This window comes from Cryptomeria japonica, chromosome 1 (assembly GCF_030272615.1).
Source record: "Cryptomeria japonica chromosome 1, Sugi_1.0, whole genome shotgun sequence".
NCBI lineage: Eukaryota > Viridiplantae > Streptophyta > Pinopsida > Cupressales > Cupressaceae > Cryptomeria > Cryptomeria japonica.
Window position 1 is genome coordinate 435,387,479 of NC_081405.1, and position 288,358 is coordinate 435,675,836.

At 37.5% G+C, this 288,358-nt stretch overlaps 1 protein-coding gene and 1 non-coding gene across 2 annotated transcripts; one reads left to right on the plus strand and one right to left on the minus strand.

Annotated features, from left to right (window-relative positions):
• The first annotated feature begins 2,484 nt into the window (after positions 1 to 2,484).
• Positions 2,485 to 192,222, plus strand: LOC131064846 (uncharacterized protein ycf23). Its single transcript, XM_057999142.2, has 9 exons — positions 2,485 to 2,802; positions 42,988 to 43,053; positions 65,523 to 65,597; positions 86,387 to 86,449; positions 86,652 to 86,711; positions 107,196 to 107,285; positions 107,407 to 107,514; positions 191,564 to 191,686; positions 191,775 to 192,222. The coding sequence occupies exons 1-9, from the start codon at positions 2,575 to 2,577 to the stop codon at positions 191,919 to 191,921; spliced, it is 960 nt and encodes a 319-aa protein (XP_057855125.1). The 5' UTR covers positions 2,485 to 2,574; the 3' UTR covers positions 191,922 to 192,222.
• On the minus strand, positions 170,606 to 170,677 carry TRNAA-AGC (transfer RNA alanine (anticodon AGC)). The gene has a single exon. It is a non-coding gene; the product is annotated as a tRNA-Ala (tRNA).
• Positions 192,223 to 288,358: the final 96,136 nt, after the last annotated feature.

The window sequence follows — 288,358 nt, forward strand, 5'->3', positions numbered from 1 at the left end:
ACTTGAACCTATTGCCTTATCCTTATCCCTTCTACCCTTTCTTTCCTATTGAGAGATTGTCTGTAATTCCAATCTCTTGAGGGGGCATACTACTCTTATATTGGGGCAAGTGTTGTATCGGTTCATCTTATATTCTGTGAGCCAATGTGACATGCTGCCTTGTCTCGAAGAGGGGTAAAATGTGGACAACTAAAATTATCCTAGTATTTATTTAATTTTTTTATCCTAAGCCTTCTATTAATTAGATAGATTTCTATTTATTTAAATAATTCACTTATCCTCTTCTAGCCTTTCCCTATTTAAATAAATATTTTTATTTATTTAAATCATCCTTAAATTAAATAAATATTTTATTTGTTTAATTGGCCCCACTTCTATTAATTAAACAAATCTTCATTTATTTAATTAATTCATTAACTTTTTCTCTCCATTACACTTGTCATTCATCTTTTAATCTACCTTTAACCACCTCTCTAATATTTTCTTATTTTCTATACCTACCCCCTAATCCTAACTGACCATTTATCCCTACACCTCTTAATCCTATCCCTCCATCTCTAGGGCTCTGCCTATAAAATATGATCCTTTCATCCATATCAATCCCTAATAAGTGATCAATCACTCAAGCGTCTACACAACCACACTCCATTCTTTATTGAGCTCTTGTGCACACATAAAATCTAAGAGCAATCGACATATCAAAGCAAGATCAATGGAGATAGGAAACAATTGAGATCAAACCCTACTAAGCATGTGAAGGTACAATTTCATATTTGTTGTTTGCATGTTTTAGGTTCTTCATTGGTGTATGGTGGATTTCATTGTAGAACTAGGGTTTTTATGTGGTTGAATCTTATTTGGTTCTATAATATTTTAGTTTTCCAATTTCATCGTATACAATTAGTACATAAAACAAAATTTTCATGAACAAAGTGAACAATAAATTGTGAGATTTCTAAAGACAATGCTGCATATAAGTATTATTTTTTGCTTGGTATGTATATAAGTATTATTAAGAATGACCATAATTAAAAAATTTATATTGTTAAATGGTGTGACATGAGAACAAGGTTCCAACTTAATGGAATATCTAAGTCACCATATGAAGTTGTGTTCACAAATGGTGGGCATATTTGGAAGTTGGGCAATACCAAGAAGCATTGACAAATGCCTAGAAATATTGTAAGCTCAACCTTTTGAAATGCCATTGGTGTGAATTTAAACTTCAGTTAACTTATTTATAAAATTTTAATTGCACATGTCGCTTGCAAAGATACACAACCAAAATTTGTTAAACCTAGATGACAATGTTATCAGACCTACAATTTAAAAAACTACAAATAAGTGAACACTACCCTACACATGTTACATTACACTCTCTTTGATATTTGAACATTTCTTAATGTTGTATTAACAATTTTATTTGAACACTAAATGTTTTGTTAACAATATTTATAAACTAAAGTACTATAATTATGGTAAGAGAGATCACATTCAATTGGGAAGCCACATATGAACAAGTAATATACAAGAACGAAATGGGAAATTGTATTCATCTTGTAATATCCCAAGCTTTTGAGAATTAAACGCCTTAGATAAGGTGTGAATTAGTAAACTTACATATAATTTAAATTCACTAATCAATAGAATGTCATAATCTATGTGAGTATAATTAACAAGTAAAAAATATTTCAATGTAATAAAGGATTACTAAAAGATAGTTTAATTAAGATGAATATTAATATAATACAATAATTATTCATATATTAATAAAAAAATAACTTAATATAATATAATTTTATAGATTATAGTTAAATAATATAATATAAAACATAATTTAATCAGGATTAGTATAAATATATTATAATAATTATACATATATTAATAATTTATCATTGCTAGGAGAAGTAATTCATTATTTTATTAAATAAAATAATATAAGAATAAATTAGATACAATTAAAGTGTGCTATTGTTATAATCTAGTACAATATAATAAATTATAATTTTTTTTTATTTGATTAATAATATACATATAATATTAAATATAGTTTAATTAGAATTAAATTGTAATACTAAAATAATTTAATTTAATTAATTAAAAATAAAAATAAAATTATAACATAATATTACAACTATTAATATTAAAATAAAATAATATAGTATTATGATCTAATAACTATAATTATTGTTTTAATAGAATATTATTTGGTCAATTATAACAGAAATAAAATATTTATTTTTTTAATCTATAAATATAAATAATTCAATAAATTTAACAAAATATATTTAAAGATTGTTTTCCTATTTTCATAACAAGTTTAATAATGCCAACTAAAATAATGATGAATAAAAAGATCAATTGAATACATATTTTTCATTTTCATGAAGGTTACAACATGACCTCAAATTTTTCAACCAATAAACTTACAAATACTGGCAGATTTCCCATTACACTAATAAAACAAACATAAGCAGAGATTATTTAGTGAATCCGTCGTTGCTGCTGAGTGGCGTATACATTTACTTAAGGAGGAGAGCAGGGAAGAAAGCGGAAGCCTTATCAACAAAACATATGCAGGTAGTGATGGCAAATTCATACGCCATCCTCACCACCACCACCACTATCTCACCATCTTCCTTTCACTCTACACTCTGCACTCCATTCAAAGTTCCCTCCACCATTTCTACTCGCCAACATAAATTGATAGCCAAGCGTTATTCTCTTACCGTGAAAGCCGCTTCTACGCCTGGTCAGAGGGACTTTGTGCTAGAAGATTTTTATTCTCGACGCGCGCTGAAGGCAAGTTTGCATTCTTTTTAGCTGGATAAATATTGGATTACTGGTAGTTGTAGCCTCTAAACCAAGGTTATACTAGACTGAACATAGTATAACATGCCTTTGTTAGTAGAAAATATTTATATTTGGAGTCCAAAATCTGTAACTGTGCCTCTCTGATATTCTTACTCTGTTGCCATTTATTTAAGCAAATAAAAAAGTTATAAAAAAAAAAAAAAGGCCTTTTGACCAAACAACGATCTTCTATTCTTTAAATCTTTTGACATCATTTTTATTCACAACTTGGAAGTATAAAATCCAATTTTTAATGTATTCATTTTCTGCTAGGCTTATATGTTGATATCAGATCAGTCTTTCCTAAACTTTCAGAAGTTGCGCAACATCATGCAATTTCTTGGCAATGATATTGCTAAGAGATTCTTTATTAGGCTTAAAATGTTTCCAGTGAATTTTTTCCTAAATCTTTTTTTTTTTTTGGTTTGGAAATGATGTACTTTATGAAAGAGATCTCTCTTTCGCCCACTCTGCCTCTGCCTCTTTCTCTCCCTCTTTCTAATCTAAGCACATTTAGGTGTGCATGTCATTTCTCTTTTTCAAAAAATGGATAAGGGGCTTTTCACTCAGGGAATTGTCAGGGTCGAGGTTGGGACCTGCTGTGTGATGCAAGCCCAAGGTTTGTTGGGGGTTAGGGATTGAACTTGCTACTTGATGCATGTCGGAGTGTTGGTGGAGATTGGGCATCGGAGGTCGGAGGTGAGGCACAATGCATGCCTAGGAACCACAGTTCGGAGTTCTAGAGTGCTAGCCAACCCATGCCAAAGCACGGGAGTGGAGAGCCAGAGAGCCATTGGGTGTGAAGGATCGAGGGTGCAGGTCGACAAGTCCCAAGACCAAAAGAAGGGTAGGAAACGATTAATGCATAGCAGGAGGAAGGGGTAGCAGTAGCATGTGGAATGGCAGCAAAGTATAGCATGGTGGAAAGATTGCAAGGTCATAAGGTCGACCTATGGTAGCATGTGACATTTGAATTTGGGCCTTTGTCTTTTAATTTATCTTCAGAGAGTAGCATATTGTAACATACTGAAAATTTTAAAAGAGATAACCATTCAAATAATCTAACTGTTGCAAAAATAGCCGTTAACATGAGCATAGCAAGATGAATATATATATATTTTTTTATAAATTCAAACAGGAAAATGAATAACGATAACTGAAAGATTAAGTACATTAAAACTAAAAATTAAGCATACATGTAATATTAAGAACTAATTAACTTGCATGAAATGAAAGAGAGATGAGGTTTAGAGAGTACTTTTCAACTGATGCTAAATTCTGAACTTCAAACTTTGTCATGATACTGGTGGGGAGGGAGAGTATCATTAGGGCGCTTTTCTGCCCAACCACGAACTATCTAGTCCCCCTTGCCATATCCTTCTGGACTGGCCCGACCTTTCGCAAGAAGGTGAAGGAATACGAGAACTCAATGCCATCTGAGACTTGGTGTTAGGGCCTACACACTTAGTCGGTCATACACTAAGGGTAACTCCCTACTAGTATGATGCTTTGACTAAGGGTGTATCTGGTGCTAAAGATCAGACTAGTGCATGCATTACACAGCACCACCTTGGCCAAGGTTTTTATATTATAAGCACGAGTCTTCGCGCTATCAATGATCTCACCCTTCTCGGCAAAAGTCTGGGTTGAAGAGTTCAGCTGAACTCGAAAGTAATTCTAAGGACCATTTTGCGTTTAGCGTTCAATAGTTATAGTAAAGGTATTTCAAGTGTTAACAACCATTTATTCCTCGCACAACTACTATGTTTTCAACAGGTTTCGACTGAACCCCTGACTTGGTACAAGACTGCATCGCTATAGTGGAACATGTCTACCCGTGCATGCTAAGATATGTGTACACGGACACGTGAGTACAATTACCCTTTCATATACGTCAAATATTACCAGTTATAACTTCACTGGTACATACTTGCCGGTATATGCCCAAGTACTTTTACTTATGTGTACGTGTACCCGCCCTTCACATGCACAGTGAGTAATCACGATGTCTAAGGTTTACAACTTATTTTTATTTAAGATAGACTTCACAATAGCCTTAACCTTTGTATCACAAATACATAAATTTCATGAAGGCAGAGATTCAGAGGATAAGATTTATTTCAGTCTATAGTTCAGCTGAGAAATACATGTAAATCTAACACATAGACCTGCAGTTGACTATACACAATTATATCTAATTTAGAGATATATGTACTCGCGTAAAGGTGTCTAATATATTTATAACATAGACCTGCTGATTATAAACTTTATGGTTTTCTGGTTTAAGTTTGACCAAATGGAGCCTTCTTGCACCTCAATATTGATTATGTTCTTATGATTTTCAGATTTCAGTTAGCTGAATGGTGTGAGTAAACATAATTTCCAGGCCTGCACATCATTACTCAGATATACCTATATTTATATATATAAATACACACCTAATAGTGTTTTTATAGATATAATTATATTTATATATTCATTCATAAAAGTAAACCTTAATCATGCTGGTCTGATAACAGTGTGACCTTGCTGTCTACTCTGGTTATGAAAACTATTTAAAATAGAACAATGTTATTGAGGAATTTGGGCATGTGTTGGGTTTACCCATTATAATTCCAGATTTATAACGTCTGAAGGAATAAAAACACCTTGTTGGTTTAATTCCATACAGCCTTTCAACACTAAAATAATTTTCCCGACTTTTCATAACATATACATTCCAAAGTTACATCTATACACATAAATATATATATATACACATACCCATGTATACATATATATATTTATGAGCATACATATAAATTTCCCACAACTGAACCAGTTCATAATATCATAACTATTCTAATTTTACCAAGAACAGTAAGTAAATCTGGTTTAATACAGAAAAAAGCAGATATATTACGTATTTTGTCATTTAAAGACTGCATAAGGGTTTGCCCTTCTCCATTCTAGAATACTTTTCAACATTCACACCACTAAATGAAAATAATTCAGAATTTTCAAGACATAAGGAAGAATACATTGCATTTCGTTCTTTTCCTCTATTTTTTTAGAAACTTGAATGAGAAATGGAAGAAGAATTATCAAACTCGTAGGGTAGCCAGACTACATGACCTGAGAAGTGTAGAACCTTGTCAGAGAATGCACTCCAATGCCCTTCTCAAACAAACCATCTATATTTCGTAATGGCTGAGCTGAACAATAACAAAATAGCAGAGCAAAACCCTCTTTCCTGCCGTTAAGAAGAAGATGAATCCCCTTTAATCCCCCTTCCTTTGTTTATGTATTCACCCTAAAACATATTACTGCTTGCCACACCCTAATACCAGGCGGAATTCAAAACCTGCCTCATGGTTCCCGTGACTGCATCCCTCACGCACTCAACAATTTTTATTGGCTTCTTCACCAAGCTTTTCCGTGAAAATATCTTTTTTCTCTTGTAATGAAGTTTTGCGATAACTATTCAGCCCCTCTTTACCCCAAAAGGCTCGATAAAAGATATATTATGATGTGCGATTTTTAAAAGAGATTTTTACTTTTGCAATACTCTTTTCTTAAGCAATCCTCCTAATAGCTTGATATAGCATAATAATTTACTCGTAGAATGAGTAAACATGCCATAGCTTAGACTACTATAAAATTAAAATGCTTTTACTTAAAACTTATTTATTTTTTTATTTTTATTTTTAATATTAAGGAATTAATCCATGTAAATCAATTAGCAACTTTAGAAGGGTAAATTTAGTCTCCCCCTCACATAATCTTCACTTTAATAAAGATGTCAAATAAAGTTGGTACAAGATAATTTGTTTAATTAAAAAGAAACGTTGTCATATAATTATAAATTTATTTAAACTATAATTATATATTTATTTTTATTTATATATGTGGCCTATACTCCTTACGAATACCTGACTGCGGTAGTACGTATACAACCATGTATACGTACTCACGTACCCAGGTACTCGTATAGGATATATATGTAACATATATATACCTATATATAACTATATATATAATTATAGGATAAAAGAACAATGGTCCAACCACTTGATTAATAATTAATAAAACAATTAATTAATATTAATAATTAATAATTGCCGCAAGAAGTGACAACCCTAATTTCTCTATACTGACCTACCCGGTTATCTAGCGCACTGGCTAGCAAGGTCTGACAAAATCAACCTAGGTTTACTTGGCTTAGGCTAGGGTTTCCAAACGGCATTGAGTTCTTCCTTCCTTCCACCTCCCGACCTGATGATACTTTCCCTCCTTTCGTGGAGGACGACGATCTCCTGCACACACTTGGCCCACGTAAATTGGTTAGATCCAATCTTGTCTAGTTCTGACAAATAATAAATTATGATAAAAGTGAAACATGATATCATATTGTTAACTGATATTCATCTATTTACTATATCAAAGTACATCAAATTAGCATCTAAAACATAATTATCATTATTCATATTTGCATAATCATCTGAACAAATCCATCATTTAAAGCATAAAACTAGGCACATTATACATCATACGAGTATATCAAAATGCACTAGGGTTAACATGTATCAGGACGTGAATACTGCACAAAATCAACTAGGGCACAAGTGGGATGTAACACATATATTATAAAACTAGAAACTTTGCAATTGTAATGGAGCTACTGTTAGGAAAGCGGAAGCAGAAACCCCAGATAATTAAATATTATAGCACACGTTAGATACAAGTAAAAATGAAGAAAAGAAACGGAACAACAAAACAACACACAAGACACAAATTTACATGGTAAAACCTTGACAAAATGCCAAGGAAACACCCACGGGACAAGGTATCAATATTCTTATTGCTTAGGAGAAAACATTTACAAACTTCACAGCTGCTGCTCTCTTACAATCTGACTTTGCAAATACAACAACAACAATTACAATTTTACCTTCACAGGCAACATAGATATATACAAAAAATCCTCTAAATGTAACCACCACCAATCATAGAAATAACCTGCTCAACTCCTTAAAAAAAAATAGGAACTTTCTCACAAAGAAGAAGTGCTATTCTAAAGGTGAGAAAAAATTAGAATTTTCTGATTTCTATTTTCTAATTGTTGTCATTATCGAACAATCTCCATGTTGTGATGTTATCACACATCGCCCCATTGCAAATGGGGACCCCCACTTGTTGCCTTGTTGCTTGGGGTCTCTAGTTAGTCCCTAGTCCTTAAACCTTTCAGTGAGAGGAGGTTAGCTCAGGTTGTCAACAATGCCTTCTAATGATGAACGACATCCAAATAACAAAGAATGAATTTGATGAACTCATGAAGGCTTGAAACAAATTTTTGACTATCATAATTTTGCTTAACTCATGGTCCTAGCACTAGCTTGCTCATCAAGCGGTATTTATGCAAATCAATTTCAATTTGGCACCCAAGTTGTGCGTATGAAGGTGAAAAATGCGCCTTGGTTGTGCAATTGGACCTAGGATTTGCGCCCATGCTAGAGAAGCAGGAAACGTGAGATAACCTAAGGCAATGCTAGATAAGGGGTCAAGATTGAAGAATTAGGGTGCAAAAGCAAAATTTTAACTAAGTCAAGTTTTTTGCCTAAGTCATGGTCCTTACTTTGAGCTACATAATTGTGCAAATGAAGCAAGAAATGCACCCAAGTGAAGGATGAATTGAGCAAGAGTAGCATCAACCTAGGCATATGAATGAGTGATTTGTCTAAACAAGAATGGAAAATAGTAACCTTTATATGCAAAAGAACTTCCAAATTGCGCCCTAGTTATGCAAACACATGCCAAAAATGCGCCTAAGCAACAAATTTTGTATGGATGCATGGTCAAAATGCACCTATCAACCTAGTTGTGCAATTGACCCTACAAAATGCGCTCAATCAAGCAACAAACTTGTGCAAATGACCATGAAGAATGCGCCCTCCTTAGGTTTTTGTGCAATTAAATGTGAAAATTCCACCCTAGCAAGAAGCTTATACAAATGCATGGTGAGAATGTGTCCCGCCCCTCCTTTGAAGAAATTTGTACAAATAAGCATGAGATTTGCACCCAGCTTGTGCAAATGAAAGGGCAAAATGTGCCCTAGGTTGTGCAAATGAAGGTAGGAAATGCGCCCTAGCTAGATTGTGCAAACAAACACTAATTTCACGTCTTCCTTTTGTGCAAATTAAGGGTTAAAATGCGCCCAAAGATCAGGCCTCACAAACTCAAGAATCACACTTAAGTAAGGTTCTTAGACCTAGGAGAACAGCAAAAATCAGAATAATAAATTTAACCCTCAAAAGTTGAAAATCAGACCCAAGTAATGTTGGAATCAGATTTTTTTTTCTAGTTGATTTGGTAAGAGTGATGTGATCAAAATCAGATCTAGAAAGGTGGGATCAGACCTGTGACATCACCATGTTCAAGTTTTGGAAGCATGATAGTTGTAGTATTAGTGTTATCTCATGTATAAGTTGAATTATATTTCATTACTCTTGATTCTCAAATATGTTCTTTTCAGATTTGATGCATGGGTAAAGCAAGGAAGCGAGTACATAGAGCATGGGGCTAAGGACCTCACCATTTGAGAGAAAAAAACCAAGTTATTCAATGAGATGGATGGAGGAATTCAACAATCATCGTGACTTCAAAGTGAAACATGGAGATGGATACCATCAAATGAGGGAGGCAAGTCAGCATTGTGAAGAGTTTGATTTGGTAAGAGTGATGTGATCAAAATCAGATCTAGAAAGGTGGGATCAGACCTGTGACATCACCATGTTCAAGTTTTGGAAGCATGATAATTGTAGTATTAGTGTTATCTCATGTACAAGTTGAATTATATTTCATTACTCTTGATTCTCAAATATGTTCTTTTCAGATTTGATGCATGGGTAAAGCAAGGAAGCGAGTACATAGAGCATGGGGCTAAGGACCTCACCATTTGAAAGAAAAAAACCAAGTTATTCAATGAGATGGATGGAGGAATTCAACAATCATCATGACTTCAAAGTGAAACATGGAGATGGATACCATCAAATGAGGGAGGCAAGTCAGCATTGTGAAGAGTTCATCACATTCAAGGCTTCATCATATCATCCCTATTATTAGGACTTCAAGTTATCAAGGATCAACATCAAGGGTCAAGAGGGAGGTGCATGACATTAGGATGAAGGACTTAAGCAAGGATGCAACCACCACATGAAGATAAGTTCTACAACAAAATGACATTCAATGCTAGCATTACAACATGAGGAGCAAAATGCATTCCAAGCTTTATTGCATCATGGCGACATGAGGAAGTTAGGTTGATCAAGGCAAGATAGGAAAGCAAGGGTAAAGGGTTGACTTGACTAAGATGATGCTTCTCATCATTCATCACTGCAGGTGCTTGGAAATATTGAGTATCAAGAGATATGCCTGAATCACCAACACTTGTGATGAGTTACAAGGAGTAAGCTGAGGTGGCGACAACTCAACTTCATTAGCCCAATTGCATCATTCCAAGTCATAGTGTCTAGATTCAATGTACTTGACTCGTCCAACGAGGAGGATAACTACGACAAGATGGCACAAAGTTTGATGTACTACCCTCGTCATCTATTGGTCTATCATTCTTTGACGGTCATGTGTCCTATTTTTGTAATTTTATCATTGGTCAAGCATTAAATCCTATTTAATGGGTGTAACAAACTTTTATTAGGTTTTCTATCTTTCGGTCTTGGCCATTGATTTGAACTTAATCTTGGCCATTCAATTGAATTGAGAGCACTATAAAAGGATCAACTCTCTCATTGTAAAGGGTTAATAGAGGATCAATAGTTAGTAGTTGATAGTTGATCAATAGACATTAGAGAGCAAGTAGTAAAAGTAGAAGTTAGAGTAGGAGGAGAAGGCAAAGATTGTTGCCAAGATCTTGTTGTAAGAGACATACGGTTTTCATTGAAGTTATGGTTAATTCTCTATGTTAATTCAACATGTTGCATGGTCTCTACTTCTCATTTTCTTTAAAGTTGGTTAGATGAATGGAAGATATCGTTGTTGATAAATGGTGTACCTAATGTTCATACTACTTGTAATTTGTTGATTGCAAATTTCAGAGCTAGTCGACTGAACTTATGTGAAAGATAACTTCTAATACTTCATGCTCATTGTTCATGTGGTTGATGTGCATTGGTGATATGAAATTCATTTGTTTATCCTTAGGAGATTGCACCTACTTTGTGTAGTTGTTCCTTGATGGCAAAACAAAGCTTGGTTTGGTCACCCCTAATCAACAATCAATATCTACATTCTTAGGATTAGATTAATTTTCTCAACCCTTTATCCTTTTGTTCATTTTTTAAAGTCAAGTAAACTCCCACGTTCCAACAACATTCAAGAAAGAGTTCATACAAAACGTAAGTCCCCTTGTGATTCCAAGCAAATCACATCAACCATTGAGATATTTACACATCAAGACCTGACAATAGAAACCTTGGAGTTGTCTCGGTTGATCACATAATTTAGCATCCAAGGAGATTTTGATCAAGAGAAGATAGAGTGCCTTTGGTATTTTATTCTATGTTGCATGGTGCATAAAAAACACATCAACACTCCACCTCGACAACAATTTACCAGATACCTGCCCAAAACCACCATCACCCCTTTTGCAAGCCAAGAGAAGCCACAGTCAACTTTAGCTTCTCTATTAGTACTTGTTTGGTAAACATGTTTGCACAATTTTTAGGTGTATGAACTTTCTCAAGGATTACTCGACCTCCATCAATCACCTGTCTTACAAAATGGTACTTAATTTCAATATGCTTGGTTCTACTATGATAAGTTGGATTTTTAGCTAAATGAATAGCACTCTGACTATCATAGAACACTTTGTCTTGCACTTTTCCAAGCTCACCCAAAAAAACCCTTCAACCAAATTGCCTCTTTACATGCATGCGAGACAGCCATATACTTTGCCTTTGTTGTGGATAAATTATTTGTTTCTTGAAGCTTTGACATCCAACAAATAGCCCCACCCGCAAGAGTAAAGACATAATCTGATTTAGATCTCCTTTTGTCCAAATCACCTGCAAAATTAGAATCAACATAACCACACATTGAACCGCTGCAACTATTATAGGTGATACAATAATCATTTGTGCCTCTGAGATACCGAAGCACCCATTTCACTGCTGCCCAATGCTCTTTACTTGGATTTGCCATGTATCTACTAACAATACCAACTGCATGTGAAATATCCGGTCTTGTACATACCATCACATACATTAAACGTCCTACTGCATTAGCATACGGTACATGAGACATATAATCCTTTTCTTCCTTAGTACTAGGACATAAACTTGAAGAAAGCTTAAAATGAGAAGCCAAAGGGATATTTACAGGTTTCACATCTATACCAAATCTTATGAGGATATTTTCCTGTCTTTGTGTATTTCTATGTCCAAAATTTGTTTTGCTACTCCTAGATCCTTCATATCAAATGTCCTAGCCAACTGAGCCTTTAACTTATTGATTTCAACCATGCTTTTACTTGTTACAAGCATATCATCAACATATAACACCAAGATAATGAATAAACCATTTAACAAACTTTTAAAGTAAACACAATGGTCATATTCACTTCTTACAAAGTCTTTGCTCACCATGAAGGAATCAAACTTCTTGTACCATTGCCTAGGTGACTACTTCAAGCCATACAATGACTTCTTGAGTTTGCAAACAAATTTTCTGTTGTGATCTTGGACAAACCCTTTTGGCTGATCTATATATATCTCCTCATCCAAATCTCCATGTAAAATTGTTATTTTAACATCTAGTTGCTCTAACTCAAGGTCAAGTAATGCAACTAATGCTAATACAACCTGAATAGAAACAAGCTTAACAAATGGTGAAAAAACCTCATGAAAATCAATACCTTCTTTCTAAGAATATCCTTTTGCTACCAACCTTGCCTTTTACCTTACAATTTTATCACCAACACCCTTCTTCAGTTTGTAGACTCACTTGCAACCAACAACTTTCCTACTCTTTGGAAGTTCTACCGAGTCCCATGTCTTATTCTTCTCCAAGGCATCCATTTCTTCTTTCATTGCTATCTTCCATTTAGCATTTTCAGTGCCATTCACTTCTTTCTGATAACAACTTGGTTCTCCATTGTTAGAAATCAAAGCAATTGATGAAACAACATCGTCGTTACCTTTTAGGAGGATTTTTGACCCTTGTAGATCTTCTTAGAGATGGTTGTGGTGTTTCCACACTTTCTTGTATGTTTTCTAAATCTGGACCTTCATCTTTAGAAGGTTTTTCTTGCTCCATCTCTTTTGTAGATTGATGAGTTTCCAATTGAACTTGTTGATATTGTGGTACTTGTTCTTGTTCCAAATCATTTTCTACAATGTCCAATTTTTTTAGAGAAGATTCATCAAATACTACATCTCTACTAATGATGGTTTTGTGGGCAGTAGGATCCCACAATCTTTATCCCTTAAGTCCATCACCATAACCAACTATTGAGACTACGTAGCTTCCGTAAGATAAATGATTGAATGAGAGACTTCATTCATCTCTCATTCAATCATCTATTCTATCGATAAGACTACAAGCTAATGGTAGACATCATGATTGATTGAACTTGTTATAATCATCTTTATATGCATTTCATGTTTCAAGCATTTCTAATCTATTATCAATCGAGATATGATCGTATTTCTTATGCAGAGATTTCAGTTATATTTCTTATGCTGTGAATGTGATCGGATTTGTATATCTATTATAGTTGTCATATGACAACACTAATTAGTGTTGTCATATGATAACTATAATAGTTATCTTATAAACTTGCTTTTGCTCTTATACCGATCCTCTATTTGATTTACATAATCGAATTACACTTACCATGTTTGGTATCAATTATCATTAATAGCATTAAGAATAAACCGATTGGTTATCGGTTAAAATGATAATTAAATTGCATTGGAAATAAACTGATTTGTTATCGGTTATGATTATGATTGAAACAGCATTAGACATAAACTGATTGGGATCGGTTATTATTCTTTATGTATCGACATTTATATAAACTGATAGTTATCAGTTTTTCTTAATGAAAAGACACCTCTCTTGGATTGATCAAGACATGTCTTGATCGGACATGTCAAGAGACATGTTCAGTCAAGGCATGCCTTGATCTTTCAAGGCTTTGCCTATATATTTGCCATAAAGGATGCTGTAGTAAACATTGAAATCAATAAATGTTATCTACAACAATCTGCAATATAAGAAGGAACAATCAATACAAACAGTAAAAGATTAAATATATTCCTTAAGCATTGAAGTAATTCAATAAGAAAGTAAAAGAATATCTAAATTCTTACAACTTCAGATTTTGAACATAAATTTGAATTACATTTACATCAACAAAGGAGTATTTCTTAGATTTGGGGTCTAATTTAGAACATTGATCCATAGAAACAAGAGCATAAGCATCACAACCAAAAAATTTCAAATTTGAATAATCACATGAATGACCTATCCATACCTCTTCAGGAACCTTACAATGTATTACAATTGATGGTGATCGATTTACTAGATAGCATGCTGTATTAATCGCTTCTGCCCACAACTCTTGCTGCAATTTGGCATTACTGGGCATGCTCCTTGCTCTCTCTAGAAGTGTCCTATACATACATTCAACAATACCATTTTGCCGAGTGTAAATCATGGTTTTATGCCTTACGATTCCAGCTTCCTTGCAATAAACTTCAAACTCCAAAGATGTGAACTCACCTCCATTATCTGTTCTTAAACACTTGATTGATCTGCTAGTACTCTTTTCAACCAAAACTCTAAATTGCTTGAATACACCAAACACATCAACTTTACTTTTAATAAAATAGACCCATATTTTTCTAGAGTACTCATCTATAAATGTCACAAAATATGACGCTCCTCCAAAAGAAACTATAGGGGATGGACCCCAAACATCTGAATGGACATAGTCTAGAACACCTTTACTTGTATGACCTCTTGATTTAAACTTTTGTCTACATTGCTCTCCAAAGACACAATGCTTGCAAAATTCAAATTCAAAGATTATAAATTTGGAAGTAACTTACAGTTTATTGGTACCTTTAGCCCTTTCTCGCTCACTTGACCTAGTTGTTGATGCCATAAAGGAGTATATTCATTTGCTTCTTTAGATACCATCGTTGCCTCGTTTACCTCAATACTCCCTTCTAGCGTATAAAGATTTCCAACTTGAGTAGTTTTCATGACCAATAAAATGCCGTTAGACACTTTAAGTGTTCCACCTTGACAAGAGAATTTATACCCAAAAGAATCCAAAACACCCAAGGAAATCAAATTCTTTTTCAGTTTTGGTACATGTCTTACCTTTGTTAACATCTTTACAACACCATCAGACATCTTGATTCTAATGCTCCCATTTCCAACAGTCTTACAAGAAGCATTATTTCCCATAAGAACAACACCAACATCAATAGGTTGGTAAGTAGAAAACCGACTCCTATGTGGACACATGTGATTAGAAGCACTAGAATCTAATAACCATTTATCTTGATGTTGTAAGATATTACAAACAAATAACACTTCACCAACCATACATGAACCTATTTCGATTGATTTTTCTTCCTTTTTGGATCCATCATTCTCCTCTTTCCTTTTCCAACAATCTTTCTTGAGATGACCTGATTTGTTGCAATACCAACATTTTCCCTTCCCCTTTTTGCTTCTTGACTTGGATTTGGATGTATCTCTCGCATTCTCCCCTTTTTTTGTCGATCGACCTCTAGCCACCATTGCTTTTGGTGTGGGGGTTTTTGCATTAGACTTCCTTCGCACCTCTTAAGACAACAAAGCTCCCACGACATAATCAAATTCAAGGGTGTTAGTTGTGCGAAAGCTAATAGAAGTGACTAAGTGATTCCAAGATTTGGGCAAAGAACATAACAGTGTGACTGCCTTGTCTTCATCTTTGATTTTTACATAATACTACCCAATTGACAGATTAGAGTATTGAAAACATTTAAATGATCGACAATTTTGTACCTTCATTCGCAGACTGTATAGTTGCCTCTTCAAGTAGATTCAGTTTGTCAAGGATTGGACCTGTAAAGGCTCTCCATTTTGCTCCATAAATTTGCTGCTGTTTCCTCTCCAACAATATTAAAAAGAACCTCATCTGCCAGACACAATTGAATTGTGCTTAGAGCTCTCATATCTAGATCTTCCCAATCCTCATCAGACATATCTATAGGTTTCTTTGATTTTCCTACCAATGCCTTGTGCAATCCTTGTTGCACGAACAAATCACATCTTGAGATTCCATAACTAAAAGTTATTTTTGCCATTAAATTTCTCTACCTCAAACCTAGCATTCGAAACCTTTGCCATTTGATGCTGGAAAAATCAACACCAAATTCTAACACAACCGCTGCAAAAATAATTGCTCTGATACCACTTGTTAGGAAACGAGAAGTGGAAACCCCAGATAATTAAATATTACAGCACAAGTTAGATACAAAGTAAAAACAAAGAAAAGAAATGGAACAACAAGACAACACACAAGACACAAATTTATGTGGTAAAACCTTGACAAAATGCCAAGGAAACATCCACGGGGCAAAGTATCATTATTCTTATTGGTCAAGAGAAAACATTTACAAACTTCACAGCTGCTGCTCTCTTACAGTCTGAATTTGCATATGTAACAACAACAATTACAATTTTGCCTTCACGGACAACTTAGATACATACGGAAAATCTTCTAAATGTAACCACCACCAATCATATAAATATCCCGCTGTGTAATGCCCCCTTTTAGATTACTATGCCTTGGGGACAATTACTTGCTTTCCTTAGAGTTACAATATCAAATTTGTACAATAAACTAATTTAATTGGGAATATGAATACAATGATATAAGATACAATAATAAGCAATGTCACTTGCTATCTCTGATTTGTACAATTAAAGGGTATGCTTAAGTGAATTGATGAATATTTGCACTAAGTGCAATGATCACTAGGATCTCTGCTATATCAAATACGGTAGTGTAAATATGCAAGACGATATTGTTATATTGCCATGTCTGATGTATTCCTTTGAATATATGCAATGAGATGTAAGACAATATTGCTTCTAGCAATATTGAGTGCTGTCTTTGATATGATCCCTTAAATCATGCAATGTTTGATATATAATATCACCTATAGCGATATAGTTGCTGTTTCAAATATTGATTTATAACCTTGCAACAATAATCTCATGCTGTTTCTGATACATACGATCTTTCCTTGCAATCAACAGTGTTGTCTCAAATATGGAGTTATGAACTTGCAATTGGTTTAGCCAAGTAGGCCGACGCTCAAATGAGCAGATCGAATATAGGGATAAGAGTTAATAAGTTTCCAATTCCTTGATCTTTGATTTGAGTTTGGTTCTTATTAAATATCTCCCAATAGGGAGCGGTGGCATCTCTTCACCCGAACTCGACTTGTCCCTTCTTGTTCATGATTCTTCCTACAAGTTAATTGCATCATTTCAAGTTATTAATGAATGGAGATTAATTAAGGAATAATGATTGGTTTCTCTGTCTTTATTATCCTCAATTGTGCCTCTTCATAACACGAGATTTACCATCGATTGGTTTTGTTATTCAAATCGTACCATTAAGGATTGTTGTTATCTCTTAATTGGATTAGTTAACTCCCTTATACATCGATGTACTTTGAACTTGGAATATGATTGAGATCGAAGGACAGTTGGTGTTAATGATGTGATCTGCATATCATATTGTACTTGATATCTTTATCATTGATTCTAAGGGTGCTTATCTTGATCTGGTTGAAGGTTTCTTGATAACATTGGGGCGATATGCTGATAAGGACAATGACGTCATTAGTCTGATTTTCATCATGCTGGTTGACTGTTGCATAGTTCTTTGAGTCTTCCTTTGATCTTCTTTGAGCATTGTTATCACTGATTCTTCTAATCATTATCTTTGAGCCATAACCGATCTTCATAATGTTGTTGATTAGATGCTGGTTTGCTTCCTTGCTATCAAGTACAAGGATGTTGCTGCCTGTAACTTAATAACAGTTCTGATCTGATCTGATCCATGGTGATACGCTGCTCTCCGGGGTTCTCGTTTGGTTGGGGATATCACATTCTGAAGGTGAGAAGAAATTAGAAATTTCTGATTTCTATTTTCTAATTGTTGTCATTATCCAACAGCTACTTCCACCCTTGGCTGTATGTTTTCCATCCCCTATATAGGGATAGAACAACATTTAAGCTTGACTAGGAACAAGCATGAAGTATGTGGTGATTTATTTGTTTGGATTGACATGTTGACACATCCTCTTGATGAGATATGTCAAGTTTATAGGATGCATGATGGGGATCGACAACATGATAGACAGTTGCCCAAAACTGGCCACACAATCTTCAACTCTTTTGCCTCCTCAACAATGGCTAAAGAGAACTTCATGAGGATTCACATTGACTACATAAAGGCTGAACAAGAAACATTCAAATTCCTTTGCTCCAAGATTGATGACCTTGTTGATGGGCTAGTTTGTAGTAATGAGAAGGAGACTCCAGGTTCACACATGACCAACACGGACATTTAGGGAAAATGGATGCATTCACCAAGTTGTCATCTCACTACAATTGAAGATCAACTAAAAATATTCACACCAAGAAGTTTGATGCTAGATGAAGGTAAGATAAATGAGTTTCATTTTGATTCCATGACTAAGTTTGGTATGGTGGTTGGGGCATCAAGGACTCTTTAAGGATGAGACACGTCAAGCTCTTAGCATTGTCGGGGCAGAGTATTCGATCATCACTTTGGATGAACAAGGGATATGAAAAGATTTATATATCACGGGTCTTGGAGAGATCTGCAAGACATTTATCTTGCATTGGAACAATTAATTGAAGAATTCACTATAAAGTTGGAGCCCTAGAAAGAAGAGATAGAACTTCTAGGCAATAAAGAAGAAGATTCTAGAGTTGCCATGGCTCTATGGATGAAAGATTATTTGGTGGCACAGAGCATACAAACTATTTCATTTTCTGGTAAGCAACATAAACTTCATTTTGATATCCAAACACTTTTAAATCTGCACAACATGGTGTTCAATAAGATGTTCCTAGGATCATCATCAAATAGAGGGTTTCAATGTGTCATAAAGTTTAAAACTGGTTGTAAGCATGTCAATATTCTTCCTTATTTCTCAAAGAATAACTTGAATTTGAGCCACCATCATATTTTTCTTTTGCAAGGACTATGGGTAGAAGATAACTTTCAAATGCCTTATTGGAAACATGGAGTTCTTGCTATCCAATCTGTTTAATGTGTCAAGACTCTTCCATTTGTGGTGGATCAGGTTTATGATGATTAGTTAAAATAGTTTGTTTTGATGTCCTTTAATGATTCTATGATGCGTAGCAAAGCAAAAGATCATATGAGACACCAAAATTTGATCACTGGGATTCTAGACTATAGGCTTAATTGCAAAAGAAACTAGGGCACCCTTAAACAATATGAGAAATACAGGAGCTTTGGCATGGGTGGACAAAACTTGGGAAGATTGTGACAAACTTCAAAGGGTAATTAGCTCCTATTTGATTTCATATTCTCACAATCATTGGTTTTAGAATGTGATGTTGCAGGAGGGAGACGTGTAGGAAAAAATTGTCATATGGAGGAAGCACGTAACATCCCAAGAACATTTCAAGAAAGTGACCAATACAACATGAGATTGGGGTTGCACAACCCTTGTGTAATGAATTCCAAAGGTGGCAGACATGTCATAATCAAGAAGAGCAATGAGTTCACCACTAAGTTACCGGTTCGGGTTCAGATTCGCGGATTCAACAATTTTTTTTTTCTTGGGTACGAGTACGGGTATGGGTTCGTCCGTACACATACACACACACACACACATATATATATATATATATGCACATATATATATATATATATATTTAATTATATATATATACACATATATTATATATATGTTCAATAAATACAATCCATACAAAAATAAAATATACAATGTGACTTTCCATACATAAATGATGAATGATAAATGATAAATGATAAATCCATAATTGCCAATGCCAATAAATATTCGTATATTGCAAATATAATCAGTAAACTAATAACTTAAGTCTAATATCATATTCATAATTTGCAAAAAACTTAATATTCAAGTTTCAAGTCTTTTTTAAAAAGTCATAAAGGGGCGAATTAGAGTTTTATTAGAAAAAAACTATTTTAAAAAGTCTTTTTTTATTGTTTTTTTGAACCGTGGGCCCTGTTTTTGGGAACCCACGGGCCTGGGTTCACGCGGGTCCACCTGGGTTCACCCGGGGAGAACCAGAACCGGGCAAGAACCAGGACCCGAACCCAGGCCAAAAGGGGAAGAACCGGTATCTTAGGCTCACCATAATTATAATTGTGAGAAAGCGGTTAGCACCCCCCAGGTCCTGGTTTGGTTCTTATTGGGTTCTAGTCCTAGTTCGGTCCTTTGTGGATTTTGCCCTGCCAAATCCGGACAAACCCAGGGAGAATTTTGCCGTCCTTCAAGGATTTTGGGCAGAATTTGACCAGAATGCATTTTTTAAAACTTTTTTAGAGTGTTTTTGTAGTAGTGTACCCTCATTTGTAGAATAAAAATCTAAAACATTGAAAAATAGAATTGCTTGTGTGATTTTATTTTCATCAATACAACAGATGAAATAATTCCCAATTATGTATAATTTGTAAATTGGAGTCCAAAATATAGTCATAATATCAGATTTTTGAAAATGTGTGCCAATCTTAAAATAAACTAGTAACTTTAGAGTTTATATTGCACATCATGAAGAAAAAAATCTGATCAGGGTAGCAATAGAAAGACGATCGGCTTGGAGGATGAAAAAGTTACCTAGAAATAAAAGGTCATCAAGGATTGAAAGGAATAAGAATTTAAAATGTATTTTCATGTTGTACTTCAAAAGATGTATATATTCTTTCGAAAATTGCCCTTGCATCCTATGTTTGATCCAAAAACAAGAAAAGCTATCATATTTTCTAACTTTGGAATGCGAATAAGTTAGAATTTGAAACCAAAAGTTGATATATGATTTTTCAACTCTGGGTTAGATATATGACTATTGTAATAGCAATATGAAGGGATTCTTAGTGTGTGAATCCCTTATATCCTTATGACATGCTCTTAAATACTGATTGAGAGGCTTTAGCAATTAAACATGGTGTAACCAGAGACTATTTAGGAAATTGGACTATTGATTGAGTCATGAACAATGTCATGTGACCAAGCAAATACTAATTGAAGATGGCATTAATATACTGCGTGTTTGTCTAACCAATAGGAACAATAACTATAGCTAAAGTCTCAACCCGAAGTTTGGACATTCACTCTGTGAATTTATTATCTCCATAACTGAAGTTCATTTATTTGTCAATGCAGGGATGTATTACTTGAAATGGGTCTGCACTATATATGCACTAAGTTCCTGCGATAGCTATTCTGCATTACTGCTGCAACTAAACCTATTTAAAATAAGCAAGCAAGAATTATAACAACTGAATGGCTACAGGAAATCTCATCATTAACAGAAAATTCTAATTAAAGAACTGTTAACTAAGTCCAAAGCTGACAAACAAGAATTACTCTGTTTGCTTTGGCTGCAGGAACAGTCAATCGCTAGAACGTCTACTGCAGCAAAAAGGGAAACTAAATCTAATGAATGCATAGGAATACTCACCAAGTGGGCCCTATTGGATGAGTGTATCCAGACTTCAAAGATAACTCTATATACTCAGAATAGCATCATTTTATTCATTGTTTTTCAAAGGTCGATACAACACATAGAATGAAAGAAAATGCTTTTAATTCTAAAAATACTTTGCAACTATTTTTAATCTTCCTGTCTCTAACCTTTGAGAAGAGGCGTAGGTTCTTATTTAAAAGAAAACTATAACAACTTCCTACAATCTAGGCCATGCCGATGAAATGAGGCAGAAAACATTTATGACAGAAAACAAACAGAGTTAATCCACTGAAAACGTGGATCTCTGCTAAACCGCAGCCAAGAATATAGCATGGGGGTATTACAAGATTGATGTTTGCTGAAGACAAACATAAATGAGTCTTGCACGCCTTGCTATTCCTTTGCCTCTTCTTACACCCATTATTCTCTTTGCTGTTTTGAATATTTAACCGCCCCTTGAACATCTCTAACTGCCTTTATGACGTGACACAATAACCGCCTTTGCAACATCTTACTTATTCCTGCAATTAAAAAGATAGAACATACAAGCACACATATATATCTATTTTAATTAATCATAACACTTATACATTTCACACATGATATCACCTATGATAATCCGCATGGCAACAGGAATAATCCGCATGGCAATAGGAATAATCCGCATGGCAACAAGAATGATAGGTCAAAACAAAACAGGATTTAATGGGTTTAGTTAACATCTAGAATGCATATAGTCAAACTCTAATACATCATATGACTTAAATACTATCTGTAGATAGGAATTTGAAAATCATCAAAGCAATATAAACATTAGACTAGCTCAATCATGAAAAACTAAATTGCAATGACAACAATCCTAAAAACATTCAATAGAGATATGAAGACAAGATATTCAAAATGAAATTAAAGCAAACCAAATGCAAATATCTCTTTCATAATTCTCCATTGTCCTTCTTTCTCCTTCAAATTGCTTTGTTTGTGGATCTCACCTACAAGTGCATAAGCATAATATGAAAGCAAGATTGACAAGACAACATAAGAATACTAGAAGCGTGATTGATTGATCGATCAGGGGGATCGATTTGAAAAAGTGATTAATTGGGATTGAAGAAATTCATCCAATTTATAGATAAATTGGAGAAAAGACAAGATTAGCATGAAGAGATTTGAAAGGAAATTTCAAATCAAGAATGACAAATATGACAAATTATGACAAATTGACACTTTCTATGCAAAATTGATTGATTGATAATTATGACAAATTATGACAAATTGCTATGTCAAAATTGATTGATTGACAAATTATGACAAATTATGACAAATTTGCTATGTCATTCCCATGAAATTAGGAGAAATATTAGAGAAAATAGAAAATTAGAAATTAGGAGAAATTAGGTAAATTGGAAAATTAGGTAAATTAATTAATAATTTTTCATTCATTAATTAATTCACAAAAAGAGGAAAGAATTAATTAGCCAATTAAATAACTATTTAATTGTGACAAGAAGACTTAGGATAAATAAATAAATTATTTAACCTAGAGGGAGAAATGACAAACAAGATTAAATGAATAAATCATGAAACCCTAGAAGATGAAAATAAAAGGATGACAATTAGGTCTTGACAAAAGATAATTGATGCCGATTCGATTTGATCACGACTAACAAAGGACCAATGCTGATAAATGATTTGATTGATAAATGCGCCAATTGACGAGGAACAATGACAAATTGATCCAAATTGAAATGATTGAGAAAGACGACGATCAATGACAAATCGATCGCAAAATGACAAGATTGAAAATGACAACGATCGATGACAAATCGATCGCAAAATGATAAGATTGATAAGAGGACAACGATCGATGACAAATCGATCGCAAAACGACAAGATTGAAAATGACAACGATCGATGAGAAGTCTATCGCAAAATGATAAGATTGATAAGAGGACAAAACCCTAATTCCATCATCGATTAGGATTGACGATGTCCAAAATGAAATCGAATTGACGATGTCAAAATATGCCAAATGAGCACGCACATTGATGCGACAGGATAAGATCGACCAAAATCATGACTGAAGATTGTTATCGACAAGACCAAATTTGAAAGCGAGACAAATGAAGAATGCAGAAGAAGGACTCGATGCTCACAAATGATAAAGGCCAAGTGCGCAACATAGAAGAAACGTTAATGCGACGCAAAAACCCTAAAATAAGGCAATGCGCAAATGTTAAAGTATGACTCCGCAAGCGTTGACCCTTTTTAGATGTCTACACTATCCCATTATACAAATTAAAACATGGCAAAAACTTATGAGTTTTAGGAATAAAAGAGCTAATATCTCAGCTCATCATGCCCCCAACTTAGTGTCTTGCTGATCCTCCAGCAAGAGGAAAATTTTTGATCCGGGCACTGACTCGTAAGTCGCCAATAGTTCCTTGTCCTGTTCCTCCTGTAGCCAAGTTCCAATAAAACCCCTTCATCTTTTCCAGTCTAGCCCATCTGGCTTACTCTGTGGCCTCCTCATATGGTTTGTTTGTAACCGTGCATCTCATTAATGGCCACATAAAGATAGGTGGCTGAAATATCAAGGGTAGCTAGTTATTGCTCTTTGCCCTACCCAAATGGATGTACTTAGGAGCTCTTTGTGTAGCTGCATGAAAATTAGGTAGTGAATGGGGTTCACCCTGTTTTAGGTCTTCTGGGAGATTATTCCAGCGCTGAACCAAACATTCAATTGCAGCTGCATTTTCATTTTTAATCAAGTCTTCATATTCCTAGAATGTTTCCTCTCTTATCGGTAACACCTGGCTCCTGACATTAGGTCTTGTTAACAATTTCTACTAGTCATAATAAAGAAGCCATGGATTTTTGGCTTTAGCTCTGAGTGGTAATGGACAATCAAATTCCAAATTTCTATATGTTTTAGCTTGAGTCCTCATACTGATTTCATTTTGTATCCATGACATTAATGCTTTTATTTGAATGTCACCAATGTATAATAAGGGATTCCAATCGTTGTCAGAAGTCACAGCATAATTATGCAAATAAAATTCACATAAGAAATTCTTAACAGCTGTAGGAGAGTTTTGATAAACATTATAAAATTCCTTTGGGGTATCTAGAGAAGGACTAAGATCCCTAACAATGCGGTTTAGCTTGAAACTTAAATACTGCTCTTTTAGATATAAAGCATAAACCCTTGGAGGAGCCCTGCATTGCATCAACTCAGGAACCATACTGGCAATTGTGTCAACCTTAGCTTGCAATTCCACAATCCGATTATCCCTCTTTTTAATTTCTTTATGTTGTTTAACAATAACTCCATGTAACGTAGCTCTTTCTATCTCCCATTGCCTATAAAATGTAAGTGCAATAGATAAACTAGTGAGAGATAAAGGAGGCCTGTTAGCTATTACCTGAGGGTGTGAGATTTCTTCAACCGGTTTTCCAAATTGTTCTGCTACATGTGCTAGATTTGAAAGTTTGTCGGCTCCATGTTATTCCTGTGGTTTAATCTCTGTTTGACTTTTATGCCCTTCTTCTGATGTTTCTACGGAAATGACTTCCACCACATCCCCTGCTGCTTGAATTTTCTGTTTACCCCACCGACTCCTTCTTGCATACATTTTCGGAGTGGCTGCGGGAACAGTTTCTACAAGAGGTGTTGCTGCAGGAGAATTTTCTTTTACCTTACACCTTTTAGCTGCAGGAGAAACCTGCGCTGCTTGAGGTTGCTCTATGGTTTCTTCCTCTGCGTCAATTGTCTCTATTTCCTTCCCTTTCCTTTTAGAAGATGCCGCTCCACTTTGAAAATGAGTGGAGGGCTGCTCAATATTTGTTTCAATCACCATTTCTTCTGCAACAATCAAGGCTTCATTGGCAATAGGAGTTTCATTCTCCGCAGAAACCCTAGGGGATGAGGGCTCTTCGATATCTTCCTCTTGGGCTGCTAATTCTTCTGCAGCAGGAACATTTTCCTCCCTAAATTGCAGTATATCTTTGAATGCTCCCCTTGCCATTTGAGAAACATCTCCGAGAGAACGTTCTACCAACAATTTAATCAAGCTATGATGACTGACATAACGATTTCCACCCTTCTGTGTTTCCTTTGCACTTATAGAAATAAGATGATACGGAAAATTGGGAACATTTACCCTTCGGCCATGCCATAAATGACTAAGCAATTTAAAATGGATCGAATGCAAATTTGAGTACCTTCCATCACAGGTAATGTATTTCATCACATACAATGCCACCTCGGGCCATTCTGCTGGAAGAGATATCGGTCTGGTTCCCTGTTTGTCCACCCTTAGGGGTCCATCTGCTGGGTGTGTAAACTCTTCCCTAGCGCTTCTCGCATCCTTAGATTCAGGAAACAATTCTCCTTCCTGCAGCAACCCAGTAACTTCAGCTATTCGTTGCTCTGTGGCAATGACTCTTAACCCCTTGACAGAGGCCTCTCCTTCGTTGTATGTACACATGAATTCATAGGCAATTTTTTCATTGAAATCCGTTATTCTCATAAAATAATCAATCCACCCATACATACAGAAGTAATGGTCATACTGGACATCCTGCATCAACATGTCATGAATTACAGGTTCATGGCAGATAGGAGCTCCTCCCATGACTATTTCGGCTCTCAAAATAATTTCCACAGCAGAATGAGGGACTAAAATAACCTGTAGAACTGAAAATACTTGTTCTGAAATACTTTACTTACTTTCAGTCCCTTTCATTGATTTCGACGGTAGGATGAATTGCTCACTCGTGCCACAGAATGTCTTATTCAAAAATGATGTTAGGCAAATCAAAACAAATTACTGACAAGGACGGATAATTACTTGACTTGGAAATCGGACCATAAAACAGCCCCCCCCAACTTATGATGACACGTGTCCACACATGCGGTAAAGGACAGAGGGAAGGGTACGCGGATTATGCAAATTAAAATAGGCAATGTTCATAGCGAAATAATAAATGCATAATTAATAAAAAATAAACAATGTACATACTTGCAGTCGTACTAATTAATGCTGCATGAAACTATTAGCTATTAAAAAGGGGGGTGAAATGAGATGATGTGAAATGAATGAAGTGATAGATAAAGATATGAAATGGGATGTGTTGTGACCTTTTCACACATCGCCCCATTGCAAATGGGGACCCCCTACTTTTTAGGCCCTCCCGGTCTTTTGGCTTGCGTTTTTGGGTCTTTTCATAGTAGTCTCGTCAATCTCTCTCTTAGTTTGCGAGTGTTTGGGGGTCATATTGGTCAAGTCTGCTTTTCGTTTGGGTGAATTTGATGAAGTCTAGGACTCGTTTTGTCAATTTTAGGGTTTCTGCCTTCAGTCCTAGATTTTAGGGGTTTCTTTTAGGGTTTTGGAAAAACTGAACTTAGAATTGGAATCGGGACTTTTCAAGGAACCTCCCAGTAAAATTTGAGCGAATTTTGAGCACTTACTATTTTTAGCAAGTCTATTTTTAGTAAGTTTCACTGCCTCCCGGATTGGTCTAATTTTGCGAAAAATCAAACTTACTATTTTTAGTAATTTCTATTTTTAGTAAGTTCTTTTCTGACCTATTTTTCCCAAACCTTGACATTTTGAAACACTTACTATTTGGGAAAATCTATTTTGGCAAGTTCATCTCTGAAGACGTTGAAGACTAAACGTTCCTGAGGATCATTTCTAAATCCGGAAGAGTCGAAAGGCAGACAAGTTGGATTAAAAAAAATGGTTAAGTTTGGAACTCCTATTCCAGAAGAGGAAAGCATGCAAAATCATCCAAGTCTGGAAATTCACATCAATCCACAATGTCATCTTGATCCAAAAATGGCCTGAAATTTGACTGTCTGAAAATTTGAAAGATCTTCCAAAATCCAGAATTTGCATTATGATTCCTAGGGACCTGAAACCACTCTCAAACACCCTGACAATATATATGAAATATAACTTAAAGTATAAGAAAGGAAAAAGACATATTGAAGATGCCACTTATACTTATATCTCATATATATACATGTCTTGAATTGGTAGAAACGTCAAATTCCTCCTTCATGGCCAAAATCTGCCCAAGCACTCAGCAGGGCGCCAAAACAGAGGTCTCATGGAGGATTCTCAAATTGATGAATTCCTCCTCCATAGCAAAATTCTGCCCCAGGCCAAGGACATGCGCCAAAATGGATGTCTCATGGAGGATTCACAAATTGACAAAATTCCTCCTCCAATGCAAAATTCCGCCCAACACTTAGGTAGGGCACTGAAGTAACGAGATCAAGGAGGGAAGGAAAAGTTGTGAATTCCTTCCTCAGGTGAAATAGCGCCCAAGCCATGATCAAGGTGCCAAACAAGAGAGATGAAGGAAAATGAAAGAACAATGAAAATCCATGACCCAAGCAAATTAGTGCCCAAGAACAGGATGGGGTGCCAAATCCATGAAGGCATGGAAGAATGCTCAAACTCATGAATTCCTCCTCCATGGAGAATTTGCGCCCAAGGGTTCATTAAGGCGCCAAAACACACAAGGCATGGAAGATGGAGAAAATTCAAGATTCTAGGGAATGGAAGGATCAATGCCTTGGCCAAGGAAAGGATGTTGAAATGGCTAAGTGAGGAAAAAAAAAATCAGGCATGAAATGATGAATTCCGCCATGAAGAGTGAAATCCACGCCTAAGTTGGAAAACTGAAAATTTGTCTGAGGCACGCGAAAATCCAGGTATCAAGGAAGGACATGGAAAGAATGAATTTCCTCTATCAAAGTCAAAATTCCAGGCCCACTTAGGAAGTTGAAAATTTTCTAAGGCATGTAAATAATGAAATTCCTTCACCAAGCTGAATTCCACATTCCATGCCTAAGTTTGAAAGTCCGGGATAGAAATTTCCAAGTCAAAGGAGAATTTTGAGGGTCAAGGAGGAATGGAAATGCAGGAAATCCCCTTGGGAATAATTTTGAAAAATCCTGTTTTTAGACACCAAATCACATCCAAATTTCAAAATTTTCACAGATTTGGATTCGTATGAGAATTCTCTCCCTCTTGGACTTGAAACTCTAATTTGGAAATTTTCCTAAAAAATAGGAGATGGTGAAAATTGATGGAAAACCTTCTTCAAGCAAGGAAAGTTGAGGAGACTTCAAGAAAATTCTTCCTGAATCGAATTTTCCCTCTCCAACAATTCCAAATATGCAGGAGCGGATATACAACGGCGGGGTCCACTTGCATGGCGAGGATCTATTGAACACGTGGCAGTAGAGTGGCACATTCATTATCGGAATATTTGACCAAATGGTGACCCGGTCATTGCATGTTGAATTTATGGCAAATTCCTTTTGCATGCAGCCGCCGCATGTGGAAATGATGGAGCATTTATGACATAATGGGGTGATTTTTGCATGGATGAATATTCAACGCATGTTGGGCGAATTTGAAAGAGGTGGTGCATTTAATGCACAATGGATGCTATTTTGGGTACTTTTGAATTAATTGTATATGGGCATGATGGGTTATTAATTGGAGATTCTCACCGTGTTGCATCTGGAGTGGAGTTTCTTTTAGGGAAAACCCTAATTAGGGTTTGCATGTAATCATGGCTTGAGGCAATGGAGGGAGCCTTGTATGAAATTGTTGCGATAAGTTTTGAGATAATAACAGTGAAACATTGTTCTCTGATGGTGTCCACTTAAATTATTTTTTAAAAGCTTGCATGGTTTCATCTTCCTCACTTAGAGTAGAAATAATAAAGTGCTTTGATTTCAATGGAGAATGTAATGGTGTTTGATGAATTTCCATGGTTCATACTTTTTGCATCTTGCTGATTGTAAGTTGCAGTGTAAAGTTAGCCTGAGCCACTAAACTTGTGCTAAGTTCGGTTGTGGACAGTTGTTTGGATTGCGCCGTGTTGGGTATTCAAATGCACCTTCTCAATATGAAAATCCTTCATCATCCTCAGAAGATTGCACCGGTTCTTGCGGAGTTGTAGTTAAACTTGGTGAAGCAGAGCTTGGTTTATTTGGAATTTGTCCACCAGAGCACTATTCATTGTTATCACTGCCCTTAGGAGTAGATTTAGATCCTTCTAAACCCTTTCCCTTTTTCTTTCAGTTCATTTTAGTCCGTTCGAAGAAGCAGCATCACAGAATTGCCATATCCGATGATGGAGTTCCAGCCACAACAAAGAAGTGAAAGAATGATGCAAATGTAAAACCCCTTGGATTACCAACAATCACATCAGCCAACTGAGTCACGTCTATAGCATAAAGGAACCTTGGAGTCGATTGTTTGAACTTCTTGCAATCTTAGCATGCAATCACACTTTGTTCAAGAGAGAGTAAGGTGACCGTTGGTAACTTTATTTTGTGTTCGACGTATTCATAAAAAACACGTCAACAGGATGATGTGTACGAAAAAATTATTATCGGAGAATAATATTTCCACAAGGCATGGAAATAATTATTATGAAAGCATGCATGAAGAATTTAACGCTGATGGCTAAGAACGCTCCCTGCATAAGCTGCAGGAATCGCGTCCTTAATGCCTTCTCCAGTTGCTACAGTAATTGTTACAGGAGTATCTTTGCCAGATGCTAAAGGAACTTCTCTAGTTGCTACAGGAACTGTTGTTTTATCTTGGCTGGCGAATTGCTGCAGGAACTATTCTTTGGTTGCAGGCTTATGTTACAGGCATAGTCGATGACCATTGACTAGAAGTTTTTATCTGATTGGATCTATAGTGGTTAAGCGAACTGCTCCATTTGTAAAAACTTCATCTATTTCATATGGGCCCAACCATCTTGTTTGCAGATTTCCCATAGTATCTTTATATCGAGAATCATATAGCAATGCCCAATCACCTGATTTAAATTTTCTCTCCTTTATGTACTTATCATGCCATTTAGTTCGCTGATTTTGAATAAGTTCTGTATGTTGGACTGCCAATTTCCTCAGCTCATCCAAAGCATTTAATTGCAAAATGCGGTCTCTTTGTGCTTCAGAGAGAGTCATATTCAATTGCAAAGCTGTTCTAAGAGTTTTATGCTCAAACTCAATGGGCATCATTGCTGTTTTTCCATACACCATTTCAAAAGGTGTAAAACTAGTTGGTGTCTGCCATGTTGTTCTGTATGCCCAAATGGCTTCAGGAAGTCTATGTGACCAATCTTTCTTATGAAGAGCTACTGTCTTGGTAAGAATGGCTTCTAAATCCCTGTTTGTGACTTCTACTTGACCATTTGCTTGTGGATGATATGGGGTAGACTTCCTGTGCCTAATATTATATTCATTAACCAATGTTGCAATTAATGTGGAAGTAAACTGTGGTCCTTGGTCTGAAACAATCTCTCTTGGAACTCCATACCTGGTAAATATTTCTTCATAGAGGAATTCAGCTACTTTATTATCTCTTGCATGTGTCATAGCTTGTGCTTCCACCCATTTTGTGACATAATCAGTGCATACTAGAATATAAGATTTCCCATTTGAAGGAGGATCAATCGGCCCAACAAAATCTAATCCCCATTTATCAAATGGTACAACCAATATCTGGGGATATAATGACATTTCATTAGATCTGGTAGGCCTACCCATGCGCTGACATCTATCACATTTTCTAGTATATTGTGCTGCATCCTTATACAATGCTGGCCAATAATATCCTGTGCCAAGTATTTTAAGTGTTGTTCTTTTAGCAGCAAAATGTCCTCCACATTGCTCATCATGACATGCATGAAGGATATCATATGTTTCATCCTCTCTTACACATCTTCTCATGACTTGGTCAAGTCCAGTATAAAATAAACAATCAACAATCCATGAAAAATTAAAGCTTTTCTCAACTAAGAGTCTTCTTTCTTTAAGAGAAAAATGAGTTGGCATCTTATTAGCAGCTAAATAATTTGCAATATCAACATACCAGGGAGTGTGTGATTTTATCAGGAACAAATGTTCATCTGGAAAGCATCATCTATGGCTGTAGGATCATCTTGCAATTGAAGCCTAGAAAGATAATCTACAACTACATTGGATTTACCTAGTTTATCAACAACTGTAATGTCAAATTCCTGCATCAATAGTAACCAGCGAGCCAATCTTCCTGTAATTGAAGGTTTGTTCATGAGATATCTGATTGCTGTATGATCAGTGTGCACAAATATCGGATATCCTGTTATGTAATGCCTGAATTTGTTGAGTGCATATATAACTGCTAACATCTCCTTTTCGGTGACAATATAATTAAGCTCAGGCCCCTGCATGTTCTTGCTGATGAAATAAATTGCATTTTCCAAATTGTCAACCTTTTGTCCCAAAACTGCTCCTATGGCATAATCTGATGCATCTGTATGAATATTAAAAGGTAAGGACCAGTTCAGACCCTTGAGCACTGGTGCTTGAGTCAATGCATGTTTGAGCTTTAGGAAAGCTTCATTGCATGAGGAAGTCCAATTAAATTCCATATCCTTGGTCAAAAGACAATATAAAGGTCTTGCAATTTTGCTGAAATCCTTGATAAACCTTCTATAATATCCAGCATGACCAAGGAAACTTCTGACATCCTTTTGCTTTATAGGTGTAGGGAGGTTTTGAATGACTTTTATTTTTGCTGGGTCAACTTGTATTCCAGTTATAGAGATATGATGACCAAGAACTATGCCTTCTTGCATCATCATGAAGCACTTTTCACTGTTCAATGATAAATTGTAGTCTTCACATCGCTGCAAAACTTTCTTCAGATTCTTCAATGCCTCTTCAAATTCTGAACCATAAGTGGTAAAATCATCCATATAGATTTCCATGCTGTCCTAGCAAATATCTGAAAATATGCTTATCACTGCTCTTTGAAAAGTAGCTGGAGCATTACAGAACCCAAAAGGAAGAACAAAATATGCATATGTTCCCCAAGGACAAGTAAATGTACTCTTTTCCTGATCCTCGGGAGCAATTTGAATCTGGTTGTAGCCACTGAATCCATCCAGGAATGAGAAGTACCGTTTCCCTGCAAAGGAATCTAATACCTGATCCACAAATGGTAATGGAAAATGATCCTTCTTGGTTGCTAAGTTCAAAGCTCTGTAATCCACACATGCCTGCCATTTACCTCCTTTCTTTGGAACTATGACTAGAGGTGACACCCATTGACTATCCGATATAGGATAGATAAATCCAGCATTTAATAATTTCTGCAATTCCTCTTTAACTATTTCTCTTAATGCAGGATTAATTCTTCTTTGTGGCTGTCTAAGTGGTCTATAGTCCTCTTTCATGTAGATACGGTGGGTACAAACTGTAGGATCAATTCCATGCATGTCTTTGTAATCCCACGCAAAAGCGTGTTGATGACATTTAAGCAAGTCAACCAGTGTTATTCTTTGAGTCTCTGTGAGTTGATTGTTGATATTCAAATATTTGTTTAGATCAACTTCCACTTTGACAGTAAGATCAACCTGAGATGCCTCAAAAAGATGAGAAGTGCAGACTTCCTGCGGCAACAGGGTATGCAATATATCAGTGGCTGCACGAGAATATGATGCTGTAATATTTGGTACTAACTCCTGAGACTGCTGCTCTTGTTTTAATTGATTTACCATAATTTTATAGAGGATGGAATCATCATCCTGAAGTTGTATGAATGGTTCTCTATTAATCATCATAAGATGATTGACATAGTCGACTCCTTCCTCTAATTCTTCTCCCACGTTAGGCCAAACGGCTTGTTGTTGATCAAGTTGGGGCTGAGCAGGAGAATACAGAGCCAAAGTTTTGGTTGTATTTCCATCTGAAATAGTCATATCCCCTGACCGACATCTAATATATGCATCGGCTGTAGCAAGCCAAGGTCTTCCCAAAATAACCGGATATCCTCCCAATGTGGCTTTAGGAGACAGGATCATAAAATCTACTGGATATTCCCAAGAATCCAAAGTAACAACTACATCTTCAATCATACCATCAGGCCGAACCGTGGAACTGTCAGCAAGTTGCAGGACTATAGGTGTAGGTCTGAGACTGGTTATGTCAAGTTTTTGCATAATATCTCTTGTCATTACATTGATGGATGCTCCCAAATCTATTAAAGCATTCTTTATCTGAGTGCTATTGATGACTATTTTCACAATAGGACTACCAGGATCAACATATTTAGGAATTGAAACCTTTCCTAACATAATATCAGCCAATTGATCCATTACATGCACTGTTTGCGGATCCTTTTTCTTTCTACCAGGTTTCTTTAAACATGCCTCTTTAATTGCCTTACCATAAATAGGGACATCCTTAATAGCTTGAAACAATGGAATTTTAACACGTGTTTCAGCTGATCTATGATATCAAAATTTACTTCATCTTCCTGTAGAATCTCTTTAGCTTGCAACCTCTGAGGAAATGGTGGTGTTTGCTGATTTTGAGGTATTTGGGTTGCTGGGCTAGAGATTTCTTGTTCCTTTTGTATCTCAGTTATAACTGGAGGAGACCGGCTGGAGGATTTAATTTCCTAATCTTATTGTCCAGAGAGTCTTCGGTTCGGGTCCCATGCCTTTGGGATCGCCCTTCATCCTTCTCGGTTTGCCTCACTCGAGAGTCTCCCGCTTTGGTCCCGTGCCTCTCGAGTCGCCTGCCCGACCTCTCGGGTCCCCTTCCATCCTCTTGGGTCCCCCTCCAGACTCTCGGGTGTCCTTCCGGCCTCTCGGGTCCCTTGCGCGCTTCTCGTGGTAGGGTTTCAATTTGGACCTGTTGATGGAAAGTCTATTTTTAATGGCCATTCGAAGACCTAGAACCATAAATTCTACAGGGACCACGGTCTCCTTCCCGTACATAAGAAGAAGAAGAAGAATAAAGATTTTGAAGGCAGCGGCCTTCTGCATAGGGTTTCAATCGTTTCCAACACGAATGATCTTGGGATTGTCTATGTCACTGAGGTTTGTCTCCTTCAATTTTACCTCTTGATACTTGATGGGTTCTTCCTTTGGGAACTGGTGTGCGGTGGTATCACTCACACAGGCGTCTCCCTTCCAATATTCTCTATATTCCGGCAGGTACACCTCCTCTGTTACTTGCTCTGGTTCCTCTACTTCAAGCCTGTAGCTCTGGAACATTTCGTAATCCTCCATCTGCCAGTGGAAGAGCCCATTCAATGACTGCGTCTCATCCTCAGAGCACTCTCCTAGTTTGAGAATCCCTTCGTCATTGGGCTCCATGCAGCCCCGTCCTTCGTCCCTCAGGTCGCCTTCTCCTTCACCCTTCGATTCCGAAGATGATGCCAGTTCCTCACTAACCAACTGCGTCCCAAGGTCTATGATAAACTTCCTTCCTCCATTCTCCATAGACAGAGTGTTCTTCTTCTAGTTGTGGGTGGCCTTGGCTGCCACCAACCACCCTCTCCCTAAGATTGCATCATACCCTTTTTTCTTTAGTGGGATTACCATGAAGTCCAGTATGAAGGGTTGCGCCCCGATGGTAACTTGCTGGCCCATCAGTGTCTCAATGGGTTTGATTCCATGCTGATCTGCTCCCAGCAGATTGAATGTAGATGGCCATAGCATCGGCTTCCCCAGCTTTTGCCAGGTTTCTTCTGGAAGAACATTCACTCCCGATCCACGATCGACGATGGTATCGGTTAGAATGGTGCCAAAGATACCCATCTCTACAATGGTTGGGTTCCTTCCAGTGTTAACTGCCAGCAGCCTGGGGTCTATTGCAGACCCCCCAGGAACATCCATGTGGTGGTTGGTATTGGTGTGTGGTTGGGAGAGATTATTCAGCAACGCCGTTCGTAATTGAGGCATCGTCTGGAGGAGATCATCTACCTTCACAGGCATCTCCAGTTTTAAAATTTGATTTAGTATAGCCTCCTCTGCCTCTGGTTGGCTGGAAGTACCCCGTACCCCTCGCCTTCGCCCTCTCTCGTATCTCTTTCTCAATTTCTTCCCATGCTTCCTATACCCTTCGCTTCTCCATCTCCGGGTTTGGGCACGTTGCTTATTTGGCTTGGGTGCGGGTTATGGCCAGCACTTCCTCTTCTTTGTTTTCCTCGATATTGAGCAAGTTGATGCCGGACTTCGGGCAGGTGGCGTCTTCGTGGTCTCCCGGTCCGCACCATTTGCACAAATATTGTGTGGCCTCTCCCTTCGGGCAGTCTCGGGTGAAGTGCCCCCACTGGCTGCATGCTTTGCATTGTATCATCGGTCGGCCTTTGGAGTCGTATTGGATGCGGCTCCTTGTATTGTTATTGTTGTTATTGTTGTTTTGTCCTCCCCACCGGTTATCTCGGTAGCCTCCCGATGTTGCATTGTTGTTCGCCTGGGAGCTGCCGGTACCGCTTGATGTAGTTGGTTGTTCCTGCGTAAGCAATACTTGTTGGTTTCGTGTTTTCATGTTGTAGGGGCATTCCTTGGTGGGATGCCCCATCAATTAGCATAGATCACAATAGGCCTTCTTTGGGTAGGAGCCTTTCGTGTGGCCGTCCGTCTTACATTCCTTGCACCAAAGCTCCCCTTTGTCAGTCTTGCTCGGACCTCCCTTCATAACCTTCAACTCTTTCATCATCCTCAGCATGTCCTTCTGCAGGGCTTGCACCTTTTTGCCAGACTCACCATCATTGCTGCTTCCCTCAGAAGAGTCATCATCCTCGAACGAGCTATCCTTCTTCTTTTTCTTCTTGGATGTCTTGGTCTCACTCTCGAGATCCATCGCTCTATTAAATGCATCTCCGTACGAGGTTGGTGGAACAATTTTCATCTTCTTCCGAAGGGAGTGTTTCAATCCCTCCACGAACCATCTCTTTTTCAACCCATCCGCCGATTGACTCTCCATTTTCCCCAACAGTTCCTTGATTCCTTCGGCTATAGGCTCGGACCGTCTCGTTATTGTTTTGCTTTGTGAAATAGATTTCGGCTACTATTTCATTGTCGTCTTTGAGGAGGCGGAACTCTATCTCGAACTCCTTCTTTAGGTTGGGTCATGTGCCGACTTTGGCCTTATCCATATCGGAGTACCAGTCGATGGCCACTCCCCTTAAGGTTGTTGGAAATTGTGTTACCCATTCGTCCTGGTCGGTAACACCATTCACTGACCATATGGTTTCGCAAGTGCGGCAATGGCGGACGGGATCTTCCTTCCCATCGCCGTTGAACTTCGACAGCTTCTGTTTACTTGCTCCTCCGGTGCCTTGTGTGCTTTTACCTAGTGATCCTTCGCCTTCGCCTCCTGCACCTGACCCTCCACTCGTGGGTCCTCCGGAGAAGGTTGCTGACCCCGAATCGAAATAATTGCCTCCCGTACGGTACCCTTGTGCTCCCCCGGCACCTTCGGCTGTCTCCCTTCGGTTGGTTGTCTCCCTCCGGTTGTCCTCTGAAATGGACAAGTTCTTTAGTAGGTCTCTGGTAGCGTCAATCAGGTTTAGACTTCGCCTTGTTTGTTCCACCAACTCTTCGCGACTTCGTACCCTACGGTGGTATTCTGGTGAACTGTAGAGTTCTCCTTCGGCACCCTCCGTGACTCCTTCTAAGTTCCCTTCGGGCAACCCTACGACAGTGTAGAGAGTGTAATTCTCTCCCTCTATCTCTGCCTCTGCAACCTCCGTGACACCTCCTGGGTTCCCTTCGGGCAACCCCAAGCTGGCTTAGCCTATGCCTTCGTTCTATCTGCTGTCTGAGATTCAATGCTCTTTGTGCCACTTCCCATTCGTCACTTTGTATCTTTTTATTTTTGTCCTTATTTAGTATATTGGGCATAAATCACTTCCGTACATAGCAAGCACACACCATGTACACAAAACAAAAAAACTTTTATTATTTTCCCTTTCGGCCACAATTTATGTCAACATTGTGTCGGGATTATTACAGTATTGCTTTATTCCTCCCGGAGGTTCAGGGTTCAATTTCCCCTTCGCCTCTTGCCATCACGCTCTGGTTCCCAACAACGATTTGTTTCTTCATACTGTCGGAGGACTTGTTGGCGTCGCTCCTCACAGGCAATCTCCTCCAGGCGGGTTCGCTGTGCCAGTGATGCCTGTGCAAGCAACTGGGGGAGGTGGTTCATCAACCGATTTGCTGCGGGGCTAACTTCCAGTGCGGTCCACACGACACTTGTTGGGACTTCAGCCTCCGTGGCCTCTCTTCGAAAGTAGGTCTCGATGGCCACCTGAAGCAGGATTGAGAATTCCCTCGTTGCAGTGTCCTCTCCATCGTAGAGTTCTGTTTGTGCGTCGTCGACCTCTGGGTTAATCTCACCAACGGTTAGTCCCATCGTGTCTGTACGCCATCCGCTCCTTCCTTTCCCGAGTATGTCTAGGCAACGGCGCCAAATGTTTACCCCGTGGGGTGTGTTATTAATATTGCATATCAACAGTCAGATGATAACCATAGGATAGAATAGTAACCAGAAACTCAGAGTAATGCTTCCATTAATGCCAAAATGTCTAGTACAATAATCATTCCCTGCATCCATGCATCCAACAAGAAGTACAAGAGCATATCTAAAGACACGGTCGAGGGTTGCGGTTACCACCTGTAGGGAACCGTTGTGCAACGGACAACTACCCTCGATGACACTAACATACTTAACCAACGTAGCTTAACAAGTATTACAAAGCCCATTTTACGACCAACATGGATTTAATGTTAAAATGTCCTAGGTTTTGACCACATCATCAGCTGATTCTGCAAATTCGGGCTAAAGTTCGGTCCTAGGATACATTTTAGGATTAATAATCTTTCCAAATCTTAGTGCAAATACCGAAATTTGTAGGGTGAAAGATGAAACTTGGTGTCAACCTCGGTGTTAGGAAGGCCAAAAGGATTAAGGCCTTATTCCAACTTGCAGTGATATCATCGAGTTATGAAGGGAAATCCCAAAATTCAGTCTCAAGTCCAAATTTGATCAATACCTTAAGCTATCATAACCCTGCTCCTTGTCCATCTTTCGGTCAAATTTGTCCATTGAAGGCCCTTCTCCCTCCTCTTCATTTACTTAGTTCCTCATATGCTTGGACCTGAATCCTTGAGTCTCTACACACCTCCAAGTTCTCTCTCTCTCTCTCTCTCTCTCTCTCTCTCTCTCTCTCTCTCTCAAAACGACAAAATTGCTTCAGGACACTAACAAAGCCGCCAAAAAGAGAGGAGGGGGTCCCTGTCGGAGACGAGGAGTGTGTGCACAACACAACACACTTTCATATCAGTTTCCATATTATCATGGACTGCCTTCCAAACTGAGAAGGACCTTCAAGGTCGAAAAGATTAATGAGCAACACATTTCTCCTAACAACTTTAACATTAAGGGATTCATAAGCAGATGGATAATTTTTCAACATTATACATGTTTAACCCATGATGACTTTTGTTCAATGAAAGACCACATTACAAAGACCAGGCCCCACACCATCCTTATAAGCTGGAATTTTCTGAAACATTTCCCATGTCTTCTTCACAAACCACTATAAGGCATATTTTAAGGTATACCTGGCAGAATATGCAAGGAAATGGGTAAAAGATTTGCAATCTAGATGAGAAATGTGAGTGTTTGAAACTCTTTCAACTTCCCGACTGCGTAGCACTTCTCCATTTTCTCTACAACGTGCCCCTCCTTAGGACCTTTGTTTTCTCCTACACCAACATGGGAGCTCCTGCAATGCCAACACAAAAAAATCTAATATTCCTCATGCAACATGAGTAGGGTTACCTAAAACTTTGAAAGGAAGACAAAAACTACTCTTTCCCTCTCTTGGGCGTGGAGACTTAGTATTGTAGATTATTTTTTTATTTTTAGACTTTACAGTTCCTTGGCACCCAAAACTTTTTGCAAATGATTTATGCTTTTTTGACATGAACCTAGGACTCTAGAGGCCTAAAACACAAATGGTGACCATCTATTGACTATTTAGACCAAGATAGGACCAAAAAAATTTAACATCATTGCGACCTTTGCGGGATGCTTGCCTTCTTAGCATGTAAGACTAGTGGCCTTGTACTATCCATTGGGCAAGGAGTCATAGAAGACCTGAAACAAATTGAAAAGGAAAAGCCAAGAAATGACAACAGCTGTGAATACTTCTTGATCAGCAAACAAAACAAAAGACACACAACTACCTAAAAGATACTTAAACAGCACCTAACTACTTGTGCATCGGTACTTGGAGGAAAAGACAAACTATAAGAATGTGCAACAGCAGTTATTCAATATGAAAAAATGTATCCTAAAATGTACAAGAGTGTATACCATCACCTCAATAACAACGGTTGAGATGGATAGGCAGTTCCTCTCCATCCAGTTTACAAGTTGTAAGCTTGATCAAGAGGAGTTTACATGTCATTATCGAGTTATGATGTAGGGGATGAGACATGCTTGAGCCATTAATTAACTATTGAGTGGCAAGGAAGCTGACATTGAGAGTGTGGTTCCTTTGAGATGCTTGTTAAGGTAATTGTATTTTTTCCTATTAGGGTGGTTTTAGTAAGAATGCCAAGAAGATGGATAGGTGACATATCCCTAGGTCCATGGAATCACTTTATGTTGTTTGCTTTACTTTTAATATGAGATCTTGTTTTATCATCCATCTTTATAATGGGATCTTTCTAGTGGTTCACATTTAAGATATAATGGCCAACTATTGTCAATGTCTGCTCTTGAGGTTCAGGGAACAAGTTTTTTGGAAGAGCATTAGCTAACATAAAATATAAAGTGTATTACAAGTGTTGGCCATAAAAAAAGGGCTCTCATATGGCAGGTTTGCGATGTTTAGATTTGTCTAGTGGTGCACGATAAAGGAGTCATAGTGCAAACGTAAATCATTGGCATCACATTTTTAAAGTGGTTGAGTAGGATGACAAACAAGCCGATCTTTTCTATGATAGTCTTTCTTGTATTGGTACATGCTCTATGGAAGTGGTCCTTAACAATAAGTTTTGCAATCTCCGTTATGTTCCTGTTTTTATCAGTTTACCTAGTTGACACTGCACTGTGCAATTGGCACTTTTGCTACTTGACAGTTATCATGTGCATGTCAAACTATGGTTGAGTATGTGAACCGCTGACTAGCTACCATAAAATATCGCGTGGATTACAAGTGTTGGCCATAAAAGTGGGATCTTGTATGGCAGGTTTATGATGTTTAGAATTGTCCAGTGGTGCAGAATAATGGAGCCATAGCGCAAACATAAACCATTAATATCACATTTCCAGAGTGGTTAAGTTGGATGGCAAACATGCCAATATTCTCTATGATAGTTTGCCTTGTTTTGGTGCATGCTCTGAGGAATAAAAAATGGTCCTTGACATTAAGTTTTGTAATCTTTATGTTTCTGCTTCTATCTGTTTTCCTAGGGGATACTGCATTGTGCAATTGGCACTTTTGCTACTGGACAGACTGCTCAGGGGAGTCTTGTTATACCCATTAGAACTTAATCAATATTTTTCCATGCCTACTTTATTTGTACTTTGAAAGCACCCAATCATCTCTTTGAACATTTACCTTCTACTATTAGTAGCTTTGTTCATCGTTTAAGCAAGCTCAACATGTCAATAATGGAAGCATGTAAATATCGTAGATAGACTCCTCTATTTTCTCTAAGAATAAATTAGTTCTTTAATTGAATTGTTATGGCTTACAGTGAATGAATATCATCATTAGCAGTAAACATAAAATCATACGTATCATGGTTACATGTTCAAATTATTTACATGTATGTTTGGACACCTTGTTCCATGGGAATACTTTTAAGTCTTGAGATTCAATGGAACTACATTCTTTCACTTCGGGTTAACAATGTTTAATGTCAATGAACAATTTATTAACCAACATACTGACAAGCTCACTCTGATTTTCCTTCGGGTTATAATTTTCTTGATTAATTAAGAAAGTTAATTACATGATCTTCTGGATTATACAACAATTCAAAACAATTCAAAGTGACGGGCCTAAAATGTTGACTAAGAAGGATTATATTTTCATCCTTGATAGGAATTGTGACAGGGAAACTTACCAAGTGGAAGGAGAAACTGCAAAGTGCTAGATAGAACATCTCTGAACTATTAAAACTGACAAAATACCTGATGGACGTTGTTTTATTGACTGCTCTGTGGAGTTATCAACACCCTATGGCACTTCATATTTTTGAGTTGATCTAAGCATCGTAATGAATCTTATCCTTTATAAGATTTCGACATGTGCTCAGCTGGTTGAAGTCAAAGTGATATTATCTTTGTTGATAACCATTACGATGCTAGCTTTAACAGTGAATTCAATAGACATTTTGATATTAAAGCATGAATGCTTCTGACAAAAACTGCATGATTTTATTTTGCATCAATTTTTGTGAGTGTTTGTGGAGTGTGATCTGAAACATTGATCCAAGATAAACTTGCAGAGTTTTTTCCAAAGCCATTCATACCAATTTTCATGGACCGTAAATACCTTTAAGGCAACAATCTGATACCGTTTGCCTTTTTTAATATTTCTTTAAAATTGATATGCTTAACATAAGTGTGATGTAAATAATATACTTTCTTTAGAATTTTGGGCAATGGCCTACCTTCTGATAGAGATTTACATGAAGATAATATTATTATTGGAATTTGCTAATATACAAAAATAAAAAATTAAAAAATGAAGTAAAAGAAGCTGATAGCGTAATTTTCTATTTTATCTTCCTGGGCAGAAAGTTGTGAATAAAAAAGTTACAACTTACAGATTTTTGCTGAGCACTAAAGTACAAATAAAAAATGCATTTGGAAGCAAACTCAATTTTACTTTTATCTCCTGCCACTATTATATACCCATCTTTGGCAGGATTTACTCTTAGGAATGTCATTCTGCAGTCCTCAAAATAAGCATGGGGTTAGGTTCATATAAGTCCGATGAGAAACTGGAAGCAGTACTAGCCTAGATTTGAAACCTAGGAATTAACCTAACAATTTTTTTGGAGTTGATGTAATAACTTTTTCCCTAATTTTCCCTAAGAAGGATTTACCTTGATTGCTAAGACTCAAATATGGAATGGTTCCACGTCAATCACATTTCCTTAATTTTACTTTCACTTGATATTTCTTGCAATGCATCTGAGGTATCTTGATTTATTATAATATCTACAACGGTATCTCATTCAAGTACTTATAGAAAACGAAGTTATTGTTGAGTGTCTTTAACTGGTTATAATTAGAATGAAGCATAAAAATTGTTAACAGAAAAAAGAAAGGTTAGGAAGCAATGAATTTCTTTTACAAGAAAGCAGAAGGTGCCTGAAAGATTGAACATTCACTCTGAGAATTATTAATACAAAACTTTTAACTCATATTACTTATACTTGACTGTACTAACTTGCACAGCTCTACTGCCACAGATTATTTCTGGTCTTCGAAACTTCAACAAAGAAATTGTTGCTTCTGTGGTAATTGCTGCACAAAAGGTATGTAGTTAAGCCTGTTATTTTTTCTATTATTTTCCTAGAAGGACAAGATTCATGTAACATTGTAGTGTGCACCATCTTCTGAGGTCCATTGTGAAAGGTGGGTCATCAAGTGGTCAAGGGCCATTGTAACTCTTCTTGTTAGGGACCTAATTCCTTGCTTATTTTTGTTGCCAATACATATGCTAGTAATGTGTGTTCAATGTACATTATATAATGCTTGGTCCTTCGAATAGCTTTTCTTGATGTTACAGTATACTTAACATATTTGGTGTCGTTGCTAAGATTTGGCTTCATAAATGTCAGAATGAAGCAGTCATAGGGTATTCATCTATGAGATTAAGTGACAATGGAAAACAATTTTGTTTCTAAAAGTAAAGACAACTACTAATGGCTAGGGAGTTGGATTGTATGGAAGTAAATTAAATGAAAGAATACCTATTTGTAGAGGACACTAGAAGATTGCAATCAGAGGATTTTTCCCATTCTAAGCAGGAGACAGGTTATAACCTAGTGTAAAATGAGTATTTTGACTGGTTGGTGGCCAATCTACCAAATTTATTGCCATTTTTTTTGATTGATTTGTAAATATTCAGGTTGAAAGTGAATAGGAGGTCAAGTGCCTATATGTAGGATGGAATTATGAAGAAAAGAATAGCTTGAACGTGACATATGCCAGGGACATTGAAGAATTTTTTATTTAGGTTGCAGAAGGAACAACCTATTTTAATTACAAGAAGAAAAAATAGAAAATGCAACGTGTGTCTGAGATAAGGTCTATGCAACTAGCAGAACAAATAGAGAAAGTTTTTGCATGAAGTCACAACAAGGAAACAAAAACTTCTTGAAGAAATATAGCCCCTTCAAAATAAACTGTAGAGATCCTTAAAGAGAAAGGAAACCCTCAAGTAGATGCAACAAAAATGAATATTTCTCTTCTCAGATGAGGAAAGCGGTAGTTAATACTGTAATACCATGGAACCATGCAATGGTTGTAATACTTGCTTATGAGTGACAGGAAGCAAGATGAAAAGTTTAAGAGGTAATGTCTACCCATTTTGGAAGAACGAATTGGGATAACAAGGAAGCATGTCCAAGGCTGATGGAATAAATGAATATGTTAATTGTAAGAATTGATGATGACCTCATAGGAATCAGTGCTTAATTATTTTTTGGTGATCATCATCCTTGCAAATGACAGTGACCTTACATTTGAATCTTGCACTGATTACAGAAATAACTGGAAAACACTATTTAAACAAGTCACTAACAATGACAATAATTGTCAAAGTAGGGAGATGCTTTTGTTTCAAGTTAAGGAAGTGATGGATTTTAACAAAGTACTAGCAAAGAAAGCACAATATCTATTTAAACAAGTCACTAACAATGACAATAATTGTCAAAGTAGAGACATGCTTTTGTTTCAAGTTAAGGAAGTGATGGATTTTAACAAAGTTCAAGCAAAGAAAGCACAATATCGAGATTTGGTAATCAAGAAACAACGAATGGTAGAGGCATGTATGAAAATAGGAAGACAATGGAAAATGACGAGATTAACCTATAAATGTTATGGCAAACAAGATTCCATTAATTTCATTGGGTTGTCACTCAGGTAAGGTGATACTAAAGTATTGCAGATCTGTTGTTGATATGGGTGACAAAATTCCTGCACATAATTAGAAAAATTCAATGAGGTTTCAAGTGATATGGTTTGATCTAGGAACCTAAATTAAGGGTGATGAACAAGTGGTTGATCCCACAACCTTGATAATCAAGGATGACAGACATATTATCATCCATGGGGACAACATTGACAAATATGATAGTGGATGGATGATGAAACACGAATATACTCCCAGAGGATACTGTTGTCACAAAAGTTTGCACCCTTGGTGATCAGGCTAGATCACCAACCTTGTGAAACATGGAAACAACCTCTCAAGTGTGGGACATTGTGCTGTTGTGAGGTTGAGTCTTCGAAGAAGGCTGGCTTCCTCTTCAATATGAAATGCAGAGTGTTGGACCAACCCAACACTTGGTAAAACTAATCTATTGATTCTCAGGAAAAGAGAGAGAGAGAAGGGAATGCATGAAAGAAGGGAAAAAGGGTTTGCACCCAGACTGAAATGATGATCTCCCCTGCTTATGACTGCACAGAACATCAATAAAACTACCCCAAGTATGCATTGATTCCTATCCCAATTGGACACTTAAATGTGAGTGAAGGTTGGAATTTGGAAAATGGCAAGAGGAACTGAAACCAATTCACAGGTGCCACCCAAAGAGGAATCAACACTACACCTACAACTCAGGAAAACCAACAAGAATGTATTCAAACAAAGAGGTAAGGCATTGCACACATTGAGTGAAATGAAATGAGGCAAATTGACTAATTTTATTCATGAGAAGGCAAGGAAACTTTTACAAGTGTAGAGAAACATGAAGAGTTCTGCAGAAGAAAAAAAAAGGAGATCTGATCAAAATGTTACAGATTTGCTTTTATAGATCAGGCATAACTTAGATGATTTCATTTGAGAAAACCCTAACCCCACCCGGGTTTGGTTACAAAAATATCAGAGGAGAGAGAGAGAGAGAGAGAGAGAGATCGGATCAATAGATTTGATGGCATGGTGAAACAGCTCTGAGAGCGTCCTCTGCCTTTGAAGAAACAAAAATCCCCGCAAATCAGGGAAAACCTTGCATCTGAATGCGTGTTTGTGTACTTGCAGAGCCCAAAAGTCTCTGAACTACATTGAAGAGGGCATGGGTGGTGTCAAAAATTGGCTTGCAGGGGTCACCTCTGGAGTTATGGCATTGAAATGCGGTGGTTGCACTGAAATCGGGCCCAAAACCGAGCACCGACTGAGAAAAGAATGTCCTCGACCATCAGGTCGACAACCACCCTCCTGCAGAGCATTCAAAAATCAACGACACAGAGAAAATCAAATGTCCACCGTCAATCTGAGAGATTCACGCGAAGATGGACGCGCGAGATCTCCCGACATAAGCATCCAACAGGCCCAATAGAAGATTAAAACATGGCCGTCGGATCGGGCCTTTATGAAGATCTGACGGCCGCAATTGGCTAACGTGGCACCTCGGGTTCACGTTTCACTTACTATGTTCGACTGCTGAGCAACCCTGCATATCGCGCGGGATAAGGGGGAACAACCATCCCCTTTGGATTTGCTTTGTCTTCTTATCCCGCGGTTCCCTTTGCACTTCCTGTTTACCTCGCGGGATAAGCTTTCTTTTTTTTTGCCTCACTTTCTTATCCCGCGGGCCTTTTCCACTCTCTGTTCTACCTCGCGGGATAAGCCTCCTTGAGTTTTCCTTTATCGGCCTTCACTATCTCTTATTCTGCGAGCTCCTTCTTATCCCCTTTTATCCTCGCGGGATAAGCGTTCCTTGTTTTGTCTTCCTTGTTTGCTTATACTGCGGCATCTCCCTTGTCTTTGTTCTATTCCGCGGGATAAGGGTCTCTTTGATTTACCTTTATTTTCTTATCCCGTGGGAACGCGCTGGATAAGAAAGTCCTTTGTTTTCTCTTTGTTCTCTTATCCCATGTCACCTTTGATGCCTTTGTTTTACCTCGCAGGATAAGAGAGGCTGACTCTCTTCTTACTTGTTGACCTTTTCACCTTGTGGGATAAGGGGAAAACCTATCCTTTGTCCACGTCAAGCTTATTCCGCGCAACCCTTGCTGCATTTGTTTTATCCCGCGGGATAAGGGAAAATTTTCCTTGCCCTTTGTTATTTTCTTATCCCGCGGGTCGCTGCTTCTAACCCCACGGGATAAGCAAAATGTTTATCGTTATTTCTTATCCCGCATGACCTTATCCTGCGAGACCTTTGTTCTTTGTTCCCTGTTAAGGTTGGCACAAAAATTGCCAACAGATACCTGGCAGCAAGCTTACTATTGCTATCCATTATCAAGCCACAGATTGAAAATCAGCCATTTATCACGAAGTTTGCGGTCTTTACTAGCATGGACAGGTATATGGTCCCTTGCTTGGAAAATATGGTTAAGGGTTGTTAGGGTTGATCACATCTATAGGAATAATTTGGTGCATTTAGTGAAAAAGTGACATCTAATTTTAATGAGGAAGCTTCCAAGAACATGAAAATTAATTTAAAAGATGCTTGAAGGATGAGACTAGGCTGGATAGTATGTTGTTACACTAATTTTTAGATTCCGATGAGCATTTTCTGACAATAGGAAAACTGATTTTTCAGAAGGCATTTTATATTTTGATCAACATTTATAAAATGAATTAGGTTAGATAGCAGGTTATTGCACTTGTATCTTCGAGATTTGAAATATTCCAACCTTATTTCCTTTCAAGATGAAGTTGGTTTGGACTTTGGAGGGGTCTCTGCCAATTATTCACTTATCATATCCCAATTAGCCTATAAGAATTAAAATAGTTTGAGGGTCTCCATCAATTACTTATGCCTTTGAAGGGGACATTATGGAACACTCATTATTTCTATTTATTACTCAAATATTTTATGCTCAGAAATAGTGATTGAATCCAATCAACACAATTGCCTAACACAAATATGAATTAATTTAATATGCTGCTATAGAAGTATCTCTGATGTAAACAGCAACATGAAATTCAAATCTGCCTCTTCTGTAATGCCCCCATTTTTATGCCTTCTTGTTTTGTGAGCATTGGCTCGGTTTCAGGGTTTTAATGGCATCCTATTGGCTTCGAGGATAGCGGCAACACTCTTTGTAGTGTTCTAGATTTTTGTGGGTTTGTTCTCAGTCCTTGGAGAACAATACTATTTATAGTAAGTGATTGTTTCGACATCATTCTTTTTGGGTTTTTTTTGGGTTTGTTCTCCTCAATCCTTGGAGAACACTGCTATTTATAGTTAGTGATCATTTCAGCACCAATCATCATCCTTTAGCATCAGCTATGTTCCGGCATGATCAATCACCGGTTTTGGTGTCTTGGTGAATTTTCTGTAAGTTGGTCAATAATATTTTAATATCTGCACTAAAGTAATAAAGTGATGTTTTATTATTCACTGTAGTGTTCAAATATCAAAAAAGTGTTTCTTTGTTCCTCAAGTTAGATGCTTAGGAGAGATGTGGGGGACTGAAGTTGTTTTAAAATGTTATGGGGGCTTTTTCGAGGGAAAATAAAATATTTAAATTTTAAATTGTCCTGATTCCCTCCAAACTCTATAAATTGGAGTTTTGGCTCTCATTTCTCTCATTTAGAGTTTACACACATAAGGAGATGTAGTTGGAATAAACAAAAGATTCTTCTAGGCATTATTGAAGATGAAAATCCTCTTCAATCTTGCTGGTTTCGATGTTGAGAGACCCACTCTAGATGGTTTGGTATTTTCACTCAGAAAGTACATTGTTTTTTAATGGAATTTGCTTGCCAGGGTTTCGAAAATGAATATTTTCAAGGTGTTTGATGGGCAGATGGAGTTTGATTTTTGGGTAATGCTGAGTGTTGATTTTTGGAGTTGCTGATGGTAATATTGCAGAGATATTTATCCTGTCCGTACAGCTACCTTAGGAGGGCCATACCACCCATTTTATGCTGAAAATGTGATGCTGATGTTTCACAAAATCTGAATGCTTCCTGGGTTTGCTTCCTTATAGTAGGGCAATCAAGTTAAAGCCAATTATTAGAAGCTTTTGTTGCAGACTGAATTTCTGGATAGGCTGTACCTGTCTAGGGGGTGGATGTTGGAAACCTAGGGCTATCAACTTGATCTTTGGAGGTATTTTGGGATCAAGAAGGGGCGTCTATGCATTGGTAATCATTGGTAGGAGTTTAGGCTTGGTTTATTTCCAGCAGAATGAGTTTTGTGGGAATGTTCAGTTGAGCCCTGCCTCATACCATGGCCATATGACTGCCCAGCAATCTATGTCCATAGAGAGTGGGCTTAGAAATGATTAGCATTGCTTCTTGGAGGTATTAATGGAAATGGGAAGGTGATGTAATGACTTACCATAGTTGGGTGATGTTAAATGATTTCCAGAGAAGGTTTAAATGTCAATGAAGGCTGTTTTATACTGCAGATTCCAGAACAGCAGAGTTTTCTCAGTCTACTTACATTTTGGATGGATTTGGATACACTTATAATAATTTATTCCAAGGTACACTTGCTTGAATAATCATTGTTAACGTTTTCTTCGAAAATTGGGTCCCAAGTTGCATGTATGTTCTTAGGAAATTTATAACAGCAGATTGAAACAATGTATGAACTCCATATCAGAATTTAATGACAATTTATTGAAAGGTGTTCCAGTATTTTTGACTGTTGTAAATTGTTTGCAATGTTACGACATTGATTTCATTATCAAGGAAAATTAAGAAATGAGGGTTGATTATTAACAGCAGCTGAAAGCTATCTTGAATGCACAATTTTCCCATGATTCATGAACAACAGTGAACCCAACTTTAAAACTTTATAGCAGAAAATTATGACAGTAGAGAGTGACTTTCATACTCATCTTTGGATCTAATCGTGGGTCCATTAATTGGGAATACCCAAAAAAATAAAAAATATTAGGGGTGGTTGTTATATCTTCCTAGATAATGTAAACTGAAATCTTAGTGACTGTTGATATTGCACCAGAACTTTAAACTATTGAAACCTTTTCGATGCAGCCATCTGAAGAGTGATAGAATGCTGAAAGAAATAATTTGATATAGCCAATAACACCATGAATAATGTCAATGGGATTGTGCTCTAATGGCAAGGCCATAAGGTTCTCAAGATGGAGATCCATGTTCGAATCCCCAAAGTAACATCTAGTGTTGGATTTTTAAGTGGTGGCTCTTGGACTTCCATTGTGGCTTTTAAGTTGATTTGAGTTGAATATGTTGATCGGGGAGGAGGTCCCCCTTGTGACCTCCCTTTGACTTGGGCTAGGATAAAAATCCCATTGTTTGCCAAAAGAATAAAAACACCATGAATGATAATATCTAGCCAATTCTTACTCAGGAATGAATAGACAACAATGAAGGATGGTTACGGACACATTAATGTAGCGAAGTACAACTGAAGTGAACCTGAAATTAGATGCCTAGAATGGTACAGCCAGTCCACAAATATTATATTGTAATATCCTTAGCAGCTAATAGATTGAAGACATCAGCATGCTGCAACCAAACAAACTAAGGTACGACAGCTCTAATAAAATATTCCCAAGCAATATGCTGCACCTTCCTTTATCAAGTATATTATGACAACCAAACCAAAATAATATAATCTCCAAAAGTAAGATAGATCCAAGGATATGGTATGACACCTGAGGCTGAAATATATTCAAAGCATAACATTAGTCCTTCTTTATAATTATAAACAACAACATATGGTATGGCTGCTACCAATATGGTATGGCAGGAAATATCAATTGATACGACCATTAATAACAAAACAACATAGAGTGGTACAATCAGAACAATATGAATATATTTGTAATGTCCCCAATTTTAATAAAGTGACTTAATTGAGTTAATTAATTAAGTGGTCCTAAATTTTAAATAATAGCATAAGGACTTATTTAATTAATTATTTTAATTATTAATAAAGGGGCCCAAATTAATAAAATAATAAACTATTATTGACCTGCTTGTAACCCTTCAAGTGGAGAACACTTAAACTTTCATGACAACTGCAAGGATGAAGATGTTTGTATGAATTTTGTCAAGCCAACAATGGTTGATCAACTTCATGAAGATGCGAACTCTAGCAATGATCCCTTACAAGAGCAATCTCTACAGTTGGTTGAATACGAAGTTTACCCTTTGGTTGGGCATGAGGTGTGCATGATTGTCATCTCTCCTTGTGAGTGGCATCTATATGAAGAAAGCAAGTTGGATTTTGTCATGTCCCCTCCTTGACCGGTATATATATATATCCTAAATGAGGCAAGTATTACTATTGATTAATATAATGATTAACAAATGATTATTTTGAAATTTATTTTTTTATTAAATAAATTATTTAATTAATAAATATATTAATATTTATACTGGAAATGTGATAAAGTCGATTATTTAATATATGTTAATAAATAATACTAATATATTAAATGAAATAAATATATAAAATAAACTATTAAAAAATATTAATATATTTAAATATATTACAAGATGGAAATATGAATTATTAAATAATAAGAAAATCAAATAATGTAATACTTAATATTAACGCACGTTAAATGGAGCAAAGAGTGGACAAAGTAAACTGCGTAAAAGTATGTTTACGTGGAGGCAACCCCCCCCACGTGGAGAGCTAACTCCATGGTAGCCCCTCCCCGCAGGAAGTGGTGGGACGGGGGTCGCAGCTTGGGCTGCGACCACCACCACACCCCTTCTTGCGGAAGGGACCCCGTGGGGGGATGCGACCCTTCCCCTCCACGGGATATTAAGGGAGGATCACCGCAGAGCAAGAGAAAGGGGGAGGCACACGGGGAGGAAATAGGGAAGTCTAGAAACGGCCACTGCGGAAGCAAGGAAGGCTCGAGGCAAACAAGGACTCCCGTCTACAAACGACAACTGCAGATTGCGAACATCTACATCAACTTTGATTTGCAGACAGGTAAGAAGGGTAAGGGTCATAAGATATATATGTGTGTGGACGTGTGTACCACACACACACATATATACTAGTGCATATTTATGATTACATGTATCACTAATGTTTATTTATATGAATATATTAATAAAGATAGGTACCTAGGTAGAATACGTATGTATATCTAGAATCATTACAAAGGCTAATAAATATAATAAATATTTTATTATATTTATTAACGAATATAAATAATGAACATTTTATTACATATGTTAAATGAATATTTTAATACATATGTTAATGAATATGTATGAACATAAGTAATAAATACATATCAATGAATAGTAGGAATATATGTTAAGAAATAAATGTGAATATTGGTTAATGAACATTTTTATGAATATATGTTAGGGAATACATGTTAAATCAGGAATATGTAAATGTGGATTATGGAATGGAAAATAGTAATAAAATGCAAAAATGTATTAGAAATGTGATTACATGTTGGAGGCTATAGGGAGGAAACTCCCTTAGTCTAAGAGAGGGACTATGATAATCCCTAGGGCAGTATATATACTGAATATCTATATGCATATATATGGCTTGGTTGACTAAGTTCATTCAAGAAGAGACGGATCTGGCCGGTCCCCTCTGAGGACTTGGATGATGAGATGCATCAGCCAAGGCAAGGAATTGACATAGGGTCTTCCTTGGATGGCTTGGGTGTAAGAAATTACACCCAAGATAGGAAGCGAATTAACCTTCGATTTCCTGGATGGCATGGGTGTAAGAAATTACATCCAAGACAGGAATCGAATTAACCTTCGATTTCTTGGATGGCTTGGGTGTAAGAAATTACATCCAAGACAGGAATCGAATTAACCTTCGATTTCCTGATATGGCATGGAACCAAGATGGGTTCCAAGATGTTGCACTCGTATCCTTTTTAAGAATTGAAATTAGTGTTAATGGTGTAATTGAACTTTAATTGCAAATCAGATTAGTTATGTATATTTTTTTTGTTGTGTTCTAACAATCTGTTGCAGGATAATGATCTCTAACTAGTAGGGATACTATAGTGGTGTTGACGTGTATTTTGTACACGATCATACACAGAATAAAATACCCAAGGGTACCTTATCCTCTCTTGAATAAAATCTCTAACTGCTGAAGATATCGCAAGAAGGATCAGTTAGGGTGACTTCAATGTTCTTTTAAGTAGGGTCTCTATGTGTGGATAAGCACCAGTGGTCGTTGTGATTGCTGTTTCATCAAGGGGCCTTACGTTTCCGAAATGCAGGAACAAGATTTCCTAATACTAATGAATTCCGAAAAAAAATCAAAAGAGTAGGGCTTGCAAGGGATCTAGTCTAATCTAACCCTAAGAATGACTCAATGTGGACGAGACTTGGCAAGATTCTACCAACTTCAATATTGCCATAAAGTAACAACTCAATTGAAATTGATGCGATCTTCTAAGGTAACAAATGATTTTTTCAATTCATCAAGGATCTTAGACACTACCACGAAGGCACATATCCAAGATACAACAATGATTGAAAGTTTAAGTGATTCAATTTGATCCAGTTGACCACGCAAGGCGTTCCTACAATCAGCAAGAAGCTAGTGGTTTGGAAAGTGAATCTCACCGACGATCAAGTCCAACACTTTGTCCTTCAAATTAAAACACTACTTTGATTGAGAATGATTCAAGAAAACGAACAACCATGAAGATAACCACAAGAATTGCAATAAAACACCATAACTTCAATATTTTATTGATCTCAAAGCCATCATGAACAACAATTGTTTGAAATTCCTTCTTCAAAGCTCAATCTTGCTACAAAATACTTGCTTCTATCAAATTGCTAATCTCTAATCACTAATGCTGATATCTAATCTCTAGTTTCTTAGTTCTAGTTACAAAATGAAAAGAAATGAGGGTATATATAGCATCCTCAATTACAATGAACGGTCGAGATCAAAAGAAGATCAATGGCCAAGATTATGACACCTAAACCCTAATTAGGGTTTTATTACAAAAGTTCCCCTTTTATTGCACAACATTAAATGCATAGCCAAATATTAAATTTGGCACAAAAATCTAGGAGACATAGACCAATGACAATTAAGGTGCCACATCATCTATAACAACCTCTCATCTAGAATCTTATTCCCTTTCCAATGCTCCTTTTTAGCATATGCAATGAATCTAGATACGATTCCTTCGATCTCAGCAATGGGAATCTCGGGAAGATTCTTCATTCGTTCTTCTAAGTGGATGACCTGATCAAATGCCTTGAGAAGAGCAGCGTCCCATTCCGGTTCAAGTTCCTTGGTCTTCTCAATCAGGAGCATGGTGGCAAACATCTGATCTCGTTGCTCATTTGTAATAACATTCTCATCTTTGCAAAAGATGACCTTGACTCTATCTTCCAATTCCTGCAAATCCACATCTGTCTCAACTTCGATCCTCCTGCCAAGAATAGTACGTAGTACCTCAAACACTCTGTCCTGGATCGGGTGGATAACCTCCTCAACATGATTGCATCTAGTACTGATGTCCTCGAAGAGAACTTCCTTCATCTGGAGTAAAGTCGACCACTGAAGTAAACTATGAGGTCCTCCATCCATTATCTTTTCTTGCACTAGAACCTTCCTTGATGTTTGTCTGATTACTTGCAGGACAGGAATGATAACATCCTTAGTATGAGCAAAAGCAGCTACAGTTATCATCAAGTTGTGGATGACCTCAAGAACCTGAATAGCTCGGTGAATGGTCTGCATCATCCTTGTTGCAAATTCAATAGCAACTGCATGGGATTTGTCAATCCACGAGCTCATAAGCTGAACCAAACTCCTGACTCTCTCTGCCTCGCCAACTGATTCAAGGGGAAGTGCCTGTGTAGGAGATACTGCTGGATCCTGACGTCTCAAAGGCTGATTGAGATGGCTAAAGTAGCCTCTCCAAGCACTGACCTCTCGCTCAAGCTTCCTATTCTTTTCCATTTCTTCCCTAAGTTTGTCCTTAAGTGCCTCAAATGAATCAGTGGCATCATCCAACGTCTGTTCGGCTGTGGGTGGACCAAGCTCAAATGTCTCTACATCATATTCCTCTGGGAGTATCTCACCTTCATACTTGTCCATTGCCGGTGTAGCTATCTGCAATTTCCTGGATCCTGTCTCATCTCTGATCATCTTGGACATCTTAGTAGCTTTTCTCTTCTCTGTCATCTTTTGAGAATCTCCAACAAGGCTCTCTAAATCAATCACATTGTCCTCGTCTTCGATCACAATTACCCTTGTAAGTCTTTCCTTTAACCAATCTGGGATGGCCGATCTTGTTTCTCCAACCTGTATCTCATTGGGCAATGTTTCTTCTTCCCTGAGAGGAGACGTTACTTCATTATCTTCCTTATCTTCATGTAGCTCATTAGCTTGGAGAGACCTACTTGGTGACCTTCGAGGTGCCTGTCCTTCTTTATCGTTCTGTACCATTGATTCCATAGACTCCTCTATCTCAAGTGTCCTCTTCTCAGGTCGAGAAGATGTGCCGGATGAACGATCTCGGTTGGCCTCTTGCTTCTTCTTGGAAGATTCTCTTTTCTCAGGTCTCTCTTTCCTTTTCGAGCCTCTTGGATGGGGATTGCCCTCACTTACACTTCGAAGGTTGCCTTCGCTTGTATTTCTGGGACTTGAACTGGTTTCTCTTCCAAAGTGAAAGTCATAGATATACCTTGCTCTCTCAACTTCTGATGCTGCACATCAACCCATCTGCGAGTACAAGACAAGACTGGAGCCATCAAAGCATCTAGATCCACAACCTCGGGTTCATTCCAATCTAGCCTCACTGATTTGCTTTCTCGATCATAAGATGATTGAAGATGTCTGCCACTGTCCTGAGCTTGGTCGGCCACTCTGTAAATCTTGCATTTCTTGATGAAGTCTAAAGGCAATCTAGAATGCATTTTTCTTTTCACTTCAAGGTCATCCAAGAGATTCATCACAAAGTCTTCTACCTGAGGTTCATGTTTATATTTTCTTCCGACCGTCTCCTCTATATACCCATATGGATCAAAGCTCTCTCTCAAGGCAAAGAATGAAAATGAATATAAAGCTAACTCCTTCTCTACATCATCCATGGCTAGAGCATTAGGACATACCTCAACTGAATTGCCCAATATGATAGGCACAGGAACTCCATTTCCATGTCTGTGTCTGAATGCTTTCACATAAGCTGCCAACTGTCTTGTTACCTCAAGTAACACAATTCTGTCTGTCGGATATCTCGGCAACATATAGGGGGGTGAAGGACATCCATGAACTCTAATATATGTAAATTTCTGGAATTGGATAAACCATGCACCGTACCTCTTTATAAGCTCTTGTGCATCTTGAGATAACCGGTTGTGAATCCCACCTTGCAATATCCTGGTGATGTTCATCGTGAAGGTATCATTAACTAACTTGTAGTTACTTCCTGGTGGATGATGCAAGTGAACATAAGAATCACAAACTCTGACCTCGCCGGGTCCTCTTCCTATTACTCCTCTGTGAGGTAGTCCTGCATACTCAAAGCTCCTGATCAAGGCATATATGACGTATGAACTCATGTGGAAAGACTTGGTAGCCTTCAGTCTCCTTAACTGTACGTCCAAGCAATGGCTAATAATTCTAGCCCAATGAATTGTTCCTTTTCCCTGAACTATCACTTGGATGAAGTAGAACATCCACTTCTCAAAATAGAAGGCTTGAGGGGCTCCTGTGACTCGGTTGAGCAGTGTTATCAAATCTCTGTATTCCTCCTGGAAATCGATCCTGTGTGGTGTATTCGGAATCTTGCTCAGGCGAGGACGACTCTTGAGTAACCAGTTCTTGTTGATGATGCTTAGGCAAGCATCTGGATCATCTTCGTACATGGACCTGGCTCCTTCTATGCTTTTATAAATCATATCTTTATGTTCTGGCAAGTGAAGAGCTTCACTGATAGCTTCCTCTGAAAGATAAGCAAAAGTGTCTCCTTCCTTGGACACTATCGATCTGGATTGTGGATCATAATGGCGAGCACACTCGATCATCAACTCATGGCACTGGATTGCTGGAGGGAAGCTGGCCGCCTTGATAATGCCACTTTCAATTATTCTCCTTGCGACAGGTGATGGCTTGCCAATGTAAGGGACCTCTCGAAACTTCTTCACACTGAAGTTGCCCAAGTTGGTATCTCCAATGTTGCTCCACTTAGACACGATCTTGGTCTCCAGTTCTTCGTTCTTTTGATCTTCTTTCATAAGAGTTGGACGACTGGTGGATGCTCCCACCTTCGGGGTCGCCATCGTAATACCTACACAACATTTCATAATAAGTAATAGATTTTGCAATGTATAAACATAGATTAGATTGTAGATTGAATTTAGGAAACTTCATGATAAGTCTTTGAGTTATCATTTCCTAAATTCGATTAAGCTAATGGAATTTCAAAATTTCAAAATTCAAAATTTAAACCTATGACGATCAAAATTCAAAATTAAGACAAGGGATCTTCGCCATACCTCTCTTGCGAGCTAACTCTAAAAATGCAAAATAAGGCGATTTGTCTAGACAAAAATTGGAGTTTTGAAGATTTCAACGTGATCTTCCCCAAGCGAACACCTTCCTTAGTAACTTCGCCAACCTTAGGGGTCTTCAACGTGATGATGGCAAGTTCGCTCAGCTCCAACCTAAGTTCGCACTCCCTTTTATGATGTTTCGCATCACCTTGATGAAATTCGCACTTTGTCTTCTTGATATTTCGCATATGAAAGGATGAATATGATGGTTTGAAATGAGATATCACATCTTCATTATATAGGCGCTCACCCTCTAATTGCACATAGGCCGACTTGGAAATAAGTCAAATAATAACAAAATTTTAAATTAAAAGAGGAGGCCGACTTTGCAAAACATTTAAAATAAACCCAAGTGCTCTTTCTTTATTTAAATTAATAATTAATTAATTAAATGCCTTGTAATTAATTATTTCGATTTTTTAAAAGGCAAAATTAATTAATTAAATGTCTTGTGCGCACTTATTAAATGCCCATTTTATCGAAATTTAGCATTTGAAATAATTTGAAAATGGTGTTAGCGCCAAAACATGAGAGGTGAAAGGGTACAAACCACATCGCTCTGGTCCCTGGGAGAGGGACAAGAGCGATCTAGCATTTTGCTCTTGATTTTCACGCCCTTTTACGTTCAAAGTCACTTCTTCTACATCAAAATTGGCATTTTAATTGGGGAACCTTGAGCTTGATCGATTCAATCTTTTGAATGAATGTCCCCTAGACCATTTTCGCCTTGGTCCCTTGGTGAGGGACAGGAGCGAACTTTTGTATTTCTCCTTGATCCTTGATCATTTTAATTACCAACTTATGTCACAAGGCAAGAAATAACTTTATCTATTCATTCTACGCATACTTAACTTGTCCTTTGCAAGGCCACTTTGATATTTAAGTGAATATCGCCTTGGTCCCTTGGTGAGGGAGAGGAGCGAACTTTGTATTTTAGCTCCAAATTGTCAACTTTTAACATTAACTCCTTGTTCATCACCTTTCTAATGACATTTCGGACCTTGCATGACTACGCCTTGCTATCGTCTTTTGAAGGAAATGACTAGTTTAATGAATATCGCCCTGGTCCTTGACTGAAGGACAGGAGCAATTTTGCATCTTTGCTCCAGTTGATCACCTTTTGACGTTTGGTTCCTTGTCCATCATCCTTCCAAAGACATATTCGATCTTGTGAAACTTTGCCTTGGCGTGGTCTAGGAAGAAAAAGATTGATTTCATGAATATCGCCCTGGTCCTTGACTGAAGGACAGGAGCGATCTTTTGTTCATTGTGCTAATCCTTGATTATATCGACTTGCAATTGCCTTCGAAGTATAAAATGGTGTTCCTTACTCCCTTTTGAACGTTTGAAACGAACGTGGCCTTCAAAATTTAAGCATACTTAGAGATTTCGCTCTGGTCCCTAGGAGAGGGACAGGAGCGAACTTAGGTGATTTCATCATATTAGGCAGTCTTTGCAACTTCATTCTTCGTCGAGGCGTTCCAAACATCATTGCCTCCTTGTACCTTGACTTGGAGTGACTTAAACTTGGAGGGAAATGTTAGATAACCTTGATTTCGCCCTGGTCCCTGGCTGAGGGACAGGGGCGAACTTGTACTTGTAGGCTCAATCACTTTTTGCCAATGCTTAAAACTATCTTCAACGGACTTGTCATGCTTCCTTTCATTCACCTTTGACATGGAATTCGTTTCATCTTGGCGAGAAATTTGTCTAGGGAAGAAATCGCTCTGGTCCCTTGGTGAGGGACAGGAGCGCCTAGGACAACATAGGCCTCACTTGGCGTTTTACAATCTTCAAATTATCTTCAACGGGTTCATCACGCCTCCTTTGCTTGCCTCAAAGTTAAAACTTATTTGATCTTTGCCCAAATCTTGCCTTATAAGGAAATTCGCTCTGGTCCCTGAGAGAGGGACGGGAGCTACCACTAAAATTCGCCCTGGTCCCTGGGAGAGGGACAGGAGCGATTTTGCTTCTATGGTCCATTTTCCTCATGATGAAATTTTCAAGTTATATTCAACTGATAAGATGTATCTCTTCTGTTCTCCCCAAATCGCGAAATCGTTCAAATCTTGCAAGGACAAGGCAATATTGGATTTTAAGCTTCGGTCCTTCAGTGAGGGATAGGAGCGATTTTTGCTCCTGGCACATTTCCATGTTTGCAAATTTCCTCAAATTATATTCATTGGAAAGAACATGCTTCCCCTTATCTCTTCCAATCCAAAATTCATCTTGATCCTGCAAGGACAGTAAAATTTTGAGAAACAAGCTCCGGTCCTTCAGTGAGGGACAGGAGCGATTTTTGTTCGTGAGGGCAAATGTTCAACTTCTGTTGCAAATGACTAAGTCCTGGCGTTCCATCACGTTTATTCCATCTTTCATCACGTCCTTGACGTTTTAGCTTGATCAAAATGAAGTCAGAATGGTCCAGACAAGACATTTCGCCCTGGTCCCTGACTGAGGGACAGGAGCGATTTGTCCTAAAACTCCAAAAAATTCGCCATTTTCAAATCTCAAAATCTTCAAAGGTTTCAATTCGTGTTCAAATGCATCTCCTGGCGACCCTGCACAAGACAAATGAAACAAATTAATAACCAGGATGCATAAAATATCATTTTTGCCCTGGTCCCTGACTGAGGGACAGGAGCGATTTTGCTTCCACAGGCCAAAATATCAAGTTTTTAAGACTTCAGTTACTTCACAAGGCAAAATTAGGTTATTTCCAATGCCTGGGATCAATTATCAAAATTTCCAAAATTTGGTCCAAATCACTCAAACAAAATCTCAAAATTCCATCATTAACACTTTTAGGCAAAATTTGGATTTGCATTCAAAATTCCGACTAAACCTAGACAGACTTACTTGACCTCCTGACAGATTCACCTTATTTCAAAATTGCACTCTACGAGAGGAAGCTCAACAATCTTCAAAATTGGACTGGATTCTGGCTTAAAAACACCAAAACGGAAACCCTAAGGCTTAACCCTAATCCAGACGACTGACTCACTAACCCAAAACCCTAAAAGCAGAGAGAGAAACAGGCAAAACCGAGCAAAAAGAGGGGGTCCCCATTTTAATGGGGCGATGTGTGAAATGGTCACAACAAGTGGTACCAGAGCAAGTTCCTGCCATCCTGTGGGACAAAATTACAATATTACTCTTTAATATGTGTGCACTTTTCAAATAAGAAACACCAAATTTACTCTGCATGTATGTTCCTTACCTAATGGCTCATGTCATAAAGGTTTCATGTGCTTCGTGTTCTACGTACCGATGCACATGTTTCCGGCTTTAAAGTCTATTGGCATGAATGCATGTGTTTGCACTGAGTGCCTTACTTGTATTTATGTGCTTCACATGTGTATGCATTTGAAAACTTCTTGCCTGTAGTAAATAATTGACAATATAATTACAATAGTGTCCTATTAAATTGAATTCTTAAACTAATGATTTCAATGTTCTGATTCTTCACCTTTCTCTAATGCTTGCAAAGATAGGGAGTGTGTAGGGGAAAGGCAGAGTAAATCGGTCACATGGCGAAAATGTCCTAAGACAGGTAGCAAACCTTGGGGGGAGCCTCATGTAGACTATGTCATGCGCCCTCGGCACACTAAATCTACCATCTTGTGAGGTAAAGGAGAATGAGGAAGGGGAGACTCGAGCAATCTATGAGAACTAAGCATCCAACAGATTAACGAATATTCACCATATTTGATAATACTATAACCTTTCATTATAGGTGTCTCGTACGTCTATGAGAATGCTCAATGTTGTCATGTATGCCTTGTGTCTTTATGTGTGCCTGATGATTGATGTGTCTGTAGCACGATCACACCATGACTGCCTTTTCTTATACATACGTGGTACCTTATGGTACTGCTTCAAGCCCTACGTATCTTATGTACATACTTCATGCCTTGAATGAATTCTTGTGGATGATTCACCTATACTTCCATATATGACTCATACTTATGTTTAGATATATATCCCACGCTTAAGTGGATTTATATGGGCTATATACATTCACTTCTTGGCCTAAGTGAATGCCTAGGTGAATAACCTGTTACTTAAGCAAATTCGAGTGTTTACTCCATATACTACATGTATTTTCATGTGTGTTGCATGCCTTAATTATATCCATGGGTATTACATATGTTGCACACCTTGAATGTACTCATAACCATGTGTATTTCCGTATATGGTGAATACAGGTATTGTGCATAAAACTTCATGTGTTTCATACCTTTACATATGTATACCTTGTATTTTTATTGAGAGATGATTTAGTTCGAGAAAATTGTTAGTTGCTTGAGGACAAGCGATTTCGGGAAGGATGGATTGTCATGTCCCCTCCTTGATTGGTATATATATATCCTAAATGAGGCAAGTATTACTATTGATTAATATAATGATTAACAAATGATTATTTTGAAATTTATTTACTTATTAAATAAATTATTTAATTAATAAATATATTAATATTTATACTCGAAATGTGATAAAGTCAATTATTCAATATATGTTAATAAATAATACTAATATATTAAATGAAATTAATATATAAAATAAACTATTAAAAAATATTAATATATTTAAATATATTACAAGATGGAAATATGAATTATTAAATAATAAGAAAATCAAATAATGTAATACTTAATATTAACACATGTTAAATGGAGCAAAGAGTGGACAAAGTAAACTGCGTAAAAGTATATTTACGTGGAGGCAACCCCCCCCACGTGGAGAGCTAACTCCATGGTGGCCCCTCCCCGCGGGAAGTGGTGGGACGAGGGTTGCAGCCTGGGCTGCGACCATCGCCACACCCCTTCCTGCAGAAGGAACCCCGTGGGGGGATGCGACCCTTCCCCTCCACGGGATATTAAGGGAGGATCACCGCAGAGAAAGGGAAAGGGGGAGGCACATGGGGAGGAAATAGGGAAGTCTAGAAACGGCCACTGCGGAAGCAAGGAAGGCTCGAGGCAAACAAGGACTCCCGTCTACAAACGACAATTGCAGATTGCGAATGCCTACATCAACTTCGATCTGCAGACAGGTAAGAAGGGTAAGGGTCATAAGATATATATGTGTGTGGACGTGTGTACCCCACACACACATATATACTAGTGCATATTTATGATTACATGTATCACTAATGTTTATTTATATGAATATATTAATAAAGATAGGTACCCAGGTAGAATACGTATGTATATCTAGAATCATTACAAAGGCTAATAAATATAATAAATATTTTAATATATATATTAACGAATATAAATAATGAACATTTTATTACATATGTTAAATGAATATTTTAATACATATGTTAATGAATATGTATGAACATAAGTAATAAATACATATCAATGAATAGTAGGAATATATGTTAAGAAATAAATGTGAATATTGGTTAATGAACATTTTTATGAATATATGTTAGGGAATACATGTTAAATCAGGAATATGTAAATGTGGATTATGGAATGGAAAATAGTAATAAAATGCAAAAATGTATTATAAATGTGATTACATGTTGGAGGCTATAGGGAGGAAACTCCCTTAGTCTAAGGGAGGGATTATGATAATCCCTAGGGCAGTATATATACTGAATATCTATATGCATATATATGGCTTGGTTGACTAAGTTCATCCAAGAAGAGACGGATCTGGCCGGTCTCCTCTGAGGACTTGGATGATGAGATGCATCATCCAAGGCAAGGAATTGACATAGGGTCTTCCTTGGATGGCTTGGGTGTAAGAAATTACGTCCAAGACAGGAATCGAATTAACCTTCGATTTCCTGGATGGCTTGGGTGTAAGAAATTACATCCAAGACAGGAATCGAAATAACCTTCGATTTCCTGATATGGCTTGGAACCAAGATGGGTTCCAAGAAGGCGAGCCCCATAGCCGCCTAAGGACATGTCCCATTGCTGCACTCGTATCCTTTTTAAGAATTGAAATTAGTGTTAATGGTGTAATTGAACTTTAATTGCATTAGATTAGTTATCTATATTTTTTTGTTGTGTTCTAACAATCTGTTGCAAGATAATGATCTCTAACTAGTAGGGATACTACAGATTTTGATGAGTTATTCCTCAACTCTGAGCAGGGCAATGTTTATATCAGAGTGGAGCAGCGCAAGCTGATTGGGGATTTGCAGGTGGTGCTCCTAGTCATGGTGCGGCATCAAGCTTTCAGCAGATATGGCTACCAGTATCCACGCATGGTCTGGGATCTCGGAGTTTGTCAGATGGTAGATAGTTACGGATTGCTTGAGGGCAATCAATCTTTGGGCTGCGAGGACTGTAATGTCCCCAATTTTAATAAAGTGACTTAATTAAGTTAATTAATTAAGTGGTCCTAAATTTTAAATAATATCATAAGGACTTATTTAATTATTAAATAAAGGGGCCCAAATTATTAAAATAATAAACTATTGTCGACCTGCTTGTACTCCTTCGGGAAACTTCCCGGAGCCCATTTATAAGGCCGAGTTTGGCATAGTTGTAGGCATGGTGAATTTTATATTTTCTTTGTATCTGCGAATTCCAATTGGAGTTTGGCACTGTTGTAGTTTTGGAGGTGCAAGATCCTCCCTATTCTGTAATCGCAATTTCGGTGGTTAGCAACCACCCTAGTCTGTTGTTGGAGATATCATTTTTGATATTTCACTTTGTACTTCATTGTCGGATCTATCTCTACCATGTGGAATATAATTACAAATATCTAGTTCTTGGCCATTCAATGTCGTTGGTGTATACTTTGTGTTGACAATTCATTCCCATATCTGCAATAATCTTATCGACAAGGGAATTATCTATGGTTGGATCCTTTAGTGGAAGTAATATTGTCGTACGAAGTGTGCGACCTACTTTCCGTACGAGTGGAACTTTACATCCGGAGCTGAAGGGTGTCAAGTGCCATTGATTGAGGGCTGAAGGTGTCGAAGGTACTTTGCCCTCTAGTGCTTCCCTCGGTAATTTCCCTTGGGTACTTCCATGGGGTATACTTCCCTCAGGTACTTTTCCCTCGAGTATACTTCCCTCGGGTACTTTGCCCTCGGGTATTGCCCTCGGTAATTGCCCTCGGGTATACTTCCCTCGAGTACTTTGCCCTCGGGTATTTCCATTGGGTACTTTGCCCTCGGGTAGTGTGCCGTAAGAGAGCGCCGGTACATCTCAATGGTACGTGGCGTGAAGTGGAAATTTGGGTACCGTATGGTTGGGTACATTACAATATTTGTCAGTAGTATCATATAACATAAAATATTTTGGAAACACCCCACACAAATAATAAATATAATATTTATAAACTCACTGGTATATTTACTCACCAAATTACAAAAACCAGAATCCAAACTGAAATTTGAAAATTACTTTCAAATTATTTTTTGAAACCAACACAAATTGCATGTTTTCAGCACTACGGCAATTCCTGAATGGAACTTCTTGAATAAATAAGAGTGTTTTTGTCCTCCAAATTTTGATACTAAAAGGATTTTCGTCCATAAGCAAAAAGCTAAAAATAAGGGTTCAATCTTCAAAGAAGGGGTTTAGATAACAATGCAATAAATGATTCCTCTTCTATGCCTATTTCCTCTTTTTATATACTCTTTGAGGGAAATAATTGAATACTATATTCTTTTTCCCTTTTCCCTCCAAAACTTTATTTAAAAGCATCTAGAAAAGCCTTTAATAAAGCTTTAGTTTTGGCCCTCTATCCTAGCAACACTTTATTGACCTTTTAAAAATAAATTTTAAGTAATCCTTTTATTAAGTGACTAGGACAACTAAAATTATTATTTAATAAAAAATGTTTCCCTCATCATCCCCTTTTGCCTATGGGAAATAGGCTAAGGTGCTTCTAATTATCTCTGCTTGAAAAAGGGGACATGAAAAGTAGATCGATACCAGTTCTATCAAAATCTCTGAAATTAAGAACATTATTGTAACTAACATATATTGCACTTTGTGGAAGAGGAAAGGGACTTCCATTTTCTTAATGGTATGTTTTATCTTGAGATCAATCATTGAAATCTGTTATCTATATTTTTATTCTATCAAGGAACATGTTTCTCACTATGGATCTCTGCTTTAAGTTGAAATGTTCAAGTAATTCTTTTGATTTTCTGCATATAGTTTCACAGTAGGTCTATGTCTTGGCCAGAAATCTGAATACTGTTTTACAAATATTTCTTTGCTTTGTGAAGGTTACACAACACTATTTTGGATTATTATATTATCACTTTGGTATAGATCTTAGCATTTTGTTCCTTAGCTCTTACGTTGAATTTGACAGGGAGGAGCAACACATGTGGACATTGCATGTGACCCAGAGCTTGTAAAATTGGCAATTAGCTTGACTTGTCTTCCAGTAAGTACCACTTTTAGAAAGAAAATGTTAAAAAAGTTTACCAAATTTGATAAATGCTTTAGTGACATTGTTTTGCTCTTATGAAATAGCAGTTCTTGATATTCCTTTAAAGATCTTTATGTTTTGATGGGAACTCTTAACACAATGCTATTAACCCTGTGCTCTTCATGAATAAGAAATTCTCAATGTTACTATTTTCTTTTTAAAAATTGTACAAACATCTATTCCATTAAATTTGAAATTAGGACATATCATCAACAATGGAGATAATCCATTTAATGGTTTTAATTTTTAGACCAATAATGAGAGCATGCTTTTTTGGTCAAGATTGTTGTTGTTGGTTGCAGTTTTTGTACACGTGAAGTCACAAGCTGAATTTGTTCAAAGTTTGATAAAAACTGTGAACTGGCATTGGGCTTATTTGAAAGTCCTATTGATAGTGATATCAACCTTGGGTGTGTTTCCTTTATTGTAAGTTTCATGATTTTTGTACATACGTATACAGTGCCATATTTTGCTATTGAAACTTAGTATAGTGTTTCTAAGAAAAATCTATGGGATATGACTCAAGCCCATGGGCAGTTTAATTATCCCATTATTGAAGGGGCATCTAATAGAATCATGATGGTGCACGTCAAGGAGAGGTAAATTGTCCCATCCCATGGACTTGTTAATGCTATGAGTAAAGGGATAGTTTGTGAAATGGCATCAGTACTGGTAGGATGGCACCCTACCAAGTGGGCTGATGGGGCTGCTTGTTGGCAAAAAGCAATAGTGTACTCACTCTCATGGGAAACACAACTATGTCAATAGTGTAGGGGTTAAAAAACATGGTGCTTCTCTAATCAAAATTGCATGTCTTAGAAATAACACTGAGTGTCTTATTTCAGATAGAATAGGCAAATTCACAGAAGCGACAATATCAGGTACTTCCCAATCTCTCTTACAATCTATTGGCATGAGTTTACAACACATAATCGTTGGGAAGACAATGATTTTCTATACATGTACCTTTTATTATTGATTCTCAAATAATATTTGGAAGATGAACTTGTAGTTGTAATGGCTCAAGCCTGTAATGGTACTGCGTGGCCAATGCAATGCAAAGAATATTGCCATACGACTGTAATGGCACTGCCAATCCAATGCCACAGTTTACAATAATATTAGCATATCTCTTGAAGCTTTGAAGAAAATTCTTTGAGGCACAAGGCTTGTTTATGGGATCAGTTAGGCGACTGTTGAAAGCAAGCAATGAAAGCATAAGTTAACGATTTTTATTTTTCGTTGAAAAATGTTTGTTGACACACATAAGTAGAAAGATCAAGGATACATGGGGATGCATCCCTGGGGATTTTAGGCCATGTCCTTGCTCCGAGGATGTCTTGAGGATGGTGGATGGCTTGGGTTCATTTCCAAGGCATCCACAAAAAAAATGAAAGCAAAACATCCCCAATTGGTGGACGTCTAGAAAATTTGGTGGGGATGGTTGGTGGTACCCTTTTTTCCAATGCTCAAAAAACATAAAAAAATTCTCATCTTTAAATAAAAAATTAAATGATGTTTGTGGCCTCCACACCCCTCTAACCCTAACATGACTAAACATAACACTCCACGAGTAGCATTTGACTCCATTTTTACATTAATTTTTGTTTAGCCAGGTTAGAAAGACAAAGCAGCAGGGTTTGAAGGCGCTGTTGGAAAAACCAACATAGATTAGAGGCAGCCATCACACTTTCAATCATCATGTTTTACAGTTTTGACACTTGTGACTTTGTCATTTTGACATTTGTAGGGCAAACTTGTAGCCTTTGGGCATTTTGGTGTATGGAGTATTACCATTTTCCAATCTTATATCATATGCACATTGACATGAATTATGGAAGCAATTAAATATTAATTTGATCAACTCTCTGTAAACTCTATTTCTGTGCTTTAAGGATTCTATAATGTATATGTCAATATGATGAATGCTTTATCAATATCATCATATGAATATTTGAAATTTCCACACACACACACACATGTAGCTGTCCCTTGTCCTCCCTAAAAATGGCCTAAAAAAATCCCATCTTCGAAATGTGTCCCCACATCCCCGCATCCTCAAAAATTGGTGGAACATAGAGAAGAACTTGTTTTATTCAAGGGAACTATAAGTTACATCATACATGTAAATCAAAGGTTGAGGCCATGTAAAAATTCACTCCAAGCTCTTGAAATTGGTCATAACTTAGTCTCAACTATCTTGTTCTATTTAAGCACCATTTTATTTGCGCCATTATCATGTCCCCATGGATTCATGCACCTTGCTGATTTTTTCTGCTATGTTAAGATGGAAGAAAGTGGAAGAATGATCAAGGAGCAAGGCAAATTCTGCATATGCAATTCCTGATCCTCTTCGCTTCCTCGATATATGGGATAATCCTCAAGCTCACAACACCATCTATTTAATTCTTCAAGCCTTAATTGGAGTACTTCAGATCATAGTTTGCAAACTCTACGAGTACTCTTTGAGTTGCCAAGTACTCTTTTTTTTTTGCTCAATGAGTTTTGCAAGTTCAACTTGCGATTTTTTATAGACATAGGAAAACCGTGGGTAAAAATGCCAACACGGGTAAAATGCTAGTTAAAACACGTTTTTGCAATTTGTTTGCCTATTAAACCATGCATTTTCTCTTTGAAGATGTCAATTTTAAATTTAATACATTTTGTAATTGAATTTTGCAAAAAAATATGGTTTTAAAGAAATATTAATTTTTTGTACTAGGTTGTCGAGTTTTTGTTGATTATTTGCCAAGTTGAAAATTTTGGGCTTGTCGAGTACTCTCTAAGTCCAAGTCTATGGACTATGCTTCAGATAGTTTATAGGAAGCACTTAGTAGCTGGCTGTCATGTCCCCTTTCTAGAGTGGACATCAGAGACAGAGGAGTTGGCCTATCATTGGAGTCTCGTAGGCTAACAGAGGTTGATTGGGACTCATTTAGTGCATATAGCGACTGGATTTTGGCTTTACAAGTAGTTTGAGGGCCATTTGGAGCAGTTCCTTGATTTTAGGGAGATTCCCTATTTTTTAGGAGGTTGTGGCAGTTACCATATTGGAGGTTCCACGGGACCATGTCATGGTTTCAGTTTCAGGAAGTTTGGGTGTGTTTCCTAGTTTCTAGGAGCATCCCTAGATTTTAGGGATGGGACTGCCAGTTAGTTCAACTTTTCCGGCATCGGTCACAGATAGGTGACAAAGTTATATTCATGATTGTTTGGTCATTTTGGGCTATTATTGGATATTTGGAGATATTTTAATATATTTAAATATTTCCTAAGTTTGCGATTAAATAAATTAAAATAAGGCTATGTATTTAGTCATTTCGGAGTAATAAGGGATTTCTGGCTTCATCTGGGTTGATATGCCTATGTGTTATTGCTCCTTGGAAAGGTCTTGAACTTTGCTACATGATTCTCACCTTCTGGAGTCTTTTTGGATGCCTGAAGCTATTTATTTGCAATTTAGTGTTATTTTCCTATAGTTGACGCCAAAATTAGAAAATAACACTCTTTTCATAATGCGCCAACTTTACTCCCTTTTAGGGTTTGGCTTGGAAAGGAAAGGAGATATAAGGAAATGAAGACCAAATTGTTCATTATCTTTTTACACAATCAAACTTATTTTTGCGAACTAGCTCTGAGTGGGTGGTTCTTCATCTGGGACGCAAACCCCAAGATCTGGACTGGCTGGGACGTAGCCCTTAGCAGTTATTGGCATTGGATTCTTTAGGCAGAGTGCATTGTTGACAGAGATTGAGTACACCATTCTTCATTGTGGATTCGGGTTGCAGAGTAAGGGTTTCAGCATGGCAGATTGATTCTTCAGCTTGGGCGTGATCCTTGCAGCCTTAGGGCCGCCATTTGCAGCAGGTACATCCCACGTGGAACGTAAGGAATGCATGTATTCAGCCTTAGAGGTATTCTTGATTTATGATCACTATTCACCTTTCATTTTGGCATCATTGTTGGATGTAAGTTCCTTGGATCTGCATTGGAATTATTATTTGGTTTTACAAATCAGCAATTTGTCTGGTACAGCTTGTAGCAATTCTGAATTTGGTTGTATGTTCTTATTTATTTTCAGTCTCCTTCATGTTTACTGTTCATTATTCATTACTTGTTTGAAAACTATCAAAAAACACAAAAAGAAACAAACCTTCTGCAACTTCTGTCTATTCTCTAAAACCATCAAAGGAATCACAGGAAAATATAGTTTATTAATTTAAAAACTACAGCAGATCAGCAAGGGGATCCATCAGGGATCTTTCAGTGGTATCAGAGCCTACATCCTGCCAGCCTGTAGGGTTTATGAGAAATTGTCACATCTGGGTATTGGATAGAAGGTTTTGATAATTCATATCAGCAACTGGGTAGTTGTCAACCTACACATTTATGCTTATAGTTGACAACTGGTAAGACAATACGTTGGCCAAAGTCCCAAAATTGTGGAGAACAAACTTTATTTTGATCTCCGGGATCCGTTGGGATATCAGTTTAGTTACAGGTAAATACCATGGCTAGAACTAAAAATTGGGCACTCAAAAGTTTCATCTTCTCCAACACGTAAAAGTAGGATGCCTCCTGCCAAGATATTTAATGATACAGTTATGAGCAGCTATCATCAGTATTGTTCTCTTCCTAAGATGCTACGTGAGCTCCTTTCCTTCACACAATTTATGGGTGTACCCGGAGCAGACGAAGATAACTTGGTAGCTACAAGTTCAGATCAGTGGCAAAGAAGGAAAGAAGAATCAAGGGTGCAGGAATTAGGAATGGACAAAGAACTTTCATTTAGGGGTAATATACCTCTACATAAGAATGTTTTGGTGCCCTCAAGTTCCGATGAGTGGGACAAGAATTTATGTGATGGTTTTGTTAGATTCAACTCAAGGAGACATTAGGACAACTTTGGATAATGAATTGTCCTCACCTTCCGTGCAGGGGATTTCCCAAGAGGCAACTGAGTTAGAGGTTATCAATTCTGATTTTCATGACAGCAGTGAGGTACCTTTGCATCAGCTTGAGGTATCAATGTCTACACTTGTACAAGATGGTGCCAATGGGCTGTCACATGAAGGTATTCAAAATTCGGGTACCAATGATGCTTTGAATGTTGAGAACTCATATCATGATGATTCTGATTTTATAGATCAGACCTTATAATCCAGCCTAGTATGTTCTCTTAGTAGCATTGGACCCCAGGATCGTGAGCCAGTGGGTTGTGCAGACACATGGGATGCAGAAGAGAGTGATGACAGTGCATTTTCAGCAGTATCATCGTTGACGGATGTGGTGTTCTTAGAGGCACAGAGCAGCAGTACTTTGGATGAGGTTGTATCCATGGCCGAGTGCATACACGATGTTGACTACAGAGAGGTACAGGATATAGATACAACTTCTTTCCACAATGTAGATTTTGAGTTTGTATAGTTATAGGAGAGCCAACATTCTCGGACTCCTCATCACCTGATTGGACAACTCAAGGTTGATGACAGGAGCATAGACACAGTTATTGAGCATTTCGATGTCGCTCGCCAGTTGTTGGCTACACATAGTTGGAGCACCCTCATGATTGATGAGCAGGGCAGTAGTGATTTTTCCTTACCAGAGTTTCATGCTCTTTATGGAGCCATTGGGATACTGAAGCATGAGTATTTATAGTTAGTGGCTGACCGAGATTATCTCCTTCAGAGGGATTTTATTAGTTATGGTGCTTTGTTGAGGGAAGAGGAGGAAGTTGATATCCTCTCTCAGGAGCTTGAGGCGACTGTTGTTGCATGGGAGGATACCCAGTTGTCCCTTCAGGAAGCGAACTCCAGATTGGAAGAGCTTTCTGATAGATTGAGAGTGGCACAGACATCATCAGCGATAGATACAGAACAGTGTTCTACTGTGACACTACGAGATTCACCAGAGAGTTGTGATTTGACTCACGATATTACTCCTGTTGACTTGTTTCCTTCTCTGGAAAGCAAATCTTCTTTTACACCTCTTACAGCTAACAAGGGAAACCAATATGTTTCACCGCAGAGCCACAGTGCTCAGTTGAGGTGTATTTTGGATTTTGGATCTCAGACATATGAGTTGTCTTCGGATTCATGGTTTGAGAGCAGTGGGAGTGATGATGAGTTTGATGGACAAGATTATGACACAGAGCCATTGAGCGAGCTTACGAGAGTCCATTTAGATTACCTCGCAAGGAGTGCACTTCATTTCTCTTTTAGTCCGATTGTAGATGATTGAATGGCTCGCAGATGTGAGTTGGTTCGGGACTTATACTATCCGTGTTGCGATAGTGCTCTCCCATCTTCAGAGGATAGAGTTATTGATTGTAGGCACTTGATCCAGCAGTTTGGGATGGATTGTTTGCGGGATCAGCAAACAATCAACCGTTATGATGGGCAGCGACCGTCAGAGTTTTTCATCTCCTTGACATAGAGACTTCATCCAGGATCATCGGGGAAGGATGATGCATGGATTAGTAGGTGTGTTGTTGTGGATGGTTATCACAGGTGTGAGAGTTTCACAGTGGCTGTAGAGAGACACAGTATCGAGGATGCCTCTTACTATCATTGTCTCTTCATGACAGATGGATGTGGATTTAGTTTTATTTGCGATCCAGGTGTTGATTCATTTGATACAGCATCTTATAGGGATTATAGTATGTTGCTCCAGATATTAAGATTATATGGCATTTATATCAGAGGAGAGCAGCAGGAGCAGTTTATGTCCTACAGGTGGTTTGTGTGGGATCATGGTATAGATATGTGTAGTACCTTTCTTTCGTGGATCCTACATGGTTTGCTTCACTTTAGATGTATAGATGTAGTCGTGGGTGTACAGTGGTTGTTGACACTTGGACGGTATGTTCGGAATTTCACGACGATGGAGCTGGAGTTTACTCACTATTCATCTCAATTTATTGAGCAGAGTGGGACGACAGTTGATCCATAGGTTGATTGTCATCAGATAGCTGACGTGGATGAGTTATGTGATGTTACTCTTAGTGAGTACTTTGAGCCAGTTGATGTGGCAGTTTCACCTGATTCTCTAGACAGGGTGATTGTTTCATTGCTGGTTGGTGATTAAATATTTTTAGATGCCAGCCTGGACAGTGATGATTTTAGTCAGTATTATACATTGTCTAGTGAGTTGACATTAGATCTTCCGGCACATCAGCAACAGTGTGTGGCAGTTGTGTGTCACTTGTGTTAGATGGGGTCAGATCACAGAGGGTCTTCCATGGATTGGCATTCATTGGATATTATGACGGATGTTATGCATGTTGGTGATCACAGACACACTAGTGATCTTGGCATTTATGGATATTTGATCTATGGAGATGATATAGTTTTCCATTGCTCTCTTGAGGTATTCAATGGGAGCTATGCTTCGCTCTATGACCCAGGCAGTGTTGATTTGACAACACAGGTGCTTCAGCATTTTGAGGAGCCATTCCAGACCGGGGTATTGCATGTTGTTTATATCAGAGATGAGCAACAGTTACATGCAATGATTTGTTTACGTCTTATTTGGGATGGTGGAGGATTGGTGTTTCAGTTGCTTGTGGGCAAGCAACTCCGAGAGGGGAGGATTGTCATGTCCCCTTTCTAGAGTGGACGTCAGAGACAGAGGAGTTGGCCTATCATTGGAGTCTCGTAGGCTAACAAAGGTTGATTGGGACTCATTCAGTTCATATAGTGATTGGATTTTGGCTTTACAGGCAGTTTGAGGGCCATTTGGAGCAGTTCCTTGATTTTAGGGAGATTCCCTATTTTTTAGGAGGGTGTGACAGTTCCCATATTGGAGGTTCCACGGGACCATGTCATGGTTTCAGTTTCAGGAAGTTTGGGTGTGTTTCCTAGTTTCTTGGAGCATCCCTAGATTTTAGGGATGGGACTGCCAGTTAGTTCAACTTTTCCGGCATCGGTCACAGATAGGTGACAGTTATATTCATGATTGTTTGGTCATTTTGGGCTATTATTGGATATCTGGAGATATTTTAATATATTTAAATATTTCCTAAGTTTGCGATTAAATAAATTAAAATAAGGCTATGTATTTAGTCATTTCGGAGTAATAAGGGATTTCTGGCTTCATCTGGGTTGATATGCCTATGTGTTATAGCTCGTTGGAAAGGTCTTGAACTTTGCTACATGATTCTCACCTTCTAGAGTCTTTTTGGATGCCTGAAGCTATTTATTTGCAATTTAGTGTTATTTTCCTATAGTTGACGCCATAATTAGAAAATAACACTCTTTTCATAATGCGCCAACTTTACTCCCTTTTAGGGTTTGGCTTGGAAAGGAAAGGAGATATAAGGAAATGAAGACCAAATTGTTCATTATCTTTTTACACAATCAAACTTATTTTTGCGAATTAGCTCTGAGTGGGCGATTCTTCATCTGGGACGCAAACCCCAAGATCTGGACTGGCTGGGGCGTAGCCCTCAACAGTTATTGGCATTGGATTCTTCAGGCAGAGTGCATTGTTGACAGAGATTGAGTATGCCATTCTTCATTGTGGATTCAGGTTGCAGAGTAAGGGTTTCAGCATGGTAGATTGATTCTTCAACTTGGGCGTGATCCTTGCAGCCTTAGGGCCGCCATTTGCAGCAGGTACATCCCACATGGAATGTAAGGAATGCATGTATTCAGCCTTAGAGGTATTCTTGATTTATGATCACTATTCACCTTTCAGTTTGGCATCATTGTTGGATGTAAGTTCCTTGGATCAGCATTGGAATTATTATTTGGTTTTACAAATCAGCAATCTGTCTGGTACAGCTTGTAGCAATTCTGAATTTGGCTGTATGTTCTTATTTATTTTCAGTCTCCTTCATGTTTACTGTTCATTATTCATTACTTGTTTGAAAACTATCAAAAAACACAAAAAGAAACAAACCTTCTGCAACTTCTGTCTATTCTCTAAAACCATCAAAGGAATCACAAGAAAATATAGTTTATTAATTTAAAAACTACAGCAGATCAGCAAGGGGATCCATTAGGGATCTTTCAATGGCCAACAAATGGAATGTATGTATCAACAATATCACACTACTCATGATGTGGAAGCCAAAATGGATAGATTTCATTAGTGTCAGATAGCTAAGTTATGGATAGGTAGAATAGTTTGTCCATCTTTGAAACTGACAATAGGGTGCAAATTAGTTACTTAGGTTGCATCAACACCATTATTAATAACCTGCACAACCAATGGCTGGTGGTTCCTAGGCAAGGTGAAATTGCATCCATGAATGCTTCATATTTGTTTTCTACATTATCCTGAAGCATTGTGTGTACTTCAAGGACTGGAGCAAATGATAATTCTAACTTCCCAGACTTCTCCCCATTTTCCTCATTTGATTTTTCTTTTCTTCTCTCCATTTCTCTTCCTGATTTTCTGCAAATGCATTTTTGAAATTGCATGGCCTGTAGGGTGGTTGAAAGATAACTTCTTTATGTGCTTTCTTCCCAATAAGAATGCAGGTTGAATTTCTGCCTCTTTTAATTAGATTTTAAGAATTTTCCTTTGTGAAGGTCCAACTGGTCCTCTTCAATCACACAGGTACATCATCATTATTTGTCCCCTTTTTACAACTCATGTGTTGTTCTTTTATATAATTTTGATTGGAAATATTTACGGAAACATTAAAGATTTCAAAGTAAGAGGGGAAATATTTGTGCGACACATTACCTCGTTTCTATAAAATAGAAGTGGATTTTCTTCTTGGCTCAATTATGCCCAAGTTTTCCTTACTAGAAATCAGTTTACTTATTTTCCATTTATTTCTTCTTCCACACATTTTGTTACATCTTCAAGAAAGAAACAATGTCAAAAAATGATCTAGAAAAACTTATTTGCCTTTTGCAAACAATCAAATTTTTGACACAAACTTCTGCATTTTCCTTTTTGACAAGGTTCCACAATTTTGAAACTTTGTTCATAAATGTTAGATATATAGAATTCAAATGGAATTATTCATAATCATAGGAAGAGGCATATTTGTGGCCATTTCAGACCTACAATGAAAGTTTTTCTCTGCCCCAAATGAAATTTTCAAAGTTGCATGGACATGGATATGGATACAAATATGGATACGGTATTGGGTATGAATACAATCATTTTTTAAGAACCCCATTATGGATAAGGCTGTATACGCTATTCATATAAAACACATACACATATATTTAACACAATTTTCTAAGTTATTGGAGGAGATTTTCATTACTCAAAAGCAATATAGACACATAATTGCTACATAAATAATTATAAGTTGATTTAACAATTTACAACATGCAAAAATAGTAGAGTGCACTGGAAGATAACCCCCAAAATGGGTCACTGAAACAGAAAAAACATTTCATTTGTCTTTCTCATTTGGTGTATGTTTTGTTTATACCAATTTTTTTTTAAATGCATGACTGAAGTTTTTTTAAATTAAATTTAGGAAGATTTATTTCAAATTTTTTAAAAAATCAAATCACATAGTATTCTGCATGGCTGGAAAATCAAGGTTTTTTGGGCATGCATGGGTACGCTATCAGATACGTATCCGGGCCATATTGGATACGTATTCGTTTTGGATACTGGGATACGTGTGCCCAAGGAGGGACAAAGGAGTTTCCGGCTACTTTGAAATTTTTTTCATCGGATTTACTTGGATGGGATTATCCTTCTATTTTAGGTTTTAAAGTGCAAATTCATCCTCTTTTATTTTATTTTTGAAATTCTCCTCCCAATTGATCTGCTAGAAAAATCCATTCATAAGAATTCAAATTACTGATATGTAAAAAGGTAGGTTGAGAGAGCTTTTGATCTATCAATTTGAAACAATGACATAATAGAGTGTCTAGAGAGGAAACACAACCCTTCTCTTCTTGTAGTGCTCGAAGCATAAAAAGCAATAACATATATTGATAATATATTTTATTTCACTTGCAAAATTCCCTAACTGCCATATAGCTAGTGCAGAGAAAGGGATGGAAGGACAATCTGGAAATGTATAATATACTTGACATCTTTTGCAGACTTGGACTCGGAGAGTACACAAGAAGCCCAAAATTTTTGATTGGGCAATAATTCAACAACTTAAAAAGTACTAAAATTTATTATAAAAACACTTTTGTTTTAATTGCAAAGTTCCATTACAAAATGTATAAAACGAGTCTAAAAAACCATGAGGAAGTTTTTTCCATGAAATTTAATTCTTGAATACGTATGGATTACAAAATGGCATTATCATGCAAAGTCAGATAGTGGAGACAATAGCTAGCTACTAACTAATAACTATTATGAATTTATGATGATTTTCTTTGAAAATCATCATCATAAATTTCATATCTAGGCAAGTGGAGAATCTGTATTATGGTCTCATATCAGATTTGTCCGTTCCCTTGCCCCATTTCATCCTTGGATTATAACGGGAGATTTCAATGCTATATTATGTTTGGAGGGAAAAAGGGGCAAAATTTCTAGGCTTGATCCTTTAGCAGAGTTACTAAGGGATAACAATGAGTTTTTGAGGTTGGTGGATGTAAAGCCCTCTAATGGTATGTATACTTGGAATAACAAAAGATGTGGAAAAGAAGCCATTGTAGAGCGTTTGGATAGATTTCTGGTGTCCTGTTATTGGATGGGAGATAACTGGACAACTAGTTCTGAAATTTTAGATTGGAGAGGATCTGATCATTGGCCGGTCAAGTTTAATGCTTCTCAATTTCAGGCTGCAAAAATCCCATCTTTCAAGTTTCAGCTTATATGGCTTCGTGATCCTTCTCTTCAGGACCTCATGTTAGAATGGTGGTAGGAAGGGATACTGGCTTATGGTACTACAATGTTCTCTTTTGTTAAACAACTTCAATATGTTAAGTATAAGCTCAAAAGATGGAATAGGTTATGCTTTGGCAATATCTTTTCGGAAAAATTGCAAGAACTATCTCGTCTTGACACTATAACTCGCATAATTAGAGATCAAGGCCTTTTTGACGAATTGTATAGAGATGAAGCCTTGGCTGTAAGAGATTTAGAAGAATGGGAAATTCGTGAAGAGATTTACTGGAAACAAAAGGCTAGAGTGGATTGGCTCCAGGAAGGATACAGGAACACAAAGTTCTTTCACAACTCTGTTAAGGATAGGAGACATGATAATGCTATCACATCCCTCATTTCTTAGGAGGGTGTTGTTGTGCGAATCGCACACCCATTCCCGTCTTGGACAGGGACCCCCCAGTTTGTGCCTTTCTGTCCTTGCGGAAGAGGAAGGGGATATGAAGGGTCAAGTGCCGCTAAAACCAAATTCAGCCTCTAGGGCCATATTGTGAGCTTAAAACTCCCCAATTCTCGCAAAGTCGGCTAAATGTGAAGAAAGAGTTAAAGCCTGCAATGATGTTGAAATGCCGATTGTCGCCAAGGGATACAAAGGAGATAAAGAATGCAAAGTGTAAACAAAAAACAAAAAAACTGACAAAACTCCTTCAAATCCTGAAATTCGCACTAAGGGGGGGAAATTATATGAGTTTCTAAAAATTGGCAAAATGGATGAAATCCCCGAAATTCGCCAGTATTGGATAAAATACAAGAGGTAAAACTTGACAAACTCCTCCCATTCACCAGAAATCGCACAATGAGGGACAAGTGATAGTTGAAAAGTTTTTAAAATTTGCAAAACCCCCTCAAAATGCCGAAAATCGCATTTCAGAGGGTAAAAGTGCGAAAGGGAAAGAAATTTGCAAAACACTCCAAAATCCCGAAGTTCGCATTATAAGGGAGGAATGTGAAAGTTAAAAAAGTTTGCAAAATACCTCCAAAACCCGAAGTTGGGGTGAAGTGCGTGAAAGTTGAAAAGGTTTGCAAAACCCCTGAAATCACCGAAATTCGCATTGCAAGAGAATGGTGCGAAAAGCTTAAAGTTTGAAAAGTCCTCACAAATGCCGAAAATCGCACGAAGGGGTAAGTGAAAGTTTTTTATAAGTTTGCAAATGGTTCAAAAACCCCAAAAATCGCAGCAGAGGGGAATATTGCGAAAGTGAAAAGGGTTTGCAAAACACTCATTATCACCGAAATCCGCATTCAAAGAGAGGTGCGGAAAGTTTAAAGTTTGTAGAACCACCCTAAAATGCTGGGAATCGCATAATAAGGGTACGTTGGGAAGTTTTAAAATTGGCAAAACCCCTAGAATCCCCGAAAAGTGCGATTTGGAAGAAGAATGATAGAAAGTTTAAAGTTTTAAACTCGCAAAAGCAACTGAAAGCCTGAAGTTTGCATACCAAGGTAAAAACGCGATTTTCGTAAAGTTTGCAAACTCCATCCAAACCCCGAAATTCGGCATCTAGGGGTAAATCGCGATTGTTGTTAAGTATTAAAGTTTTCAAACCCTCCAGAAATGTCGAAGTTCGGCAGCTATGGCGAAAGTTATAAGTTTATAAAACTTGCAAAATGTTCTAAAGCCCCGAATTTCCAATAAGAGGTAAGTTGCGATTTTTCAAAAAGTTGAAAAAAGACAGATTTGCCGAAGTTCGCGTAATGCCAAAATCGCATTCCGAAGGGCAATTCCAAGAGAAAATGAAGAGTTTGCAAATCATGTCTAAATGCCGAAGTTTGAGCCAAAGGGCGAAAGTCGCATTTTTTTTATAGGGGTTGAAGAGGTGTAAGTATCAAAAGTTAAGCATTACAATCACGCCAAACTCCCCTCTCCATCCGCGAAAATCTCACCAAGGAAAAACCACGCAGAAGTGTGAAGGTTTAGGAGGTTTCTGAATGCCCAAGACACCATAGAAGAGAAAATGCCTAAGGCAAAAATCATGCAGAAGGCAAGATCACTTTTTTGCCAGTGAGCCAAGAAGCTTCAATGGATTCAGATTGCCCAAACACCATCAAGACCAAGGATCAGATTTCATTTTCGAAGAGAAAACGACATTTCAAGATACATCTCATCGAGATCTTCACCAAGACGAAGCCAGACGTTTAGAAATTTAATGTTTGATTAGTTAAATTAATTTTAATTTTTCAAATTAATTTATTAAAGTGAAATTGTTGTTCGCAGGTCGTAGGACATCATCGAAGAACCAGGAGAAAGCCTGAAACGTCAAGGAGCCAGGCACTGAACACTGAAGAAGAGGATGCAGGAACACACTACAGGAACGTGAGAGCAACCGAGCATTGGGAAGCATGCTACTGAACAAAGATGAAGTCCACCATCGGGACCAAAGACCAAAGAACACTCTGAATGCTGCAAGTTTATGCCTTCTCGAGAAAAAGCACACAACTGGATTTAATTCCAGGAATTCAGTTTTAAGAACTGAAATTGTTTTATTGTAAACTGCCTGTAGGCCCCACTTAGATATTTTAAAGTAGAGGGGACACAGGTCAGTTATGTCCAACTATCGGATAGACTTGGATTAAAGCCAAATAGTGGCAGGTAGTTGGAATTGTGGTTGAATGGATGAGTGAGAATTTAATGGGCATGGGTTAAAGCTGCTAGTTTCTGGAAGGCAGATCAAGACCCTTGGATGCAGTTAATCCTAGCCTTTGGTTCGTATTGTAAAATCTATAAAAGGCAGAGGCCTTTCTTTTGTAAAGAGGGAGATGGTTAGATAGTTAGACAGTTAGAGAGAATTTTGTAGTTGGATTTTAGAGTTAGAATAGGTTAGATTTTAAGCAGTAGCATAGAGATGCTGCACAAATTGTTGTAATAGGCAGTTGAAATCAATATATAAATATTGATTTGGTGTTTATTGTCTTGTTTTCATCCTGTTTGCATGGTTTCTTTCAGCATTTTAGATAGATCTTTCTGTTTTGGGTGTGTAGGTATTTGATAGATTCAGGCTCATACCATTGAGGATATACTGATTGTGTATCCTTTTGTATGGTTAACCTGAGCCTTTAATTGTGCTTAGTTTAATTGCAGGTGTCCGTTTGAGCTGCGCTAGAATTGGGTGCTTAGTTGTGCGTCTCTAGTCTGAAAATCTTCCAAGTCCCTTTGAAGATTGCACCGTTCCTACAAGGTTGTGAGCTATTCTAGCCAAGCAGGGATTGGTTATGTTGAATCTGTCTACCCGCATACCAATCTTGTTAGTTTTAGGTCTCCTAAACCCTTTCCTTTTGCTCTTTATTACGTAATTTGAGAATCGCAGCAGACCAGCTTGTTGCAAATCGTAAGTCCCCTTGTGCTCCCAGCAAATCACATCGACCACTGAGTAATCCCGCAGTCAAGACTTGACAATCAAAACCTTGAGGTCATCCCCTTTGATCAACAAAACCAGCATTAGGGATTTCCTTATCTCAAGAGAGGATAGGATACTCAGCGAGTACATTCTATTCTGCGTTGGCCGGATGAAGTCGCAAGTTCAGTGATTTTAGACACGTCAACAGGTGTCCATCTCTCTTCTAATAGGGAGATTGCTCAGGAGGCTATTAGATTCTTTGGGGAGTTGTTCACTAATGACTTTGCTCCAGCTAGTCTGGAAGAAAGATTAGTTCTTGATTGTATTCCCTCTATTGTCTCAGCTGAAATGAATCAGAATCTATGTAGACCTATTTCCTTGGAGGAGGTTGAAGGGGTGGTGTTTGGAATGAAGAAGGGTAAAGCCCCATGCCTAGATGGTTTTCCTATTGAATTCTACCAAGAGTTCTGGGAGACTATCAAATGGGATCTTTTGGATGTGGTGTAGGAATCCTACAGGAACAAGCAGATGCTAAGGGCTATGAATGCCACTTTCCTTGCCCTTATTCCCAAGAAGGAGGGTGCCAACTCTTTCAGCTCTTTCCGCCCTATTGCTTTGTGTAATGTGATCTATAAAATTATTACAAAATTGATTGCAAATAGAATTAAAGGGTGGCTACCTAATTTGATATTTGAGGAACAGGGATGATTTGTTGCTGGTAGACAAATTCTCGATGGGATTGTTATAGCTTCTGAAGCGATACATTCTATGGCATCATCAAAGAAGAAAGCTATGTTCATTAAGTTGGATATGGCCAAGGCTTATGACAGAGTTAGATGGAGTTTTCTTCGCAAAATTCTTGAAGCTTTTGGTTTTGTTGGGGACTGGATTAACTGGGTTATGAGTTGTGTTTCAACCCCGTCCTTTTCTGTTCTCATCAATAGTGTGCCCACTAAACTTTTTGGTGCTTCAAGAGGCTTAAGAAACGGTGATCCTCTTTCCCCATACTTGTTCGTCCTTATGGCGAAAGGTCTTGGAAGACTAATTGGTTCTAGAGCTAGGCATGGTTTGATTAAAGGTTGGGATTGGGGCAATGGTCTTTCCCCCTTTTCCCATCTTCAATTTGTTGATGAAACAACTCTAATGGGCATTGCTAAACTTTTGGAGGCTACTAATATTAGGAAGGCTCTAGATATCTACTTGATAGGCTCTAGACAACAGATTAATGAAGATAGGTCTTTTATCTACTTCTTCAACACGCATCTTGCTATTCAAGCTAGGATTGCCAGGGTTCTTAGATTTCAGGTTGGTGCTCTTCTTGTTGTTTATCTTGGGATACCTATATCTGATCACCTCCTGAATAAGGCTTGTTGGCAAGTTGTTTTGGATAAGCTTCGCAAGAAGGTAAGTCACTGGACTTATAGATGGTTGTCTTCAGCTGGGAGAATGATTCTCTTAAAGACTGTGGTTTAGGTTCTCCCTATCTATAGATTTTTTGTGTAGACTGCCCCTGTCAGCTTCATTGAGGAATTTGATTCGTTATCCAGACAGTTTCTCTAGATTGGTAATTTGCTTTCTTCAAAGTGGATTTTAGTAAGATGGGACTCCGTTTGTAGACCAATACATTATGGTGGTCTTGGTCTTCGACAAGCAGGTATGAATAGTTGTGTTTTGGTTGGCAAGCTTTTCTAGAGATGGTGCACCTGTCAAGAGTATATTCCTAGATGCAATATGACAGGTAAGGGCTCTATGATATGGTATACCCTCATAAGAGGAGCTCAGGTTGTAAAGTAGGGTCTTTTTTGGATTTGTAACAAAGGAGCTGAAGCCCTCTTTTGGCATGATTCTTGGAATGGCTTTCCTCCCATCCTTTCCCAGTTCCCACAGCTTCAGCCTCTGGGCGATAGATTTTTTGAAGTGGGGTGGACTAGAGTTGAGGATTTTAAAAGGTACCAGAGTTTTGGATCAAGGGAAGTGGCTACTTGGAAAGAACCTCATGAATGGCCTTTGGGAGGGTCTGCTGAGTCTCGGGATGAGTTAGCAAGGATTTTGGTAGGAAGAATTTGTAGTTCCCTAAGGGGACGAGATGTTCTAGCCTAGGGGCCTGACCCAAAAGGGAAATTTTCTGTTTCTTCAGGGTACTCAGAGTTGGACTGCCTAACTCATGGCAGGGTGATTACTCCTTGGTGGAAATAGGTTTGAAATAGATTCTAATGGCCCAAATGTAACTTCTTCTTATGGTTGGTGGTTCAAAATAGGTGTTTAACCTAGGAAAATCTTTGGAAAAGGGGATTTCATGGTCCTTCCAGATGCATTTTGTGTAACAAATGTGAGGAACATGCTTCTCAACTTTTCTTTTAGCATGACTTCTCTAATCAAATTTGTCATTTCTGGTGGGGTGCTTGGAAACATGCTTGTGTTCATGCTAATATCCTTCTGGATTTTTGGAACAGCCTTGGGAGACCCCCAGCTAAAACCTCTTTCCTCCAGGTAGCTTGGGATATTGGTCCCTCTTTTATTATCTAGCAACTGTGATTAGAAAGGAACCGCAGGATTTTTCAAGATAAGAAGATATTGGTTCAACAGGTTTGGCAAAGAATAATTATTATGCTACAAGAAATTTCACTGGCAAAGTGTGACCTCTCAGTTAATGTGGATCCAGGTGACGTTCTTGTTATTCAAAATTTGAACATTTTGGGGGATGTTAATTGTGTTCGTCTTATGAGTAGGTAGGTTAGCCACTGCTATGCCAAGAAGAAGGCTCAAAGAACTGGTAAGTGGTCTCTTCCCCTCCTTGGATTTCTCAAGATTAATATTGATGGCTCTTCTCGAGGAAATCCAGGAAATGCGGGAATAGGGGGAATTGGCAGGGATAGCCTTGGGAACATAACCTTTGTTTTTTCTGCTTACAAGGGATATCATACTAACAATTTTATGGAAGCTTTGGCTGTTCTCTATGCTGTTGAGCGAGCTTGTACTCTTGGATGGAGCAAGGTTGTTTGTGAGTCAGATTCTTAGATTGTTATGGACATGTTGAATAGACGGAAACTGGAAGGTGTGGACTGGCATCTGGCTGTTGTTGGCAAACAAATTTTGAATTTGATAGATTCTTTAGATTCAGTCTCCTTCTGCTATATTCCCAGAGAGTGGAATAAAGCAGCGAATTGTCTTGCTAAGTGGGCTTCTGAAAAGATGATTGGCTGGAGTGTTGGGAGCAGCGATGATTTGCCTCGGGTTTATATTCAGACTCTTAATAAGATTGTTGAAGAGGATAGGTTAGGGTAGTTCTGGTGGCCTGTTGGGGAGCCTATTGTTTCTTACTGTATGCTCCTTTGTGCTTTCTGATTCAATAAATTTTTACCCTCTTTTCAAAAAGAGCAATTTTTTTTTAAAGCTTAAAAATAAAGGATTTAATTTGAATATAAAATTAAGTTAAAGTTACCTTAACAATCTCTATAGCTGTAGTTGCAAAATCACAATCAAAAAATATTTTTTTGTGATCCTTTCTCCATCAGCCTTCTTTGAATAAGTTGAGTCTACCCATGGTTGACTCACAAATATCTTCTTGAAGGGAGTCAATAAATTGGTAATACCTTGCAACATTAGAAAATTAGTTGCAAACCTTGTAGCATCCAATCGCACAAGCTCTACCCTCTTGGTGTGATCTCTCATTAGTTGAAGAACCCATGGGTGATTATATATATTTTTTGTTATATCTCTTGCTTCTACAATTGGTTCCACCCAATAAATTTTGCCTATGTCCTCCAAAAGAAGGTCAAGGCAATGAGTTGCACAAGGGATCCAAAAAAGTGTTTGAATGCCTCTTTTGATGCAATCTTCCAACTGCTACATATGCCGCTACATTGTTAGTAATAACTTGGTCTTCATTTTCTATGCCCACCTCTAAAACAATCTCCTCCAATATCAAGCTCCAATTGTCTGCATTCTTTATTATGTCAAAGGCATCTATTGACTTTAGAAAAACCTTCGCACCATTTGAAGAAACTAAAAAATTGATGAGAGTGTGGTTCCTTCCACCCATCTGAAAGAATTGAGCATCCAAACTTTTGCCATTGGTCCTTTTCATCTTCCACAATTTGTTTAGCATCTACAATAGCATCTTTGAGAAACTAGCCACTTAAATCTTTTGGAGTGGGAGCCTTGTACCCTTTCCTTGCTATTATCAATGCTATCACCAAACACTCCCAATATGGACTATTTGCCACATTGAAGGGAAGGTTGTTATAATACGAAATATTTGCACAAGTCTTATTTGCTTCTTTGTGCACCTACCTATTCCACCCAGTAGCTTCCAATGAAGGTTATGATCCTAGTTCATTTCGAGGCACAAGAAAAGTGGACTTTACTTGAAATGGACGAGGAGGATGGGACATGCATACATGACCACAACTAGAGCCCCAAATACCTTGCATATCCACCTTAGAGTCTCTTGAAAAATTAGGACCAATGGCTTATTGTATGGCTGCTTGTGTCTTCTCTCTTTCCAATTTATTTTTATGTAGTGCTGCAAGAAGGGCTATCATCTCTTGTTTCACCTCTTCAAGGGATGCTGGACATTCCTTGGCATCACGGCAAAGAATGCTTGCAAGATGGTATTTCAGGCGATTGATGCCTCCACTAAGCCTCTTCGTGCACCAGGTACAAATAATGTTCCCTTGTAAAGGTCTCGTTACTGTCATATTTCCAAGTGGGGTCATGGCTATGAGGGGCTCTCTTTCTAATGGGCTGTCTTGCACTGTTGAGTCTGAACCAAATGTAAAGCCAGATGCCATTGTGATTATATATTAACCTACATATTGGTAACGACAAAAATAGTGGTTAATTTTTTTTAACATACTAAAAAAATTACAAATCATTCGTAAATTTACAGATGCACAACTAGCATATTTGATAGGAGTTAGGATGACTACTAGATTAGGAATTTGCAGTTGCATGACCTGCATATTATTATTATTTCTCTTCTTTCATCCCTTAGCCTATATAACTTTTTTTTTCTCTATATATTCAAAATGCATTTAGATAATACTAAGTTTGGAAACTATGGAGAACGTGGAGGCATAGTTAATAGCCAAGCGATGACCAATGACCAACCTAGCAAAATATTAGTTTGTAAGCCAATGCAATTGCATAGACTGCAACTCTATTTATCCTATTTGCTTTCAATATTCTGCACAAAATGTAATTATTCATCAAGATCCCGAAGCTTGGAAAGTGGAGTTTTGCAAATTCATTTCATAATTTAAGTAAGCTCTACAAAACAGATTCATAGATGGCATCTATTCTAAACAGCCAAACAAATTTTTTTTTTTGGGTGAGTGATTCACCGCCCTTGCATAACTCATGAGTAATTCACAATGTTTTGAAATGGGAGATGTTCTCAATGTATTATGATCAAATTATTTTGGTACTATTAGTTGCAAATAACTAAATTTATAAAGTTCAATTTCTTTCACACATTGAAAATTCTGAATTTTCATTCACCCAATTATGTTTTTGAATTTCTTAAGCTTCTCAAATAGATGTGTAATTCTTCCTTTTATATTGATTTGTTTTCATGTGTAGGTGTGTGTTTCAGCAGTGGAGCCTGAAGCCTTTGTCAATGCAGTAGAAGCAGGAGCTCAAATGGTAGAGTACATGACATGTTTATGATAAAATGCTACTTTGTATCAAAGATTGTACAAATTTATTATGAGAGTGTACTATAGCAACTTACACTAAAAACGGCTTTAAATTGATGTAAACAGAGACATCAACCTGAAAGATAACTAGTGTAGTAGGTAGTGATTGTTTTACTTTTCTTGACTGATGTTTGGCTTTTATTGTACAGGTTGAGATTGGAAATTATGATTCCTTCTATGAAACAGGAAGAATATTTTCTCCAGAGGAGGTACTTTGAATGTTGTCTTTGTCATGTCTATTCACACATATTGCCAAATATCATATATGTAAATTTATAATTTCTGATCATAACCATTATGTTTCATGAAACGATTGATCAAATTCATATTCAGATTGTATGACAGTTGATATCATATTTAACCTATCTTTAGCAAACATTCAAAAATATTTGCTTCAATTTCAAATGAGTTTTTTAATCTAAAGAAGTATGCAAATTAGTGCAAAAAGAGCACTTGTGGCTAAACATCTGTTGAGGAGTATATTAGGTATGTCAAAACTGATTATTGCTTACTTTCTATGTGATAATGAGTTTGTAGGAAAGTGATTCAATCCATATTTCTTTGAATTTTTTCTACTATCCTGGTTTAAGATATAATACTAAAAGCCTAGCATAAAGTATCACGAGTAAGGGCAAGATGATGCTTGGTTTGACTTTGGGCTAATAGTGATCTGATTTACATACAAGGGGTGCTCATATATCTGTACCAAACAAGGGTTTAAAATTCCATCAATGATTGGAACTTTGTTCAGTACATGATCAAAGATGAACATTTCTCTTAATATTTTAAAGAAATATAAATACTAGGAAAATGCTGATATAGAAGTAAGCACAGTTTTAGGAATATTTGACACTTTTGCATTTCTAATCTCATCAATGTTGCCATTCTTTTGCATATCAGTCAACAAGGCCAATATAATTGAACTTTGTATGCAATTTTAGTACAGGTCTTTTGGGTCCAAATTAGCTCCTTGAAGATTGTTTTCTTTTTGTTGGTTCACCTTTGTCACTTTTTCGGCCTAATCTTGAATTGAGATTGGCACTAATGTCATTCATATAAGTTCTTAAGGAAACGATATCATGGCAGACAACCTTTTAATAGATTTAATGAGTGTTGCAAACAAGAATCCAATTTATTAAGACTATTTATTGACTAGTGAAATTGAACTTATAGGTAAATTTACAAAGGCAAATTTGTACGACTGCTGCTAATCTTAGCTCAACTAACCTATATGGATGTTATAATGTTTTAAGTACTTCTTCCAATCAAACATAGCATCACCTGTGAGTATTAAATATATATAATCTATTTTGCTTGATGTCATTCCCAAGAAAATTGTTGCATATTTGCCGCTCTTTTTTATTGTCTGTACAGCTAAATGAATAAGTCAAACAAATTTCACCCAATACATGTGGAAGTTGACAAGTCCAGCTACTTAGATACAATATGCACACAATGAAGATGTCTTATGACACCTAAACAGCAACAAGCCATGAAAGAAATGTAATGTAAGGTTCCACCCCTAATTTTTTTTGCACTTCCCTCCAAACTCAGTTATTAGACATTATGTCAAAACAGTTTGCTTGTGTGTTGGTTATAAGTTTTCAGATTGCATTTATGACAGCGTATGTTTGCTGAGCCGAGTTCAATGATAGATATATGGATATAAATTCAATGGCAATTCACTCAAGATTTAAGAGAAAAGGCAGATAAATATAATAGAACTGAAACTGAGCAATTGCATTCAATGAGACACCTGAATATTTTTTCAAAGAGGTAAAATGAGAGTTTTTAGTTTTATGACCTGTTATCAGATTTACATACAGTCCTTTAGTAATTGAACAACAGCAAACCACATGAACAGGCCGCTCAGATTTATGCACAGCCTGTAATTTTGAACAGCAACTAGTTACCATGAATAAAATAGTGAAGTTTGCTTCCTATGCACTAACCTGTAATTTGCATTATTGGACAGAATTTAGTATAGATTATATGGCAGTCATATAGGCAAGGACTGGAGATATAAGAGACTTCTACTCCTCATGCATAAGCTCAAAAAATGGCCCACACCTTTGTTGGGTCTGCTCATTCTTCTGTCACAGTTCTACATCCCATACTATGGCCAGTCAACCTCCATACGAAACAAATTGCACAGTAAGGAAGGCATCACATTGAGATAGTGATGTAACCTCTGAAATGCTTCTTCAAAGCTCCAAATAGACTGCAGAAGTTTCCCACGTCCACACCTTAGTGCTTCCAGCAATGGATTCTTAACCACATGTCCCCCTTATAGAAGTTGGCAGCTAGCAATATACTTGGAAAGTCAACTTTTTATCTGTCTTTGAAGACTCAGAACCTATCAAGCCACTTTCTGAAATCCCACATCAACTCTAAAGGGCATGACTTCCTCAATGAATTCAGAAACCTTCTTACTATGGGAGATTCCTTTTTACTCCACGACATTAAAATTGTCTTATGTACTCACTTTGTCCTTTTTGTATTGCCTGACAAAATTCCACAGGGATGCGTCAGCGCCCCCCACAAAAAAAAACCATATCCCCTATAGGGGGACATTTCCAAGACTTGGGGACTTGGGGGAAATGTCCCCCCATAGTGTTGTGCCTTGCACACATTCCCCGTCATTGACAGGGTCCCCCCTTTCGTCTTGTTACCTCGTTGAGGTCCTGAGTGAAATTTTGTAGCCAAGCAGAGTAGGTTGCAATAGCGAGGAATTTGAGCTTGAGACGATGATTTGGACCTAAAATTGAGCTAGCCCGAGTCTTAGATTCTGAAGAATTCACACTTTGAAAGTGAGGAGGCACGATTTGACATCTAAACCGGATAGCCAAGTTAACCTGGTAGGCGTTAAACTTGAGAAATGAAGATCACTCAAAACACTCCAATAGCCCGAATTTCATGGTCGAGGGGGCATTTTAACTTAAAAGACTTAGTTGCTAAACGAGTCGTGTATTTTGATCATAAGGCTCAAATTTAACATGTAACTTAGACATTTTAAAGAATTTCTCACCTTTTTCACCTAAAGGCCGAAGTTTGCAAATGAAAGGCGTTTTAGTAAATTCTTATATATTTGGCTAATTGGCCCGGATTTGAAGACTTAGGCAAAAGGAGAAAGAAGTGAAAACCGTGCAAAATAGTCAAAAAGCCCGAAATCATCAAAGGGGGCATTTTTAGCAAAAATCTCCCAAAATGATCAAAATGGCTGAAAAAGGAAGGGCATTTTAAATTGATTCAAGAGAATTTCACACATTTTAGGCTAAAGGCCTGATTTTATTAACAGGAAACTCTAACACAAAGACCAAATCACACATTTCGGCTCTATAGCCCGAATTTAAAAGAAAAAGGTCATTTAGAAGCGAAATCGCCCATTCTTATCCAAAAGGCGTGAAGTTTTTGAAAACTTAAGGCGATATAACTTGAGAAGTGAAAATCGCGCAAAAGGCCCCAAAGGCCTGAAATTGCCATAAAGGGGCGTTCAAAATGTTTAGTAAAAGTCGCGCAAAACATATCAAAGGCCTGAAATTCATCAAAAGGGCATGTATAAACTTAAGCCAAAATCGTGCATTACTAAATGGCCGAAAATAGCGAAGTGAATTCAAATTGCGCATTCTAAGCTAACCACCTGAAATTTGGAGGAAGTCAGCGTTTTGACATATTTTGAAAAGTTGCCCAAGGCAAAGTCACGTTTTTCAACTAAGTAGCCTGAAATTTGCAAATATGGGGCATTGAAGGCTAAATTGGCCAAATCATCAAAATGGGCCTGAATTTCATAAAATAGCTCATTCCACGCTAAATGCCTAAACTTGCAAAAGCCAAAAAGCCCGAAATACCCTTCTCACATTGAAAATCGCGAAATTCAATTCATGCAAAAAGGCATATTTAACTTGAAATGTCCCAAAGTTTAGGTTGCACATTGAAAGAAAAATTGTCATTGATGTTGAAGAGGTAAAAACGATATAAAAGATAATCCCGTGCCAATACACTCAGCAGGAACAAAACAGTTTTAGAATCCATCAAGCAAACACATAATATGTAGAGTTATATCTCAATCCTTACGGAGAATGTGGAAATAAAGATAAAACGATGGTGTGGTAGTTGTGAGACCATAATCTCTATGCATGGCGGAAATCTGTGATAGAAGTTTCTTACGATATTTGCTCAGATATGTATCGTTTAATATATACGATTTATTTATCCGTAGCGGCAAATACACAAAGGGTGTTTCCAATGTTGAAGACCGAAGATTACATCACAGGCAAATAAAATACGATCCATATCGTAATCCCTTAATATATTATCAAAACCGATAATGAATAAATTTACGGTGATTAATGCTTTGACCGATAATTAAAAAAGGCTGCGATATCAAAGTTTTAGACAAGTAAAAGCATCGTGACTTTAGTTACGATAATTATAAAGAAGCTTGCTATAAACTATTGGCGGGATTATTAAAATAAAGCATCTAAATTTATCGGTGGTGTTTTAAATAAAGTTTTTCTTTTTCGGTGGCAATAAAGACTTTAATCAAACATAACCAAAGATATTAATGTCTCCGATAAAGTAAAACAACAACTTAATGAAAAGTCGTGACATTCTATCAGAAGATACAATGGTCCGAAACAATATAAATAAAATAGTGGAGCTATTAAAAAAAAAAATGCATGTGTATGGAAGGGCAAGGAATATAGTATGTGCGATAGAAAGAATTAATATATCTGCAGATTCAAAGTGTGAATTCTTTAATGCAGATATAATTCTGAAAAATACGAAGGAAGGATATATGTGGGGTGTGAGTTGAGAAGAATAAAAAGAGAAGTGAATGGTGTGAATAGATAGCAGCAGAATAATAATCAGAATTATTGACGTGAATAAAATAATATGAGAAATGATATGTAAATGCTGAAAGAAGTTCAGAAGTACGCAGATGCGTTGACTATAAAAACATAAACAGAGAGTGGGGGTTGGTGCTTCCAGTGGGTTGGTGCTCACAAAACAGAGATTGGGGGTTGGTGCTCACAAAACAGAGATTGGGGGTTGGTGCTTCCAGTGGGTTGGTGCTCACAAAATTGTAGCAGAGGAAACATAAATATATATAATATTTATTTTTCAGTGGTTTTCTCCGTCATTGGGTTTCCACTTAAAATTTATTGTGTTCATGTGCATAATTATTTTTGGATAATCAATTCTATCATATAATTATTAAATTGAAAAAGTTTCATTATACTGATTTACCCCCCCCTCTCAGTATAATCGTGTTCTCTTCAATTGGTATCAGAGCAAGTTCCTTCAGAGATAGCCTTACAGCTTGAAGGTAGATCCCCAAAAGAGCACAATGGTGGATAACTATGCAGTTAGAAATCCAATCTTCGACGGGACAAATTATGCATTTTGGAGTATTAAAATGAAAGCCTATCTGAACACACTTGGCTATGATGTTTGGCAGTCCGTGGTGGATGGGTACACACCTCCGTCAACTCCTCCGACCGATACGGCAGGAAAGAGGAAAAGTGAGAATAATGCTAAAGCAGAACATGCCCTTCTATGCAGTTTGGCAGATTCCGAATTTATGAAGGTTATGCATTGCAAATCAGCCAAAGAGATATGGAACAAATTAAAAGGTATCTATGAAGGGGATGAAAAAGTAAGAGAAGCCAAGCTTCAATCACTTAGAATGAAATATGAAAGTCTTAAAATGAAGGAAGATGAAAACATCGCTGCCTACTTCTTGCGTGTGGATGAAATTGTGAATGCAATCACAGCATTGGGAGAAGAAGTTGAAGACACACTCCTTGTTCGGAAATTGCTAAGAACTTTGACAATGAAATTTGATCCTAAAGTATCAGCCATAGAAGAAATGAAGGATTTGAAAACATTGACAAAAGATGAATTTTTTGGAATTCTCACAGCCTATGAAATGAGAAGAGAAGACAAACCCTCTCAAAAGGAAGCAGCTTTCAAAATATCAAAGAAAGGCAAAAACAAAAACCATGTACCAAACGAGAGCTCAAGCAGTGAATCAGATGAGGCTGAAGCTTATTTCATGAGGAAATTCAAAAAGGGCAAAGGCAAATATAAAGGCAAATTTCCATTTAAATGTTTCAATTGTGGTAAGGTAGGGCACTATGCTTCAAAGTGTCCTCAAAATGAAAGCGATAGTAGTGAAGAGGAAAAGAAGAACTATCCAAAGAAAGAAGGAAAGAAATACTTCAAGAAAAATTACTCAAAGCATAAGAAAAGCTTCTACTCTAAACAAAGCTCTAGTTCATCAGAAGAAAGCTCTGAAGATATGTCCAACAGTGATGGAGAAGAAATTCTTTTCATGGCAATGAAAGTTGAGGATGATGAAGATGAAAAAGAAGAAGATCAAGAGGCTATGAGTGATGAAGAAGATGTAGATCTAGAAGAAGAGTTACATTATGCTTATGAACAAAATGAAAAGCTAAAAGGAAGGGTTTCAAAATATAAGACAAAATTACAAGAGTCAAGCAAGCTCATTAAAGACCTAAAAATACAATTAGAGGAAGCAAAGAAGAATGAGAAAGAGATAAAAGATCAGCTTAAAAGTAAAGAGGAAGGATGCAGTAAATTAGAATTAGAAATCGTCTCCTTAAAACAAGACTTGGAGAAACTTCAGAAATTTGAAGACAGTACCAAGAAAATGGATAAACTTCTCAAAACACAAAGACCTACTTTCATTAAATCAGGTCTAGGACATAAAGAAGATCAAACAGCCAAAGCTACTAGTTCAAAAACCTTGGATGAGTCATGGAAGATAGTAGAAAATAAAAGAAGGAAGAATGATACTCATAAATCTCATCCTCCCACTAATGTGTTGAAAACATCCCACCTAAAGAAACCACATGTAACTAATAATTATTATTCATTCAAAGGACATTGTTTTTCATGTTATAAGTTTGGTCACAAAGCAATACATTGTAGGAGTCATACTAGAAATATTTCTAATTTTACTCCAAAGAACCACAATTCATTTTCTCCTCTAATGAATTATGATGTAATATGCTATAAGTGTCACAACTTTGGACACACAGCCAGATTTTGCAGAACTATCTTTCCTAGTTTACCAACAAAGGAAGATGTACCCATCAAAAGGGAGGAAACGTCTAAAATGACTTGGAAGAAAAAACAACTAGAAGATAAAGAATCCCTATTTGTTCAAATAGCTCTTCATGCAAAGAACAAGAAAGATAGGTGGTATGTAGATAGTGGATGTTCAAGGCATATGAAAGGGGACAAAAACAAGTTCATCTCCTTGAACCAGTAGATGAAGGAACAGTAAGATTTGGTGATAACACAAAAAAAGAAATAAAAGGTAAAGGAACACTTAGCCTATATTATGGAAAGACTAAAACTGAAAATGTGCTATATGTTAAAGGATTAAAAGAAAATCTGTTAAGTGTTAGTCAACTTTGTGAGCAAGGACATAGTGTAACATTCTTGTCTAAGGGATGTGAGATTAAAAAGGATGGAAGAATTATTGCAAATGCTCATAGAACGGCAAATAACTTCTATATTCTAAATGAAATAAATGAAGAAACTTGCAATTTTGTTTAGGAAGATGAAAATTGGCTATGGCACAAAAGACTAGGTCACCTTAACTTTGACAATCTTGTCAAAATCAGCAAAAAGGAAGCAGTAAGGGATATGCCTAGGATTACAAAACCATCCAATGTCATTTGCAAGCAATGTCAACTTGGAAAACAAACTCGAGTGAGCTTTAAGTCCAAAGAATACTCTTCATCAAAACCTCTAGAGCTTATACATACAGACTTATGTGGACCAACCAGAACAAAAAGTTTGCTAGGTGAAAGGTATTTTATGCTACTTATAGATGATTATTCCAGGATGACTTGGGTTGCCTTCCTAAAAGAAAAATCTGAGGCTCTTGCAAAGTTTAAAGCTTTCAAAGTGTTAGTTGAAAATGAGATGGATGCCAAAATCAAGTGTCTTAGATCAGATCGAGGAGGAGAATTCACTTCAAATGAGTTTGAAGATTTCTGCACAGAACATGGAATAAGAAGACAATTTTCAGCAGCAAGAACTCCACAACAAAATGGAGTTGTTGAAAGAAAGAACAGGATAGTTCAGGAAATGGCAAGGGCTATGCTAAATGAATCAAAGATTGCTGACACCTTTTGGAAAGAAGCAGTTCACACAGCAGTATACATATTGAATAGAGCGCAAATAAGGGTGAACAATGACAAAACACCATACAAACTATGGAAAGGAAGGGCTGCAACTGTTGATTATTTCAGGATTTTTGGCAGCACTTGCTACATTAGAAGAGATGAAGAGGACTTGGGAAAGTTTGATGCCCGGTCAGATGAGGGAATCTTTCTTGGATATTCCACCAGAAGCAAAGCTTATAAATGCTACAATAAAAGACTTCAAAAGATAGTTGAAAGTGCTAATGTGAAGATAGATGAAGGAAGACAATTTGAGAAAGCTATAGAAGATCATCCTAAGGAACAAAGTGAGGAAGAAAAATTAAAAGAAGAAAGTGAAAATGAGGAACAAGACAGTTTTGAAACTCCATCAAAAGCACCATCAAAGACACCTTTAAAAACACCATCAAAAACTCCATCAAAATTTGTTCAGAAAAATCATCCAGAAGACTTGGTTATTGGAGAGTTGGATACAAACATTCAAACAAGGAGAAGAATGGCTACCACCACAGAACATGCTCATTTCTGTCTACTTTCAAAGATAGAACCAAAGAATTTTGATGAAGCTAGTGAAGACAAGTATTGGGTAAATGCTATGAATGAGGAGTTGGACCAAATTGAAAGAAATCACACATGGGAGCTAGTTCCAAGACCCTCAAACAAAAATATCATTGGAACCAAGTGGGTTTTTCGCAACAAAATGAATGAGGATGGTGAAATTACAAGGAATAAGGCAAGGCTTGTATGTAAAGGTTATGCACAAGTGGAAGGAGTCGATTTTGAAGAAACCTTTGCCCCAGTTGCCAGGTTGGAAGCCATCAGAATGTTTCTAGCTCTTGCAAGTCATAAGAGTTTCAAAGTCTACCAAATGGATGTGAAATCAGCTTTTCTAAATGGTGATTTAGAAGAGGAAGTGTATATTGAACAGCCTGAAGGATTTATCTTGTCAGAAGAGGAAGATTATGTATGCAGATTGAAAAAGGCACTCTATGGCCTCAAACAAGCCCCCAGAGCATGGTACTCCAGATTAGACAACTACCTACAAACACAAGGGTTTAAAAGAGGAGCAGCAGACAGTAATTTGTATTTCAAGTGTGAAGGTAATCATTTACTGATTGTAGTGGTTTATGTCGATGATATCATATTTGGTGGTAGTAAGAATAAAATGTGTGAAGAATTTGCTTCTAACATGCAAAAAGAATTTGAGATGTCTATGCTTGGAGAACTTTCTTTCTTCTTGGGATTACAGATTTCACAATCAGATAAAGGGATATTTCTTTCACAAACTAAGTATGTTAGGGAGATGTTGAAGAAATTTAGAATGGAGGATTGCCATCCTATCAGTACTCTTATGGTCACTGGTTGCAAACTTAGTAAAAATGATGAATCCCCTGATGCAAATCAGACTCTATATAGATCCGTGATTGGAAGTCTCTTATATGTGACAGCCACCGGCCAGATATAATGCAAGCAGTTGGTGTAGCAGCATGGTATCAAGCAGCACCAAAGGAAACACACGTACAGGCAATTAAAAGAATCTTCAAGTATTTGAAGGGTACAATGGATCTTGGATTGTGGTATCCAAAATGTGATGATTTCACTCTGAGAGCATACACAGATGTTGATTGGGCAGGTGACAAGGATGATAGCAAAAGCACTAGTGGAGGAGCCTTTTTCCTTGGCAACAACCTTGTATCTTGGTTGAGCAAAAAACAGGCTTCAATATCTCTATCCACTATAGAGGCAGAGTACATTGCAGCAGCAGCATATTGTACGCAAGTTTTGTGGATGAAACAAACCTTGCAAGATGTTAAGATTGAATATGATCATCCTATTTCTATCTATTGTGATAATACAAGTGCAATCAGTATGTCAAAGAATCCAGTGATGCACTCCAGGACAAAACACATTCCTATCAAGATTCATTTCTTAAGAGAACAAGTTCTTGAGCAGCAAGTAAAGTTGGAATATGTTCCAACAAAAGAGCAGTTAGCAGATATCTTCACAAAACCTCTTCCAAAAGAGACTTTTGAGTACCTAAGGGAGAAATTGGGAGTAATATCACTCTCATCCTTTCAGTAAATGCCTCGTATGAAACATACGTTAAAGAAGGGCAGGATACAAATAGCAAAAAATCTCTTGCCATTGATGTCAAAGGGGGAGAAATTGGAGACAGGGGGAGTATTGGATTGAGGGGGAGCAAACTGCATTGAAAGGTTGCCATCAATGACAAAGGGGGAGATTGAAAGAAAAATTGTCATTGATGTTGAAGAGGTAAAAACGATATAAAAGATAATCCCATGCCAATACACTCAGCAGGAACAAAACAGTTTTAGAATCCATCAAGCAAACACATAATATGTAGAGTTATATCTCAATCCTTACGGAGAATGTGGAAATAAAGATAAAACGATGGTGTGGTAGTTTTGAGACCGTAATCTCTATGCACGGCAGTAATCTATGATAGAAGTTTCTTACGATATTTGCTCAGATATGTATCGTTTAATAGATACGATTTATTTATTTGTAGCGGCAAATACACAAAGGGTGTTTCCAACGTTGAAGACCGAAGATTACATCACAGGCAAATAAAATACGATCCATATCGTAATCCCTTAATATATTATCAAAACCGATAATGAATAAATTTACGGTGATTAATGCTTTGACCGATAATTAAAAAATGTTGCGATATCAAAGTTTTAGACAAGTAAAAGCATCGTGACTTTAGTTACGATAATTATAAAGAAGCTTGTTATAAACTATTGGCGGGATTATTAAAATAAAGCATCTAAATTTATCGGTGGTGTTTTAAATAAAGTTTTTCTTTTTCGGTGGCAATAAAGACTTTAATCAAACATAACCAAAGATATTAATGTCTCCGATAAAGTAAAACGACGACTTAATGAAAAGTCGTGACATTCTATCCGAAGATACAATGGTCCGAAACAATATAAATAAAATACTGGAGCTATTAAAAAAAAAAAATGCATGTGTATGGAAGGGCAAGGAATATAGTATGTGCGATAGAAAGAATTAATATATCTGCAGATTCAAAGTGTGAATTCTTTAATGCAGATATAATTCTGAAAAATACGAAGGAAGGATATATGTGGGGTGTGAGTTGAGAAGAATAAAAAGAGAAGTGAATGGTGTGAATAGATAGCAACAGAATAATAATCAGAATTATTGACGTGAATAAAATAATATGAGAAATGATATGTAAATGCTGAAAGAAGTTCAGAAGTACGTAGATGCGTTGACTATAAAAATATAAACAGAGATTGGGGGTTGGTGCTTCCAGTGGGTTGGTGCTCACAAAACAGAGATTGGGGGTTGGTGCTTCCAATGGGTTGGTGCTCACAAAATTGTAACAGAGGAAACATAAATATATATAATATTTATTTTTCAGTGGTTTTCTCCCGCATTGGGTTTCCACTTAAAATTTATTGTGTTCATGTGCATAATTATTTTTGGATAATCAATTCTATCATATAATTATTAAATTGAAAAAGTTTCATTATACTGATTCACCCCCCCCTCCTAGTATAATCGTGTGCTCTTCACACATTTCCATTCTGAACCTCGATTTTCTCCCCTATCAAGCAAAGGCCAAAAAGAAAAGGGAGATTTGTGCATTTTCATTAAAATCCCGAGTTTCGTATAGGCGTTTAAAGTAGAAGCAGAGAAAAATCACAATTTTTTCAAACATTGCCAAATTCCAGCATTCATAACCAAGAAATAAAGAATCACATTGTTCAAGAAAGCACTTGCAACTTTCGGTTTTGCTCTCAAGTGCTAGTTTCTTCGCCATTTGTAGTCAATCAACCGCTTTGGTTCATTCTCAGGTAAGATCAAATTTACCCTTCCTGTGGTTATAATTTTGCATATGAATGATCATGTTTTAAGTAGGGTTAAAATGCAAGGCAAATTCAAATAAATTTCGAAAACTTAACACCCAGGAAGGAACAACCATCTGCCAAATTCATCCCTCTAGCCCGAATTTGAGACTTGGACAAATTTAGGATATTGTTCTAAGGCTGCAAAGCTTAGAGTCATCTTTTCCAAATGCATATTCAAAAACGTTCAAGCAAACAAATTGAAAACTTAACGCTGAAAACCAAAAACATTTGCGATTTTCAACACCAGCAAAATAAGGAGCAACGATCTTTTGAAAATTCACGCCAACCAACCAACCAACCAAAATTGTCAAATCGAAATTGCATTTAACCCCCAAAGCAGGATTCAAAGCATTCAAATAGCATGTTTTAAACATACTTTCAAATTTTGATTATCTTGCTATTCAACAATTCTAATGCTAACACCAACTTCTGGCCCTGCTAACCCGCGTTTTTCACCTAAAACTTGCCTCGTAATTGGTGTCTGGGTGTGCAGGATAGATGCCTAATCAGGTGACAGAGTCTTCCAAATCACCTGACGCACCAGGGACATCACAAACCTCTAGAGTCGACATTCCCCGCAAGCTTGAAAAAATGAAATATCAGTATCAGGGGGTGATAAAAGAGTCAAAGGTCCAGAGCAATTGTGATAATATTGGAGATACGGACCTCAGGCATATAGACATTCAAAACTTCAGAGAGAGGGTATATGCTCCAAATGCATACCGAAAGCCCAAACAGATGGTAGAAAGCAGCATTGCATAGGCTGCTGGTTTCCCATAGGCAATACAAAATTATGAGCTTGTGGTTGAGGCCGTAACGGTAAAACACTATCAACCGGAAACAAGAATGGTGGTAGCAAATGGAATGGTAATGGCTGATTTCACTCCATAAACCATCAGGGAAGCATTTGACATCCCGCTTCCTAAAGGCGCCACCGCGGTGACCATAGATGATGCCCAACTCGCTTTTGATATGAATCCCAGTAAGTGCAAGGTGCTAGTAAATGAAGAATGGTTCAAAATAAGGAGAGCTCCGAGCACTAGAATTGTCAGGAAGACCTACAAAAGCGAGTTCCTTGACGAATATGGAGACATGGTCACATTGCTTAGCCGAGTCATGGGACTTCCCCACTCTAACCTATTTGAGGAGTGGATGTTTTATTTCACCGAGCAGGTCTTCAATGGAAAGGCTAAGTTCGATTGGGCTTAGATCATTAGTGACAACATTCATACATAGTTGGTCGAGCTCGCAGAGAAGAAATACTTCACCATGACTTCCTACTTGGTCTACATGTTTGCTAGACATCAGCAGCTGCCAGGGTTGATCCGAATAGGAGAGATTGAGAATGGACCAAATCAGGGAAGGTATACAACTATTACCCCTAGTGCATTATTACAACATAGCTCAAAGGGAGAAAAACAACATTGCTTATGCAATCGGCTAGTATGAGCGCTTGAATGATGCATTCATGATGCGCATGGTTAGGATGATGCAAGGGGGATTGCAAATAAGGTTGTCAAAGCAGGCTACTGCACTGATATGGAAGTATGGAGCATGGTTCATTCAGTTCCCTCATTTTTCCCATATCAGAATTTCAGGCTTTGAGGGAACTCCATTTTGAATTCCCCATTATCCGACATATACAATGGTCCTCTTAGAAGTTTCAAGACAGGCGCACCCAGTTGGACACATACTCAGAGAGAAGAAGCAATCAGGGTTGGTCATAGAGAAAAATGATATGTACTTCAAAAACTATGTGCAAGTCGAGGAATCCTTCAACGAGATAGCATCATATTGCTTACAAGAGCACCTCCCCAGGAAGTACTTTGACCTTGTTGGATTAGGTAAGAAGGCTTATGGAAGACACTATAGGGGTAAAGCATCCATAGAAGACTACTGGACTAACTGCCTAGATGACTTTGAGGTCCGCCGACGAGAATACTCAAGGTTGAGTATTCAACAAATGAGAATTTTCGAGTACCGCCGGGTCCCGGATCAAGTAGTTAATTATGGAGATTGCTTGCAGACCTAGGATTATGAGTAGTCAAAGACCTCCCACCATCCATTAATTGGGCCCAGGACCAGATCACGGATTTGGAAGCCATAATGGAAGGTCCCAGGAGATATATAGATAGCTGGCTATGCCAACAGATAGAGAGACTAACCCATGAGGTGACCCAATTCACATTTAATATGATGGACATTCTTGATTCCTAGTGTTCAAAGGACGAAGGAGCATCAAGTGTGCCAAGGGAGGAAGAGGTTGAAAAGATTGAGAAGAAAAGAAAGAAAGAAAAGGCCAGTAGGGGAACCCGTACATCAAAAAGGACCAAGAGGAACCCCAATCAATCACTCGAAGCCCATGTACGGGAAAAGATCCCAATAAGAAGGCCAGAAGTCGCCACTTCATCTAAGGACCCCAACTCAGATGATGAGGTAGTTGAACTTGATCATCTACCTACCCCGCCTTCGCAGAATGATCCGTAGCAGTCCAATGAGAAAGAACCAGAGACGCGGATCATTAGTTTGGAGAAGCCTGAAAATGAGGTTGAGGATGGAGAAATTATGCCAGATGAGAGGACTATCATACAAGAGCGCACATAGGAGAGCAGACATGAGGCGCAACAAGAGGAAGGTGATACCAGAGATAACACCACAGTTGAAGGAGAAAACAAGGAAGATAGAACCGAAGAACCCAATGAAACTGAGGAGCAACCGCTATTAGAAGCTACACAACAGTTGCTCAGTGAAGTGGGAGAAAATTCAACTGTGAGCAAAGGACAAGATACAACGCTTAATCCACCTTCTACGTTCGATCAGCCATGGATATGCAGTGAGTCCACTGAGGCATTCAGAGGACAAGAGTGGGAATTGGTAGTCACCTCAGGACAAACCATCCCTCACGAATGGTTGCTAGCCTGGGCCCAGTGGAAATCAACTGTCAAGCCGCCCATCAACCTAGAAGACATATTTTCTTAGATGGGAGAATCTCAGGCCAAAGGAAAGAAGAAACCGAGAACCTATTCCAGGATCACCAAGGATGAACAAAGGAATCAGACGATTCATATTGCTGCTCCGCCTAAGGAAAAACCAGCAGAACAGACCGCATTGGCTGATTATAGCATTACATCTATCCCACTGGGGAAGGCGACCAAGGAACAGGAAAGGGAAGAGTTCAAGGACTCTATACAAAACATACTTAGGCAGTTGGATGAGATAACCATTGAACGAGATATTTATCGGGATCGTGCTGAGCAAGCCGAGGCATATATAGATCACTTGCTGAGGCCGCTGCAACATACTGCTGAATCTCACATTCCTCCATTGGCATTGGCATAGAAAACTACAACTAAGTTTGAAGGAGTGCGTGACATATCCAAGGCGGTTAGAGAATGGATCAAGGGTATTAAGGCTAAAGGGGAGATGATAATGAAGGATGTACGCGACATGGCAATCAATATAGAGTCAACCTGCGTAAAGATGCTAGAGATTGAGAAAGAATACTTCCAATTCCAGGAGACGATTGGTATGGCTCTACCCATCATGAAGGATCTATTCTGGACTCACGCTCGGATTCCCGCGCTTTAGACAATCCTTGATCCCTATAATATCAACACTTTTAAAGAGTGGTACTGGATTGTTAGCATGAAAAATAACATGGAGGGCAACATCGGCAAAGTACAGGAGGAATGCAAGAAAGCCTTATCTAGTGTCGAGAATATCGGTGAAAATATCCTCAGGGCGTTGGTCACCGATTGGAAGGATGGCATGGAGGGTGGCGATGTAGTATCACGTTGGAATGACAGGTTAAAGACTGATAAAACTACATACTCAACGAAGGACATAGAATTCGCCAACAAGCTGCACGTGGAAGCTCATCGACTAGAATGGTTCGAGGAGCTTAGAGTCGTGGACAACTATCGTGAGGGAACCCATTTCAGAATGCATAATCTTCCCATTCCTCCTAGTAAGGAATTGTTTCCTATGTGCATAAGGTTCCAAGAATATGTTTGGGCAAAGCGTGCAGAAAACCGGGACATAGGAAAGGCTTATTTGAAAGGGGAAATTGAATTTTTGGAAAAAGAATCTACCTTGGGAAAAGAAAAAGTGCATTTCCAGAGTTAGTTATTTCTTTCCAACTACCCAAGTTCATTGCAAATTTTGAGCTCTGTGCAGATGCACTTTTTGGGGGGCAACTTTATGTTGGGTAGTTATTAGTTAGTTGGTAGTTGGTAAGGAGATATTTGTTCCTTATTGATAGGTATGGGCAACCATTCCTTGGAGGATGAATTTGTGCCACTTGTAAGGTTAAATCTGGGCCATTCATCCAATTTTGGAAATCTATTTAAAGGGATTGTAGTTCCCTTGTTTTTGTAAGAAGTTCTAGAATTGTTGCAGAAACTTTGCTGAAATTTATACAGAATTAATGGAAGTTAAAGCTTTCATGATTTCATGTGAGTGCATGGTCTCCTTCTTCACCATTTAAATTTATGCTATGTATTTTGTTTTCAGATAGTGTATTCAGGTCAATATTTGATAGAAATCTTGTTCATATCATTAAGGACTACCTGATTGCCATTCCACCTGTATGGTTAGTTTGAACTCAGATAAATGCTTAGTTCTGTTATTAAATGTTGAATGAATGGATGTAAAAGCTTTGTATTCATGTTTAATAGCTTGAAATCTAGTTTCCCTTGAAGATTGCATCAGATTTTACATAGTTGTGCTATATTAGCTGTCAAAGTTAAATCTGGTTTTTAAAAGGTTTCCATCTATTCACTTGAATATGCTGTTCTAGATAAATTAGTTAGTTTCTTTCTTCCTCTACCTCCCCTTTTTTCCTTTTTTTTTTTTGTTTATAATCTAAATTTGAAGTCCAAAACATCATCATGTTAAAAAACAATTTGATGAAGTCAAGACTGTAGAGTCTTAGGGGCTATCAAAAGCTAATTTTGTCTAACCGCGTAAGTCCCCTTGTGTTTCTAGCAAACACATTAAATCACTGAGCTATCCCGCAGTCATGACCTGATGATTGGAACCTTGAGGTTATCCCCATTGATCAATTAAAACAACATTAGGGATTCCTTACGCAAGAGAGGATAGGATACTCAGCAAGAACATTCTATTCTGCGTTGGCCAGAGAGAGTTGTAGCAATACGATTTTAGCCACGTCAACACATAGCACCACCACTTCTGCCACCTCCGCTACCCTTGCCAGGGATGCCGCCGAGTCACTTGCTATATGGAACATGCTATTACATATTGATTGCAACCTTTAACTTCGTGAAAACTAGTTGGCTTTTCATGGGGCACTCATAGAGATGTTATATTGCAGATTTTGCCTTGAAGATTTCAATTCACCTCTATTTTTATATTAGGACTGCCCCCCCACCACAGCTCCGCCGCCGTCCCCTCACTATCCCCAAATTTATGCCCTTGGTCCCCTAGTCCTCGAAAACCGTCCCACCATCCCCCCGTCAAGAAACTCCGTGGAACTATATCTTATTTTTCAACTAGCTGCATTGTTGTCAAATCTTCTTTACAATCCCACATAAGCTGGTTCAACCTCTTAATTTGTTTGTCTTTAAGCACTAAGTTCTAACACCTAGCCAATCATCTTTAACCTGTGAATTCTTTCTAAAGCTGTCCCCAACTCAAAAAATCACAACTTTATCTTCAGACTCATCTTCCACAGCCAAGAGGAGATAGAATAACAACAAAAATGCCTTAATACTATCAAATTTAGCATCCAAAGGCCTTCTAAATCCTCCAACAAAGCCACGGGTCTTGATGCAATTGCATCTACCCGTTTTGACCAAATGATTATGCAAAACGAGTCATCTAAACTTATACCTTCAGATCTTACTCTCCCTTAAGAAAAAAATCCAAATATAAACTTCAGCCTAACTTTGTATTGGAAATAAGAAAAATTCTTGTTTCCCCAAACTTATATCTTCTTGGTCCAAAGACTCCAAACCCTAAAAAAACTCTTTCTATCCTGAATCTCAAAAATAGTTCACAAAATAAACTTCAATCAAATCTGAATATACCTTTTTGAATAAACTAAGACTCTGAAATGGATGTCAGTGCAATAACCAGGGTGGATCTTTCACCATTATGACTTTTCTTCTCTAAGAGGGTTTTCGTCCTCTAGAAGGTTGAGTTGAATTGAGTCGAAGCTTCAAACCCCAAGGGTTTCACCAAAGAAAATGTGATAATCCACATAATGCCAAATGAGTCCTTGAAATGCCTTTTATACTTTTTACCACCAAACTTTCAAAAAGCACAATTTAAAATTCACTTTTTAATTAAAACTTCATTATAGCTTTGTAAAGACATTAATATTAAAATAATAATATTTTTATATGCGAGGTCCTTATTTTTTGCATCCATGATTTAAAACATTTTATCTTGGTTTTGATGAGCTATAACTCTAAGGTGCATTTTAAATAATTTAAATAATATTAAACAAACTTAGTAATATGACTGAAATCAAGCCATTAATGCACCCATTTTGCGGAATTGTCAAAAAGCATCGGAATTGAAATTTGACTACGTTGGAGAGATCCTGATGATGGGAAATGAGAAACAATGCCAACTAGGTGACTTGCTATAAATAGATTCCCTCTCCAATATTCTTGGAGAAGACAGCAGAAGTCGGAAATCACCCCCAAAAGGGACATAAGTGTCAAGACTAATTGAGTTCAGTGGTAAGAACATCAAATAAACCCTTGGGCAAGACAAATACCCACCAAGAAGTTCAAAGCCAACTGTAGTGCTAGAGGAACCTAAAATGGGGACATTACATGTAACATGCATGCTAACTATGGAACACCATTAACAAAAAGTAACCTTTACATAGGACTGAACAGTTATACTCATTAATCTTTGTAATCATTGAATGCATGAAAGCTCAGGTATCATTTCAAAAGCATCTACCATATTGTGTCAAAACAAGCTAATGCTTTCTAATGAGGCCATTAAATAGGTGATCCTTCAACAATTGCCACTTGGTAATCACCTGAAAAACTACTATGTATTTGCATGCAAGGTGGTGCATGTATTATATAGTTGACAGGTATCTCATGCATAGTTTTAAGACTCAGCAAGTACTCTGCAAGACTTGCCAAACTCGCGAGTCCCTGAGCTGGCTACCTCGAGTTTGGCCGAGTCTCAGACTTAGACTCCCAAGCTCTGAGCTTGAACTTGTCTTGCACCCAGACAATTTCTAGAGTTTGATACAATCTGAATTTGACTGTTATTTAAGGACAAAATTGCCCTCTAACACCAATTTCACTATTGCTGATTAAGGGTTTTGTTGGCCACTTAAATTTGAATTTTTTAATTAATACTCCAAAACTATAATTAATTCTTAATCACTGTTATTTCTGGGGCAGATTTGAAGTATAATCAACTAGTGTTATTTGTCATTTTTTTGGTGATAGGTGTTGAATTAAATTCTGAAAATTTATTATAGTAGCATAGGGTTTACATTATTTTGCATTTCATTTCAGTTTTCTTTAATTGGAAAATACAAAAACAAATTGCATCCTTTTCCTAGGATTTCCAACTGGGGACATTGCAAAATTCTGGTTGATTTCTAAATTTCATAAGCTAGGAGTTAATATGGATCAGAAAATGACCTGTAATATCAGAAAAAAGAATGGAGATAGCTGAGAAATAGATTGAGGCCCTTGAAAGACTTGTGTTAACTGATATCACACAAAAGAGGAATGCAGGAAACTTCTTGGTCTCTTACCTAGGCCATTTTACTTTCAAATGCCTAGCTACTCATGTTGTCCCTATATATACCACTAAAGAAAAGATGGAATATCTATCTGGGTTATATTGTACAGGCCTACACCTTCGCATGTCAATGAAATTTTAAGACTACAAGAGAGGAGATTACAAGGTTGGATAGATAGTCTGGACCAGGCTTGGTAGAGTTGTATGACAATTGTCAAGCTTGGGCTTTTGGGTTCTCTTTGATTGTTTCTTTTTGAATAGCATTTTGTAAACATGCATACAAGTGCATCAATTCCTAGATATTTGATGCCTACTTTTTAAATGAACCATTTTGAGGCCACATGCATAGCTCCTTTGATGGTGCTTTTAGTAGGATAAGAAAAAGGATAATGGTATTCAGTTTTAGTCTAATGTGAAAGTTTGCAAAGCATGCAAATTTTCTTATATCTTTTTCTTCCCAGCTCTTGTATTTGGTAATCTATTTTGACAATTCTAAATACTTTTTGTTCTGTTTTATTTTCTTTTGAAGTCAATATATTTGCATTTTATTCCAAAGAAAACCTTCTATAGACTTTGTTCTGTCTATGCACAATAGAACCATGATACACATATTTATCTGTACAACTCATTTCATGATTATAGAATGGTTCTTATGGCCTCGAGGAACCTGCTATGTTCTGTTGGAATTATGATATTCTTATTATTTCAGCTTTTTTCTTGGAGTGGTAAACCTGGGTAACCGTACAGACAAATATTTGGTAGTTTGACATCTTCAAGATGAATATGATATCTAAATGTATATCTCATGATAATTGTGGTGTAAGTATTAACTATTTTCCTGCAGATATTGCAATTGACAATGAAGACTAGACAACTGCTTCCATCTGTTGTACTTTCTGTCACTGTGCCACATACTTTGAGCCTTACTGACCAGGTCATTGCCAAGAAATTTTGGTTATAGCTTTCTGTTCAGATACTTGTGTGGCACTGGTTTTCATTATTCTAGTAGATTGCTCTCTTCAATTCTTATGACAATCCAAGTTGTTGGACAATAGGTGACTTTAGCAGAATCATTGGAAACAGAAGGTGTAGACATAATTCAGACCGAAGGAGGAACAAGTTCAGATCCATCATATCCAGGGGTGCATGGTCTAATTGAAAAGGTAACCAGAACCTTTTAAGCTCCTATGCTCAAAGCCAGATAATATTATTGAATCACATATCTTTAACACATGTTACATCTAGATTGAAGTACTTTGTCTCATGAATACCTTTTGGAAACACTCGTCTCAGCTTAATCATATATTGATATCTTCAATCCAAATGAAGCTGTTTGATGCTTTTTTACTTTGAACGGATATTGATGTCATTTTAAGAAAAAAATCTTTCCAACCGAGGATGAGAAGTCAATGTTCTGTGTAGGAAAGGAAAGTGAATTCCCTCAAATGCAGAGGTGTAAATACTTAACATGTACAAAAAATTGACACAAATTACAAATTCTTATACCCATCTAGAGGCGTTATTTTAAATGGAATGACTTTGCCAAACATGATGTGTGTTTGTGACTTAAACTTACAAATATATTTTATTTTGCAATTACATTTCCTCTAAAAATTAGCTGTATAGATTTGTGCATTGTTCAGTTTTTTCATATTTCTGTTTTGAGAAGCATAAGCTTTGTCAAATTAAGTGCAAAGAATCTCTTCTTCCATCGTGGCACTAAGAGTATCTCAATGAAGATTGTTTGATATTATCGTCCATGCAAGGAGCATTAATAAAAGCTTTGAAAAACAGGAAATACATATGCATTCTCACCAATTTTGATGTACAGCAGGTTGGTGCAAGCGACTAGAAAAAATGAAATGGAAGCCACTGTCAAATGTGACAACTAATCTTAATTGTTTAGCTGAGATTACTTGAAGAGAGTTGCTTTTGATGAAGAATCATGTAGCTTAATTCAACTTTCCAAAGTGGGAAAACATTTCTGAATTAGAAAATTCATTTTTAATCCAACAATTTCAAGCAAGACAAGATGCATGTGTACATATAATGCAAATAATTGTATGAGAGTAGTATTTTCTTCTATTTTATTTTGTTATGTAGAGTAGGATTCATGCAGTTCCTTGTCTATCAAGAACTTTGTTATTGATTTTTTCAGATTCTAAGTTTTAACTGCAACTCAGATTGACTTTATTTTAAGCACCCAGCTACAAGACTTGGACTCAATTGGCTGATATTTTACTGAAACTTGTTCCTGGTATTCAGACTTGGCAAATTGAAAAAAACATGAAATATAGAGGTTTTTAAAGATTTAAAGCTTTAATATGCATCCTTCACTGACTCAATTATAAAGACATAATTAACTATGCCAGACCAAGTTTCCAAGAAGCAACGGGAGTTGATGGGGGATGTGTTTCAGGGATAGATATTTTGGAAGCCATTTTAGGCGATAATAGGGGGTGACAGAGGGGAGAACTATTAAAAAAAAAAAAACTTATTTTTTAAAATATAGGAAAATTTTCAAATATTTATATGATATATTGATAAAGAATTCATCACATACATTATAGATCTTTATTACATGACATCAGAGTTGAATTGAGAGCTCATATGAGAGTTGGACAAATTAACAAAATTTAATTACTTTCATAATTCATAGTCAATGTGCATATGATATTTATTATATAAAGTTAAAATAAAATACAAGAAAATGCCCAAAGTTTGCAATTTTCTGTTAAACAATGGTAATTGCTTAATCTTATTCAAAGAATGAAATGTACATATAGGCAATTACAAAGCATCGTTTCTAAAAGAAACAAGCGAAAACTGAAAGCAAATTTAGAAACATTCTGAACTAATTAATAATACATAATTGACTATTTACTAAAAATGCAAATATTAATCTAATACCCTCCCTTAATGGTCAATCTGTCAACTACACCAAGTTGCCCCCTAAATTTTACAAACTTGTTCAAGCTCAAAGACTTTGTGAGGATGTTTGCAGTTTGATCTTAGTTGGAACATATTGCAACTAAACTCATCCATCTTCGACAAAATGTCAGATGAAATGACAATGAAACTCAACATGCTTGGTTTGTTCATGAAAAACTAAATTTTTGGCAAGTTTGAGCACCCCTTGATTGTCACAAAAGAGGGGTGAAGGACTTGCTTGAGACATTTGCATGTCAAAAAGCATCCTTTGAAGCCAAATTGCCTCACAAGGTGCTTTAACGATTCCCCAAAGTTCTACTTCGGTTGAGGAAAGAGCTTTTGCCTGCTACTTCTTACTAGTCCATGTGACTGTACCAGTGCCCAGACTTAAGACATACCCAGATGTAGACTTCCTGTCATCAACAAAAACTGGCCAATCTGAGTCTGTGAAACCGATGAGTCTAGGATTTTTTGCTTCTACCATATAGAATGCCAAGTCAAAAGTGTCCCTCACATATCTCAGCATACGCTTCGCTGCAACCCAGTGTTCAGCTTTTGGGGCTGTCATGAAGTGAAAGATGTAGCTTACAACATATTTGAGGCCAGGTCTGAGAAGCACATAGGAAATACTGAGGGGGGATGAATTAGCATTTCAGAACTTTTTAAAACAATAGATGCATCAAACCACATAAAGCATAAAGAGAACAACCATTAAGACACAAACACTAGGATTTATCGTGGAAAACCTTTTCGGATAAAAAACCATGGCATCAAATAGCTTTCGTTAACATAAATGGGCACCAACCCGAATTACAATGGAGAGCACTAACTCTCTGTTCTACTGAAGCACCGATTCCAGATTGTGTAAAAATTCAAATACAAGATTCAATAAACTTTTTTGAGAACATAATTCAATCAAGAGAAAGAAATATACAACATGTCCCATATAAAAGATATTCAGAAGCAAGACTAAAAATGCTTAGAAAAAATATTCAGAAGCAAGACTAAAAATGCTTAGAAAAAATATTCAGCACTCTGTAACTAAGATCACATCTTCATCCTTTTATCCACCTGACTCAACCTTTAAAAGATGACAATACTCTATGCACTCACAGCTATTGCTGATATGTTCATTATTTAACCAAATATGATCTGCCAATGGATAAACTTCACTCTAGTCCATAGTTGTCAACACTATCCAAATTTCACAACTCAAACATTAAGGATTGCAACACCCCAAAACAGTTATGCACAAAAGAAATAGTTGTTTTTACCTTCAATGTCTACATCCAACACTCATGAAATCCGTCACAGACATAGGAGAAAGCTTCACATCACCCTCAACTTACTCACCAAAATCAATATTTCAACATCACAGTTGATAGAAAAACATCCAGTGATAATTGACTCAAAAAGCTCCTTAGAAACATTCACCATGAAAAATAATAAGCCACCCCCAATATGTGCTGATAAGCACTTCCAAATCCACGTTAAAAAAGCATCATCACATCCTTCACCACAACGTCTACGGTTTTCAAAACACCCCTCATGCACTAACCAAAAAAAAAACTGTATTTTGAATGCCCATTCAACAGAACATCACTTTCCAACTCAGCTCACCGAACACATCCAAAAGAAAAATTGTTCGCCCAATTTTTTTTGTATATAGAAATGATTCTGCTTTACCAAAGTTAAAAGAGCAGATACAATTTTGGTTACACTTCTACCAAGTTAGGGCCACGATGCTCCATATTAATAAATAATTCTCAGCGCTTTTAAAAAGAAACGCCACGAATAGTCATCACCACAAAAGGTCTGAAACCGCCCTCATTTACTAAGGTGTTACAAAGAATCTGAAGTCAACACATAAGAAGAGGATGAATAAGTTACTCCAAAAATTAATATGTTGATAAATTCCCATCGCATTAAACTTCATAAAAAATATCAACCCCTCTGAATAATCGTTATCAAAACACATATTAAAAGCTCCTTTGACAATTTAAAGATGACATGGTATATATCTAACACATGGCACAACAAGAAGACAAGTAGCTTGCTGATGCAGACAACCAACCAGCTCAAGTAGACACCCAACTAGCTCAATAGACACTCAAGCAACTCAAGTAGACCCCCAAGTAGCTCAAGCAACCAACCAGGCAGCTCAAGCAATCAACCAAGTAGCTCAAGTAGACTAGCAAGGAGCTTAAGCAGCTCAAGCAGACAAGTAGGCAACTCAACCAAGAAGACAAGGAGCGCAAGCAGCTCAACACATTTTTCATTCCAAAAGCTCATTTATTGAATAATGACAACCATCCTTTACATCAATGACAAAATCTGCAACAAGGTCTAGTGGCGGTGAGGTAGATGAGACTGCCCACTAGTTGCCCGAACGCTGATTCATCCACCACAGGTCAATCCAAGTTGGTTGACAGCTTCAACCCTTTCTCCATAGGTGTAGATGTAGGTTTTCAATCATGCATCCAAAACTTATCTAGTAGATTCTTGGCATACTTCGATGAGAGATAAAGATACTACCATCTGTCTGCCAACCCTCAACACCTAAGCAGTAATGCAGAAGTCCAAAGTCTGTCATGTCAAAGGACTGGCACAAACTTTGTTTGATCTACTAAATTTGGCCTGTGTTTTTTCAGTTTGAGTTGTTTCGCATTTTGTCAAATACTTGGCATGCATTCACCTTGTAGTCAGATTTTTCTGAGTTTGGACTGATTCTTGGAAGTTTGTGTTGATTTAAATGCACTATTTTCTGATTTGGTTTATCATAATAGGTTTGCAAATATAGACATGAATAGAAACATTTATATAGCATGAAATACAAACATGACTCATCAAATATTTTCCAGAAATTTAGAACTCAGTTAAAACGCCATTTTGTTCCAAATAAGAGAGATTACAAACAATTTAACATACCAATACAAGTGCTTACGCTGGAAATGTAGAGTTTAGTCCATATTTCAGCATTAACTCTTCCTAAATCCTAGGCTAAACCTTCATTTATCTCAAAATTGGTACGGTTGTATGGAATAACTGTGATACCACCTTCAATTTACAGTTTGAACTTCAGACCTGTTGACGTGTTTTTTATGACCGCGTCTAACACAGAATAAAGTTGCCTAACGATCACTTCACTCTCTCTTGATCAAAGTACGATTGCATGCTAAGATTGCAAGAAGTTCAAACAATCGCTCCAAGGTTCCTTCAATGCGTGGACGTGACTCAGTTGGCTGATGTGATTGCTGGTAATCCAAGGGGCCTTACGTGTGCATCGTTCTTTCACTTCTTTGTTGTGGCTGGAACTCCATCATCGGATATGGCAATTCTGCGTTGCTATTGCTTTGAATGAACTAAAATGAACAGAAAGTAAAGGGGAAAGGGTTAGAAGGATCTATATCTACTCCTAAGGGCAGTGATAACAATGAATAGTGCTCTGGTGGACAAATTCCAAATAAACCAAGCTCTGCTTCGCCAAGTTCAACTATAACTCCGCAAGAACTGGTGCAATCTTCTAAGGATATTGAAGGATTTTCAAATCGAGAAAGTGCATTTGAACACCCAAAACGGCGCAATCCAAACGACTGTCCACAACCGAACTTAGCACAAGTTTAGTGGCTCAGGCTAACTTTACACTGCAACTTACAATCAGCAAGATACAAAAAGTATGAACCATGGAAATTCATCAGACACCATTACATTCTCCATTGAAATCAAAGCACTTTACTACTTCTAACCTAAGTGAGGAAGGTGAAACCATGCAAGTTTTGAAAAAATAACTCAAGTGGACACCATCAGAGAACAATGTTTCACTATTATTTTCTCAAAAACTTATCGCAACAATTTCATACAAAGCTCCCTCCCTTTTCAAATGAGGGGGTCACCCCTTTATATAGGCCTCGGGCCATGATTACGTGCAAACCCTAATTAGGGTTTTCCCTAAAAGATTCTCCACACATGATGCAACAAGGTGGGAATCTCCAATTAATAACCCATCATGCCCATATACAATTAATTCAAAGTACCCAAAATAGCATCCACTGCGCATTAAATGCACCACCTCCTTCAAATTCATCCAACATGCGTTGAATATTCATCCATGCAAAAATCACCCCACTATGTCATAAATGATCCATCATTTCCACATGCGGCGACTGCATGCAAAAGGAATCTGCCATAAATTCAACATGCAATGACCGGGTCGCCATTTGGTCAAATATTCCGGTAATGAATGCGTCACTCTACTGCCATGTGTTCAATAGATCCTCGCCATGCAAGTGGACACCGCCATCGTATATCTGCTCCTGCACATCTGGAATTGTTGGAGAGGGAAAATTTGATTCAGGAAGAATTTTCTTGAAGTCTCTTCAACTTTCCTTGCTCAGAGAAGGTTTTTCATCAATTCTGCACATTTCCTATTTTTTAGGAAAATTTCCAAATTAGGGATCCGCGGTCCAGGAGAGAGAAAATTCTCCTATGAATCCAAATCTGTAAAACTTTTGAAATTTGGATGTGATTTGATGCCCGAGAATGGATTTTTCAAATTTTTTCTTGGAGGGGAAATTTCTTGTTCAGTTCATCCCTGATTCCTTCCTTGCCTTAGAAATTTTATGTTCAATTCATCCTTGGCTGTATTTCTTCCTTGCTTGGAATTTTGTCCCGAAGGAAGGAATTTCCAATACTTAACCAAATTTTCATCTTTCTTGGAATTCTGTCCTGAAGGAAGGAATTTCCAACACTTAGCCAAATTTTCACATTTCCAAGAATTACGTCGTGAAGGAAGGAATTTCCAACACTTAGCCAAATTTTCACGTTTTTCAGGAACTCTGTCATGAAGGAAGGAACTTCCAACACTTAGTCAATTTTTCACCTTTCCTGGAATTATGTCCTGAAGGAAGGAATTTCCATTACTTTGTGAATTGTCCTTGTCTCTTTTTCAACATCCCTATTTTTTAGGGATCCTCCTAAAATTTAGGAGCCAGGTTCATTGGATGAAGAATTTCACCCCGATTCTGAATCTATAAAATTTTCCACATTTGGTCGGGATTTGGTGTCTAAAAATAGGATAATCAAAAATTTGCTCGAGGGGAATTCTGCTTTTTATTCCTCCTTGACTCCTTGGATTCCGTGCCTTAGGTAAAATTTCAATTTTTAGCTTGGGTGAAATTTTCACGATGCCAAGGGTTCATTGATTTCCCTCCTGTGAATGCCTTCTTGAATTCAGCGCCCTAGCCTAGTCTTGGGCGCATTTTAGCCCTGTCCATGGATACATGGAATTTTCCTCCTGTGAATGCATTCTTGAAATTAGCGCCCCAGCCCAGTCTTGGGCGCATTTTGGCCCTGTCCATGGACTAGTGGATTTTTCCACTTGTGAATGCATTTTTGAAATTAGCGCCCCAGCCCAGTCTTGGGCGCATTTTGGCCCTGTTCATGGATTCATGGATTTTTCCATCATTTCAGGCTCTTCGTCAGGAGATATATAAATATGAAATATAACATTTAAGTATAAGTGGCATCTTCAATATGTCTTTTTCCTTTCTTATACTTTAAGTTATATTTCATATATATTGTCAGGATGTTTGAGAGTGGTTTCAGGTCCATAGGAATCATAATGCAAATTTTGGATTTTGGAAGATCTTCCAAATTTCTAGACTTACTCAAATTTCAGGCCATTTTTGGATCAGGATGACATTGGTGGATTGATGTGAATTTCTGGACTTGGATGATTTTGCATGCTTTCCTCTTCTGGAATAGGAGTTCCAAACTTAACCATTTTTTGACCCAAATTGTTTGCCTTCTGACTCTTCCGGATTTAGAAATGGTCTTCAGGAATGTTCAGTCTTCAGAGATATTAGGCTTTCAGTGTTTCCCTGTGAAGAACCTGCCAAAAATAGATTTTTCCAAATAGTAAGTGTTTCAAAATGTCAAGGTTTGGGCAAAATAGGTCAGAAAAGCACTTACTAAAAATAGAAACTTACTAAAAATAGAACTTACTAAAAATAGTAAGTTTAATTTTTGGCAAAATTAGACCAATCCGAGACTTAGTAAAATCCCTAAAAAATAGGAACTTTCTAAAAATAGAAAGTTGCTCCGTTTTGGCTCAAATTTTACTGGGAGGTTCCTTGAAGGGTCCTGATTCCAATTGTATGTTCAGTTTTTCCAAAACCCTAATAGAAACCCCTAAAATCTAGGACAAAAGGCAAAAACCCTAAAATTCACAAAACGAGTCCTAGACTTAGCCGAATTCGCTCAAACAAAAAACAGATTTAATCAATATGACCCCCAAACACTTGCAAAGCAGAGAGATTGACAAGACTGCTACGAGAAGACCACAAAAACGCAAGCCAAAAAACCGGGAGGGCCTAAAAAGAAGGGGGTCCCCATTTGCAATGGGGCGATGTGTGAAAACGTCACAACAAGACCCAACCGCCTCCTCTTCAAACCTTATCACCCCCAGCCAATGTTGTGAAAGAAGCTCATGGAATGGCTACAATAGTTTGTATGGCTCAGCAGGATTAGTACAGTCATAGCATGAGAAAGTATGACTCGACAAGAATATGGTATGGCCTAGGAATGTGTTACAACTCCAGTAATAAAGGTACAACCAAGTAAAATATTCAGCAACAAATCTCTTAACCCTCATGACTTCCTTCCTCTAGCTTGAGAGGATATGCATGCATAAAATAAACTCAACCTGGAAATACAACTTATAATCTGAAAATACCTTTCAATTCAAACTCAATGTGTCTCCTAAAGTAGAAACACCACTAATTCCTTTGACTGTATCTTGCAACAGCGAGAAGAATGTCATCCATGAGGGATTTCGTCCTCAAAAACCCTTGAAGATGAACTCTCCAATTAATTCACAAATTATCAATTCAACCAAGCATACTGAAAATGAACTCTCAAGATTCTTTTATACCATTCCCAGGAGAGCCCACATAATTCTCTAGCCAATGTGGGATAAAAAGAAATACTTCCCTTTTAATATTTAAATCTCCAAATACCTTTAATGAAGGGGAACTTTTAATATTTAAATAACTTTCCCTTTAACTTAAGTCCCCACATCAATAAAGTTGAATATTTTAATTTTAACTTTAAAACTTATCTTTATTAATAAATAAATTAATAATCACAAACGATTATTAAAATCTCTAGTCATATCAACAATTACCATTGATAGGATGTTATCCATGAATCATTGATGATCCTCACTTGGCACAATTGACTTACTATAAATAGTAAGTATCCCAAAACCACACCAAAACACCTCAAAATTGCCTGAAATTGAAACTAACTAGGCCAAATATCCTCAAGATCCCTTAAATGTCTTGGTTAGCCTACATGACCATGGAGAAATAGGCTAATGACAACATCATACTACAAGTGCTTGAAAGGGGACATTACAATCTAGCTGGTGAATCTTTGCAAAAATGCTCCACAGTGAAGTAGTTAGATCCATCATATTGTATATCATGATTCACCTCATGTGTGTCATCTAGTGGTGATGTCTTCAAGACAATGAAGTCTTTGTGCATCATAATATTGAAAAACACACAATTATATTGGGGGTCCAGGGGGCGGTGAATTAGTATAATACAACTTTTTCCCAATTTCAAACTTTATCAATCACAATAATATCATTTACTCAATATCAATAGTTATGCACATGAGAAGAACACAAACACATGATATTTACGTGGAAACCCTTACGAGAGAAAACCGTGGCACAATATTGCCTATCTATAAAATGTTCTTACAGTTACAACTTTGTAGGCACCAACCCATAGGAGACACGAATCCCTTGATATATTCTTTTTTTATTACACTCAATAATTTTATGCAATCTGATTTTCTTTTATATCTTTATCTTCACATGAAAAGATGCATATTTTAGAAGAGAGATATCCTTCTAAAAGGATATGTCCTTTTGTTAAAACTAACTCCCCAAACTTTTCTTCTTTCTAATCAAGCGTTGCCTTCTTTTGTTTGCCTTATTTTATTTTGTCAAGCGTTGCCTTCTTTTGTTTGTCTTATTTTATTTTGTCCAATTCTCGTTTGTTTTGTTCATAGATAAATGTATCTTTTATTTTGTTTTTCATATCCACCATAAGAACTAGGCCAACATAATAATTGAACTCAAAGGTTGGCACCAAAACATCAAAGTTTAAATCTTTAATGTAAACTTTAAGATTATTATTCATCATTTTAGAGAAGTTGGCCATGATGAAGATTATTATCCTTACATAGTATATTTGTGTAAATTAACTAGTAAAAAAATTGAACCATCTAATCATACCCTGCCATATCACTTCCGTTACACGAAGATTGTACTAAAATCATGAAGTATTTATTTTTGACAATAAAAAGTATATGTTTTACTTATATATATATTAATATTTATTTTACTAATATAAATATATTTAAATATATATAAATAAAATTACAATATTTTAATTGTATAAATATATTTATATTTATATAGTTTTAATATATATAATATTTATTATATTAAATATATCATTATTATTTAATAATAATACTCCTATCTTAATTTGCAGAATGAGCAAAAAAATGTAGAGCAAGCTCAGTAATGGCAATGTATAGAGATTGGCGATTCTACCCAAGGCCAGAGGTGCGTGCGACAATCCTCACAGGAGCAAATTGAATCCCTTTAGGACAAAGAAACAAACCCTTGAATATGGGCAAGTGGCCTAGATGGTGGTCATAGCAGGTGGATGAAGATCTACCGATTCCAGAGCCAAGATTTTATCAACCTACGGAGAGGAATGGAGTGGAGCAATCAAGTAGATGGGGCAAAGACGACAGGAATCACAATGTCGAAAGGGGCTACAATATGACAAGGGACCAACAAGGATAAAACCAGGTGCAAAGGAGAGACAATGCTCAACTTAGGGCAAACGAAGGATATGCTAGAAACCCTAACTACAAAGGCAAAATGGTGAATCGTAGGTATGGACGGTTTTAGCAAAAGGGGCAAACAAACATAGACTCCTCATGGAATTGGTAGACAAAGGAACCATGAGCCAACCGAAAGAGAAGTGGAAGAAGAACAAGAAGACCATGGAAAGAAAAAGGAGCGTTACACCTGGAGACAACCCCATAGTTGAATACGACACATCGTAAAGGTGAGTCCCAAGACCCAAACAAACCCCTTGGAAAATACATTTTGGTTTTCTTAGAAGAAAATTCAGTTGCAAGGTTGAAGGATGTTGGGCTCTTCATAAAATGGGAGGTGGCTAGCTGACATATGGAAAGATGAGGAGCTAGTGTGACAAACATTGGGGCCATCAATATTCAATTGAAAACACTACCCAATGACTTCTTTCTGGCAAATTTTACATCAAAGAGATAGATGGATTATGTTAAATCACTTGCCCTATATGATGGACGAAACATGCATATATATGAAAGAATGGTTCCCTAATTTTGATCCTTGGAAGGAGAAGGTGGAAGTTGGACTAGTATGCATTTGTCTCTATAACCTACTGTTGTGACGTTTTCACACATCGCCCCATTGCAAATGGGGACCCTTGATTTTTTGCTTTTTAGGGTTTTTTCTTTGGGTTTTTTTAGGGTTTTGTCAGTTAGCCTTTGCATTTTGAGTGTCGCCCAGGTGATCACATGGATAAGCAAGTCCGTCTAGAATGTCCTGAAAATTTGGCTAAGTCTGGAATGTCCTGATCCTGAATTTGACTAAGTCTGGAAACTGAAAAAACCTCCAAAAACTAGATTTTGCAATATAACTCCTGGAGGTCTGAAACCACTCTCAAACATCCTGAAAGTATATATGGAATATAACTTAAAGTATAAGAAAGATTCCATAAAAATTATCCTGATAGAGAGTTCGAAAAGTCAAATTTCGCTCCTGTCCTTCACTGAGGAACCAGAGCGAATTTCGCTCCTGTCCCTCCCAGGAGGACCAAGGCGAAGCGCTCCTGTCCCTCGCCAAGGGTCCAGAGCGAAAATGCTTAGTTGAGCCATTCCTGACCTTGTTTGGACGAATTGAGACATCAAAGGCATGGTGAAGGACGAAATGAGCATGATAGAGCATCCAGACTTAATCAAAAACAACGAAATGATGAAGTTTTTGCCTAGAAGGTCAAATTCGCTCCTATCCCTCACTGAAGGACCAGAGCGATTTTCTTTATATGCACAATTTTAGACCTTTTTTTGGACATTAACTTTTATTCATAGCATTAAGTAAGATGATATCTTCCTTAGCCAAGATTTTTTTTGATGAAAATTGTAACGATTTGGCCTAGAGAGCAAATTTCGCTCCTGTCCCTCAGTGAAGGACCAGAGCTTAAAATCAAATATTGCTTTGTCCTTGCAGGATTTTGACGACTTGACGATTTGAAGAGGTCCAAGGAGATGCATTTTATCAAATGAATATAACTTGAAGTACCGTCGTGAAGGAGAATGACCCAAGATGTAAAAATCGCTCCTGTCCCTCAGCTAGGGACCAGGGCGAAGTTCTTTGTAGCTCCCGTCCCTCTCCCAGGGACCAGAGCGAAATCCTTCATAAGGCATGTCCTGGACGAAGATCAAGCAAGTTTTTGGTTTGAAGGCAAGAAAAGATGTGACTTGAGCCCGTTGAAGATAAATTGAAGATTATGAAACGTCAACAAGGGACCTAAATGCCCAAGTTCGCTCCTGTCCCTCAGGCAGGGACCAGAGCGATTTTTGTCTTAGACAAATTTTTTGCCAAGTTTGAAAGATTTCCAAGGTATGGATGAGTGAAAAGGTACATTACGAATCTGTTGAAGATAAGTTTTGAAGGTGATAAATTGAAATGATGCCTACAGGACCAAGATCGCTCCTGTCCCTCTCCAAGGGACCAGGGCGATATAATGATAATATTGCCTCTTCTTCAAATTCAAGATACTCTAAGACGGAAAACAAGGTGGCAAGGATGTTTCGAAGTGTTCCAATCAAGCACAAAGCATCAAAGGTCGCCAACATTGAAAGATTTGCACTAAAATATCCCAATTCGCTCCTGTCCCTCAGGAAGGGACTAGAGCGATATTTCCATAAAGGCATAAATTTTGAAAGTTTATCACGCATCAAGCGACTAAGAAGGATCAAAGGACTTCATTTTACGCGTTGAAGGTAATTGCAAGTTGGTAAAAACAATGACAAGCTCAAAATCTTGAAGTTCGCTCCTGTCCCTCAGGAAGGGACCAGAGCGATATTGAATATATTGGCCAATTCATGCAAAAATCACGTTAAGTCAATGTTTTGCAAGGTCATACAAGGTCTAAGGTGTCTTTTGAAGATGATATACAAGGGTTTTGAATGTCAAAAGGTTATTATTTGAGCTAAAGAGATTATATCGCTCCTGTCCTTTGGACAAGGACCAAAGCGATTTTCATTAAAACACTCATGTTCCGTCAAAACCAAGACAAGGCAAGGATAGGCAAGGTCAAGGATGCTATTTGGAAGGCAATGAACGAAGAACAAAGATTGAAAGATGGCAAATCTAGACCAAGACATAGAGATCGCTCTTGTCCCTCTCCAAGGGACCAGGGCAATATTCCTCCTAACATCAAATATGCCTTATAGAAGTCAAGAAAAACAAGCGTGGAGTAAAGAAACAATGTTATTATTCACCTTATGATGGAAATTTGAGATCGAAGATGCAAGGACAAGGAGAAAACACTAGGATCGCTCCTGTCCCTCTCCAAGGGACCAGGGCGATATCACCACAAAAGGACATTCATTTGCAAGAACAAGTCAATCAAGCTCAAAGATCCTAGCAAAAATGTCTAATTCAACGTGGAAATAAATACTTTGGACGTCAAAATTGCACGAATCAAGACCAAGAAGGTAGATCGCTCCTGTCCCTCAGTCAGGGACCAGGGCGATGAGGTATGTATTGTTCATCTTCAAAATTTGGCGCTCAAACACATTTTTGAATTTATTTAAATGCTAGAAAATTCGATAAGATTGAAAATTTAATTAAAAATAGCATTTAAATATTGCATTTAAATATTAATTAATTTTTGCCTTGTAAAAAAAATCGAAGTTTATTAATTAAAAACGATGGCAAATTAATTAATTATTATAGAGCGCTTGGTATTTTATTGTTTTATGAAGGTCGGCCTTTCTTATTTATTAAAAAATCGTTTATAATTGCTTTATTTTTACAAAAGTCGGCCTATATGATAGTGGGTGGTGTAAGCGCCTATAAAGGAGGTGAGAATTTTCATTTTTTCATCATCATTTTTTACCATCTACAATCAAGTGCGATTTGAAGTATACAAAGGAAGTGCGAAATTATCATTCAAGAGGAGGAGCGAATTTCAAAGGGAAGGTGCAAGCATTATCAAAGGAGTTCGAGTTTCAAGTTAGGCGAACTTGCCAAGGACATTGAAGAACACATCAAAGATATCCCCAAGGGTAGCGAATTGACAAAGAGGACGTTCATTATCCTTCAAGATCACGTTGAAGCTTCAAATTTTGATTTTTGCCTAGGCGAATTCCTTTATTTTGCATTTTAGAGTTAGCTCTCAAGAGAGGTATGGCGATGTGATCCCTTGTTTTGAATTCTGATCGTCATTACCTTAAAATTTGAATTTTGAAATTTTGAATTCCAGTAGCTCAATCTTTTTTTAGGAAATAATAACTCAAGGATTTATTATGAAGTTTCCTAAAAATTAATTTAATCTATGCTATTCATTGCAAAATCATGTTACTAATTTTGAAATGTTGTGTAGGCATCAAATGGAGATCTCATCAAGGAAAATCAAGCCGGATCAAGGACGGTCTTCGCCAGGACGATCAAGCCAGGACAAGGGCGACCTCTTTCAATCCAGCGTTCCAAGGCGAGGTACATCATCTTCCTGCACATCAAGGACACAAGGAGTTAGAACAAGGGCTCGTTGAAGAAGCAAATAATTTTAGAAGAGTTAATCAAAGATAACTTCTCAACGCTACCAAATTGAGTATCAAACAAGTGTCAAATGAGGTGGCGTCCTAGTCATCATTTCTCCAATCAGTGAGGTCCACCTCAACATGTCCAGATTCAATGTACTTAACTCATGGAAGGTGGCACAAACTCCGATGTACCTACCCCGGCTATCCATTGGTCGATTTTTTCTAGAAGGGACATGTGTCCAAGCAATACAATTTTATCATTGGTCAAGCATTAAAAGTTATGTAATGGTTGTAACAAACCCTAATTAGGGTTTTCATTGTAAAATCTTGGCCATTGATCTTGAATTGATCTAAGCCATCAAATTGTATTGTGGGCACTATATAAGCCCAGGCATTTCATTTGTAAAGGCTAATTAGCAATAGCTAGAGAGTTAGGAGATAGTTGGAATAGTTAGAAGATAGAAATAGAATAGCAATTAGAGTAGAATAGGAGGACAAGGCAAGAAATTGTTGCCATCGATTGTAAACAAACTCCATTTTCATTGAAGTAATGGTGAAGTGTGTCGTTTCTTGCAATTTGCATGGTTTCTTGTTGAGTCTTCAATCCTAGATGGTAGATGATTAAATGAATGGAGGAAATGTGATTGATTGATGGTGGAATTCGTATATCCATACTACTAGCAGTTTGTTGATTGCAGACTTGCCTTGTGTAGTCAACTGGAATCATTCAGCCTAAGCTCAATTTCAATTTGTCGCTTCTTCATTGATATGCATCAACTTGATGGTGTCTATGCCTATGGTGATGATTTGAACATCATAAAGCTGCCCTTAGAAGATCGCACTAGCCTCGTGGAGATGGTCCATTGATGTCTAAACAAGACCTAGTTAGAGTTTCATCAAAAATCAAATCATTGCTCCTACATTCTTAGTATTAGGATTAGATCCTCTCTTCGCCCCATCCTTTTTCATTTTTTCAAATCTAAGTTAGTCAGAGCCTGTGTTCCAGCAAAGCAGATCGGAAGTTCAATCATCAAATGTAAGTCCCCTTGTGATTCCAGCAAATCACATCACACCACGAAGAGCTTATCCACACGTAGAGACCCTACCAAAAGAACATTGGAGTCATCCTAACTGATCCTTCATGCGAATCTTCAGCAGTTAGAGACTTTATTCAAGAGAGGATAAGATGCCCTTAGGTATTTTATTCTGTGTATGATGGTGTACAAAATACACGTCAACACCTACCAACATAATACTGGGAAGAATAAATCTTGAAAGAGATTGGACAAAACATAGGCTCACTCATCCAGGTGGATAGGAAGTTAGAAGATAGATGCTTCAGCACTTACGCAAGAATATGCCTAAACCTAATGCCTTATCGTTGGATCCCACAGGAAATTGAAATACACACTGGATGGGGTGTATGGAGGCAAAAGGTAGAAAGGGAGGATAGTCTAATTCTATGCCCCAAATGCAAATCGAAAGGGCATGGTTAGATGGAGTGTTGGAGTTCTGTAACTGCCAACAAGGCAGACACATATGAACAAGAAGATAAGCACCCACAGGAGAAAAAGAGGCGGAGGATAACAATCGGGGAACTGTCATCAAAAAATGACCAAGATTAGACAAGAGGGGGCAAGATTGGGTCCTGTTGATGTGTATTTTGTACACAACCAAACACAGAATAAAATACCTAAAGGTACCTTATCCTCTCTTGAGCAAAGTTTCCCGACTGCTGAAGATCTCGCCGAAGGATCAGTCGAGGCAACTCCAAGGTTCTTGTATGTAGGTTCTCTACTCGTGGATAAGCTCTCTGTGGTATGATGTGATTTTTGCTGGAATCACAAGGGGACTTACACTTGATGACTGAACCTCTGATTCGCTTTGAATATTACTGGAACACAGGATTTCACTAGTCTAGATCTTGAAAAAAAAAAGGAAAAGGATGAGGGCGAGGAAAGGATCTAATTCTGACACTAAGAATGTAGGAGCAATGAATAACCTTTGGTGAAATTCTAACTAAGTCTTGTTTTGACATCTCAGGACCATCTCCACAAGGTTAGTACGATCTTCGGAGGAAAGCTTTATGATGTTCGGATCATCGCTACAGGCATAGACACCATCAGGCTGATGCATATCAGTGAAGAAGCGACAATTGAAGTTAATCTTAAGCTGAATGATTCCAGTTGACTACACAAGGCAAGTCTGCAATCAACAAACTGCTAGTAGTATGGATATACAAATTTCACCATCAATCAAACACATTTCTTCCGCTCATCTAATAGCATGAAATCAAATCTGAGAAGTATAAAGACCATGCAAATTGTTGAATCGACCCATAGATTTCACCAGTTCTTCAATGAAGTTTTACAAGTCTTTTACAACAACATCTTGGCAACAATCTTTGCCTTCTCTTGCTATTCTACTCTAATTGCTATTCTATCAACTGACTATTCACTATTAGCTAACTATTCACCTACTATCAACTATTGACTAACTATTGTCTATTAGCTAACCATTGACTAACTATTAGCCTTTACAAATGAGGAGCCAGGACTTATATAGCGCCCTCAATACAATTCAATGGCTAAGATCAAATTGAGATCGATGGCCGAGATTTTACAATGAAAACCCTAATTAGGGTTTGTTACAACAAACTCAATTCTGACCAATGAAATAATTGCATTATTTGGACACATGTCTTCTCTGGAATAATCAACCAATGGATAACCAGGGTAGGTACATCAAAGTTTGTGCCATTTTGATGAGCCAGGTACATTGAATCTGGACACGCTGGGGTGGACCAATCTGACATGGAGGAGTGATGATTGGGACGCCACCTTGTCCGACACTTGATTGATGTTCAATTTGGTGATGCTGAGAAGCTAACTTTAGTTAACTCTTCTGAAACTGTCTGCTTCTCCAACGGACCCTCGCTCTAAACTCCTTTGTCTTTGATGTGCAGGATGGATGATGTACCTTTCCTTGGAATGTTGGACTGGAGAAGGTCGTCCTTGTCTTGGCCTGGTCTTGTGGAGGTCGTCCTTGATCTGGCCTGGTCTTCTTTCATCTACAAGACAAACCATAAGATGATTAAGGACACATAATATATTTATTCTAACATAGCTTTTTATACCTTAAACCATCAACAAGAAGACATCAAAATGAAGTTTGCTCAAGGTTCTCCCCAGGGACAGGACCTATCCAGAATTTCGCTCTGGACCCTCTGGAAGGGTCAGGAGCGAAATTCTCATTTTAGCTCAAAATTCACATTTTTGAAGGTCAAACATCTTTCCAAGGCATTGCAAATAGTTTTCTCACCCTAGTCTAGGCCTGACTTCACTCAAGTTTTGAAGGAAAAGGTGGTTTTAGGGTTTTTCGCTCTGGACCCTTTGGAAGGGCTAGGAGCGAAATTCTTGCTTGTAGCTCATTTTTTCATCATTTCAACTTCAATCCACCTCACAAGGCAAGGAAACACTTCTCTTCTTTCATCCAACCCAAGTTTAACTTGATTTTACAAGGCAAAATAGGTGATTGAAGGATTTTCTCCCTGGACCCTTTGGAAGGGTCAGGAGCGAAATTCTTCCTCTGGCCTAAAATCATCATTTTTGGAGACAACAATCAACTCAAGGGCAATCTCAAGGGCATCTTTCACCTTGGTCTAGGCATGGTTTAGCACAAATTTGAAAGAAATAGGTAGATTTTGGGATTTTCGCTCTGGACCCTTTGGAAGGGTCAGGAGCGAAAATCTCATTCTAGGGCTATTTTCCTATCCTTTCAACTTCAAATCACCTCCAAGACTTAGAACACCTTGCCTCACTCCTCTCTAGGTCATAAAAATCAAAATCTTGACTTGATTTGCAAGGAAAAAAGGGTGATCTTAGGAATTTCGCTCTGGACCCTTTGGAAGGGTCAGGAGCGAAATTCTCATTTTGGCTTCAAAATTTACATTCTTGGTGACCAAAATCCACTCTAAGGCAATCCAAATGACTTCTCTCACCCTTGTCCACGTTTGACTTTGCTCAAATTTTGGAAGAAAAGATGGTTTTTAGGATTTTCGCTCTAGACCCTTTGAAAGGGTCAGGAGTGAAAATCACTTTTTAGGCTCAATTCCTTCATCTTAAATGGTTTTTAGCAACTTAAAGTCACTTTTAGGGGCAACTCCTCCTTGATTTTACCTTAGCTCACACTTGATCTAGCATAAAATTGATAGCAAAGAGAGGTTTTGAGAAAATTCGCTCTGGACCCTTTGGAAGGGTCAGGAGCGAAAATCCCATTCTTGACCAAAAATCATCATTCTTTCAACTTGAAACTTCATTGCAAGGTAGAATCTCATCTTTCATCGCCCTAGGAACAAGGTTTTAAGCCCAGGAAAGGTCAAAAGGGTAGGCTTATAAGGGATTTCGCTCTGGACCCTTTGGAAGGGTCTGGAGCGAAATTTCCTTTCTTGGCTAAAATCCTTCATTTTCATAACTACCAAACACTCCCAAAGGCTAGATCATGTTCATTCTCCTTCTCATCATGCCTTGGACATCAAATTTTAGCCAAACAAGGAAAGAAATTCATTTTAGGAAGATTTTTGCTTTGGACCCTTTGGAAGGGTCAGGAGCGAAAATCTTGACTTAGGCTAGATTCTTCATTTCTCCCATTCAAAACACAACCTCAAGAGGCAAAGACAAGTTACTTCACTTCCATCCACGCCATAAAAAACCAAGGACTTGACCTCCTTCAATGCAAAAATAAGAGTTTTTAGGAATTTCGCTCTAGACCCTTTGGAAGGGTCAGGAGCGAAATTCATCTTTTGGTCCAAAATCCTTCACATTTCAATGCTTCCAAAAATTTCCAAAGGCTACAAGATGTCCATCCTTCCTTTCAAGATACCCTGCAAATCAAAATTTAGTCAATCTTAGGAGGAAATGAGCTTTAAGAGGATTTTCGCTCTGGACCCTTTGGAAGGGTTAGGAGCGAAAATCTCATTCTAGGCTAGATTACTCTCTTTTCAAACTTTAAACCACTTCAAGAAGCAAACTTAGATCATTTTCCACCTGAGGAAGAAGGTTTCAAGGTCAAACAAGGTAACAAATGAGGTTTATGATGAATTTCGCTCTGGACCCTTTGGAAGGGTCAGGAGCGAAATTCTCCTTTAGGCCAAAATCTTGCTCTTCAAAATCAACCAACTCCATCTCAAGGCAAGAACATACCACTTCATCCTCAAACATGCCTTAGAAAGCAACACTTAGCCAAAATTGGGAAGGAAATGTGGGCTACAAAGATTTTCGCTCTGGACCCTTTGGAAGGGTTAGGAGCAAAAATCATCTTTTGAGCTTAATTCTTGACCTTTTCAACTCCAATTTTCTTTGAGAGGCAAACATAGATCCTTCTTCATGCATCTCCATCAAGATCCTGACTTTAGCCAAGGAAAAATGAGAGCTTTCAAGAATTTCGCTCTGGACCCTTTGGAAGGGCTAGGAGCGAAATTCATCATCTTGACTAAAATCCTTCATCTTATCCATCATCAATCACTCCCTAGGGCTAGAATGTATCAAATTGCCCTTACTATGCCTAAGGAAACTATAATCTTGGCCTCGACAAGTGAGAATTGATGCTTAAGGGGATTTTCGCTCTGGACCCTTTGGAAGGGTCAAGAGCGAAATCCCTATTCTTGGCTAGTTTCTCACCTTGGTTTATCTCATTTTCCTCCAAATTTGATCAAATTAACTTCCTTGTTTCACAATCAAGACATTCCATCACCCAACTGGGTCCAGGCAGGGTCAGACTAGGTTTTAAGGCCAAAGGAAGGCAGAAAGGGAAAATTTCGCTCTGGACCCTTTGGAAGGGTCAGGAGCGAAATTCTCATTTGAGGCTAGCTTTCATCATCTTGAGGTCCAAAAATTCCTCTTCAAGGCAAATATGCACCAAAACCTACCAAACCATGCCTTAGAAGCTCCTAACTTGGTCAAGCTAAGAAGCACAATAGAGGAAATATGGATTTCGCTCTAGGCCCTTTGTAAGGGTCAGGAGCGAAAATCACCTGTTGAGCCAATTTCTCACATATTTTCTCCTCCTCACACCTTGGACAAACTTTATTAGGCCTCCTTTTCTCATGATCATGCAAATTTCTCCTTTAGGTTGACATATAGCTCCAATTTTTGTGGAAAATAGGGTTTTACATGAATTCCGCTTTGGACCCTTTGGAAGGGTCAGGAGCGAAATTCTCCTTTCTAGGCTCAATTTACCTTCAAACTGGCTTGGCTTTGTCCTAGAATAGATCTTTGATTCATTCCTTCCATTCCTTAGCCAAATTCGCTCAACCACTTACTGACTTCCTCGAACTCAAACGGGACACCACCAGCAAAACCAAGCCTAAGGAAGACCTTGAAAAACGCCCTTAACTTGGAGCATCAACTGACTCACCCTAGCTCAAGCAGAGCTTGCTATCCAGTGATCTTCTTGACATCACTCACCATGCAAAAGCTAACAGACTAAACCCTAAAAGACCCAGAAAACAAACCCTAAAGAGCAAAAAAAAGCAGGGGTCCCCATTTGCAATGGGGCGATGTGTGAATACGTCACAACAAATCCCCGCCAAAACAGAGGAAAGAGACAAATGGAGTAGAAAACCCAATCCAACTCACCTTGGGAGAAGAGAGGAAGGATAATCAAAACAAGGATAACAATTAGGATACCAGGATAGAGGAGGGTCTTGAGATAACCCTAAGCCAAACTAACCTAGTAGAACTAGAAGAAAGACCATAGAGGCACCAAAACCTATAGAGGAGAATGCAAACTTGATTGCAAAGACCATAAGGAGAATGTTGGGTTGTTGGAAGCAGACAGGGAAAAAGAAGATTTAGAACAAGAACAAGAATTTGAAGGCCTCATAATTAATGAACTCCTAAAAGAAGCAAACTTCCTAGACTTGGAAGATGAAGACAAAATCGAAAGGAGGATGTGAGGAAGAGGATGGTGAAATTGTGGAGGAAAGAATGCTAGAACAAACCCAATCAAAGTTGAAAAAACCAAGCATCAAACAAAAAGGAAAGTAGGGACCAAAAACCAACAAGGCAAAATTGGAGATTGTCTCCAAAGTCATGGGGAAGAGGAAATTGAGATCAAGGAAGGATATACTCCTTCCCAAGGGACAATGAGGGCCCTAATGTGGAATGATGCCCCTAACAAATGGCACATTGTCAAGCACCAACCAAGCAAAAGCAGATATAGTTTTAATACAGGAGACGAAAAAGAGCAATGGAGAAGGTTGCAAAAGACTAAGCAACTAGAAACAATAGAAAAGACACTTTGTAGGTTCTATGGGGGTATTTGGTGGTTTGGGGATAATTTGGAATCCCCTCACTATTTAGGGAGTGGTAGAAGATAACCAAAATCAGATTATGATAAGATGCAAAATCTTGTTGAAGAATAAGAGCATCTTCATAATCAACGTGTACAGGCTGATTTCAACCAGTAAAAGGGAGGTATGGCAACAGTTGTCTAATAAACTATCAAACTACAAAGTAGAGAGGGATTATTGGAGGGTATTTCAATGCCACTTTGAACAATATGGAAAAAAGGGGCGGTCTAACTAATATAATAAACATCTAGAGGACTTCTAGGCATTTGTGGACCACAACCGTCTCAGCCATGTACAAGCAAAGAACTGTATCTTCATGTGGACTAACAGAAGGAAAGGATTCATGTGTATTGCAAAGAGGCTAGATAGATTCCTGCTGATAGGGGAATGGGGTAATCAAGTGGATATGCAAGAAGCCACAATTTTTTCTCTACATGGGATTGGATCACTTTCCCGTTCAACTTATTATCAGGCCAAAGGATCCCCCTAATGATAGTCCTTTTAAATTTGAAAACATGTGGCTAAGGCACCCAAATATAAAGAATATTATTGCAAGTTGGTGGGCAGATATCAAGATCAGAAACCATTCCAAACTCTATCAAATGAGCAAGAAATTAAACTGCATAAAGAACAAAATGAAGGTGTGGAATAAGGAACAATTCAAGAAAATTTTCATAAAAAGGGAGAGAGTCAAAGGACCTAGCGGCACGCAATGAAATTTTAATAGAGAGAGGAATGAGTGTGGATGAAAATGAAATGGAAAAGCACTAAAGGAGGAATTATCAGAATTGTTGGCTATGGAAGAATGCTATTGGAGATAGAAGTCAAGAGAAACTTGGTTGAAGGAAGGAGATAAAAATACAAAAAAAATTCACAGAACGGCAATTGCAAATAAGAAAAGGAAAAGAATAGTGGAGATCGGGAAGGATTGATGGTGCAATCCATGGAGGATGTTAACAGGGAAGTAGTCAGTTTCTTTGAGGCAATACGAAACAAAGAGGTTCAGGAGCATAGATCAAAGAGGGAAACCATCCTCAACACCATCCCTCCACTAGTAAATGATGAGAAAAATGATGCTTTGTACAAAGAAATCACGAAGGAGGAGGTCAGGGAAGCCACTTTACCAGATGGATTCCTAGCTAGCTTTTTTCAAAACTTTTTGGGAGATTGTAGGAGATGATTTGACTAGTGTGGCAGAGGAATCAAGGAAGAAAATGACCATCCCGAGGGAAGATGGAATCCTAGCTAGCTTTTTTCAAAACTTCTGGGAGATTGTAGGGGATGATTTGACAAGTGTGGCAGAGGAATCAAGGAAGAAAATGACCATCCCGGGGGCCCTAAATCATACGTTCTTGGCCCTCATTCCCAAGAAAAAGAATGCACAAACTATGAGTGACTTTAGGCCCATTGCTCTATGCAATACGATATATAAAGTCATCACCATGATTATACCAAATAGGATGAAGAAAATCCTGAGTGGTCATTTTAGAAGAATAGAGTGGGTTCTCTTTGGGCAAGTTGATTGTGGAAGCCATAATTGTGGCACATGAAGCAATACACTTGGCAAGGAAAGCAATAATGGCAAGCATGATCCTTAAGCTAGATATACTAAAGGCATATGACTTGGTGGACAGGCAATTCTTGGTGGAGGTTCTAGAGAGATTTGGATTGAATTGAAGATGGATAAACTGGGTTAAGAGTTGCATATCCACCCCAACATTCTTAGTCCTAGTGAATGGAGCTTCACATGGATTTTTTGCTGCTTCAAGGGGCCTCAGACAAGGAGACCCATTATCTCCCTTCCTATTCATAATCATTGAAGAGGCATTAAGAAGTATCAACCAACTTAAGGAGAATGGAAGATGGAAAGGGATGACTATCACCATGGGTTTGGACCCAATCACTCACCAACAGTTTGCAGACGACACAATACTATTTGTCACAGCATGTCGAACAAAGGCTAGAGTCATCGGATCATTCTTGGACAGCTATTGCAAGGCTTCGGGCCAAAGAATCAACTGGAGGAAGTCGGAAGTATTCTTCCACAACACACAACCTAGTTTACAAAGGGACATTGCAAAACTCTTGGATCCGAGGGTTGCCAACTTCCCAAGGAGATTTTTGGGAATGCTACTATTTGCTGCCATAAATAAAAAGAGCTATTGGGAGAACCTAATTAACTGCTACAAAAACAAGATGGAGACATGGAAGGGAAAATGGATCACCTCAACATGTAGAATATTAATGCTCAAATCAATACTCTCAGCCATACTGATATAATCTATGCCATGCCTAAGGATTCCCAAGGCTGTGGAGGAAATTCTAAACCAAATTATGAGAAGATTCTTTTGGATTGGAACAAGAGAACAACAAAAATTTCCACTCATATCATTGAGTGAGATATGCTCTCCTAAAGAAGTGGGTGGAGTAGGCATAAGACATCTATTAGTCATGAACCTAGCTATGGGAGCGAAACTAGTATGGAATTCGTACACAAATGGGAATAAAAAATGGATCAAGATTCTTAGAAGGAAGTACTTGGACTTGGGTGAACTAACTCCAATCTTGACTACGAGGGATCCTCCAAGAGGTTCAGCAATTTGAAACTACATAATGGAATGCAAAGACATAATCACAAAGCATATCACATGAGAGCTTAGTAATAGCCAAAGTGCCTCCTTTTGGATGGATTCATTAGAGGGAATGATACCTATTGCAAATCATCCTAATTTGGAAGCCATTAAAGTCGAGACCATCCCGGTATGGGGGAGCAAGGTGAGCAATTATGGAGCAATAATTGAGCAAGATGGGGTGTGTAACAACCACTAACTAATAATAAATGAAAATAGTGAACTAACTTATCATTTCATAAATGAGTTAGCAACAAACTTCAACTTCAGCTGAAAAGAATAATAACTAACTACTTTTCATCGGAAAATGAAACTAGCTAATTCAACTGAAAAAGTAGTTAAACTATAAATGAGCAGTTAAAGAATTATACTTCATTTACTTGAAGTGAGAAAGAGATTTCAATAAATAATTTCACTCTATCAAGGAAAAAGACAAAAGTTCAAAGATTACAATTCATTAAGCGTCCTTTCTGGTAAATTATAACAAGCCTTGGCATAGTCTAGAAGATGGAGAGCATCATCAAGGGATTTTCCGCCCAACCATAGACCTGGCAGTCTCTCGCACATCTTCCATCTGGAAGCAGCCCTACCCTTTGCAAGGGTAGCAAAGTAAGGATTACACCTAGTTGTCATCCTTTCCATTTGAGCCTAGTGTTTAGAACCTACACAAACCTAGTCAATCACACACTATAGCTACCCCTAACTACTATGACCATTTGACTAGCAGGTGTATCTGGTTCTTGTGAACTAACGATTGCATGCTTTAAGGAGCACCACCTTGGCCAAGGTTTCAATTTAATTAGCACGACAATGTGCTATTAGTAATCACCATCCTTACTCGACTTGCACATCTAGAGATCAATTGATCCATTGAAATCATGACATCTAGGTTCAACTAACCCATTGGTTTCTAATCATTAAATTGCATACAGTCTCATGTCAACTAACATTCATGGTTATTATGACCTTCATAGTATTGTGCCATAAAAGTTTAGACCACGATTGTAACCATAGACTCATAACTAACTCAACTGACTACAAGATATCCCATTAACAAATATTTTAGCTTTCTTGTTCTCCTGAACATGTATAGCTGATTAGGTAAACTTTGGTTTAGTCAATATTCTGGTTACTTAAGCCTACACCGTTCTAGCTTGCATCTATAAACATTATGAACTAGTCTTGAGACCTAGGTATCTATTGTTATCCATCTAACTTCTGATTAACTTCAATTCACAGTGGTCCCAATTGTTCATTTATTAAGGATTTAAAGTATTAGATTCATTCAAGCTTACCTACCGTGCAAATTTAATTTTCTCGATTTCACTATTATTTTTGTGCAGAGTTTTGTGCATGCCTCTCTATTCTACCATGGCTGAGGTATGCAAGCGGCATATTGAAGTGAATTCAAATTTGCATATATATTTAGTTTCTTTATTGATGCAAACTGATTCCCATCCACATGCATGCAAGCTCGATTTAATGAGTAAAAGTTTACTCTGTATATTACAAAAGCAATCAATAGTATGTGCATAATGTTTTCCAATCATACGATATCGAACAAATGCAAGATCAATTCAGAAAAGATCTAAGAAAAGAAGATGAATCATGCCTATATTTCGGTGATGCAAAAAAATACACTTTTCTTCAAAGGAATGAACAATCCTCTTCCCTCGCATTCACCCCTATTGCAGAATGCCATGATTCTAAAATGATGAACTATCTAATGTAGATAATTCCCTTATCCATATTTATGAGCTAAGTGTTGTGATTCAATGCAAGTTGATAGCAGTCATGCTTTGTATCTTCTATGCAGACAAAGAGCGGTACCTTCACTATGTTCCCAAAGAATGCATATCCAAATTCAATTACAATGTCCCTGAACTTTCACAGAGTGAAATAATGATGATGTTCTTCTTCCTCGAGCATGGAAAAATAATCCCAAGACAATGATCTCAGCGAATATATCATAATGAGTTAAAGTAATGCCATCAAGAAGGTGGCGGTATTATGAGTCACACCATTCACTACTAATTCATTAATATGCAAGCTTGACTTAACTGACATCATAATTAATAATAATGAATTCCATTCTTATTAATATATATATTAAATTAATGCGCTTAACGACTAGATGAAAATTATGATCCAGCTATATCTTTCATTAAAATTAGAAGTTTACACAAAACTCTAAAGACAATAAAGGTAAAAGGCTAGCTGCCTATTAACTAACAAGGTAAGACAACCTCCTTAAATGCTAAGGTGGCAACCGACTTTTAACGACTTATCTTATGACTCAAGGATCGATGGCATGTTTGGTCTCTTCCGAAATCTGCAATCCTCTCCTTGATGATACTCTCCTTACCTCCTGAGGGCGTCGTTTATCCTACATCCACTTGGTCTTATGAAAATAGTTGGACCAGTCTTTTTTTTTAAGCAAGTAAATAGCTGGATAGGTCAGCACCTGTATTAATGATAAATTTTTTACATTTGCCAGAGGTGTTTATATACCATTTCCTCCTTCAAAAGGTTGAAAATTTTTCAGTTTCAAGTACAAACAGCAAAAAAACCATCAACTGTCTATATACCTGCTCTGTCCAGGGATACAAAATCTGGACTCAGAGTCCTACACCCTATCAACATTGCACTATCTACCAACGACATAACAAACAGTAATAAAAACACCATAGAAGTAAACGAGAAGACAAAAAAACCTTGAGGGAAGAGACACCATCATTCACTGTCCGAGGGGCTTGGGATGCTTTCATAAAACCTCTGAGCAGCAAGGGCCTTTGCAACAATTGGGCAGTCTCTACCGCAGTCCACATGAGCCTCTCTAGCCGCAATTTCCTCCACCAGCCTCATGTCATTAGGAATCCACAACTCCCCATGCCCCAGACCCCAGACCCCAGTCATTGCCTATTGCAACCACCCCATTGTCATCCACCACAATATCCTGCCTACCCTACAAACCTTCCTCCCTCACATACTTTCCTAGGTCAAACCCTTTCAGCCTTGCCAGATTGCCAGTAACAAAAAAAATGAAGGTCAAATTTTTGTTTCTCTCCACATGGCCTTGATTATATTTCTCCAGCTCCATGGTCTACAGAATGCAAAATTTCCTCGTCTCCCCCCTACATCTCGGGTCATGTAGTATTGATGGGCCAACGAAATACGATTCTGGTCATCTATGTTGTCCAAGATCGCATCTATTTCCCCCAAAAAGGTGTTTCTGAAAATCATCTGGCAAACCTTCGTTCTGGGTTTGCAAACACCCATCTGAATGCAAATAGCCAAGGACATGGTCGGGATGCTTGAATTCACTCTGTATTTGTGCGCTGCCCACAGAAACTTTGAACCCAGAATCTTCCTAACTGCATGCAAAATCAATGGGTGCTTTGATTCCAAAACCATCAGGTTTCGTTTCTTCGTGATCTCCGCAAGAAATGCCATTTGCTGCTTGGTTGATTCCAAATGAACTGGGGTGTCCATACCTACAGCTTCCGAATTTCTCAGAGGAAGGGAAATATGCGATGTGGTTACTACCATACTTGCCAAATATATAACCCCCTTCACCGAAAAAGGCTGCGAGTCATATTGATTGCCCATCATAATGAAAACATACCTCAACCCATACTCAAAATATATCCTGAACGCAACCTTTATTTATTATTATTCCTCCTTACAACATGAAGGCTTAGGCCGTCGCCACCTAGGCATCGTACCGATTCGAGTACAAACCACATATCTGGTTGATCTTGTGTAATAGATAGTTTGCCACTTGGTTATAGGCTCGAACATGTCACTTGGTTATTGAGTACTTGTCATATCCACACTTGCCAACTTCCTTGGAAATTGTCCCATCACCTACCACCCAATCCTCGTTATTATTGCAACAACCTATTGCTGTCAAATCCAAATCATTTTTCAGTATGGATAGTTTCAATGTTCCTTTGTTGCTCTGCCACCTGTTTGGCCAAGTCATCTGCCAACCCATTGCCTTCTCGATAAATATGACATTTTAAATTCTTCAAAACTCTTTAAAGCGTTTGTGATTGGCATGAGCCATCGCTCAAGTTGCCAGCTCACCATCCACTAATTCCTGATTGCATTGATCGTTAGAAGAGAATCCCCTTCAAGATATATTTTTTCAGCCCCCAACCTCCTAGCAAGATCCACTCCTTTCAAGAATGCTCAAAATTCTGCTATATTGTTAGTGGTCTTCCCAATGTATTCAGCCGATATCCCAATAGTGTGACCTTGGTCATCTCTAGCAATACAAGCAGCACCCGCATGTCTTGGATTACCCAAGGAAGCTCCGTCAAAGTTTATTTTGATCCATCCCTTCTTCGGAGCATGCTAGCATGTAGCCCTGCATTTCTCATCCACAACCGATTGCACCAACTCATAGCCCTTGGGAACCATCAGACCCGATAATTGCTTCTTCAGCTTGTTGTCTTGATTTGTAAAAATATTGGACTTATTGAAATGCCTTTTAGCTGCTTCATTTACCAATTCCACCATTGCAGCTTCCATCTTTGACACAAGAATATCCCGCGGCATGGCCTAATCCTTGAAGACCCGCCTATTCCTTTCTTTCCAGAGTTCCCATATGACTGCGGAGGGGAGAACAGACCAGATACTGTAGAACATACCTTTAGGCATCATTGTTGGCCAAGATACGAACCAATCCTTGATGCTCTGGGGTTCCACATGCTGAAAGCCTAGCTTTCCCAAAAAGAATTTCCAGCAATATTGAGGGTAAGGACAAGCCCAAAGGAGGTGATCAACATCTTCTACATTGTTTTTACACAACAAACATCTACTAGGTCCACAAATCCCAATTTTGGCAAGTCTATCCAGAGTCAAAATCCTACCCTGAATGGCTAACCAAGAGAATACCCCGGCTTTAGGAAGAACGTCTTTGCCCCAAAGGATTATGATTGGCCAATGACCTTCCTCCAAAGCAGCCTCTTTTAGCCTATACCCAAGTTTTACCTTGTATTCCCCATCTTTTGAGGCACACCATTTTATTCTATCTTCTTCCTGAGAAACAGGTATGGATCTATCTTTGAGAATGTTGGCTAAAGTGTCTTTTTGATTTTGGGGAGCATCAATGGAATCCAAGGATTTCCAACACCATTTTTCAATTCCATCATAATTGACCACCTCTCCAAAGTTGCATACTTTAGTCCCCCATACCCTGGAGGTTGCTGCTCTGATCGCCCTCAAGCTGTGATCCACCCCAAGCTTTTTGTGACCATCCCATGAATCCTCCCAAAAATCAGCCGATTGACCATTACGTATTTCCTAAGTGATATATTTGGACACCAACTCCCTGCTTTCTGTTGACGTGTCTAAAATCGCATTGCTGCAAACTCCATACGACCAACGCAAAATAGAATAACCAGCTGAGTATCCTATCCTCTCTTGAGATAAGGAAGTCCCTAATGCTATTTTTTATATTTGATCAAAGGGGACAACCTCAAGGTTTCTTTTGTCAGGTCTTGACTACGGGATTACTCAGTGGCTTGATGTGTTTATGCTGGAAACACAAGGGGGACTTACGTTGAATGGGTAATTTATAGATAAGTTCCCTGGAACTTTTGTAATCTTTTTATCAAATGATTTCGGTTAATTTGATACTGTTTTGGTGGGACTTCAGGTTCTCTGGATTAAAAAACGGGAAAAAGGAGGGAAGGATAGAGAGAGAGAGAGAGAGAGAGAGAGACATGAAATGTAAATTCTAACTAAGATAGCAAATTCAGTCAAGCAGACAGACATCTCCAAGAAACTAGATTAAACATCACCAGCTACTTAAGCACAATGTTTGCATAAATCCAGTGCAATTTTCAAAGGAGAAACAAGATTTTCATGTTATCAAGTACAGTATTAGAACTTTTACATTCATAGTATGTGTTTGATAACCGAACTAAGCATGAAAGGTCCAGATTAACCATGCAGAAAGAAAGGCAACCAGCCATTCCATAATGGTGTGGACTGCAAGGATTCTATCAGATGCTTGCTTGTAAATGCTATGCAAAAGAAATAAACATAACTGAAAGATTTCTAAATTAAGTGAAGGAGGAGACCATGCACTCACAAGGAAACTTGAAAACAGTCTTAATTCTTTGCATTAATTCCTGTAAATTTCGCCAGAGCTTTTGCAACAATCCAAGAACTTCTTACAAAAATAAGGGAAAACCAATCCCTTAAATAGACTCCAAAAAGGATGAATGGCCTAGATTTAATCTAAACAAGTGGCCCAGATTCATCCATAAAGCATGGCTGCCCATACCCATAAATGGGATGCAAATATCAACAATCACCCCAAAATGGGCAATAACTATGAAAATGTAAAATAGACTGATATTGTTTCTGTGCAATCAGATTTGTTGTGGCTTCAATATCTGATATGTTAGAGTCAGATCGAAGAAATGAAAATCGATTATGTCTCTTATCGATTTGCCTTTGTAGGTACGAAGGCAAATGTATATATATATATGTCACCGGTGTCTTCTGGTTTTCTTATCCACATCGAACACCTCGTTAAATAGGAAGGATGGCGTATATATATTATTTTCTACATGGAATCATGCCCCCACAGGGGGTCATGATCCTATGTGGAACCACGTGGTTCCACATAGGGTCGTGACCCCTGTGTGGAGCCACGATCCTTTACACCGGCGTTTCATAACTTTAACCAACCTTAACGTTTGCAAAGTGAATTTGTTAGTTAACACTAACAAAATTCCAATGTTTATTAAATCGTAAATAACAGAATGTGCGCTGATACAAACAGATTTAGTTTACGACTGAGACTATAATTTAACACTCCCTCTTAGTCTTAGTAGTATAGGCCTAACATTTTAATTGAGCTCATCACTAATCTCATGAGAATCACATCACCTAGGTGTGAAGTATCAACGTGTGATACTAAGGATATACTCACTTTGATATCCAAGTTTAAGTATCAGCCTGTGATACTAAGGATATACTCACTTTGATATCCAAGTTTAAGTATCATCCTGTGATACTAAGGATATACTCACTTTGATATCCCTGTTATAGTATGTGCACTGACATTAATCTGCTTACATAATGTCTACTATAACTTATCATGTTACTGATATTCAAATTGTCTGATTTTAGTTTATATGATCTTTCAAACATTTATAAGATCGTCACCTTATAATGTTAAAATACAAGGGTTCATTAACTAAAGAATCGTCATCCTTTAGGAATGAACACAGGGAAAGGTTACATACTTCATATACTCAAATATATGACTAAGAAGTTTACATAATTTTGGACATCAATTACATTTTAACCATACCAAGATACCTCCTGAAGTGATCAATTTTCACTCTTGCTAGGGGTTTGGTGAGAATGTCAGCTATCTGATCTCCTGTATTGACATATTCCAGTCTTATTACCTTCCTCTCTGTCATGTCTCTTACATAGTGATATGGGATCTTAATGTGCTTGGATCTATCATGGAAAACTAGATTCACTGAAAGTTTAATGCAGCTCTGATTGTCACAATGAATGATAGTAGGCTTTAGACTTTCACCAAACAGTCCTACTATCAATTTCCTCAACCATACGGCTTCCTTAGCTGCCATGGATGCAGCTATATATTCAGCTTCTATGGAGCTCTGAGCTACAGATGATTGTTTTCTGCAGATCCAAGATACCATAGCTGATCCTAAGCTAAAACAACATCCTGAAGTGCTCTTCCTATCTATCACGCTTCCAGCCCAGTCTGAATCAGAGTATCCATGTAGGTTCAATGCAGTCCATAGTCCAAGGTACCTTGTAGATATCTCAATATATGCTTTACTGCAACCAAATGTATTTCTTTGGGTTCAACCATGTGTTGGCTGAGTGCATTTACTGCATAACATATATCAGGTCTGGTATTGACTAGGTACATTAATGATCCAATAATCTGTCTGTATAATGTTGGATCTGCAAATTTGGAATCTGCTATAGCTTCTTTTAGTTTATGTAGGTTTGTTTCCATAGGAGATGACATTGGCTTACAATTCATCATTCCAAATCTCTTCAGAATGTCAATGTTGTATTTACCTTGGTTTAGATAAATACCATCTGGTTTTTGCCATACTTCTAATCCAAGGAAATAATGGAGTAGACCTAAATCCTTCATCTCAAACTCTGAAGCTAGTTCCTGTTTGCATTTTGCAATGAGATGATCTTCGCCTGTAATTAATAAGTCATCTACATATAATATGAGTATCAACATTTCACCTTTGATTATTTTGAAATATAGATTTGGATCAGCAATGTTCTTAGAGAAACCTATCTCTAATAAGTAACTGTCAATTCTTTCATACCATGCTCTAGGAGCTTGTTTTAATCCATACAGTGCTTTCTCTAACTTGCATACATGTGTTTTAGCATTATTTACCTCAAATCCCTCAGGTTGCTCTAGATATACTTCTTCTTCAATTGTTCCATTCAAAAATGCAGTTTTTACATCCATTTGATGAACTTTCCATCCTTTAGATGCAGCAATAGCCAGGTTTGTTCTGACAGAAGTGTATCGTGCAACAGGTGCAAATGTTTCTTCATAGTCAATTCCTTCCTTCTGTGAGAAGCCTCGAGCAACAAATCTTGCCTTATGTTTTTCTATACTGCCATCAGCAGCATGCTTAATTTTAAAGAGCCATTTAGAAGATACAACTGATTTTCCTTTAGGTCTAGGCACAATTTTCCACACATCATTCTTTAAGATAGATTGATATTCCTCTATCATGGCATCCTTCCATACTTGCTGTTTAAGAACCTCTCTAGCACTTGAAGGTTTAGCATTTATGAGGTCTGTCATTAGAGTAACATAGCTAGAAAACTTTGAATGTCTTTTGCTTTCTCTAATTGTTCCTCTAGGTGCTGCAAAGGATTCTACTTCCTGTACTGTTTTAGTGGCCCATAGTGGTCTCTTCCTGGGATTCTCTGTTGCAGTGTTCTCAAGTTCCAAGGTGTTATCCTCAAGATGCTCCCTCTGAGTTTCAAAAAGAGAATTTTCTTCCAAGTTAATGAAATTAGTTGGGATTTTAGGTGTGATGGAACTCCTTGTTTTGTTAATAGCTATATTTTCCTCAAATATGACATCTCTGCTTAATTCTATTTGTCTTTGACCAGGGATGAATATTCGGTAGGCTTTAGATGTTTCACTATATCCTACAAAAATCCCTTTCTGTCCAGTAGGTTCTAATTTAGTTCTTTTCTCCTTAGGTACATGAATATAAACAGGACATCCAAATATTTTGAGATGGCTAATATCAGGTTTATTTCCAGTAAAGACTTCTTCAGGAGTTTTGTCACCAATATGAGAGTGAGGACATCTGTTTTGAATGTATACAGTGGTATTAGTGGCTTCTCCCCAAAGTGCAGTTTCTAGGTTTTGATCTAACAACATAGCCCTTGCCGCTTCTACTGTTGTTCTATTTTTTCTTCCAGCAACCCCGTTTTGTTGAGGATTGTAAGGTACAGTGAACTCCCTCTTAATCCCAGCATCTTTGCAAAACTCTTTAAATACTTTTGATGTGTATTCCCTACCATTGTCAGTCCTCAGAGTTTTGATTTTCCTACCAGAGTGATTTTCTGTAATAGATTTGAACTCTTTAAATTTCCTAAGAATATCTTCAGACTCTTTACTTTTAAGGAAATAAATCCAAGTTTTCCTAGAAAAATCATCTACAAAGATTACATAGTATAATGCGTTTCCTAGTGATGGTTCAAACATAGGCCCACATAAGTTAGAGTGAACTAGTTCTAGTATTTCTTTAGTTTTTCTAGAATTGCAAGGAAAAGAGCTTTTTGTGTTTTTCCCTAGTGCACATCCTTTACAAACATCTGAATGAATTGGCTTTAGTTTAGGTAGTCCTATGACTAATTTCTCCATAGAGGGTAGAGCACGAAAATGTAAGTGCCCTAGTCTTCTATGCCAAATTTCCGCTTGGTCTATGACTTCATGAAGTAAGGTTTGATTTGGCTCATTACACAATTCATATAGGTGTCCTTGTCTGTAACCAATCACTTGTGCTCTTTTGAAGGTGAATGTTTTTTGCCATGCCATTACCTTTCCTTCTATGAATGAGACTCTATATCCGTCATCCTCAAGTGCAGAGATAGAGACTAAGTTCCTTTTGATGCCTGGTACAAATAGTACCCCGGTGAGTTGGATTGAGATTCCAGACTTCAGTCTGATTGTACATGTCCCGACACCTTTTACAGGATGTGCAGAGTCATCCCCTATTGTTACCTCTTCATTTGATCCCTCTTCCATTGAGTCTAGTAATTCTCTGAATCCGGTGACATGTCTTGACGATCCACTGTCTATCACCCAAGTGTTAGACTTGTTTGAAGCTTGACTTGATAGTGCTGAATATAATACAAATTTCTCAGATTCAAGTTCTGTGTTCCTCTCTACTTTGGCGAATGATGCCTGCTGTTTTACTTTGTCAGGACAATTAAATGACATGTGTTCGTACTGATCACATCTATGACATTGGATTTTTGACATGTCTTTCTTATGCACGCTTTTCCCATGATGGAATTTTCTCTTCTTGAAGTTTCTCTTCTTGCCTTTCTTACGGGAGTCGGTATTCAGAATGTGGAGGTCCTCATCTTTAGTTTTGTGATTTCCCCCTTTCATTTGCCTTGACTCTTCAAGGAGGCAGTCATCCCTTAGTCGATCAAATTCTGTAAATGTATCCCTTGCATTTATGCCTTGTTTGAATGATTCCCAGGATTCAGGTAATCCATCTAGAGTAATCATTGATAGTTCTTGCTTCTCGACATGATAATCAAGTTTTTTCTGTTGATCTCTGAGTCAAACTATCCTCATGAAGTATGAGTTTATTGTTTCACCTTTATTTATACTTATGTGGTTCAACTGTCTTTTTAGAGCTAGGGTTTTGCTCGGATTGTTTATCTCATACGTCCTTTCAAGGGTTTTGAACATTTCATAAGCGTTGTCATATTTTAATATAAGTGGTATTATGTGAATCCCTTATTGCATCTATCACGATTTTTACAGCTTTATCATTTCCTTCATTCCACATAGTTTTCTCAGGATCGTCTGCAGGTTCGAGCTTGTCTTCTTTTATGAATTTGATTTCTTTTGTTCTCTTTTAATACTATCATAATTCTGACTTTCCAAGCCACAAAATTTGGTGCACCTTCGAGTCTATCCTCGAATCTGATTGTGTTCGCCATTTTAGAAATCTTCGATTTGCAATGTAAACTTCGCTTTTAGTCTATTCGGATCTTAAGTAGTTAGGCTCTGATACCATGTAAATGTAAAATAGACTGTTATTGTTTCTGTGCAATCAGATTTGCTGTGGCTTCAATATCTGATATGTTAGAGTCAGATTGAAGAAATGAAAATCGATTATGTCTCTTATTGATTTGCCTCTGTAGGTACGAAGGCAAATGTATATATATATGTCACCGGTGTCTTTTGGTTTTCTTATCCACATCGAACACCCCGTTAAATAGGAAGGATGGCGTATATATATTATTGTCTACATGGAATCGTGCCCCCACAGAGGGTCACGATCCTATGTGGAACCACGTGGTTCCACATAGGGTCGTGACCCCTGTGTGGAGCCACGATCCTCTACACCGGCATTTCATAACTTTAACCAACCTTAACGTTTGCAAAGTGAATTTGTTAGTTAACACTAACAAAATTCCAATGTTTATTAAATCGTAAATAACAGAATGTGCATTGATACAAACAGATTTAGTTTACGACTGAGACTATAATTTAACAAACTACCCAAAAAGGGATAATTACAGCAATTTGAAATAATCCAAAAGATGCATCAATAAAGTTTTACATTTGTTGACCAAAAGTCAAATGTCACTTTTTGGTGCAAAAGTGCACTTTTAAGATTTAGAGGGAAAAAAGCACTTTTGAGAAATTAATTTCTCTATTTCAGTCTCACACTCCTTTTCTAGAAATTGATCTTTGCCATGCAAGTATTCCTGCCATAAATCACAACTTGCTGCCCGTTCCTCGCAAATGTATTCTTGGAACCTGATACATAACTGGAAGAGTAGACTGAATGGAGGCATGGGAGGATGGCGAATTTTGTATTGCATGCCTTCGAGATACTGGTCCACGTGCTTTAAACCGTCCTTCCAGCTGGAGCGATTACGCTCAAAGCATAATATGTCTGAATGGAACTGACCAGCAAAACTCAAGTCCTTAGTGGAATAGGTAATCCTATCCATTCCCAATCTTTCTTCCCAGTCCGGCTAGATCGCATTATCGGACAAGTCGTTTATCCATCCCGAAACCATTGATTGGAGGATGGTCTTACCTAGTTCTTGCATGTTTCCCAGAATCACTTCACATGCGTCACTCTCCTTGTCAATAATTTCTTTGGTGTCGTTCTTCATGGTGATAGTCCAGTACCATTCCTTAAGAACACTGATGCTATGAGGATCTAGGATGGCGGACAATGTAGGAATCTGCGCGTCCAAAAAAGAGCTCTCATGAGGGGAAGGGTAGTGGCTGCCACTTCGTGCATGTGAAGGGATTCCCTCTTTACCTCTAATAACTTGACTAGAGTGAGGTCTCGATGGAGGGCCATTTCTTTTACTTCCTTAAGGATTCGCTCTCCCCTTTTCTTGATGTCTTCTATCCATTCCTTGACGGTCTTTGCGGTGTCCCGTACTCCTTCAAATTCTGTTGTGGTCCTTTGCGCCAATGCCGTCGGGGGAATATGGGATTCGGAGGCATTGTGTAGTGGCCTTAGGAGTTGATCGATGTATCCCTCGGCTTGCTCAGCACGAGCCCTATACATGTCCTTTTCAGCTGTTATCTCTTCGAGCTGCCTGAGTATATTCTGCACTGAATCCTTAAATTCTTCTTTTTCTTGCTCTTTAGTGGCTCGTCCGATGGGGACAGTTGTGATGCTATAATCTGCCAGTGTAATCTGATCTGCTGGCTTGTTTATAGGCGGGGTGGCAATGTGGAGAGTGCAGTTCCTTTGCTCGTCTTTGGTCACTCTGGAATATGCCTTGGGCTTTTTCTTCCCCTTAGCTTTTGCTTGGTTCATGCACGAGAAAATATCCTCTAGATCAATAGGTGGTTTGGTGGCGGCCTTGCGCTGGGCTCTAGCAATCAACCATTCTTGAGGCACTGTCTGGACTGATAATAAGGTTAAGTCTGCATTCTGTTCTCTAACGTTCTCAGCCGACTCACCACAGATTCGCAGTTGCTCTGCTACTGGAGGAGTGAAAGAGGTGTGTAGCTCTTTGCTTGCAGCTGAATTCTCCCCTATTTCGCTGAACAACTGCCTGACATCTTCATGTGATGGTTGTTCTTCAACTCTTTCGAGCTCATGAGTCTCATCTATCCTTTGCTCTCCTTCGACGGTGGAGTCATCTTTGGCTGTATTGTGGAGCAGCAACTCATGACGGCTCTGTTGAGTAGGTTCATGCACTTTGACCGCCTGGGTGGATGGAATCTCTCCTTCCTCTATTTGGTTGCCCAGCTCGGTCAATTCGAGGGCTCTTAGTTCAGTGTCCAGCACATCGGGCGCAGGAGGATCATTGGCTTCAAATGCATCGATGTCGCTCTGGGAAGACGGAGCCGGTATACAATCCAATTCTACTACATTGTCGGACGAACTGGGGTCTTTTGAAGATGAAGTGACCTTTGGTCTCTTTATAGGAATCTTTCCCCTTCTTGTTCTTTTGGATGTCCGAGTCCCTCTGCAAGCCTTAGCCTTCTTTCTTTTCTCTAGTTTCTCAGTTTCTTCCCGGGGTGCACTAGACGTTCCTTCATCTTCTGAAGACTGAGAATCGAGGCTGCCCATTAAGTGGTAAGTGAACTGGACTCCCTCATGGATTAGCCTTTCAATCTATTGATGTAACCATTGATTTGTGTACCTTGCTGGGGCTGCCATGACTGCCTCAAAATCAGTGATTGGGTCTTGGGACCAATCAACGCCTGGCAAGAGATGCCTTACTGCTTCAAATTCTCGGACTTGGAGGCAATTCCCCGAATCTGTGAGTTGATCTGGGACCCGATGGTATTCAAAGAGTCGCATTTGCTGCACACTTAGTCTAGAATATTCCTGCCTCCTAACCTCGTATTCATCAGAGCAATTCTTCCAATAGTCTTCAACTGATTTCTTTGCTCTGTACCGCCTACCATAGGCTCTCTTCGCCAGATTATCATGATTGAAATATTTTCTTGGAAAATGGTCCTGTAGGCCATAAGAGGCCAACTCTGCAAGGGACTCCTCTGCTAGGGTAGGGGTCTTCAAGTGGACATCATGGTTGCCTATGATCATAGGGAATGTGAATCCAGCTTGCTTGCTTTCTCGGAGTAAGATGCCAGCCGGGCGTGACTGCCTTGCAACCTCCATAAGAATTACTTTGTCGGTTGGGTACCGTGGAAGTCGGAGAGGGGCACCATCAAAGCTAGCTATTCGGATGTAGGAGAACCTTGGGAACTGAATGAACCAGGCTCCATAACTCTGTACTAGGGTAGTAGCTTGCTCTGAGAGCCTTATGTGTAATCCTCCTTGCATTAGCCTGACCAAGCGCATTGTGAAGGCGTCATTGACGCGCTCATACTGGCCAACTACATAAGCTGGGCTGCTCTTTTCCCTCTGAGCTATATCTTGGTAGTGCAGTTGCGGGTAACAATCATAGACCTTCACCTGACCAGGCCCATTCCCGATTTCATCTTTCATTATCAATCCTGGCAGTGGCTAGTTCTTGGCGAACATATAGTCCAAATAAGAGGTCATGGTGAAGTGCTTCTTCGTTTCGAGCTCAATCAGTTGAGTGTGGATGTTATCGCTTATGATCTGGGCCTAGTCAAACTTAGACTTCCCAGCGAAGACCTGCTCTGTAAAATAGAACATCCACTCTTCAAAGTAGTTGGACTTAGGAAGTCCCATGACTCGGCTGAGTAATGTGATCATATCCCCATGCTCATTATGAAAATCACTTCGTGGGGTCTTCTTCCCAATTCTGGCACTTGAAAGCCTCTTCTCTTTGTACCATTCTTCGTTGATCAGCGCTTTGCATCGGGCCGGATTCATATCATATGCCCCTTGTGCTTCATCTATGGTTGTAGCTGTGGGGTTGTTTGGAAAGGGGATGTCAAATGCATCGCCAATGGCCTCGGGAGTGAAGTTGGCGATGGTCATGTTCTCGAGGAGCACCAATCTGGAATTTGGCTCATAATGTCGGGTAGCCTCTACCACTAGCTCATAGTTTTGTACTGCTGGAGGAAATCCTGCCGCTTGGGCGATGCCACTTTCCACCATCTACCTAGGCTTGCCATATGCGTTAGGTGAGAAGACCCGATTCCTGAAGTCTTGAATGTCAATATGGCCAAGGTCGGTATCACCGACATTGTCGTAGACGCTCTGCACTTTTGACTCCCTCAATCGTCCCCTCTGATATTGATACTTCATCCTTTCTACCTTGCGCGGGATCTCTGATTTGGATGCTCGCAATGTGTCGGCTGTAGCGGGCATTTTTTATGATTCTACCGCCGATTTAGGCATTTATCTTGCACAGCCGGACGCGGATTACGAGGTGATACAAAAGAAGTAAGGCGGGTTAGATAGAAAATACTCCAGCATTTTCGGATTAATTTAAAATTTAGATTGGACATGGAGCGACATTTCTAGCTAAAAGGGCTTAATCAATTTTAACCACAGCATTCATGAAGATTTTTTGATTCGAATTTATACTTAACGCTTTCTGGATTTTGAATTAATTTTCAACAGAGACAAAGCATGAAAAGTTCTCCTAAGTTTGAAAATGCAATTTCTGGTGAAACCTTAGGAGTGAATTCTAAATTTTGACTACTTTGAACAACGTTTTACAAGCGAAAGAGATGCAGATTTCAAAAATTCAAGCATTTTGATCAAATTTCACGCATTTGTCTATTCAATTTATAAGTATTTCAGATGATCATACGAGACAAAGCGTACTTACTTGATGAGAGTGGATGGCGAGAGATTGCCCGACTTTGTCGCGTGAAGACGAATGGACGATTCTGCAAAGTTTTGAATTCCAACGGTTATCTCTTTGATTTAAATTTTTCGCGGTTATTGGACGAAGGAGAATTTATCATTTTAAATGGTTTTTACCCTGGGCAATTGGCAATCTGAATTCGAATGCCTTGGAAGAGTTTATACAACGTTTTACCTTGAATTACCTTGAATTGCGCGAAATGAGCCTCCTTTGCCTTACAAAATCGAACGTGGTCTCCTTTATGAAATGCAGCAGCGTGGAGGGGGCGGGTTTATCAGATTTGAATGGCGTTTATCTTCTTATTTTCGGACCTTGGAGAGTTTTGGAGGCCCTTTGAAATTTAAATTTTGCCTTTACCCAGCCCGCGTGAACTTCGGAGCTTCAACGTCCCTTGCGAGCTTGGAGATTTCCAACCCTTTGGCGAATTTCGGGGGTCTTGGGGTTTTCGAACTGAAGACTTTCGGAGCACTTAGCATGCTTCGCGAATTTTCAAAACTTCGGACCAAAACGCCTATATTTGCATGCTTTCGCCCCTTCAAACTTCGGAGCTTTAACACCTTCTGTGATTTGGAGAGTTCGCGATTTTAACCTGCTGGAGCTTTGGGCGTTTTGAAGTGTATTTCACGATTTTGAGACAAACTTCGGAGTTCTTAGCGTTTTGTATATATCGAAATTTCAGACCTAGGGAATGATTTTGCAAATCTCGGGGCTATCGGATGTTTTCGCTAATTTCATCGCCTTTCACTTTCGGTTCCAGGGTCCGATTTTGAGGATTTAATGTGAATTTCGGACCCAAAGATGTATTATGCAAAATCGATGCTCTTTGAAATTTCGGAGCAAGGGTCCAAATTTGGGGTTTTAAAGCGAACTTCGGACCTGGAGGAGCTTTTTGCAACTTTCGACACTTTTCATATTTTTCATATTTCGCCCCAGGGTCCGAAAATGACTTTAAGTGATTTCGGACCTTATAACATTTTTGGTGAATTTTAAAAGGAACTTCGGACCTAAACGCGTTTTTTCAAACTCGATACACTTTCCCATTTACCCCCTAGGGTCTGAAAATGAGGACTTAAGGCGAATTTCGGACCTAGAGGAGCTTTTGCAATTTTTGCCTTATTTCACATTCTCCAGTTTTTGCCCCAGGGTCCGAAAATGAACGCTTAAGTGTTTTTCGAACCTGGGGCCACCTTTTGCAACATTTAAAAGCATTTTACATTCTCCAGTTTTCGCTCCAAGGTCCGAATTTGAGCATTTCAAGTGAATTTCAGACCAAGTAATAGATTTTGAATTTCGAAATTTTCGCCCCAAGGTCCGAAATTCGGCCCCCTGGGCGATTTTAGCAACCTTTTAAACCTTGTGAAATTTTAACCTTTGGCCTCTGGGTCCGAAATTCGGTTCATAAGGCGATTTTGGGAACTTAAGCAAAATTTCAGACTCCAGACCAGTTTTCGCCAGGTCTACAAACTTGGATTTCGGAGGCTTCAGAATTTCAAGGTATTCGGGCAAGTTTCGCAGCCTTGGCATTTTGGTCAGGAAATTCGATCCTTCATCAACAGGCGAAAATCATCCTTTACTCCAATCCCACAAACATCGCGGAGACAAACCTTACACAATCTACTTCATAGCTCTTCGTGCGAAAAAAACAGCGACTTTGGTCCTCGTGCAACCTTTAGACATACTGCTCTTGCTTGGCGGGCCTCGCCAATTTCCATCAACTTATGCCTATCCAAGGCGATTTTCAAAATTTCGAACAAACTCTTGGCATTCATGCCCGTGGGCTAGACTAGCCAGATGGATTCATCGGATCATTTCCTTGACATCATCACTTTACAGACCAGTCGCAGACTAGCTCGAAAAAATGCGAGACACTCTGCGCGAAACTTAGCAAGGCAAAGACGAAAGGCTCAAAATAGGAAGGGGGACCCTGTCGGCAACAGGGAGCGTGTGCAATGCATAACACTTTCACATATAAAATTCCAAATGGCCAAACCTTTTGGAGGGTTTCTAACTCTTAGAATGTTGAGGGGGTCATCCGAATCCAGATACTTTTTTCTTAGTATTCTTACCCACTTCAGGTTTGATTTGGTCATGATCCAAGTAAGCTTAGCCCCAAGGGCCAGATTCATGGTTTTAAGTTGCTGAATCCTAGCACCGCTAGCACTCCAAGGTTTGCAAACCTTTTCCCTAGCGAGTAGTGAATGTTTTTGATCCTCATGGGGACCAGACCAGAAGAATCTTCTTAGAATCTAATTGAGGTTGTCCTCTAATGATGTCGGAAGTTTCAAACAAGTCATGGAGTAGATTGGGATAGCCGATAAAACAACCTTCACCATGAGCAATCTGCCTGTCGAGGTCAATCATTTCCCTTTCCAAAGCTCCATCTTCTTCTTGCAGTTCATCAATCTGTCCCAATAGCTCTTTTTGATGATACCTCCAAACAAAGGTAGGCCTAAGAACTTCCCTTAGAATTGTGCCACTTTTAGTCCCAGTATTATTGCAATGTCTAACTGAAGGCCCGACTAGACATTGAGGAAAAATATTTCAGATTTATGCCAGTTAATAGACTGTCCAGAAGCCTCACTATATTTATCCAAGATGGTTTTGATACTTCTTGCTTCACCTCTAGATGTTTCTCCAAAGAGGATGGTGTCATCCGCAAACTACTGATGGTTGACTGGTTCTATGTCAGGGGTGACCTCAATGCCCTTCCACAGGCCCCCATCCCTTGCTGCCGTGATACTCCTTCCTAATGCCTCTGCCATTATAATGAATAGATATGGAGATAATGGATCCCCTTGCCTTAAACCCCTGCTAGAGCTGAAGTACGCATTGGCCGAACCATTGATAAGAATAGAGAACTTCAGGGCTTCAATGCAAGCTCTAACCCATTCAATCCAAGGCCGATCAAAACCAAATCTAGACAGCTAATCTAGAAAAAAGTTTCTATCTGCCAGATCGTATGCTTTTAAAATATCTAACTTGATGATCATGCTGGGAATCCTAAGCTTCTTGGCTGTATGAATTGCTTTAGGGGCAACAATGATTCCCTCTGCTATAGACCTACTTGGGGCAAAGCCACTCTATTCTTCCGATATAATCTTTTCCAGTACCTTTTTTAATCTATTTGCTATTACTTTAGTGATTATCTTGTAACATGTATTACATAAAGCAATTGGTCGAAAATCATTCATACTTGAAGCATCCTTCTTCTTAGGGATAAGGGCTAAAAAAGTATGATTAATGGATCCCAGAATCGTTGCTTTTTTTCTAGATTCCTCTGCAGCCTTGAGTAAATCATCCTTAATGATCTCCCAAAAGGTTTGATAGAAGCAAGCCGGAAATCCATCTGGTCCAGGGGCCTTATTAGGGGCTAGTTGAAAAGTAGCCTTTTTGAGTTCCTCTAGAGATATAGGCCTGGAATTCTCCCTGTTCTCCTCAAAGATGATGCTTGGTATCTAATTGAGAAAATCACTCCTTATAGCTCCCCGATTGATATTCTGATATCCTCGATTCAGAAGATTTTGAAAGTATCCCACTGCTTCTCTACTGATATGATCTTTGGAGCAGATGACAATCCCATCCTCTCTAATCAACTCCAAGATTTTGTTTTTGTTTCTGTCTATGACTGCAGAGTTGTGAAATTTTTTTGTGTTCTTATCCCCTTCCTGGAGCCAGAGCTCACGCGACTTTTGCCTCCAAAATTATTCCTCTCTGATCAAGATTTCTGCTTGCTCCAATCTGAACTCTTCTTCTCTCATACCTTGATCTATTACAACTTCATTTAGAGTCCTTAATTCATTTTCAATCCTTTGGCTTTCAGTGAAGATGTTCTTGAAGTATACCCTGTTCCACTCTGTTGGTGTTGGAAATAAGCCACACCCAGACCGACAATGGACTGGTCCAAGAGGGGCCAGTAGCTCAGTGGTAGAGCACTCCAGCAGCGTATAGAAGGTTCTAGGTTCGAGTCCTAGCTGGTCCATGTCTCAACATGGTATCAGAGCTAGGTCCAGGCTAGGAGCCCCAAGCACACGAGAGATGTGGCTTAAGGGGGCGTGTTGGTGTTGGAAATAAGTCACACCTGGATCGACAATGGACTGGTCCAAGAGGGGCCAGTAGCTCAGTGGTAGAGCACTCCAACAGTGTATGGAAGGTCCTAGGTTCGAGTCCTAGCTGGTCCATGTCTCAACACACTCCTTGAGTTTAGTCTTTATTTATGAGAGTTTCTTATGAAAAATAAACATCTTGGAATGGTTTCCAAATCTACATTCCTTCCACCATTGATTCAATGAAGCCAAAGGGGATGGATCCCTGATCCACATCGTCTCAAACCTAAAAAGGGATCCACTAGAATATGGATCTAAAGCAAAGACCAATTGGATTGGAAAATGATCCAATCCACTGAATGGGAGAATTGAAGACTCCACCAGACCTGGGATCTTAGACCAATCACCAAAAAGAAAGAATCTGTCTAATTTTTCGGCTATGCTAGTGAAACCTTGCCTTCTATTGGTCCAAGTATATTTGCCATTATTTTTCACTATCTCCCTCAGCTAGTTGGAGTCAACAAATTCCTGAAAGTCTTGTTGTATTCGATTCTTCACCATAGAACCTCCCATCTTCTCCGAGCTATTGAGGGTCGCATTAAAATCCCTCCCTAATGATAATCTTCTCATCCTTTTCAGAGCTGATTTTCCTAGACAAATCGTGCCAAAGCTTCCCTCTTAGCTGGTGTGGCAATGGGTCCATACACACTAATTACCTTCCAGCACTGATTATCCTTGAAAGCTTGATACACTACCATCATCCAATTGCTGTGGGCTTCCACCATAGAACATCAAGCCTTTGAAGGGTTCTAGAGAAAGCCTATTCCACCTAGAGCTCCCATAGATTCCACAAAAACACCCTCCCACTGCCTCCAAAACTTCATCTTCCTCTCCTGCTCCTCTTATTCCATTTGGTTTCTTGAATCAACAGTAAGTCTGCCATACTTGATTCAATTTGGTGCTTGAAAAAACGCCATTTGATAGGGGCATTTAAGCCCCTAGCATTCCAACTTAGCATCCTCATGGCTCCTCGGGAAGGGGTAACTCCTTCCCGTTTCTAAGAATTGTTTGGAACAGTTTGGTCAGCCCTTTCACATAGCCAGCCATTGCCAATTTGGATTTGTTTGTTTGGCGAACCCTTTGCTTGTTTGATCTGATTTTGGGAGTTTTCAAAGAGGATTGTAATTGCTCTAATCCCCTTTCCTTTAGAATTCCAACCTGAAACTCTTCAAAGCTATCATCCATGTCCGAGTCTGTGTTTATCTCATCTTCAACTTCCACATTTACAATTGGACCCTCTTGATTCTGCCTCTCTCCTAACCCCGGATCAGACATCTCTGGGTCTTTACCTAGGTTACTCACCATGGGCTGAGCTATCTTTTCCTCAAAATGATCCTCTAGATTAGGCAATGAAATTTCTAATAAGCTCGGGTTCTCTCTCCCAATCCAATCATCCTGCGGAGGTCCAATCGCCTCTTGAACAAATTTGACATCTCCTATTCAATTTCCCCTGAGCCAACTGTTTGTGTTGGTGGCTCCACACAAATATGAGTGCCCTCTATGTCCTCGGAGGGTTGGGACTAGATTTTTTAGGATCTGCATCCACCGTCTCCAAGTTCCCAATTTCCTGAATAACCTTCTCTGGCCAGATTAGATCTATCAGTTCTTTCTCCATGTCAGTGAGTGGATCCTTGCTTTATCTTTCCTTTGCACTGGCAAGAAAGGATTGGTCAATTTTGTGATGAGCATCTATAGAAACCTTGAAATCACAACTGTCCGGGGTGTGGGACTGTAATGTTCCCACTTGTGGATTGGATTATTTGGCGTTCAAGTCCTGCAAACAAACGTTAATATACAAACAATATGAAAGATAATTAAACATATATATTTATTTGTGCAATTATACAAGAAAGAATGCTATACGTTATTCTACATATTTAACAAATAATGTTAACTGATTTATTGTATCTATAAAAAAAGATACAATACTCAGTTGGACCTTACCTGGATTGACCCAACCCTCTATTGAGAAATATTTCTCAGTTAAGAGCCACCCAGGATGTCGTCCTCCTAAGGTCTCTATTTGGGATCTCTATTAATGAGTGAAATCATTAATGTTCTCAAAGCTTGGCAGAGATCCCACCCCTGCTCAAACTTCTCTATCTCTAACATATGCATATGGTTAACCTCTACAATATAATATATATTGTCTCTAAGAGATTCCCTATGAATCTCTCTCTGGATTCCTCTTGGAATCTTGGCATTCAATTATGCCCTCTGGTCTCTATGGCTCCTTTAAAAGGAGCAATCATCGTAGACATTATCAGGGACTTAAATATAATTCTGCTCTGAAATGCCTCAATGATCCCTAGCTCTGTAAATTGCCTTTGAAGCAATCTCTATTTCCTCTGTTTTAATTCTGAGTGTATCTCTACAATCTTATGGTAATTGTTATTTAACATCACTAATATATCACTATTATATTATAAACCTGAGTGTATCTCTGTCTCTAGAAGTGTCATTACAATTCTGAGTGCATCTCTATTATGCTAATTCTGAATGTATCTCTGCAACATTGATTCTAAATGCATCTCTGATATTTTAATTTAGAATGTATCTCTGTTATTTACCAGCTATTCTGCTTTAATTTATCTTGCGGTATGATTCGAATTCCACGACATTATTCATGAAGTATTTCCTATGGTTTAGGGCAAGCCACTTACTGTTCACTTGTCGGTGGTGTATCCTAGATATGCTGGGTACGCTCTACTCCTTCCACGGTTTTTGCTTCCAACGTAGCTATCCCTGTTAGCACTATTCCCCCCTTTTTCTTTATATCTCTCAATGTGAGGGAGAGGTCATACCTCTTCATCATGTATGTCCTTTGGCAAGGGACACACCCTTTCACCATTAACACCCTTTGAAAGTGTGCAACTCTTCATTATTTCTGCCCTTTGAAAGGGACACAACCTTTCACAATCAAACCTGCACTTCTTATTTAAATCAGATCTGCACTTCTGATTTCCAAGTTATCCCCCTCCCAAATGAGGTTTTCTTCTCCCTTTTATATCTTATTGTTGAGGGAGTCACAACTTTTCCTTCCATGTCTTTTAACCATTCATTAACTTAATTAAATTTTAATTAATTATATTCTTTATATTATAATTTAATTTTTAATATTTTAATTTTATTTTTATTATTTATTATTAAATTCTATTTCAAAGGGGGGACATTACAGTCCACCCCACCCAAGATTGCTTGTCCTCAAGCAATGATCATGGAGTGTTCAAAATGGCTTCCAATATGAAATGGCTTTGGAAACACACATGGAATAAACATGCTAGAAACATATCAGGCATGAACCAAACATGGAGAATACACATAAAAACATGAAGCATACACATGGATATATGCATACACACAAATACTTGTATTGTTAGATTCCTTCTTATTAACGATAATGATTCATCGATTCCTCTTTACCCTGCAGGATGGCAAGATCAAAGCTCTGATACCACTATAATGTTCCCACTTGGGGATTGGATTATTTGGTGTTCAAGTTTGCAAACAAACGTTAGCATACAAACAATATGAAAGATAATTAAACATATATATTTATTTGTGCAATTATACAAGAAAGAATGCTATACGTTATTCTACATATTTAACAAATAATGTTAACTGATTTATTGTATCTATAAAAAAAGATACAATACTCAGTTGGACCTTACCTGGACTGACCCAACCCTCTATTGAGAAATATTTCTCAGTTAGGAGCAACCCAGGATGTCGTCCTCCTAAGGTCTCTATTTGGGATCTCTATTAATGAGTGAAATCATTAATGTTCTCAAAGCTTGGCAGAGATCCCACCCCTGCTCAAACTTCTCTATCTCTAACATATGCATATGGTTAACCTCTACAATATAATATATATTGTCTCTAAGAGATTCCCTATGAATCTCTCTCTGGATTCCTCTTGGAATCTTGGCATTCAATTATGCCCTCTGGTCTCTATGGCTCCTTTAAAAGGAGCAATCATCGTAGACATTATCAGGGACTTAAATATAATTCTGCTCTGAAATGCCTCAATGATCCCTAGCTCTATAAATTGCCTTTGAAGCAATCTCTATTTCCTCTGTTTTAATTCTGAGTGTATCTCTACAATCTTACGGTAATTGTTATTTAACATCACTAATATATCACTATAATATTATAATCCTGAGTGTATCTCTGTCTCTAGAAGTGTCATTACAATTTTGAGTGCATCTCTATTATGCTAATTCTGAATGTATCTCTGCAACATTGATTCTAAATGCATCTTTGATATTTTAATTTAGAATGTATCTCTGTTATTTACCAGCTATTCTGCTTTAATTTATCTTGCGGTATGATTCGAATTCCACGACATTATTCATGAAGTATTTCCTATGGTTTAGGGCAAGCCACTTACTGTTCACTTGTCGGTGGTGTATCCTAGATATGCTGGGTACGCTCTACTCCTTCCACGGTTTTTGCTTCCAACGTGGCTATCCCTGTTAGCACTATTCCCCCCTTTTTCTTTATATCTCTCAATGTGAGGGAGAGGTCATACCTCTTCATCATGTATGTCCTTTGGCAAGGGACACACCCTTTCACCATTAACACCCTTTGAAAGTGTGCAACTCTTCATTATTTCCGCCCTTTGAAAGGGACACAACCTTTCACAATCAAACCTGCACTTCTTATTTAAATCAGATCTGCACTTCTGATTTCCAAGTTATCCCCTTCCCAAATGAGGTTCTCTTCTCCCTTTTATATCTTATTGTTGAGGGAGTCACAACTTTTCCTTCCATGTCTTTTAACCATTCATTAACTTAATTAAATTTTAATTAATTATATTCTTTATATTATAATTTAATTTTTAATATTTTAATTTTATTTTTATTATTTATTAGTAAATTCTATTTCAAAGGGGGGACATTACAGGGACAGTGATCTGCAATGCGGACATAAGTCAAGCTTATCCTCCCTATCAATCAACTGTGTCCAATTGCCTACTTCTGACATCAATTCAAATTCTACTGGAATCATTGCCTCCGAGGATACACTCACACAGATCCTGAAATAAGTTCCCATCGTCTGATCTTCCAAAGGATTGTCCAGATATAGGAAATTACCAAGTGTTTTGCCAATACTTTTTAGGACTCCATCACCCCAGAACTCCGATGGCAGGTTATAAATGCGGAACCATACTGCAGTTTCAGGGACTATATCTGTCTTGGGATTGAATCTTGGTTTCCAATCAAAGAGGTGCATCTGGGCCCCATTCATGAAAAGAGGGGCAGAATTGAGAGCCCTCTGCTTGTCTTCCATCGATGCCGAGGTAACCAGGTAAAAACCATTTGCAACAGGCTTACTCAATGTGCCCGCTCCCCATTGCTCCTTGCACCAGTTGCTGATTAGCTCACAGCTCTTCCATCTGAATCCCCCCCATTTGATGAAAAACTTTGAATTTTTCCATAAACTCTTTATTTTGCATCACTACTTCATCTACAATAGCAATTGATTAGGGGTTCAAAGAATCCTTACCAATTTCCAATTTCGTATCGCAAGGGGGGGGGGGGTTAAATCCATTGAAATTCGAATCCATGCTCTGTTCAGATCGACTATTTCAAGGTCCAGCTTTGAAGAGATTCGATCTCCAATTGCGTGCCACATACGCTTCCGAGGTCGGCATTTTCCTGAACCACCCATTCTTTCCTCTTTGGAAACCCTTAGCCTTCCATTCTTGCGAGTTGGCAGGCCACTTGCTGGTGGGATGCTTGGCACGGTAATCTTCATTTCAATTCATGCTCGGAATCCAAGGAGGACCAACAAATTTCCGATTCTTTACTGGCATACCCATTCTGATTTTTGAAGTTCTTGGGACTCTAGGGTGCATCGGTTGTCGTCCATTCCCAACTTGGTATAATGAATCTATCTAGTGCCCATGTCCGGTTGCCTCCTGACATCTTTCATCGAATCGCGACCCAGGTTGCCATATGCCTTCCATCCATTGTTGACTCTATCCCTAATTGCCTCCATCAGGATAGCTTGTTCTATCTCATCGCTCCATGAAGTCACCTTCCATCGAGCGCTCCTACCTCCTTGTTGTCGATCAAAATTCTGATTTCGTCCAATTTGGATCTGCTCCTGAGCCTTGGATATGCTTGTACCACGCTCGCCATGAGAATTTTCACCATCGCCTCCTGCTCCTGCCATTTTTCCTCTGCTCTAGATCCTCCTTATTCTCCTAGAGCTTATTTAATTATCAACATATTTTGAGACATGAATCACCATATATTATTTCCATAAGTTTCTCCAATTTTCCTTGACTATAATAACTCCAAATCCATGATACCATCAAGAGGTGGAAGAGTCCAAATTTAATTAGAACTCATTCCTTAATTGTTGCCTCCAAATCTACCAATTTTGTCTCATAGTTGGACCAATCTTATCTTCTCATGAATAACATATATACTTACATAAAGAAAAGATAGACATTGCCAAAATAATCATTCATGTCTAACTATCAATTTATACTTATAGGTGCTCCATCAGTTGAATTTCCCTGTATAAAATGTGCTAATTTGGCAAGTCTATCCACCACCACTAAGATTGCATTATGTCTATTTCTTGTCATGGGTAAACCTTGAACAAAATCCATACTGATGATCTACCATTTCTAATATGGAATGGCATGTGGCTACAGTAATGCTACTGGATGTTGGTGTTTTGTCTTCACCTTCTGACATTCGAAACATTCTGCCACAAATCTTGTAGCATCATTCTTGATTCCTTTCCAATAATATAGAGGTTTTATATCTACCAACATCTTTGTCACACCTGAATGTCCAAATAATGGTGTCGAGCGAACCTCCTTCCAAACTAATTTCCTTAATTCAAGAGAGTTCGAAACATACATTCTTCCTTGGTATCTCAAAGTCCATCTAACTCATTGTTGAACCCTTCATATGTGGGATCTTGAGGGTTGGCATGTAGAGCCTCTCAAACTTGGTTGTAATAATCATCTCCTTTAAGATTCTATAGAACTTGAACTCTAAAATCCGTGTTCACAGTTATTATAGATGACAAATGTCTTCGACGACTCAAGGCATCTGCTACTTTGTTTTCCTTGCCCTTGATATAACTGATCTCAAAATCATAATCAGAGATTAGCTCCAACCATCTTCTATGGCAAGCATTTAAATTAGGTTGAGTGAATATCTTTTTTAATCCTTGGTGATCTGAGCTAAGCTCAAATGTTTTTCCCATTAAGTAATGCTACCACATTTGAAGAGCATGTACAATGAATGCCAATTCTAGATCATGTGGTGCATAGTTTTTCTCAAAATTCTTTAATTTCCTAGACTCATAAGCTAACACCTTCTCATTTTGCATAAGGACTCCGTCGAGCCCTTCTCCGGATGCATCTGTAATAACCACAAAATGACCTTCAAGATCTGACACTTTCAAAATTGGTGTAGTTAACTTGTGTTTCAGAAATTCAAAAACATTATGACATTTTTCCGTCCATTCAAATCTTTTCCCCTTTCTGTAAAGGGTAGTGATAGGATGTGCTTTTTTAGAAAAAATCATCACAAACTTTTGGTAGTATCTTGCCATTCCCATAAAACTTCGCACTTCCTGTACATTCCTCAGAATTGACCATTCTACTATGGCTTTTATCTTTGTCGGATCTACTGCTATTCCCTCAATTGCAATGATATGCCCTAGATATTGTACTTCCTTTTGAAAGAAGGTGCATTTGGATAACTTTCCATAAAGCTTATTTTCCCATAACTATTGTAGAACTATTTGCAGATTCTGTAGATGATCTTCCTCATTCCTCAAATAAATTAGAATATCATCTAGAAACACTAACACAAATTTGTCTATGCAGTCTCTAAACACACTTTTAATCAAGTTCATGAATGCTATCAGGGCATTGGTGAACCCAAATGGTAAGAGAGTAAATTCATAGTGCCCATACCTTGTGCTAAATGTTGTCTTATGAATATCTTCTTCCTTCAATCTCAATTAATGATATCCTAACCGCAAATGAATTTTGGAAAGGACTGTGGCCCCTCTCATTTGGTCGAATAAGTCATCAATTCTTGGTAAGGAGCACTTGTTTCTAATGGTGACCTTATTCAACATACGATAATCAATGCATAGACGTCAAGTCCCATCTTTCTTCTTTACACTTGGTTGGATTAATCCCTTGTTGATACACTGAGTCAAATTAATCCCTTGCTGATAAGTTCCTATAGTTGAGCCTTTAACTCCATCAACTCCACAGTTGCCATGCGATATGGGACCTTGGACTTAGGCTCAACTCCTAGTACTAAGTCTATGGAAAATTAAAACACTCTCTTAGGTGGTAATCCCGACAACTCTTCTGGAAAAACATTCTGATAGTCTTGGAGGTATGTGTATTTTTCAGCAAAAGTCTCCTCCTTCCTTTCCTTTCTCACACCCTTTTCTTCATTATGCATGTCCATTTCATACGTCATCAGGTCACCATGGTACAGTCTCTTTAAATTCCCTAGTCTCTTCCATCTTGACCACAAACATTTGACACCCTTTCTTTTTGCTTAGTTTCAACTGCATGGCGGAGATTTGTCACACCTTAATTCCATGTTGAATTCCCTGAATATGCACTCTGTTTCCTAGGTCATCTAAACATTCCACTGTCTTTGAGGAACAATCTACCTAAGTCCTATGCTCCCATAACCAATTCATAGAGATTGACCTCTGTACTGAACCCTAGTAGTTCAACCCTAGCTTCGAACAGACACCGCTCTACTCGAGCTCTTGTTTGATTGGCATATTCTATGGTCCAGGATTTAGCCATATAACCAATTCTCTTGGGAAACCTACATAGCAACAAGGAGATATAAAACATTTAGTGGTGCTAGTGTCTTTTAGAATAGATATGGAATTGTTGTAAAGCATACATGTCATCTCTATAAGTGTAATTTGGTATTTTGCTTGCTTGTTATCCACTGCTACATGAATCCTTTGTTGGAATGCCGTTTGTTGAGGGGGTAAGGGATTCTGTTGATGCTAATCGCCTTGTCTCTTAGTTGGACACTGATTCACATAATAATCCCCACCATAGGTGAAAGTTTGAAACATCCTCCAGGTGGTCCTCTCTTTTCTGTTCCCTTGTTTACAAAATCTTCGTCCTTCCTATTATTATTGAATCCTTTTCTGTCCTCCTTGAAATCTGATTTGTTTTCTTCGAATCCCTTCTTATTGAGGTTCTAGGATGATTGGTTTCAGTTAACCTTCTTGCAGTTTCAATCTCGGGAGGAGTCATCTCTTTTCAACCTCTATTCTTGCTTGATAGCCTTTTCATAAGCCTCATCCATAGTTCGTGGTGTAAGCACATCTGTTGCTCCTCCTATCCGATGATTATGTCCCATGACAAACTTCCTAATGCAAAAGTTCTCATTTTGCTGAAATTGAGGTATGTACTAAAGCAATTTGGTGAACTTTTCTCAATATTTATTTACAAATAAGTCTTCTTGTCTTAGGTTTTGAAAATCCAACAAGTTTTGATTGTAAAACAACTATGGAAGCCATCTTTGCCTAAAGATGCCTATAAACTGCCCCCAAGTGATCTCAATTACTTTTAATCCCAATTTTACCTTCTTGTTCTCCCACCATGTTGTTGCCTCTCCTGACAGTTGATAGGCCCCCTAGGCTGCCTTAGAGTTATCGGAGTAGTTTCGGATTTTGAAGTATTTCTCCATCTCCATGAGCCATGCTTCAGTAGCGTCTCCTGATGTAGAGCCTTCAAATTTTGGTGGTTTAATCTTCTTCATGTCGTTTGAGAGTTCATATGCTGACTAGTTTTTCTTGTTATTCATGTTTAAGGTTTTTGAGTGTTCTTCTTGTTCACTCAGCCTAGTATGCTCTTGCCCATTGAAGTTTCCCCATGACTGGATATCATATTCCTCATCCTTTACCCCTTGTTGATCTGCAACTCTTCTTTCCAGATTAACAAGCCCGACTTGGGTTCCATACATAATTTTCAAAACCTGGTTCAACTTGGCCATAGGATCGTTGGCTTCCTCTGATCCTCCATGTTTATTTCTAGAATTATCCATGTTTTGGTTTTAATCTACTGGGAGTTAAATTAGATTGCTTTATTAGGGAGATTTGTTTTTTAATTTAGAACATTTATCCATATCAATACAAGTAAAGGAAAACACACATCTTATAATGCATTCACAACCAAAATTTCAGCTTATATTGCTCAAGACAAAAATGTTTTACATTCTTAGGAATCACAAAAAAAATGGTTCTCTACTTAAGAATCGCTATCACTTCCCTTGATAGGTTCTTTCTAATCCCTAAATTCTAAATAGGGAACAAGTCTATATCCCAAAGTGGGTATGCGACAGTGTTTGGGTTTTTCTAGCTCAACTCCCTTCATTGAAGGATTCTCAGTTAATGGTTTGTTTTCCATTTCATTTTCCTTAAGAATGGAAGCTTTAATTGCCTTCTTGCTAGAGGCCGTCTATTCTCGCCTCTCTCTCCGGAGTCATTCAATGGCTTCAACTAGAGTTTCAGTATTAGATAGTAAGGTATAGCATGATTAATCGTGTTTAAGTTTGAGTTTCCATAAAAGGGCGTACCCTAGGTTATGGACCTCCTTCTTTGGAGTTCATCGAGTCCACATCCTATGAAACATTGATGGACTAGTTTCAATTTTAAATGATTTAGGTGGTGAGACCAAGGTTTAGTGTTGAACCTGGTAGCTTTGATACTATATGTAACAACCACTAACTAACAATAAAGGAAAATAGTGAACTAGCTTATCATTTTATAAATGAGTTAGCAACAAACTTCAACTTCAGCTGAAAATAATAATAACTAACTGCTTTTTATCAGAAAATGAAACTAGCTAATTCAACTGAAAAAGTAGTTAAACTTAATGAGTAGTTAAAGAATTATACTTCGTTTGCTTGAAACAAGAAAAAGATTTCCATAAATAATTTTATTCTATCAAGGAAAATGATAAAAGTTTAGAGATTACAATTCATTAAGCTTCCTTCTAGTAACTTGTAACAAGCCTCGGCATAGTCTATAAGAGGGAGAGCATCATCAAGTGCTTTTCCACCCAACCATAGACATGGCAGTCCCCCACACATCTTCCATTCTGAAAGCGGCCCTACCCTTCACGAGGGTAGTAGAGTAAGGATTAGACCTAGTTGCCATCTTGTCATCCAAGATTTGTGTTTAGAACCTACACGAACCTAGTCGGTTGAAGAGGTTAAAATATAATTCTAATGATCAATTGCATAAACCACAAATAAAACACCAAAGTGCATTCAAACCAAACAAAAGATCATTATACCTTGATTCTTCACTCTTCCTCTGATTGAACTAGATGAAGTGGAAGATGCACCCTTGCTCCATTTGATTTGATTTGCTCCTTTGATGGTGGATTGTGGATTGCTCTCCACTACACAAGATTAGGATGATGGATATTGGCTAAGAGAGATGGATGATGGATTAGCTATGACAAGCTTTTGACATAGTAAGGGTGCAAGGGATGGATTTGAAACTCAAAAGGCCAGCATAACATTGCATGAAAAGTGGATGATTTGTGAGGAAACTCCAATTTATAGATTGGAGGGGACCAATATGGAGGGCTAGGATTGAAAGAAAGGTGGGAGAGGATTGAGAGGACATAGTGTGGGATCCAAGAGATATGTCATAAAGGCATTTCTTGTCTCCACACCCCACAAGTACATGGGGAAGAGTTCCCCAAGTACATTGGGAAGAGAAAAAGGAATATAAAATTCCTTGGAGGAAGGGAGTGTTAGTGTTTTGTAGCTTCAGGAGATATATTCCCTTAAATATATTCAACTCAAGGCAGGTCGGCCTTTGTTTTATAAATAAAACTTGTACTCTTCTAGGTCGGCCCTAGAAAGAAAGATAACTAGCTTGCATATATAGGAGAAGGTGTCTCCTTATTTTATTATCATTCAATCCATTCCAATTCAAATATCTTCAGCAACAGGTTTGCCCTTCAAGAGCAGCAAATTCAACTTCAGGAGAAGAGTTAAATATTTTGTGCATCTAAAGAAATTGTATTATATACAAGTGCAGATTCATTGTATAAGATTCGCCCTTTCTAGGGCTTGATTGTTGAGTGCTATTTCTACATTTATTTTTTCTGATTATAAGAGAATATTTTGCTGGGTTTTTCTCCCTCGAGGAGGGTTTTCCTAGGGTATAATACTGTGTTCATTGTTCTATGTGTTGTGTTTCTGCTTATTGCATTTCTAATCCTAAACTAACATGGTATCAGAGCGGATTTAGAAAAGATCTGATCAGATTTGGCTAAGCAGTGGAAGCCTTCAAGTTTTGAAGATTTATTTCAGTCTTCTTAAATTCGCCTTATCCATTTTCCGCCATGCTCTCAGTAACGGCTGCATCGAAATCGTGCTATGTATGGATGCTGGAGATAATTCTCAGATTGTGCATATAGAAGTTGATGGTTTCTTTTGAATGGTGGCGGGTATGCGTAAACTCATATCCATATTGGTGCGGTTCTCTCTAAGTCGACACTCAACACATATCTTCGTGTGTTTATTTGCCAATGCCCGGGAATAATCTGAAGGTGTCATTCTGCTATCGGAAATTTGTCAAGAATCACTCAATCGCAATATTACCAGTTGGGAGTAGATATTCTTTTGGCTTTGACTATTTGAAGGGATGGGTTGTGAATTACTCATTGGCAGAAGTATCATGCATCGAGGTAGTTCCAAATTCTATTGTCAATTATTATTTGGAACCATCATTTATGAGTGTAGCTTTGACATGAAAGGAGAATAGCAATTGTGTTTGGGCGGGAGACTAAATTAATAACTGTGATGATGTCTTGATTTAGTGAGAGACTCGATTCTATATCGAATACGTTGTCTGCATAATGTGTCTGAAATATGAGTTGAGCAGATTGTCTTTTTAATCTGTAGTGTAGTTCTAAGAGCAGAAATTGAGTGAAGTCGAAAGGAAGATATATCAGAATACACAAAGATAAGTTCTATTTTGTATCATTCCTTTAATTGTTCTATCTAATGATATTTGCTAGATGACTACATGCTTCATTTGTATCGGGGTAGTTTGATTTCATGAACTATTATTAATCTCTTTTAAAATGTTGGGTGGATCGAGGAGCAAAAATATGTTGGATTATTTGAAGATATATTGAAGACCTCATTATTTAAGGTGACGATTCTTGGAGATTAGTTAGTGAGGAGAAGGAGGCTCTTATGGATATGGATTCATCCGTCGATTACACTCCTACCATTCAAAGGGAGTTAGTGTTAAGGAATCTAGATCAGAGATAGAGAATACAATAGTCTGGCAATATGTAGTGAGGATAGACTTTAATAAGATCACTGCAATGAATATGTTTTACCTCCGATGTGTATATATATATATATAACTCTAACTATTAATCTTCTATAATAATATCGACAGCTTGCTGGTTCGTGAAACTGCCACAGTTATTGGTTTCGGTTCACAACAAGTGTCATTGCCTATAAATAAAAGGATGAAGAGTCATGTCCACGTAGGGGCATGACTTCTACGTGGCTTATGCCACGTAGAGTCATGACCCTAGGGCGACATGACCCTTCATTCAATATCGTTATATATTACTTGCTTCAATCCGAATGAAGCTACATCCTTAACACTCTCTCTTAGCAAAAGAGGATTGAATTTCATAATTAAGTTTTAAGGAACAACATTCTAGATATACACATTCATTTGACATGATCATTCACTTAGTAACACTTACTAGTGAAATACTTCATATCTCAGAGAGATGGATTATCTGATATCCAACACTCTGGGACAACAACTACTTGAAGTCTTATCAGATTACAACCTTGATTCTAGTGACAATTGTAACATTGTCATTATCACAGGTGAAATAATTTTAGTATCATGATATCCGACACATTTCAGGACAGCAAATTAATGTAGTCAATCATAATGTGATCGTTATCATAATTTCCGACATATTTCAGAACAATCATTTAATGATAACAATTCAATAACTCATCATAGCAAATTTAGTATCTAGATTTCTGGCACATTCTGGGACAGCAACTTAATGTAGTCAATCTTGATAACAGATCAGGCTATTGTGAAAGTCGTCACCTTACAATAGCAATCTTACACTTACATCACATGAAAGGTCGTCACCTTCCATGATATAACACATACATGCAATATTGCATTCAAGATATTCATGAATATATCAATTACATATGATTAAGATTAATATCAGAAATTTCCATTATAATTTAGTCATACCAAGTTTACCTCTAAAGTACTCCACTTTCAACTTTGCAAGAGGTTTGGTGAATATGTCGGCACTGCTCTTCAGTGCTGATGTAGGTCAATTTGATGACATCTCTGTCTATCATATCTCTTATGTAATGGTATGGGATTTCTATATGCTTGGATCGATTATGAAAAACTGGATTTACAGAAAGTTTGATGCAGTTTTGATTATCACAGTGAATCACAGTGGGGTTTAGGGGCTTCCCAAATAGTCCAACTAGCAATTTCCTTAACCATACTGCCTCACGTGCTCCCATGGAGGCAGCCATATATTCAGCTTCAGTGGAACTCTGAGCAATTGCTGATTGTTTTCTGCTAAACCAGGATATCATAGCTGATCCAAGACTAAAGCAACACCTCATTGTACTTTTACGATCAATGGAACTTCCTGCCCAGTCGGAATCAGAATACTCTTGGAGCTGTATCTCAGCATTTCTATACTTCAGGCCAAGTCCAATAGTGCCACGCAAGTATCTCAGAATATGCTTAGGAGCCATTAGGTGAATCTTCTTAGGTTCGCACATGAAATGACTTAACACATTGGTAGCCTAACAAATATCAGGGCGAGTGTTTACCAGGTACATAAGAGATCCAATAATATGTCTATAGTATGTAGGATTTGTAGGTTCTGAATCTACTGCTTCACTTTTGAGCTTATGAAGATTTGTTTCCATTGGAATAGATAGAGGCTTACAATCTATCATACCAAATCTGGTCAGGATATCAGTGGTGTATTTTCCTTGATTTAGGAAAATATAATTATCTTTTTGCCATACTTCTAGGCCCAGAAAATAGTGCAGTAGAACTAGATCCTTCATATCGAATTCAGCCACAAGATCTTGTTTGCATTTTGCAATGAGGTGATCTTCTCTTGTTATCAACAAGTCACCAACATAGAGAACAAGTATTAACATGTCACCATCCGATATTTTGAAGTATATGTTAGAGTCTGCTTCATTTTTGGAATATCCTAGTTTGGAGAGAGAACTATCTATCCTTTCGTACCATGCCTTGGGAGCTTGCTTAAGGCCGTAGAGAGTTTTTTTAGTCTACACACATAGAGATTTCTATCATGTGTAGAAAAGCCTTCAGGTTGTCCTATATATACTTCTTCCTCATTAACACCATTCAAAAATGTGGTCTTCACGTCCATTTGGTGTATCTTCCACCCTTTGGAAGCTGCAATGGCAATGACGGTTCTTATAGAAGTATATCGGGCAACTGGAGCAAATGTCTCTTTGTAATCAATTCCAGCCTTTTGAGAGAACCTCCTAGCAACGAATCTGGCTTTGTGTTTTTCAATACTACCATCTGGTGCATATTTGATTTTGAATAACCACTTTGATGAGACAACTAATTTGTCTTTTGGTCTAGGTACAATGTCCTAAACATCATTTTTAAGATAGATTGGTATTCCTCAATCATTGCATCTTTCCAAGCTTGACATGTTAAAGCCTCTTCAACATTTGATGGTTCAGAGTTTGTAAGTTCGGTCATGAGGGCAACATAGCATGATTGACTTCTTGTTTTCTTATTCTCTTTGAAGATTTCATCGGGTTCCACATTATTTTCTTCAATCATCTTTCTTGCCCATAGTGGTCTTTTCTTGTTGTTAGGATTTTCAGCATTCTTGAAATTAGGTGATTGAAGTTCATGATTTTCTATGCTATTCTCCCTCTGATTTTCAATTGTAGGATTTTCATCTGATTCTTAGGTTAGATCATCTTCTGCACTTAGAGATAGTTTATAAGCAACATCTTCTTCAAATTTGACATCTCTACTGATTTCAATGGATCTTCATCCTGGAATATAGACTCTGAATCCTTTAGTGGTTTCGCTGTAGCCAACAAATATGCCTTTCTTCCTGGAGGGTTCTAGTTTGGTTCTCTTTTCTTTACGAACGTGAATATACACGTGGCAACCAAAGATTCTTAGATGGCTTAAATCTGGTTTATTTCCTGTAAAGGCTTCTTCAGGTGTTATATTCTCTAGGATTGAATGAGGGCATTTGTTTTGAATGTACACAGTTGTATTTGAGGCTTCAGCCCAAAATGAGATATGTAGATTTTGATCATGCATCATGGCTTTAGCAACTTCGATGATGGTTCTGTTTTTTCTTTCTGCAACTCTATTTTGTTGAGGATTATAAGGTACAGTACACTCCCTCTTAATCCCAACAGAAATGCAGAATTCTTTAAAATTTTCAGAGATATATTCACCCCCATTATCTGATCTTAGAGTCTTTATTTTCTTCCTAGTTTGATTTTCCACTAGGGCCTTAAATTCTTTAAATTTCAATAACACTTCATTTGATTCTTTGAGTTTTATGAAATAGATCCAAGTTTTCCTAGAGTAATCATCAACAAATATCACATAATACAAGAATCCCCCTAGTGATGGTAATGACATTGGACCACACAAATCAGTGTGGACAAGTTCTAGTACAACTTCTGATTTGTGCTCACTTGAGGGAAAGGACCCTTTTGAGTTCTTCCCTAGAGCACATCCTTTACAAGTTCCAATATGATCAGATTTTAGATTGGGTAATCCTGTGGTAATTTTTCCTATAGAAGGTAGGGCACTAATCGAAGATGTCCTAATCTTCTATGCCAAATTTCATTAGAGTTTGATACTTCATGATTTAGTGCTTGTTTTTGAGTATTGCATAATTTGTATAAACTATCATCTCTAGATCCTATAGGAATAGCATTCTTTATGTTAGAGTTTTTAGGCCAGAGTAGAACTTTATCTTCATGGAAGGTGACACGATATCCTTAATCAGCTAGTCCTGAAATAGAGACCAAATTCCTTTTGATATCTGGTACAAAAAGAACATCTTTCAATTGTAATGTAACTCCTGTTCTTAATTGAATTGAGCATGTCCCAATTCCTTTCACTGGATAGGTAGAATTGTCTCCTATTGTAACTTCTTCACTTGAGTGGCCTTCAAAGGTTTCGAATTGATCTCTAAAACCGGTTATGTGTCGAGATGCTCCATTGTCGATTATCCACATATGTTTGTTTGCGCTTAGTTCGCTTGATAAGGCTAAGAAAAATAGAGGATTCTCTACTTACTTGACTTCAGCTATGGTTGCTTGAGCTTTCTTTCTTTCTGGGCAGAACCTGTGAGTGTGTCCAAATTTATAACACTTGTAGCATTGAATCTTGGAGAAGTCTTTTCTTTTGTGATTACTTCCTCTCTTTTGTTTGAACTTCCTTTTCTTCCCTTTGTTGCTTGTGTTAGCATGTAGTGCTTGAATTTCTCCCCCTTTGTTTGGATCCAATCCTCTTGTGATTAGTCGAGATTCTTCTTGAGTACAATCATTTTTGAGTTGATCGAATTTTGGTAGTGCCGGACGAGCACTAATGCCTTGAATAAAGGATTCCCAACTGGATGGTAATCCCTTAAGTGCTATTAGAGATAGCTCCATATCATCTATATTATTCCCAATAGTTGACAATTGGTCTTTTAATTTTGAAATCCTCATGAAATAGGATGTGATTGTTTCTCCTTTGTTCATGTAGATATGCATTAATTGCTGTTTTAAAGTGAGCAATCTGCTTGCATTATTTATTTCATATGAGTTTTGAATGGCCTTGAACATATCATAAGCTGAAGTTAGTTTTGAGATGGTTAGGAGAATGTGATCTTTAACAACATCAATTATGATTTTCTTAGCCGTGTTGCTGTGTCTTTTCCAGGTTGTTTTCTCTGGCTCGTCTTCGGGCATCTTAGTATCTTCTTCTATGTATGCATCTAGTTCGAGTTCTTGAAGAATTGTTGTTATTCGAATTCTCCATGAGACGAAGTTGGATGCGCCTTCGAGTCTATCCTCCACTCCATGATTGATTTTCCTTTGATTCCGAGTGCAATTCTGAATTTTTTTTAGAAAAGAGGTGTCACTATTTTATTATTTCTCTACCAACATGGCTCTGATACCATGTTGAGACATGGACCAGCTAGGAATCGAACCTAGGACCTTCCATACGCTACTGGAGTGCTCTACCACTGAGCTACTGGCCCCTCTTGGACCAATCCATCGTCAGTCCGAGTGTGGCTCTGATACCATGTTGAGACATGGACCAGCTAGGACTCAAACCTAGGAACTTCCATACGTTGCTGGAGTGCTCTACCACTGAGCTACTGGCCCCTCTTGGACCAGTCCATTGTCGGTCCGGGTGTGGCTTATTTCCAACACCAACACCCCCCCTTAAGCCACACCTCTTGGGGCTCCTAGCCTAGACTAGCTCTGATACCATGTTAAGGAATTTAGATCAGAGATAGAGAATACAATAGTCTGGTAATATGTAGTGAGGATAGACTTTAATAAGATCACTGCAATGAATATGTTTTACCTCTGATGTGTATATATATATATATATATATATATAACTCTAACTATTAATCTTCTATGATAATATTTTCAGCTTGCTGGTTTGTGAAAGTGCCACAGTTATTGGTTTCGGTTCACAGCAAGTGTCAATGCCTATAAATAAAAGGATGAAGAGTCATGTCCACGTAGGGGCATGACTTCTACGTGGCTTTATGCCACGTAGAGTCATGACCCTACGGTGACATGACTCTTCATTCAATGTCATTATATATTACTTGCTTCAATCCGAATGAAGCTATATCCTTAATAGTTAGATTTCGAGAATTCAAAGCACGAGTTGAGATCTTGCCGGGAAGAGGATTAAGGTTTTAAAGATCAGTCAATGGAGGGGAGTTCACTTCCAGAGGATTTTTTTTGTAATCTTTGTATTGAGGCAAGTCTCAAGACGGAGTTCTGTGTTCAGCAAAATGGAGTCCTATGTCTCGAGGAACTAGAGTGACTCACTAAGAAGTGAAGGTGTCAGCTAAGTGGGTTGCAGTGTTGCAAGGCTAGGTGATAAAGTCCTTGGAAGACCTCTTCAGCCATAGAGAACAAAATTGCACAAGACAGTCAATCTGGATTTGACATTGGTAGCACAACAAACCTATTTAAAAATAGGGTGATCTAGGATGAGGTCGAGGAGGACAGTCTTGGACTCTCGCAAGTCAATAGTGCCAGAAGTGTGCATTGGAAACCGTTCCTCTAAGGCAAGCATTGCATGCAATCTTGGACGAGGAGGTCAGGCGGTTGATTCAAGTACTTGGAGCTTCCAAGGGAGTCACATCATCATGAAGATTTGTTGTAATGTATATTTCTCTGAGACGGAGAAATATGAGGTGAAAGCCCTTGTAGTGTATATTTCTCTGAGACTGAGAAAGATGAGGTGCAAGCCCTTGTGCAAATCACATCTCTGAGACCGAGCTGTGTTTTCACAATTGGGTGTAGCCATTGTGGACGTCATGTTGAGAGACTCCATGACAATGTGTTTCTTACCACAAATGGGAGTAGCCATTGTAGACATCACGTTGAGAGACTCCGTGATGAACCCTTGTACATCTCTGAGACTGAGATGTGTTTTCCACAAACAGGTGTAGCCATTGTGGACATCTTGTTGAGAGACTCCGTGATAAACCCTTGTACATCTCTAAGACTGAGATGTGTTTTCCACAAATGGGTGTAGCCATTGTGGACATCATGTTGAGAAACTCTATGATGAACTCTTGTACATTTTTGAGAGTGAGATGTGTTTTTTCCACAAATGGGTGTAGCCATTGTGGGCGTCATGTTGAGAGACTCCATGACGAGGATATTTGAAAATACCTCCCTAGCTAAGAGGGAGTGTTAGTTTTTTGTAGCTTCAGGAGATATTTTCCCTTAAATATATTCAACTCAAGGCAGGTCGGCCTTTGTCTTATAAATAAAATGTACTCTTCTAGGTCGGCCCTAGAAAGAAAGATCAACTAGCTTGTATATATAGTAGAAGGTGTCTTCTCATTTTATTATCATTCAATCCATTCCAATTCAAATATCTTCAGCAGTAGGTTCACCCTTCAAGAACAGCAAATTCAACTTTAGGGGAAGGGTTAAATATTTTGTGCATCTAAAGAAATTGCACTATTTACAAGTGTAGATTCATTGTATAAGATTCTCCCTTTCTAGGGCTTGATTGTTGAGTGCTATTTCTGTACTTTATTTTTCTAATTATAAGAGAATATTTTGTTGGGTTTTTCTCCCTCAAGTAGGAGGGTTTTCCCAAGGTAAAATAGTGTGTTCATTGTTCTCTGTGTTGTGTTTCTGCTTATTGCATTTCTGATCCTAAACTAACAGGGAGGAGGAATTAAATATTCCAAAATAGGAGATTGTGTGGGAAGAATGAATGGGAAAAGGAATTAAAAATTCCTTGGGAAGAGGAGGCATGGGAATGTGCAAGGATTTGACATTCCTTGGAAGAGGCAAAGTTGGTGCATTTGAGGTTTGGAAGGTGAGATGAGAAAGACCATTTATGGCAAAGAGTTGACTTGATTAGGGATGTGCAAATGATTAAGATGATTGATTAGGTGGGTTAATGGGGGATTAGAGTGCAAGTGAGAAAGTTAGGAGGATGTGACATGAGGAGAGAGAATGAGTGGAGAAATATAGAATTGGAGAAAATGATAAGTATAATTAGAGTAGGATTAATTAGGCTAGATGATAAATTAGGAAGGGTGATTTGTAGGAATCAGGATATTAGCTTAGTTAATTGAAATCAATTAACTAATCAGGGTTTAGAAAAAAATAATGAAGGTTGGGATGATTTTGAAGAATAAGGAATAATTAATTTTGATAAATTAATTATGAGGGTATAGTGATTGATTTAATTAATTTTAAGAAGAAAGAGATTAACACAATTAAATTAATTAATTATGTGGAAAGGCTTAAATTAATTAAGTATAAATTTAATTAAATTTTAGACGTCTACATCTTGCCCCTCTTTGATATAGCATCATGAAGTGATGTTATATCAAAGAAGAATAAAATATAGTGGATAAAAGGGATTAAGACTAGTAGCATGATGCCCCAATCATAGGTGAGATGAGGAAGGATGACAAGGAGGTAGTGGTATGCCCCCTCGAGAGGACATGCGGGTTCCAAGATCACGGATGTGCTCTCGAAATGGATTAGAGGACTAGATAATGAAAGGATGAGGATGATGAAGGGGCAATAAATGAATAAATTGGAGTCTCAGGACAAATGAATGGAAATAACGAATGAGATGAGTGTAGGATGGGATTTGTTGTTTAAAATGTGGAGAGCAAATCTAGTTTTGATATTGCCCGGGATTATCTATGCCACTGATTATAGGAATTAGGATGTTGTGAATATCTCAAGCGTGAACTAGACTCTCAAACAATAGGTATCTCAATGCACATAAGTTCGCAAACACCATAATGATGTAAATGCAAGACTACAAGATCGTACAAGAGAAACCATCAAACATGCCATACCACAAAAAGATTGCTCCAATATACACCAATCCAAGACATACCAAGGTATAGAATGATCAAGGTAGCCTTGAATTGTTGTAGGCATAGGACACCAAATGAAAACCAAAGCGAAAAGACCAATCATGCACAAAACACACACATGGCGAACTGACATCTCTTGCCAAGAGTAGGATGTGGATTTGGATAGGCTGCCAGATATGGGAAGGATACATCCCGATGGGCAGTGTTGTGACCTTTTTCACACATCGCCCCATTGCAGATGGGGAACCCCTGTTTTTGCTTTTTAGGGTTTTTCTTTGGCGTCACAACTACTAATCACTAGTCTTTTTGCAATGAGGAGTTAGAGTGTTTGAGAAATCATCTCGACCCAAATAGAGAATTCATGGTCAGATCAGTGTTTGAACGTTTTTGAAGTGTTGGGAAGGTCTGAAGGACAAGTAACGCAATTGCTTTGGGTCATTTTTGACAACTTTCTATTTTTAGGAATTTCCGTTTTTTTGCTTTTTTCTAAAAATAGAAAGTTTGATTTTTTGGCACTTTGGGCACAATCCAGGAAGCGGTTTTTCTGGCTTGCTTTTTGCTTTTTTCTACTTTTTTGAAAGTAGAACCTAGGTTTTGTTCCTCAAGTCATTTGGTCAGTGTCCATGTCTTCAGATTCAAAATTTTTTGCCTCTAAGTACAAAAAGCAGGGTAAAAACCCTAATTAGGGTTTTGTTCAGAAGGTCATGCCAAGTTCGCCTAACATGTGTTAGAGGATGGCAAACATAACTTGAAGTCCGCCTAAAGAAAAGCAAGGCAAGTTTGGAAAGAGACTTTCAAAGTCCGCCAAGCATAAGACAATGTCTAAGCTTTTTCAAACCCCGCCCATGCACAAAAAGGTTGGCAAAAGAACATCAAACTCCGATCTGCAGTCAAGGGGAAATCCCTAAGGTCATGTAAAGTCCGCCAAGAGAAGAATGTCCAAAGACATGTAAAGTCCGCCCTCCTTAAAGAAAGTTGGCACGATGTCTTTCAAATCCGCCCCAAGGAGATGTCTAACATGCTTCCAACTCCACCCTAGCTGATAAAGCAAAACAATGAAAAGATAAGTTGGCAAACAAGATATGAAGTCTGTCTAAACAAAGTTGCAAACGATAAAGCAAATAAAGCTTGCCAACATGGCTTAAGATGATTAAAGTCCACCCATGGCAAAGAGCTATAAAGTCCGCCCTCTAGGAGAAAGACTAAAGCAAAACAAAATCTTGGCTAATGCACTCCAAAGTCCGCCCAAATACATGGAAAAATGGCTAAGACTATCTAAAGTCCTCCTTGGCTAGTGGAGCATGAAGTCCGCCTTGGGAGAATTGTCCAAGCTAGTCTTAAGTCTGCCCATGATGGGAGAGGGTTGGCAAAGACAAGGAGGTAAAACATAAAACAATTTGGAAAGAAAAACGAAAAGAATTGTCTAAACAACTCCAAAGTCCGCTCTATGAAGGATAGCGCAAACAAGTTGGACGTCCAAACAACCATCAAGATGAGCATGGCATAAAACTTGTGAAGTCCGCCTAGCAAGATGAAAGAATGGCGAGACATTCTCAAAGTCCGCCTTGGAGAGAGGGCAGATAAACATTCAAGTCCGCTCTACTCAAAAGATTCGCATGACAAAAGGAGATAAAATCTTACCAAGATAAATTGCACAGAGTTTGGAAGTTGGCAAAAACATTAATCTTCCAAGTTTGCCTAGGCATAAATGGAATATGTGAAGATGCCTGAGAAAGACATAAAAAATTGCCTATGGCTCAATGATAAGACATGAAGACAATTGACTTGCCATGCTGAAGAGAGAAAATGGCTAAAGGGAAAAAAAAAATTGAACAAGTAGCACATGAAATCGAGGGTCAAACAAACGAACGGGTTGGAAAATAAAAGTTTGACACATGAAAAATGGTTGTGGAATTTTCCACAGCCAAAAGAATCAAATTTTTGACTAAGTGTTAGAGAGGAAATAGGAAGAAAGAAGAAGAACAAAGAGGAAAAGTAAGGAGAAGATGAATAAAATCCTTGTCCAAGGGCGAAGTTTGTTCTACTCAGCACAAGCCTGATCTAGAATTGAAGGCAAATCCACAGGTGAAGTGTGTCTGAGCATAGAAATGGTCAAAATCTTGGCTAGGTGCTGGAGGATCCACATGAAGGTGTCACAAAATAAAATTGACTAGCCAAAATTTGCCTATGGGAAATACTTCACAGGAAAAGTTCCAGTTTCCTTCATTGTTGTGAAGGCATAGGGGAATTCTTCTCCAAAATTCAAGACACTTGTAAGAGTTTCCAGGCATCAAGAAAAGTCTTTAGGCTTGGCGAAAATTCCAGACTTATTGAAGGATTTCATCTCTTGAAGAGTCAAAGGCAAGCTCCCAATCAAGATCAAATAGTGGCAAGAAGACTATTCCAAACAAATTTTCATAGGCAATTTTTCGACACCAATTGGAGAATTCAAGAAGGACATTCAACAATCAAGATCAACATGTCTAGGTTCAATGAACCTGACTTATCCAGAAGCTTCTAGATGGCACACTTCACAATGTAACAACCTTCTATTTTATTATTGGTTTATATTTAGCAAGAAGGACAAGTGTCCTCAAATGTAATTTTCTCATTGGTCGAAGGGTAGTTAGTCGTAACAAACCCTAATTAGGGTTTTATTTTGTAATCTCGACCGTTGATTGAAAATTAATCTTGGCCATTGAATTGTAATTGGGGAGCCTATAAATTGAGCTCGCCCCTCATTTGTAAATCATGGGAGCATGTTGCGAAACACGTTGAGATAAGTAATTGTTGCTTACAACTCCCAAAGTAATAAGTAATGCATTGTTCAAATTGATGGTGGTTACCTCTCTTATTTTGGAGTTGGCATGGTTCTTATCCCTCATCATAGTTTAGATTTTATTTCATGTATGTTAGAAGAATGCAAGATTTGATAAGCATTGATTTATGGTGAATTTCCGCTCATACTTTTGATGAACAGATGATTTTTGTTCATTGTGTTAAGTTAGTCTGAGCTCATTTTGTGAAGGTTTAACTTCTACTTTGAGTAATATTGTTCAACTATTGGTATTATTCATAAGTATGAAAATCATAAGCACATCCCTTGAAGATCGCACTCACTTTGTGTAGTTGTCCTAAGTGTGGTGAAGCAAAGTGTTGTTATTGAAGTCACCTAGTCAATATTGTCTCTTGAATTCTTAAGAATAGATAAGAATTTCTAAACCTTATCTCCTTTTTAGTTTTCTTGAAGTCCATGATCCAAACCCAAACAATAGATCTTCCTTGTGAATTGAATAGGCCAAGCGTAAGTCCCCCTTGTATTTCAGCATACATAACCAAGGTAGCTATCCAACACAAAGTCGCCCATTTGCACATATAGACCTTGGAGTCACCTTATGGTCTTTCTCGCAATCTTGGCACAAGTAGTGATTTTGTTCAGGAGAGGATAGAGTATCCTTGGATATTTTATTCTAATGTTTGGTATATGATAAAACGTACACCAATAGGCATGAAGATGGATTTTGATAAACTGTCAGACATGGGAAGGATGCATCCCAATGGCCAAGGTGTTGATAGATTGGTAGACGACAAAAGACAAGCTAGTTGTGCGGGGTCTACAGATGGGAGGATTTCCACTTGGATTTGGTTAACATATTGTGGATGTGTTTGGATTACGCGTAAGTCAATATAAGCTCAAATAGATGGGAAAAACTCATCTTTTGGGGGGGAAAGCTCAATGTGATGGGGGTCATAAATGGATTGGATAGGATGGGAGGAGGATAAATGATTGGATATGATAGGATTGGATTGTGGATATAGAATAAAAGGAGTGGGACCAATGACAAGGAAGAACCAAGGCTTGGTAAAAGGATGGAATGGATGGAGAGATTGCTTGGATAGGAGATGGAGGGATTAAGGAGATGGATAGTGATAGGATATGGAGGACTAAAGGAAGGAGGATAGGTGGAATGGGGATCCAAGGACTATGTTGCAAAGGAGTGCAATGCCCCACATTGGAGGTAGTGCAATTAAGGATAGAAGGATGGTGGATAAAGATGTATGAGGTGGAAGGATAAAGTGTAAGAGGTATGGATGGAGGAGGAATGAAGGCTTGTAGTTTCCAAAGCATGCATTTTTATTTTTCTTTGCTTCTATCTTTTTTATCAAGATCAAAGATAAGAAGGATGGGTTTGGATAGGATGAGGAATAGGAGATGGATAGGATAGTCAAGATCAAAAATATGAAAGGAAGATGGACATAGATAGGATGTGGATAGAAGATAAGGGATATGGATGATGTGAATGGTAGGATGGTCTGGATGAAGCTTGCCCCCAAGTGTAGAGTGCAAAAGGACGAGGGGATTATACATGACGCTTGTTTATCAAGTTTTCATCATGGTACTTACCCAGGTGCCACTAGAAGTGGTTTTCACCATTGGATGAATTTTTTCTCTTTACTTTTTTTTGGGGGGAATAATTTGGATGGATAGGGATGAGCACAAGGATGTGGATAAGTGGATGCATATAAGCTGATTTGGAGGATAGTGGATGGGTGATAGGGAGATGGAGGAAGGACTCAAGAATCTAGTTCCATTGATGGTATCCCTTGAAGATGTGCTATATTGAACCAAGATAACTAGAGGTATGCTCATAGATGTTGGTAGAAATAGATGGGGAGATGGAGGAGGATAAGGATTTATGCAAAGGATTGGATTAAAGGAATGGGATTATGAAAAATAGATATGGGATAATGGATGGGGTTTTGAAAGACTTGTGGATAAATCGATGGGGATGTTGGGAAGATCAGCATTGGCACACACCTTGAAGGGTGGTGTAGTTGTGGAGGAGAGGATGTTAAATTAGATGGAGGATCAAATGTGGATTTTGGGACATGGGGACCCAAAATAGATGAATGGGATGATGGACTTAAGATAGTGGATTTTGAGACGTAAAGGCCCAAAATGGATTTTGAAGATGGAGGATTGGAGAACTTATGAGTGGAGGGAGATTTTGGATTACAAGTTTGGATGCCAATTTGGATTTCTCTTTGAGATGCATTTCTTCTATGAGTAGTTTGGGAATCCACATATTTTTTGATTTTTTCCTTTTGGGCCTTTGTGGCCTTTTGGGTTTTTCTTTCTTTTGGATCATATTTTTCTTTTCTTGAGCATGTGTTTTTTATGGGACATGTTGATCCTTGTATTTTTGTGGATTTTTTGAGTTATGCATTTTAGATTGGGCATCCAAATTGCTTCCAATAGCAATGGTGTGGGTGCATGAGGACAAACAACTTAGAGATTTTATGGATGCTATGGTGGAAGGCGAGTGTGGAAATTCAAGGATGTGTACCTTTGTTGATGTTGCTTAGGGATCATTTGAGGTGATGGAGTGGTGGATGGAGGGATGTAAGGACCCAAGATGGATGGAAGGTGATGAAATGATGCTAGATGAGGACAAGGACTTAGCAAATTTGGATTGGATAGATTTTGATTTGATTGGATTGGATTAGTCCTTGGATTAGGACAGGATCGATTTGATTGGGATGACACCTTAACCCTTGGATTAGGACATAGATGAGGTGTAGGGGTTGATGGTATGGGCCACAAAGCGAGGTAACAACCAAGCTAGGCTAAACTCAAATTTTTGGATTAAGATTTGATTTGATCAAGTCCTCTTCTACTTAGGGTAGACTAAGTTCCTAAGAAAAATAGGACAAGTGATTAGGGTTTGGATCAACCCAAGTTATTAAGATCAATTGAAGAAGGTACTTGAGATGGATTCTTTTTCAAGCGCAAGGCTAATTTGAGATTGATAAATGATAAAGGTCTAAATTAGACTTTGCAAAGTGCTGACCTTGGATTGGGAGGTTGATGATTGATTGACTGGTTTGGATTTAGAAGATCGATTAGGTTAATGTGCTAAGTCCTTGAGGATGGAATGAAAATGATTATGGGAGAATGGATTGATGATAGGAAGAAGAAGGGGAAGGTTACCCCAAATTGGATTGATGATGACCCAAAGATATTAGTTGGGGATTGATGATCGTTTGCATGGATGAAAACTGATTGGGGATTTAGTTCACACAGAGACGGCAAAACAGAGGCAAAGATGATGAAACTCGGGCAGAGACGATGAAACTCAGTTTGACTATGACAAGGTAAAATTGGATGGATTTTTGGTCAAGTGTTTGGTCAAAATTGGAAATATTGGGATTGTTTGTCTTGGCAAGAGATATCAAGTAATGAATACATGTTGGCTAGGATAATGCTTGAAGCAAGCGTGAAAGAAGGGCCTAGATTAGCTCGATGTTACAAAATTTCACTGGTTTGCACAATGAAGACATGCAAAAGACATACAACCTAGGCTGGAAAGTGGATTCTACTTGTTGAATCCCCACTTGGATTACTCCATATACCTAGACAAAGCAGATATATAGAGATTTGGTAGCACTAGCTCCCCTCCATGACACTCACTTCTCGGTCCTACCAAAATCTCTTACCCCGAAGATCCGAAGATCTTATGAACCGGGGGACATCCATCACTACTTTGAATGGTACGAATTGGGGTGGCTTCGGAGGTCCGACCTCCTGCGCCAACAAGCAAATAGGATTTTGGCAACTAAAACAAGGTGTCTAGTAATGTTCCGAGGGATCCTAGTCCAGCGACGGATTCTCAAAGCAAGCCACTTAAGGCTTTAATTGAGCTTATCAGTGTAGAGAAGGCCTCCACATAGCCGAATTCACTCAACACTCCATCTGCCTGACTAGAGTATTTATATAGCAGTTCAAAAAACATAGCTCGGGATCCCTCCAAGAGAGATGATATCCCCGACATACCTCAATTTTGAAACACTCCCTTGGGGTGATGAGGTCCCCAAGAGATGATTCTCTACTCATAAGAAAAAGCGGACCTTTCTCTTACACCCAAGGTCCACGAAGGCGAGGGGAGAGGATACTCGATGTTACAGTGGGTCCACCCTACACTAGTGCAAGCGCACAAAACATGGTACACTTATTCATTTTAACCCACAAAAAGATATTTTCTAAGCTAATGCACACAAAGAAATCTAGACTAGTGGAAAAAACAAAGTTCTTCAACAAACGTCTTGCAAAAAAGTGATTAGTAGTTTTGATTCTTAGTCTTGGACACACGAGGAACTGCAAAAAAAGAGCAAAGTTAGCAAAAATTTCAAATGAAAGTACTTACAGCGCAGATGCTGATTTTAATCCTGCACAGAAAAGTGAGCCTGCAAATTCAAAATTCAAAATTTAGAAACAAGCAAGAAAACTACCTTAGCGGAGATGCCAATCCAGGCGTGCAGAGACACCAATTTAGGTTTTGTAGGCAAATAGTTAAATTTAAAATTCAAAATTTAAATGCAGACAAAAGGCAGGAAAACAAAATGGCAAAGACGTTGATCTGTGTGTGTAGACGCCGATGTTTGCACAGGCGCTGAAGCGTAGCCCATGAAAAAGATTAATGAAAAACCACCTTAAAAATGCTAATATTATGGTAAAATCCAAAAAACAACTACAAAAATTGTGTCCCCCCCATTTTTTGTATTTTGAAGCTTACATATGAAATTCTCTTTTTTTTCTGGATTTTTAAAATCTTAAGCTAAAATAGAGAAGATTTAAATAAAAAGAGCAACGGAGATGCTGTTTTGAGCTTGCAAAGACATCGGAACAGAGGTGCAGACACTGTTCCTGTAGATCTTGCACAGGAAAAAATTAGTCGGGAAGGAAATTTGAACGGAGACGTCGATGTGCAGTCAGAGGCGTCGATCCACAACCTGTGAGAAGCTTACTACAAAAAACACAAAAAAGTGAAATAAAAGGGACTTGGGGCCCACCAGGTGTGCCAAAATGAAGAGGCTAAAATCTAATGCTAATGATCAATTGCATAAATCACAAATAAAACACCAAAATGCATTCAAACCAAACAAAAGATCATTATACCTTGATTCTTCACTCTTCCTTCGATTGAGCTAGATAAAGTGGAAGATGCACCCTTGCTCCACTTGACTTGATTTTCTCCTTTGATGGTGGATTGTGGATTGCTCTCCACTACACAAGAAGATTAGGATGATGGAATAGCTATGACAAGATTTTGGCATAGTAAGGGTGCAAAGGATGGATTTGAAACTCGAAAGGCCAGCATAACATTGCATGAAAAGTAGATGATTTGTGAGGAGAGGAGACTCCAATTTATAGATTGGAGGGGGCCAAATGGAGGGCTAGGATTGAAAGAAAGGTGAGAGAGGATTGAGAGGACAAGGTGTGGGATCCAAGAGATATGTCATAAAGACATTTCTTGTCTCCACACCCCACAAGTACATGGGGAAGAGAAAAAGGAATATAAAATTCCTTAGGGGAAGGGGGGAGGAATTAAAAATTCCAAAATAGAAGATTGTGTCAGAAGAATAAATGGGAAAAGGAATTAAAAAATTTTTGGGAAGAGGAGGCACGGGAATGTGCAAGGATTTGACATTGCTTGGAAGAGGCAAAGTTGGTGCATTTAAGGTTTGGAAGGTGAGATGAGAAAGGCCATTTATGGCAAATAGTTGACTCATTTCTAATCACCTTGATTAGGGATGTGCAAATGATTAAGAGGACCGATTAGGTGGGTTAATGGGGGATTAGAGTGCAAGTGGGAAAGTTAGGAGGATGTGACATGAGGAGAGAGAATGAGTGGAGGAATATAAAATTGGAGAAAATGATAAGTACGATTAGAGTATGATTAATTAGGCTAGATGATAGGATTAGGAAGGGTGATTTGTGGGAATTAGGGAATTAGCTTAGTTAATTGAAATTAATTAACTAATCAGGGTTTAGAAGAAATAATGAAGGTTGGGGTGATTTTGAAGAATAAGGAATAATTAATTTTGTTAAATTAATTATGAGGCTATAATGATAAAATTAATTAAATTAGAACTAATTAATTTTAGAAAGAAAGGGATTAACACAATTAAATTAATTAATTATGTGGAAAGGCTTAAATTAATTATCAATTTAATTAATTTTAGATGTCTACATCGGTCACACACTTTAGGTACCCCCTAACTAGTATGACCATCTGACTAGTAGGTGTATCTCCTTGTGAATTGACAGTCGCATGCTTTAAGCAACGCGACCTTGGACAAGGTATTAATTTAACTAGCATGACAATGTGTACATTAGTAATCACAACTCTTACTCGACTTGCACATCCAGAGATCAGCTGATCCATTGAAATCATGACATCTAGGTTCAACTAACCCCTCTAGTTTCTAATCATTAAATTGCTTATTGTCTCATGTCAACTAACATTCACGGTTATTATGACCTTCATAGTATTGTGACATAAAATTTCAGACCAGTGCTATAACCATAGACTTATAACTGACTCAACTAACTACAAAACTAGTCTCGAGACCTAGGTATTTGTTGTTATATATCTAACTTCTAATTAACCTCAATTCACAATGGTCCCAACTGTTCATTTATCAAGGATTTAAAGTATTAGACTCATTCAAGCTTAGCTACCATGCAGATTTAATGTTCTTGATTTCATTATTATTTTTGTGCAGAGTTTTGTACATGCCTGTTTGCTATACCATGGTTGAGGTATGCAAGCGGCATATTGATGTGAATTCAAATATGTATATATATTTAGTTTCTTTATTAATGCAAACTGATTCCTATCCACATGCATGTAGGCTCGATTTAATGAGTAAAAGTTTACTTTGTATATTACAAAAGCTTTCAACAGTACATGCATAATCTTTTTCAATTATATGAGATTGAACAAATGCAAGACCAATTCAGAAAAGATCTAAGAAAAGAAGATGAATCATGCATGTATTTTGGCAATGCAGATAAAGACACTTTTCCTGAGAGGAATGAACAATCCTCTTCCCACGCGTTCATCCCTATTGCAGAATGCCACGATTCTAAATTGAATGAACTATATGATGTGGATAAATCCCTTCTCATATTTATGAGCTAAGTGCTGTGATTTAATGCAGGCTGAGAGCAGTCAGGCTTCGTATCTTTTATGAAGACAGAGTGCAGTATGTCCACTATGTTCTCAAAGAATTTTCATAGAGTGAAATAATGATGAATTTCTTCTTCCTTGAGCATGGAAAAAGAATCCTCAAGACGATGATCTCAACAAATATATCATAATGAGTTAAAGTAACACCATCAAGAAGGTATCAAGAACGTTGAGCAAGAAAATGACTACTTGGGGTGGCCGTGTTATGAGACACGCCATCCACTACTATTTCATTAATATGCAAGCTTGACTTAACCGTTATCATAATTAATAATAATGAATTCCACTCTCATTAATTTAATATATAGAATGGAGTCATAAAATACATCTATTATATATATATGTATATGTATCAAAGAAACAAAAATCGCCCAAACTCGGCGAGTCTGAGTTCGAGTCACCCCCGACGAGTCCAGCAAACTCGGACTCGGACTCGGACTCGACCAAGTCTGGGGTCCAAAATCGCCTGGACTCGGCCAGACTCGGCCAGACTCGCCAGACTCGGCCAAACTCGGCCAGACATAGACTGGGGTCCAAAATCTTTAAAAATCTCTAAATTTCTTGAGTTTTTCACTTTCCCAAGTCCAGCCGAGTCTAACTCCGAGTCTCGAGTCCGAGTCCAAGTTGGCCTTGCCGAGTCCGAGCCGAGTCCAAGTCCCGATTCTTTGATATGTATATATATACATACATTGTTCCGTAATAATAAAATGTACGTATACATATATGCATATATGTATAGATATATGTATGCTACATGTACTCTTATCTGTGTTTATATTTATATATTAAATTAATGCACTAAATGACTAGATGAGAATTATGATTTAGTTATATCTTTCATTAAAATTACAAGTTTACACAAACCTCTAAAGACATTAAAGGTAAAAGGCCAACCGCCTATTGACTGACAATGTAAGACAACCTCCTTAAGTGCTAAGGTAATGACCAACTTTTAATAACTTATCTTATGACTCAAGGCTTGATGGCAAGTTCGGTCTCTTTCGAAGTCTGCAACCCTCTCCTTGATGATACTCCCCCTTTTGAGGGCATGGTTTATCTTGCATCCACTCGGTCACATGAAAATAGTTAGACCAATCTTGTCTTCTCATATCACATATATACTTACATAAATAAAAGATAGACATTGCCAAAATAATCATTTATGTCTAATTATCAAATTATACTTAAGATTACTCACCCACATATGGAAGTAATAAAATAGCAATGTTTGTCCAAACACAAAATCACATTATTTAAAAAATAAAACCATTGTAGAAAGAGGGATTTAATAGGGTGGCCTAGTGGCGGTGGCACTCCTTACAAACAATTGACACCCCTAATGAGCAGAAAGAAGCCCAGAGTGCACTACTAAAAAACAAAACATTCTCCCCATCCAATGATGCTGACACAAAAAGATGGTGTTGTTCTACCACGGGAGTATACAAAGTCAAAATTGGATACAAGGTGAAGGAGGTTGCAATTGCAAAGTAGGATTGGCCAATCAAATTTTTGTGGAATAGATAATGTCTTCCAAAGGTAGGAGTATTTGCATGCGATGGCCATACGGAGGAGAATTCTGACTGAGGATCAATTGGAGAAGCTGGGTATCTATGGACCAGGAAGATGTGTTCTATGCAAATTAGAGAATGAAACCTGCTAACCATCTTCTACCAAGGTGCCCCTATGCAAAAGCATGCTTGAAATTCTTCATGACAAAACTGAATTATCAATGCCCTATCCCGTAGGACATAGGAGAATGGTTCAATATGTGGCCAACAGTCAAAAGGCACTATTTGATAGTCTATGGCTCATCCTTCCCTCAACAATAATTTGGTAGCTTTGTAAAGAGTGAAACTACAAGATCTTCAAAGAGAATGCAATGACATGGGAGAGGTTATGCAGGAAAATGGAAGATCAAATAATTGAGTTGGCCAACAATGCAGCTAGAAACATGTCACTTACAAATAGCATATACACTAGCTAGGATGATGAAATGATCAAGGTTTTTCTTGGCCTCAAAGTTGCCCCCGTTAATGGGGTTAGGAAGGCTAATCTTCCCAAAAATCTGCAGGAAGGAATCCAATGGGCTGCACTAGACACAAGATGGATAAAAGTAAATTTTGACGGTGGGCAACCTAGGCCCAAGCGGGGCAAGATGTGTGGCATGCGATCAAAACGGGAATAGCCTTGCAAAGAGATCAGAGTATTTGGGTGAAACAACTAACAACATTGCAGAATTTAGGGTAGCATTACTTGGGCTGCACATGGAACTAGAGCTCAGTGCTAGGCAAATACACCTTGAAGGCAACTTCTTGGTAATAGTCAATGCCATTCGACAAAATTGTACCCCTAATTGGAAGTTGGATCAATGGCTAAGAACCATCAGAGAGCTTATTGGTAGGTTTGCTGAGTTCAAAGTGACACATGTATAACGTGAGGGGAATGAGGTGGCAGACAACTTGGCTAAGCTGGCTGTGGATAGGGTAAATTAATCATGATGGTTGTGCTACATTGTTGAAGTGATGACATGGTATGGGCGAACAATTGTAGGTCCCAAGATGTTGCCAACCCAGCATAATATGGATGAGATAGAGAAATGCATAGAGATTCCGCTTTCTCACAAAGGTAATCATACGACAATGGTCTTGGAAATAGCAAATAAATTCAAGAATGCACCTTGGTGGTGTGTAAACGAGAGATCGGTGGTGGAAAGACACATGTCACCCAAACATGTGATAATCGAAGTGATGAAGGATGATGTGAAGAATTTTGAAGCATGCAAAGCAATTAATACCTAGACTCGCAATAGATCTGGTAGATTAGAGAGGACGCAAACTGACCTAAATGGCATCATGACAAGACAAGCAGTGAATTAGCCTTATGTGGTTTAGACGGGTTGATGAATTCTATTTATACCCCATGGCGGCCGAGAATGACTTGCTAGTTTGGAAACAAGACAAGTGAGCAATTAAGCTGGTGTGAAGGAAGTGTCAAATGTCATTCCTTGGGGATATCTTAGAGAAGCATCTCAAGACATCCCATTGTCTGGTAACTCATGTGGGAGAGGTCATACTAGACGAAAAATTCATAAGGACATGCCATAGGTATAGAGTAAACACCGATATATCATCCATATTCCTAGCGGTGCTATTAGACATGAGGGAGCCGAAGGTGGTGGCGAAGGCTTTGTGTGAGGTGGTGTTCAAAGCCCATAATTTGGAGGAAATAGAATTTGTCTTAGAAAAGGTGGATGCGGAGAAGCGAATTCCCCTACCCTAAGACTATTATGTGGTCCGGAGACATAAAAGAGAGGTGCCAATGCTGCTTGTGATCATGATTGCAAAGTCGGAGATGTATGAAAGCGGGAAATTTGTCGTTGCAAATAACATTGTGTTTCTTAAGAAATTGATGGGGATTATGCTAAACGTAGGTGCAGAGTGGATAAAAGATTATCTAGAAGAAAGAAGGGCTTGATTGTAACCTAGAGGAGGCCGACTCTAGCACAATCATATGGGAGGAGGAGATAGCAAAGGTCGACAAGGAGGATGCCAAGTGGGAAGGGGAGTTGATGGCTCAGAAGGAATGCGACCCTAATTGCCCAGTAAGGAAGAAAGCGAAGATGGCCTAACTGCCCTAGGTTGTTGTAATGTAAATGATGCACATGAAAGGGGACAAGCGAACAAGAGCCCAAAGAGTTAGTATTGTTAGTCTCAACCAAAAACCAAATAAGCACAACAAACTCTAAAAACCTTCAAATACATATCAAAGGAGATGAAAAGCAAACAAGAGAAGCATAAACAAGTGAAAAAAGAGTAAGAAGACTCCCTAAGATGCTCCCATTGTGCTCTTGATAGCTCTCCCTTGTTCTTCTCCTCCAAGATCCAAAAGCTTGCTTGAGTGTAGCCCTCAGTTTTTAGCATGTAGCTATGGATGCCAAATGAAGGATTGAATGTGGTTGAAAATGTAATTCTATTGCTATGCAAATGCACAAATAGAAATGCTATGAGAAAGCTAAGTAAAATGTTTATGCAACTATAGTAACAATGCTCAAAATGCTTCCTCCTTTGCTTGAGGATGAGGGTTCCTTTTATAGGCAAAATGGTCGACTGAAGGGTCAAAATTGATTTGGCTTATGGAGGGCTAGGATTGCATGAGGGCTTGATCCTCAATCCATGTTTGCAACTTCCACCAATGCAATGATGACAAGTGGCACCATGAGAGGGCTTGAGAGGACATTAGGGTAACCTCATGTGGTTGGGTTATTGGATAAAGCTATTACCCAATGGGTAAACTCTTGTGCAAGATTTACCCATGGTTAGGCCTTGGTCAAAGGGGACCAAATCCATGTGGGTTAGTGTGTTGAAGAAGGGAAGCCTTTATGACTTTGTAAGAGTCTTAAATGGGTGAGATGATGGCTTGAGGGTTAATTTGAGGTTAGGATTGTGCAAGTGTTTAGAAAGGGGTTTAGGTTAAAATGGAAGGGATTAGAAGAATCTAGAAGAAGGGTTAGTGAGCAAGTGGGCTTTGTAGGAGAATGCAAGTGGGTGAGGGTAAATAGGATTTAAATAAATAAAAATTCATTTATTTCAAATAGGGGTGCAACTTGCATTTGTAGGAGAATGCAAGTGGATGGGGGGCTTAAATAAATATTTGATTTATTTAAATAGGAATTTTAAATAAATGTTTAATTTATTTAAATGAGAAAAAAGGGGGAATTAAATAATAGCTGGGCTATAGTTAGAAATTCTAATTTAAATAAATTTATGAAATTTATTTAATTAAATTATAAGAATAGGATTAAAATGAATTAATTAAATGTGAATTTAATTAATAGAAGAATATTAGTGCATTAAACAAAAATTAAATATTTATTTAATTTAGTGGACAGATTTATGTGTCTATAGTAAATATTATCAATATTGAGATATTAGTAGTTAATTTTTCAGTGTTATGGGTAAAATAAATACTACAGATATACAGCCATGGTCACCATTTTGTATTGAAGGTGACATTTTGCCTTAATAGAAAATTAGGGCACAACCCTTATAGATCATAGGGGGCAGGATTTCGGATCATATGGATGCCTCAATGGCAGATACTGGTGCAGAATATGTTAATGTAAAACTTTTTGATTTAATATAATGAGTGTTGCCCCTTAGCAGCTATTAATCTACCCAAAAAAAAATATTATATTATATATAATAATTTTTTTAATTATGTTTTATATTTTTTAAACATTATTTTATTATTTTTTATTATGAAGTCTCTAGGCACCCCTACCTCCTATTTCAGAAATAGACATACTAGTACTGGTACTAGTCTCCCCTTCTAGTACCAAAACCAGTCTCCTCGCAACCTTGACTATAGATTAGCACAAAAGTAAATAGATAATTGAGTATTTACTTCATCTCCTCTTTAAATTGGCATAAACAATCGAAAAAAGCCAAGATCACCAATGACTTTGAAGTGGACAAGATTGATCCAACATCAGAGTAGATCCTTGAGATGTAGGAGTTATGTTTTGTAGATGAGGATTAGGCAGGGATGGAGAGATTCTTATTAGGGGCACAATAGCATCCCTTCTTATGTTTGAATTCATGATTTGTTTCATGCCATGGTCCATAATCCATGGAATATAATGCTAAACTTTGAACCTTTTGTATGAAGCTCTTTGCAATATTCCTAATTGAGTATTTGACGCACATTTTTCTGTTTTCTACTTAATTTCACTCTGTCTCTAAGTTTATTTATTCTAAAATGAAATAATCCATGTATTGGTAAAAGTTTAAATATTTTATGTATTTTTAACGAATGTTTTGCGAAGCATCATGTCAAATTTTACACTTTGATATTGAGGAGATGTGTACAAGGTTGTTGAAGGCTTAGGTTGATCTAGAGCATCTTGGGAAAGAAGACAATTCTGTTGGCAACTTGAAAAAATTGTGTGTTTGCTTACATTGCCACTTCCCACAAAATTTGGCTCTGTTGAACCCATTAACCACCTTAGTGAATGCTTCTAGGACTGGCAAATTGGCAGAAACCCCTATTTGGATATGGCAAGAACTTGAAGGATTTTTGTTGGTTCATTTCACCTTGGTGTTAGATTTCTTGTTTCCGACTTCTTGGGAGGAACAAACATTTACAAAAGGAAGTTCCCAAGCCATCATGGGGGTTGGCACCCTTGTTTACCTTCATTGTTAGTGGTTTTATGCATTGTCCAGCCATTGTTAGAGCAAGGTATGAAGCAGAGCTGAGCTTGAGGATGGATGGTTTGCTCGTCACTTGTTGAGGACTTGCAAAAGTTCATATTCAGACTTACATTTGTCCTTATTGATTGTACTTGACTGATTACAGTGAGTAAAAGTATGTTTTACTTATCCAAACTGGCTCTTTTCCCCTTTATGGATTACTCCAGACCAAATTCTGGTGTTCCAGTCATTGTCTAGTGCATGTTGCTCCATTTCCATGCATTCATTGTCCTCTCTCATATGAAGGTTGATTTGAGTAGCTAGTATAGTAGAATCCGTAATTGGTGAGCTGTATGAGAGTATCTGAGGTGTTTTACAGATCACTAAGTCCAAAGTCATATGAATTTGATATCAAATGGGGGAGACCATTTGCATCCTATTTCTCTTTTGGTAGCTCAATATGGGCCCACTGCTATGGGACCATGGCTGCTTCCAGCAAGTCCATGCTGAAAATAATAACACTAGGCGCACCATCTATATCTGAAATTCAGATGATTCCTGTGAATAGAACCGCAACTTACTACTAAATCACAGTTCTACAGGCAATTCACATCTCTGTGAAAACATTGATCCTTTTAACTATGGTGGAATTTGGAAGGAGATGCCAGGACACCATAATCCTTGGGTTCTTCAATGGACATCGATAAACGTATTTCATTCATCTAATGGTGCTAGGTTACTGGAATTGGTTTGACGAACCGAAAATGCTTTCTAATTTCACCAATAATATTTTTATCCACTCTAAAATGTGTGCTTTTTAAACGATAAATTTAACATGGAAGCCATTATATTTTATATAAAACTCACAGAACAAGCTGCATGTCAGAAATCCTTTGCTTTAGCTTCTCTCTATCCACCAATTTGCACACACACGCATACAGTGTTTAATTTGGAACTTATGAAGATCACTTTCATCGTTTTCATTCTTAGTATGTCTTACTGGAATCGGTTTGACTTACCAAAAATGCTTTCTAATTTCTCCAGAAATATTCATATCCACTCTAAAATTTGTGCTTTTTAAATGATAAATTTAACATGGAAGCTATTATATTTTATAAAAAACTCTCAGAACAAGCCGCGTGTCAGAAGTCATTTGGTTGAGCTTCTCTCTGTCCACCAATCCACACGTACACACACATACAATGTGTAATTTGTAACTTACTAAGATCACTTTCATTGTTTGCATTTATAGTGTGTTAATAACTTTTTGTGCTTGTTGACATGTGTCCTATATGTTTATTCATTTCTAGGCCGTTCCAACATTAGCTGCAGCTTATTCCATATCAAGAGCTGTTAGAATTCCAGTTATGTGTGCATCTGGATTGAGTTCAGTGACAGCACCAATGGCCATTGCAGCAGGAGCAGCGGGTGTTGTAAGTGCTTAATTGTTGATTCCATGTTCATTTTATCTGTCAGCATTTACATCTGACAAACTCTAATTTTATTTCTCATCAAATGCAGGGGGTTGGCTCGGCAGTGAATAAACTGAACAATCAAGTTGCAATGATTGCAGAAGTTAAAAGTCTTGCAGATGCTTTGGGCTTGTCTTCTCATGTCCTTAATGGTAGTTTTATTTCTGGTAATCAAAGAAGTGTGCCTACAATCTAAAAGATTGGTTCATTAACCGTCTATGCTTTTTCAAGGCACATGTTTCCAATAGAACTCCATGTATGTACAGGTCTTCTCTATAAAAGCAATGAGTTGGGTCCTCCTATATTGCAGACTTGCTCAATCTGTCTCACAGAGGCATATCTTATTGTTGGTTTTACATGTTCAAGTTATGTGACCTCTGTGTTTTTTTAATTTTCGTTAAGTTCTGAAATTTTGAGCTTTGTGCTCAGTAAAACGTTCAGAGGTAACCTCATGTAAATAGGTATATATGAAATACAGTTCTTTGATTTATTTTCCACAGACTTATTAAATTTCAACGTCTTAAAACCATGAAGCTGAATGGTGCCTTCATTAGACTCTGATGCGCTTGATTGGTTTTACTAGCCAAAAATTGTACAAGGAAACTTCAGTCAAGCATCTTCGGTTCTCAGATTAATCGATTGAGACAAAACAACTAATTTATTAGGATTCTCTTTTTTTCAAAACATGGTTTCAATATATAAGAGCACTTGAGAATACTTTTAACATTGGCAATTAGCATCCAAATGATGGAATAATCAATTCGAAACCAATCAATCCAAGTAAATTTTATAATCCTAAAGAGTTATAACAAGATTCCATTAAATTTGAGGGATACAGGGAGATAAGGATGCATTGAGTATGTTTTGAGGACCTATGGAGAAATCCTTCAAATTTCATGTGACAAGGAGATAGGCTAAATATGTCATTTTTCATAATACAAATTAGGCAATCATAAATAACCATGTAGTTGCCAACTCAAATATACAATTTAAATGTCAAAACCATGTCAATTGTAGTTCTGTGCTGGGTTATCATTTCAATGTTAAAAAAATGCATTAAAATGATCCAAGTATAAGTCTGTTGTTGCAAACAATTAGAAGTTATAGAGTCTAAACATCTCGTGCCATGTCATTTGCTTCCATGTGCATCAATAGTGCTTCATTGCCATCAACGATGCAAACATTTGTGTAGCAAATAATAAAAATAAATAAAGAGATAAATATCTTTTGCTTTCTCTTTTTGTTCTATGTGCCTAAGTAGTGATTCAAGAATATTAATTCCTTGGATTTGGGCACAAATGTCAAGATCATCATTTCTATCAACTCATAAACGATGATTGAAATCAGCCACTCAGAAGTCATGTTGAATGCTCAGTGGTGAAGATGTCGTGCATTGTATGTGGCAAGTAATTTTTTAATCCTTCTAGAGGTAAATTTATTCCTATGAATTATGTGGATTAAGATTGGCTAAAACAAGTCCGCTAGAATGGAAATGACTTTGTAACATAAGCCAAGAAGCAAATAACTAGGATGTAGATCCCTAATATTCTATTCTTGTCCATCATATCCCACCCATTTAGGTGCCCTAGGCCACACTCTTAGTTCTCCATATTTGGATTGTATTAAAGGTCCCTTAATAGTAGGTATGCTTGCCCATAAAAAATGTGTTTTCACTACCATACATGCATATAGAAGGTCAACATGGGAAACTTATGCAACCTTGTGCAAGTACATGTGAGTGTTCATAGGAGGCATGTAGACTCTATCAAAATGACATCAATTCTATTTATCTTGACATTAACAACTTTGTCATGTCATGATATATGAGGCTTTGATGTAAAGCATTTAAGTTGATTTTGTTGTAAATCTTTTTAATTTTGAAAAAGCCTTTTAGTTACGTTGTCGATTGTTAAGAAATTAAGAATTAGTTGTAATTAGACTTGAGATATAACATAAGCCATGGAGTTGAAGACACATTTGTCTTATGTATGTGTTTTACTCATCTTTTACATGATTAGTTATGTTTTTATTGACTTGCATAAGTGGAATGAACATTAAGCTCTAAGGGAAGTACAATGTCATGTAACCTTCCAAATTAATTTAGTTCAAGTAATTAACAGTCCATTTTTAGATAACATAGGGAAAAATAATTTTTATATTTATTTGTATCTTAGATTGAGTTTAACATTTTTAATTATTTTCAGTATATTTGAATATTAACTTTTAAAAAATTAATTCACTTCAAATGAGGTATGGGTTTTCTTGACATGCTCATTTTGTGGTCAAATGCCAAAAATCGCAGATTCAATTATGGTTAGGACATATTTATGATAGGTTGTCAATTAGGCATGGCAAGGTGTAAGAACAAGTTTATCTTGGGCATTCAAACAAGAGCGGAATTAAAAATATAATTTTAATTTGTTATTAATTTCAAGATGGTGGTTGGAATTCATGGGCTAAGTTTGGTACAAGTAATTTTTTGTTTTTAATTTGGAGGTTTACCAATTCATTTTCTACAAAAATAATTACTTACATGAGTTTTGGTTTTTGCATTTCTTTCTTGGACAAAAAAACTCAATGAAGATTAGAGATTGTGGACAAAGCCCCATTGGTTTTCTAGAGGTAGTTTCACTCAAGAATTGCTTTGGAGCTTAAGGTTTTAGAGTTATTTTCAATATTTTGTGTTGTGTGTGTTGCAAGTTGCGAGTCAAGTTTTGGATAAAAGTTGAGACTGGTGTTGTGTTTTGTATCTTATTTTGTTGTTGTAGAGTAGTTTGTTATTCATTTTGTTCTTTTAGATTAGCTCCAAGAGTTGGAGATATTGTATTTCAACTTGGAGCAAAATATTGAAGATTTTGTGTATTTTATGCAATCTTTTGAGTGAGAGATTATAAGTGTGTTTCCAGATCTTGTTGTTGTAAGTTTTGTAGTTATTACAATATATTTTATGTGAAAAAAAACTTTTCATCAATAAAAGAAGATCGAAGAAAAATTGTGCAAAGTTTGTTGAAATTGGGTACAAAATTGATTAAGAAATCAGCAAGATTTTGTGGGTTTTTTTTCAATACTTTTTAAAATGATTTGGAAAACATTTTATATCAGATTTGTTATATATTTTGAGTATTTCAAGAATTTCTAAAATATTTGTATACATATGGGGTATCCATATGGGATATTGCAATTGTATCAAAGTAATGATCTTACCAACCTACATGGTAAATTTGTTTATTGATGTTTCTAAGACAAAGAGAACTTGAGTATTGGAGAAAAGAGAAAAATAAGTTGTCAATACAAGCCTCTAGCACTACAAAAAAAATGGCAAGGGAAGAAAGAAGGTTAACACATGGAGAGAAAGATTTCTTCAAGAAAATATTATTAGGATAAATCAAACAAAAGATCAACACCCTAAATGAATTGAAGAATCTACAAGTCAATAAAGTATCTCAAGGAGAACGAATATCCATATGGAGTTCTATTCCAAGACCATCATGAAAGCCTATGTTTTTGGGAAGAGAAGAAAATGAAGAACAAGCTTTGGAAGATCCTTCAAGAGAGGGACTTGAAAAAGTTATAGATGAATATAATAACAAATCTGAAATATTCAAGACAAATCCATTTACTAATTAGACATCCAGGGAAGGGGGGATACAAAAAAAAGTCAAAATGGCCACCAAAATTATGAGAAAAGAGAGCATTCCAACAAAAACTTGCAAAATCTAATGCCCCTGCATTTGATGGCAGTGATAATATCTCAAAAAGAGAATGGCTATAGAAGATTAAAAAAAATTACACTCAATCCTATGGTGGAAGAAGATGCTATTTAGTTTTTCACTTTACATTTAGAAGTCTGAATCATGTATGATTGGTGGCACCATGGATAGATTATACAAGGTCATAATCTTGTACAAACTTTTGATAAGTTTAGTCGAAGAATTCTAGATTGTTTTGAAAGAAAGGATGAAGATTAGCATTTTAGAAAGCGTGTAGGGGTTAAACAACATAGTACAATGGAAGCATACATGGCTAAATTCAAAGAAGAGAATTTTAGAAAATATGTATACAAATATTTTAAAAGTTTTGCTTGATGTTTCAAAAATAACAGATTTGTGTGTATACATGGCTAAAAAATTTAAAAGGTGTGCTTGATGTTTCAGAGAAGAGAATTACAATTCTTTTTGTTGAGGGTTTGGTTGAACCTCTCAAGGGTATTGTGAAGGATTTTGTACCTACAACTTTACGAGATGGCACTAAGAGGGCTTTAAACTTGGATCCATCTATACAAAAAATTACGTTCTCTCATCAAAACAAAGCATTCACCTCTTTGCATCAATAGGGGGGGCTTCAAAGAAAGAATTTCATGCACTGTTTCAAAAGAATATCACACCTCCAATTACAACAAATAAGATAGATGAAGAAACCAAGAATGATATTAGGAGAAAGAAGTCAAGTTTTTCTTGTAGAGAACCATGGATGCCTACCCTTAGGTGTCTTGGTAAAGGACAAGTCCATTATATCAAGATGGTATCCCATGGAGATTCAAATTTGGAGAATGAACTTGAGATATTTGTTGATTTGGAAGAGCATATTCCACATGAGGAAGATAAGGAAGGAAAGGAGACTCACCATAAAGGCACATTTGCAACTCCTTCAAGAGCTCTAAAATATCATCCTTTTAGAGTTTGTGTAGTGCTAATCAAGTAGTGGATGACTATGTTGATAAATAGTGGGGCTCTCCACAGTTTTATTGATGAAGGCTTGGTAGTGAAGTCAATTTTTTTTAAAGGTTTTAATGTTAATGTAGTTGATGGATTCACCATGCCTTGTACTAGGGTCATTAGGCAACTCGATATAGCTTTGAGAAATTATAAGGTGTGTGATGAATTTTATGTTGTTGAGATTGGAGATATTGATTTGATTTTAGATGTACAATGGTTGTATTCTTTAGGGGGTTTTACACAAATCTATCAAACTATGGAGTTTAGATTTAAATCAGATGTAAAAAATGTTGTACTCAAATGAATCTTTAATGGAATTACACATATAGTAATAGCAAAAAGAACGGAAATGGCTTTTTGAAGAGGCCAAGTTGCATAACTAGCAAGTTGTGTGATAATACCCACAAATTCTTCCACATGTACAAAACAATCTCATCATGTTGATATTCAGAGAATTTTAGATAAGCATATATGGCTTTTAGTAAATTTCCTTGAGGATTATGTAATGTCCCCTTATTACATTTAAGTGAATTTGCAGCCATTAACTTAGTTCCCATTTTATCCATATGCTAATATAATAACCAAACTTTTTTTTTAATCTTTGCCAAATTAACAACATGACAAATTCAGCATTCTTTTAATTGTTGGTACAAGAATCACATTATATAAACAGTCATAAGATGTAATTACATATAAAAAAGGTACATATAACACTCCTCATGAGAAGTACATTAGATATGATGATAAAGTCAGATGCTACATGTATGAAATTGAATGTAGAATGATGTAGCAAAGATGTAGCTCACTTCTCATAGGTCTAGACAACCTAAACCATCAAATTCGACTTCCAAGCAAGTGAAACACTCTCCCAAATGACTTAGACCAGAAAGAAAATGATCTAGCAATCTTCAAACAACCTTGAATTGTCAATTTATGAGCAAGGATAGGTTTGTCAATGATTTTAAGTCATACATAGATATGATTTGGCACATCTTCTTGAGATCAAACCCATAAATACAACGTCAAACTATCACCAAACTTATCCAACACACCCAACATAGTCACAATGGCCTCCAAACACACCCAACATTGTTGCACAAGCTACCAAACATGAAGAAACAAATGTAATATATAAATTTGAGGGTTATCAAGTCTACTAATTGACTATACAGTCTCAAACATCAATGGTAATTGTTGATAACCACCTTCAAACATGCATAAAACACCTCCATATGGTTACCACTCACCTAGCACTATAGCAGGTATTATAGATCCATTGTAGTAGGTACTATAGCAGGTATTGTAGCTTGCATATCTTGTGCCTTTTTTTCTCCAAATACTCCCTATAATTTGCTAAATCAATATTAACAATAAAATCTTCAATTTGGAAACAAAATGCAAACTTGGAAATATTATCTAAACACAATTCTCCACAAAATAGCATAGGGAGCAAATATTTCAACTCGGACATTCAACTCTAATGTGAATCCACCATAAATTGGATAGGGAGGATCTATCACCAATGAAATTAGTAAACTCAAGAGGGTTTCATCCTCAAGTGTTTTTTAGAAGAACATAAGTTCTCTCCAAATTCTAGAAGCACAATCATATGCATCCACCCCCAAACAATGATCTCTCAACCTTCTTTTATAACTTTTCTAAGAAATAAAATATTATTATTTTTCTTAATTGCCAACAAACTCCTATAAATATAATCAATTAACTTTACGAGCACTTTCCACCTTTTTGAGGAATAATGATGTTTTCTCATGAGTATATTCCCTTTCCAAGATGTCCATTAGAAATAACTTTTCAACACCTTTAAAATGAGCTATTACACTTAATTGTCTTTTTTAACAATTTCAACATTAGACAACTTAAGTGAAATAATAATTAAATAACTCAATTATATAACCAAGTTGCGAAAAGCACCCAAAAGATATAATTTTCATATTGAAGACTAGGGATGATGATCAGAGACAACCAATGACAATCTAAAAATAATCTACTCACCCCAAGAAGTTTGGGGAGCACCCAATGGTAGAAATTGATTATGAAAACATCAAAAGGCTCTATCTAACCAACTCAACTCAAACTCAAGAACAATTGTTCAACGAGACTGATCAAACACTTCTCCCATAACATTGGATATCTTCCCAGTACACCTAGAGGCATATGGAAAAACCTAAAAAAATGGTCAAACGCTGATGGAACAACATTGTGTAAAAATTATGGAGCGTGTAGGTAGGAGTGGCGAAGGTCCTATGGATTTTGGAGGAAAGGCAGATGTTAATGAAGATGAAGCGGGGGAGGATGATCTTGTAGGTGCATAGGGAGGTGGAGAAAATGGTGTTTTTGCAATCGCTTCTGAGTAGGTTGGTGTGTTTCATGGGTGGGGACCCCAGACTTTTGTTGGTTGTGCGTTTGCATCTGGAGTCGTAAAGTCATTTTCTACAGAGGTTTCTTGGTGTAATGAGAACATGGGATGTGGAAGGGGAGGCTTGTGTTGTGCCTGCATGGGTTTTGAGGGCTTTCCTTGCCCATTGCTTTCCAATCCTTCTATAGTGAGTCTAAATTCTCTAACATTGGAGGAGGCTCTTTGGGCGGCGACCTTTGGCAACTTGAGGTCCCACTATGGGGGTCTTTTCACTTTGTTTCCCATGCCTATCTGTGGTGTGGGCAGTTGCCTACAGGGATTTGTTGCTCTCCTCTTTGGTTTTTGGTTGCTCTACTATGGAGGGTTCTATTGTTCTTCATGCGCTACCCTCTGTGGAGGGATTCGTTGGTGGTATCGCCCCTGTTTTTCTAATATGTGATGGTTTATTCTCATTTTTTTGTGGGTGGTTGTTGTTTTTGGCCATTTATGGGCTTTGTTCTTTTGGCTAGTGGTTGTTTTATGGGTTTGTTTTATTTTCGAAGATTCAATGCTTTTATTGGCAAATCTGCTAAGGTTTGGTCTTTGGTTGATGTGGTTGAAGCTTTCTTTGTTACTTTTGGGGTTAGCCTCCTATTAATATTAATTGTATGTTTTTCCTCTATGCTTATCTTTTCATACCCACTTATGTTTCTCTTGGTGGGATCTTTGTTGTTTTTTCCAATCTTGAGTTGTTGGCTTTCTCTTGGAGTCATTTTTGTTGGGGCTCTTTGTTTTTGGTTAAGGGTTCTTTTTTGGTTTGAGGAGATGTTTGTCCTTGTGCATTCAGATTGAGCTTGTGGTTCCTGGTTACAAACTTTCTTAAGTGGGCTTGTGATACTCATTTTCAGCTCCTCCTCCATGATACTTATATTGAGGTGGAGTCTTCTCCTATAGAGGTGTAGAACCTTCTTGTGAGAGTCGCTAGGGCTTGGTTATGTTTACTTCTTTCTTCCTCTTTTGCTAATCCTATAAAGGTGGAGGCATCTCCTATTGAGGTGGAGAATGGCATTTAGGAAAGGTTGAAAGTTGCATTAGGAGGGATTTTATTGCTCTGTGTGATTAGTTGCATTGGAGTTGTTGATGCCTTCGATCTTTTTCTCTATTGTTCTCCTATGGAGATGGAGACCAAGGTGGAGTATGAGATTTTGGTGATTAATGTGAATGTGTTTCCGCATCAAATGAAGGTTTTGGGAGCTTTTTCAAACCCATTATTTCAGTAAGTTTATTATGTAATATCTTTATGTTATTGAAAATTAAGGTTATGAGAGCCTTGTTAAAACCCACTGTTAAGGTTAAGAGAGCTTGGAAAAACCCTCTGCTTATGATAGTTTGAGTAGTCTAGTTTGTTGGCTTCGGCCTTTTGTTTTTACAATTGGTTCTTTATGATTAGCACTTGTTGTAAGGCTGTGAGTTGGTTGTTGGTTTCCCATGTTGTATATGGTTGTAGCATTTTGTAACTGGTTTTTGCATCCCCACAAAATCTGAGGGTTTCAGGTTCCTCCAAAACCTATTGTACAGAGTTTTGGGTCCCATCAAAACCTACTTTACCCTTAAAAACATTGTGTAAAAATGAGGACATTACAGTTAATTGGCATCAAAAAAGAGAAAATTAAAATAAATAATGAAATTAAATTATCAAAAATTTTTTTTTTTATAATTGACAGTTTATTTAATTATTTAAAAAGTGAAAAGTGACTTTAAGTTGTGCAAAAAAGAGGCATTAGGCTCGAGGAAAAATGTGGTCATTTTCCACAATTTAAAATGATTTTAAAATATAAAAGTGAATATAGAGCTAGAAAAATGTTATTTTATTCACCTTAAAAAGTTATAAAAGGAGCTTTGAAGAGAAAAAGGATACCATTTTTCATATCTTCTTTTTCTGTATGGAGTTTGTGAGTTTATCTTTTCTTGAGGACAAACACCCTCTAAGAAATATTACTTTTGAGAGATGAAAACACTCCTAATTGAACTCAAATTACTCCTTTACTCAAATTTACATGTTTTAACAATATGTACTTAGCATAAAAGTTAATTATGATAAATGGATGAAGATGCTTGAATTTATAGAATTTTGGATAGAGTAATGGATGGTCAAAGATCTAACCTTGATATCAATGGTGAATAATGGTTGAGAGGTTTTCCCTAGAATCTAAGAGGGAATAAAGGGCTAAGATGAAGGTAGTTAGAATGTGCATGGATAGGATGAACTTACTAATTTTAGTAAGTGGTTCACAAGATGAAGGAAATGAGGGATATGTGCATCTAGTGAGGCTAGATTCATTGGCCTGTTGGAAAAAATGGTAGAACCAAAGGAAAAGTGTTTCTAGGCCATCTTTATTTTTGGATTGTGTTTGAGGCACTATAGGCCTAGTTAAATAATATTATTTTATTATTTTAGCCATGTGTGTGGTGGATAATAGGTGGAAATGAATATTTATTTATTTATTGTAAGGAGATGGAAAAGATGTTTAATTAAATAATAAGAATCATTTAATTAAGTGTGAACCTTAGGTGAAGCGGAATGAGACTAGGTGATGAAATTGATCAATTAGGACAAGGTGATGAGGAGTAGGCCCACGTATTATTTTAGATGTATATATATTTCCCCCTATTTGATACAATGCAACTAAGTGGCATTGTATCAAAGAAGAATAAAAAGTAGGATTGGATGGATTGAAGCTTCGGTGGCAAGTTGCCTCAATCGCTTAGAGATGATAGTGGAAGTGATGCACCCTCAAGATAGTTGTTGGGCAAAATGGATCCCAAGAGGTTTATTGAAAGACAAGGGATGATACAAGATCAATTGTGATGTATAGAAGATTACTTGAGATACATCATGTGGGATGATGCACATGCCATGAGTGTAATGCCCCGCTAAGGAACACTAGAGGATAAGAGAAAAGTATACAATAAATGCAGGGAATTTTTTTTTTTTTGAAGTGATAAAGTGTCATCATGCATTAAATATACAAGTATATCACTCAACCTCAAGATAAGGTCAACTATGTGTTAACCAACTATGCACATGCAGAAATATAAACTCATGGAACTCCATCCAAGATAACTCAAGTCACCTCTAAGGGTTTCCTGATGTCGCTACCTTAGCAACACATCCAAGGCTGGATCAAAAACACATGACCCACTAGAAGATGACTAAATCAACCTCCAACACTAAACCAACATATATGTGTTCATTTTAAAATACCAATAGAAATGTTCCTATAATAACATCATGATACATCAAGAATAGAGAAGCATAAGAGATCATACTTTGTGCCCAATTCCAACTTCGGTGCACATAAAGCAATACCAATACATATCTAATAACAATTATTACATCCATCTCCAATTGGAGCATTTTAATACCTACATGATCAATGATACAATACATGTCCCAAAATCTAATGATTACATCTTACAAGAGAGAAAATATGAGAATAATCTAGTACTGGGGAAGGAGGCAGAATCCATTGAGCTAGTCACAAACCAAGTCCTTTGATCCCCAACTGTGGTTGGAAAATCCACCCAATCATGTGGTACCCTCAGGTCCACCCCACTATGCTCATGGAGATAGTCACATGGCCCAAATAGTCATACAAGGGAGAGCAATGGGTTTAGACAAGAGCTAAACATGGAGAAAATACTCAACATGAACATATCAACCCAACAAGAGTCATAACAACACAACAAGATGAAAATGACAACTATGCATCACTCACATCAATGAGAAATAATCAAGTAAGAGAGAGGGTGCCCAAGAATCAATAACTAAAACACTAAAAGAGTGAGGAAGAATCCTCAATCAACAATAATAAAGGCAAGGAGGCACCCACAAGAGCGACACCAAATTTGTGACATGACATATATCACAACGAGATAACCAAAAGATCGAGCAACAATAAATCCATAGGATTCTACTCAACTATCAAGACCTAGATACTAGAGTGCTAAGTGTAGGGAGTGTCATTATGCGTTCTTGAAGGGATGGAACTACTCAAAACCAAGTATTCCTCTTATACGAATGAGGATACTTAGTCATGTCAGATCAATGCCCCACAGATGTTCAGGCCTTCCCAATACATTTGTAGCCTTGTAATAGTGTTCAAGGAATGCAAGGAGCATCCAATTATCTTTCATTAATGTTTATCCCAACCCAAGTTTTAATTATATTATCACTTGTCGTACTCTCACTCTCCATTGGGTTATCTTGGTAGCCACTTTGGGCCTTTGCCCCAATGAGAACCACTCCCATGACCCACTCTAGTACCTAGTCCTAAGGTTCATCCCATTTAATTGAATGAGGAATCCAAAATAAAAAATAATGCAATTGTGCCCTTTTCATAATCTCAATAACATCATATATCTCTTTACGCAATATCACATGAACCATATACAAGGCATACTCAATTGGTCATGCTAACAAGAGAATGGATCCACTCAATCCCACAATCCAATGCAATCGCATAAGAATATACAACACATCTATTTCAAAGATTCCCATTAAGTACTCAAGTATTCAATTTAATTGCTCATATAAAGAGTTGTCATTTCATTACACCTAGAAAGGCACATGCCAAGTACCATTACCAACTTCAATGCAAATCAAACATACTATAATGCCCACACCTGAGTATCACACATGAATGATAATAATGCATAGAGACATATACTAATCATCATAATAAAAATTCCATTACTAAAGGAGCAACCTAAAGGTCTCCAAATCATGAATTAAATCCCAGATTGATCCCAATCCACAAGCACAAATGCAATTATCTATGGCATCTCATATAAACATACCATGACATCACAATTCATCTCACTCAAGGCTAATCAGACCCAAGAATCAAGGTAAATTAGAGAAACAACTCAACTAGGAAGCGAAGTAGACTAAGACATAAAATCAACTCATTGCTAGTAAATTGCATGAATTTGGGTGCAATTGTGTGACTCTATTAGCAATTACATGAATCTGGGTGCAATTGTGTGACTTTGCTCCAAAGAGCCATCTTGGGCATCAAATTGACAAAAAAATGAAGCATGGGAGACCAAATTGGTGACGAACCCATTTAAGAACTACCTCATGAAACCCAAAAAATGCAAGCACAACACCCATACAAGAATCCCAAGAAAAATATGGCAGAATTTCCCTTAAGACACCCCATTTCTACATCAAAATCCAAACACATTCAAGCTCCACAATCAAACACACAAGAGATCAAAACACAAGCACAACATGATCATGACTCATCTCATAAAGCATTTTTAGCATTCAAGAAGGATAAATTGTAAGAAAAAAGAGTAAATGAAGAGATCTTACCTCAAGATTAAAGAAACTCTCAATCACAACTCACAACCTTCACACTCCACCAATGCTCACAAGATTTGGATAGCTTCAAGACTCCCCCAATTTAACTCATTCAACACCACACCCACAAAATTTCTCCTCCAAAATCATCCAAGCTTAACAACACAATTTAGCCATGAAGAGGGTCTTAAGAGATGAACATGAAAAATAGACTAAGTGTTGAGAAAATGAGCTCAACTCCACAATATAAACACACTTTTTGAGTGAGGGGTTTAGTAATAAAAATGAATTTAAACCTAAATTGCCAATTAACCTCCCAAAAGGCCCCAATGATTAATCATTTAATTCTCATCAAGTCAAACACAACTAAGACATATTCCGCATTTTAGTATTAAATTACTCTAATGATATAAGATTACCATTAAAGCATGTAATAAGATGACATTTCCAAATTGATTGACTATGCAGAGACAATCATTACAGGCCGACTCAACATGACAACTGGGTTTCCTAAAATTGACCAATTGCGATAGTCGGAGCTCAAAATAATAAAATATTTAAAATAGTAAAATCAAGAGATTTGCCCTAATCAAGGGGCGACAGACTTGGTTGGGGGTATTTGGCTAGTGTACTATCTCATGTTAACCACCATCGGGGATGTGGGCACGCTCAGACCTATCGAGCCAGGTGGAGTCGATGCCCTATACCTTAGGTCACTGAAACATTCAAACATCAAGTGTACCTGCTCATGCATATATAAATAATCAAAATAACTCAAATCATTGAAGGGGATTTTAACATCGTATGCGTTCTCGTATATTTGAATGCTATGATATCATCCCTTTCACATCTAATTATCAATTAAACTCCATAATAATAATTTCATCTAATTAACTACATTAACCAACATCATGAATTTTCCTTACATCAATGAGTATATAAATATTCTCCGGACGGGGTCAACATCACATCATCGTTAGTAACATGATATCTCATCAAATCAAAATAACATGGAATATGATTTATTACTTTTAAATTAACTAATCTAGTTAACATCACTTATTTCATTCTAATCAAATCAGTGTTTATGTCAGGATCCCACATAGGATAATACCAAATCATGACATCAATCTATCTCCATCATCAAAGGTACAATGGGACTATATTGCAACATAACAACAACCCATTGAGTCAAGTATCTAAATCAATCATGCAATGGTTCTCATAACCAAGCACAAGGAAGCAAGCATGCATCTTAAGACAATATAAATGATGAGGGCAATTGGGATGATGTGATGCATGAAACACTAGGAATGGATGCAAATAAAAAGGAAATAGAAAGATGAAAACAAAGAGTGGCACAAATGGACACAGACATGAACACCAAAAAGAGAACCATCAAACTATCAAAAGAATCTAGAAAACATAAGGTGGTATCTAAGAAAATGTTGAAGTCATTGGTGATGAGAGGACAAGTGAAGTGTAATGAGAGGGGGTGATTGGGATGAGTAGAGTTCAAACAAAGTTTGAATTGTGTAGAAAGGTGACAATAGTGATGAAAAGGCCATGTTGCAGTGGGTATGTATGTGATAACCATTTCCTAAGAAATATTAGTGAGGGGATGCCCCCAAAAAAGTGCAAAAAAAGGAAATGGGAGGGAGTGGATAGGAATAAAATGGAATAAGAATATGGAGGGGAGTGGATGGAGAAATGGGGGGAGGGTGGATAGGTGATGTGGTGGTATTGTTTTAGCAATCTAATAAAGGAGGTTGATGTGAGTAGGTAATGTATTCGAAGGAAAATTTGGAAAGAGATGGAATAGGTAGATGGGTAAGGGATTTGGGAAAACAAATTGTGGTAAGGTAAATAGAGGTGTTTATTTCTCTTTACTATTTTCATACTTTTTAATTCTTTTTTTTTTTTTTTTAATATTTGGAATAGTGGTGCTAAATGGATTAAGAATAGATGCGATTTTGATGGATAATATTTATAGGCTCATCTAGCTCATGACCTTCAAGAGTGGCTAGTTTCTAGAATCTAGAATCAACTTGGCAATGATGACATACAAACCCAACTAGTTTGACTCAAATTTCCTTTTCTTCTCTTTATCTTGTGTAGTTTTGTTTTGGTTTTCCTTAAGAACAAGGTCTCCAATATCAAAATCTCTAGTGAGTATGTACCTGTTATAATCATGATACAACCTATGTTGATAGCCTTTAAAGTGGCTGAGAGTGGTAAGATGATGCTCCTCAAGGATTTATAACTCGCTTAAATATGTAGCTTAGTAATCCTCCTTGAAGATGATATTATGTAGAAGAAACATGCAGGGATTGTAACTCGACCTCTATTAGCAAAATTGTTTTGGCACCATACACAAGTGAGTACGGAGTGGCACCACTGGGAGTATAGATAAAGGTGTGGTAGGACCAAAGGCTAGGATTAAGCAGAAGGTATCAATTATAACCAACATCATTGATGATTTTCTGAAGTATCTTAATGATAGTTTTATTGGAGGCCTCAACTTGACCATTGACCTAAGGGTAATATGTGGTGGACCATTTGTGCTTAATATGAAATTTCTCATAGAAGGATTGCATTACATGGTTTTTGAAGGATTATTTCTTATCTTTAATAATGGTGTATATAATGCCAAAATAACAAATGAGATGGTTAATGATGCATTTGTAAATTTGGATACCAATGGTAAAAGTGAATGGAACTAATTCAACCAATTGGTGAAATATTCAGTAACGATGGTAATGAACTTGTGACCATTAGAGGAAGTGGGATTAATCTTTCCAATGAGATCAAGGCCCCCCATGTGGAGAAGGGCCATGGAGGGGTAATTTTTTAGAGGGCTTGTGAGGGTGTGTGAATAAGGTTTCCATTTTTTTGACAAGTGAGGCATTTCTTAACATACTGATAGGTATTGGACTTCATGGTAGGTCAATAATATCCTGTATAAAGGAGTTTATTTGCTAGGAAAATTCCATTTGTATGAACACCACAAATGCCATCATGAACTTCTTTAAGTGCAAGATTAGCCTCATTCAAGTTGAAACATCTAATAAGAGTGTCATCATAACCCCTATGATAGAGTGTGCCACCAAGGAGGGTATAAAAGAATGCATATTAGATAAGGGATAATTTACATTTGGTGAATGACATGTTGTGAGGGCTAGTTTGATTTTGGAGAAAGACATAAATTGCATTATACTACGGATTTTTAGGGTACCAACAATGTCACATCTTTATTGTTGGGTGTTGGATTCTTGGAAGACCTTAGTTTCTGATAGCATTGAGCTCTTCCCTTGTATTAATGGTTTTTCATTGCTTCTTTTGATGACTATGGGCTTGGGGTGTAAACTTTCTCTTAGTCAAACTCTATACAACTTCCTTAAGCCTCATACTGAACCACTTAATATGTGTTTGATGTGGGTTCATCTTCCCAATCTTCTCCAATTTTAGGATAATTCTCATTATAAGGTCATTGGCAACTCTATCGGTGACTTCTTCCTTCATGGGTCATTCTGCATTTGCACACATTTTGATTGATATTGACATATCCACTCCTCTTCTTGGGGAAGTGGTTCTCTTGGTTGGGGATAGGCCATGGAATTAGACATTGTATCATGAGGGCCTCCCCTTTTGACATTGTCGATGCTTCTCAATAGGTCACTTGGGCACAAATTGTTCTCTCTCACAATGTAAAGGCATTGCTACTTGGTGAAAGGACACTAAAAGTGCCCACTTGACTATTCAGGGTTTCGATCCTTCCTTTGATGCTTCCTCCTAGGGTGTTGATAAATCTCTTGTTGTTGATGTCAAATCTTCATGGCCTTTGGTCCTTCTTTGGAGAACCTCTTTCCTATTGTGCGCACCCTACTCTACCTATTTCTCCTATTCAGCTCTAGCCTGTGATGGAGGATGTTCCTCCTCTTCTTCCTTAAGCTCCATGTGCTAACATGATCTCTATGGAGGTTTACCCCCATCCTTCCCCTTGTATTGGTGTTATTTATGATAGCATTGCTTGGATTGTTGTTAGTTAATGGAAAAAATTTCTTTCTTCCTGCTCGTTCCAAACTGTTCCTCGAGTTGTGGACAAAATTCCTACCCACTCTTGATGTGGGTTGTTCATAGTCTGTAAGTGGTATGTTCATGACCTAATTAATGTTGTAATTGGTTTGTTAATGACCAATATAAAAATGTAAGTGACCTCTTTTTTGCCTTCATTTCTTTGCCTTTGGGGATTTTGGTTGTAAAGGATCAAAACCCTAGTTTGCTACTTAATTAATCAAAAATAATGTCACATATTATGTCAAAACCTGGGAGATCATAAGTAGGTATAATGAATTTTTCTACAAATAAATGATGATATTGAGATTCAATAGGTATATCTTGAAGAGATATAATAGTGGCAATTGCATCAACAAATTTCTTTATTGATATGAGGGTCTTCCACAAAATATGTATCCAAGAAGTACAATCTGAAACTATCAACCATGCATTTATAGGGTATAATATTTTCATCCTTAGTAAGGAAATCATCTTTGACCTATTTGATTACCAATTGCGAATTTCCAAAGACCTGTAAATGTTAAATGTTTCATTGAACTGCTAGTTTCAAACCATATATCAATGCCTCATATTCTGCTATTTTGTTTTCCCAAGGGAAAACAACATGGAATGGTTTAGGAATGAAATCACCTTGTGGATGAGGAAAATGTTTCAAGCACCTAATCCATGTGAGGTAAATGATCAATCAAGGTAGAATTTCCATGGTTTGGATTCTTCAATGTGAAGGATGGATTCATCAATAAATTCTATGATCAAAGGTTTTTGGTCCAAAATGGAAGCCTCTGATAACCGATCAACTATGATTTGTCCCTTAATTGCCTTTTGATTGACATACTCAATAGAAAACTCACTAAGGAGAATGACCCACTTTGCCATTAGACTAGTAATTGTTGCTTTGGATAATAAATATTTAAAGGGGTCAATTTTGGTGATCAAATAATAAGTGGTATTAAGCCTAAATGACAGTTTTTGTGTGGCAAAAATAATTGCAAGACAAGATTTCTTCATGGATGAATAATTAGGCTCACAACCAAACAATTTCTTACTAAGTTAATAGATGCTATTTTCTCATCCTTGATCATTATGTTGAGCTGAGAGGGAACCTAAGGCATATTGTGTAACCGGAATGCATAACAAAATAGGCTTATTTAAAGTGGGTGCTACTAAAACTAGAGGATTAGATAGGTATTCCTTTATCTAGATGAATGCTTTTGGACATGAATTATCCCACTCAAAGTTGATATTATTTCAAATTATATGTGAGAAGGAGGTGTATAAGGGATGAAAATAGATGAGGCTTGTTGGACATTTTGAATGTGTTTGGAATCGGTAAGTTCATCTCCAACTACATTCTATTTTTTTCTAAATAATTTGGACTTATTTTTGAATTTTTCATTTTGGTTTTGATCCTTGGATTAAATTTAAATTATCTCCTTAGAAATGAGAAATTTTTCCATTTGAATACATCTTTCAATAAGTTCATCGAAAGAAGAGACACACTGAAGTTGAAGATGGAAGGCCAAATTTGAATTAAGATTTGTGACAAAGGTATGGACTAATTGCATTTTTGGTATGGGCCATGAAAGTATACTAGCTAAAGATCCCCAACATTGAAGAAATGATGAAAATATTTCCCCTAATTTTTGCTTAGTGTTATACAAGTCTTGATCTAAAAATGATAAATATTAAACCAAATTTTATTCTTCACATGTTATTTTTTCTATTCTCATATCTAGATTAAATTTATTATCATAAGTATAAGAAATGATCTATTTTTTAAGAGCAAGAGGTCCCATGAAGGAAAAAAAATGTTACAAGATTAATTAGAACCTAATCTTGAAAAATAGAAGCCCCTACTTTTTAGGACTGCATATTTAAGTAGGTGGAAAAGGTGGGGGGATAGAAATTGTCCCAACAACTTAGGCTTTTTTTCAACTTGTCAATTATCTCAAATTTTTCAATTTTTAGTAGTTAATTTTTTTAATTATTTTATATTTAGTAATCTTAGTTGCTAAATAATAAAATTCATTAGACCACTAGCTTCCACAAATTTTTCAGTTTAAATTGCACTACAAATTTCATGGGACCATTTTCTTTAAAATAATCCTAAAAAATCTCAGCAACGCCCACTAATTTTTTTTAAAAGACCCTTGCCATGGGACACCAACCTAAGTTTTGCAAATCTTAAAGGAAACCCAATTAAAAGTATTTCCTATTCATTGACCTACCTTTTGGTAGCTTTGAGCATAAGGTCTAGTTAAACTTTAGGAGTCGTAGGAATACAAGTTGGAGAACCAACACAACATATGCAAAATTAAATAGAATAATATGCATCCACGAGATTATACACAAGACTCAAGCTTTATGTGGAAAACCTTTTTATGAGAGAAACCTATCACTAACATATATTTATATTTTTATCATATAGAATTAAAATAAATTTAATACAACAAGGTCTAGATTTGACTTTGTATAGAGTCTCAATCTACTATATATTGATGTAGGAGCATCCAAATCCGCAAACAATCCTACATCAACTAAAATAAGTTTTATTTTTTTTTGCCTTTTGCTCATGGAATGTCATTGTATTTAGAAGCCTTAATTTGATTTAAATTTGCAAGATTCAAGATTTAGTTTGAACGCAAATATCTTGTTTAGCTGGCAATTCCATGAAAACAATTATTTTTAAAAGCCACAAGGGTTGGGATAAAATTATTTTACAAGGATATTTTTATGTATATTATGTATAAAGTGGCGAAGCTTCAATGACTGAATTCTTTATCATTTGAAATCATTTATTTTTCTTTGTTCTAGCCAACCAATTTACAAAAATTATTAATTTTGGAGTTTTTTTAAAAGGTGGAAAAAAATGGATTTGTTGGACTCTTTGGGGGTCATTCCACACATCTTGACCAATTTTTCAAGTAAAAATGAGACTTTGATAAAATTATGAAAAATATATTTTTTATGCAAATAGTACAATGTAAGGCTTACAAAATGTGATTTTTCTTTACATTAAAAAGAACATCATGAATTTAAAAATATAAAGTAGTTGTTTGGTGGAAAACAAATTCAACAAAGTCTCATTTCAAAATAAGGCATTTGAAACTCTCCAAAGAACCTTTTTTGAAGAAGAATTCATATCTTATTTTGCATAACTTTAAAAAAAATGGAAATTTAAAGGAAGAGGATCTAGAAATTGAATTAGCGTCATTTAATGGATTTTTTAATGAAAGTAATAGTTACAACACAAAAAAAGTGGAAAAATTAAGGGGTGACCAGCCATTCTTGATGTTGTTATTAAAATAGCAATAAATATAAAATAGAACATCAATAAAGATAAAAATAATAATACAAATTTGAGGGTAGAGGGAGCTACGTAGAGTTGGAAATGAAATAGAGAGAAAATAAGACAACCAGTGAGAGTTGAGAGAGACTATGTTTTTACTATTTATGGTGTCGATTTTATTTAGAAAATAAATTGTATTTGAATTTAGATTCAATAAATTTATTATTAGTTTTTGTGTGTATCTATTGGTTTCCATTATGTTGAGCAAATTTGTGTTTGACATAGAGTCTCTCTACATCAAAGGGTACTAGAGCGGGTGTTCCTAAATGTGCAGGTAGAGCATCAAACATGAGGGAGATTGCATAGGACCTTGGGTTGAATTTGTGAAGAGGTGATGGTTGTATAAATAGATCAAGAGGTTTGGTGCACGTGTGAGAGGAATCTTGCAACAACAAAGAGTTGATAAGAAATTGAAGTCATAGAGAGAGTATGGAAAGTGTCTGACAAAATGTCATGGATGAAAGGAGAGTATTCAATGATGAAGAAAGTGTTTTTGAAACTAGAGAAGGATAATCTAGAGCCCATCCAAAGAAAGAATTTATTTCGAATTGTATGCAAGTCAAGTGGGAAAAGCTACAAGGTAATAGTGGACAACAATAGTATAGACAACTTAGTATCATTGGAAATGGTTGGTTAGTTTGCGAATTAGAAGATATAAAGATGAAATTGTATGTGATATACTTCCCATGGATGCATGTCATCTCCTATTGGTTGACCATGGATTTATGATAGAGAAGTTGTGCATGATGGTAGGGAAAACACCTACACTATAATGAAAGGTGGGAAGGAATATTTTTTAGTTGCATTACAAGATAAGCAAGAGGAAATGGTGAAAGAAGTTGTAGTAGATATTGAGGATGAGAACATTAAAGAAGAAAATAAAATGAGTGAGGTTGAGTTTGAATGTTCTTTTAATGATATATTTTTTGCATTTAATATTTTATGTGTATGAAAGGAGGATGAGAGAGAAGATAAAGAAATCTTTATGCAAAGGGGTGAAGGAAAAAAACAGATTGTAGTAGTTGCAACATTTCTTGTTGAAGTCATGAAGAATATGGTGAGAGAGGCTATAATGCAAGTAGAGGATAATAAAGATGATAGTAATATTGTAGAAGTAGTTGAGTGTCCTTTGGGGGACATGAAGGAGTTGGAAAGTGCAATACAACAGAGCACAAAGAGATTGGTTGAGATGCAAGATGAAGTAGATAACAAGAAGATATAATATGTTACAACAACAAAAGAGGAATAGGCATATATTAATTTTTTTAATTTTTATTCAAAATCAAAATTAAAATAGAAGAAGAAATGGATGAGAAGGTGGTGGTGAAGGTAAATGAGTATGAAGAGGCAGTGCAGATAGAATCCTTTAATTGGTGTGATTGTGTTAGTATGCAATTGTTGTGGGGGATGGTGGAGAGGAGAATGAGGAACAAAGAAAGGAGTTTTGTTGGAGAAGGTTGGGCTATGGTAGGTTAAATCCCACAAGAGGGAGAAAAATAATGGAAAGTAGTAAGATGAGGAGTGTTGAGTGGAATAACATTTGGAGGGGTATGCTGGGCTATGGTGGAAATAGGTCCATTAGAGGAAAGATGAATGAAGAACAAAATAGGTGGAGAAGGATGAAACTTTTCCCAAGAAAATGTTGGAAGAGGAGAAGGAAAAAATATCGCATTATACCTACTTTAGTGATAGAGTTCGTTGTAGATTGTTCATAATCTAGACGAATGGGTCTACCATTCAACTCCACTCATGATCTTATACTCACAAACTTATTACCAATGTGTTTGATGAGTGACATCCAAGTCCACAGGTAATCTGACACTCGAAAAAATATTGGTTTGTTTTTCTTTCAATTTTGGTTATTTTTTGGTTTTTTGGCATCTCATTGCATTTTTAAGCCTCAATTTGATTTAAATTTTCAAGATTAAAGATTTAGTTTGATCCCATGTCCCATCTAGCTGGTAATTTCGTGAAAATAGCTATTTTTCAAAATTTGTGAGTGGTACGTTGAAATGATTTTACAAGGATATTTGTAAGTGTATTACGTCTAAAATGGTGAAGGTTTTGTGGTTGAATTCTTTATTATTTGAGAGAAATTAATTTTCTTTGTTGTAGCCAGCCAATTTATGAAAAATATTTTCAAAGGTTTTTTAAAATGTCAAATGAAATGGATTTGTTGGAGTCTATGAGATGCCATTCCACATATCTTGACCATTTTTTATGAAATCAACATAATGTAAGGCTTACAATATGTGATTTTTCTTTCCATTAAAAAAAAAATAAGAAGTTAAAATGTGAAGTAGTTGTTGAAGGAAAATAAATTCTCATTTCAAAATAAGGCATTAGAAACTTTCCCAAAAAAATCTTATTGAAGAGGAATGCATATCTTATTATGGGTAGCTTTAAAAAAATGGTTGTAAATTAAAGAAAAGGGATAGGAAATGAATAGGCACCATTTATTGGAGTTTTCAAAATAACAATTGAAAGCAACATCTATAACATGGAAAAAGTGGAAAAATGAAATGGTGAATAGACAATCTTGAGGTTATAATTAAAACAAATATGAATTAGAATAGGAATAAATATTTAAAAAAAAATGAAATTTTGAAGGATGAGAAGCTACATAGAGTTGGGAAGAAAATAGAGAGAAAGAGAGATGATTATTGAGAACGAAGAGAGGCCATGTTTGTATTGTTTTATGTTATAGATTTTATTTGGAAAGAAAATTGTGTTTTAATTTAAAGTCAATAAATTCATCATGATTTTTTTGTGTATCTATTGGTTTCCATTATGTTGAGCATATGTGTGTTTGAGAGAGAGTCTCTTTGCATCATATACACTTTTGCAATCACTCTAAGGTTTTTACACAAAAAACATACAATCCAATGTTGTCATTTTTAGCTTGTATAACCTTTTAACCTTGGCACATATATACAAAGTTCAATACATATAGTTGTCATCATGGAAAACCAACCATTTGAGTATTTAATAGATATATGGAGTACCAAGAGTCATGCAACTAGAGTATGACTATAACATGGCATCATCATATCACATAAATCACAAAGTATGATATCCCTAGATGTATAGTCACATTGTATATTTTGTTGTGTTACCACACATTATGAATCAATAGCTATGACCTTCATACTATTGGTATGCATACACATCTAATATAACCATCACTACTATCTTCTTGCTCAAAGTAAATAAAATAACATAAACATATAAATTTCATCATGTTATAAATATATTATTAATGATTATATTTTTTAATTATAATATATATATATTAATAATCTATAATGATATATAGATATATTTTTTAAAATATATTAATCAAAGTTAATTCAAACTGCATAATTCTTTCATTAAATCATGTTGTAATCTCTAATTTAAATTAAAAGTTGGCAAACCTTAAACATATATTTCTTTGTTCTAAATAAACAATTGTAATTAATATAACAAAATAAAAAATTAATGATTTATTTAGATGGGTTAACCATTAAAATTTGTGCTTTAATATTTAGTACATTCTTAAAAGTTAGTAAATTGTCTTTAAATATAAGTCAAAACTTCTAGTAGTTGGACAAGGTCTAAGCTAATTATTTAATACACAAATCTTCACAATATGAATATGTAAGGTTTAGATTCAATTTAAGGAATTTGTAATTTATTTTGGAGAACTTGGAGTGCATGTACATGACCTCTTAAGAAAGAATTGATAGAAAATTTGATCCTTTTAATTTTTTTTTTAAATGATGAATACTTGTAATAAATTTGCATTACTTGATAATTATCATGTTCTATGCATGTCATACATTAATTATAGATATTAATTGTTGACAACTGACACTCATCCAGTTTAGTTGTGTTGTCATTGATGGCAACACACATCATTTTGGGTTGGACAATTAACTGGTACTCACCGATATTTATGATTCGGCAACCGACATTCAAGTCATCCGACAGACAAGGGAAACCAACAAACTAGGAACTAGTATATGAGACCAACATAGGAGATTGATTAGATAGGTTTACACAACAACAATCAGCAACATCGGTCACAAAGTTTAATGTATTTATTTTTGTCTAGGCCGACATATAAATAAATTGTAATATCATTGTAAGGCAACATAAGGTATTCACGTTTATGTTTGGGAAGGGTATTTAAGTTAGTCCGATTAGGTTATTTTGGATATACAGATAGAGAGAAGGAATATATAGTGGTATGATATTATACAAGCAATGTTGATCGACTGAATGCGAATATAATATTCTGTAGTCGGTCTTGGTTATTGGTTTAGAGGTTTGGGATGCAAAGTAAGTTACTGGTAAAGGAGGACACAGTGAAAACTAATACAGACAATGCTTGAACTAGAACTCATCCAGAATAGCAAATGCATTCTTTGAGTTCAAAATTTTGTTTGTAAACCAGTATTTGGTGTTTGTAGTCAGTAAGGCTCCTTTTGTGATAAGAAGTGCGCTCTAGGATGTTGGCCAACCTACATGTGTAGGCCCCTATTATAATATTTGTTCATTTGGCTAGTGGATAGATATTGTGGGTCACCAATCACACTGTTGTTTTTCCTCTTTGAGGTTTTTCACGTATAAATCTCTTTGTTATAGTGTATGTTCTTGTGGTGGCATCATTTCTACTTACTGTTATATTCTTTTATGGTTACTAGTTACTGAATTACTTTGTTAATAAGGTTAAAATTAATCTCACTGGTAGAACACTGATTTACCCCCCCCCCCTTCCTCTCAGTGTTCTTGGATTCCAACAATTGGTATCAAAGCCTGATATCTTGGAGTAAGTCTAATAGCTTACAGAAGATCCTGAATCCAGAATCCATGTAGATGAGTATGGAGTGTTAAACTTAGAGGATCCGATTAATACTGAGAGGGGGGTGAATCAGTATTAACAAAAACTATATTTATCTTAGATCTGAAAAATATTCAATACTTAAACCAATTCTTCATAACAAATTTCCTTATCAGACCTAGATAATCATTTCCACTTATGCAAACTTATTAATTAGATTAGCCATCAACTCAACTTAAGATCAACAAACACTATTACCAACTTATTAACTGATCAAAATGCTTCATCAACCATTTAACCATCAATATCAGTAATCAATTTAAGATCTCAAATAAACAAACATAAACTAGCTTAACCAGTAATCAAAAATAAAATATGAACATCACAAGAAAATAATTCCACACATGAACACCATGATTTTCACGTGGAAACCCAAAAAGGGAAAAACCACGGTGGGAATTGATACCCACAAATATTTTGCACTCTTTCAGAATGCACCTTGTTAGGAGCCAAGCCTGGTTAGAAGCTTACAATGATGCCCTGTTAGGAGCAGAACCTGTTAGGAGTCACCCAGTTAAGGGATTTACCTTAGCCCTGTTAGGAGATTTGATCTATTAGGATCAACCTTGCAAGAGGATTAAGAACTCAAATATTGAGTCACCATGTTAGGGGATTTTACAATGTGAGGCCTATTAGGATCTACCCGGTTAAGGGATTTTAGCTGTTGTAATTGTTAGAGAACAATAGTGAATGATCTGTGTATAGCACTCAACTACTTTCTTGATCAGATCTAATTAAGTTCTAAGTCTGCATCACTCTAGAAGATCTTCTCACACACCCTGGTTTGGCTTCACACACTTATCAAAATCACTGACACTTCAAAACATCAACCTTACTGACATAAATAACTTTTACAACTAGGTCAACATAAAAAAACCTAAGACTTACTACATATATCATCACAAGTCTTTACAACACATTACAGATCATCATATGGATCATTACAATCAAATACAAATCAATGTCAGCCGTTGAATGATCATAAATTGTCATAGCAAGTCGATCTGGTACAAAGTCAAACCCTTAGCTCATTCTGCTAAGCACTTTGCACATTCCCAAAAAAATTCACTCTCCAAACACGCCAAAACATCTTTCAAACACATCACGTGGTTTGTGTCGCATTGTCATCAACATGTGAACTTGATGTAGATCATCACCAAACCAAAAATCATTACCGGTTAAGAGAATTCTTTAATGATCCTTAAACCCTAGCAAAACTTCATCAGAAATTCAAAACATGCCTTCCAGTAGTCATCATAGGATGTGGTTTCGGTTACATACTCAAATCCATGATAAAATCTTATGTTTCAAACCACAAGTGACCAAACATCTCCAATCACTCGATTCCATCAAAACTTGTCTGCTTTACTGGTTAAGGTCTTAATTGCCAATCTTGTCGGTAAACCCTATCAAACTATCAAACTCTAACTCCAGTAGACCAAATCACTTAGCCAACAAGTCAATCATTGAAGTCCATTTGTAAACATCATCAAACATTAGTTGACCTTGGTTGCCATCAATGACAACACAAATAACTGATCATGTCATCTTTCCTCTACCAAAACAGTCATCCTTCATCATCTCATCTTCATTAGATATGCCAAACATGCCAACAATCTCCCCCTTTGGCATTGATGGCAACACTAAATATCAACATACTCGACACATATTATTTCGCTTTGTTCTGGACCTTCTTTGCAACTCTTCTCTTCTCTGTTGCACCTCATCTGTCGGTTACACTTTATCTGATCATATGTCTTCTTTTATAATAAATCATATTTCTTCTCCCCCTTTGACAACAATGCCAAAGGTGCATAAGCATCAAAAATCATCAAATGTGATGTTGTTGTCTTCAACATGTCTGCAAACTCATCTAAGATACTCCCCCTGTGGAGTAGCCTGCATCTCATCAATCCAAAGTGAAAAATAGTCATGAAGTCCACTAGATTGATGCATCATGCATTCTAGTTTTGTTTGAGTAGGGGCCTGACCTCTAATTTACCTCTGAGATACTCAAAGGTTGTCTTCGACAATGGTTTAGTGAAAAAAATTTCTAGTTGTTCTTTGCTTGTCACATACTCCATTCTGACTTGTTTTTCTTGAACTCTTTCTCTTAGAAAATGATATTTCAATTCTATGTGCTTTGTTCGTGCATGTAACACATGATTTTTTGATATATTAATTGCACTAGTATTATCATAGTAAATAGTTACCAGTTCAAACACATCAAATCTAAATCCTTCAAGCACATGTCTCATCCAAATTGTTTGCATGCAATTCATTGATGTTGTAACATACTCTGCCTCTGTTGTTGACTGAGAAACACAAGTTTGCTTCTTACTTGTCGAAGAAACCAATTTGCCTCCAAGAAGAAAAGTGCCACTGGTAGTGCTTTTCTGGTCATCAACATTGTCTACCCAATCTGCATCAGTAAACACATTCAAAGAAAAATTTCCTTTATAAGGATACCCTAAACCATAATCTACTATGCCTTTTAGGTATCGAAATATCCTTTTCACTGCTACCAAGTGAGTCTCCTTGGGATCCTTTTGGAATCTAGCAACCAATCCAACAACATGTGCAATATTCGGTCTGCTATGAACGACATAATGCAGTTTACCAATCATAGACCTGTATTCTTTCTCATCAATAGATGGCGAATCATCTTGTCTAGACAACTTGTAGCTTGCCACCATTGGAGTACCAACCGGTTTATAATCCTCCGTGCCAAAAAATTTCAACACCTCTTTGACATACTTTCTCTCACAAATAAAAATTCCACCATCCAATTGCTAGACCTATAGCCCAATGAAAAATTTAATTTAACCAATAAGAGACATCTCAAATTCCTTTTTCATCTCCTCAACAAAATCCATGCATAAATCATCATTACCACCAAAAAATATGTCATCCACAAATACTTCAGCTATCAATACTTTCTCTCCATCAGTCTTTAGATATATGTTATTGTCCTCAATGGTACACTGGAATCCTATCTTGATTAAATGTGCATGCAACCTTTCAAACCATGCTCTTGGTGCTTGCTTTAATCCATACAATGCCTTATGTAGTTTGCAACCCATATCTTTGTCTTGAGACAAAGCAAATCCATCTAGTTGTTCTATGTATACTTCTTCTTCAAGGATGCCATTAAGAAAAGTTGATTTAACATCCATCTGATAGACTTTAAATCCTTTAAATGCAGCATAAGCAAGTAGCATTCTTGATGGTATGATGAATCAATAAAGATCTAGACAACTGCTGAGAGGGGGGGGGGGTGAATCAATAGATAGAAAACTGACTAAACTTTCACCAAACTCAAAAACAATCTCTCAAGCCAATCTCAGAACTAACTGGCTCAAACATTGGACTAAAAACTTCAATAGCATTGACAGTTTACCGGTTTGACTGGCATATCAAAATAATAGTATAACAGCTCTGAAACTCCCAAACCATTTAACCAAAACATCCAAATACTTTACTGACAATAGTAAAATCACATTTCAAATTACTGTCGGTCATCTTATCATATCTAAGTGGATTTAACAGTTAAGAAAATTAACCATATCAAAACATAACCACAAAAACCATTCACCACTTGACACAATGTTTTTTGACGTGGAAACCCAAATGGGAAAAAACCACGGCGGGGATGAATACCCACAAGTATTCTGAACTCTTATGAAGTTCGCCCTGTTAGGATCCAATCCTGTTAAAGATTTTACAAAAATTCCTGTTAGGAACAGATCCAGTTAGGGACCACTCGGTTAAGGGATTGACTATAATGCCCTATTAGAAGCAATACCTTGTTAGGAGTAACCTCAGTAGAAGATTTGAAATCCAAGCTAATGGATCACATCGTTAGAGGATTTAGATAGCACTAAGCCTGTTAAAGCTTACCCGGTTAAGGGATTTGACTGTTGTAATTGTTAGAGAACAACTGGGGTTTGTTGATCTGGTAAATAGCACTACTCTGCTTGATGAGATCCTTTTCATGCTCCTATCCGCCCTTACACATACTGCAGATACACCTCTTGGTTTAGCAATAAATCACACTAACACTTAACCAAAATTTCCAACACTACAACAAAATAACTCATCGACCTTATAAGAAAAACAACAAGTCGGTAACACATCACAAACCTAAGATCTCATAGAGATTACAAACAAATCGGTTCAAGTATGACCGTTAGATTACATAGAAATAATTGCATATTGTTCAATACAACCTCGACCGCTCCTCGATCATTGCTTCATCAAATCCTGTAACTCATCACGAGGTTTCCTCTTCATGCAATGCACTCACTCATTCCCAAGATAAAACCATTATCTCTACGCGCCAAAAACCATTTGAAACTCATCACATACAACATGCATACGTGGAATAAACATTACCATTCATCATTTGATCATAAACCAATACAATCGATTCACCAAGTTCCATCAGTTAGGGTTTCAACAGGTAAGGTTACTAGTTGATCTCACCGCTTCTTAAGTAATACTGGTTTCCTTCACTAGCTCACCTACCGGTTGCAAAACAACATCATTACTAGTTATAATTGACATCAATGACAACATAATAGTTCATCAATGCAATCTTCATGCAAATGCCAACAATATCCCCCTTCGGCATTGATGGCAATACAAATATCAATACCCTTGATTGTGATGATTGAGAGTAATGCACATACACAGGTATAGGAATCCTGGTTTACATTTTACCATGTACTCTCCTTCAACTGAGTCTCCATGTCTTTAACTGGTAACTGGATATTTGTCTTCTCTCTATCAATCATACAATTCTTCTCCATAATCATATAGTTCTTCTCCCCCTTTGACAACAATGCCAAAGTGAAACTAAAACATGCAGTGTCATACTTCATTGTTCTGCATCAACAATCTGCAACTTGATGCTCCCCCTGTGGAATAACTCCACTCTACACCAATCCTGCTTAAAGATTCTTCAATTAGCTCTGGGACTGATGTAATCCACATCTTTCTCAATTGACCACATGTAGGGGCACAACCCCTAGCTGACCTCTAAGATACTCAAAAGTAGTCTTAGGCAGAGGTTTAGTAAAGATATATGCTAGCTGCTCCTTAATAGATACATGCTCCAGTAACACATCTTTACTTTGCACTTTCTCCCTCAAGAAATGATATTTAAGCTCAATATGATTGGTTCTATCATGCAACACTGGGTTCTTTGAGATATTTATTGCATTGGTGTTATCACATAAAATATTTATTGGTTCTCTGATCTTCAACATGAATCCTTCCAGAATGTGTTTCATCCAGATTGCCTGGGTACAATTCATATACGCTGCAATATATTCAGCTTCAACAGTGGACTGTGATATATAGCTATGCTTCTTGCTGCTCCAAGACACAAGTCTTCCTCCAAGAAGGGATGCACCACCGGTTGTGCTCTTCCTATCATCAACATTTCCTTCCCAGTCTGCATCTATATAAACCTTCAAATCAAAGTTACCTGCATATGGATACCATAATCCTGTTGGTATTTTGGTATGGTTTTGTCATTGATGTCAACACCTGCTAAATTCACCTACCTTGGAGATCCAGGAACATTCACCGGCAAACAGTAAACTGTGCAACAGTTACCAGTATATGGTTAACCGACATGATATAATGTTCACCGGTACCTGCAATGACATGGAAGACACTTGGTAATATCGAAGACATCATGTGGACACTTTATTTTGAAGTAATAATCATTGGTATATTCTTATTTGCATATTTGCTTTTACTGGCAAATAGGTCCAGGTTATCTAGGGTTACACTGACAGGCTTATCTTTTCTAGATCAGCATGGCACGCTATGGAGATGCTTTATTATTGCTGTAAATGCATCAAGTTGACATGTTCAATCGGTTATTGCATCAGATATTGTAATATTTGTAAAATATTTTTATTATAATATCTTGTAGAGCCAACCTACTAAAATTGGTCTTAGGGTATGGTATAAATGTAAGATCTTATTTGTAAGATCAAATGTGGAATGCGAAAAAGAATTGTGTGAAGGTATATGTGAGATCAAGCAGAGGTATACATGAAGACATCATTCAAAGGTGAAGTTAGGTTTTTGAAGAAGCATATCAGCACTACACCGGTACTGAATCCAGCATATGAAGATGCTATTTTGTGTAGTACATTATTATTGGATTTAACCATCCAACTGTAGTCAGTGTGACTCCCATTTGTGATTGAGCAGTGAGCTCTAGGCTATTGGCCTTTCTGCATGTGCAGACCCCTCTTTGTACACTTACTATCTGCAGTAGTATCATCTGATTGTGGGTAAGGTTTCCCACCGTGGTTTTTCCCCTTACAGGGTTTCCACATACAAATATTGGTGTTATGTGTTGTGGATGAATTTGTGCTTATGTTTCATGCATTAATTCTTACCGGTATGGCAATTTTCTGTTAACACTATTTACCGGCATATTTAATTGTCTTACCGGTATTAAGCATTAAGTTGGTTAATAAGTTTTTGGTTTGAATTTATTAGACAACTGATTCACCCCCCCCCCCCTCTCAGTTGTCTCTGGGACCTACAATTGGTATCAGAGGCTAGACCTCTTTTTGCAGAAGTTTAACAACTTGAGGAGATCCAATGTCTACTAATTATTTCAGAAAGGATAGTCCTAAACTTGATGGAACCAACTATGGGATATGGAAAATCAGAATGGAGACACATCTGAATTGCATTGGTAAAGACATCTGGGAAGTTACTAAGAATGGTTATACTGTTGCTGTAGCTAGTCAAATTGCTCCCATTACTTTAGCTAAAGATGAAGAAAATGATTGCAAAGCAAGAGAAGCACTTTTGAGCGCATTATCAGATCAACAAATCATGGGATTATCAGATAGATCCACTGCAAAAGCTATTTGGGATCATTTGGAAACACTGAATGAAGGGGATTCCACAGTCAAAATTGCAAAACTTGAAAGCTTCCGAGTCAGGTATGAACATCTGAAAATGGAAGAAGATGAAAGGATTTCTGCTTTTATGGAAAGAGTAAATGAAATTGATTTGGGTATCAAATGTTGTGGAGGAACCTTAAGTGAAGATGAGATTGTTTTAGAAATCTTAAAGGGTTTGCCACCGGCATATAAAATGAAGGTTACTGCTATAAATGAGTTGAGAACAATGCCTAATACATCCGTAACTAGGGATACATTGATTGGAAAACTTGCAGCTTTTGAAATTGAGGAATTTGGTCCTATTACTACTATAAAAATTGATTTGGCCTTCAAAGCATCAACATCATCTGCTCCATCTTTTGACAAATCAGACTGGAGAGCCTTTTATGCAAGAGAACTTGAAGAAACCAGGAAGGAGAATGAAGAGCTTGAAGAACTTGAAGCACTATTTGCAAGAAAAATGCCAAAAGGTCCAATTGGAAGTAAGTATGAAGGTAAAGCACCCTTTAAATGTTTCAATTGCAGTAAGATTGGTCATATGGCTTCAAGATGCCCTGATAGACATGCTAGACTAAGAAAAGAAGCTAGAAGGACATACAAACCTAATCTTGAATATCAGAGATACAGATTTAAGAAAAACAAAGATAAATCTTGTTACATTGCTGATGAAGGTGTGACTGATGATTCTGATGAGGATCCAGCAGACAACGGATGGGTCTTTGTTGCTATAACAGAAGATCAAACGGTACCTATTGCTCAACCGATAGAACAAGCCCTAGCAGCTAAAGTTGAATCAAAGGATGAATGGATTATTGACTCAGGATGCTCACGTCACATGACTGGAGACAAAGGTAAATTCTTGAACTTTCAAGAATACAATGGAGGTTTTGTAAGATTCGGAGATGACAAAGCCTGTTCAATCAAAGGTAAGGGTTCAATATCTCTTGATGGTAAACATAACACTGACAATGTCTACTATGTTGAAGGATTAAAATAGAACCTTTTAAGTGTTGGTAAATTAGTTGAGAAAGGTTTTCAGTTACAATTTAAAAATGGAAAATGCAAAATCATGAATAGAACTGGTTTGGAAATTGCAACCAGTAATCAGACTAGAGGTAATATCTTTCATTTGAAGAACAGTGAAAAGGCATGCTTAATTGCACATATAGATGAAAGTTGGCTATGGCATAAATGACTATATCATGTAAATTTTGATTGCATGGTAAAAATCAGTACTTCTAAGGCAGTTAGAGATCTACCTAAAATTGTGAAACCTCAGAATACAATTTGCAAGGAATGTCAATTTGGAAAACAAGTTAGAGCTAGTTTCAAAAGTATTCCAGAAAAATCCAATAATGCTCTTGATTTAATTCACACTAATTTATGTGGTCTAGCTAGAACTAAAAGTTTACAAGGTGATAGATATTTCATGCTAATTATTGATGATTATTCTAGAATGTGTTGGGTTACTTTTCTCAAAGAAAAATCAAAAGCACTTGGGAAGTTCAAACTATTCAAAGCAATGGTTGAAAATGAAACCGGTAAGAAAATTAAATGTTTAAGATCAGATCAAGGAGGAGAATTCACATCTAGAGATTTTAATACATTTTGTGAAGTAAAAGGAATCAAAAGACAATTATCAGCACCTCGGACACCACAACAGAATGGAGTTGTTGAAAGGAAAAATAGAACTATTTTGGATGCAGCAAGAAGTATGTTATCAGAAGCAAATCTACCACATGTGTACTGGAGAGCGGCAGTAAGCACTACTGTCTATACATTCAACAAAGTTCACATCAAAAGTGAAACCGGTAAGACCCCTCATGAACTATGGTTTGGTAATACTCCTACTCTTAAGTATTTCAGAATTTTTGGAAGTAAATGTTATATTAGAAGAGATGAGTATATTGGCAAGTTTGATCCTAGAAGTGATGAAGGAATATTTCTTGGTTATTCATCTAAGAGTAAAGCATATAGATGTTTTAATAAAAGATTACAAAAAATTGTTGAGAGTACAAATGTAAAGATTGATGAACAATTCAGAGGAACTTCAAGGTATATAGACTCTGAACCGGTAACATAAATTATGACAAATGAACTGACAATAAATCCACTGGTACAGAATGATGATCCAGTTACTCCGGTATCATCAGAAGATTCCATAGTAATTGAAGAACAACAACAGACTAAGACACCCCGATATGTAAGATTGAATCATTCTGAAGATCAGATAATTGGAAGCAAATTTAAAGGAGTCATGACAAGAGGAAGATTGGCAAATGAAGAGGTATGTCTTATTTCTCAAATTGAACCATTATCTATCAATGAGGCATGTGAAGATAAATTCTGGATTAAAGCTATGGAAGAAGAATTAGGACAAATTGAGAAAAATAATACTTGGACATTAGTTGCCCGACCTAAAAATAAAAATGTAATTGGAACCAAATGGGTATTTAGAAACAAACTCAATGAAGATGGTGAGGTTGTCAGAAATAAAGAAAGACTAGTGTGTAAGGGATATTCTTAGAAAGAAGGAGTTGATTACAATGAAACCTTTGCACTGGTAGCCAGAATTGAGGCAGTTAGATTATTCTTGGCCTTTGCAGCTCACAAGGATTACAAAGTTTATCAAATGGATATTAAATGTGCATTTTTGAATGGAGATCTTGAAGAGGAAGTCTATATTGAACAACCTAATGGATTTTACTTGACAGATGACAATGATATGGTTTGCAGATTAAGAAAAGCTCTGTATGGATTAAAACAAGCTCCAAGAGCTTGGTATGGAAGATTGGATAAGTATCTTTTAAAAATTGGTTTTACTAAAGGAAATGGAGATAACAATTTATATTACAAAGTAACTAATGATGACATCTTAATTATGGAAGTATTTGTTGATGATATAATCTTTGGAGGAGAAGATGGATTATGCAAATAATTTTCTCTTGAAATGCAGCATGAATTTGAAATGTCTATGATTGGAGAAATAAAATTCTTTTTAGGATTGCAGATTTTACAGACTGATAAAGGCATATTTTTGAGTCAATCTAAGTACTTGAAAGAACTACTTAAGAAATTTGGGATGGAAAACTCTAAACCAGTAAGCACACCTATGACTACAAATGACAAATTATCTCAAAGGGATGAATCTACACCTGTTAATCCAACTAGATACAAATCTATGATAGGAGGTTTACTGTATTTGACACAAACTAGACCTAATATTATGAATGCAGTATGTATAGTTTCTAGATTTCAAAGTAATCCCAGGGAAAATCATGAATCAACAGTAAAAAGGATTTTCCGGTACTTACAAGGTACAACAAATCTTGGATTATGGTATCCTAAAGATGAAAATTTTGATCTATATGCATACACAGATGCAAATTGGGCAGGAGATGTGGATGATAGAAAAAGCACCACTGGAGGAGCATTCTTTCTTGGAAAGAGATTAGTTTCTTGGTTAAGTAAGAAACAGAGTTGTACATCTTTATCAATAGTAGAAGCAGAATATGTTGCAGCAACAACAAACTGTACATAGGTACTTTGGCTTGATCAAATGTTGAAAGACATAAAGGTAAAATGCAAGGAACCTATTACTATATATTGTGATAACACTGCAGCAATTGATATATCTAAGAATCCAGTATTACATTCTAAAACAAAACATGTTTCTATCAAATTGAATTTTCTAAGGGAAAAAGTTGAAGAAAAGGAGATAAAACTGGTTTATGTGAATACTAAAGAACAACTTGCAGATATTTTCACAAAACCTTTGCCTAAGGAAACTTTTGAGTATCTCAGAGATCAGCTCGGAGTCTTACCTCCACTGGTAGAGACTTAGACAGTTGATGATTGTCATCAACCGGCAGAATTAAATGGACAAATCTTTTATTCTGGTATTTGATGAGGAAGCTACTTCTCAGGGGGAGTAGTTGGTATATTGAATTGGTTGGTATTTTGTATGAACTTGACTTTTTGTGACTTTGGCATTTGATGTCAAAGGGGGAGCGATATATGGAAAAACATTAGGGAAAGATATATGGAAAAATGCATTATCTTTTTGAGGAGAGATTGGTATTGAAAATAAATCTTTGAATAAACACATGTTACTCTCAAGGGGAGAAATAGAGATTGTTGATTTTTGTACTTGGCATTTCTGTTTTGGCACTTTGATGGTTTTTCCATCTTGTGTTGCCATCAATGCCAAAGGGGGAGATTGTTGGTATTTTGGTATGGTTTTGTCATTGATGTCAACACCTGCTAAATTCACCTACCTTGGAGATCCAACAACATTCACCGACAAACAGTAAACTGTGCAACAGTTACCAGTATATGGTTAACCGACAGGATATAATGTTCGCTGGTACCCGCAATGACATGGAAGACACTTGGTAATATCGAAGACATCATGTGGACACTTTATTTTGAAGTAATAATCATTAGTATATTCTTATTTGCATATTTGCTTTTACCGGCAAATAGGTCTAGGTTATCTAGGGTTACACCGACAGGCTTATCTTTTCCAGATCAACATGGCATGCTATGGAGATGCTTTATTATTGTTGTAAATGCATCAAGCCGACATGTTCAATCGGTTATTGCATTGGATATTGTATTATTTGTAAAATGTTTTTATTATAATATCTTGTAGAGTCGACCTACTAAAATTGGTCTTAGGGTATGGTATAAATGTAAGATCTTATTTGTAAGATAAAATGTGGAATGCCAAAAATAATTGTGTGAAGGTATATGCGAGATCAAGTAGAGGTATACACGAAGACATCATTCGAAGTTGAAGTTAGGTTTTTGAAGAAGCATATTAGCACTACATCGGTACTGAATCCAACATATGAAGATGCTATTTTGTGTAGTACATTCTTATTGGATTTAACCATCCAACTATAGTCAGTGTGACTCCCATTTGTGATTGAGCAGTGAGCTCTAGGCTGTTGGCCTTTTTGCATGTGTAGACCCCTCTTTGTACACTTACTATCTGCAGTAGTATCATCTGATTGTGGGTAAGGTTTCCCACCGTGGTTTTTCCCCTTACAGGGTTTCCACGTACAAATATTGGTGTTATGTGTTGTGGATGACTTTGTGCTTATGTTTCATGCATTAATTCTTACTGGTATAGCAATTTTCCTAGTTAACACTATTTATCGGCATACTTAACTGTCTTACCGGTATTAAGCATTAAGTTGGTTAATAAGTTTTTGGTTTGAATTCATTAGACAACTGATTCACCCCCCCCTCTCAGTTGTCTCCGGGACCTACAAATCCATAATCAATAGTACCTTTAAAATATCTGAATATCCTTTTAGTTGCAATCATGTGTGTCTCCTTTGGGTTCTTCTGAAATCTAGCAACTAAACCAACTGCATGAGCAATATCCTATCTATTGTGAACAACATAATGCAGTTTCCCTATCATTGATATGTACTCATTTTCATCAACAGATGCGGCATCATCCTCCTTAGATAGTTTACAACCTGTAACCATTAGTGTCCCAACTAGTTTACAGTCACTCATTCCAAATATCTTCAATACCTCTTTCACATATTTAGACTGTGTGATAGAAATACCACTCTTCATCTGCTGAATTTGCAAACCTATGAAATTTTTTATCTCTTGTACTAGAGACATTTCAAATTCACTTTTCATCTCATTCGCAAAGTCATCACTCATGTCATCATTGCCTCCAAACATGATATCATCCACAAACACTTCACTAACCAGTATCTTATCTCCTTAAGTCTCAAGATATATATTGTTGTCTTCACTGGTTCTCTGAAAACCTATCTTCATCAGGTGTGAATGTAGTCTTTCATACCATGCTCTTGGTGCTTGCTTCAAACCATATACTGCCTTGTGTAGTTTACATACCACATCCTTTGCATCAGTCAAAGCATAACCATTTGGTTGTTCAATATATGCTTCCTCTTCCAGTATTCCATTTAGAAATGTTGACTTCACATCCATCTCATATACTTTGAATCCCCTATATGTTGCAAATGCAAGTAGAGTCCTAACACCTTCCAATCTAGAAACTAGTGCAAATGTCTCACCATAGTCTTCTACTTCTTCATGTGCATAACCTTTGCATACCAATCTTTCTTTTTTTCTGACTACTACTCCATCTTCATTCAGTTTATTGCTAAATACCCATTTAGTACCTATCACATTTTTATTCACCGGTCTGGGTACTAGGGTCCATGTATTGTTCTTCTCAATTTGGTCAAGCTCCTCTTCTATAGCTTTAATCCAGTGATCATCTCCAAAGCCTTCCTTAGCAGTTCTAGGCTCAATAGTGGAGATCATGCAAGAATTCTCTCTAATTCTTCTTCTGGTTAACACTCCAGCATCTTTATCTCCAATAATCTGGTCAGGATTATAATTGAGTCTCACATACCTTGGAATAACATGATCATTATCTTAAGGTTCTTCTTCCTCACTATCATCATCTTCTTCTACATAATCTACCTATTCCAGTTGAGCTGGTCCTACTACATTCGCTTCATCAGCTCTGGCTTCACCGATTTTGGTTCCAAAATCAGAATGTAAGGTTCATCTTCCTTCTTCTCCTCACTGGTTTCTCCTAAAACTTTAGGATACTCATCCACTCAGACATCAACACTCTCAATGATTCTCTTTGTCTGGTTGTTGTAACATTTGTAGGCCTTACTCTTGGTGGAGTAACCAAGAAATATGCCTTACTCTTAGCATAAAGCTTACTAACATAGTCACCTGTCTTGATAAAACATTTAGTGCCAAAAATCTTAATATAACTGACATTAGGTGATCTACCATACCAGTATTCATAAGGAGTTTTATCCTTACCTCTCTTTACCAATATCCAGTTCATAGTGTAGACAGTTGTGTTGACAGCCTCTCTCCAGAAAGTTTTTGCTACTCCTCCTTGTATTAGCATCGTTCTAGCAACTTCAACAACTGACTGGTTGTTCCTCTTTGCAATACCATTTTGTTGTGGTGTCCTAGGTGTAGAAAGTTGCCTCTTAATTCCATTGTCTTCACAATATCTAGTGAATTCCTCTGAAGTAAATTCATCTCCTTGATTAGTCCTCAGGCACTTTATCTTCTTACCACTTTCCTTTTTAGCTAAGGCCCTGAATGTCTTGAACTTACTAAAAGATTATGTTTTGTCCTTCAAGAATGTGACCCACATCATTCTTGAGCAATCATCAGTGAAGAGCATAAAATATCTATCACCTTGAATACTTTTAGTCCTTATTGGTCCACAAGGATATGTATGAACCAAATCTAACAAATGTTCTACTGAGAAAGATTTTCTCTTAAAAGTTGAGGATGCCATCTTTTCTAACTGACACTCCTTATACAGAGCATTCACCAATTTGTCCAACTGAGGCAAACCTCTTACCGACTTGGACTTACTGACTTTGACAATGTTATCAAAATTAATATGACAAAATATTTGATGTCAAAGCCAACTATCATCTACTTTAGCAATTAAACAATTGTTGACTTTAGGATTTAGGTGAAATAGGTTACCTTTTGTCTGCTTTCCAGTTGCAACTAGTTCACCTTTGCTCCCATAGATTTTGCACATTCCATTTTTAAATTCCAATGGATAATCTTTGTCATTGAGTTGAGCTACACTCAAAAGATTATGCTTTAATCCTTCAACCTAGTAGACATCATTTGCACTGCTCTTTCCATTAAGAGAAATGGTTCCCTTTCCTTTCACCATGCAGGGTGAGTCATTTCCAAATCTCACAACTCCTCCATCAAATTCCTTCAATGTAAGAAATTTACTCTGGTCACCGGTCATGTGGTGTGAACAACCACTATCTATGATCCAATCATTAGAGCTATCCATGCAAGAAACTAATGCCTTATGATCAAATGTCTCCTCTTTAATGGCAACAAAGACAATGCATTCATTAGCATCTCCCTCAGATTCCTCATCAGTGATACCACCATCAACTGCAATGAGGCAATCTCTTTTGCCTTTTCCTTTGTACTTCTTGTACTTCTCACACTTATGCTCATTGTCACCATTAGGACAGTTAGCTGCAATGTGTCCAATCTTGTTACATGCAAAACACTTCAAAGGTAATTTACCTTTGTACTTACCGGTACTTCTGGGTAACCGCTTGGCTAACAATGCTTCAAGCTCGATCAGACTGTATTCATCATCAACTTCTCTATTGGTTCTAGACTCATAACAGTGACTAACATCTCTTCTTTTCCTCATAGGTGGGTTAGAAACTGAAGCTCTAAATGCAGATTCAGATTTATGAGCACTACCATCATAACCATTTAATTCAAATGTAGTAAGTTTACAAATGATGGAGTCAAGAGTTACCTTAGTTTTATCAATATACCTTAGCTCCTGAATGGCTGCAACTCGGATAGCGTAGACTGGTAGAAGGGTTCTCAACACCTTACTAACTAGCATCCTCCACTTTACCACCAACACTATTTATCTCACCAACTATCTCCTTGATCCTTTGACCATACTGTTGAATATTCTCACCTTCAACCATCTGCATGTCATCAAATTTACCTCTCAGACTCTCTTCTTTGGCAATCTTCATATGCTCATCACTGCTATAGATTTCCTCAAGTTTCTTCCATACATCATAAGCAGTTTCCAGACCATGGACATCAACATACTCTGAGTCAGACAAAGAATTGATAATGGCCTCCAATGCTTGATTATTCTCTTGTTTCTCTTTCTTTTGATCATCAAACATAGTCCCACTAGGTGCAACATATTGTGTAACAACATGTTCCTAGTATTGACTTCCTAGACTCTTGATATAGATTTTCATCCTATCACTCCATATTCTGTAGTTTTCCCTATTAAACTTTGGACCTTCTTTCTTCATCATGTTCTTCTAGATCTTTACCTCAAGTTGTTAGGCTTAGACACTAGAGGACCTGAATGCTCTAATACCAATTGATGATATGATGAATCAATAAAGATCCAGACAACTACTGAGAGGGGGGGGTGAATCAGTACATAGAAAACTGACTAAACTTTCACCAAACTCAAAAACATTCTCTCAAGCCAATCTTAGAACTAATTGGTTCAAACACTGAACTACAAACTTCAATAGCATTGACAGTTTACCAGTTTGACTGATATATCAAAATAATAGTATAACAGCTCTGAAACTTCCAAACCATTTAACCAAAACATCCAAATACTTTACTGACAATAGTAAAAGTACATTTCAGATTACTGTCAATCATCTTATCATATCTAAGTGTATTTAACAGTTAAGCAAATTAACCATATCAAAACATAACCACAAAAACCATTCACCACTTGACACAATGATTTTTGACGTGGAAACCCAAATGGGAAAAAGCATGGTGGGGATGAATACCCACAAGTATTTTGAACTCTTCTGAAGTTCGCCATGTTAGGAGCCAAGCCTATTAAAGCTTTTACAAAAAGTCTTGTTAAGAACAAATCCAGTTAGGGACCACCCGGTTAAGGGATTGACTATAATGCCTTGTTAGAAGCAATACCCTATTAGGAGTAACCTGAGTAGAGGATTTGAAATACAAGCTAATGGATCACTTGATTAGAGGATTTAGATAGCACTAATCCTATTAAATCTTACCCGGCTAAGGGATTTGACTATTGTAATTGTTAGAGAACAACAGGGGTTTGCTGATCTGGTAAATAGCACTACTCTGCTTGATCAGATCCTTTTCATGCTCCTATCTACCTTTACACATACTACAGATACACCTTTTGGTTCAGCAATAAATCACACTAACACTTAACCAAAATTGCCAACACTACAACAAAACAACTCATCGACCTTATAAACAAAACAACAGGTCGATAACACATCACAAACCTAAGATCTCATAGAGATTACAAACAAATCAGTTCAAGTATGACCGTTAGATTACATAGCAATCATTTCACATTATTCAGGACAACCTCGACCGCTCCTTTATCACCACTTCATCGAATCTTGTAACTCATTACACGGTTTCCTCTTCATGCAATGCACTTTCTTATTCCCAAGATAAAACCATTATCTCTATGAGCCAAAAACCATTTGAAACTCATCACATACAACATGCATATGTGGCATAATCATTACCGTTCATCATTTGATCATAAACCAATACACCCGATTCACCAAGCTCCATCGGTTAGGGTTTGGCACATCGACAAGTAGGGCTACCGGTTGATCTCACTGCTTCTTAAGTAATATCAGTTTCCTTCACTAGCTCACCTACCGGTTGCAAAACAACATCATTACCAGTTATAATTGACATCAATGACAACATAATAGTTCATCAATGCAATCTTCATGCAAATGCCAACAATTCTTACTCCTTCCAATCTCGCCACAGGTGCAAAGGTTTCACCATAATCTTCTCCTTCTTCTTGTGCATAGCCTTTGCAAACCAATCTTGCTTTATTTCTCACAACCTTGCCTTCTTCATTTAACTTATTTCTAAAGGCCCATTTAGTTCCAATCACATTCTTATCTTCCGGTCTAGGAACAAGTGTCCATGTCTTGTTCTTCTCTATCTGATCTAACTCCTCATTCATTGCATTAATCCAGTCATCATCCTTTAATGCCTCTCTTACTGTTTTCAACTCAATAGTAGAAATCAGATAGGAATTTTCTTTGATTTTCCTCCTTGTTTGTACTCCAGCATGTTTATCTCCAATTATTTGTTCTTATGAGTGATTTAGCCTGACATACCTTGGAATAATCGGTTCTGGTTTTGTGCTTCCAGCTTCATGTTCTTCATCACTCTTTGCATTTACATGTTGAGCACCTATTTCTGCAACATTTTTCTCATCAGTCTTCTGCACTTTTGGTTTCATAAACACAAGTCTTTCTTCATCTTTCTCAAGCTTAGATCTGTTGGTCTCTCCAGATTTATCAGAGAGTTCATCTATCTTCACATTACCACTCTCAATGATCTTCTTAGTTCTCTTGTTATAACATTTAAATGCCTTACTCTTTGTAGAGTAACCAAGAAAAATGCCTTCATCACACTTAGCATCAAACTTTTTAGTGTAATCATCTCTCTTAATATAACATTTACTCCCAAAAAAATTGAAATAACTTACACTAGGAGTCTTTTCATGCCATAATTCATAAGGTGTTTTGTTATTACCTTTTTTGACAAGTACTCGGTTCAAAGTATAAACAATAGTGTTGACTGCTTCTCTCCAAAACATCTTCGGTACTTCACCTTGAATCATCAAGGTTCTAGTAGCTTGAACAATTGTTCTATTCATTCTATCTGCTATCCCATTCTATTGTGGAGTTCTAGGAGCTAGCATTTTCCTCTTAATTCCTTATTCATAACAGAACTTCACAAACTCATCAAAAGTAAATTCACCTCCCCAGTCAGATCTCAAACATTTTAGATTCTTCTGGGTATCTTTCTCAACAAGATCTTTAAATGCTTTAAACTTACTGAATGCCTCATACTTTTCTCTCAAAAAAGTTACCCACATCATTTTGGAATAATCATCAGTAAAGATCATAAAATACTTATCACCAAAATAGCTCTTAGTTTTCATAGGACCACAAAGATCAGTCTGAACCAAATCAAGAATATTCTCTAAAGAGAAAGACTTACTCTTAAAAGATACATAGCTTATCTTACCCATCTGACAATCCTTGCATAACACATTGTTCGGTTTCACAAGCTGGGGAAAACCTCTCACAATACTTGCCTTACTAACTTTAATCAAATTGTCAAAATTGACATGACAAAATCTCTTGTGCCACAACCAGTTGTCTTCAATCTTCACCACCAAATAATCATTTACATTAGTATTCAGATGAAATAGATTACCTCTAGTCTGCTTCCCAGTAGCAATCAATTCTCCATTATTTCCAAGAATCCTGCACACTCCACTTTTGAATTCAAGTAGATATCCCTTATCATTAAGTTGTCCAACACTCAAGAGGTTATGTTTTATTCCTTCAACCCAAAATACATCATCTGCATTACTCTTCCCATTTAATGAAATTGATCCTTTACCTTTAACCATGCAGGGAGAGTTATTACCAGTCTTACAACACCTCCATAAAACTCTTCAAGTGATAAGAACTTACTTTTGTCACCGGTCATGTGGTGTGAGCAACCACTATCTATTATCCATTCATCATTGTTATCCATGTGAGACACCAAAGACTTCTCGTCAGTCAGATTCTACTTCACAGTAACAAATACTATCTCCTCATTGTCATCTTCTTCTGATTCATCATCGATCACACCTTCATCCACTGCAACATAACAATGTTTTGTGCCTTTTCCTTTGAATCTCCTAAACTTCTCTTTCTTATCAATGTTAGGGCAGTTAGCAACAATATGTCCAATTTTACTACAAGAGAAACACTTCAAGGGTGATTTACCTTTATATTTACCTCTTCCTCTAGGGAATGTTTTATGCAGTAATGCCTCAAGTTCCATCAGATGATCTTCATCATCACCATCACCTCTACTACCGCCATGACTAGACCCACAGTCATGATTATGACAAACATCTTTTCCTTTCCTTGCTGATGTAGCGGTTACAAAAGCCTTAAAAGAAAATTCAGAAGGTTTGGAAACACTATTATCAAAACTATTTAGTTCTAATGCAGTTAACTTTCCAATTAGAAACCAACAGTGACTTTATCTTTTGAAATGGATCTCAATTCTTGAATAGCAGACACTCTGATAGAAGACCACGGTAAAAGAGTTCTAAGTATTTTACTAACAATGGTATCATCTTCAATCTTACCTCTGACAATCTTTATACCACCTACAACTTCCTTAATCCTTTTTCCATATTGAGCTATGTTCTCACCGTCAACCATTTTCATATCATCAAATTTTCCTCTCAAACTCTCTTCCTTTGCCCTTTGTACATGTTCATCTCCTCCATAAATTAAATTAAATTTCTCCCATACCTCCTTTGCAGTTTCTAAACCATGAGCATCAATATACTCAGAGTCAGACAAAGTAAATACAATTGCTTCAAGAGCCTCAATGTTTTCCTGTTGTTCTTTGAGTTCATCCGGTGTCAAGGGACTGGTAGTAGGAGCAACATACTTGGTTATCACATGATTACAACACTGCAAACCCATTCCTTTAATGTAGATCTTCATCCAATCACTCCATATCCAATAGTTGTCCTTGGTAAACTCGGGAGCCTCCTTCTTCATCATCTTTCACATAATCTTTCCCTTAAGTTGTTAGGCTTTCTGCACACAGAGGACCAATGCTCTGATACCAGTTGTTAATCTTAGAGGATCCAATTAATACTGAGAGGGGGGTGAATCAGTATTAACAAAAACTAAAATATTCAACACCAAAACATATTCATCTCAGATCTAAAAACATTCAATACTTAAACCAATTCTTCATAACATATTTACTTATTAAAACTAGATTATCATTTCCACTTATGCAAACTTATTAATCAGATTAGCCATCAACTCAACTGTAGATCAACAAACACTATTACCAACTTATTAACTGATCATAATGCTTCATCAACCATTTAACCATCAATACCAACAACCAATTTAAGATCTTTGATAAACAAACATAAACTGTCTTAACCGGTAATCTAAAATAAAACATGAACGTAACAAGAAAAGCATTCCACACATGAACACCATGATTTTCACGTGGAAACCCAAATAGGGAAAAACCACGGTGGGAATTAGTACCCACAAATATTTTGCAATCTTTCAAAATGTGCCATGTTAGGAGCCAAGCTCGGTTAGAAGCTTACAATGATGGCTTGCTACGAGAAGACCATGTTAGGAGTCACCCGGTTCAGGGATTTACCTCAAACCTATTAAGAGATTTGATGTGTTAGGATCAACCTCGCAAGAGGATTTAGAACTCGGATATTGAGTCACCCTGTTAGGACCTACCCGATTAAAGGATTTTACCTGTTGTAATTGTTAGAGAACAACAATGAATGATCTGTGTATAGCACTCAATTGCTTGCTTGATCAGATCTAATTAAGTTCTAAGTCTACATCACTATGGAATATCTTATCACACACCCTGTTTCAGCTTCACACACTTCTCAAAATCACTGACACTTCAAAACATCAACCTTACGGACATAAATAATTTTTACAACTAGGTCGGCATAAAAAACCCTAAGACTTACTACACAGATCATCACAGATCTTTCCAACTCATTACAGATCATCATATGGATCATTACAATCAATTACAAATAAATATCAGCCATTTAATGATCATAAATCAACACAACAAGTTGATCTGTTACAAAGTCAAACCCTTAGCTCATTCTACTAAGCACTTTGCACATTCCCAAAAAAATTCTTCTCCAAACGCGCCAAAACATCTTTCAAACACATCACGTGGTTTTTTCCACATTATCATCAACATGTGAACTTGATGTAGATCACCGCCAAACCAAAAATCATTACCAGTCAAGATAATTGTTTACCAGTCCTTAAAACCTTCTTAAACCCTAGCAAAACTTCATCAAAAATTCAAAACATGCTTTCCAGTAGTCATCATAGGATGCGGTTCCGGTTACACACTCAAATCCATCATAAAATATTATGTTTCAAAACACAAGTCACCAAACATCACCAATCACCCGATTCCATCAAAACTTATCTGCTTTACCGGTTAAGGTCCTAATTGCCAGTCTTGTCGGTAAACCCTGTCAAACTGTCAAACTCTAACTCCGGTAGACAAAATCACTTAGCCAACAAGTCAACCATCTAAAATAATCTATAAACATAATCAAACACTAGTTGACCCTGGTTGCCATAAATGACAACACGAATAACTAATCATGTCATCTTTCCTCTACCGGTACAATCATCCATCATCATCTCAACTTCATCAGTTATGCCAAACATGCCAACATGGAGAAACAACTTGAAGTAGCACTTGAAGACTATGATGTTGAAAGGATGAAGAACTTGAAGTTGAAAGATGAGTTGAACTCTGCAAAGGAATTCATTCTTATCCTATAGGAGAGGATGTCATCTGCTCAAGCTAGAAGAAAGGAACTTTTACAAAATCAGGATGATGAAGAAAAGAATGCCCTTAAAGAACAATGTCATAATTTGAGTCAGGAGAATACTGTCATGAAGAATGAAATGCAAGCCCTAACTATGAGGTTGTCCAAGGAGATTGGAGACCGGAAGAAGAATGCAGAAAACCTTGGCAAATCACTGAAAGACAGATCTGAGGAATGCATTAGGCTAGCACATGAGAATGATATGTTGTGAACTGAGTTGGTGCAAAGCTAGAATAATGAGAAAGAGTTAGAAAGATTGATAACAATCCTAAGGGGAGATCTGAATACTACAAATGAATACAAAGACAAGTTTAAGGATAGTTCTGCAAAGCTTGATGAGCTATTGAAGGATCAAAGGTGCAAGGGAGATACTAAAGGTCTTGGATTTGAGCATGGAGAAAGCTCTGGTATTGCAAATGAAATTGAAGCAATTGATCAGAAGGAGAACCCACCTGTCAATCGGAACCATAAATCACCGGTAAGGTAACCCAATGCACATAAATTCAATGGTAGATGTTTTGTTTGAAATAAATTTGGTCATATGGAAAGACATTGCAGAAATAGAGAAAATTAGGACAATCATGCAGTTCCCGATCAGTGTTCAAATTGTAAGAAATATGGTCATAGGACAGAAGATTGTAGAATGAATGTGAAATGTTATGCATGTGGAAAGTTTGGACATATGGCTAATCAATGTGGGTCAAGGAATGATCAAGGATACAGTAAAGCAATTCAGAAAAATAATGTCACTTGCTATGCATACAACAAAATAGGACATATTGCTAAATTCTGCAGAAGCAAGAACAATCCGGTAGGAAATGATGAGAAAGGAAAATAGAAGGTTGATGATATCTGAAAGGAGCATGGCAAGAAATGGGTTAGGAAATTTGAAGATCAACCGACAGAGACAAACAACCCAGTTACTCAACCGACAGAACAGAATGTTCCTACACCGATAGGAAACTCATCTGGTAACTAAGGCATTAGCCTTAGGGGGAGGAAAACTAATGATAGATCTTGCATTACCCCTGGTAGCGGTCTAAAAGATTGTTTCAGATCTTGGAGAAGTCAGTCTAAAGGTTTTCTGATACTGAGATTATGGATTTTGCGTCTGGTATGATAGGTCGACACACATTTATATCAACATGAAATTAGGGTTTTCCCAGAATAAGAGGGAAATGCTGGTTCATTTCTAATCACACAACATTCAGAGTGAAGAAGAGTGAGTTTAAGGTGATTCAAGGTGATGAAGAGCATTTTCAAGCAAATTTCAGTGCATTTAGAGCAGATTTTCAAGAGCTTTCACTGGTGAAGGTTGTGAGGTATTTTATCAGTTTTTGAGCTATCTTTTATTTGTAATGACTTCTGGATCAACTCCCATTCCGACAGGTTTGAATACCCTTGTTGTTGCTGACATCAAGGATCGTCCACGCCCAATTTTCAAGCAATGCCTTCAGATTGCGAAGGTCAATGATTTAGTTGACACATTTTCTAGGGTTCCAAACGAAGTTCTATATATTGAAGATTTTCGTGCATATATCCACTACACTCTGGAGGATTTAGGTTCTGCTGAAATCAAAATAATGCACATGAAAAATTTGTTGGATAGGAAGGGATCGATGAAACTGAAATTCCAAATTTTGAAGGATCAGGGTTTCACAGACATTTTGGAGATGCCAAAATTTGAAGATGAAATGATCCGGTATGTGTTGAGCCGTATCCATGGGGAATTCATGTGGCTAGAATGACCTTACAAAATCACCAAGGAGGCTATTCGAGCAATCACCAGTTTTCTGCAAACTAGTCAGACTCCCAGAAAGAAGAAAATATCTAACAATGAGGTGGAGAAGTTAACTGGTGCAACTTTTGACAACCGGTCAATGAGGATAAGCACTATTAGAGACAAAGTTGTTCAATTTGCAAGCATGATCATCGATTACAAGGTAACCCAATCAAACTGATTGAATTCTATTTCCAGTTCATGCATTTACTGTGCTCATTAGATGATCAGAGAAAATGATGGGTATGATCTCTGTCAATGGATGTGTGAAGAGCTTATTTTAAACCTAGGGAAGTTTAAGGGTAGGAAGAAAGGTGTTTTTCGATTTGACAACCTTGTTATTTGCTTGATGCTTTTCTTTCTGAATGAGTTACCAGGATCCAATAAAACACAATGGGCATTTGATATGCTAGTAGGGAAATAAATAAAAGATTCTATAAGAGGCTTGAGACAGGACAAAGAAAGAGACTCCATTTTATGGGGTTATTTCAAATCTTTTCAAAAGACAATGAAGAAGAGAGAGAGGGTGCCTAAGCATATTGTTGATAAGTACTCTACAAAAATCTTCTTTATGGTGAAGAAGGATGAAACATTGATGGAGGTAGTGCAACCACGAAAGATCTAGATCACTGAGATGGGCTATGAGGTTGATGCTGAGATCTTGGACTTATATGTCAAGACTCTTACTGATGCCTTGATTGATAAAGCTGAGAAAACCTTTGGGATAACAAAGCAAAAGGAATCTGAAGTTCAGATAGGTTTTAGCAAGAAGAAGAGGGAAGGAAAAATCAAGAAGGTTGGGGAAGCTGTGGAGAAGATGTCCTCTGAAATCAAACAAATCATTGGACTAGCAGAAGGGTCATCTCCGGCAGCAACAACCGGCAAGAGTGTATTGAAGAGGAAGAAACCGAAAACTTATATTACCCCTGTTGAATCCGGTTTTGATACTAATGTTGTGCCCTCCAAGATTCCCAAGACATACATTAGGATACAAAGGAAGAATCCTGAGGAAGGAAAGAAATAAAAAGTGAAGGTCACTCCTCCGGCAAACCCAAAGAAAATTTTGAAGGAGAGGAAACCCACAGAGAAGAGGAAACAGATTAAAGAGTCTACTTCTACTCCCAACAAGAAGAAATCAGATATAGATATGGCTCTCGAATTTGGTAAGATTATTGAAGTCATTCCTCCTCTCTCAGTTTCTGAATTGATAGATCAAATAACTAAAGATGGAATTTTGAGTAATATCCAGCATTACTATGTACATATGGACGATAAGGAACAAATGGAGATTGAGGAAGTAGTTTTGTTATACTTCTCTCTCTCTCTATATATATATATATAAGAAGGCATTACTTGAGATTGAAAATCAAATACCAGGAGATTTGTACAATAAGCTAGATGTTAGGAGATTGTCTGTAGTTGAAGAGGATAAAAATATAAAGATGCGGGAGTTATTGATTGTTTGTGGTGCAATGACTAATGAGGAGTTGCAGTAGTGTTTGGAATATGCAAATAAAATAATTTTCCGGAGCAGACACCAACATGTAAGTCTAATGGTAGGTAAAGTAAATGAAATAGTTAAGGAGACCCACGAAGCATGGGTAAAATTCTTTGTAGATAAACCTGATTTCTTACTCCACCGGTATTCCCTCCTAAGTCTGGTATTCAAGATATCTCAGTTGATGGTAAGGGGAAAGATATATTATGTCTGGATTCACTAGTTTTGGAACAAAAATTAACAGAGGATATTCCTTCGGTAGTATCACCTATACATAATGTAGAGAAACCAGTAGATAACATTGAAGTTGTGCATGATAAGAAGGATACACCGGAACAAAACATTCTAGATGTAGAGGTTATTGATGTAGATATAGAAAATAAATAGGTTGAGGATATTGAACCTCCGGCAACAAATGTACATACAAAAGAGGTTAAGGTTGAGTAGGTTACTGCACCAAGTGGCGAAGCCACTGGTGCCAGTCAGCAGGTTGGAGAGTAGTAATTTATTATTGGCATTTGGCTCATCCGATCAAGTTGATTTTGGACAAAGGGATATTGAGAAACTGAGCAGTTTTGAATTGATGTATGTTCCAGCTCAGAAGTTGAGGAAAGAAGGAACAAAAGACAAGCAAGTTATTGAGCAGGTCATTCCGGTTCTGTAGCAGCTAGTTCCAGGATACACTAGCTAGTCTGGTAGCTATCCCCTTTGGTAAGCTTAAGAGTTTGACTGAATACATTGCAAAAGAGTTTCAAGCTCTTCAACAGATATCAAACTGATAGTTAATAAGAGATACAATGCAGCTAGGAAGGTCACCTATGACAATATGATCATATTAGACAAGGTGAAGATGACATAGCAACTAACAAAGATTGATGAGGCTGTTAATCAGTGCAATTGTATATATAGGTCTTGTACTAACACTGACAAACTTACAGCTAACTTGGAGGTAAAAATAAAAGCAGCAAAGGCTCAGTTGGAACATCTAGATAACAATTTTGATGGTACACAGTCATTGACCAGGGCTATTTATGGTCAAATTTTGGTTACAGAATCAGAGATATCAACCTTGGAGAAAGATATGGATAGGTTAATCTGACAAGCTAGGGAATTGAGAGGATTTGTTAGTCCCCAGTTGAACACTTTGTTACTTCATAAGCGGGAAAGTTTAGAATTGATGAATAAACCCACACCAATAGACCTAACTAAAGAAGAACTTCATGCATCCATTCTTAATGGGTTTGTATCTATTTTGAGAATATTGAAAACTGGTTGGGATACTTAGGATTTTTTAAGGGTGCTTACCTAGATATATTCAAGTACATCTAGATCTGGTAAACACATTTTTTATTTTATTCTTTCATTCAACCTTTGTCATTGATGTCAAAGGGGGAGTGGTTGTTGTGAAAAATGTTAAGGGAAATACAAAGTAATGTATAGCTCAAGGGGAGCAAGGTTAGTTTTTTGGAGGAACCGGGATGACACTTCGACAATCCATTTTTTCACATGAGTGTTGTCATCAATGCCAAAGGGGCATATTGTTGGCAATTGGCACTCATACGGTTTAGTTGTGTTGTCATTGATGGAAACACACATCATTATGAGTTGGACACTTAATCGGTACTCACATGTATTCATTATTCGACAACTGACATTCAATTCATCCGGTACACAAGGGAAACCGACAAACTAGGAGTCGGTATGTGAGGCCAACATAGGAGATTGATCTGGTAGGTTTACATGGCAACAATCAATGGCATCAGTCACAAAGTTTAATGTATTTATTTTTGTCTAGGCTGACATGTAAATAAATTGTAATATCATTGTAAGCCAACATAAGGCATTCATGTTTATGTTTGGGAAGGGTATTTAAGTCAATCCGGTTACAGACAAAGAGAAGGAATATATAGTGGTATGATATTGTGCAAGCAATGTTGATCGACTGAATGTGAATATAATATTTTGTAGTCGGTCTTGGTTATTGGTTTAGAGGTTTGGGATGCGAAGTAAGTTACTGGTAAAGGAGGACACAGTGAAAATTGGTACATACAGTGCTTGAACCAAAACTCATCCAGCATAGCAGATGCATTCTCCGAGTTCAGAATTTTGTTTGTAAACCAGTATTTGGTGTTTGTAGTCAGTGAGGAACCTTTTGTGATGAGCAATGCGCTCTAGGTTGTTGGCCTTCCTGCATGTGCCTGCATGTGCAGGCCCATATTATAATATTTATTCATTTGGCCAGTGGATAGATATTGTGGGTCACCAATCCCACTGTAGTTTTTACTCTTTGAGGTTTTCCACGTATAAATCTTTGTGTTATGGTGTATGTTCTTGTGCTGGCGTCATTTCTACTTACTGTTATATTCTTTTATGGTTACCAATTACTGAATTACTTTGTTAATAAGGTTAAAATTGAGCTCACCGGTAGAACACTGAATCACCCCCCCCCCCCCCCCCTCTCAGTGTTCTTGGATTCCAACAATTAATATATGTCATAAATAATAAATATAATAAGAATAAATCATAACAAATACAATGAAAATAATAATTGCATAAAAATCAAGCATCAACCTTTAAAAACATATAAATATAAATAATAACATGATTAAATAAATTTAGTGAAACAAAATATTAAGATTTATTAATGACTCCACACAATTGACAAGATTTACTTTGCAAACATAATACTAATGGACCTTCCACTAGCCAAATGCCACAACTAATGAGTAAGTTAGAGCCAAACATAGTGAGTTCAATTATAGACCAACCTCAAGTCCAAGCTAGGTTAAGGATAGACAGATACCCAATAGTAAAACTACCAAACAAACTTAAGTAGCCAAGTTACATCCACGCATAATCAAACGAAACCCATTTACACCAACTCCACATAGTTATATAGAAAAAGTGATGCCAAGTGAACTATATGATGTACCCATCAAGGATAGCACACGATGATCAAATTTGTGGCATGCCAATAACCATATGCCACAAATAATAAAATAAAGTTATATATATATACATGACTACTTTGTGTAGAGAACAACATTATCATCCTTTTCAAGAAAATAAAAGACGTAATAAGAAAAAATCAACCCCACTTAAGGCCACTTCCCCACATGCTTGTCTACTTAATAAACATAGTCAACTATGTAAATCCAAATCGCCATCAAAATAACCCCCCCAAAAATCTTTGAGAATATGCAAAGCATTGCTATCAAGCTTCTTAGTTAATCATCTCATATATCATTACTCCCACTATCTCATAGTGGAAGCTAAAATAATTCCAAAAATAGCTTGAAAAATGCAAAATACAACACATAATTCTTACCAAATATCTCTCTCTCTCTCTCACTCACACACACAGATATATATATATATATATATATATATATATATATATATATATAAGCGCTCTAATTCAAAATATCCAAATCACCATCAAAATAACTCCAAAAAGATCTTTGAGAATGTGCAAAGCCTTGTTATCAAGCTTCTTAGTTAATCATCTCATGTATCATTACTTTCATTATCTCATAATAGAAGCTAAAACCATTCCAAAAATAGTTTGAAAAATACAAAATACTACACATAATTCTTACCAAAGATCACAAATATAGATATAAAAGCTCTAAATTCAAAATATCACAAGCTAGAGGTTGCAAGTCCTTACGACAATGCTTAAAAAACAAATTCAAATATAGTAATAATATATACTCATTTGAGTTGAATCTATGCAAATCCAAAAACAAACAAGAGTTGAGCTAGAAACCATATAATGTACAAAAAAAAATCTAATCTATCATAAAATTTCATACATTTTTGTGTAGACAACTCATTAACAAACTTGAGACTCTAGCCTAATTATTTGGCATGAATGGTAGTTAGATATGATATGATTGTGAGAGAAAGCAATATATCTAACTTGTGTCTCAAATTTCCATTTGAAACACAAGACCAACAAGCCCTCTAACAGAGTATTTCAAGGCATTTTCTTTAAAATAAATAATTTATCATGAATTTGTCAACGTAGAAGTTATTTAGAAGTTGTCAAAATACACTTTAAAAATTATGTTTTAGAAAGATTCACTTTAAATTGTATTTATAACAATTTGGAAAGTGGTAGCGTCAACGATTTACAATAATAAAAGATTATATAAAATAAAGATTTCAAACCCAAGTTAAAATTTATCATTATAAATCAGCAAACTTATTTAATTTCAACTTTTTATTATTAGTATTATAACAAATAATCCATAAGATAATTGAAAGAACCAACTACTCTTTATAAATTGAAAATTGACAAGATGAAAGTAATGTGATATAACTGGCCAACTAAAGTTTGTCACAAATATTAAATAAATAAGCTTTTATCTCTTTTAGAGAGAAAGAATCCTTTTTCTCTTTTAAAAACCCAACATAAAGTGTGGCATTCATGTGTTACCCACATAAATTCTCCGTTTCCAAGGAAGGAAAAACCAAACAATATATTACCTGCTCTCTAAATTAATTAATAACAAAGTTTTACGTATTATTAAATGCTATTTATTTTAATACAAACTGACGATTCAGATTTGTCCTGCATATTTGGAAAACGTGAGGTAAGATATAATATATATTGTAACATGGAGTAGGTTTTAGAATGTTTTAATATTTAATTAATTAAAGATATACTAGCATTACATGACCTACTTTCAGTTGGATGTTTAAATTTGTAAGGGTTATTTTTTAACTAGTTATTAAAAAAATAAATTAACAAATCAAAATTAAAGTATAGATGCAAATTTATTAATGAAGAATTTTACGAAAATTAATTATCAATTGATTATCTTCAATAGAAAGTTCTCCCATATCTTCATAGTGAATTAATTATCAATTTATTATCTTCATAGTGAATTATTTTTTAGTGGTTTTTTAGATGTCATTTTTTATTGGGTAAAATAGGTTTTTTAGATATCATTAATTTTTTGAACAATTTAATTTTTAAACTATTGTGTAGAAAAATATTTTTTAAATTATTTTATGTGTAGAAAATGAATTATTTATTTTGAGAGCTATCTTACCTAATAATTTTTATTTATTATTAATTAGTGTGACTCGTAAAGAGACACAAAGGTTTTGGTATAAATGTATTTTAATATAGTTCAAGTTACATATCTTAATATTTTTAAAATGTTTTTGATAATTAAAACAGCCAAAAATGAGGGGGCTAGCCCATGATTACAATTAAGAGAACAATGGAAGGACCATTGTCCACAAACAATCAGCACAGAAGCAGCCTTTTACCTCTATCAAAAACAAAAACCATCATACGAGAGTTTATCAGCAATAAAATACTACTAGTCAGAGTATACATCCAGTGCCACGCAGGGCTATAAGCATTGAAATATAAACATAAGCCGAAACTAAACCTATCTAGCCTACTACACTGCATAGACAAAAAACTTCTCCACATGCAAAAATTTAATTCTTTTTCCCACAACTCTTCTTAGGGAGCAACTTCTTAGCTCATTCCTTAGTGAGGAACTTGAACAGGGCTTTAAAGTCCTCGTCCTCCTTGCCTTTACCTTTGTCCGCGCTATCCTGCAAAAGGCACAGAGTAGTGACCGAGCATCTCATGACATTCAGAGCAAATTTAGACACATCATGCATCTTGGACTCCGTCGCCTCCAGTCTGTTGGTAATCATCTGCAGGTTGTTAGAGAGGGCTTCTATCTTTTTCCCGAGCTCTGCCAGGTTGGGATCTTCTTCCTTCACACTACTGGCCTCTTAAACAACTAGCATTTTCTCAGTCCTGAAGGTCGGGGAAGGCAAATTGGCAACTTATGGGCTCATAAAGGCGGTCGGGCTTTCAGAAACAAGGGTTGAGCTCACAGAAAGGGGGGAATGTTTGTGCTGGGCCTAAGGGGTTTTATCAGTCGGAATGGAGTTGCCCGTGTCGTGCGAGGAGGAGGGGTCTCTTAGGGATTTATCAGAGGGTTTAGAGGCCAATCTGCTAGGGCGGCGGGGCGTGTTGGCATCTTCAGTAAAGTCCAAGTCTGAATCAATTTCTTGGATTTTAATTTTTTTAGGGGTTCTGACCTCCTTCGGGGAGTGATTCTTGGTTTTCTTGCTAGAGGAGCCAAGTTCTGTGCAACGAGGGCTTGAATCGTTAATGGCCAGAGGTTGGGTCGAGGGGCCGACATTCTGCATAGAAATGGAATGGGGCGGGCAGAGGGTGAGGTGGAAGTTGAAAAGGAAGAGCATAAGGCCTTGGTGCAAGATAGGAAAGTCTTTTCCTTTCTTTTTGGCTTCAGCTATATCTTTAACGTTAGCATCCATCGGGTGCAATAAAAAGAATAGAATGGAAATGAGGTCTTTGTTCCTCAAATGGTTCACGAAGGGGAGGTGGTAGTAGTGGAAAAAGCCATACCTGCCTTCGAGCGTAAAATACTTCATCACTATGTAGAAGACTTCGTCCCAAGGGTGTGGGAGTTCCTCTCTGTTAAAGCCTCCGACCCTCTTGACAGGGTTCTCGCCGTGGTGGAAAAACTGGTTAAGACTGGTAGAGTCCGCAATGTGGCTCTATTTTTTCCATTTTCTGCCCTCCATTGAGAGGCTAGTAGCCTGGGCTATGACCTCTTCATTTATTTCGAAGGAGATTCCCCCCATAGTCACCCTTCTTTCCTCCCAGGAGGACACAAATTGTTTAGAGAGTCTCTCATCGTTGCCCTTCATGTTCTCCATAAATTTGTCAATGCCTCCTTTGGTGCACACAACCCAGGTCGCTGGTTTGGCTTTGACCTCCTCAACTTTGTTGGGTTCCAGTCTGAGCCTGTCCCCCCCCATTTTAGAATCCTCCAACTTCACTATTTGAAAATGACAGAGAACCAGAACGCAGAGCCGAAGCAAACTCAAGACGAAATAGTTAGGGAAAATGTGCCAGACTTGGGTTAAATGGTCGTAATAATCATAGTGATTATTATCCTTTAAGGTCTCGTAGATATCGCTGGCTGGAGATCTACTTGGAGCATGCAAGCCTTTACTCAGGCCAATGTGAGTTGACAGCTCTTTGCTCGGGCCAATGTGAGTTGACAGCTCCTCAGCGCCACCTTTGTCGTCGCCAGTTGGCACCATCCGAGTCATAAATGAATGGTAATCATTCCCGATGTCAGTCCTTTCTTTATAAATTCATCCCCTGTGGTAGTGATGACTCCACATACCTCTGCTACATGTCCGTCTGTGGTAGAAATTGGTGGGATCTCCACGCCAACTTGAAAAAATTAACATATTTTCCTTCATCATTGGGTGGAAGGGTTAGTCCTTTCCTAGCACAAGGCTTTTTCCTTATCCAGGATTTCCTTAACTATGATTGGAAGCATATTGGGGTTCCTCCAGCATCATAAGCCCATCTGCAGCCTTCCTTCAGCCGCCATGGAATCCGCCGCTCTATATCCTTCTCTGAAGATGTGGTCTATGGTGAAGTTCTCCATTTTGACCAACAAGTACTTGATGTCCCTCAGAATGGGTTCCACTCTCCACCCAGCTGAAGCCTTCCCTTTGATAGAGTCGATAATAACTTGAGAGTCTCCTTCAATTTCCAGATGCTTTATTCCTATGTCGTTAGCCATTTTCAGCCCCCAGAGGAGGGCCATTCCCTCAGCTTGAGTGACCGAACTTTCATTGAGTTTGCCAACATAGGCTGCAACCATGTTCCTTAGATGATCCCTGATGACTCCACCACCAGCCTAACTATTGCATTGAGCAGAGCCATCAAAATTCAATTTAAACCAGTGAATTATGGGGGAAGACCACCTAGTCATCTGTCTCTTTTTCTTGGTGTTGTTGTTGAAATGGTCGAAGCCAGGGGGGAGCTTCCAGTCGCCAGTGATCTTGTTATCCATCTCATCAGGAGGATAGGGGGGATTTTCCATTTTGTAGCTTCTAGATTCTCCGATATCAACTTAAAGCAGGTGAGGGCAACAGAGTCCGGAGGGGTCTCAGTATCTCTGAAAATTCTGTTGTTTCTCTCCTTCCACAAAGCCCAGCAGATGTGTGGAGGAATTTGTTTCCAAAGTTGAATGATGAGGGGATGATGGGAAGGGGGGGTCCAATCAAACACAAAGTTTTTTATATTCTTGTGGAAGACCCAACACAGACCACATTTCTGAAGCGTGATAGACCAAATGTGAGCCGCAAAGGGACAAAGAATAAAAAGGTGCTCAATAGATTCCTCATCCTTTTTATATAAGCTGCATCTATTGGGGAGATGTAATCCCCTCTTTTTCAAGTTATCAAGCGTGAGGGTTTTGCCATGCATGAGGGACCACCAAAAAAATTTAATTTTGGGAATTAACTGAGGGTTCTAGACTTTCTTCCAACCTTCTGCATCCATAGGGTGTTTTAGGAGTTGAGAGTAAGCAGATTTGATCGAGAACTGGCTCGATTGAGTCTTTTTCCAGATGAAGCTGTCTTCATTCGTGGTCATGGGAATTCTAGTTTTCAGCAATAAGAGTTGCATCTCTTGAGCTAGGGGGACCAGGTTTGGTTGATTGCTACAGATGGGGACTATGTCCTTCCAACCACTTCCTGGGACCAAGTAATCCGCAACATAATCCCCCAAGATAGCCTTGAAATGGTTCCTGATTTGATGGAAGCGAGTGTTGATTAACGGTCTATCCTCCGTCCAAAAGTCCTCCCAGAATCTCACCTTTTTGCCATCTCCAAGCTACCACTTCAGACCTTCTCTGACCATCACTCTGTTCTTTAGGATGTTGTTTCATAATTTGGAGCCTTAGGGAAGGTCAAAAGTGTTGAGATTATAAAAGAAATGCTCCCGGTCCAAATACTTAGCTTTGATGATGTTGCACCAGTCCACCTCCCCTTTAGCCAAGGTCCATCCCACCTTGGCAATTAGCGCCTTATTGAGGGCATTAATCTTTCGTATACCCAAACCTCCTAGAGATTTGGGTAGAAAAACAGTATCCCAGTTGACCAGAGCCAGGCATTTTTTTTCCTCTAAGCTAGTCCATAAAAAATTTTTTTGAATTTTTTCAAGTTTTTCACCCATGGTCCCTGATATTTTGAACATGGAGAGGAAGTAGACCGGAATTCCCTATAGGGAGGCTACAAGGAGCTGGAGCTTCCCCGCGCTACTGAGAAATTTCCCTTTCCATCCCGCAAGCTTTTTCTGCATTCTTTCCAAGATAGAGTTCCAGAAGGTGGGGGTGACTTACTTGACCGTGAGAGGGAGCCCTAGGTAGGTCCCCAGGAGAGTAGCCATTTTGCATCCAAGGATGGAGAGGATTCTGAGTTGGAGGTCATTTGGAGTGTTGAAGAAGTAGAGATTACTCTTCTCATAGTTGATGCATTGTCCCAATGCCTTGGCATAGTCCTCCAGAAGGGTCTTCTATCCTTTAGCCTCCATGACAGAAGTTCTGCCAAAAAGGAAAGTGTCATCCACGAACTATAGGATATTAGTAGGGGGAGCATGGAGGCCGCTTTGAATCCTTAGAGCCTACCATTGGTGACTAGATGAGTCACATTTCTGTTTAGGACTTCAGCTATCATGATAAAAGATAAGGGGATAAGGGGTCACCCTGCCAGATACCCTTCTCAGCTTTGAAGCCTCCCCTAGGAGTCCCATTAATTAGGACTGAGAATTGAACCGTGGTAATACATTCACAAATCATACTCACCATTTTTTGGTTGAATCCCAATTTTTGGAGCACTTTGAAAAGAAATTCCCAATTAACCTTGTCATAAGCTTTTGATATATCAAGTTTAAAGGCCATACCTAGTAATTTGCTCCTATCCATGGAATGGATTATCTCATGAGTTGTAATGGCGGCATCCAGAATTTGCCATCTTGGGATGAAGCCTTTCTGAGAGGGACTGATAAATTTTTCCAAGAAAGGTTTGATTCTGTTTACAAGGACCTTGGAGAGAATCTTGTAAATGGTATTGCAGAGGCTTATGGGCCGATACTCCTTCAGGCAGCTGGGAGTGGTGGTCTTGGGGATGAGGACAATGAAAGTATTGTTGATCTTTTTAAGAAATCTCCCCATTTTGAAGAAATCTTGGACAACTTTAGTAACATCATAGCTAACGATATCCCAAAAGTCCTAGAAGAAGGCCGGGGGGAACCATTCGGGCCCGGTGTTTTATAAGCTCCCATAGCAAAGACCACCCTATGAACTTCCTCATAAGAGATGGGGGATAGGAGTTGCCGGTTTTCATCCTCCTCAATGGCCATCGACAGTTTACTAATGAGACAGTCCTAGAGAGGCAAAGCCGTTCCACCGTCCACATACAAACTGGTGAAAAAGTCCACCACATTCTATCCAATCAGAGAGTCATCAGAAATCTCCTGGCCAGTTTCATCCTTAATAATTTTGATGTAGTTCCTCCTCTTGTGGTTAGAAGCCCATCTATGGAAGAAGGTAGAATTTCTATCCCCTTCTTTCAACCACTAGATCCTGGATCTTTGTTTCCAGTACACTTCCTCCTTGGCAAGGATATTTTTCTAGCTTTTGCGACAATCTTCCTCCTCCTTCAAAATGGGGTCTGGGGGGTTACCAGTAGCCATTAAAATTTGAAGTTGTTCCAGTCTGGATCCTAAGTCCTTTTTTCTTTTAAAGATGTCTCCAAAGGTGTTCCTATTCCACCCTTTGAATTCCCTACTGATTATCTTTAGTTTCTCCATAATTCTGAACATGGCAGTCCCTTGGATCGGGGTGGACCACTAGCCTCTAACCAAATCCCTGAAGTCAGGATGGGAGGCCCACATGATTTCATAGCGGAAGGGGGGTGGGCCCTGGCAGGGTCTGTCTTTCCAATGGAGAAGAAGGGGGTTGTGATCAGACGCCATCCTTGGGAGGGATTTCCAGGAAGGAACTCATTCCCAAATCCCAGTTGGTGGAGATCAGAAATCTATCCAATCTGACTTGGATGAGGTGTTTGCCTTTCCTGTTATTCGACCAAGTGAATGGGGCACCCTGAAGGTCAATATCCACTAGGTTTGAAGCATTGATGAAGCTGGCAAGGTCACTCATGCTATCAGAGAAATCCTCCAGGCCACCACACTTCTCGGAAGGGTAGAGAGGGGCATTGAAATCCCCAGCAAGCATCAACCGGTCCTTTTGATTAGTCATAATGATATTGGAGATTTCCTCCCACAGGTTCCGTCTTCCCGCCCTAGAGTTGGGGGCATAGATGTTGAACATCTGCCATCAAAGATCACCATAGTGGAGAGAAACCGCTAGGAAATATTGGGAGCTAGCGAATAGCTTGCCTTTTATTTTAATGGGATTCCACAGGGTAGCAATAACTCCAGATGCACCCAAGGTGTCAACATATAGGTAGTCCACTCCAGGCTAGAGTTTACCAACAATTGCAGCGAAGGTTTGGGAAGGCATTTTTACTTCTTGAATTAGATAGATGTCGATTTTCAACTCAAGAATGAGTTGTTTTATGGCGAACTACTTTTGGGGGCTGTTCAGACCCCTTATGTTCCAAGAGAGGAACCTCATTTCTTACTTTTGCTAAGTCCATCCAGGGTCAGTTCTCTGCCCTTTGTAATGTCCCTTGCCATAACCTTGTGTCTCAATGTTGGGATTTTTGTTTATTTATGTTGTGATTGTAATTGATGGACACACACTTATATTGAGATCCCCTTTATATGTATGAGCTTGAGCTCAACCGGTATTTGTTCCAACCAATATGTTATATTCTAGTTTTTAGACTAGTGGTGATTTTACAGAATGTGTTTCCCAGTCTGAAGTGGCATGTCGACCCCAAGCGGTTCGTAGATCCCAAGCGGTACGAGGGAGAAAAGCGGAACAACACATTCTTACTAGTCTTCATTTTTGTCAAACCGGCAACCAGTATTTTGTATGAATTGGTAATACTCTATGATGAGTTACCAACCGACATTTTGTGATGAGTTACCAATCCACTGATTTTTTGACGGTGCCGACACATTGACGGTGCCTTTTGTGTCGTGTTACTGATTATGTCTAGATTCATTGAACCTAGGAAATTGTAATGTAATCCTATTGGACCGACATGAAATCAGATTCCTTTAAAAGGACATCATGTCTAGGGTTTTAAGTTGTTGCAAAAAGGGTTAATGTCATGCTAGGGTTTAAGGTGGTTGTTAAAAGAACGATCTTATCTGAGAAGATCAAGTTGTAATTGAGAGAGAGATAGAGAAGACTGAAGTAATGTTGGAATGCATTAACTGTGAGCAATACTGGATCTAACCAAGTAGTTTGTGCTATTAGATAGATCAAACACTTGTTGATTACTCACATCTTTGACAAGTCTGTAGCTCTTAACCGGGTAGGCCTCAAAGCCTTTGTAAAATCCTCTAACAAAGTGGTTCACTCCTGTGAATCTAAAATCCTCTAACAAGGTAGTCTTTAATCAGACTTATCTCCTAACAGAGATTGAGATTCCTAACAGGATCTGTTCTGGTGAAGAACATTGTAAGACCTTAACTGGTCTGGTTTCTATTATGTAGATAGTGACTTGTGAGTTCCATCTCACCGTGGTTTTTCCCAGTTGGGTTTCCACATCAAATATCTTGTGTTATGGTTGTATTTCTTTTGTGGGTGAATGCTTTATTTGCATTTTGGTTTGCATATGTGGTAACCGGTCTGTCTGTTAGACTATTTTACCGGTTTATCTTTAGACTGTGGAAGTGTTTTAGTGCAATGATTTTTGGCATACTAATTCACCCCCCCCTCGTAGTATTCATCAATTGGTATCAGAGCCTACCTTTCTATAAGTTTAACCACTTGGAAAGAGATATGGGGGAATACACCATGAGGGAACTTACTCAATGGCTCACTAAGTCTGAGCAAGCCTATGATGATCTTATGGTCAAATACAAGGCATCTCAAGCAAAAATGAGAGAACATGCAGAAAAGTTGATGGAGCTATCTGAAAGTAGTTCTGAAGATGAAGCTCATATGGAAGCCATGATAGAAGAAGTAAACAAGTTGAATGAATCAAAATCCAACCTAAGAAAGGAGTTGGAAGGACTGACTATTCGGTTTAGTCAAGAACTTGAGAACTGAAGAAAAGCTAAAGATCGGATAAAGGATAGAGATCATGAGATCTCCAAGTTGAAACAAGAGATTAGTGCACTGTCTAATCACCTTCATGAGAGCAGAATGGAAAAGGAAGACATGCAAGGAGAACTGAACATAGCCATCTCTAAAAATGCAAGTCTTATGGAGACAAATATTGCTATTTCCAAAGAACTCTCTGAGTCAAAGGAAATACTTGCTAAGTTTGGCAAAAGTACTGTCAAGCTAGAGCAAAAGCTTAAGTCATCTAGACCGGCAAAGAATACCAATGGTCTTGGTTTCTCTGGACATGAGGAAGGAGAATCCTTAGGAACAAATGCTGAAGCATCAAAGAAGCAACCGACACTCAAAGAAAAAGGTAAGCAAAAATTTAAACCTGTTTGCTTTAACTGTCTTAAAGAAGGACACACTGCCAATGTATGTAGGAGTAAAGAAAGTTTGGGCATAGAGAATTTGAATGTAGGTCTGTGATGAATAACACTAGAAGATATCCTCAAAGGACCCAAGGAACTTGTCGTGAACCTTTTGTGAACCGGAACCACAACTGGTTTAATGTCTTCAATCATCAGTCAAGAAGCGGTGGCCATCAAGCGGCAACCAGATGGAGAAAAAATTATATGATCTGTCATGGTCATGATCACACTGCTGGAACATGCAGAAGGAAGAATGGAAACATGTACAATGGACCTTGGAGAGCACCTGGACTTGTTTTCTATTACTGCAACAAACTGTTTCACATTGCAAGATTCTGCAGAAGTAGAAAAAGTATATTTGATGATATATCGGTCACTCAGGAAGGAGAAATCGATGTTGAAAAAGTTCAAGGGGACATGAACAAAACCTGGAGGAAGAAACCAACAATGTTGGAAGAGGAACCAGTTTCTGCACCTAGTGTGGAAATATCAGAACCAGCAAACTAAGCCTCAAAGGCTTAGGGGGAGCAAACGGCGAAATGCTTTCGAACCCCCAGTTTACACCGGTAAAAGACCTTAACTAGTATGCAATACCTGTCACTTGGCAGAAGACCAGAAATGGTAAAAAGGCAAATTAGGGTTTACGCCCTAATAGAGGAGCATTAATGGTAGTAGGTGAGAGACATATATAAAAGCCTATTTCAAATCATTTCTCACTATCTATTTTTGAGCGAAGAAAAGGTGATTTGAGCTTAGATTTCAAGAAATTGATAAACCTTGAAAGAGATTCAAATCCAGTTTGCAAGCGGTAGTGGAGAACACAAAGCAGTGATTTGGCAACTAACAGAGAGTGGAGTGAAGCAGAATTAGGACGCCCTAAATTTGCGTTTGAAAGGTATTTTTCATGTTCTTGAAATACTCTACAATGGCTTCCGCATCTCATACTAGTTCAAGTACATCCATAGAGTCAGAAAGTTTTATTCAGAGGAAGTCCAAATATAATGCCTTATCACAAGTTCCGGCTGGAGTCATAGTTGAAGAGGGAATTTCTGATTATATTGATTGCAAAATAGAAGACCTAGGGTCTTTAGCTATTCACACCTAGTTAGGTCTATTTTGCGGCAAGGACAAAAAGATCAAACCAGAGTTTATTATCTTAGAGAAGAAGAAATTCCATAATGCAGTATATTTTCTAGAAGATTTTACGGAGGATCACATAAGCATCATTTTGAGCAGAGTCCACAGTGACAAGATGTACCTGGAGAGGATGCATGATATTACACCTCAGGCAATTCATGCAGTCACCGGTTTTTGTAACACAGGGGAAGTGCCAGCCCTGAGAAAGGTGAGCAAAACTGAAATAGCCAAGCTCAACGGTTCAACAAGTGACTCATGGGGTATGATAGTTAATCCTATCAAGGATGATCTAGTGAAATACGCCTGCATGGTGATAGGCTACAGAACATTTTCAGCCAGCAGGATTAATTCTATATCTACTGCAGCGGTAAATGCCGCTTACCGGATGATTAAAGAGGATGCATCTTTTGACTTATGCACTGGTATGTAGAGGCAACTCTTGTTGAATCTAAAGGCAATCAAATAGGAAAATTCACTGAGGTTTAAGTTTCGACAACTACTGGTAGGGTTGTTCTTCTATTTCCAAGGCTACTTTCCTAGTGTAGGAGATGTCTAGTGGTCTCCTGACCAACCAGTAACCAAGCAAATAAAGGAAAGCGTACAAGCCATTGGAACCGGTTACCCTGAAGTACTGAACAAATATTTTGATGAGTTCAGAAGAAAGATGAGTCAAAGGGTAAGAATCTCAGGTGATATAGTAAAGAAATACAAAGATGACATCTGTTTCACCATTCAAGTGGACAAATGTTTAATGGAGGCTGTTGAGCCTAGAATGGAGGAAGTGGAGCCAATGGGCTATGAGGTTATGTATGACATGCTGGAAGGGTATGCCTCAACCCTTATTGCCTCGCCTATTGATCCAAAGGCTAAAAGGACTAGAACTTACTTGGAGAGGATTGCACCGGCTGAAGAACCATCGGTTAAGAAAGGAAAAGAACCGGCAGCAAAGAAAGCCAAAGCAGTGCCTACAGCATCGGCACCGGCTACCACTACAACTCCAAGAGTGACCAAGTGGTCACCAGCAAAGAAGAAATCAGAGGTAACACCAGCAAAAGTCCTCAAAAGAAAGAGGAAGACTAAGACAAATGAATCAGACTCCGAAGAAACCAAGTCTGATGAAAAGCCAAAGAAGGCTAGACAGACAAAGAAGATGAAGAAGAATGAACCGGCAACATCCGCACTAGTAAATATTGACATCTCCTCATACAAACCTTTGACACATTTTCAAAGGACAGTTAAGAATATTAGGAGAAAATTACTTCATGATTTAGTAGATTATTATGATGATTTCAGTGATGAGGAGAAAGAGGAAATATTATAGGAAATCATTATTTATTTTTGCAAGAATGATCGGTTGCCATCAGAGATTAAATCTTAGATACCGGCTTCTTTGTTTAAAGCATTGGATAATAAATGGTGCATTGCCATTGAAAAAGAACAGGAGATTAGGGAGAAAGTCTTTTCACAATACTTTCCCGATCTCTCAAATTCAGAATTGTTTGATGTGTTGGATCAAAATAAAGGTCTCTTCTTCACAAGGAGAAGAAGACACTGGCTGTTGGAGGGAAGAATTGATGATGTGGAAAAAGACACTCATCAGCACATGAATCATGTTTTTCTAGCTCACAAAGCATGAATGGCCAACCTCCAAGCGGAAAAAGATTCGGTTATTTCCAAACCAAATGAGGTTTTTGATGAGGAAGGGAACCTGGTTGAAGAACCAATTGACACTATCGATGTCGATGCCCTGGATGTAGAAGATGTCACTCAGGACATACCTTCTGAGGGAACTAAACAGGGGCAACAAGCTGAATAGGGTGGTGAGCAGGCTAAAGACACACAAGAAGCGGCTAAGGAATAGGAAGAGAAGAAGAAGAGGGATGAAGATGAGAAAAAGAAGAAAGAGGAAGAGAAGAGAAAAGAGGAAGAGGAGAAATGAAAAGATGAAGAGAAGAAGAAGCAAGAAGATGATAGGAAGAAGAAAGAAGAAGAGGATAAGGAAGAAAAGAAGAAGAAAGAAGAGGAGGAAAAGAGAAAGAAGGAAGTAGAAGAGAAGAAGAAGGAAGAGGAAGCAAAGAAGAAGGAAGAAGCAGAGAAGAGAAGAAAGAAGAGGAAGACAAGAAGAAGATGGAAGAGGAAGAAAAGAAAAAGAGGGAAGAGAAAGAGAAAGAAGAAAAGGAGAGGAAAAAGAAAGAAGAAGTAGACAAGGCACAAGAACAGAAGAAAGAAGCAAAGAAAAGGAAGAAGGAAGAAGTAGACAAGGCAGCTGAAGCAATGAAGAGCACACAGGTGGAGATTCCTAAGGCAATCGGGAGCCAAGCCAAACCGGCTGATATCTTGATTCCTATTGATCTCCAATCTGCAAGTGAGTCAGAGCTTATGCAGAGCATCAAGGTTGCCCAAGAGCGCCTTGAAATCATTTGTAGGAAAAAGGAACATGATATAATTCAAGTGGTAGTAGACACCCTTACTGGTTTAATCCCCGGTACTAATCTTCCAGATATTGAATCATCACTATTACAGCTCAAACTACTATGTACTGTAGTGGATGATCAGGTGCAGAGCCTGGAAGAAGAAGCTGAGGCCAATGTCAAGAAAGAGCACCAAAAGGCTCTTAATGTTGCTCTGGTGAAAAAGATGAATGAGCTTAGGACTGAACTGCTAAAAGACCAAAAGGACATAAGGAATGCCTTAGATGAGGGAAACTTGCTACTCAGCAAAATCTATCAACCTCATCTGTTCTGCGATGATGTGCTTGCCAAGAAGCAAAATCTTCAAATGGACTTACAGTCCTACTTGGGCACATTTAAGACACCTTATGATTCCTTTGTAGCATATGGGCAAATCATTCACTGGTTCCAGATCCAATCAGCCAAGCTGGAGCAAGAGATCAGTACACAGTCTAGGGATTTGCACGAGCTTCAACTAGTTTTACTTCCATGACTGCAAATTCTTCAAAAGTGTTATCTGAACCTGGATGCCCTGACAGTCACATAGGAACTAAGCACAGTTGATGCCATGGAGGAATAGGTATCCCAGATGCAAATAGAGAAAGAAGTGCCAACCTCCCTACTTGAGTCCTGGTCTCTATCCATGAAACAATTTTTGCAGGACTATAAATCAGTTTTTGACAAGTATTATTCATTATTGTCATAAACTTTTTATATATATGTAAACAGGGTTATTCAACGATACTTTTTCATTGTTGGCAAAGGGGAAGAAGTATCTAGTTTTGAAATTTTGATATATGCTATATGCTTTGATGATTATGCTCTGTATGCAAAATTTCTATACACTGTGTTGATTAAGGGATAGTGTATATGCTTAGGGGGAGCAATTTTGTTAATGGCAAGTTTTTTTTGTAAAACACTTAGATGTCAAAATTTTATTTTCCTAAGTGTTGCCATCAATGCCAAAGGGGGAGATTGTTAGCATTTTTGTTTATTTATGTTGTGATTGTCATTGATGGACACACACTTGTATTGAGATCCCCTTTATATGTATGAGCTTGAGCTCAACCAGTATTTGTTCCAACCGGTATGCTGTATTCTAGTCTTTAGACTAGTGGTGATTTTGCAGAATGTGTTTCCCAGTCTGAAGCGGCATGTAGACCCCAAGCGGTTCGTAGATCCCAAGCGGTATGAGGGAGCAAAGCAGCACAACACATTCTTACCAGTCTTCATTTTTGTCAAACCAGCAACCGGTATTTTGTATGAACTGGTAATACTCTGTGATGAGTTACCAACCGACATTTTGTGATGAGTTACCAACCGACATTTTGTGATGAGTTACCAATCCACCGATTGTTTGATGGTGCCGACACATTGACGGTGCCTTTTGTTTCATGTTATTGATTATGTCTAGATTCATTGAACCTAGGAAATTGTAATGTAATCCTATTGGACCGACATGAAATCAGATTCCTTTAAAAGGACATCATGTCTAGGGTTTTAAGTTGTTGCAAAAAGGGTTAATGTCATGCTAGGGTTTAAGGTGGTTGTTGAAAGAATGATCTTATCTGAGAAGATCAAGTTGTAACTGAGAGAGGGATAGAGAAGACTGAAGTAATGCTGGAATGCATTAACTATGAGCAATACTGGATCTAACCAAGCAGTTTGTGCTATTAGATAGATCAAACACTTGTTGATTACTCACATCTTTGACAAGTCCGTAGCTCTTAACTGGGTAGGCCTCAAAGCCTTTGTAAAATCCTCTAACAAGGTGGTTCACTCCTGTGAATCTAAAATCCTCTAACAAGGTAGTCTTTAATCGGACTTATCTCCTAACAGAGATTGAGATTCCTAACAGGATCTGTTCTAGTGAAGAACATTGTGAGACCTTAACTGATTTGGTTTCTATTCTGCAGATAGTGACTTGTGAGTTCCATCTCATCGTGGTTTTTCCTAGTTGGGTTTCCACATCAAATATCTTGTGTTATGGTTGTATTGCTTTATGGGTGAATGCTTTATTCACATTTTGGTTTGCATGTGTGGTAACTGGTCTGTCTATTAGACTATTTTACCGGTTTATCTTTAGACTATGGAAGTGTTTTAGTGCAGTGATTTTTGGCATACTAATTCGCCCCCTCTCTTAGTATTCATCACTCAAGACTCTTACTGTAGGTCTCCCAAATTTTCTTTCATTTCCCCCCACATCAGCTTTCTTGGCTTTGACTTTCTTCTTCTGGGTTATCCATTCTTCATTATCTGTCTGAGGAGAACACGGGGGGGATACTTTCAGCGGAGTTTCCAGGGAGTTTCTAGAGTATTCCTCTTTATCCCTAGCTGTAGGGGAGGAAGGGGTTGAAGTGGTGGGCAAGGAACTTCCAATCTTGAGAGGTTTAACCACAGCTGGGGTGGGGTCAAGGAGGGCATGGGGTGGGGGGGAAGCAGAAGGGCAGGGGATGGGGGACATGATGAGGGCTATCGCCTGAGGGATCTCCCCCTCTTCCAGGGTGTAGTTAGAGTTTTTGACTGGGTCCACTGGGGATTTTAAGATCTTAAGGATCTTGTCTGTGTGCTGGTAATCTTTAGGAATAGCATTCTCAGTAGTCAGCTCAGGAGGGGCCGAGGATGACGGGTCACCAGGGTTGATGGGTTTAGCCCAGATGGCTTTATTCTTGATCTTGGGTTCTACTACCACAGGGGCTTTACAATCCATATAGGAATGCCCCTGAGTATTACACTTCTAGCAGTATAGGGTGGCATTTTTGTAAACAATGGCCTGGGACCATTTTCCCCATTTGGGCTTTAGGGAGATAAAGTTTGGGAGGGCTTTGTTAATCGTGACATTGACACAAAAGCGAGCATACACCAACCTGGACTTGTTGAGAGTGACCGAGTCCACTGCAACAAAGCAACCAAATGAGTTTCCTATCCATCGGAAGATTTGTTCATCCCAGAACTCCAACGGGAGTCCGGGTAGCCTAACCCACACTGGGGCCATGTGGTTTAGCTCTGCAGAGGGGTCAAAACCAGGTTTCCATTTAGCCATGGTTAAACACTTACAAATGCTGGAATTAGTTTGAGTTTTATTAGTATAAATAATTCAAAAGTACCTTTATTTAAATCAGTTATATCACAATGGTGAACAAAGATGACCTAGAACTAAGTTTTGCACATATTCAACTTTTAATCTACCCTCACAACTCCCGCCCTGCAAGCTTTTGGAATTTAAAATTTTTTTGTTCATGGTGGTTGCTGCAAGTGGGGGACATCTTCCCCCCTGCCCCAGCTGAACCCCCTCTGGACCCTATGGTGCTAACAACTTCTGTCGCTTCGCATTCTGCCCTTACAGTGGATGAGATTCTTATACGAGCCTACACTAGTTTGATTGATAAACTGCTTTCTACTTCCCCTTTGAAGGAAGTGGTTGTTGACTGCCCTAAAACTATGGTGATTCCAGATAAGACTATGGATTCCATTCCTAACTCTAAGGAATTTGTCACTCATGATGACCCTAAAGATAAAGGGACCCTTGTTGATAGCATGGTTGTCAAAGGCTGGAAAAACACGCTGGTTGGAAATGCTATCGGGTAGGTGGACCTCAATGTTGTTCCCGTTTGCATACAAACTAAGGCATGACTATTGAGCTCCCTAACAAAGTTATGGACCGTATTTTCCTAAACATGAGTAACACTTTGGTGGGTTTATTTTTTCTCCCTTAAACCTATTGTGGAAATGGTTAGGAAATGGGCTTTGGACAAATGGAGACTGAAAGGAAGTGTCTATGTTAGTGCCATGTCTGGGGCTCTCTTCCTCTTCAAATTTATTGTTGAAGAGGACATTGTTATGGTCATCTCTAGCTATTGGACCTATGGAAAATGCAACTTGTCTCTCTATAGGTGGAAAGTTGGTTTTGACTCAATTGTTGACCTACACAAGTCTGCTCTGGTCTAGGTCCCCCTTCCTGGACTCCCACTTGAATATTGGGACGACTCTATGTTCAAATGGATTGGAAACACCTTTGAGTACTTTATGGGTGTTGACAAGATCACTAGAACCAAATCTAGACTAGTCTATGTGTGCTTCTATGTGCAAGCAATGGTAAGTAAGAATCTACCTAACTTCATTACTCTCAAGTCTAAGATGGGAAGCTAGACTTAGGCTTGAGTCTAGGAAAATGCTACCCTGTTCTATTAGAAATGTCACAAGGTGGGTCACATAATCTCTTAGTGCAAAGCGCAAGACCATAAGCCCCTCAAGATCAAAGGTCCTATTGTTGAGGAAGGTATTAACAAAGACTATGCTTTCGTGGAGTGTCTTGTTGAGGACTACCCCTTTATGGAGAGCATCAATAAACTCCTTTACTCACCTGCTAAAGGGACTGATGATGCCCCTAACTCCTTGTCAAAATTGGATGTGTTGTTGGCTCCTAAAATGGTGAACAAAGAGCTTGGTCCCTTTTAAGTGTTGATCTCCACCCCTTTGAAGGTGGTCACCCCTCTGGAGGAGGGAGAGATTGTTGTTGGCTCCTCAACCCCGATAGCTCCTGGGTCTATTGGGTTCCATCCTAAGACATTGCTCTTGATGGGCCCCTCATACTCATCTGCAATGCCCAATCCCCCTACCCAAGGTATGGGCCTCTCCTCTCCTGGAGCCTCCTCTAGTGATTCATGACTCCCTGAAGATGATGGCTAGATCACACAAAGATGCAAGACAAGAAATATGAAGACTGATGTTGGGACTGACTTGAAGACGGCCCGCCCATCGCAAAGACTCTCTAGGAAAAAAGAAGCATCAAGGGAAGTCGCTAATGGTAGACAACGAAGCTTGGAGACCTCCATCAAAGGTAAGAAATGAAGGTTCTCTCATGGAATATGTGGGGCCCCAACAACCCCCCAAAATTGTATGCTCTGAAGAATTGTATTTTTGAAAACAAAAATGATGTTCTTCTTCTCCAGGATGTTAAAATGATTGAAGCCTTTTTTTCTATTATTGCCAACAAATTTGGCCTAGTGCCAGGTTCTTGATTAGTGATGCCAGTGGGGACTCTGGTGGTTTAGCCACTATATGGGACCCCTCTTGGTTCTTTGGTAACCTATTTACCTCTTCTGCCAACTTTGTTGTCTCTAGGCTCTCTTCTACTCTAGGATCTTGGTTTCTTGTTAATGTTTATGCCCCTCATATCAGATTGGGCAGGCTCTCTCTTTGGAATGATATTTTTTCTCTTCTTCTAAATGACCCCAACTCCCATTGGATGATTACGAGAGATTTTAATTCTTCGCTCTTCCCTTCAGAAAAATTAGGGGGTCTTTAGGAGTACTCTAATAACATGACTGATATGGCAGATTTCATTAGCAGGAATGGTTTACTTGATGTGGACTTGATTGGTCAACGATTCAACTAGTCCAATCTTAGAAAATGAAAGGACCCCATCCAGGTAAGATTGGATCGATTCCTCATCTCGGGCAACTGGGGTATTGGTTTTAATGTGAAGTTCTCTGCCCTCCCTAGGACAATTTTTTACCATAATCCCCTTCTTCTCTATAGCTACACCTAATGTGCTAGGAGAGGCAACCCCTTCATATATGAAGCTACGTGGAACACCCACCTTGAGTTCAAATATTGCATCAAATGTTTGTGGAACACACATATATTTGGTGCACCGATGTATCGGGTTGACCAGAAACTAGACTTGATCAGAAGAAATGTTCGAGGATGGAACAAAAACACTTTCGACAACATTTTTGTTCAAAGAAAGGAACTCAGTGCCAAGCTTGTAATCATCTAGGAACAAATTGACAAAGGGGATCTCCTTGAAGCTACCCACTAGGAGGAGGCCATTTTAAGGAGGAAATGGAAAGATAACTTGACTAGGGAGGATTTATACTGGAAACAAAAATGGAGGGTTCAATGGCTAAAAGAGGGAGATAAAAATGTTGCCTTCTTCCATAGATCGACTAATATTCATAGGAGAATAAATTGCATTTCTTGTTTAAAAAATGATCAAAATCAGGATGTCAAAGATGAAAATGGCCTTGGAAGACTGGCCTCTAACTATTTCTCTTCTTTGTTCATAGATGATTGTAGAACTGGAGACCCTATCTTGGATGAGAACCTCCTTCATTGCCTCCCATCCCCCCTCAATATGGAAGACAATGATCTCATTATGACCTTAGTTATTGAGGATGAGGTGAGGAATATTGTGTTCTCTATGGGGGCTTTCAAAGCTCTGAGTCTTGATGGCTTCCCTCCAGCTTTCTTCCAGGACCATTGGGATGTGGTTGGTGCTGATGTGGTTCTTGCTACCAAAGATTTCTTTAGGTTTGGAAAACTTCTCAAAAATTTTAATAGCACTTCCATTACTCTGGTTCCTAAAATTCAGGAGTCGACCCTTCTAAAGGACTTTAGACCTATTAGTCTTTGTAACACAATTTACAAGATCTCCTCCAAAGTCTTAGTCAATAGGCTTAAACCCTTTCTGGATTCTCTAATTTGTCCTAGCTAGAAGGGGTTTGTCCCTGGAAGAAAAATCCTTGATGCAACCATCTCAACTCATGAGGTCATTCATTCCATGGATAAAATTCGTAAACCTGGCATGGTTCTGAAATTGGATATCTTTAAGGCTTATGACAGAGTGAAATGGAGCTTCCTTTTTAATGTTATGCAAAATTTAGGTGTTTGGGGAAAGCTCATTAACCTCATTAGGGAATGCATAACAACTATCAATTACTCAGTTCTTATGAATGGGATCTCATAGGAGACATTTGGGCCTTCCAGGGGGCTCAGACAGGGCGACCCTTTTTCACCCTATCTCTTTATTATTATTGCTGAAGTTTTGGCCAAAAACTTCAATTCTCTTGTTCAAAGAAGGGTTCTCTTGGGGATCAAACCTACTTCCATTGTTCCTCCTACCATTCTGCAATAGTTTGTGGATGATACCATCCTTTTTGGGATTTCTTCAGTGATTGAGGCTAAGGGATGGAAATTCTTTCTTAACCTTTATGTTGAGGCCTCAGGTCAGCACATTAATTATGATAAAAGCAACTTAAATTTCTTTCATACTGCTGACAAACTCCAAGCTAAAATTCATGGGATCCTAGGTTGTCAAATTGCCTTCCTCTCGGGCACTTACCTTGGGCTACCCCTTACTATCAAAGATGTCTCCAACTCCTTTTGGGTGACTATCCTGGAAAGAATGCAGAAGAAACTGGCACAGTGGAAGGGAAGATTCATCGGTAGTGTTGGGAAGCTTCAGTTTTTGGCCTCATCTTTGCAGAGTATTTTGGTGTACTTCCTTTCCATTTTTAAATTTTCTTCCACCATGGTTGACAAACTAGAGAACATCCAAATAACTTTCCTTTGGAATGGGATAGAAGAAAAGAAAAGGCTTACCCTTGTTAGATGGGATAAAGTTTGCTACCTGAAATTGAAGGGGGGCCTTGGAATCTACAAAATCACCCACTTTAACAGGGCTCTCATGACTAAAATGGCATGAAAGCTTCTCCACAAGGACTTAGATTGGGGTCACATTATGAGGGCTAAATACCTTGGAAATGACAGTTCTCTCTCCACTTTGAATGAATAGGGACTCTCCAAAGGGTCCAAAATATGGAACAATATTATTAGTTGTAGGGATACCATTTCCTAGGGAATGAAGTGGCTCATTGGGAATAGCAGAAATGTTCTTTTCTGGGAAGATTGTTGGCTTGGAGTAGAACTTCTGATTGCTTCCCCCTCCCTCAGAAGGATTAAAGATGCTACTAAAAGTTTCTTCGATGATAGGGTCTCAAATTACTTCTTCAACAACACTTGGAAGGCTATTTTAGATAGCTATTTTGATCAATCACTCCTCCTGCTAGTCGCCAGGGATCTTCAAAATCTGTTGGTTGGGACTTTCCTCCCACTCTTTCCTAAGGAGGACTAAAAATTTGAAAATGGAATCCCATTTGGGATTTCTCTATTAATATTGCTTACTATAGCCTTCTTCGGGACCCTATCTCTCTGGTCAAGTGGAATGAAGTTTGGAATCCTCAACTCATCCCTAAGATCAATTTCTTCTAGTGGAATACCATGCATAACATAATTCTCACTCAAGATAATTTGGCTAAGTGGAGATTCCAGTTCCTAATAGATGTGTCCTCTGCAAAATGGATATGGAAAGCTCCTCCGATCTGTTCCTCCATTGTGTCTTTGCCAAAGCCCTTTAGGGGATGGTCTGCCATAAGCTTAATCTCAGTTGGACCATGAATGAGAATATGATACATTTGTTGCATGAGTGGATGGCCCCAACCTCTAACCCTCTTGTCTACCAACTTTGGAGACAAATTCCTCCTCACCTCTGCTGGAGCATTTGGAAGGAGAGAAATAACAGGATCTTCAGGGATAAGGAGGCCTCTTTGGAAACTGTCTTTGCAAGCTTCCTTAAGCTCATTCTAGAAAACATATATGTGACTATGGTTAGGAAGCCTCCTAATCCTTCCTCCAACTAGGATTGGGAGATTGCCTTCCACTGGAACGTACCTAGTTTCTTTGCTTACACTGATAACTCCAAGCGTCTCTGAAGGAAAAATACTTTTTGGTCCCCCCAACTTCTAATTGCTACAAACTTAACTTTGATGTGGTTGCTAGACTTATCTTGGCAGTAGGGGATGATGCCATTATAACTCATAGTGGGGCCCTAGTTGTTGCCTATGTGAGGAAATGAATGGTCACTCCAGCAATCAAGCTAAAGCTATGGCCTTGGCTTGGGGGGGCAGTTTCACCCTCTCCATGGGCATAAGGGGAATCCAAGCTCATAATTGATGTGGTGAAAGGGTGGAATAGACTCAACTGGATGATTGAAGGTATCATTAGAGATATTCTCAGGCTCATCTCAAGGCTTGACTCCTTTTGCATCATGCATGCCTATAGAGAAGGGAATGGGGTTGTTGATGCTCTTGTAGACCTTGGATTAACTGACACCAGCCTAAGATGTTGGTGGAACCTCAACTCTTTGCCTCCTCATATTAACTCCCTCCTAGAGGGAGAGAGTACTAAGCTTACTCCTCATGATTAAACTCTTATTTGGATCCTTTTGGTTTTTCCTCTTGGCTTTTTTGGGTATTTGGAGGAATTATTCTTCTTATTTGATTATGTGGAATCTGTTGATGACTAGCACCAATGGTCCGATGAGATGGAGTGCCAACATGGCTACCAAAGGTGAGGTGTATGTTGCAATCATTCTTGGGTACACTTTTTTAGGATATTTCCTAATGATTAACTCAAAGTGTGATGACATTATCAACTGGCCTTGCTAGATGGATTTCATTGTTCACTACATGCAAATTGAGCCACGTGCTCTTGGCATTATTGATACTCATTTTTTCTTTAATTTCATGATGATTTTATACGTGCCCAAGGTCATATCTCAATGGGTGATTTATGATTCATACAAACTTCCTACTTCCAAGGACATTTAAGGCAATAATTTTACTTTATGGAGCCTGATTCATCACTTTATGTTCAAATTCTTTGTCCCTTGCACAATAGTTGTTTCTATTTTCACTAAGGGTGGTACCCTTGTCATTCTCTGTGTTTTATTTTTTATGTCTACCATTGAAAAATCTCTTTGTCATGACTATGGGGGGTGACAGAGTGAGGTATGAACCAGAAACACTAGATGACTTCAAAAAAGATGCAGTGGTGTAGAATTACTCTATGGAAGGGGGGGTTGTGGATTTAATGGAAAGCCTTTGCGGCCACAATGAGAAGCTTTTGGCTTAGTTTGCAGCCTCTTGGACTAGTAGAAGGGTCACTATTGGGGTCATCTCATTTGAAATCTCTAAGGATACTATCCTTCAGTCGACAGGCCTCTCTTTGGAAGGTAGACCTTGGAAGAGGACCAACCATGTGGCCAACACCGAAGGATTAAAAATATTTTTCAAAGGAAAAGAGGAACCTATAAAAATGCAAGGTGGGTTTCGATGGCAACAACAATGAAGGAAGACTGAGGGGGGGTTGAATTAGTCTTCACTAGATCTACAAACTGACAAACTCCTGCAATAACAAACATAAGCAAATTGAAAGAACAACACACAAACCAATATTTTTGAGGTGGAAAACCCAGTTAAGGTAAAAATCACGGTGGGAACCAACCCATAGTAAGATGATACTCTGTAGTAGTATGTGAAAATATTACACTGGGGAATGCACATGCATTCGAGCACACTACCTAGAGCTCACTGCTCAAAAGATAATGACCCAAAAGGCTAAAACCCTCAGGGAAGTCTCACTGACTTACAATGAGATTTGGACTAAAATCCGGAAGGAATTAACTAAAAGAATAGCATAGCCAAATGCTTGATCACAGTTCCAGTTAAGCACAAATGTCTGCCTTGCAACACTAATCTCTTCTCAATAACAATATCAAAGGATGAATCCTTTTTTGCACATAAACCTCTCTTTGATAATGCAGACACAACACTTATCACTAAATTACATGAATACATCACATATATACAATTCATCAACCTTGACAACAAGGCCGGCTAAACCCTTAACTCATAATTACAAAATTACATCACACGATACAAAGATCAACCACCAGATCAATATAATGATTTACATAATATAACATAACATGGACCTAATTCAAATTCCCAAATGCTCAACTCCACTGGAAACCATGCCAAGATCAATCGCAACACGCTACACCACCAAAAAAGCTGCATAACATTAAAAATCATCATTAGTTCATGAAAAACACCAATAATTCACACAACGATCAATGCGAATCATAAAAAAAATAGGACATAATTAGGAAACACCAGCAAGCATGTTACAATCGTCAGTAACAACTACACTAACACCAATTATCAAATCTTCATCTGTCAACGTCTGAAACTCAAGAACACAACCAATCAACAACTGTTACGAAGAAAGATAACTTGTGGAGAATCAAAACATGATCCATCTGAAATAAAGATACACAAGATTGTCCCAAATAATATCCCAAAATCTTAGCTGAGTATCTGATCACACCTAAATAAATCAGAGGACATACTGAGCTCTGCAAAGCACCAAGACAACAAAATAAAACTACAAACTGGATCATAAGATCTTCTCAATCATCAATCACCATAGAAAATCATAGGAATATGTTGACATTAATGACAAGACATATCCTAACAGTAGCAATGTATAATGATCTCCAACAACATCCAACAATCTCCCCCTTTGGCATTGATGGCAGCATATGAATGTGAAAAACAGTCCAAGGCAAAGAAAGAAGATATCTCCAACAAACTCCCCCTAAGATCAAGACATATAAAGCATTTTTTCACATGATCTCTCTCCCCCTTTGACAGCAATTCCAAAGATCTCAAAATAGAAAACCAAATTTACTCTCCCCAAAAATAGAAACATGAATTTCAGGAATCTCTTCCCCTAAACACGTACTACTCCACTAGAGGAGAAGCACCAACTCATCAATCCAGATAGAAAGATAAGGCTCTGAGATCCACCAGATTGATGAAAATTAATGCATTGTTCTCATCAAGAGGGGTGGATATCCCTAATTTGTCTCTCAAATAGACAAATGTCTCTGTAGGCAAAGGCTTAGTGAAAATATCAGCAATTTGTCCCTATGAAGATACATACTCCAACTTCATTATCTCTACACTGACTTGTTCTCTCAAGTAATGATATTTTATTGACACATGTTTAGTCTTTGAATGTTGCACTAGATTATTTGACATGTTAATAGCATTGAAATTATCACAGTATATCATAGTAGGCTCATCATAGATAACTCTGATATCCTTCAACATTTTCTTCATCCAAACTACTTGAGTGAAATTGCTAGCAACAACAACTCAGCTTCGGCAGTAGATAAAGATATTGAATCTTATTTCTTACTAGCCCATGAAACCAATTTCTTACCCATAAAAAATGCTCCACCGGTAGTGCTCTTCCGGTCATCTACATCACCAGCCCAATCAGCATCAGTGTAATCACATAGCATTAAATCATCACTCCTTGGATACCACAAACCATAGTTCACAATTCCCTTCAAGTATCTGAATATCCTCTTAACAATAGTGACATGACTCCCTTTCAGATCAACTTGATATCTAGCAATCATGCACACAACATGCATAATGTTTGGCCTAGTCTGAGTAAGATGTAGCAATCCACCAACCATAGATCTATAAAAACCCTGATTAGCTTTTGGAGATTCATCATTCTTAGACAATTTTCAACCAGTCACCATAGGAGCTCCAACAGGTTTGGAGTCATCTAACCTAAAATTCTTCAACAATTCCTTCACATATTTAGTTTGAGATATGAATATACCTTTTCTAGTCTGTGAAATCTGCAAACCTAAGAAGAATTTCATCTCACCGATCATACACATCTCAAATTATTTTTTCATATCACTGACAAACTTCATACTCAATTTATCATCTCCTCCAAAGATAATATCATCAACAAAGACTTCAACAATCAAGATGTTATCATTCTCAATATTAAAGTAAAAGTTGATGTTAGCAACACCATTATTAAATCCCAATTTCAACAAATGTTTATCTAATCTAGCATACCATGCTCTAGGGGCTTTTTTTAATCCATAAAGTGCTTTCTTTAGTTTACATACCATGTCTCCATCATCTGATAATGAAAATCCACTAGGTTGCTCAATGTAGACTTCTTCCTCAAGATCACCATTTAAAAAGGCAGATTTGACATCCATTGGATGCACTTGAAATCTTTATAAGCAGCATATGCAAGTAACAGTCTAACAGCTTCAAGTCTGGCCATAGGAGAAAAAGTCTCCTCATAATCAATTCCTTCTTTCTGAGAATATCATTTGCATACCAGTCTTGCTTTATTTCTGACAACTTCACTAGTTTAATTCAATTTATTTTTGAATACCCATTTAGTACCTATAACATTCTTATATTTAGGTCTAGGAACAAGCTCCCAAGTATTATTCTTTTCAATCTGATTTAATTCTTCTTCCATAGCTGTCTTCCAATTCTCATCTTTACAAGCTTTAACAACATCTTTAGGCTCAATTTTAGAAATCAAATATGCCTCTTTAGCAGCTAGCCTTCTTCTAGTCATCACACCTTTGTTTTTATCACCAATAATTTGATTTTCTGAATGATTCAATCTTACATACCTCTAGGTCTTTTGATTGTTTTGATTCTCAGGTTCCTGCATTGCTTCATCGACAACAACAACATCCATGTTAACTATTTCTACCGGATCATTCTACTTTGGTTCTTCAATCTAAATAGGGGCTAGAATAATATGTTGATCATCATCATATCTAGATGCTCTGATCTCTTTTCCAAGGTTCTCATCCACCTTCACATTTGCACTTTCCACTATCTTTATCAATCTCTTATTGTAGAATTGGTAGGATTTTCTCTTTGTTGAATATCCCAAGAAAATTCTTTCATCACTTCTAGCATCAAAATTTCCTATATCCTCATCTCTCTTGATATAACATTTTCTACCAAATACTCTGAAATATCTCACATTAGGAACATGACCAAACCATAACTCATAAGGAGTCTTACTAATATCACCTTTAATATGAACTCTGTTGAATGTGTAAACAACAGTGCTAATAGCTTCTCTCTAGTAGATTTTCAAAACATTTCCTTCAATCAACATAGTCCTTACAACATCCAAAATAGTTTTGTTCTTCCTTTCAACAACTTCATTTTTCTGAGGGGTTATAGGAGCAGATAGTTGTCTTCTAATCCCGTGCTTCTCACATAATGAATTAAATTCACTGGAAGAGAATTCTCCACCTCTATTAGATATCAAACACTTCACCTTCAATCTAGACTCAGTTTACACCTTTGCTTTAAATATTTTGAATTTGTCCAATACTTATGATTTCTCCTTCAAAAGGACAACCCACATCATCTTGGAATAATCATCAATTAGCAACATGAAATATTTGTCACCCTGCACACTTCTAACATTTGTAGGTCCACATAGGTCAGTATGCACAAGATCTAACAATCCATCAGATGTATACTGCTTTCTCTTGAAAGAAATCCTTGTTTTTTACCCAACTGACATTCTTTACATATCAGATTAGCAAGCCTAACAATATTAGGTAGATCTCTTACAACTTGCATAAAACATCTTAATCATTGAATCAAAATTTACATGACACATTCTCCTATGCCACAACCAATTCTCATCTATCTGAACAATCAAACAACTTTTCTCACTAGCATTCAAGTGAAAAATGTTACCTTCAGTCTTAGTTCCAGATGCAATTTTTATACTAGAGGCATTTAGGATCTTGCATTTGTCATTCTTGAATTGTAGATCATAACCTTTATCAACCATCTATCCAACACTCAAAATATTATGCTTCAAACCTTCAACATACAAGACATCATCACTATTATGCTTACCATCAAAAGAAATAGAACCTCTACCACGAATCACACATGATTTGTCATCTCCAAATCTTACTATTCCACCATCATATTTTTCCATACTCACAAATTTTCTTTTATCACCAGTCATATGATGTGAGTAGAAACTTTCAATCACCCATTCATCTTTCTCTTCAACCTTGGAATCTAAAGCTTTCTCTTCAACATCACAGCTAGTGGAATCAATAGGTACAGGTCTATCTTCCTTAATAGAAAGAAATACAACTTCATCCCCTTCAAATTCATCATCTGTAATGCCTTCATCAACAACATAATAGAAATTCTTCTAATTTCTATACTTCCAGTTAGACTTGTAAGGCTTGTCATACTTCTTATGCTTCTCAAATCTATCATTCCTATCATGCTTATCAAACTTATCATTCTTTTCACATTTAGCCATTCTCTCTAGGAATCTAGAAGAAAAATGTTCTATCTTATTACAAGAGAAACATTTCAAAGACAATTTTCCATCATACTTACCAGCTCCTTTAGGCAATCTTCAGGAAATCAATGCTTCAAGCTCATCTATCTCTCTTTCTTGTTCTTCCATCTCTCTTCTTTCTCTTTCATATCTAGATATTTTGCACTCATCAGGGTCATAGTTCTGCTTTCCAAATACAGATGATAATGCTCTAAATGTTGTCTCAGACTTTTCATGTGACTCTCCAAATTTGCTTAGTTCAAAAGCAGCAATCTTCCCAACCAGCATATCTCTTGTCACTGTAGTCACACTTTGGATCTCATTAATAAAAGCTACCTTATGTTTGTAAGCAGGAGGCAAATATCTCACCACCTTAAAATTAATTTCATCTTCTTGAAGGGTTCCTTTGGCACATCTGGTACCTAGGACATGGTCATTCACCTTAGCCATGAAAGAGTATGTTCTCATCTTCTCCCATCTTCAACATCTCATACTTTCCTTTCAAACTCTACAGCTTAGCAACTTTCACTTGTTTGTCTCCTTCATATAGGATTTCAATCTTCTCCAAGATCTCATGTGCAGTCTGAAGTCCCATTACATTTGTCATCTCTGAATCACTTAGGGCACTCAACAATGCTTCCTTCTCTCTAATATTATGTTCAACTTCCTTGATCTTATCTTTAGTAACCGGTCCATTTGGAGGAGCAGAATAGGCAATCTTTGTAATCTTCCAGTAATCTTCTCCCAGACATTTCAAGTGCACTACCATCCAGTTCTTCCATATAGCATAGTTACTTCCATCAAATCTTAGGCTCTCCTTAAAGATAACACCTGGAACTGCCATCCCAGATCTCCTCAAGTGGTTAGGCTTCTTCCGGAGGATCTAGCTTTGATACCAATTGTTAGGCAACAACAATGAAGGAAGACTGAGAGGGGGGGGGGTGAATCAGTCTTCACCAGATCTACAAATTGACAAACAATTGCAATAACAAAGACAAGAAAATTGAAATCACAACACACAACACCAATATTTTTGACATGGAAAGCTTGGTTAAGGGAAAAACCATGGTGGGAACCTACCCTTAGTAAGATGATACTTTGCAGTAGTATGTGAAAATATTCCAATGGGGAATGCACATGCATTCAGGCACACTGCCTAGAGATCATTGCTCAAAAGATAATGACCTAGAAGGATACAATCCTCAGGGAAGTCTCACTAACTTACAACAAGGTTTGGACTACAATCCAGAAGGAATGAACTGAAAGAATAACATCTCCAAATGCCTGATTACAGTTTTGGGTAAGCACAAATGTCAGCCCTGCAACACCAATCTCTACTCAATCACAATATCAAAGGATGAATCCTTGTTCATGCATAAACCTCTCTCTGATAATGTAGACACAACACTTATCACTAAATTACATGAATATATCACCTATATATATAATTCATCAACCTTGACAACAAGGTCAGCTAAACCCTCAACTCATATTTATAAAATTACATCACATGATACAAAGATCAACCACCAGACCAATATAATGATTTACATAACATAACATGGACCTAATTCAAATTCCCAAACACTCAACTCCATTGGAAACCATGCCAAGATCAACTGCAACACGCTACACCACCAAAAAAGCCACATAACATGAAAATCATCACCAGTTCATGAAAACCACCAATAATTCACACAATGATCAATGCAGATCATCAAAACAAATAGGACACAATTAGGAAACACCAACAAGCACATTAGAATCATCAGTAACAACTACACCAACACCAATTATCAAATCTTCATTTGTCAATGTCTAAAACTCAAAAACACAACCAATCAGCAACTGTTACGAAGAAAGATAACTTGCAGAGCACCAAAACATGATCCATCTTAAATGAAGATACACAAGACTGTCCCAAACAATATCCCAAAATATTAGCTCAATATCTGATCACACCGAAATATACCAGAGGACACACCAAGCTCTGCAAAGCACCAATACAACAAAACAAAACTACAAACCAAATCATAGGATCTTCTCAATCAGCAATCACTAGAGAAAATCACAGGAATATATTGACATGAATGGAAACAATATATCCTAGTAGCATCAATATACACTAATCTCCAACAATATCCAACAAGTTTACCCTTGAAGAGTTGAAGCACCCCCTTGGAATAAAATGTGTCTGATGATAATGAAGTATTTCACATTGGAAGGTCGATTTAAGGTATTTTATTACTACCACCTTCCTTTTCTTAATAATTTTTCACAACCATGATCTTTTGTGCTTGATGTTTTTCTTGCTTCATTCTCCAGAAGTTTGTATTAAGGAAGCCCTTGACCCCCAAAATGGGGATAGGTTTCCCATCCCGCTTCACCAAAGCCTCACTTATAGACTGTACAATTTCCATATGTCCCTTTGCCCTTTGAGGAACCTTATGCTTTTTCAACCCCCTTTTATGGCCTCATACCATATCACGAGCTTCTCTTCTGGTCTGGCTATCCCTAGGTTTTTCCAAGTTTCTAATGAAGCCTTCGCAACCTCTCAGTTTCCCTTCTCTATTTCCATCATAAATATCACCCCTTACTCTATGTCCTCGTCCTTGACTAGTAAAGAATTGTTATTGATGACAATTCTTCCTCTAAGGATATGGAGAAGAAGAACCCATCCCTGAACACTGAAGGTAGGAGGAGGTCTTGCAGACTCGTATCTAAGGGCACCGATTCTAAGGAGGAACATGCTTATGGCAAGGATGGGGAATATTTTAAGGGTGATATGCATGGGATTTATTTAGGAATGTATGGGCCCCTATTGATACTGAGACTGATAAGTCAGATGAGGAACTTGTGGATGAAATTAATCTGGTGGACCTAGATGATATGAGAGCCTAGACTATCACTATCCCTGGTGATGATGTGGCGAAGGCGGTGGCGACTACCAAGGATGAAAAAGTTCACCTGGATGATGATACTGTTAACAATCAGGCATAGAACAAGGAGGGCAATGGGGAGGGGGATGATATCCCCAAGGGGATCCCCACTTTGGAGCAACTTTAGAGTATTAGCAATGAGGTCATGGAGATTCTGAAGCATATTGAAATCTTGGGCCCACTTTTGGATGTGAAATCTATCAGTGACGAGGTCAAGGTGATTAAACACAAGATGGATGTTTGGGACAACCAACTTTTTACTATTAACAAGTTTTTTCTACAAGTCCTTCATAGTTATGTGTTGACTCTCTCCCTCCTTAGAGAGTGCACTATTGCTGATGATGTTGACAAGGAGGAGGCTAGGGAGTTGTATATTTTTTTTTAATGACTAGAAAAGAGTCATTGAAATAACAACATTTCGCAAGTCGACCCATTAGTTTCTTGTTGGTCTTTATTTTGGTTGGGTTTCCTTTTCTTTTTTTTTTGAACTCTACATATGTTTATGGGTTTTGAATGACTATTCTATCTAGTGCAGTTAAAGTGTTATGGTGTTGCTTATAGTTCTTTCTATGTAAAGGGTCAGCGTCATGGTTCTCACTTCTTTCTAAATCCAAAAAAATATGACCTAGGTCAAACAATAGTGAATGGTCAATAAATGTAAATAAATAGTTGTAAAATTTCAATATAGGTGGAAGAATATTGTAAATAAATTGAAACTGACATGTGAGTAAACTCGGTGTAAAACTGCAAAGGTAAATTGTCTTATGGAAATGAAAAGTAGACTTACCTATGCAAAAGTAAATGAAAAACCCAAAAATTTAGGCCATTAAGCACAACTAAACCTCCATATTTTTGGCAAAAATCAACTCCATTGCTTTCTTTCTTTTAAAAGAAAGAAACAGACCTATTGTAACACCCACCAAGAAACCCTAGAGAATTAAACCATCTAACATCCTAACTAAACAACTTAGAGATTTTTATTTTTTTAAAGAGATACAACATCACATTAAACTATAAAGAATTATATACATTTACACTCACATGATCACCTAACACCAATGGACAAGCGTAAATAAACTCTAACAACTAACTTACATCCTCTAAGGTTCTTAACGTCATTACTATTAAAATATCAACTAAAAGATACATGAGTTATTTCCCTACAAAAACTATGTCACACAACACAGGAAAGTTACCATCTAAACTTTAGAATTATAATCATGAGATATAGCTAATACTATTAATTTATTACATTCATTTTATTTCATCAATATTGAATTGTTCTTAAGCTATTAGAACATTCAACGTGATAGAATCTATCTATTCCTATAATTTAGTCGGTTCTTATGTAACAATATTTAAGTACGTGGATATATCATTACATTACATAATACATCTCATACATGGAATACATTACATATATAGTTCAACCATTACAAATAGAATGTCATAATACATCGATCACATGAATGATATACAAATACAAGTGCATAGATGAATCTTTACATATAACAGAGATTACATTCACACCATAAATCCATATCACTAGAACTGAAGAGAAGAGGTAACATCCATCACGCTCATGAACATCCAACAAGGAATCCCAATGGAAGAAGGCATCAACCACCTGACCATGTGGAACAAAAAAGATCCAACCCCCCATGCTCCAAAGAATGACATAAGGCCCCACACACATTACTTGACCTAGGCTAACACCTATACATCCAAGGGAGTACAAATACTCATAAAGACAAAAAAAATTGAATGACTAAACAACATAAAAAAGAGTCTCAACATAAGACCCAAACTCACCAAAGGCTTCTACCTAACACAAGGGTTAATGTCCTGGGAAACACATAGGTAAGAGTTTCATCACATGCCATTAACATGGGTTTCCCTGGTAGTCTGACCCTCTCTAACCTCCAGACCCCGACACCCATTTGATACACATGCGGAACCAAATAATCCTTCCATGGAGGCAAGAAAGTTGATCTTCCATACAAGCCTTTCCAATCTCATCTTGAGTTTAAAAGAGAACTCCAAGCCATGAGATCTCATCCTCTATCTATACGAGCACACTAGACATGACTAGGGCAACAACAATTATCTTATTAATGTGTGTTCAACCCAACCCAATTCATTTTATTTAATGGTGTCACTTGATTAACCAACTCCCAATGAGATCTCCTGGCAGCCACTTCAGGGCCTGCCACCCACTTGAGAGCCACTCCCCCTAATATTCTCCTATAACCTTGGGTACAAAAAGAGGATCACAAAAAATATCATAACATCCATTGTTTGCATAATGAATTATCACAACCACATCTCATAAGCTAAGACTTCATAATTCCACATGAAACTTGATACATTAGATTCATAACAAAATGTGATCCACATTAACAGAATATGATCCATAACACTTTACTCAACAAAATAGATCTCATGCAACTTCAAGTTGCCCAACCAATATGCCAAAATGCTCAAATACATAGAAAGAAAGGAAATAACACATAAAAATCCTCATAATCAATCAAATTAGCCTCTAGAAAAATTACCACAACAAATCAAAAACTCCAAAATAAGCCTTTGGTCTGATCCAAACTGACATAGACTTCAAAAATTAAATCAAAAATATAAAACTATGAAAAAATGCTTTTGTTAAATCTTTTAGCGCATATATAACTTAGAGTAGCACATGTATAACACAGAGTAGCACATGTATAGAATCTTATGGTGCATTTGACCTCTATTATGGTGCATTCACAATAGAGGCATGAACACAACATTGGGTTACCTTTGAACCCACTAACGGACTCCAAAAATAAACCAAACTTAGAAACTGACTTCTAAAGAAGCAATATGAAAACAACCGGCACTCTATTCAATCAAAACAATAAAATGAAAACCTCAGATTTTTCCAAAAGTATCAAGACATGTTTCAAACACACAACAAACAATCTTTATAGTTTTTCTTTTGAAGAAGAAGAATACATAAATATCAAAAAGCCAAGAAGACCACCAACCTAGACAAAGAAGATTGGACAATAAGTTGAAAGAAAGATGATCCCACACAAACAATCTAGACACGATAATCAATCCACAACCTATTCAAGATTTTCCAATGCATGCACAACAACAAAGAAGTCTAAGAAGCTCTTCAAACCACACTCAAGCATGCACAAGAAAGCTTCCTTAACCCAAAATCAAGAAACATCCTTTAAATCCAACATGCAGATCTTCAACACCACATGCAGACCCTCAAAGTATCATTCCACGATATTTGGTTTTTGAAAATTAAAGCACAAAAACCATCCCCACCAAAATCTTCTAAATACATAAAATTTAAAACTAAAATCCTTTTCCCAATCAAATACCATGTAAAAATAAAAAGGATACGTTTTTTTCCAAAACAGTGAGAACTCAAAATAGAAACTTCCCATGCGAACACAAAAATATTCCACATCCTCATTTGAAAGAGAAATAAAAAAGAAACAAACACTAATTAATGATTTTCATCTCCAAAATATTCAATATAAAATAAACAATTAAATTTGTAAACAAACATAAATAAAATAATAATATCAATTAAATATTATATGCTCATAATAAATATAAATATATATCTATACATAACACTATTTATTGCCTCAATGAACTCTTGTACTCTCCTACCAAGGTGGCCGACGAGGTCTCTAACACTTTGATGGACTTGGTTGGTGGGTTGACCTCTCAAGAGACTCCCTTATTTCCTCAGGGGCCATGTTCTTCTAACAAATTGATCTCCACCCCTTTGGAAGTATTGACTCCTTTGGAGGATGGTGAGATTGCTAAGAAATCCTCAACCCTGAATGTTCTTGGGACTATCGAGACCCCTCCCAAGAATTTTCTCTTGAATAGTCCCCCATGTTTTGAGGCAGATGTGATGGAACCTCTTGCCCCTGGTAAGAGTTTATCCTCTCCTAGAGCTTCCTCTAGTGGTTGCATAAGCCCCGGAGATGATAGTTGGATCACGCAAAGGTGTAAAACAAGAAATGCGAAGACTGATGTTGGGACTGACCCAAAGACGGGTCGTTGATCATAGAGACTCGCTCGATAAGAGGAAGCAACAAGGGAAGTCACCAATGGTAGATAGAGAACCTTGGAGATGATCATCAAAGGTAATAAATGAAGGTTCTTTCATGGAATATGAGGGGCCTCAACAACCCATAGAAGCAATACACCACGAAGAATTGTATTTTTGAAAATAAAATTGAGGTCCTTCTTCTCCAAGAGGTTATATGATTGACACCTCTTTTTCCTATATTGTTGGTGTTATCTATCTTGGTGATCAATTTTTCATTAGTGTTTTTAGTGGGGCCTCTAGTGGTTTGGCCACTATGTGGCACTATGTGGAACCCCTCACATTTTTCTAGCAACCTGATTTCTTTCTTTGCCAACTTTCTTGTTTCCAAGATTTCTTCCAGTTTGGGTTCTTGGTTCCTAATTAATGTTTATGCCCCTAACATAAGATCATGTCATCTCTCTCTTTGGAAATATATCTCTTGTCTTATCCAAAATAACACCAATTCCGATTGAATGATTGCAGGGGATTTTAACTCCCCTCTCTTCCGTTTTGAAAAACTTGGGGGACTTCAAGAGTACTCTGACAACATGGTTGATCTGGTTGACTTCATTAATAATAATGGGTTACTAGATGTGGACCTGGTTAGTCAAAGATTTACCTGGACTAACCTTAGAAAAGGTAAAGACCTTATTTAGGTCAGATTGGACCAATTCCTCATCTCTAGAAACTGGGGTATTGGTTTCAACGTGAACCTTTTGGCTCTTCCTAGAACTATTTTGGACCACAATCCCCTTCTTCTTGTGTATCCCCCTCAAAGTGTTAGGAGAGATTACCCCTTCCTCTATGAAGTTATGTGGACCACTCACCCTGAGTTCAAAGATTGTATCAAATGTTGGTGGAGAACTCCTGTTGTTGGCACATCCATGTTTCGGGTTGCTCAGAAATTAGACATAATCAAAAGGAATGTACATGGATGGAACATAAACACCTTCAGCAATATTTTTTGTCTAAAAAAATGAAATCAACACCAAACTCATGGCCATTCAAGAGAAAATTGACAAAGGGGACCTCCTAGAATCTACACATCAAGATGACGTGATCCTGAGAAGGAAATGGAAGGAAAACTCAACTAAGGAGGAGCTATACTGGAAACATAAATCTAGGATTCAATTAAGGAAGGGGATAAAAATACTTCCTTCTTTTATAGATTGGCTATTATTTAGAGGCATAGAAACCACATTTCTTGTCTTAAGAATGATCAAAATTAGGATGTCAAGGACAATGTTGGCCTTGGGAACCTAGCTTCTCAATACTTCTCTTCTTTGTTCATGGATGATAGTAGGGATAGGGACCCTATTTTGGATGAGAACCTCCTTCATTTCTTACCCTCCCCCCTCACTAGGGAAGACAATGATCTCATTATGACCCTGATAACTGAAGATGAGGTGAGGAATGCAGTTTTCTTTATGGGAGCTTTCAAAGCTCCAGGCCTTGATGGGTTCCCTTGGGATTTTTTCCAGGATTTATGGGATGTGGTTGGCCCTGATGTGATTCTAGCCACCAAGGATTTCTTTAGATCTAGTAAACTGCTCAAAAATTTAAACAACACTTACATTGCTCTGGTTCCAAAAATTCAGGAGTTGACTCTTCTCAGGGACTTTGACCAATCAGTTTGTGTAAAACTCTCTACAAGATCTTCACCAAAGTATTGGTTTATTGGCTTAAACCCTTCTTGGATTCTCTGATAAGCCCAAGTCCTAAGGGGTTTTTCCTAGGTCAAAAAATTCTGGATGCCACAATCTCCACTCATGAAATCATACACTCTATGGATTGCAACAGTACCTGGTATAGTTTTGAAACTTGACAACTCTATGGATTGCAACAGTACCTAGTATAGTTCTAAAACTTGACAACTCTAAGGCTTATGATAGAGTTAACTAGAGCTTCCTTTTTAAAGTTCTTAAAAAGTTTGGTGTGGTGGGGAAGCTGCTTAGCCTCATCAGAGAATGCATCACTACTATCAATTAATCTATTCTAATGAATGGTATCCCCAAGGAACCCTTGGGGGCTTCAAGGGGCCTTCGTCAGGGTGATCCTCTATCACCCTACCTTTTCATTATTCTGGCAGAAGTCTTGGCGAAAAAATTCAATTTGCTCATCAATAGGGGTGTCCTTAGGGGAATTAAACTTACTTCTACTATTACCCGTATTGTCCTACATCAGTTTGTTGATGCCAATATTATTTTTTTGGATTTATTCAATTGTTGAGGCCAAGCAATGGAAGTCCTTCCTCAACCTTTATGTGGATGCCTTGGGTCAACACAGTAATTATGATAAAGCAACATCTATTTCTTTCACTTTGCAGACAAACTTCAAGCTAAACTTAAGGGGATCATAGTTTGTCAAATTTCCTCCCTTCCTAGCACTTACCTTGGGCTACCAGTTATGGTTAAGGATGTCTCCAACTCCTTTGGGTTTCCATTCTTGAGAAAATGCAGAAGAAACTAGCAGGTTGGAAAGGTAGGTTTCTCAGTAGTGTCGGGAAGATCCAACTGCTAGCCTCTTCCTTGCAAGGGATACTGGTGTACTTTATCTCCCTTTAATCTTTGCCTCTATGGCTGACAAGATTGAAAGAATCCAAAGAAATTTCCTTTAGATGGGAATGGAAGAGAAAAGAAGGCTTGCACTTGTCAGCTAGGAAAAAGTTTGCTACCCGAAATCCAATGGTGGTCTGGGAATCCACAAAATTACTCACTTCAACATGGCTCCTATGGAAAAAAGGGTCTAGAATCTTATCCACTAAGATTTGAACTGGGATCATATTACGAGGGATAAATACCTCAGCCAAGTCATCTTTCACTTAGCTCTAAATGAGGAGGGACCCTCCAGAGGGTTCAAAATATGGAATAATATTCTTAAAAGATGAGATCTTATTTTCTAGGGCATGAAGTGGCTTATTCATAATGGCAAAAACATCAGTTTCTGGGAAGCTTTTTGGCTTGGGGATAAGCCTTTGATTTCCTCCCCTCCCTCAGAAGGATTAAGAGCTTAACTAGGGAATTCTTTGGGGATAAGGTTTGCAATTACTTCTCCAATAGCACATGGAAGGTTATTTCTGATTGATATTTTAATCAACCACTCATGTTGTCTATTGCCATGGAACTTTAGAATTTATTTGGTATGATAAGACTCCCACTCTTTCCTAGGGAGGACAAATTTATTTGGAAATGGAACCCCACCGGGGAGTTCTCTGTTAAAATTGCTTACCAAAACCTTCTCTAGGACCCCAATTCTTTGGTTAGGTGGAATGAAGTTAGGAATCCTCGTCTTATTCCTAAGATTCTTTTTTTCTAATGGATCACTCTTCACAAAAAAATTCTCACCTAGGACAACTTTTCTAAGCATGGATTTTAGTTCCCTAATATATGTGTTCTTTGCAAAATGGATGAGGAAAATTCTTCCCATCTCTTCCTCCATTATGCCTTCGCTAAAACCCTCTAGGGTATGGTTTTCCATAAGTTTAGTCTTTGTTGGACCATGAATAAAAATTTGTTACAGCTACTGCAAGAGTGGGGGGGCCCACCACAAACCCCCTGGTCCACCAACTCTGGAGGCAGATCCCCCGCACCTCTACTAGAGCATTTGGAAGGAGAGAAATAATAGGATCTTCAAGGATAAGGAAGCCCCTTTTGAAACTATCTATGCCAGTTTCATCAAACTCGTCATGGAAAACATCTATGTCATCAAGGTTAGGAAGCCTCCTAATCCTCCCTTCAACAGGAATTGGGAGATTTCTCTCTGCTGGAATCTCCCTCCCTCCTTTTCTCTCATTGATAATTCCAAGCGCCTCCTCAAATAGAATACTAAGTGATCCCCCTCGATGCCTGGTTGCTTTAAACTCAATTTTTATGGTGCTACTAGACATGGTCAGGTTGCGGGGGGTGGTGTTATTAGAACTCACAAAGAGGCTCTTGTTGCTGCCTATACGAGGAATTTGAATGGTCACTCCAACAATCAAGCTGAAGCTATGGTCTTGGCTTGGGGGATCCATTTTGTCATCTCCATGGGCATCAAGGCTATTGACATTAAGGGAGACTCTAAACTTATAATTGATGTTGTCAAAGGGTGGAACAAACTCAACTAGTCGATTGATGGTATCATCAAAGATATTCTCAGGCTTATTTTTGGGCTTGAATCCTTTTGCATCATGCATGTCTACAAAGAAGGGAATGGGGTGGCTGATTCTCTTGCAACCATTGGGTTAACAGTCTAGGGCTTGAGATGTTGGAGGAATCTCAACTCCCTGCCTCTTAGTGTTACCTCCCTCTTGTAGGGAGAGTGTACTAAGCTTATTTCTCATGAATAAGCTCTTTGCTAGTTCTTCCTGCCCATTCCTCTTAGCTCTCAAGAGTCGTAAGAGGAGAATTTTCAAATTTGAAAAAGTCTAACCCTTTGATGACTAGCTTCAATGGTCATGTGAGGTGGACTACCAACACGGCTTGTAAGAATGATGCGTGCGCCTTGATAATTCTTTGGTAAATCTTCCTTTGGTATCTTCTCATCATGATGTTGGTGTGTGATAACAAACATATCAACCATCCTGGACGGATGAAGATCATTGGTTGTTTCATGCAAATTTCTACACGTGGTCCTTGCATTTATGATCACCATTCTTGCTCTAAGTTCAAGATGGACTTTTGTATGTTCAAAGTCATGGCTCAAGGTGTGATTAATATTTCACATGATTTTTCTAGCCTGAAGAACAATTGTGGCAATTATTTCGCAGCATGGCTTCTTGATCACCAAATCCATATCAAAAGGTTTGACTTTTATGATGAAATAGTTGCTATTTTCATTAAGTGTTATGTTATGGAAACTTCCTCTATTTCTGTTTATGTCTCATGATGAAAAAAATCTTACTGCTAAAATTCTTGACTTGGCCATGGGAGGTGATAGATTTCATTATGAACCTGACAAACCAGATGATTTCAAATAAGATGCAATGGTTTGGAACTATTGTGTTGAAGGTGGGGTGGCAAAATTTATAGAAATCCTTCACGGTCATGATGAACAACTCTTTGCCCAGTTTGTGGCTTCTTGGTCTGGCAAAAGGGTTAATGTTGGTGGGGTTTCTTTTGAAGTCTTGAAAGAGAATATTTCTTAGGCGATGAGCCTATCCCTAGATGGTAGAAGATGGAAGAGGACCGGTCATGTCACTAATAGTGAGGGGCTGAATAGATTTTTTAAGGGAAGGGAAGAATCGGTGAAGCTACAAGGAGGGTTCTCTAGAGAATAGCTCAAGCATCTTTGGAACTACAAGGTATTTTACTATTACCATAGGGTGCTTCTTAATCATTTTTCATAATAATGATCTCCTTTGTCTGCCTTTTTACCTTCTACATTCTTTGGAGTTCTGTGTCAAAGAAGACCTCGACCCTAAGAATGGGGATAAGCCACCCATCCCTCTACATTAGGGTCTCATTTGCAAGTTGTAAAACTACCACTTGTCCCTCTACCCTCCAAGGAACCTCATATTCTTCCAACCCCCATTAGTTTCCTTGCATCCTCTTGCGGCCTTTTCTAGTGGCCTTGCCCTCCCTAGATTGCTACATTTTTCAAATGAAGCCTTTGCTTCCCCTCAATCGCCCTCCTTTGTTTCGATAACTGATATAACTTCTCACTCTATGCCCTCATCCTCGGCTGAGAAAGATAAAAAAACCTACTCCTTCTAAGGGTAAAGGGAAATCCCCTACTAAATGCAAGATAATTATCATTGAAAATTCTTCCTCAGATGACCTGGATGATGAGAACCCTACCCCTGAAGCTGAGGGAAGAAGGAGGTCCCAAAGGATGTCTTCCAAAGGATCCTTTGAGAAGAAGGATAAAGCTCAAAGTGTCTCTAACTCTAAGAATGATCGCATTGAGGGTAGGGAAGGTGGTATTCTATATGATAGGGCTGGTGAAGAGGCTTTTAAGGTCTCTATGTATGGGGTGGATGAGGGTATTTTTGGGCCCCTTGATGATGAGGAGAACTTTAAGTATGATGAGGAACCTATTGGCCAAATCAACCTAGTGGATCCTAATGAAATAATGAAGATGGTGGACCCAGACACTTCTGGATCTCAGACTGTGAATGTTGTTGGGGATGGTGTAGCTAAGAATGCAGTGACTAAAAGGGGTGTTGAAGAGAAAAGTGGGGATGTGAGTTTTCACAATCAGGTAGAGTAGAAGGATATTCATAGGGATGAGGTAGGGGTTCCTAAGGGGAACCATACCATGGAACGGATATAGTACATGAGAAATTAAGTTTGGGAGCTTCTGAACCATATTAATAACCTAGGCTCAATCCTAGAGGCCAAGGCTCTTCAAGGGGAGATCACAGAGATCAAGTACAACTTGGATGTTTGTGACAAGAAGACGGTTAGCATAATCAAGTTCTACTTGCAGGTTTTACACAACTTGGCGTTGACTCTCTCCTTCTTGTGGGAGTGTACTATGGAGGATGAAGCTGATAAGGAAACGGCTAGGGAGCTGTACAAATTCTTGCACGATGATTGGAACAAATTCATTGATATGACCGGGGTCTGCAAGCCGACCCTATAGGTCTTTTTTTAGTTCTTTTTCTATGGTTGAGGTTGTTTCCCGTGTTTTATTGTTAAGATCTTCGATGGTTTTTTAATTTTTAAAAGACTACTTTTAGTGTTGTTTAAGTGTTGTTATGGTCCTGTTGATAGTTCTTACTATGTAGAGGGTCAGTGCCCTAGTTTCCGCTTATTTTTCAATCAAAAACATTATTTATTAATTACATAAAAGGGCTATGAATAATAATCAATCAATTAATTAGTCACCACAACTCCATAAAATCAAACCAACACAAGGATTAAATAAAATACCACATCACACCTAACAAGAAAACTTAAGTGAAAAACACTAGAACTAACGAAACACTGACTAGATTTAGAGTGCGATAAGACCTTATGTCACCTCTGATAAACTACCATTAGGATTAGAGGCATGCTCATACCTTGAAACCAAGTGGAGTTGATGCCTAGCACCTAAATCCTGCATAACACCAAACGTATATACACAACATATATATAAACATAAGATACACAAGTAGGTAAAAGAGAATCACAATATCACACCTTGCTCATATACGAGTGATGTGATATTGTCCCTTTCACATCCACAATAGTAAGACATCATAGAAAAGATATAACATAATAATTGACATCAACATCATCCACATTTAATGTAGACATTAAATTAGGGTTAGCACAAGATAAACCATTATAAGCAATAGACATGAACCACATCTCCTAAATAGTGAATAATTACAAAGCTAATCATGACCTAGCATCAATAATTAACCCAAAGCATAGAATCAATATCATCATAATAATCATAACGAATCCATGAATATCAAAGAGAATATCAATATAAAGAGTGAAACAAGAAGCAAGGAGTATTAGGAACACAAACAAGTCCATAAGTATCTAACATAACCTATCATACAGATGAATCTTGGAAGGGAACTACACCTACCACTAACCTTAATAATCTTATATTGGATACATGTAGTTTGTTCCACAACAATATTCAACAAATATTTTTCAAATCCTCTTTAATATCACCATAACCATAACATAGCAATTTTCTACTTTGCATTTTAAAA

What these genes read in the sequence shown, in the direction of transcription:
- LOC131064846 (XM_057999142.2), top strand. Translation starts at nt 2,575, where the DNA reads ATGCAGGTAGTGATGGCAAATTCATACGCCATCCTCACCACCACCACC. An exon ending in TGGTAATTGCTGCACAAAAG is followed by an intron (nt 43,054 to 65,522) that starts GTATGTAGTTAA and finishes TGAATTTGACAG; the next exon opens with GGAGGAGCAACACATGTGGA. An exon ending in TAGAAGCAGGAGCTCAAATG is followed by an intron (nt 86,450 to 86,651) that starts GTAGAGTACATG and finishes TTTATTGTACAG; the next exon opens with GTTGAGATTGGAAATTATGA.